Source organism: Pisolithus orientalis (assembly GCF_024613125.1).
Source record: "Pisolithus orientalis strain OTSU chromosome Unknown F5J12scaffold_26, whole genome shotgun sequence".
NCBI classification, from domain to species: domain Eukaryota; kingdom Fungi; phylum Basidiomycota; class Agaricomycetes; order Boletales; family Pisolithaceae; genus Pisolithus; species Pisolithus orientalis.
The window spans coordinates 255,765-540,082 of record NW_026260807.1 but is presented as its reverse complement, the minus strand read 5'-3'; the positions used below and the strand labels follow the sequence as shown (position 1 = coordinate 540,082).

Below are 284,318 nucleotides of genomic sequence, written 5' to 3'. Positions count from 1 at the left end.
ACATCAAGGGTATGATCAATAACCCCAACCTGCAACTGAATGCAACCATCAATTGATGGATTGCTGGTATACTCCTCTTCGAGTTCAAACTGATACAAGTACTGGCAGAGAAGCATAGAGGCCCAGACAGGTTATCAAGGAGACCTCAAGCAGATGAGGACCCAGAACTGGAGGATGATTATGAAGATTGGATCGACGAGGTAGGATCATTTGCAGTTGAACTCCTCAACCCTCAGCAAGGCAAATGAGAAGAAGCTTTCTTCCAAAGTCAAAAGGTTGTTGAACTGAGATGGGGATGGATCCCCTATGTTGGAGAGCAGAGATCAGAGAGGTTGAGCAAAGTGACCAAGACCCAGGTGGTTTTATCACAGGCATCAGGGATGGATGCTACCACTGATGTAGAAATCCCTAGGACAGAGAAAGGGAAGTGACAAGATGAATGGTTGGAAGTAGTTCACAAGTTCCTTGAAGATCAACAGTGACTGCCTGGAATGTCAGACCTAGAACTGAACTCACTGGTCAAGTACATGGCAAGATTCTTCTTGAAGAACAGAGATCTATGGCACTGAGAACCAAGGGGATGGCATCAAGTAGTACCCACATACAAGAAATGCCTAGAGTTGATGAAGCAAGCAGATGATGATTTGGGTCACAAGGGAGTGTTCCCCACTAAGTCAAGATTACCAATCCACTTCTGGTGGCCATCACTAGATCAAGACATATGATGGTTCCTCTGTACCTGCCATGAGTATCAAATTCAATGTATGGACAAGATCCATATCCCACCTGTCATAGCTATGCCTGAGCCTCTGTTTTACAAGGCATACATGGATTTGATGGTGATGCCAAAGTCAATTGGGTTCTGGTACATAGTACAAGCTAGGTGCTCTCTGACTTTGTATCCTGAATGGCAGATGCTGTGTGCAGAGACAGGACAAACCTTAGGATGATTCATATTTGAACAGATCTTGTGTTGGTGGGGTGCCATAGGAGAGATTGTCACAGACAACAGCTCTGCATTCAAACAGGCCCTTGCCTACCTCATGAAGAAGTACAATATCAGGCATATAAAGATCTTGGCATACAATTCTCAGGCCAATGGAGTTGTTGAGAGAAGACATCTAACCATTCAAGAAGCTCTCATCAAGACTTGCCAGAGTGAAGTGGGCAAATGGTTGTCATATGCACTGTCAGTGTTCTGGGCTGAAAGGGTGATGACACAAAAGTCAACAAAACTTTTGCTGTATCAGATGGTCCATGGGATCAAGCTGAGATTGCTGATTAACTTTGCTGAAGTGACTTTTCTGATGAATTGGGACAAGGATAAGTATTTGACTGAAGAACTGATATCATATAGATGCTGCCAGCTGCAGCAAAGACAGGAAGACTTATGGTGGGTTTGTCAACAAGTATACAAGGCATGGTGCCAGATGGCAAAGGAGTTTGAGCAGAGGGTGAAGTGGTCAATATGAAGCTATGAGTTCAAACCAGGAGTGCTAGTCTTAGCTCGCAATACAAGAATTGAGAAGGAACTCAACTGCAAGACAAAGCTGAGATACTTAGGCCCTATGGTAGTCATCAGGCAAACTGAAGGGGGTTCATACCTATTAGCTGAGCTTGATGGCTTGATTTCCTGCCTTCAACATGCCACTTTTTGCTTACTCCCTTATTATTCTAGGAAATGAATCTTGATAGTGATAGAGGAACTCATGAACCAAAGTGAAGAAGAGCTGTGCAGGCTTGAAGAGGAATTGATAGAGGACAAATCAATCCCTGAAGCCAAAGACATCTTATGAGAAGAGGACATTGAAGAGAGTGAGTCAAGTGAGAGCATCTGAGACCTCCAGTTGTAGATATTGGTGTGCTTGTTCAACTGAGGCACTTCAACTATCAGCTTGAATTTGAGTGTAATTGAGTGCAACCAGTATCTGACTTGTACACCAACTCATACATTCTGACCATCAAAAAAAAAAAATAAGTCACACCTTTTGAACAATTTGATAAGTGCTGATCAATCCTGTGTTGGACAGGAATATACATGAGGTATGATGATGGGGCTGTTGAAGCCCAGAAAAAAAGAGACGATGCAAGGTACTTAATCATGTGATTTCCTCTTACCCAATGCCTACTTGGATGTGACATGGCCCTTTGAGGCCTGGTCTAACACTTCAGTCATGGTGCAAAGGGCTTTGCAAAGCACAACCAGCATCTCAGCATTGGAAAGTGAAGGCAGTGAAGGAGGGGAACTAGAAGTTGATGAAGTTGGCACTGAGTTAGAAGAGGATGCACCAGAAGTTGAAGGAGGAGGAGTCAGACTGGGAGAAGGAGACTTGATGCAAGAATGTTTCAAAGCATGAGTCAGCCTTTGGGTGATTTTGACAATGGGTTTGGCAGGGTACTGAGGAGGAGTGAGAGTGGGAGGAGTAGAGCCTGTGCAAAGCACCTGGACCCAAGCTTGGGACTGCACCAAGTCATTCTGGAGTGAAATCAGCAAGACAGCTTTTAGGATGAAAAGAGAGCAAGCAACATGCACATATAAAGGACAAGTATAGCAAAGTTGATGGCAATGTGTGCATTTGAGCCCTAAGGCTCCAGAGCAGACAGCTCAAGCAACATGACACTGGTTGCAAGGGACAGGTGGGTAGATGGGAAAACTGCCATCCTTTGAGGCACATTTGACAAGCTTGATATGCCAGTCAGGACAGTAGATGTGCCATTGGAGACCAGACTCCCTGAGACAGTCTGCATTCTGGACCTTGAAAAGTCAGCTAAGGGATGAAGAAGAATGAATGAGGTTAAGGCTCACTGAAGGATGATCAAGGGACATGTGGCCAGTCAAGGGAGAGTCAGCAGGAAGACGATCCAGGCCAGGCTCAGAAGTGTCAAGTGCCTGGCAGGTGGGCATGGTAGGATCTGCAGGTGTGGCAGCATCTGGGACAGAGGCTGGACAATTGGGCAAAACAGTTGGTGTGAGAGGAGATGGAGGGTCCAAGGGACCCAGGAGCAAGGGAGAGGGTGTATGAGAAGGCATGACAGTGGACATGGATGTGGATGATGGAGCATCTGGGAGCATGTCAAAGGTTGGGAGGTCAAGAGCAGGGCTGGGGTCCAGTCCCTGGATGACAACAGTCACAGGCATGGGCTCTGCAGGGGTGTGGTCAACCAGGGCAGTGGTAGTTGTGGGAGCCAGTTTGTCTTGACTGACATCAATGGGAGGAGTGTTGACTGGTAGTGCAGGAGAGGATATGGCTTGAGATTTGGGAGCCAGAGGAGCTGGCAGTGGGCCCTGTGATGACAGGTGGTGTCAACAGAATGGCCATCAAGGAAAAGAAGAGGGGAACACACCATAAGAAACCCCAGACACACTAACAGTGCATTTCTCGACTCAGTGTCTCCCTGTGATGATCCCAGCAAGAGCTGGAGGATGGAGGTGGCATGCATGAGATCATCAGCCAGGATGCCAACATTGGGAGGTAAGTTGTTGGGGTTAGATGACATGGGAGCAAGGGTGAGAAAGAAAAAGATGAGGGAGGAAAAATGGAAGGAACATGCAGGGTAGCTTAGATAAGAAGAAGGGGAGAATGGTGGGAAGTTGATTGAAATGGATTGATTATCACCAGAAGTCAGAACCTTCACTCAATGCAGCAGCAGTCTTATAGTCTTGATGCACTCAAAGAGCCATGGCACTCTTGTTATATTCTAGTTTCTTGTCCTTTCATGTTGCAGCACTCACTAATGTTCTACACTAGAAAGGGCAACAGTCCAAACCAAAACAAGCAAACTGAGTACAAAGGATAATGGCAGACATGAAGGAAACACCCAACTATGTAAACACCCTTGGGTGGTCGCTGCACATCTATGAAGGGTCACCACAGGAGAGGTATGTAGAGCTGGAACAAGTGTGAAGAGACATGAACCAGGTAGAAGCAAAACTGGAAGAGAAGCTTAGCCAGGGTAGCCATGCAAACAGGTGACCTTTGCTGTTTTGATTTGAACATGTTTTACAATGAGGATCAGGTACCCCAGTGCAAGAAACAAGTGGATTGATGGAGGACAAAGGTCCAAGGTCAAGCAAGGGCCTGTATTCACACCCATCATGGTCAAAGACCTATCTTTGAAGTAGAATCGAGAGGCTATGAGTTCAAGGTGAAGTGTTCTATTGTTGTTTGAATGTATACTATGTCAAACTGTCTTGTTTTCAGCATCAAAAAAGGTGGAAAGCAGAAAGGGAAAACTCTTGGGGGTACATACAGTGAGGGACAAAAGCATTGCCATGTTTGTGAGGTGTTACTTATTGCTGATGTAGCTCAGGCTATTCTGCACAGATAATGATGATACCTATACCATTGGAAAGGGGTGATTCTAAGCTTTCCAGAGCTTTCCAGAGCACTAAGGTTCAGTCCAAACAAAGCAATACATGTTGAGATACACCCTATTCTTTCCAAAAAGTGCATTGCAATGCTTTTGTCCTTGACTGGTGAAATAGCAAAAAGTGACCTTTTGATGGGATTGAGGGCATGAAGAATGGGAAAAAATGATTACATAATAAACCACATGATCATCCAGATGATTTGTCAGCATGTAAACAATGTCAAACATTGGACTTGTACCATTAACCCTCCCTCTTTTACCACAACTCATGCAATCATCTCTCTAGCTCACATGGTCATTTTCTCAAGGAATTCTTATCAAAGACTGGTGGCCACCACAGTGCCATCAGTATAACATGCTCTCAGAACCATCAGTCCCTTAAAAAACCTGCTGTCAGTCATTCCTTGGACTGTTTCCCCCCCATGCCTGATGTGTTCTGGGACTAATCAGTACTTGGAAGGCTGAGAATTTTTTGGAGGTCAATCTGGCACTTCAGAACATGACAGACAAACCAGAGGGTTAATGGTACAAGTCCAATGTTTGACATTGTTTACATGCTGACAAATCATCTGGATGATCATGTGGTTTATTATGTAATCATTTTTTCCCATTCTTCATGCCCTCAATCCCATCAAAAGGTCACTTTTTGCTATTTCACCAGTCAAGGACAAAAGCATTGCAATGCACTTTTTGGAAAGAATAGGGTGTATCTCAACATGTATTGCTTTGTTTGGACTGAACCTTAGTGCTCTGGAAAGCTCTGGAAAGCTTAGAGTCACCCCTTTCCAATGGTATAGGTATCATCATTATCTGTGCAGAATAGCCTGAGCTACATCAGCAATAAGTCACACCTCACAAACATTGCAATGCTTTTGTCCTTCACTGTACAAAGAGACAGGGATACTAGAAATGTGAGTCAAAGGCCACTGGTATCATTATGTGCCATAGGACTGGGCTAAAAGGCATGAGACTGTGCTCCTCATGTCAGCCACTAGACAAAATTCATTCCTGCATGCAAAGCACAAATCCAGGAGTTGAGAAGGGGGGCCAGAGTACCATAAAAAGAATGTGGTATCAGGCAGAAGAAGTCTCCTGGGGGTTCAAGTTTTTGTTTATCTTGGTTTTGTTTCCACTAAGTCATCTTAAGGACAAAACAGAGTTGAGAGCGCACAAAGCACTCTTGTAGGATTGTGAATATGTTACTGATAGAGGGTTTTACAGGTATAAAATAATCTTCAAGCTGGGTCATATATACAGAGGGTCACTACCCCCAGCCACTGCACTGTATAAATGCCCTGTTGCAATTCTACCACTGGCTGTGTTTCAACAAGCCATTCCTATGTTGCTCCACACTTGATTTATTACTCACTTGTTCATGTGTTTGAAGGGCTTTGGTTGTCACTCAGGCAAAAAAGAGGTTGGGGTCAGAGGTGTGGAAAATTGAGGGCATGAGGTGATGGAGAAGGCACAGGAGAGTTGGCTGTGAGGGGTCTTGGAGATGTTGGTGAGAGTAAGGGAGAGGTTTGAGGAGTGCAGTGCAGGTTTGGGATCAAAGGGGCATGTTGTTGGAGGAAGAGGGGGTTGAGTGTGGGGTAGAAGGCAACATGAGGTACAGTGAGTGAGGGGAAGGCTAGGAGAGTCAGAGGGCAAGGGTGTGAAGGAGAGGTTGGTGAGGATGGGTACAAAGCTGAGGATGTCTATGCAAGGAAGGGGGATGACCAAGGATGGTTGGCATCTAAACCCCCCCTCGGATGTAGGGAATGTGAACCTTTTCCCTACAAGAAGTTGTACTTCTGTTGGGTCAAAGGGAAGGTCTGAGGGTGAAGAGTGTAGGAGAGGGTCAAGGAGGATTCAGACTTAGGGGTTGTGGCTGAAAAGGACTTGGTGTCGAAAGATAGAAAGCTGACTAAGCATGCAGGTGGTCACAGTGCATGCCACATCACTTAGAGACTGGTACAGCATGGACAAGAATACTGTACAAAACATCACTGTCTACTCTGTGTCTTGCTTTGGAAAGCAGAAATCACCACTTCAGCTCCTTTCTGCCAAAGTACTTCTTTAGAGTCAAGAAATATTCTCTCAGGTGAGTTCCCTTTTTTGTTTGTCTAAAGTACTTAACCTGCATCCAGACCAAAGCCCCTTCAGGGTTGACCCAACTTGAGCAGAACCTACCTCTTTGGGAGTCAGAGTTCTTGGCCATCAGAAAACAGTTTCTTACAGCAGACTAATTTTTTGGCTCTGCCTTCTCCATGGGCAGAGCAGGCAGAGTTCCAGCCATAGCTGCATGGGCATTGGCTACTCAAGAGGTAGACTTGGGACAGTCCTTGGTGGAGTGGCCAGCCTCACCACAGAAGAGGCAGAGGTTGTTCTTCATCCTGCACTGGCATTCAGCAGAGGTGAGTTTGCCATCCTTGCCCAGGAGGTGGGCAATATCAGACTTGGGCACATTGGACTTGGATGGATCTTTTGTTTGCCCTTGCCCTTGGCATTGGACTTTGGAGTGGAGGTGGAGGAAGACAATTTGGACTTGTTGTCAGAGTTGGAAGACTGCAACTTGTCATCCAAAGGACCAGTTACCAGTGAACTGATGAAGAAACCACCTGGGTACTAGCAATGGAGCTAGACAATGCCTCAGAACTTGTCCAAGAGTATCATGACCAGGACCTGGACAAACCTGGTCCTTTCAAGAAATAACCAAGAACCAGTCCCAAGTTTTGGCCTTATCTGTTTCACCTATCTTGTGGTTACCATGTCTTGTTTCCCTTACTTTTCTTTTATTTGTTGTCTTTCATACCTTAGAACTGGAACTGGGCATTGGCATTCACAGGCATAAATGTACAAGAGAAATGCTACACTACACACTGTAGGGAATAAGTACTCCCTACTAAGGAGATTTAATTATTTTATCTTTTCTACTATATTTTTGCTGTGATTTACATTAGTGATACTTGGCCTACCTGTGTGGTGCACTTTTGGTAGCATAGTCAGCAATTTTTTCACACTAGTGTAGGTCTACAGTACACACTACAAAAAGAGGAACCAGACTGCAAGACAGCATGCCAACTGAAAGCTGCAAACAAAAGACAGTGACAAGCCCTTATTGAGGCACTCCCAGATGATGTCAAGTCCAGGCCTACTCCAACCAATTCCAATGCTAGACAAGGTCTGGGGAGAGGTTGGAACCAAATCTGACACAAAGGAACTGAACTCCAACTGGTGGAGTGTTGGCAGGAATGAAGTCTGCTGAGACAGAGGTGGAGCAGAGTGGGGGTGTCAGGTTTAACTCATGCATTACCCCCTTGCACAATCTCAGCCCTTGTATTTCAGAGGGCGAGTGCAGACAGAAAGTCAGAGGTATCTCCAACAGACAGAGGATGGAGACAGAGGGAGTAGGAACTAAGTTGATATTCATACTGAAGAACAGCAGAGTATGATACATGCTTTTATACTGCTACAGAGGTACAGTAACCAGAATCAGAACTGACATATGGAGACTTATAAAACTTCCTGGATGATGAATGAAGGGTAGACAGAGGACATACACATGGGTAACATAGAACATCCAAAAAAGGAAACAGTCCAGGCACTGGACCATGCAGTGCTCATGCTGCAGAGTACCTGACTGCACACTGTCAGGGAGAAGTCTGAGGGTAGTCACATGACTCCTCAGAGAATGGTCCACACAGTCTGGTAGGAAAGCAATGCAAGTCTGACAGCAGTTGGAGTGGAGATGACTCATAAACATCAGGGGGTGGGCAGAGCTGGTGCAGAGTGAGTGTATGACCAGTGGAAAGGGGTGCAGAGTGAGTGAGGACTTAGGATGAATGCATGGTCATGACAGATGACCTCCAGACACAGCTATCCACACCTTTCATCACTCCTTTCCTGTTGACCAACCCCAATCCACTCCTTCACCTCTTTTCACCACTCCAAGCTCAGCACCCCTCTGTCAAACTTGACCCAATTCTATCCATCCTTGGGAGTATCCTACTCTCACCAGCTTCACTTTATACCCATTTATACCCAACCTACAGCACATGACTTCAAGCCTGGGACCCCAATGCTTGACTCATGCCCTTCAATTCTGGAATTAATACTTCCCTATCTGGAAACACTGTCCATCTGTCATGCCATCTTTGGATCCAGAGATGTCTCCACCAAGATCTGAATTGCATCACCACTCCCTAATGTGATATCAGTGTGCTTACTCAGTTTCTGCCATTATTTGACTCATTCTGTGATATATTGACTGTCCTTGACTCATTTATTGCCAATACTTACCAATCTTCTTTGCTTGCTTACCTTTCATTTCTCACTTACTCATCATGATCACTCAGTCCTTACTCATTACTTACCAAGTGTTTGTGCCTCATTTGTCATAGGCTGTGCTCCCCCCACAGTATATAAACCCCTATGTACTTAGCTACACAGAAGCAATCCAGAAGCCATTCATTCAGCAGTTAGTTTCAGCTCTCTCAGGCATAACTTGTTGTCAACAGTTGAGGCTCATTGGGAAGAGTCTGTCTGTCTTCATCAGTATCATTGGTAGTTGAGGCTCTATGAAGGGGTCTATCTGCCTTCATCAGTATCATCAGTGCTTAGTGAGCAACTTTTGCTTAGTCATTCATCTTCTCCTGCATAACTCATCACTCTACTCAGCAACCCTCTCCCAGTCATCATCCATCTGTCCCCTCCTGCATAACTTGTCATTGACTTGTGCCAGAAGTCCTTTTGGCTGAATACCCTCACTATATTCAGCATCCCCTGCTCAGTCACCATTCATTCATCTTCTCCTGCATAACTTGTCAATGACTTGTGCAAGTAGCACACTCTGCTTGAAGTCCCCCCCCCACATTAGATTTTTTCTGCCCTCCAGGTTCCACAGAGGTAAACCACCTTGCTCTTTGTTGTCTCCAGTGTTGGTTTTGGTTGGTTTCTGCCACCATCCACACTTTGACTCATGACACCATGTGCCTCTTTTTGTTGTCAGTGCTGGCAGACAGGGCATGTTGGTCCAGGTGCAATGAAGGCAGCTGGTAGAATGTTTGTCAAAAACACCAGTAATAATCATAATAGGACTTACTGAGGGCTCATTACCTCAATGTTTGACCTAGCCCCAGTCAACCCACCTACCGGGGCATCCACCTGCTGGCTCTCCTCTGCTTTCCTCACCTCTGCAGCCTCTAACTTTTGCACCTCAGCCTCTTCACATGCCCTCTCTTCCTTGAGCCAGGCCTGTTCCTGCCTCTCAGCCTCCAACCAGGCTTCCTCTTGGGCTTTTGCCTTGTGCCTCTTGCACTCAGCCAACTTTCCCTAGATAGCCTGCTCATTGTCATTGCTGCCTACCTGCAGCTTGACACTTGTTACCCAGGTCAGGTCAGGCAACAGATCTTGATCATATGGCATTTGGGACTGGCAAATAGACATATTGTAGTGGGTACCCAACCTGAAGTGGACTGGTCTTAAGTCCACTGGTTTTCAAGGTCAGTGTCATAATCATGTGTTCATTTTAAGTCCTTACACACTCTGCACCCTCTTCCACTGGTCATTCACTTACTCCACACCAACTCTGCCCAACTTCTGTTGGTTGTGAACCATCTCCACTCCAACTGCTGTTGAACTTGTGTTGCTCTTCTACCAGGCCAAGTGGACCATTCTCTGAGGAGTCATGTGACTACCTTCAGACTTCTCCCTGACAGTGCAGTCAGGTACTTTGCAGCATGCACACTGCATGGTCCAGTGCCTGGACTGTTTCCTTTTTTGGGTGTTCTATGTTACCTGTTCATGTGTCCTCTGTCTACCCTGTATTCGTCATCTAGGTCATTTTACTTGAAAATTTATGAGTCTCCATATGTCAGTTCCAATTCTGGTTACAGTACCTCCATAGTAGTATAAAAGCATGTATCATACTCCACCATTCCTTAGTATGAATATTGACTTAGTTCCTACTCCCTCTGTCTCCATCTTTTGTCTGTTGGAGTTACCTCTGACTCTCTGTCTGTACTCTCCCTCTGAAATACAAGGGCTGAGATCGTGCAAGGGGGTAGCACATGAGCCAAACCTGATGCCCTCACTCTGCTCTGCCTTTGTCTCAGCAGACTTCATTCCTGCCAACACTCTGCCAGTTGGAGTTCTGTTCTCTTGTGTTGGACTTGCTTCCAAACCACTCTCCAGACCTTGTCTAGCATTGGAGTTGGTCAGAGTAGGCCACTTGACAGTCAGACACCAAAATTTCATTCCCAGCATTGTCCTCATTGGAGCCTTGTGGGCTTGGCTCCAAGAGGGGGATACTGTCATTGCCATGCCCAGACTACTCTAGACCAGTCCTACCTGTCACATTCATGCCTACTCCAACCAACTCTTATGCTAGACAAAGTCTGGGGAGGGGTTCAGAAGCAAGTCTGACACAGTGGAATGAAACTCTGACTGGTGGAGTGTCAGCAGGGACAAAGTCTGCCAAGACAGAGGCAGAGCAGAGTGAGGGTGTCAGGTTTAGCTCATGTGCTACCCCCTTGCACAATCTCAGCCCTCATATTTCAGAGGTGGAGACCAGATGGATAGTCAGAGGTAACTATGACAAACAGAAGAGAGAGAGAGAGAGAGTAGGAACTAAGTCAATATTCATACTGAAGAACAGCAGAGTACAGTACATACTTTTATACTACTACAGAGGTACAGTAATTGAAATCAGAACTGACATATAGAGACTTGTAAAATTTCAAGTAAAACATTCTGGACAATGAATGAAGGGATGATGGAGAACATACAACAGGTAACATAGAACAACATGAAAAGGAAACAGTCCAGGTGCTGGACCATGTGGTGTGCATGTTGCAGAGTACCTGACTGTGTGCTGTCAGGGAAAGTCTGAAGGGAGGTCACATGACCCCTCAGAGAATGGGCCATGCAGTCCAACAGTGGGCCAGTACAAGTCTGACAGCAGTCAGAGTGGAGAAGGTTCATAAACAACAAAGGGCAGGTGGAGTTGGTGCAGAGTGAGTGAATGACTGGCAGAGAAGGGTGTGGAGTGAGTGAGGACTTGGGATATTTGCATGGTTGTGACAGTGCCCCCCCCTTAGGGCCTGAACTCCCAAAGGCTGCTTGTTTGGAATGAGATCAACATGAGTTGATCATTTGAAATTGTTTTGATGCCTCATTTAGCTGTGGTGGAGCTCCATTAGAGCTTGAAGAACCACTTAAAAAACACATGTTAGGCTACTGAACCTTTGTCCCTCCCCCCATCATCATGTCTTCCCAGCACCAGGGCAGAACCCCCCAGCCAACCCTTGGCCATGTCTGCAATTATTCCCAAGTAGCAGATGAAGAACTGGTCATCCTCACCAACAACTCCACCAACACCAAGTGGGAGAAGTCTGTGGAGAAGTTGCACCAACAAGAGGAGATTGAGTGGAGAGAGAGAAAGCACAAGGCAGAGTGCAAGGCCAAGAGGCAGAAGGCAGAGGTGGAGCAGAGGAAGAAAACAGAAGAGGAGGCTCAGAGGAAGAGAGTGGAGGAGGCTTGAAAGAAGAGGGTGGCAGAGGAGGCTGAGAGGCTGAGGCTGAGGGCCCAGACCAGGTGGGATGAGACCATGCAGAGGTGAGTGGCAGAGTACTGCAAGTCAGGCAGAGCTGACCTGTATTTTTATTTTTATTATTTTTTCAGGTTAAGCAGTGTGGTGTATGAAATTAACACCACCCAGAGGGTCCCTGGGACCTCTGTGGTGGTCACCACAACCAGGAGAGCCCCCTGCACTTGCTGTATAGTGAGTCTGATGGCAGGCAAGACCAGGGCCTGTGTGCCCTGCCACAACAAGAAGAAAACCTGTAGCTGGATGTGGGAAGAGGCAGCAGTGGAACCTTCACAGAAGAGGGCAGGGATAGGAAGCTCCCAAGGGGAGAAGAAGAAGAAGCTGCAAGGGAAGGGGATGGCAAGAGCAACAGAGACAGAAGAGGTGGATGATGAGTGGGAGGTAGGCAGAGAAGACAAGGAGGAGCCAGAAATGCTGCACAAGGGACCCTCAGGGGCAGGGGTCTCCTCCTGGTGGGTGGAGTGGCAGTGGCAGTGGCAGGCTGCAGAAAGGTACATGTAGGTGCATGAGAGGGCTGCAACAGCCTTTGAGAAAATAGGCAAGGGCAGCCAAGCAGATGGTGGAGGCTGTGGAGCAGACAGCCAACAAGTGGGGGCTGTACCACACCTGGGTGGAATGGGTGGAGATGAGGAGGAGGGATGATGTGTGTGAGGCCAGGATGGCTGAGTTTGAGTGCACAGGAGGAGGTGGGAAGGGGCCACAGTCAGAGGTGGCAGAGGACCAGAACAAGGAGGCAGATCAAGGTGCAGAGGGGGATAACAAGGAAGAGGAAGAAGTCAGAGGAGAGCAGGAAGGCAGTGAAGGGCAGGAGGATGGTGGAGAACAGAGGATGGAAGAGTAGTGTAGTTTTCTTTTTTTTTTTTTTTGTCTTTGTTTTTAGTTTGTATTCTGTACTACTATGAAATAGACTTGTGGTTTTACTTGTGATTCTGAGAAATGAGACAGACAAGTGGAGAAAAATCTAAAGTACCTAAGGTAGTTCAGTAAGGGGTGGAGTTGGCCCAGAGGAAGGTTATGTGGGCAGAGTATCATGGCAGAGGTTGGTATAGGCCAGGTTTGTGTGGATACTCATGAAAAGCAGAGACAATGTTGGAGGCATGATCCAACTCAGTCACAAGCAACCAAGAGGTTTCTTCATGAGTGTTCTCATAGCCAGCCCAGAAGACCAGGTACAAGAGTTGGCAGTGGCAGTGATGGCAGTCCACCTTAGAGTCAAGTATCTCTGACACATTGTACTCAAGGTCACCATCAACATCCACTGGTAGAGGCTGAGGTTGTTGTCAGTTTGGGAAGGGATTAGCCACTGCTGCTTCCAGTTGTGAGACATGGAAGACTGGATGGATCGAGCACATAGAGTCAGGGAGCTTAAGGGTGACAGAGTGCATACCTGGCCTGGCCAAGATGGTGAATGGACCTAAGTACTTTTTGGAGAGTTTTTCCAATGGATGAGTGGAGCAGAAGTACTTGGCTTTGATGTAGGCCTGTCCTCTGACACCATGGCTGGCTGGGGATTCCCCATGTCATGTTGGAGATTCTACAAGGCTGGCTGGGCATTCTCCATATCATGATGGAGATTCTCCATATCCTGGGGATTTTCCATGTCATGATGGAGATGCTCCAAACCTTTCTAGTTGATGAGTGATAACAGTAATGTAAAATGCCAGAAACCATCACACCATGGCTCCCTCACTGGGTGGTTGCCATATTTAATACATTGGCTGCATTCTCCATGTCTACCTCCACCTATGTACAGGGTTTCAGGGCAATCCATTGGGAATTGGGTGAACAGCTAGCCAATCACACATCCCAGATGCATGGGAAAACCCCAAACAGCAAGAATAAAATAGTGGAGATTTCCAAAACATATCAAAAACATTTCATTGGTCACTCTGCAGTGGGGCTATGACTACTAAAATTCAGGTGTGGCATGGGGGGGCATTTCCCATTATACTGGAACCATGTGCCTAGCAGCAGCATACCCTCAAAGCCACAGAAATGCGAAATGGTCCGAGTTGTTGGCCAGATCTGCCCATTCACATTTCTGCCACTTTGAGGGGCTTCTGCTGCTAGGCACATGGTTCCAGTATGATGGGACATGCCATCATGACATGGAGAATCCCCAGGTGACATGGAGAATCCCCAGCCAGCCTTGGAGAATCCCCAGCATGCCATGGAGAATCCCCAGGGGCCATGGAGAATCTCCAAGATGAGATGGAGAATCCCCAGGAGACATGGAGAATCCCCAGGAGACATGGAGAATCTCCATCATGATATGGAGAATCCCCAGGAGCCATGGAGAATCCCCAGCAGGCCATGGAGAATCTCCAACATGACATGGAGAATCCCCAGTGGGCTGCATCAGGAAAACAAAACTTTTTCTAAGTGGTCTAATAGTCTGCACTGCATCTAATGATGTCCTGATATTTGCAGCACTTTAGTGCTCATTGTCTAACATTGTCAAGTCTGGGCCTACTCCAACCAACTCCAACACTATATAAGGTCTGGGGAGGGGTTCAGAAGCAAGTCTGACACAAAGGAACAGAACTCTGACTGGTGGAGTGTTGGCAGGAATGAAGTCTGCCAGGACAAAGGCAGAGTGGAGTGAGGGCACTGGGTTTAGCTCATGCGCTACCCCCTTGCACAATCTCAGCCCTTGTATTTCAGAGGGAGAGTACAGATAGAGAGTTGGAGGTAACTCTGACAGACAGAAGACAGAAGCAGAAGGAGTAGGAACTAAGTTGATATTTGTACTGAGGAACAGCAGAGTATGATACATGCTTTTATACTACTATGGAGGTACAGTAACAAGAATTGGAACTGACATACAGAGACCCAGAAATTTTCAAGTAAAACTTCCTTGATGACAAATGAAGGGTAGATGGAGGACATACAAACAGGTAACATAGAACATCCAGAAAAGGAAACAGTCCAGGCACTGGACCATGCAGTGCATGAGCTGCAGAGTTCCTGACTGCACAATGTCAGGGAGAAGTCCAAAGGTAGTCACATGACCCCTCAGAGAATGGTCCACTCAGTCCAGTAGGAGGGCAACACAAGTCCAACAGCAGTCAGAGCAGAGATGGTTCATAACCAACAGAAGTTGGGTGGAGTTGGTGTGGAGTGAGTGAATGACCAGTGGAAGAGGGTGCAGAGTGAGTAGGGACTTAGAGTGAACACATGGTTATGACAAACATCATCTAATTCATGCTGTCTTACTGACACACTTTTTTTTCTGTGGTCCTAATGTGGTCTGTAAGTGACTTATTGATATCTTCATGCCACTATATTACTGTAACTCTTGATTCATAGTACTTGTCACAACCATGCATTTACTCTAAGTCCCTACTCACTCCACACCCTATTCCACTGCTCATTCACACTCTCTGCACCAACTCTGCCTGCACTCTACCATTTATGAGTCTCCTGCACTCTGCCTTCTGTTGGACTTGTACCAGTCTCTCATCAGACCATGCAGACCATCCTTGTGCACCACATGGACCATCACCTGGACTGTTTCCTTTTTGGCTTGTTCTGTGTTACCTGTCATATGTTCTCCATCTTCCCTTCATTCATCATCCAGAATGTTGTTACTTGAAAACTTATGAGTCTCCATATGTCAGTCCTGATTCCAGTTACTGCACCTCCATAGCAGCATAAAAGCATGTACAGTACTCCACTGTTCTTCAGTATGAATATCACCAAAGTTCCTACTCCATCTCTCTCCATCTTCTGCCTGTCAGAGTTATCTCCAAACATCTGTCTGGTCTCTTCCTCTGAAATATGAGGGCTGACATCATGCAAGGGGGTAGTGCACATGCTAAACCTGACACCCTCACTCTGCTCCATTTCTGCCTCAGCTGACTTTGTCCCTGTCAATCCTCCACTAGTCAGAGTTCCATTCATCTGTGTCAGACTTGCTTCCACACCTCTCTCCAGACCTGGTTAAGCATCAGAGTTGGTCAGAGTAGGCTCAGATTTGACAGTGCTCTATAGAACCATATGTGTCTTGCTTAATTCACTTGCTCTATATGTTCCTTGGCATCCATTCCACTTATACATCTACCTTTCTGAGATAAGTTGTGATTAGAACAGTTAGAACAACCACTGTCTTCCTGATGCATGGAGAATCCCCACCAGGACGTGGCCTGGTAAAGTGGGTCTATTTAGCCTGGGGAAAACCCAGGTTCACCCTGGAAAGGGGCCTAATTAGCCTATGGGAAGCCCATGTTCTGCCCAGAAAGAAGGTCTATTTAACCTGGGGAAACCCAGGTCAGCCTAGAATGTAGGTCTATTTGGCCTGGGGAAAGCCCAGGTTCACCCTGGAGAGCAGGTCTATTTAGCCTGGGGAAATCCCAGGTTCACCTGGAAAGCAGGTCTATTTAGCCTGGGGAAAGCCCAGGATCAACCTGGAAAGGGGGTCTATTTAGCCTGGAGAAAGTCCAATTTGGACCCCAGCTACCATTTCATTTGATGTATAATATATATATATTATGGAGAAAATGTTTTCTCCAACCATATCAAATTGCTGCCCTGGAGAATCTCCAGGAATGGCAGTGGAGAATCCCCAAAAGTTGGGAATTCCCAACAAAATGACACCTATTAGGTTAATACTTATATCAAAATCTCCAGACCTAATAGGTCTCCAAGGGGGGTTGACTGAAGTGACAATGCCTCAGAACTTGTTCAAGAGTATCATGACCAGTACCCAGACAAACCCAGTCCTTTCAAGAAATAACCATGAACCAGTCTCAAGTTTATTTTCTCCTTATCTGTTTCACCTATCTCATAGTTACTATGTCTTGTCTCCCTTACTTTTCCTTTGTTTGTTTTCTTTCACACCTTAGATCTGGAACTGGGCATTGGCATTCACAAGCATACAAGAAAACAACACTATTCTACATGCACATGACATCAGACTTGGGACCCAGCAGAACTGGCACCAGTCTGGTGACCTGACTCAGACAAGGACCAGCCTTCCTCTTCCACTGTAGGGAATGAGATCAAATTCCCTATGAGAAGTTGTCTTGGTCAGGAGTTTAGGGGTTGAGGGTTTTCTTTTTGTTTTTTTTCTTTCTTTTTTTTTTGTGTGTGTATCACTGGACTTAGTGGCGAGCAGTCACATTGCTGACTAAGCATGCACACTGTGTTTGTGTGAGTTCAGTTTACTATACAAGCAATTCATGTCAGAGGCCCTCAGTAGCAGGGTGACTAGTCTCACATTTTGGCAAGTTTTAGAGGACAGATTTATTACTTTGGGGAGTACACAAAGGGCCTGGAGGACTGGCAAGAGGTATAGAACAGCAGGCAGTCAGCCAACAGCTAAGTATTCATTTTAGTTCACATTTTCACATTTTCACTATACTTCTTTCTCCAGTGAGAACCTCCCTTTTGGGTCAAGCACATAACTCACCCATCACTGATATTTACTATTTCTAGGTTTATCAAATACCAATTCCTACACCGCTAGTAACTTCATCTTCCCCTCTGACCCCCAACTGGACTCCAGACTGGCTTTGGACTGGTGATGAACCAGACTTAACAGTGGGCTCCAAAATGATGTGAGACACAACTTCTGGGAAGTGTGCAACTAGGGGAAAGCTGTAGCGAAAACTCCCTAGGGTCATCCCAAGGGGTGCTGAGTAGGAAGGAGAAGTAGAGTATGACACTGGAGGTGAATAGATAGACGTATGAGACTTGTAGGCATGCAAAGAGTGAATGGGTCAGGTATACAAAATTCCAAATGAAGATCTTGACATGAAGAGGGAAGTTAGTTGATAAAGAGGGCACAATAAGGGGTTTGTATAACACAGAAGGTTCCAGGGAGACACAAAAGACTCTGAAGACACTGTAGATGCTGTAGACTCAAAGGACACTTTAGACTCTGGGGACTCTCTAGACTTGCAAAGGGACATACAGATAGTGACTCCAAAAGTGGGTGATATTATTCCAACACTAAGGCAGAATTATATAGTACATGGGAAGTAGGTACAAGTCAGGACAAAGTGGGGCAGAAAAGCTAAAAGTTCAGATAATAAAGATGAGAGTGACAGACATCAGCAAAGTCCAGGTGCATGTGAAAGAGTCCAGTAAGTGGTAAACAAGAGTAAATGGGGCAAAGAGCAAGATGGGTATCTTCCAGCAGAACAAGGGCATGTAAAGGCAAAAGGTAAAGCTGGTGGGGAAGGTGGACATGCTGAAGAGAAGAGCATATGGGTATGGAGAAAGGCTCATGGGAATTTGGGTTGACAGGGGTAATCAGGGTTTTTACTATTGTCTGGTGAGTCTGACTGGTGACATGGTGTGCAGTCACTAGGTTGTGGAACTTTGAATCAGTGTATTGATGATTCTGGACAGCACATTGATGGTTGCGAGAAATGCCAAAGCCAAAAGGGGGTGAAATGAAACACAAGGCAACCAGTGGGAAGAACTCTGAAAGCAAGGAAGAGGGAGTGTAGATAGGGGCTTCCCTCAGAGGCTGCAGAATTAATTGTCAGTATCCTGTTTTGGCACCAGGGAGTATACAGCTCCCTTCACTGGGCCACTGACTTAACCAAACAACTACACACATCACAACTAGGCACTTTTTTTTCATCTCACAGTTTCATAGTCAATAGTGTATTTCCCAGGTAGCAACTGAGCCCTTGCCTGCAGTGAAGTGTCTGTCAATCCCACTGCATGCACCACCATTAACCCAGCCTGACACTCACATCCTAATTCTCCCCACTTGCCTGACTCACACATGATGAAGTCAACCCACTCTCAGGTACCAAGGGGGCAGTACTGATGTTGAGGGAACAAGACAAGACAACATACTATACTAGTGTAAATGAGAGATGAGGCAGAGGAAACATACAAGACAACAATCAAAGTGCAGTGATGATGCTATGCAGGCTCTAGACCATGACTAACTCCTTCCACAGATGATGGACAACCCAGACCATGGCCCAGACAGTGACAGTGACAGCAGCAACAATCTGGAATGTAAGAGTCACAATGACATCAGTGTTATGTGACCAGAAATGGAAAGGGGCCAGATTGTGGCATAACAATTTCTGGTTTGTTGTCTAAAACTGATCTAAGATCCATGGACTGTGATTCATTGTCTTCTGCTCTGGAACTTGTGAAGATAGAGTTTAATGACTAGCAGAAATACCAAACCACCCCTGCTCTAAAGCAGAATGTCTAAAATGGCTGGTGGGAATGGCAGACTGATGAGGGACCTAATGGCCCTGCCATCAGGAACTATCAGAGCTGATGAATGAATTACTGATGGACAATGAATTGGGGCTCTCTGATGTCTTCTTCTTATTCAGCTATCTAAGTACAATGATCTACATAGAGTACAGGGGCATTGCCTATGGAAAACAAGGTACAAACACTTGGTAAGTGATTGGTAACTGATAAGGAATGTAAGTGGTGGGTAATCAACTTAGAAAGCATTGGTGAGCATTGGTAAGGATAAGTAAGCCAAAAAGTGAAGGATCAGTAAGCACAGTCAAAAGATTGGCAAGTATTGGCAATAGGTGAGTCAAGGACAGTCAGAATTTCAAAGTATGAGTCAAGCATTGTCAGAAACTAAGTAAGCACACTGGAATTGCATTAGGGGGAGGCTGTGCATGTCACATCTTGAAGAGATTGCTTCAAGGCCAAGGTGGGATGACAGAGAGGCAGTGCTGATCTGATGCTGATATAGGACATCCAAAAGGGGATGGGAGGTGTCAGGTGTCAGAAGGGGGTCAAGTTTTGGTGGTCTGTGGGGTGACAGGAGCATGGGGGATTGCAACTTTTGCCCCCAAATGTCCTCTCAGTGAAGCAAATAAAAACTTCATGAATGAGGCTCTGGAAGAGAGGATGAAGGGGGAGCATCTTCTGCTGTATCTTGCAATAAGAAGGTAAGATGTGCATCATACTCATCATGGATGTGATCAGGGAGAGTGGAGAGCAGTAGATTATACTGTAGCTGTTGCAATTTTGGAAGAATGATGGATGAGATTAATATGAAGACATTGCAGGGAGCAGGAAGGAAGGATCCAAATGCTTCTTGGACTGGAGAGACTGAAATGACCACATAAGACCTTTCTAAATGAATGACAGACCTGAGGTGACCAAAGAATGTCCTCCTAGAGGTCATACTGACAAAAAGAATGCACTGTCCCAGCTGGATGGCCTGAGAGGGGGTGAACAAAGATGGGATTCACCAGGATGCTTCAGGACAGAAGCTAGTAGAAATTCCTGGTAAATATAAGTAGCCATGGTCCCTAGCAAAGAGGACAAGCAAAATGATTGATGTGGAGGCAACCACATCAGAAGAATTAGTAAAAATGAGCATCTTTTGGAGGGAGTGCTGCAGAAACATGTGGAGTGTACAGATCCTTCCCAAACTTCAAAGGTAGGATCATGTGGCTGAGCACTAACAGTGAGTGTGGGAATGGTGTTGGTATCTACAGAAATGGTGGTGATACATTGAAAACTGGAATGCCATAAATGGGTGCTTAAGAATTTTTATTGGCACTTAACTCACTTCCTTCCTTCTTCTTTGGTGCGACTCACTTGGAGTAGAGTGAATATTCTCTGAAATGGAATGCTGAGCAAGTTCATTAACAAACAAAAGTAGAGGTGCACCAATCCTTTGTTCGAAATTGGCTCTCCAGCTGCCATTTTCAGTATGCTGTGGTTGCCCTGAGTGAACATGGGAATTCCTCAAGTATAACCAGGGGGGTACTCACATTCACTGCTGTTCAATGTACACAGTGTCAGCCATTTCCATGCAATTGCAAGCAAACATGAGTATGATAGAATAGTAGATATTGACCTGCAGGAATTGGTTTTCATGAAAAGTAGTGCAAACAAAGTATGGACCAGTGGAATACCATTGAGTACTGCTTGGTGCACAATGTCATACATAGAGGCACCCCTACACATGTCAAGATCGGTGGCAGGGAATGGTTCACCCAGCCGAGAGCCAGTGGAGTTGTGAGGGCAGGTAGGGGTCCTCAAAGGGGTAGGTAGAGCCTCAAACATTTGGTGGGAACCATGAGATTGTAGATTGTATGGGGAATAGTGTTTGATGCCTTTATGAGACATGGAGCACATGATAGGGGACATTGTGCAAAGAATCTCAAGAGGGGATTCAAGCATTGAAATGTTCTCCATGAAATGATCTCATTATATAGCCAGTGAACTGGTCTTCAATGCACAAAGGAATAGTGGTAGTGGCACTCTGCATGCTGTTTCATTAGCAAAAGAATGAGTGGTGTTGCAAGCCATGAGGCCCTGCAGCAGCTATCAGCAGACAATCAGTAGCTATAAATCAACACCATCCACTCAATGAGTTACAGCACTTGATTGTCTTGCACAAGTACAGATACCTTTGTGAACATGGCTAAGGTACTGACTCTTTGTCCAGCTCTTACCATTGGTTTGGGCATCAGCTCAACATCACAGTGGCACATTGGAGGGCCTGTTCAAACTCCTGAGAAAGTGACCTCATGGAGATAGCTGCTCAGCTTCATGAAGACCTTGAACTTGGATTGAAAGAGGACAGGAATGGTTATACTTCCTTGCATTGTGGTGAAAAGCCCTTGCAGGGAGAGGGGTTGGAGCCTCTGGATATGTAGTTGAAATAAGAATGAAAGATGATGGTCTGACATGTGGGTGTTAGCCTGCTCACTTCGACTCAGAACACTATCTTGCAAAATGCAGTCAGCAGTTTTGCAAAATCTACTACTTCCTAGCATTTTTTGGTTTTTCCCCAATTACACACATATTCTGGCACTAGTAAACAACTCCTGTGACCTTGAACTTCATGAATCTGTGGAGAAATGAGTGAGATCATTGAAACCATGAATGTCACTGTACAATCACATGGAGCCTGCAGCAATTGCCTTTTTTGTTCAATCATCAAAAGTGTCACATAAGATTTTGTCAATGTCACAGGCCAATTGTGGGCTATCTAACTTTAACCCAACAAGCCAGTCAACTGTGGACACTGTGGCTCCAGTTGTCCCACAGGGCACTGCATCACATTTCCACACCATTCATGAAACCCAGTCAATTTGTCATGGTTGAAGCCAAGCTGATTGATGTTAGGGCTTGTGCACTTCAGTTAGATCTGATCCAAAAAGCTTTCCTCTTCCAAAAAAATACAAGATAAACAAGATGAAAATCTGCTGAGCCAGCTGTGATCTTGCATGGCAGATGGCCCCAGTGATGCATAATACCTCAAGGGGACAGCCCCCCACTGGAACTTACATGAAAATGCCAGCATTGAGGACCACCTTGTTGTCAAGTACAACACCTGATCAAGTTCAGAACAGCACCCTTGTCTCTCAGCATCTCTCTACACACAGAAGACTCACCCTCTCCACCCAGCTCCAACTTGGACTCCATCCCTCCCTCCTCATACCATCACTCCACCCACCTGCCCATCTCATTTCCTATCCACATACCCCTCCCATTGCAAACCCAAACTTCAGCACTGGACCTACCTGCACAGGCAATGAACTCTGCAATCATGGTCCACCTCAGAACCTGAGTTTACTTCTACCCCTTTGACAAGCCCATTCCTCAGTCCATTCTGAATGCTCAATCTACATTTTGCAAATCTGTTGTGTGCACCATTGCCTATCCTACCTCCCCCCCCCACATACTCCACAAATGGGTATGGAATGGATTGAGAGGGGCCAATGAGCTCTGTAGATGGCTCTTTTCATGGCCATCACATGTACCACTGGGGTCAGTAACCTGAGTAGAGATTCCACCTGATTGCCATCTATGTGATGTGCAAGTTGAGTGAGCAGCCCCATCTGTCTGTGAGCAAGAGGTGTCAGAATTTCTTGATTTTCCTTGGTACACTCAATGAACATCATCAAGTGGCCCAGCAACAAAAGGTGAGTTTAACCAAGAGCCGGTTTTGGTTTTTACCCCACTATGCCCTTGTGACAAGTGTACCTACAACTTGTTTGACAGTGTTGACAAGAAGGCTAACCTTTCTCACAAGAGCACAATGAGGAAGAGGGCAACATCATTTGTATCAATGAGTGGAATCATGCATTCAACAAGAAGATTAGTACATTATCTTCTGTCTTTCTTTCGTGATGCACTCTGATCCATTGCTCCACATTTCAGATTGTGGGATATTATGACAACTACACTGCAGAGATTTGAGCCAGTTCCAAGTGCAGAACTACACTATAACACCATCGCATAGCTTCCTTGTACCTTCACAACCTTGGACTGTATGATTACTGCTGCTAATATAATTATCTACAAGTGTAATGGGCAACTAGCAGTGTAAACAACCATCAATGCATCACTGATCATCCCTAATCCAAAGTTGCACATACAATGAGTCAAAATGCCTTGGGTATCCTTAGGATGTGTGGTGGTGATGTCATTGGCAGTATTGCATGTATGTGTAGGTTGGGCCAAAACACAGACATTGTAGGAATGACATGCTAGGAAGTGAAGCAAAATGCAAGGGTAGGAACTGCAGTGTGACAATATGTACATGAGTCTAATTGACAAACAAGCAACAGATGCGACAAGGAAGATCAGTGGAGAGCATTTGATCCATATCAGAATACCCTGTGCTCAAGGGAGAGTCATGCTGAGTCAGCAGAGGGATAAATGGATAGGGGAAAATGCTGCTAATTAGTTGCCCATACTCAAGAAAAGACTGATATCTTCAACATCTCTTGGATATGCAACACATGACCTGACCTGATATCAGAACAGGAACAGCTGGCCAGGATCCAAATCTGATTATATCTTTGTAGACACCAGGAACATGTCATGAGCAACCAACTGGGAAGTGTGCGAAACATGGGCAGAGGGGCGAGAGAGGGAAACCAAAGACTGTCAGTGCAAAGGTTACAACAAGTGTCTTCAAACATTGGGCAATGTGAGTCAGTGATGGAGGGTTGACTTAGGATTTCTGGACCCACTTTCTTTGACCGAAAAGCCCACATTCTCACAGTAGTTGGTAAAGTTCCAAGCTTCTTCAATTAACATTGGTGGGAGATGGTATGTATACATTTGGTTATGAGCAAGTTGAGTTGATGCAGTCATAGATCTGGATGTGCATGACTTCAACCCAAACTCCATAAGGTAGATGAAACAAAGATACAAACATTTACCTATCATGGGAGATAAGGAAATGTGTGAGTGGTAACCTAGCTATAAGATGTTGGAGTTTATCACCTTTACCTTAGTTGTGGTTCACCGAGCACAGCATTACATAATCCAAAAGCGGACACTTAGCAGTTTATTTTTTCCTTACTGCACCTCAGCTTCAACCAACTTGAAGTCTGAGTATATTCCTCTCCATAGACTTGACAATCCTGCAGCTTGTCATCCTCCAAAATAAGAAACACACTGCTGCATTCAAGGATCAGAATAGATAGGAACTGTAGATTTCAAGTGTTATGATGCTACACATGTTACATAATCATGCATAGGATCCAGATGTCCAGCTTTCTTTATTGCATCTCATTGTAGAGGACCACAAAGACTGTGCTTTGTCTCTCTTTGCCAAGTACTGTATAAATGCCATCATGCCTGTGAGTGGATGATGTCTGCATCCCTCACCTACAATGGGCCATGCTTGTACCACTCATGTCTTTTGCAAAACTGTGCCCTATTACCTTTGATCATGGTGTCCTTGCTCAAAGCAAGAAGATCATCAATCATCATACTCAGATTGCCAACCTTGTATTTCTATGGTCATCCCTCTTCAGGGCTATGACAATCCAGAGGGCTTGGATTCACCCCCTGAAACCTCTTCCCCTGTTGTAAGACTCAGTGATATCCTTTTTAACTGCTAATTATTTTCAGCAGCTCAAAGCTTTTGATGCTTTGGTATTTTCAGGGAATGTCAGATACCCTGTGCACCCCACAATTCCTGATATTCCTTTCTCTGTAGTGAGTCAACTCCAGTTGCTTTATCCCAGTGATTCACAAAATTTCAAGAGAAGCAGGAGGGCTTTCAATCTCCAGCAAACCTTCCCTCCAGCCCTCTCTTCCATATGGCAAGTCAAAGAGGTTCCAAGGCAAATGCAGAACACTGAACAATCTTCTGTAGAAAGAGGAAGACCTGTCGATACCATCTACCCATCCCACCGATTGTGCTACCCTCGAAATGCAATACACAGTTGTAGGTTGATCTGGTGCTTCCCACTTCTAGTGAAAGTTCATGATTATTGACTGGTTTAGCCTAAGCAAGAAGATCCAGACACTACTGCTCTTGCAACAACTATGGAGTTATTATACTTCTTTCCCTATAGTAATTCAAAGCAAAATCTATGACAGAAGTAAATATGATAACTGACCATACTGAATTACCAGATGTTGGAAGCTGAGACCTCAACATCTGCAAAGCACCAAGAAAATTATATTCCACCTGCTGTTCCTATCCCTCTTGTGTGTCCAAACTGAGGTGATACACCCACATGGCCACTGACTGATGCCAAAGAGTTCTTTGACTGATCCTACCACAGGCAAGATCATCATGGATGCCATGTCACTGGTGGGAGTCTACTACTATTGTGAACTGCATGCTAACCCTTTCATTCCACAGGAAATGCATGCTTTCACTGTAGCCTACAATCATATGTTGGATGCTATGAGAGATGTTGAACAAGTTGCAAGGCATGCATTGGAGGCCTGATTTTTATGTACTGTAGGGTGTTTAAATGTGTCACTATTTTCTGGCATGGGGATACAGATGTTTGGTACATTGAACATATACTCTATAGATGATTCTTAATTAGGACATCCATAGTGGGCAGTGTCAGTGATCTCACAAAGCCTTATCCAGACTTCTGGACTTATCTTGGGTAAGCATCATGTGACTGGAAGTTGCGAGTGTCATCCACTGATTCTGACTTGAGTCTCCAGACCTAATTATGTAAAAACTCATTTTCATAGTATGTTAATGCATGGTAGGTATGATGACTAAACCAAAGCTGGAACCCTATTAACCCAGGACTCCCAGGAGCCACCTTCCAGACATAATGCAGTTCCATTCATCCATCAGAACATAATTTAGAACTAAATGTTGAGAAGCTCCTGTCGAGGGTCTGGTCTGGCTGCAATTAGATACTCAACAGGAATATCTGCCAGGGTGGAATTTTTGTACAAGGGTGGAAGGTTTCCCACTTATGCAACAACTAGTTAGGTGTGTTGTATGTCCCTCCTTTCTTCTCAGAGTTGTAACTGGACCAACCTTTCACAATGATCACTCTAACTCATCCCTATCCTGCCATCTGAAAATGTGTCAAACTGGGTTGACCTAGCACACCTGTGAGCAGATTTGGCCCACCAATGCCCCAAATCCTCAGAAAAGATGCATTTTGACAGGCAGCACTGTTTCAGGTCCTCTGATGACCTTCAATTTGGGAGATCAATTCCAAGCAGTGCGACCCTCTCCACCTCACATTGTAATTCACTCACCATTAACTTTGGTCTAGAAAAACATGATGTAAGCATGGATGTGAGGGTTCTCCTTCAGACAGCTTTGATTCACTATCACAGTCACCCTTGCCCCATCCTAGCTCAGTGAAGGAGCCAGATGATGCTGTTGCAGCAATCACTACCAGGGATCTGGGCATGCTGAAGCTCTTCTTGGGAAGGAATGTCTGCTCACACCACTGTCTCTCCCTCCAGAGATCTCTGAAGTTCTGGTTTCTGCTAACCCAACCACTCTGAGCCAACAAGATGTTGTGCAGTAGACAAAGAATTCATGTTGTTCATGACAGCTGGAGCAGTCTAGACTGCAGTATCATCCCCCATGTGAGGTCTGTCCACATTAATGAATTGCCCAGGTATCATCTTTACTGTGAGGATGGTAAGGAAAGTTTGACATGGACAACAGTTAAGAGTCCTCTGTACATTCTCATCAGCAGACCAATTATTCAGCTATATCATGGTGCAGTCCACTGAAACTCGTCTGTACAGCAAGGGCATCACAATGCAATGGAATGTTTCACAATTCAGCACCAGTGGATGATATCAGCATTGCCAAAGGAGGTACATTGGAGGGTAGATCCAGAAAAATATGTGAGGTTGACATATAATGTTTCATGTGACTAGTGAAATCCCAAGAAACTGAAACCCCAACACCACCTGAGATCTGGCACACATAGTCAAGAATGCCAGCCCAAGGGACGAAATTCTTGGTTCTTACTTCCATCCCTGCTTTGGATCATCACCATGTTGTTTGTAATTCAAGACTTCTGCCTCAAGAAGGGTGATTTAACCCACTTCGAGCCACTCAATGTGTTATGGCCAACATCTCCTTGGTACATCCTGGTAGTCAATATTCAAGAGCATCCTCACTGGGGTGAACTAAGACCTGAACCAGGTGCAGTCTGTTAGGAATAATGCAGCAAGATCACAATTACTCAAGTACCATAGTTGGCAGATACAACCATAGAGTGATTCAGTATCAGACACCAACTCCTTTGTTGACAAAAATGTGTTGGACTTTATGCCAATTCTCCACCTTGCCCTGTCTTAGTCTTGACAATGATCCTAACTCAATTACAGCTGGAGTTGTACCCTAAGGCACTCCTCGCTGAGTTGTGCTCTATCATACCAAAACTTCAGGGCCAAATTGAATATCACCTCAACCTATATGCATGGCATAAGTTCCCTAAGTTTCTGCACATGGCACAAAGCTTACATGGACAGTATCATGGGAGGAAGCAGTGACATCTCATCTTCACCACTAATGAAATAGTCTGTGCAAGCCAGTGGTGCAATAGTTTTGCACCAGCTGCTTGCCTACCAGGCGATGTGCTCCTTCTCATATTTGAGCTTGGATTGGAAAACAGAGACACCTACATGCTCAGGAGCTTGAGCCAGGTGTGCTTGAGGTGATGATTGATCATTCTTCAAGCTCCACTCCTTTCATGCAAGGCTCTAAATCTTGTCAACAGTGCAATGTGGGTCACCAAAATCCTTAGATGTTCTCAAGCTGTACCCCTAGACATCCACTTCAACACAGCAGAAGACAATACTGGCTATGCAATTCCCAATCTCACCACAATACTAGCCAACTACTTCGAGAGATGTGCAAACCTCCACATCAAGGGATATGGGGATGACATAGAGGAAGTTTTGGGCACTGCCATTATGGCCAGTGAGGTGCCATTTCTTTGTTCTCTGTCGATCTGCAACATTTCGTGTTCAAACTTTTTGGACAGTGAGGCAAATATTGCTGACTCCATTTTTTCTATTTCAATCCCATGCCTCACCTCCCTCCATCTCAAAGGCTGTATATTCAGCTGGGATGTCATTCGCACAGAGCTAGCACCTCACTCTCTGTGGCTATCTTCACTTCATATTCACAACTTTTGCATCCAATCAGCTGGTACTGTCTATCAGTTACTTTCTGTTCTAGCATTACTTCCAGGCTTGGAGGACCTTTGGTTACAGGATTCTTTTGTCAATGGAGAAACAGATCAGGACACATGTGTTTGCACAGTACATCTAGGGAAGCTAACTTCTCTTTATTTTGAATCATCCATAATGGCTGTGGCCAGGCTTCTGGGTGCACTCAGACTTCCATTACTTGTGAGGTTGGATGTGTTGGAGTAGTAATCTGCACTAATCCTACAAGTGCCATTGAGTACCCAAGGCCAGGTAGCTCAGTGGTTAGAGCACCTGGGTATATGCCAGGTGGTCCTGGGTTCAAATCCTGGCTTGGTCATATTTTCCTTTAGTTGTTCACTGCTTGGCAGGTGGTAGGGTAGTTGGCCCTGAGGTCACATGATCTCAAATTCAACATGGTAGCAACAAACTCATTGCACACCATTGCCATAGCAACAGTGACACATTGGAAAAGACTAGCCTACTCTGGTTGCATAGAATCCAACACTAGGGCATGGCCATCACCACATGGTCTAGCACACACTGGCAGGGCAGTGCTGACCCCTAATGGATAGAATGCATTAGCACCAGATTATGGGAGGGTGTTGGAGTAGTAATCTGCAACAGGATGCAGTTGTTGATGCTGGCCAGCACATCTGTGAGTTCATGGAAAGCCTTCAGCTAGTGACCTGCCAGATGGGAGGGCTCTTTTCCCCTTGTGTTCTCTATACACACCACCTGCTCATCTTTCAGTCAAACCACAATGACCAGTCTTCTATGCTACAGGTGACCTTCAAAGATTGGGTCTGTCCTCTGGCCATTCCCGACACTCACCTCACTGACCTGATTGGGAGTATTCCCACTGTTGTAGCAGTGCAAAGGGTGGAAGACTTTTGGGTGTCCCTTCCTGTGGGCATCAAGGAATGCCTCACAGATCCCAATACTTGGAGTCACTTCTTCTGCTGACTGAGTATGATCTCATCTATCACCATTGGCACTTACCCCCCTGCATTCCTTATACACACACTATACCTGGATGCTCACCATCATTGTACTCAAGCCCAATCATGACTCTTACCATCACTGGAAAAAATCATGCTGCCACCAATCTATGAATTTGATGTCATCGCTGATGTTTTAGCTGAAGCATGGAGCCATGTTGGCATTCTGCTGACAGTCACTACTACTATGCAACACCAGTCACATATGCCACAATGGACAGTCCAGCCACTCCAACCCACATACTCAATCTGTCTGAATGTGCTGGCTTGGTTAGCTGATCCAGCAGTGCATTGTGCATGGGGCCACTCCTGGTTGGTGGATTATGATGGTGTGGACAGTGATGAATCAGATGATGAGTAGTAACCAGGCTGTGATTTTTGACTATAGTTATAATTCTTGGAATGCAACATTCCTTTTGCTACTAGGGTCTCAGCTTGGGCTTGAGAGGTCCTTCCTCCCATTCACAGGTGTTCTGACCAATAACAAGGACAGAGGGGTGCACATTAGTCTCCAGAGTCCCTAAGCTGACTAAAGACTCGATGGAAGGCAATCACAAAATAAGTCACAGACCAACAAAATCTTAGTAATGTCATGGACACTTTGGATGAATGTCTTGGCTGTTGACTGATTGTATGCACAACTTTGGATCCATGCTCAAAACTGGCTCAAATCTCTGCAGTGTATTTGTTGTAATATCCCACAATCTGAAATGTGGAGCAATGCATCAGAATGCATCACAAAAGAAAGATGGAAGATAATGTACTAACCTTCTTGTTGAACACATGATTCTGCTCATTGATATACATGATGTCATCCTCTTCCTCATTGTGTTCTTGTGAGGAAGGAGGGCATAGTGGGGTAAAAACTGAAACATCTCCCATCTAGCTCTCAGTTTTTGGTTTCATTGTACAGTGGCATGCAGGGCTTCGTTGTCACAGGGTGACCCCATTCTCTGCATGGCTTGGCCACAAACTGGCCAAAAGTCCATGTGCCAAGCAGCATTGACCAGTGCAAGGTCCCCTACTCTCAGAGGGAGCCTGCGTTTGGCATTCATTTCTTAGTTGCCAACATGCTGTACCACCATGCATATATGGCAAAGGTTTCCAACAAATTACACAGTGAAGATCTCAAAGATGGAGAACTCTGGTGCAGTGCTCCCACCAATCTCACCTGCCAACACATAGCTGGATGTTGGCACAGTCACGAAGCCAGTCTTCATGCCAAGCCCAGCACCATCAAATGCATGCAGTTCACCTCCCCAGTCAATCAGCCATCACCTGCAGCTCCCAACAACATCCTTAGCAGACCCAATATCAAACCCTATCCTGAATTCAAGGATTCACATGCCTCTGCTGCTAGACATGGTCATCAGGCCACTCATTCATCCAATCACAACTCCATTGCAGGCAATGACTCCAACAATGACCAAGATTCCTCTCTAGTGTCCCATAAGTGAAAACACTTTCCTTTGCTATGCAATGACCCACTCTCAAATTCCCCTTTTTGTTCTCCAATGATTTCAGTCTTCCAGCTCCCCTATCACTAATGTGACCACACCCATGAAGTACAGCAAAGATGTCACATGCTCTTCTTCCACATCTCACCATGCCTTGAGTATCTTCAGGCAACTGTCAAACTCCTCCTTGATGAACTCCTTGACTTGTGCAATGAAGAGATGCCCTCCACACCTTCTGCATTGGATGCCAATGCCACTACAAAATGCACTGGGTCCAATGATGTCATCATGCAAAACCCCCCAGGTGCATACATGCACAGCTACATCCAAGGTCCTTCCCCTTTTATCTCCAAAACAGGCGCCACTCCTACACCTGGTCCCAGTGCCACTTCAACCTCTGGTACAAATACAGGCATGTAGTACAGATCCCAGTGTCTCACCTTCCACCACAGCTATGGTCACCAACTCCAGCACCAGTGCAGGTGTCATCACCCAAACTAACCCCAGTGCTGGTATCACTCATACTAAACCTGGTCCTAGCATGATGGCTGGGACAACACTGACCACAACAACAGCTGAGGACAATGACAGCAACAACAGCTGCTGAAATGGTGATGATCACTGACGACTGACATTAGTCCATTGTAAATGTAATTACTAGTCCCACTGAACTGCTGTGTAGTCTTGGAATTGAGTCATAATGCCAGCCACTTTGTTCAAATAACTCACAAGGTGTGGGAACCTGACATTGCTTTTTCCGACAGACTTTCCCACAACCAGAGCTCAACATCATAGAAGAACACTACCTGCAAGTTACATAAGCATTTCTGGATCTGGATCTGCTGCCAAATACTGTGCTTGTCACAATATTCTCTCTACAGAGTGGCCTAAGTTTGAGCATTTCTGACACAGGTTGATTGGTAATGCATCCATGTGTAGTTTTTCATTGCCTGTGCTAGCAGTGCTATGATCACACCACTGTTCATCCTGTCACTAGGCACTCAGTGAGAGGATGCCACCTTGGGAGAAAGGAATATGCAGCACATTGTGCTGTGCAGAATGCAAGAGCTACATCTGGTGTGACTGGTTCTGCAGTTTTTTCCTTCCACAGCCCCTAACACAGTATTCTCTGAAGGCTCTTCATGTTTTGGCACACATTGTGATCATCCTGATATGCCATCTCCAGCTGGGCCACTGTGTATGCCTTTGGTTCTGCAAGATGAAGCTTCTGCTGTGACCGAGGAACAGCCCCATGAACCACCCAATGGAGATGTTCTCCAGTATTTGCAATACCTGTCTGATCAAATGGCAGCATAAAAATGATGCTTTGTGCAGAAGTGTACTCTGTATCCTTCTGTTTTCTGTGCCCCATCATCCCCTTCATTTTCTGTCCTGGAGAGTGTGGATGATGCCATTGATGGTCCTTTGTCCCTGACCCATGATATGAAAGGAGACCCTGATGTCCTCGAATATGAGGAATTGTTGTGCAGTACATTAACTGCAGCACAAAATGTGTCTTTGCATCCTAACATGTATGTATTCTTGAAAGCCAGGGTCCTAGAGAGTGCAGCCAAAAATGAGATACATTCCCTTCATGAGTCAAATCACAAAGAATGGATGCAACAGTATACCCATCATGGTGCCCACAATGCCTCTGCAGACATCCAGACAGGTTGGTTTTCAGCTCTAAAATGCGATAAGCTATTCATCTTGCCATATCCAGAACATTACTTCACACTACTCCAATTTTTTGACCCCATCTCTCTCCTTGTGCATATAATTGCTGCAGTTCTCCACCTCTTGTGTGGTGTTTCAATGGATCACTGCACATTCATACTGTCTGGCCTGCAATTGTTGCTCAAACTATCACTTCCAATGCAGTCAGTGCCCTCTGGACAGCCATCCTCTGAACAGGCTTCCAATATTGTGGATAGTGTCCCCAAAGATATAAGATCAGTTGTAGATGCTCTCTCTCTCTCCCATCACAGAGGAGTTTGTTTGTTGTCCCAAGTGCTTCACCTGCTACCTGCTAGAGTCTTTCCCTGAACATTGCACCAATCAGGACACCCCATCTAGTGTAGTATGTCAGTGGCTACTGCAAAAGCAACTGACCAGACAGGGGCAGGTAGATGACCCCCATGGGTACCCTCCAAAATGGCTCTACATTTATCATAACTTCAAAGAGTGGCTTGGCCACCTTCATTCACAATTGGAGATGGAAAAGTGCTTGGAGAAGAACCCAATATTATCAGGTGGACAGGAGATGTCTGGCATCTATTGGGATATATGGGACACACCTGCTCTGCAAAATTTCCTGGGCCCAGATGGACAGTGATTTATCTCACCTGACTGTAGTGAAGGCCGTACAAAGCTGAGAATATGTTCCTTGCCAGGATCATTCTGGGACCAAATGAACCTTCCCTCCACCAAATCAACCACCTTCTTTGACTGCTGGTAGATGATCTTCTTACTGCCTGGCACCATGGGATCTGATTCTCCAGAACAACCTTTCATCCCACAGGCTGCGCAGTTCGATGTGCACTCGTGCCACTGGTTTGTGATCTCCCTGCTGCTCATCAGATGGCTGGATATGCCTCCTACACATCCACTAATTGCTGCTCCTACTGCCGCATGAGGCTGCAAGACATAGAGAATTTCGATGAGTCGATGTGACCATGCATGACCCAAGAGGAACACTTATCTATTGCATGACAATGGAGGGATGCACCTTCTGAAACTGCATGTTGCATGCTTTACAAGGAGTATGGCATACAACGGTCAGAACTCCTCCAACTGCCATACTGGGATCCTTGAAAGTTTATTGTCCTCAACTCAATGCACACTTTCCTACTTGTCCTCATTCAGAAGCATTGTTGTGAAGTGTGGGGAATGGATGGCCAGCTTGACAATGGTCTTGGGGAAATGTACAACAAACTCAAAATGAACCAGCCTCCATCATATGACCAAATCCAAAGTGGTCTTCACATTCTCTGATCCAGAATGGTCAAGGACCTGCAAAAATTGAGCAAACCTGTGCTTCACTCCATGTGTTGGGAGCTACAAATCTGTTTCAGTGGCAAGAAAGGTAGGCTCATTAAACAACTAATCAGTTTTGTGAGTCCAATTTGTGTGCCCTTTCTTGAATCTTCTTGAATACCATTTTTTTCGCAGAGAAATCAGATGGACTGGGACAAAGAAGTGGATATGACCCATGTGGCTTCCGACTCTGGCACACCCACTGCAACCACCAATGAACCAAATGCTTTATTGTCTGTTGATGGAACTTCCCTTTTTCCAGATCAGTTTCAGTTGCCTGATGTCATAGAAAAACCAAATGTTCCACTAGCACCTAATGACATTCCCTCCATTCACTATGCAACCCCCATGCACATGCCAGGGGGCCTGACCAATGACAATGATCATTTAATATGCTGTGCTCCTAATCTACTGGAAGGCAAGAGAGAAAAGGCTTTGAATCTGCTGCACAAAACTCCCAGTTGCTTGACTTTAATGCACCTCAAGAAAGCCATGCTGGTGTTCCTGTGTTCCCTGAAACTTCCCATTCCATCTGTATCTGGGAAGCCACCCAGTGTGGAAGAGTGAGTCGCTTACTACACTGCATGAGTAAAAGAGGAGCTGGTAAATGGCCTTGTATGCTCCTCCCATTCAAATATCTTGTCCACAAACTCATTGACTTGTTACATCATTGTGACATACAGTGCAAGCAAATAGATGCTGCAAATCCAACTGAATTGGGTAACCACAAATCAGACACTTTCTGAGGACAGCCCAACCATTCACTAGGCTCTATGGATTGCATTCAACCTCAAATGGAGATCCCACATGATAATGGACCTGAGGAAGCACTAGCAGTGTTGGAGACCATGACAGGCATGAAAGTGCTATGTTGACTTTGTAAGGCTTCTCTGGTCATGCTTTGTGTTGCCAAGCTTGGCAAGAGTGAGAGTGCCTGCAAAACAAGTGATCATCCATCTTATGATGGACTTTCTAAGTTCAAATTGGCCAGGATGTTGGACAATTGGGTATGTCTGTGGCGCCTCATCCTCATGAACTGAGTACTCACAGTATTTCATCATTGGACAGTCTCAGTGAAAAAAAGACAGGCATTGTGGACAAGGATGGTCATTTGGTGGAGACACATGCATTGAAGGCAAGCAAGCACCAGCAACAAAGGAAAGCTAAGAAGATGAGAGTACTTGGCCACACCACCCTGGCCTCCATTTGGGAGGATATGGATGGCTTATCTCTCCCTTCCTGGGTCACCCCTGTGTCATGAGGAGTTGGAAGTGCTTGGAATGGAAAACTGTCTGCTGATCAATATCAAACTCTGTTTACAATTAACCTTCCATTCACCCTCAATTGCCTCTGGGGGATGAAAGATCCACATTCTGTCAAGTACAAGATGTTCACCAACTTCATGGACTTAGTCTCAGCAACCAGGACAGTTATGATGTGTACCATGATGCCTGACCACATATCCAAGTATCAATCCCAGTGAAAACTGGCTATGGCCAGGTGTGACATGAGGTGACCATATGTGAAAGTAATGTGACAAATATGACATGGTCAATAATCAAAGTTTCTCCTTCCTTTTTTGGCTATGTTGTGTTGCAATTGGTAGGTTGGATGTATCTTTTACACTACATAGCAACACAGTACACTGTGCTGTGCACTGCTCCAGCTGCCTTGATGCCTGTGGCATCTGTGTCAACTCCCTACATATGCATCTGCAGCAAGTATAATTTTGGGCAGCCTCACCCAGTGTCAAAGGCAACATGGTACTGCCATTTTGTGGAGGCTGGGACCAAAGAAGAAAAGGGATGCCTTCAATCCTCCCAGGTCAGACCCCATGCAGGCTGTGGCTTGGAAAAACTCGCTTGTCATGCAGCTGTTATCCAAGCAATGGCAAAAAGGCAACTCAAAACCATAGAGGATGGACACCACAAACATGTGCACACTCATAAAAATGTGAGTTCATTTATTTTCCATTCTGTAGAATAATGATTTGGAGACCAATCATAGGAATCACCAGCTCCCAAGTTAGGTGGACCCACAGTGTCCACTGATCCCTCTGTAGATGAGGTAAGTGGCTGTGGACAACCAATTTAACACATTCTAACCCTCTAATGCAGGATCTACTGGTTCCTGATCTAGGTGAACCTGCAACACCCACTGGACCATCTGTAGATGAGGTAAGTGGCTGTAGATGACCGATTCAATGCATTCTAACCTCCAGCACAGGATTTACCAGCTTCCGAGTTAGGTGGACCCATGGCATCCACTGATCCATCTGTAGATGAGGTAAGTGGCTGTGGACAACTGATTCAATGCATTCTAACCCTCTAATGTAGCATCTACCAGCTCCTGATCTAGGTGAACCTGCAATGCCCACTGGACCATCTGTAGATGAGGTAAGTGGCCATAGATGATCGATTCAATGTGTTCTAACCTCCAGCACCGGATCTACCAGCTCCCAAGTTAAGTGGACCCATGGCATCCACTGATCCATCTGTAGACAAAGTAAGTGGCTGTGGATGACTGATTCAATGTGTTCTAACCCTCTAGTGTAGGATCTACCAGCTTCCAGGTTAAATAGAATGGTGGCACACACCAACATATGGCATGAGTGGAGGACATGCCCCATCATTGACATTGAGGCTCTTGCACAATCTGCCATACCCTCACCTATGCACTAGTCCATGGAGTTTATATTGGCACTCAAAAATGCTTCACTCAATGACCAGGTTGCAAAACTTAGTACTGATGCTCTTGAGAGGTTGCAGAACCCCCCTGATGAGGTCATTACCATCAAGAATGCATCCCAACAGGTGTACAACCATGTCTGCAAAGCAGCCTGCATTGCCTTCGAGGGCACCCCAGCTGCAGACTCCATTCTCAGCTTCTATAACATCAAAGAAGTTATTGCTACCTACACCAGGGTCATCTCCATTGAGCACAACATGTGTCGCAACTTCTGCATCACCTATACCAGGCCTTTTTCTCATCTCAAGGCCTGCCCAATGTGTCACACTTCTTGATGGAAGGAGGAACAGCTTCAAGGAACTCATGGGAGATCCAAGGTTGCAGTGCAGATGTTCACAATGATCCCAATTGGCCCCCAACTGCAAGCCCTCTATCAGCACAACAATAGTGCCATCAATATGGGATATCTCACTCAGCACACAGCAGAGGTCCTTCACCAACTACATGAGACTGGTCACATCCCACTAATTGACAACATTGCTATGGGTTGAGACTACCTTGGGGCTGTCCTCGATGGTGACATCAAACACAATGACACTGTTCTCATGCTCTCACTTGACAGAGCCCAGTTGTACGACAGCAAGGAGTCAGATTGTTGGATGTACATATGGATCATTGTAAATCTGCCACTGGACAAATGATATCACAAACTCCACATCTGCCCTGGGGGGTTTATTCCTGGCCCCAACAAGCCCAAGAATCTCGAGTCATCCTCTTTCCTGGCATCCATCATCTTGCAGCCCTTCAGGCCGAAGGACTCCCCATCTGGAATGCCCATACCAACACTTGCTATTCCTCTGATGTCTATCTGCTTTTTATGACTGCAGATGGGCCTGGTTTGATTTATTGGAATGGCATGGTTGGTCATAGTGGCAAGAACAGTTGTCACATGTGTTGTGGTGCCATCAGCAGATGCAAAACAAATGACAAACACTACTACCCAGTGCTATTCCAACCTCACAACTGCTCTGTCCGTGGCAGCAATCATGCCAACATTGACATGTTCAATCTCCCACTAGGTGGATGTGCCAAGTATGCTGACAATCTCAGAACTATCATTGCCATGCAGAATGCCACACAATGTGACAGGAAGAAAACTGACACTGGCCTCACCAAACCACCTCTCATTCTTGCCCTCCAGCCAACTCATTCTCTTGGCATTCCTCTGTGTATGAAAACCAATATCATGCATCTTGCTGGAAACATCAGTGACCTTCTCATTTCCCTCTGGCATGGCACCATCGATCATGTAGCAGGTGATGATCCAGAGATGTGGCCATGGGCTGTTTTAGCCAATGAAGAAGTTTGGCATGAGCATGGAGCAGCCATTGAGCAAGCAGGTCATCATCTCCCCAATTCTTATGATTGCAAGCCTTGTAACATTGCCAAAAAAATTAATATGCAATACAAGACCTGGGAGTTCCAGCTGTACATATTTGCCCTCACACCAATTCTCCTCTATGACCTCCTGCCCAGATTGTACTGGGTGAATTACTGCAAGTTAGTTCACAGACTTCAGATCATGTGCCAACACACATTGACAGAAGAACAACTCCTTGACATGCATGCACTCCTCTGCAGCTGGGAATGTGAGTTCAAGTCCATCTATTACCAGCTTGCCAAGTGCCATATCCATTTTGTGCATCCTTGTGTACACCAAGTCATTCATCTTGTACCAGAGGCAATTATCATGACTGTGCATTCATTCTAAGTCCTCAATCACTCTTCACCCTTTTCCACTGGTCATTTACTTGCTCCACACCAACTCTGCCCACCTTCTGCTGTTTATGAGCCATCTCCACTCCAACTGCTGTCAGACTTGTACTACTCTCCTACTGGACCATGTGGACCATTTCCCTGAGGGGTCATGTGACTATCCTTTGGACTTCTCCCTGACAGCACATGATCAGGTACTCCACAGCACATGCACTGCATGGCCCAGTGCCTGGACTATTTCCTTTTTTGGATGTTCTATGTTACCCATTCATATGTCCTCTGTCTACCCTTCATTCATTGTCTAGGAGGTTTTACTTGAAATTTTACAAGTGTCCATATGTCAGTTCTGATTCTGATTACTGTACCTCTGTAGTAGTATAAAAGCATGTATCATACTCCACTGTTCTTCAGTACAAATATTGACTTAGTTCCTACTCCCTCTGTCTCTGTCTTCTGCCTGTCAGAGTTACCTCCAACTTTCTGTCTGTACTCCCCCTCTGAAATACAAGGGCTGAGATCATGCAAGGGGGTAGCACACAAGCTAAACCCAATGCCCTCACTCCACTCTGCCTTTGTCTGGGCAGACTGCATTCCTGCCAACACTCTGCCAGTCAGAGTTCTGTTCTTTTCTGTTGCAGCTGTATCAGCTGATTTTGACCAAATGACCATGGTAATTACTGGAAAAGCAGTTACAGAATTCATAGCAACTACCACTTCCCAATATAGACAATGGCCCCTGAGTGACAACCTCTGTTGGTGTTTGAAAAAAAATCAGATTGGAATGTTCCCATGGCAGGTTACCCTGTCACAAATATTGATAATTTGCACCTGTACTGTGGCTATACAGACTTCACTTCAAGCCCTCCCTGAGCTCAGTGCAGCTCAGGACATTGAATTAAGTCATCCTCCATCCTTCTGTAGGCTGACAGCAGTCTACCCTATCACATTCTCTCATATTCTTGCTCCCTCTTCATCAGGAGCACCCCCAACCCTCAGCACTCATCTTTGAGTGTTGTAGCTCGCAAAAACCCTCCCAAAGAACAGGTCCTACCATCTAGGTACTGCATAGGCACACCACCACTTGCTCTTATTGTCTTTTGTGTTGGTCTTGGTTGGTTTTCACCACTGAACCACACTTTGACTCACAATGTGAACAAGTTTGATGAGAAGAGGAGGACACCAGCAATCCACTGATTGATCATTGCATTAGGCTGCAGATCTGGGTTATTTATCATGCCCTTAATATACTTTGCATCTACCTCCACAGTGAAGTTAGTGAGACCGAAGATGTATACATGTACTGCACAGAAGAGACTGTACAACTCAAGCTTAGCCTGGGAGTAGTGGCTTTCCACTTCATTGAGGGTGATGGATCTGAAGTGACTAGGGTACCACTTGCCATCTTTGCTGAGCTGGTAGAGGATGTGGCCAACTGTGATGGCTGAAGTGTCAACTGCTAAAATCACTTTGTGACCACACTCATAGTCAATCTTTTGGAGCATGGGGGACTCTACAATTTCATCCTCAAGTCATTGCATGGCAGCATGTTGTGGTTCATCCCATGTGAATGGTACATCTTTCCTCATGAGTGCAACTAGCAGCCACGCAATCTTGGCAAAGTCTTTGATGAAGATGTGTAGCACACTGCAGACACCAAGGAAACTGTGAACCTGAGTCAGGTTGTGGCACTTGGGCCAGTCATGGATCTTCTGCACTTTGCTTTCTTCAGGAATGCAACCTTCAAAGGTGCACTTGTGGCCAATGATCACAGCAGATGGAGTGGCTAGCACAAACTTCTTTGCCAAGATGGTGTCTCTGACATTCTGCAAACACTGAAGGATGTGGTGTAGGGAATGTAATTTCCCTACCAGGGGAATTGTTTTATTTTGCTTGTTTTACTTAGTTTTCATTCTAGATACTTTTTTTCTATGAGTGGTACTTAGATTTCGCATTTTTGGTTGCTTAGTCAGCAGTAGTGCTACTTGTGTACAGTTTTTTCCTTACAAAATAATAGATGAGTTACCACAGACAAGAGACAAGCTCAAGCAGGTCATTCCCTGCACCAAGACAGCCATAGAAGCCTTCAGATGACTACCAGGATCCTTGCTCAGGCTAAAGAAGCCCCTTTTGGCCTACTCACTCCCCTCAGATAATCCAACTACCCAGTCTTCTCATCTTGTTTTCCATTTCCTACAGTGGTTAATGACTATACAGTGATTCCAGATAAATTTCTGAATCCCCGGGTTCTCTGGGATAGTCTCATAGGACCTGTCTGCATGCTGATAGTGGGTGGTTTCAGATTTTACAGGCATGTCATCTATGAAGGGTAAGGTATGATGCAGGATCTCATCCTGAAGCACAAATGCAGTATCTCCCTGGTATACCTGGACTGTATTTGCATGACCTTGTGGCAGAGTAGTAAGCTGATGTGGTCCAAGTGGGGTGCCAAAGGTGGTGAGGTTGCAGGAGTCAACATGAAGTGTGCACTGGTCATACCCAGAGTAGAGGTCCATCATCACATGCACCACATATCCAGTGAAGTATTCTGCAAGATGTTCTATGAAGGGTGGGATGGACACATTGCAGATGGTCACTGCATTTAGGGGCTGTAAGTCATGCACAAGGCAAAGAGACTTTCTGTCCTTCTTTACTATGCAGAACCAGCAGGAGTGGTAAGCTGCAGTAGAAGGTTCATACATGCTGGACTTGATGCAATCTTTAATCATGTCAATGACTTGGGCATGTATTGTGCTTGGGATAGGGATATTGTGTTGGACCCAAGGCATGTGTGGGATTGTGGGGATCTTTACAGGTGGGAAATAGCATTTGTCTAGGTGTCTGCACTCTGTAATGTCCCAAGTGAATGCAGGCTCATGGACCAAAATGAGCCAAGTCATGAGTTTGAGTTCTTCTGGCCAAAGCCAATCTGCAGGATTGAGGTCAAGCTCCATGGCGCATTTGGCAGTGAAGTGGATGCCTGGAGTGAAGTCTGGTGGATGTGTAGGAAGTGGTTGGAGACCAGTAAGCAGATTGTCAGGCAGGCTGCACATGATGTGGTATTCTTCTGCCATCAGGGCAGGTACTGTCCAAACCTTCTTGGCAACTGGCTTGTAAATGAGAGAGCAAACTGTGGGAACTAACTGGTAAATGCTGCTGAAAGTGGCTATAGCAGAGGGGTTTAGTATGGTCTGAGTGGAGGAGAGGAAAGTTAAAGCAGGCGAGGGTATTCCTGCAGGTATGTTCCACAGCACAAGTGCTGTGGGCAAAGGGAAGTTTGTTGAAATGAAGGCTAGAGACGAGACTGTGGGACTGAGGAATGGATAACAGTGGCTGAATAGGAAACAGGACATCTTAGTAGGCTCTCCCTGACTGTTTGGTGGATCATTGATACTCAAAAACCCCATTCAACAATACTCTGGTGACTATGGCAGTGCTTGCCACACTTGCAGTATGGGCAGCCCTTGTGCCATGGGTGCATGGGCAGAGTGTACTCACAGCCATCGTTTGGGTCATGGAGGGTGATCTGCTGTCCACCATTGGGATAGTCATTTGTTACTGTGCTCATAATGCAGATGAATGGACACCCAAGAAGCATGTCAAAGTTGGCATGTTCAATTACTTGAACCTGGAGCATGACTGGTCTGGCTCCAAAAAGTCAAGTTTCAGGTTCTCTAGAATGCCTACAGTAGTGTCTCTAGACATGTTAGCAGAGGTCATAGTCATGAGATGGTTGCTGTGCAACGGCAGCCCAATCTTTTCCCAGATGTGCCTAGGCATAGCAATGATTTCTGAGCCAGAATCTAGTATGCAGTTGATCATGACATTGGTCCTGGTGGTAGGGTGTGGTGAGCTATGATGGAACCATCATCACCACAGATGATGTGATCTCCATACTCACATGTGGTTCGTTGAGGGTTGCAACCAGTCAGTTCATTCACATGTACTCCCTTGTCATTGTTGCTATGAACTACTTCAATCTCATTGGTGATGATGTGTTTTGCCATGGTGATGTCCCTGAACTGTTTGTGAAACTCAGGGGCTATGGTGAATAGTTCCTTGACTGGCAAGGCAATGCTGGTTTTGAGTACATGCTCCACAATATGCTTGGGTGCAGCTTCATCTTCAAGCAGGAATGAGTAATGATAATGGTTCTGGTTGTGGGCTGGAGCTGGGTATGATGTTTGCAATGGAACAATTGCCACAGGTGTGGGATCCTTGCATGTGAGCATCAGAGTGGGATTAGTCAGAGGACCATATGGTTTCACAGTGGTGGATGTTGGCGCAGGTGCAGATGGCTCAGATGCCTGGCAAGTGGCATGCAAACTTTGAGCACCAGGGGAAATGATTTCCTCTTTGACAGTGGCTGCATGAGGATCTACTTGTGGAGGGTTGGCCAGACATGCCATGGGTCGAGCTGTAATCTCAACCCCATCGAAGCAGGCTTTCTTTCCACAGGACATGACTGCACCCTTGTTCCCTTTGTCTGCCTGATACATGGCCCAAGCTTGGGCGACATATGCCTGAAAGTCAGGGTCATCCAAGTCAGTGGCTGATTCATCTACATCCTGGACAGTGTTCAGAAAGGCAGATGGCTGGATCTCCAGCTGCACATCAACTTTGGGGTGAGCAACACAAAGGAGGTTAGCAGTGCCTTGCACAGGTGTGTTGTGCAGAACAGCAGGAGTCGCAGTGTGTGCACTGGCCTGGTCTCTGTCAGCTGTGACATGGTCAACAGCTTCTTTCAGTGAGTTGCATTCAGGGAAGTGTGGAATTTGGCTTCCATCTGCAAGATAGAGATGGTTGTCCATACCCCTTGTGATCTTACTGGTGCAGATATAGACTTCAACAAGTGCACACATCCTTGTGCAGTGATTGGGGTCTGTGCAGAAGCTGCAGCCAGGTCTGTGTTGCTGGGGTGGATGCTGTGTCTGGAAGTTATATTCTTGCTTGACAACAGCACCAGCAGGTGGCATCTGCAGCATGTAGGCTGGCAAGGGAGGTGCAGCTGGTGGGGCCATGGTAGCCATTGTCAGTACTGCACTACATAGAGTGGATCCTGTCAGCAGGAACTTGGCAGCTTTGATGACTTCTGCAAGCAGGTATGGGTCATCTGGGTGGAGGTCAGTGTGGACTATGGAGAGTCAATGAAAAATATAATTTGTGATGGCCCTTGGGAAGCCATTAAGGAACATGGAGTCCCATTCTGTCTCTGCTAGCTTTTGAGTTTTAATGAGGAGGGCAGAAATCTTAGCAAATTTCTGCTGATACTCTCTGAGGTTGTCCTGGTTTTGCATAGGCTTGGATTGGTATTCTTCAACAAGGTACTGCAAGTCTGTGTGGCAGTAGTGGTCATCACCTTTGCAGCCAGGGTACAAACCCTTGACAGCAACTACAAAGGCATCCCAGTCATTGGCCACAGGTGTAGCTTCTGGAAGTGTTTTCCAGACCTTGGCTTCTTCGAGGTCAGCATAGCAGATTGCAGCTCTGATCTTGCCATGGTCATCAAGAGCAGTGAGAGTACCCAGGAAGTCAATGTCTTTGAGGTAGTGTGGAAGCTGCACAGGGGAATCTCCACTAAATTTAGGTGAGTTTTGTGTACCATGGAACAGCATCTGAAACTGAGGATTAGCCATTGGTGGGTTAACCTGTGGTGGCGGTGCCAGATTGGTAATGGGTGGAATGGGTATTGGTTGCAGATGTGGAGCAGTTGGTATGGTGTGTGAGCAGACTAGTGGAAGTGTTGGCAGGTTACTAATTGGCTGATGGGTGGTCTGCAACTGAGTGAGTGGTTGCAGCAGTGTGGTGGATGGAACTGAGAGTCTGGGTATAGATTTGGAGGCATCAAAGAGATGGGAAAAAGAAGGCATTGGTGATGATGAATCAGATGTTGTGATGGTGGGGTTTTGGGTCTTTGAGGAGTCAAGTGGATAAAGCCACCAGGAAAATCAGGGGCAGTGAGATCTAGGTGATCCAGCATGACAGATATCCAATGTGCCAAAATATCAGGAGGAGTGATTGTGGGTAGTACCCATGGAATGTCAGTGGGTAATTGTGTGTGATCTGGTGTTACAGGTGAAACAGGGTGGAAGAGGTCAGAGTCTTCTGACAGGTTGAGGTTGTGAAAGTGCAGGCATAAATTTTCTAGTTCAGTGCATTTGGTGGTGCACCTGAGTGACCTTCTGGAAGCAACAGCAGAATCCCTGGCAGTGGGCTCCAGTTGTAGGAAAAGTCCAAGTAGCTGTATGATACAAGCTAGATGGCTTAGATAACAACAATAAAAAATGAAGGGAATGAATTGCTCATCCCAAGGGATTCTGAACTGCTGAGACTAGAAGGTGAGACCCAGCACATTAGTACTGGTGATGTGAGTGGTGTGAGCAGTATACATAGTTCATGTGTGGTGGTATGTGAGACATGTGGTGTAGATGAAGTGAAAAAGAACTTGTGTTGACCTTCTGAGTGCCAAAAGGTATTATTCCATACCTAAGTACAGAGCTTTATAGTCCAGGCAAACCTGGAACCTAAGTAAGACAGAGTACAAGTGAGGAAAAAGGCATGCAACAGCATGTACACACAAGACAGGCCGGAACAGAGGCCAAGGGTATACTACCAGCACAAAAGGAACAGAGACTGTGATAAAAGAAAGAGTCTGAGGGAAAGGAGGTGACTAGAGCACAGTGGCCACAGGTATAGCATTGTGTGAGAGGGAGTGAGGGCATGGGAAGGTAGTGAGGTAAGCAGGGAGGCAGTGCATGAATGGCAGTGTATGAAAGAGGTCCAGGAACATAATGATAGTCATGGAATGGTAGATGATAGGGGCTTACATGTCCAAGGAATGCAGATTCCTTACAGTGCTGCTCTCATGCTGAAGGCAAAAGTGCTTCGCAGGCTGGTCACTCCAACCTCCACCCAACAACCTTCCATACTCTGTCTCCTCATAACCGAGATGATGGACCTGACCCTGACCCTGATGACCCTGATGGTGGTCCCAATGGCAGGGGCAGTGGTGATGGGGATATCCCCAAAGACCTGGCTGAGCCACCAGAGGATCCCCTTGTAGCTCTTGCTAGAGCTGTCCATGTGCTTGTGTGGTCTAGTTCATGCACTGGGGACTCTGCTCTGAAAACCAAAGTCTGCAGGCCTGACACCTTCAACAGCTCTGACCCTAAGAAACTCCACAAGTTCCTTGTACAATGTGAGCTGAACTTTCAAGACTGCCCCCACACATTGTGCTCTGACAGGGTGAAGGTTACCCTCACTCAGTCTTATCTTAAGGGTATGGCTCTGGCTTGGTTTGAGCCAGACCAACTAAACCCTGAAAATTATGACTGTCTGCTCTGGATGGATGACTACCACAAGTTCTTACACAAGCTCACAACCAATTTCAGTCTGCATGATGCCATAGTGGATGCTGTCCAACAACTTGAGAACCTTACTATGAAGGATGGCTCTCAAGTTACTGAATATGTCATGGAGTTCAATCACTGGGCTTCGCAGGTCAAAGACTACAGTGTTGGTGCACTCTGCCACCACTTCTATACTGGACTCCCAGACCACATCAAAGACAAGATCACTCATGTCAGAAAACCTTCTACCCTTGCACAACTCTGTGAACTTACCCAAACCATTGATGCACACTACTGGGAATGTAAAGCAGAAATTTTGTGCACCACCAAGTCTGCCACTGACAAGTCACAGTCCTCCAACTCTGACAACAAGCCTAAATCATCATCCTCTGCCTCCACTCTGAAGTCCAATGCAAAGGGCAAGGGCAAGCAGAAAGATCCCCCCAAGTCCAACATTGCCCACCTCTTGGGTAAGGATGGCAAACTCACCTCTGCTGAATGCCAGCACAGGATGAAAAACAACCTCTGCCTCTTCTGTGGTGAGGCTGGCCACTCTGCTAAGGACTGCCTCAAGTCCACCTCTCATGCAGCAAAAGCCTGTGCAGCTACAGTTGGAACTCCACCTCCTCCACCTGCAGAGAAAGCAGAGCCAAAAAATTAGTCCACTCCTACAGGGAGCTTGCACAGCCTGGAGGAAGCATTGATCCCAACTGTGTGCAACTGGACATCTGACTCAATGTGTCTGCTCTCTCTAGTCTGAATTCTTTACTTCCATCTGTGACTCTTTTTGATTATTCTGTTGATACTGTTTCTGCATTGATCGATTCTGGCTCTTCTCATTGTTTTGTAGACCCATTCATAATCAAAAAATATACTATTCCTGTTTCCTCCATTTCTCTTCCAATTCCACTCCACTTGTTTGATGGTAGTACAAATGCTGTTATTTCCCAAGAAGTAGATCTTTCCCTCCACTTTCCTTCCAGCGATGTCAACTCCATTTCATTTTATGTTACTCTGTTGGATTCTTCATGCTTGCTGCTATTAGGACACTACTGGCTCACCTGCTTCAATACATTGATTGACTGGCTACTGGGCAGTATATCATTCAAACCATCATTACAGGGAATGCCAACACCCCAGGTGCCTTCATCACCTTCTGCTGCGACCTCTGCTCTGGATCTGACACCCTCTGCTCCATCTGCAGTGCTGACTGCAACTCCAACAGACTTGCCATGCTCCGCTCTGCTTGTTTCACTCATCAATGCTGCTGCATATGTCGGAGCCTGTGCTCTCCCTGGCTCTAGACAGTTCTGCTTGCAGCTCTCTGCTGATGATGTGAAGCTTCGTGCATCCTCCACTTCTTCTCCACCTCCTGACCTCTCCTTGGTCCCTCCTGAGTATCACAAGTTTGCCAATGTCTTTAGTAAAGACAAGGCTACTGAACTTCTGCCACACCACTCATTTGATCTCAAGATCAACCTCAAGGAACAAGCTTCTCCACCCACTGGCACAATCTACTTTCTGTCACTGCCAGAGCTTGAAGCTCCCCACACCTTTATTGACAAGCATCTTGGCTATGGTTTCATCAAGCAGTCCACCTCTGCTCCTGGTGCCCCTGTGCTGAAGTCCAATATTTTACTAGGCTGCCAGTTCAAGCTGCAGATGGTAACTGGACTTTCACCAACATTGTGATTGTTTGCTTGTATTCTGTGCCTGATGAAGACTTACTGAAACTTTTGCATCATGTTCTCTTAGCCTCCCAACTACTTGACACTATATCTGTAATTTGCATCAAACAAATCATTAGCATCATTGTGATGATCCCATGGTGGGTGGTCTTGCCCTCAGGCATTGCAGAGCTGGTGTATTGTATGATGGAAAGGCCCAGATTTGATGTATCTGACTGGGGGGTTCCATACAGCATGTATGTTGAAAGAGATGATGAAGACAACAGGCATGAGGATGTTGAATAGTGTGTAGATCAAACTAAATTGTTACTGCAGCTATATCTCAATTCAATCTTTTCACAAGCATACAGATATCAAATGCAATTTGACAGTGTGAATATATGAGTATGACAAAATGATGTGTGGGTATCATAAAAGTCAAGCTAGCCTACAGTGCTTCCCCTGCCTCTCAAGCCTATCCTCATACCTTTCCATTGCTTCCCTCCTATGCATGATTTCGATGGGGAGAATGGAGGGATCAAATGAATGAACATAGTACTTCCAAGGTTGGGATGGTGTGCCCTCCTTGGCCTGGGGATTTCTGTTGTCCCAGGTGAGGATTGTGCAGGGCAACAGAGCTACAGTAGTGGACTGCCTGTGTCAATCATTAGATTTGACTAGACTTTGAATAATCTACTTATGGACTTGTGTCACAATCAGAATCCTCCAACATGATGCTACACTCACTGGATTCTTTGAGCTTGGGAGTAATGGCCTGGCTGGCCTGATGCTTGGGTTCTTTGAGCTTTTGAAGTGGTAAAGTCTTGGCTTGCCCCCTCCAACTTGATGGGATCCTTGTATTCCAGTGTGACATTCTCAAGTGGCATGGGTTGTGCATAGGGTTCCTTAACTCAAGGATGGCTGTATTTGTGGAATTCAGGGTGTTTGATGCATAACATGATCCTCTAACAAGTTCAAAGAGATTAGCAAAGTCAAAAAGCAGATTGGGAGAAAACTTACTCTAGTTCTGCGAGAAGGCATGTCCAATGAAAAGGTATAGGCATCCCAGTGAGAAGAAAGGCCTTCAATGTTGACAACAATGACATTACTGACCATTGTAATAGTTGGAGCAGGAGCAAATGTCAAATTAGTTGGTGGCAACATTTTGTTATGTTTAAGGTAACAAGGTACTCAGTAGCAGTTAATAAGGTATGGGAGAATAACCTTAGCCAAATCTTTGGAGTCATGTCCTCCCCTGTCTCTAGATCACCATGTACTCCCTCAATGTGTCAAAGTTGCACAACACCCCTGACTTCCTCTTAGGGCAGAGTAGGAGCGGGTTAAGCTGCGGAGTACAGCAGTCAAAGTCCAAAGTGAATCCGACCACTGGGTGGTGAGATATTCAATGAACAGTGAGCAGAGGGGTATGGAGGGAAGTTTTGGAGGCAGAGGTTGGAGTCAGAGTTGGAGGTCAGAGGTTGGAGGTTGGACAAGAGGGCATTGGGTTCAGCTAGTGTGCTGCCCCCTTGCACAAGCTCAGCCCTCATATTTCAGAGGTGGAGCAGACTCAGAGAGAATGGGGATGAAACTCCAGAGGGAACTGAGAGGGAGTTGGAGGTGGGGACTTTATTCAATATTTATACTGATTACATTGGAGTACTACATGGCCTTATATATGATGTAGGCCAAGGGTGGTGCAGTGTGGAATGCTAACCAATAAGTGTATAACAGGTTAGCAGTCCCTCCAACACAAGGGATAGAGGGTAGGGATGATGGGGACCTTGACTGAGACAAGGAAACTACTACAATGAGGAAGAGAGGGTGAATACTGAAGGAGTGGAAGAACAGAGAAAAACTAACACAGGGGTGGAACCCTATCTGGAATGCAGGGCCACAAGTCCGACAGCTCACTGGGCTGACAAGGCCTCAGAGGAGGCACAGATGAAGGTCTGGCCTCCATGTGACCAGCCTGAGGGCAGAGTTGAGTGGAGTTGGTTGGAAAATGGACAGGGGACCTTGGAGAGGTGTTGGGAGGGTTGGAGGAGCATGGGAATGCATTGGAAGAGGGCAGAGAAGTGCAGGAACATGCTGGAAGAGGGCGGAGTAGGTGTTAGGGGCTTATGTTGGTGTCATGGTCATGACAGTATCCCCCCCTGAAGGCCATAGCAAAGCTATGATGGAGGTGAGTAAGGTCCAGGTTTGTGAGGATAGCGAGCATGGTAAGCAGCCAGCAACTCAGAGGCATGTTCTAATTCCATTGCCAGCACCCATGAGGTCTCATCATCAGTGTTCTCATAGCCTGCCCAGCAGACTAGATACAGTAACTGACAATGGCAACAGCGGTGATACACTTTTGAGTTGAGGATCTCTGAAATCTTGTACTCAAGGTCACCATCCACCTCAAGAGGCAGAGGTGGAGGTTGGTGCTGATCAGGGAAGGGGTTTGGAGTAGCAGGCTCTAACTGCAACACATGAAAGACAGGGTGGATGGCCCACATCACATCAGGTAAGCAGAGGGTGATGGAGTGTGTACCAGGTCTGGCTATGATAGCATAGGGGCCCAAGTTCTTCTCTGCAAGCTTGGCCAAAGGGTGGGTGGAGTGGAAGTACTTGGCCTTGACATAAGCCTGGTCACCAACTTTGAACTCTGGTGGTGGAATGCATCTAGCATCAGTCAGACCTTGATAGCAGAGTTGAGTGGCAGCCATCTCAGTGCAGAGGAAGTCATGCAGGGTGGAAAGCTCCACAACATAGTTATGGGCCTTTGGAGAGGTGAGATCGCGGTCAGAGTAAACTAACAAACCTGGATGGTACCCCACAAAGACTGGTTGGACTCCCAAGAGGCTGGAGGGAGCAATTGTGGCCTATATGTGTACCTTGAAGACAAAAACAGCAAAATTCCAACCTCAGAAATGCTAACCAAGATTTGAAGAGCTCTACATGCAGGGGGGATCAAACTTACACAGCACAAAATAGCACTGGATACTTGGGGTAGGGCAAGCACAACTGCCCTCCAATTCATATGGGCACATATGGAGAAAGACTTCCCTCTGTTCAGCTCATGGAAAGTGGCTGGAAACTTGAGCATCTGTGTATGAAGACATACTCAGCCTGGAGAACAAAATGTCTTGACAATAATGGCAACTTGAAGAGGACTACATGCGACACAATCAAAGGAGAGGCTCTCAATGATGACAACAACCTCGAAGGCCTCAATCCTGGCAGTAAGAAGTGCAAGGGACCTGTGGATGCTTCATTAATGCTGTCCAACAAGAAACAAAAATGTGAGTAATTCTATCTGATACCTTGTACTGATATGCGAAGCCATGGCAGCCTTGCAGTCCTGGGACCCATCAGAATCACCAAAGCTTGCAGCACCAAACTCATTGTCCATGCTGACATCTGCATCCATGTTGACATCCCTCAGTTTGGGAGCTTGTGTAGAGTTGCCAACACAAGGTTTGCATCATATTCCTCTGTGGCACTGACTCACACCCATATAGAACCACCTGAATATCCTGTTGAGACTGCTTCAGCACAATTGACCCCCCAGGATGTGGGCACAGCATTGGCCAACAAGGAAAACAATCCAAGCATTGACAATGCCAATATCCTGACTGCTGCTGAGAATCCTATTGTATATAATCCCATGTAACCTCATGTGTTCTTCAGGATCACATTTACTGATTTTGGTGTCAACTTTCCAGGAGTTTACTTGCAATGGCTGCAGGGAAGGTCAACATATTGTCTGTCCCTCCCATTGTGGAGAGTCCATGACTCAACAAACAAGGCCCTTCTGACAGCATGTTCACTGATGCATCCAATGATTGCAAAACTGGCATGAGTGACTCAACAACCAAGGTGAAGAAGACTCTACAGCCATTGGGCACAAAGAATGGACAGTAATGAATGCACAATGGCATACTTCATATATGTTAATGTACTCAACAGGAATTTGTGCATGCTATGGTGGTTGAAGAAAATCAACCCCAATGGACAGGAGGATTTTTGCTTGTACTGGGATAAGACTCTAATGCCAGCTGCATGTGAAGTAAATGATTTCACTTTCCACATCAACTATTTTTACTGACAAACTGTAGAATTACAACAATGAAGCCAAAGAGCTTGTAAGTGATAAACATGCCAGAAAAGCACTCTAACATGTTATTAGGTTGCAAAGAATACCTGGACTGAGTCTGTGATTGAGCAAGGTATTCTGCATGCCAAGGCACCATTTTCCTCTTCGCACGAAATCACATTGAACTGCATCACATTGCATCGTTATTTCCATCCACTGGAATCATTGGCACAGGTTATTATTTGACTTATCTTGATTGTGTTGCATTGGCATCGCCAATGCTGTCTACTATTCAATTAATTGGACTTTGTGTGCACATATTGTACTCTCAGGCTAGCATCCCCTGCATCCAAATAGGGTCATGTGTATTAGTCCCCCACCCAGTAGAATGTAATGTGTCATCACACAATGTCATATCATGTCATTTTCGAGCAGACAGTGCAGTGCCAGTGTGAATATGACCTGATATCACTAAGTAATATCATGTCATGCCAGGTCACATGCACTCATATTGAGCAAAGTTGGCAAGGGCATGACTTAATGTGGCCAGATATGACTCAGTATATTTTCACTGAAAAGATTATATGGTATCATACAGAGGTAGTCCCTGGTCATACTATGTCAGTCTCATGTTGCTAGCAGGCTCTGACTCCATGTGACTGTGTATCACTTGCCTGGTTTGGTCACATATGGTCACCTTGTGTCACACCTGGCCATAGCTAGTTTTCACTGGGTATCAATCCTATATGAAGTGGTACTTGCAGATGCTACCAGACCTTTATCCAGGTTTTTGCCTCTCATCTACCCACCACATCTGTCTTCATCTTGCAGAACTCCTTGAGGATTTCGGCCCAGTTCATGCTTGGAGGTGCTTTCCATTTGAAAGGCATAATGGGATGCTTCAGAAGATCTCAACTAATGGAAAACATGGTAAGCACACAGTATGGTTTTACTGGATTATAAGGCTAAAACCACATGATAGGCGAAATGGAGCAGACTATGCTGTGCTGTTTCTGCATAGGTCAACATCTGCAGGCTGTGTTATCTTCCAAGTCCATGCCTCACAAGGCAACAAGTCTGCTTCTCGACTTCAATCATATCTTTCAGACCAATATGTGGGGAACTTTATTCAATGATATGTTGTTGTTTGATGGATTGTTGGATGAAGTGGAGGAGGGTGCAAATTGCAGTGAGTTGGATCTCAAACCATTGGATCAGGATGACTGCTGCCTCCTCAATGAATGGCTCTCAAGACATGCAAGTGACTATGACACAACCAAAGGTGTTAGGCCCTATGCCTATCCTCGCCAGTCTATTAGTTGGCATGGAGAGTCCTTTGCAGTGGGATCCAAGTCTCCCCCAACAGCCATGTCATCTTCTGGGTTGATGGTGGGCTTGCAGCTGGAATAATTCAGCATATTTTCTACCATGCAAGAACAACAACTAGTGGGTAGAAGGCAGTGCAGACATTCTTTATCATGGCTCAATATGCTGAATGATCAGAAGAGTTCATACATGCCAATGTGTATGTGGCCTTCCCAGATGCAGGAATATATTGCATCTCCACAAGCACTCTTCCTGATGCATTGCTGATAACTAGCACAGATATAGTGTGCCACCTTGCCTCTGCAAAAATACCCATAAATGAAGGGTGGGGGATATATTGTATGTACAATCCCTGGATAAGGTAGGCATCACATTTGTCATGTTGATCCCATGAGCCAATCTCCAGAACTGGTTCTTTCCAGGATTGATATAATTCTGGTTGACAGTTAGCTGTCCCCACACAAGGTTGTGTAGTTATGATGCATTATTATTATGACCAAGAGAATTGGGATGTACTCAGGATGTAATTACTCTAGTTACCTCAATACATTGCAAGCCATACTCAGTATTCATGCATCCCTACTGTTGCAAATGAACTGTTCCATCTGTGATAAAGCAAGGCATTCATCTGAAGAGAACACCTCTTGCATGTCCTGTGCAATGACGTCCATGCCATCCAAGAACCTCTCAAGGGCAAAGGTGGTTACAGGTGCAGTCATTGCAGGCTTGTGGCACATTGGGCACTTGTTTTGTAACAGTGGGTCTCTACCTGCCCCATATGCAAAGTGACTCTGCAAACATGAGCAGCAGTATGTATGTCCACAATTGTGCAGCCTACATAAGGTTAACATGTAAACTAACTCACATGACTGGTCTATGAAGAACTTCGCAGCATATGCTGCAGGACATGCTGTTCTCTGCTAAAGTAACCACCTTGTGACTGTTACTGATTTCGAATTTGCATAGAAAAGTAAGTTCTTACTCTATGTACAAACTCCTGGAAGTGTTTCTTGGTGGTAGAAAGCTCTATGCACAATGCAATGTTTGCATCCATTTGGGATCCATACTTTCAGGTTGCAAACATGCGATAAAAAGCAACGAGACAAACCAATGGTCCAATGATTGAGATATTTTCAACTTTGGGCTCTGATACTGCTGACCAACAGGGAGGGATCACAACAAAATCACCATCATCACATTCCATGTTGATCAAGCCAAGTTAGTTTGCCAAGGTGCCACAAAGCTGAGTGCTGAAGATGTGAGGATATGAGGGGAGAAAGACACACAGAGTAGCCACACAAGAAAAATTGGCCTTTAAAACCATTCTAGCCATGGTGAATATTCCATGAATAAAGCATACTGGCAATCCTGCATTTCACCCAAGGAAAACAGGTCATAAAGGCTCAAACTGAATGCACAAAAGATATGTACCAATACCAATTACTATGCCAACACAAAGAGCCACAGACATTGAAGGAATCCCATGAGGCAGAGCCTGCATGTCACTTTGTCATAAAGCATATGAAGCAGTCCAATTTGTGTATTGGTGACTATTCTAGCATCATCAATAGCAAAGGGACTAATAGTGGGGTGCTGCAGTGCAACACCTATGTACTGGTGTCACACACCAAAGGTGTTGTGGACATGGTTACAGCTGACTCTGCCTAACTCATCAACAAGTTGTGCACAATGCCCATGCTGTACAGATGAAGACTAACGCCCTCATGTGTAGAAAGACTGCTGGACATGAGCAGTCATCCTTCACACAAGAATGAGTTGTCAGTGCTAAAGAGAAAAGAGGAAGCAAGTTAAGTGCACATTAAAAGTTTTTAGTGCCTGTGTACAGCATTCTGGTTTTCATCATATTGTCCATCATTCTCCCCACATTGTGACAGCTGCAGCATAATCTACTGTTCTCCAGCCTCCCTGATCACATCCATGATGAGTATGATGTGCAAGATCCAGCAGAAGATGTCCCCCCTTCTCCTCCTCCATCAGAGCCCCATTCATGAGGCTTTTGTTAACTTCACTGAGGGGATGGAAGGGTGGGAGACACAATCACTTATGCTTCCATTGCCCCATAGACCCCCAATGCCCTAGCCCCTTTGATGCCTGACTCATGCCCTTCAATTCTGGAATTGATACTTCCCTATCTGGAAACACTGTCCATCTGTCATGCCATCTTTGGATCTAGTGATGTCTCTGCTGAGATCTGACTTACATCGCCACCCCCTAATGTGATATCAGTGCACTTACTCAGTTTCTGACTCTATTTGACTCATTCTGTGATATTTTGACTATCCTTGACTTGTTCATTGCCAATACTTACCAATCCTCTTCACTTGCTTACTTTTATTTCTCGCTTACTCATTATGATTACTCAGTCCTTACTCATTACTTACCAAGCATTTGTGCCTTGTTTGTCATAGGCTGTGCTCCCCCAAGTATATAAACCCCCATATACCTAGCTACAACCCAAGCAATCAAGAAGCAATTCAGAAGTCACTTAGCACTCAGTTCATCTCAGGCATAACTTGTCATTGACAGTTGAGGCTCATTTGGAAGAGTCTATCTGTCTTCATTCATACTTGGTAGTTGAGGCTCCACAAAGGAGTCTATCTGCCTCCATTCTTTATCTGAAGCTTTATCCCCACTTAGTCAGCAGTCTTGCTTAGTCATCCTCCCACTCCTGTGTAACTCATCATCAACTTGCACCAGGAGCACATTTTATTGAAGTCCATAATACTTTCAGCTGAACACCTTCACCCTGTTCAGCATCCCCTATCCAGTCATCACTCACTTGTCTTCTCCTGTGTAACTCATCATCAACTTGTGCTAGGAGCACCTGCCATTGAAATTCTTCCACATTCAATTTTTTTGCACTCCAGGTTCTGCAGAGGCACACCACCACTTGCACATTATTTGTCTTTGGTGTTGGTTTTGGTTGGTTTCCACCACCTTTCCACACTTTGACTCACACTGGCAGGAGTAACTTGGCACATAACTCACATTCCTTGCTACCCCTGGAATATGTTGCTCAAAGAACTGGTCACAGCTGGATTGTCATGTAGATTCCATCATCCTGCTGCACACAAGGTCACCCATTGTTGGCTTTCTGTACAGATCAGACACATAGTCAAACAAGTCCCATTGTGGGTGTGTACTGTACATGAAAAAAACAAAAATCACCACAATGAGATAGAATACTGCAATTGCTAGAACCCTGATGCCAGTGTGCTACTTAAGCTCAAAGCAGCAGGTGCCCAGGGGCAATGACACCATCTTGTTATGTAACACACTTGGTTGCATGGGTTGACAGCAGTGACATTACCTTGCTTGCAAGGTCTCTATAATTGTGTGGGGGCCAACTCACCACAGAAATTCTTTCCATTTCTGGACTGCTGTGTGAACATTTGAGGCCTTGAGGGTCCAAGGGTACAATACCCAGAATATTTCGTACCAGCTACACACCAATCTACTGTATCAACTTATCTTTCCCCCATCACCTCAGCAGTGCAGGAGCAGGAGGAACACAATGAATCCTGTCCATTCAGATACACTAAGGAAGAGGTGCTCAGGATTTACAAAGAGGGTGGAGGGAAGGGCAGTCTGGGACTCAAAGTTGAGTGATGGGAGGGGATAGATAGTACATGAAGCTGGCAGCAAACCTGCAAGTCTGCGCAAAATGGATGAGACCAAGAATGTCAGATGAAAACCTGTAAAGTATGTCATGCACTTTTCACTCATGGACATGTAGCTGTTTGTGGGGCCACTAAATTCTGAAATTCATTGGTGTCAACCAAGTGATTTAGTAAATGCTTTGTCTTCGACATCTGATAGACCCAGAGTGAACCACATAGGTGGTGGGGGTGGTCTGGTGTGTGACCACTTTGGCCCAATGATGGGCAGAAGAAGGAAAAGTGCAGGTGAATTCTAGCTGGTTTTCACTCTCTTGTTAGTCTGACATGCATTTGTTTGTTGATCAAGATCAACCTGCATTGATGCCTTGAAAGTTGTCACTGTCCATCACACAGGGTAGTTCATGGGCCTCCCCTTATGAGGCACTTTCTTCCCTGCACAATAGAATGGGTACATTTGGTTCTGGTTTCAATGGCATTCTCAATAACAGTTCTTGGTTGAGGAGACATCCTTCTGTGAGTCTTGTTGGAACAGCTGGTACTCCAGCATGGCCAGAGGGCAAGGATGTGGAGTCAAGGCATTCAAACACCAAAGAAGATGAGGTTCATGTTCCCTTGGATGTTGATGAAGATGACCTCACCAGGAACAAACCAACAACTCCTGTCAGCCAGTCCAGATCAATCTTGGGCAGTGTCTGCAAATGATAGTCAGCCATCCACATCTATTGGCACTTCTGTTGTCCAGGGTGTTGCTGATATGAACTTGGGAGAACCAAACAATTTGGATATGAGCCTGCGAATCACAATGGCTACTAGCACTCTGGTAACTGGATCCTCAGGGTCTCGATGCTCTTACCCTCATCTTGTAGGTCCATTCCACACTGATGTTATGCAGAAGTAGTTTGATGTGGGTTACTTTACCCCTAAGTTACTCATGAAATGCACATATTTGGATGTTGAATGGATTCCTGTTGCAACTCTTGAGTGATGCTCAATGGAGGAAATGTCTTTCTTTTGCAGCCACTCTTAGTTCCTGGTTCACTGGGATTGACTCTCTGCATGGAGTCACCTCACAGCTACTCTCCTGCCCATGAACATAGCACCTTTGATGGTCACCAACCTGTACCACAACAGGCAGTACAAAGTATGCCCTTGGATCTGTCATACCTCAGTAATGTCTCTCCTTCAGACTCTCTGTCCTCATCCTTGGGAGCTGCCACATTTGGTGATGGCTTGCTGGACCCAACAGTATTTGGCAGTAGAGGCAGAGGTAGTGCATACTCTAGTGATATTAGCTATGGAGGCCATGGACTTGCATCACAGGTGCAACCTAAAGATCCAGTTGCAGACCCCAGGGTACCATTCAGTAACAGGGCACCTGGCAGAGCTACTTCACTTGATACATTTGGCCATTACAATAAAGGAACACCATGGTTGACAGGTCTCAGCCCAATGAACCAGGGCTTCAGCATGAATGAACAACATCCTTTCACCAATGGCTATAGCAGCATAACCTTGAATATGATAGGTCCCAATATTCCCATGACCCAAGTCCATCGATTTAACCAGGAGCCATTCAATGATGCACCATACAACGACATGGGCAGCATCAGCAGTCACCAACACCCTCCATTTGCAAAACAGGTTATTGAGGCTAATGGAATAATGTTTAGTAATGGCATGATCAATGGTCTCAGCAAATCACAGTACAATTCTCCAACTCGGTCCCAGTACTCCCAGCTGTCTGCCTCATTCCCACCCTCTGTGCAACATCAGGCTGTGTCACCCATTGGGGAGGTGTTGATGCAGCCCTCAGTATCCCCTCATGTATCTCACCCCCCAACCTCTGCCATACTTTTGGAGGATGACAAGCTGCAGGATTGTCAAGTCTATGGAGAGGAATATACTCAGACTTCAAGTTGGTTGAAGCTTAAACAATGAACTACCTATGGAGAGGAATATACTGTAGGTAGGTAAGTAAGTGTTCCAATATAATGAATGGAAGGAGTCCCACCTCAGACTTCAAGTTGGTTGAAGCTGAGGTGCAGTAAGGAAAAAATAAACTGCTAAGTGTCCGCTTTTGGCTTACATAATGCTGTGCTCGGTGAACCACAACTAAGGTAAAGGTGATAAACTCCAACACATACAAACTAATAGTGGTACATCACCCTGGCCTGACCCATCTCCTGTCTGCCATATGAGAACAGTTGACACCTCTGCTACCTCATCACCAGCTGTGATGTTGGCTCAAGCTCAGCAAGGGTTTAACTGGGCTTGACCAATTCAGCCTCCTCAGGCCATACCACAACTGAAGGACCCATCTCCTTGGCTAATGGCATCTTTGGGGGGTACCAATGACAGATGGAAAGAGATCCCTGATGGGCAAGGTACAGAGGATGTTTTATTGCTGGTTCTCCTATTGATGGAGGAGTCCCTACTCCTCCTGTCCTGCAGACACTGGCAGATGAGCTTCCAGTAGTGTCTGCAGCTCCAATACCAGCATCTCAACCAGTCCCCCCCAGTAGCAATCCCCAAGTGACAAGCAAACCTAGCTGTAAGTCAAAGCACATGATGCTCATGCATCAGTTACTGTGCCAAAGGGTGAACCAGCAAGCATTGTCAAGGGTCCATCTCCTGTTCCTACAATCTCCCTGCCTGCACTGAAATCTGTGTAGTCCACTGCAGACAAGGAGAGGAAGGTGACACCTACTGCAGCAATGAGTTTATGCAAGATTCAGGAGGCAAAGGCGAAGATGACAGAGGCATGTAAGGCTTCTGAGAAGGAGTGGGAACATGCCTGCAGTAACATCACAACTTCTCTCATTGCTTCTGGTTAAAAAGATGCCCAGCCATTTACTGCATCCTGGGGATTGCTGACATCCCAAGCAGGAGGAAGAAATACTGCAGCACCAAAGGAGCCCCTGATGCCTGTTACCCTGAGTGTGCCTGTTTGGATGACCACTGCACCAACCACTACTGTAAAGAAGTTGATGAAGGAGATCCAAGAGGATGAGGAGAGGATGAAGAAGGTAATAGTGAGAGAGAGTGTTGCATCCACCACTGCCCACCAGCCTTATGCTGAGACTACCTTCAAGGTTGGTGTTAATTCATCTTGTCAGTTTCTCTATTGCTGATACAGTACTACACTAGACTGTGCCTAGTGCACAGAATACTGGCAGTGGTGCATGGTCAACTATTGGGGCAAATGGTAAACCAGCCACACCTGTGGCTGCTCCTGTTATGCCAACAACTTGTATCATGTCATGAATTGAGTGCAATAAAGCACAAGCATGTGGCTGCGTGAGAGGTGATGTGTAATTTAACTTCACTAGCAGTGGGACACTAGTCTTGGCCAACTGAAGTTGTACTGTCAAGTCCTTGTGGGTACAGTGAGCAGAGCTAAGAGTGGTTGCAAAGTAGATTTCAAATGGGGAGCTGCTATGATACATGTGGGTTTATATATGTATGTAAAGTACCTGCAGAACAAACATTCAAAAATGTTTAAATGCACACCCACATCCCAAGTAAGGCAGGTGTGAGTCATAGTGAGTCACTGTGCAGCAAGACTACACATACAACCATGTCTGCAGGTGCAAGGGCACCTGGGGTGAATGTATGATGAAGGGAGGGTAACCACATATATGACATACAGGGGAAAACAGGCACACTGGGGTGCATGTGTCATGTGACCACATGGATCAGGGCCACCAGCAGATCACAGAAGGAAGGGGAATGGACATAATTTCTGGCTATAGTACAATGCAGGGTAAACAGGGGGAAGACATAAAAGGAAACACACACAGAACACAAGTCTAAGGCTTGTGGGCAACAGAACACTGTCACTTGAAAGCATGATGAGGCATGAGCAGTATCATTGTAGGGAGCCATATACTCCCTGAGGCTGGAACAAGAGTCAGTCACTAACTTCTGCTGGTCTTTGGATGCTTCTGGAGTTCTTCCTGCTTGTAACCTTGTGTTGCCTCCCAACCCCTGTTGCCTTCAGAGTTTCTCCCAACCTTTGGCATGTTGCCCAGCCATCAATGAGCTGATCTGGAAATTCCACATTCACCCAGAGTCATCTGGAATTCAGTAGCTGAGCCACTCCCAGCCACATCACCACTCACCCATGTCAGTTGCCTTTACAAAAAACTCTGGTCACCTCTGTCACCCCAAATTCTGCAAGCCAGACTTTGTGCCAGTACACTCTGCTCTCTTGTGCTTCCCCCTCCTGCTGACTCCACCTTTCACTTGTACATGTAACCTCATTCTGTCAGAAGATACCCCTTACCATTGTCCCATCTTACTCTTGTCTACTACTCACTGGCCCATTTCATGTGCACCTGTATTTCCTTGATGTCTGTCATCCTCTCCTTTATTTTCTGGTCATTGAGTTTTTCTGCCCCACTTTACTCCAACCTGTACCTGCTTGCCTTGTACTATATAATTCTGCCATGATGTTGGAAATATACCACCACCCACCTTTAGAGTCGCTATCTGTGTGTGCTCTGCAAGTTCAAGAAGTTCTCAGAGTCTAAGTGCATTTATTGAGTCTACAGTGTCTACAGCATCTCCAGTATTCAGCTTCTCAGAATTTCATATACCCATCTTGCTGTTCCTCACATGTCCACAACCCCCTGGAATTAAATTCTGTAACCCTCGCACATATTACCCCACCCCTTCTAGGGTAATCCTCGACTTCTCCTTCCATGCAGCACCCCTCAGGTCGATCCTAGGGAATTCTCCCTTCAGCTTTCCTCTAGTTGCATGCTTCCCAGAAGTTGTGTCCCACATCATACAAGGTCTAAAAGGGAAAGAATGTGAGTGCAGCATAACATCACCCCCCCCCCAAAGGCCTGAGGTCCTCTGAAGGCAGATAAAGGCCCTGGACCCCCCAGGAGCAGATCTCACTGTTAGTTGCCACCACAAGTTGGGCAGTTAGATGACCAATGTCCAAGGCATGAACATCAGTAAGAGGCAAACTGATGAAGGGGATGCTGCCAATCAAGGGGTATGAGCCCACCAAACTTGTGTTTGCTGAGGGCAGAGATGGGTACCAGGATGAAGGGAGAAGCCAGTACAGGTCTTGATGTCTGAAAAGCATAGAAGAGGGACTTTCCAGTGGTGTCTCCTCAGGCCTGAGTGACAAAGTCAAGCCAGTTGCAAGGGGTCCTGTTGAAGGGGACATCTGCAAGCATGTCTGTGACAGCCTGGAAGTGTTCTTGACCTTGGCCCAGTATAATCTTCTCCCAGCAATCATGACACCTCTGCTTGACATCTCCTCTAACCTCCGAAGTTCCTCCTCTTCCAGGTTGTGCACTCCCTCAGTGACCAGTTTCTTCTCCTGCAAGTGTCTGTGCTTCTTTTTGGTCAGGTTCCAAAGGAAGGCTCAGTCTTCCAGGTGTTGCTTGACTTGCTGGAGAGAAGAGCCCATGGACCACAATGTCAAGGGGGAGTTGGTTAAGAAAGGAATGGAAGGAGGATATAAGTGAGGGGCCAAAGTCTTTGTGAATGATCTTGATGACAGCTTCCTGAAGGATAGAGGAGTTGTCATGATTGATGTCCTCATATGTGTGTGCCTCAAAGCTTCCTTCTGCAGTTCCAACTTGGTCATGAACATGCTTTCTGATCACTTCTGAGCTTCGGAAGACTGTAGACAGCATCCATAAGCACTCGTGATGTTACCCTGCTCTCCTGTTGTGTGATTCCCAGTGCTGGAAGTTGTTAAGCAACTGCATGTAACCAAGGAAGAGTCTTGCCTCAGGAGCCAACCTGTTTGTTGTGGTGGCAGGAGCAGAGGGGGTGACAGCAGGGGCCAAGAGTGCAGCTGGTGCGACACAAGGCTTTGGAGATTGGTCTGTGGATGGTATGTGGTGGAGGCCTTCAATTTGATTCCGAGGGACTGGTAGAGGTTGTGAGTGAAAGCAGAGATGAACTGGGGACTGCAATCCAAGATAACAGCTTCTGGGACACCCCAATGTGGGTAGACATAGGCATGGTAGAGGTCCACCACACTGACACTGTCTACTATTTTAGTAATTGGTAGGAAGCATGTGCCTTTAGTGAGTCCTTGGTCAACAATTGTGAGGATAGAATCATATTTTCCTCCAGACAGGGGCAAGTCAGTAACAAGGTCCATTGACACTTGTTTGAATGGAAAGGGGTTCTTTGCTACATCATGCAGGGTGATAGGGGGTGTCATCAGATGCATGTTGACCTTGTTGGCTTGACACAATGGGCATCCTTTGCAGTAGTTGTGGATTGACTGGTACATTCCAGGCCACCAGATGCATTTATTCATCTTCTTCGTCACTGCCTTTACTCTGGGGTGCCTGAATGTAGGCATGTCATGGTACTGCTGAAGGATGTCCTGGAAAACAGGTTCTGGGATGAATATCCTCCTCCCCTTCCTTCTGACTCTGTCAGACCCTTCTGTTGTTTCTGGTACCAATAGAGATGTTGAGGCCTTCTTCACCTCCTGATACAGGTCAGTGTTCAGCTGGAAGATGTGTCCTTTACCTTTTTGAGCCTTTGACTTTTCCTCAGGTGGGCATTCAGGGGTTTTTGGTTCCTTGAAGGGGACCTTTCAAACAGGGGTAGGGGCTTTAGGGGCCTCAGGAACAGTCTGATCAATCTTGAAAAGGGAAACAACAGGGGGTCTCACCCCCCCTCAAGCCAAATGGCCTTCAGAAGTAGGGTGGAGACAGTAGTGGGCTCAGCATTAAAGTCCAAGCAGCAGGAAAGGGTGTCAGCAGCAGAATTTTTTGTCCCTGCAATGTGGACAAACTGAAGCAGGTACTCCTGGAGAGTAGCCTGCCAACAGGCTTGACGAGCAGTCAACTTCTGAGGTTGCACATAGCAGGTGATATTCTGATGATCAGTATATACATGAGTCAGCTCTGGGGGCAAAAGCAGGTAAGGGCACTATTGCTTGAGGGTGTGTATTACTGCTAACATCTCCAAGTTGTAGACTTGGTAGTTTTGTTCAGCTCCAGTAAGTGACTGTGACATATAGGTGCAGGGGTGAAGTGTTCCTGAGTCATCAGCCTGTGACAGGACAGCTCCAGTGCTGAGTTTTGAGGCATCAATGTGGAGTATGAATGGCTTCTTGAGGTCTGGGAGACAAAGAACCAGTTTGGATGACAGGGCCTTCTTCAGGGCCTCAAATGCAGAGGTCTGTTCAAGTCCCCAGGTCCACTTGGCATTTTCCTTTGAAAGATCATGGAGGGGGTGTGCAGCCTGTGAGAAGCTGGAAATGAACTGTTGGTAGAAGTTGCAGAAGCCTAAGAAAGAGTGGAGTTCTTTCAGGGTCATCAGATCAGACCAGGTTTTGATGGCTTTGATTTTAATTTCCAATGGCTCATACTGACCCTGATGGATCATGAACCCCAAGAACTCTATTTCTTCAGCTTTGAAGGTGCATTTCTTGATCTTCAGGTGGAGGTGTTCTCTGGTGGTGATGCACAGGAACTGGTGGATGGTGGTGTGCAGTCCTTCCCTGGTTCTTGAGTGGATAGTGACATCATCCATGAAGATGATGGCTTTCCTTTCACTCTTGAGCTCTCCAAATGTGTGGTCCATGTATCTTTGAAAAGTAGGCAGTGAGTTACACTGTCCAAAGAACATCACTGTTGGTTTGAAGGGTCCTCTAGGGGTGATAAATGCTCCTTTCCACTTGTCACCTTCTTTTACCCTTATGTTGGTGAAACCCCAGCAAACATCAAACTTGGTGAAGTACTTTGAGTCAGCAAGTTCATCAAGCAGGGTCTTGACATCAGGAAGGGGGTATGAATTGACAATGGTATGCAAGTTCAGATAGTGGTAGTCAATGGTCTTCTTTTACCATCCTTTTTTCCTACAAAAAATACAGGGGCAGCTTGTGAAGATTTCAAGGGGTGAATCTTCCTACACTTGAGACTTTCATCAATGAACTTGTCGAGAGCCTTGAGTTTGTTGAGCAAGAGGGGGTAGATGGCTCCTTTCTTCAGCTGGAAGCTGGGCTTCAAACAAATTTCATGGTCAAGGAAACCTCAGTGAGGTGGAAGAGGGATTTCTTCTTCTGAGAAGACTACAGAGAACTCCTGATATTCCAGAGGTAACTCAACTTCCACTTGTATGTGAGAAGCCCCAAGTTTCATGGAAATGGAGGTGCAGTTTATTTTGATGGTCCAGGCAAAGTCAGTTCTGTGGACACAACCTTTTTTGTTGAGACCATGGTTAAGTTCCCCCCATCCGATCAGCTTTCAAGAAGTCCAACTGATTATGGGGTTGTGCTCTTTGAGCCATGGCATTCTGAGAGGAGGGATTCCCAGTTTCTGAGCTTGAGGACACACATGCAGATGCACATAGTCTTTCCCCAGATCTTGGCTCTGAAGGAAGTGATATGGGTTACCCAATCTCCAGTTCTGCCTTTGTAGCTTCTCAACTCCCAGGGTCTTGCAATTTTGTGTGTCAGAATGTCATACTTTTGGACTACTGCTGGGTCAATGATATTTGTTTTGGCACCTGAGTTGATGGTTTGGATGGTAGTATTTTCTCAATCAATGAGGTAAGCAAAACCAGTGATAGAAGTGATTGACATATCTTGTTCATAATCATACACTTTCTCAGTCTCTATCTTAGCCTCTATCTTTCAGGATACTATCGGCTCTCTTCCTGACATTACACCAAGGGAGCCATTCAAAAATCCAGGCTTCCTTTCAGTCCCCCATCATCTGTGGGTTCATCATTCTCCCCACAGTAGTGGTCTATGGATTCTTGTTCTTGTTCTTCTCCTTCTGTGGCTTTATTGAACTCCTTGAGCATTGCCAGGATGCAAGTGCAGAATTTCTGGGCCAAGGAAGACTTACTGTTTGTTGCAGACAAGGGACACTTAGACTTCATGTGTCCTGTCTTACCACATCCATAACAGGTAGGAGCTTTGCTCTGTGATCAGACCTTGGACTTCCAATCAACATCCATAGTGTAAGGGTCTCAGTATGGAGTCCTTGGAGATGAAGACAACTTTGATCCATGAGAAGTTTGTTCTTGTTTCCAAAGATAGGAGCAATCTTGATATGTAGCTTTTCTGGAGAAGACCTTGAGAGTAGCCATTGCTGCTCAAGCCGCAGTTGCTTGGCAGATCCAGTCTTTGATGGTGTCTGGTTTGGGGCCAGCCATGAGGATCCATTTGTTAATTTCCTCATTAAAGCCTTTGCCAAAGAAGACTGCCACAGTTGACTCTTCAGTAGATATCTGGGCCTTGTTGAGGCAGTTGCAGAAGTCTGTGATGTACTCATCAAGAGAGTGGTCTCCTTGATGGATAGTGGAGAGATATATGAGTGTGGTTGACCTGGCATCTCCTACTTGGAAGGTCTCCTTGAGTTTTGCAACAAACTCATCCCAACCATCAAATATTTTGAGGTCCCCAAGTGCAGTAGTGTTTTCATTGACATAGGCTTCAGCAAAGGCATGAGCCAAACCACTCCCCATGTAGGAGAGGGCAAACACGATCTTGCATTGGTCCTTGTAGTAGATATGGTCATTGGTGGCAAGGTAAGCTTGACACTGCTCAACCAGGTGGAGAAATCCTGGTGAGCTCCAGTGTACAAGAAGGGTTTGTTCAGGCCAATTTCTTTCAGTCCCCCTCCCTTAGAGTCATGTTCCTTTCCTCTCTCCTCAGAACCTCAGGAGGGGCCCTTAGGCCTTACCACATCTCTACCAAGCAGCTTCTTGTAAAATTTGGTGGCCATTTCAGGGGTTACCCTACTCTGTCTGGCAAAGGGGTCCTGGAGGCTAAGTCCAGAGGTTTGGTGGGCAAGTTCTTCTGCCATTGGCTTGGTAGAAGTTGGCAGGTATATGTTGGTGGATGAAGAAGATGAGGGGTCCACTGGTCTGGCTGTCCCTTGTAGTTGTGTTTCAATGTCCAAGCCAATAGGCTGCAGGTTTTGATAAGTAGTAAAGTCAATTGGTGAGGTCGATTCTGCTGCTTGCCTGAGTTGGGGCCTTACTTGTGGGTCTTCAAGACCTATGCAAGGGTTTGGAGTTTGCACTGAAGGGTGATGAATAAGTGGCCTTGCTTGGAGGACTTCTTTTCCTTTATGAGAAGGTACAGGAGGTTTGAATGAAGAGGCTGCTGATGGAGTCCTCTTACTTCCTTCTTCTTGGTGCAAAGACATGTTGATGAAGAGGAAGGTTAGTGCCAAATGTTAGGGGCTAGCTCACTGACATTAAACCAGTGGTTCCTGTATTGGTGGTGGGAGGTGCTGATTTTGCAGGCTATTTTGCCTAGCAAGGATTCCAGAGCACAGGTATCCAAAGGGTAATCTGGTCTTTGATGTGGCTGGGTGATTCAAAATCTTCTGTTATGCCAATGACTTGTATCATGTCATGAATCAAGTGCAATAAAGCACAAGCACATGACTGCACAAGAGGTGATGCATAATTTAACTTCACTAGCTGTGGGACACTAGTCTTGGCCAACTGAAGTCATACTGTCGAGTCCTCATGGGTACAGCAAGCAGAGCTAAGGGTGGTTGCAAAGTAGATTTCAAATGGGGAGCTGGTACAATACATGTGGGTTTATATATGTATGTAAAGTACCTGCAGAACAAACATTCAAAAATGTTTAAACACACACCCACATCCCAAGTAAGGCAGGTGCAAGTCATAGTGAGTCACTGTGCAACAAGACTACACATACAACTGTGTCTGCAGGCACAAGGGCACCTGGGGTGAACATATGATGAAGGAAGGGTAACTGCATATATGATGTACAGGGGTAAACAGGCACACCAGGGTGCACATGTCACATGACTGTGTGGATCAGGGCCACCAGTGGATCATGGAAGGAAGGGGAATGGACATAATGTCCAGCTATAGTACAACATGGGGTAAACAGGGGGAAGACATAAAAGGAAACAAACACAGAATGCAAGTCTAAGGCTTGTGGGTGACAGAACACTGTCACTCGAAAGCATGATGAGGTGCAAGCAGTATTATACAAGGTCTAAAAGGGAAAGAATGTGAGTGCAGCATAACAGCTCCCCTGTGACCTGCAGCAACTATGCCTGGCTCAACAGTTGCTGTAGGACCTCCAGCTACAGTACCTTGACAACACAGTGCTGCTACCCAACCAGGAATGTCAGTAGCTATGCTGGCACCTACTAAACCCACTGCAACACCATGTGTGGAGGATTCTCCTGTTACTCCACATGAATTCTTGAAATGGCTGAGTGATTCATTGAAGGGCTTAAATAGCTCTGTCAATTGTGAGTGATGTTGTCAGCATGATTCTAGCTAACTTGTCTCTGAACCCACTTGCAGTGGAAGGGATCACTTCGATGCTTTTCTCATTCCCACTCAACCCAGACCCATCAATGATCGAGATTATTTCTGACCTTATCTATGCCAACAGCACAACACTTGACAGTCACAGGTTTGCTTCGGAGTATGTAAACAAGTGCAAGGCTGATGCTGCAGCAAGGCAGAATGCTGCCAGCATAGGTGGTAACAGTGGCAAGCCTATTTCAATCACAGACATTGTGAAGACCCAACCAAAGACCATCCAACAGGAGTGGGGTTTCAAGGTAGTCAACAAGAAAAAGAAGGGAGGCAGGTTGTAAGCAGGCCATGATGTGCTGGCCAGAGTCACATAGGCAACCCCAGTGATATATTACTTGGGTAACCAATGCATTGTTCCCTTCATTGTGCTGTATCTGTGCTGTATCCTGTGTGATACCCCTCGAACACTTAATACCTTACTGTTGGAATGAAATGACCCCTGTCCTTACTTGGACTTAGGCATGTGATCGTGTCACTTACATAAGCTGTTAGAGCACACCCATACACTAGTAAAATTTACCTAGTCCCTCAGTAGCTTGACAGACTACTGAGGGTGAGTACACTTCTACATAGATAGAATACCCTTACTAACTTGTATAGTTCCCTACAGGTACTATACTCAATATTAGTAGCTTGACAGACTACTGAGGTTCCCTACAGATTCCTCTCTGGGTTTCCCCTCTGCAACCCCACAAACTTCTTCACTTACCATGCATCATATCTATCCAAGATTCAGTGGTTTCTCCCTCAAGCCCACTGCTATGTATGCATTCCCACTGTAACCATACCATGGTTCTGCAACACTGTGAACATCATGACATTTGGGGCCCACCAAGTAGCTTATTTGTGCACATTATTCCTCAACTGAGACAGAGCTGGAGGATACACCACTGTGACAAGATTAAGGATGGCTATTGATAAATATCATCTACTGATAGTGTGTATTTGACAGACAACTCACTAGGCATCTGACAGACAACTGCAAGAACTCAACAGAAAAGTCTACAGTACTAGAACCCAAGTAAGATACAAGCATGGCAATAGCAAGCAAGGTTAGCACTGACACAGGTGGCACTTCCTGAGTTCAGAACTGGGAAGATGTTCACTTACCAGTCACAACCCCCAGCACATCAGCCATCCGAAATGGGGAATGGGTTGCACAAGTACTATGGAAAGTCATGCATGCTGCTTGAAGTGTGTCCTTTTCCATGCTTTCCATGCAACCTTTGGTTTACCTCATCCAGCTTCGCATGAAGGGTGTAGTGGTCCTGTACACGAACCTCTGATTATCACCAGATGATTCTAACTATCCTTGGCATGATGTGCCAGCTACCATACCAATGACATATTTTGGGGCTAGCTACAGAGGTTGATTACACTGTTAAGTACTGCACTTTCTTTGTGGCCATTTTCATGACAGTTGACAAGTATCTCTCTACTAGGTTAGCCTCCAGGAGCTCAGATGCTCTGCTTGAGCAGTGGAGTACCTCAATGTGCAATTTTGTTCCAAGGATCACAAGCAGTTTTTTGAAACCCTCAAGACTGAATATGCACAACCTAGTAGCAGCAACTCACATGGTATGAGCCATCCATATCTATTACCTTGGGCTATGGACAGGCACTGGAGGTCTCGAGTCCATGTTGCAGGGTTCAAACTAACATGTCCACATCTTGCAGGTGCATATCTGTTGAAGAGTCATATACCATCCAAGGTGTAATGAGTTTGGCTATCCACCAACTTCTTAGCACCTCGAAAACTCAGACCCAAGGATGAATAGGTGATTGCATGCATGCTGTCCACATACATCCACTTTCTATGATGACACTATGCAAGTGCATGATAACATGGTTAAATGTTAATCAGTGCACAACAGATTGTTACAATCACAAATTAAAGGATGATCAATGGCCACTACCATCTGTGGTGAGTACAATGCCCCTCTCAGACAAAAGTCTGTTGAAATCCTGAAACAGGAAGGCAATAGCTATGCCATATGATGACCTTTATAGTGACAGGTTTGAATGCCATGTGCCCTGTCTTCTGTGCTCCATCCTGAGGTTTTGGTGCAGGATGATGATCTTCCACTCATATCAGGCCAGGTGCTCTGACTGACTCATTTCTGGATCTGGGTCTGCTGATAATTAATTTGGGAGGACCCACTGTCACTGTCATGTTAGTCACAAAGCCAACATAGTCACTTTGTTCTGTGCTCTGCCACTGATGAAGTACATATCTTGTAGGGGGTTATTGGCAATGATTTTGCATCCATCTTTCAACTTCCCATCAGCTCTATATGCAGTCTACTCTCATGAATAACATTTTACACTATACTCCATGGCATAGGAACACATTTGAGCCATACAAGCTTGCTCAACAAGTCTGAAAGGAGAGAACTTTGCAATGTCTTGAGCTGTCAGAGGTTCCTGATGCAATTCTAGCAGGTGATCCAAGTTCTATGGACGAGGCAGATACTGAGCCACTTACTTCAGAGGTGCCCAACACCACCTCAGCAGATGATCCAAGTCCCATGGACAAGGTGAATACTGAGCCACATACTTCAGAAGTGCCTGGCACAACTCCAGCAGATAATCCAAGTCCCATGGACAAGGCAGATACTGAGCCACCTACTTCAGAGGTGCCTGGCATAACTCTAGGAGATGATCCAATCTCTGTGGATGGGGCAGATACCAAGCCATTCACCCCTTCATGACATGATGCCCTTGGTAGCATTGGTGCACCTGTCAGACTGCACCATGGACATATCAAGGTATGTAGTGTTTGGCCACTTCAGGTGTGGCCATCTTATCTTTTCTGATTCATTCTGTTATAAGAAACTAGTTCACATCTAGGCTCTACTGTCGAGTGGCCCAGATTTCCTACCCCACTGCTGCATCCTATGTCCAAGAGGCCCAAGTCTCCTACCCCATGAATTGAACTTAATGGTATGGCAAAATGCACAACCACTTCCCACCCCATGAAGAAGATGAAGACCAGCCATACTGTTTCCAGCATGAGCTCTCATGGACCCATAGCAAAACCCCATACTGTGAAGGGGCCTAGGTTAAGACTGGAACAGGATTCCATTCATACTGGACAGGATACTGGAATGGATAATTCCAATTCTACCAAGAGCACAGTACATTGTTCCAGACAACAGGTCACCTTGCCAATACATTTATGTATTTTTTATTTGTATAATAGGACTCTTCAGCCCAACTTCAGGAAGTTGACATGGAGGGGAGCCAAGCCATTCATAGCTTCACTTTCAGATTTCTGATGCCCCAAGAGATATTCATGGGTGCAATGGCAACACTACATTTAGCTGGCCAAGGATGAACTCACAGAGCCAACACAAGTCCTCACAGTGAACACATTCCTGATCTGAACGACATGCCCTCAGGAAGCCTGCAGCAAGATGCCAGGTCTAATGCTCAACAGAATTAATCTACCTCCAATGGTACTGTCATACCTATGTTGTCCCCTGAGGCACCACAAGACTTGAATGATTGATTCTCTTCCATCTCATTGATGCCTGGGCCTCTCCCACTGCCCTGCCTGTTGCTGCCCAGTTTGTTGCTCCTGACTTTTATGGACCAGGATCAATTGCAACCTCTGGAGGAGAGAACTCTGCATATACAGATTGCATGGTCTGTACATCACCCAGGGCCTCCCAACTTGCCAGGCGAGGATGGCAGACCTGGTACAGTGTCTAGTAATCTACAAAACCAGCATTAACCCATTTTCAATGATGGCAGGGCACCTCATCCTCACAATGAACTTGATCCTGACCTAAATTATGGACCCTCTGGAAGGCTGCCACATGATGTTGGGTCTAATGTGCAATGGAATGAATCTACCTCGAACTCTAATGTCATGCCTCCATTGATTTCTGAGGCACCACCAGACATGAATGGTTGATTCTCATGCATCTCATCAACACCTGGCCCTCATCTGCCTCCCTGCCTGTCACTTCCCAGTTCATTGCGCCTGACTTTTACAGACCAACTACCTCCAGCAGAGAGAACTTCCCCACAGTCTGTATGTCACCCATGATTTGGTGAGGATGGTATACCTGGTTTGATGTCTAGAACTGCACAAAATCATTACTACCCTGTTTTCGATGGCAGCCAAGCACCTGGCATGCCCACACCTGCTATCATGCATGATTTTTCGGTTTCTGCTTGTGCAAACAAATCGGCTCAGTCAGATGCTGGCATTGCTGGTGTGGAGCTGGACAACAATCATTGGCAAGATGATGCCATTGCACCTATGACGATAGCACATCCTTTGATGACTCCATCATTGCTGGCCTGCAATCACCTGTCATCACCTGTTGCAACTGTGACCATAGACTCGCTACTGGGTCTTGTCACTGATAGACCTGAGTTCCCACCAGGTAATTTGGTTTCACATCCTGGTACTGTCTGTTGGCTTTTCACTGCTGCTTGTTACTGACACCTTACAAGTGACTGATTTTCTTTATGATTGCATGGATAATGTCAACATCAAAGATGGTGATGAAGGTTATGGTTTTGTAGCTACAGACCAATCCCGAGTGCCTGGTTTCCATGACAATGATGCTGGGCTTGCTGATTCTAGCAGAAATCCTGATGTGAGCCAGTGATCCCTGGGATGGCAGGTTACTTGCCCTATAAAATCAGGACCTTATGGGAGTGACATCTGCAATCGAAAGGAGAGCAGTGGAGGACCTTCCCCATCTCCTCAACCTGGTACTGTGTCTATTGACCTGTTGCCACTGTTTTCTACTGACAAATTCCAAGTAGCCAATTTCCATGATGAGCATGTAATGGAATATGGAGATGATGATGATGATGATGATGAAGGGTATGGTTCAGCAGCTGCTGACAAATCCCAAGTGCCTGGTTCCCACAATGACCATGCCATGGAATGCGGACATAATAATGTTGATACCAAAGATTACAATGAAGATTGGAGAGGCTATGTGGCAGACTGCGATGGTGAAGATGGGCCTGTCAGTTTCAGGGGGCATACATCGGAGAACCCAGGTGTAAGCCAGGGATTTGCAGGACAGCAGCCTTCAGATAAGGCAAGTAATATGTGTATGGTATGATCTTGCCCCAACATTCCTTCCTCATAACATGTACTGAGGTTGCTGTACACAGGATGTGGCTCTTGAGCAGCTCTTGGGAGGTGACCATGTCTGTACTGCTGTACAAAGCTATGCTGCATATGTTCATGAATTTTCAGAACCAGTCCATGACAAAGGCAGATCTAATCATACTCATGTCCACAGTGCTAGACTTGCATGATGCTATTGTGATGCAGGGAGCCATGGAAAAATTGTCTCCAGCCCCAAAAGGGCTATCTATGGTCACACCTGCCAACCCCATGCTTAACCCTGAGGAAGAGCAGGTGCCCAACTATGAACAAAAATACTGACATGTTGTGACACCTGTTTTACAGGTAGGTCTAGCACCCTGGGTGAGGCATCTTGATACTAGGATTAATGTTGTACAGGAAAATGTGTGGCAGCATGCAGTCCACCTACTAGGTTGAGGGAACAAGTGGCATCCTTTTCCAATGGCAAGTGTTGCCTCATCACAAGAAACTGCACTATATGCTGCTACAGGGTGTGGAGGGCCCACTGCTGAAGACTTCCATTTGGACTCCCAAGGACTGCTTTCTTCAGACTGGAACAAACATGCTACAGAAGTCTTTGCATCTCACTTCTTTGAATGTGGATGGTATGGTTCTCCAAACAAAAGCATTATTAAGAAAGTCTTCTGCACTCACCTGCACACCCTATGTGCACAGTACATGGATTTGCAAGCCAATAGTGACCCTGATGACAAGCAGCTGCAAATTCAGCATGACAAAGAAAAAGAGAATGCAAGAGATCAGAGATGCCACTCAGTAAGATTTCTTCTGACATGGCATAGGACTGTGCTGAATTCTGGCTGCCTTTCATAGCTGTGACACTGTTGGGCAAATGCTTGCTCAGCACATCTGGACCTTGCGCACTTTAAGCCCCTTTGGAAAACCCTGCCCCATGATGCAATGAGTGGCAATGAGACCAACCACCTGCCTGGTTTGAAGCAGTATGCCATTACATGACTGAACTGGCACTCTCAGATGGCTACCAATTGGTTATGAGTGTTTGATCTTATTCATCTTTCCACCCAGTTCAATGTGAATGGCCAAACCAAACATGGTGCTTGCCCACATACATGGGTCCCTTCACACTGGGTGGAATCAGCAGGTCTGGCAGTCCCAGGCTTACTGAGCAACTTCTATGATCGTACTTGGCTCCTCAATCTGGATGATGATGATAAAGTCAAGCTCAACATACTTCCAGAGGTGGATTTATCACACATGGAGGCTGTTTGAGGTAAGTTACAGTTCATCCCCTCGCTTGTACTCCATGGGGAACATATCACACATTTCTAGGGTAGTGGAGAAATTCAAGGGCATGAAAGGGAGGAAGCTTGCAAGTAGTGAGGTACACAGTTCTTAGGCTTGGATCATTATCCTATTAGAAGGAACACATTCTGTGGTGTACTTGTGGACAGCTGTTACTACTTGCAGGCATGTGCATGCTTGGCCCCTGGTACATGTCACCTCTCAATGTACTCATGTTGAGCCTTAGCATTAGTAGATTGTTATGCTATCATATCTGGCAGGCATGACTATGCAACATCTGATACCAATGATGAATGCATGTTCTGATCACTCAAGATTGCTCACCCCATTGTTTTGTTGTTTCCAAGGATAATGTATGGTTCAACTATTCCTATCTTATTGCAACTGACCACTGAACCATTTCTGCTGTGTATATTTTCCTGGTGGCTTCAACAGGTAATGTTTCCCTCATCTCTCCACAATCTCACTTGTGACCACTCGAAGAGGTTCATGAAACAGGCTACAATATGCGAGTTGGAGGGAGCAATTGAACTGTTCTGTGCAGCTTTGGAACTATGTACCCCTGGGCATCAACATTGGCCTTCATTGCTCTGTGAACTTGTTCTCTGTCTCTCAAATAGATATGAAAATCAAGGGGTATTATACTCAGATGGGCAGGACTAGGGCTCTGTCTGCCAGGCCATCCTGGCCATGGCATACCTCTTCACAACCTTGCTTGTGACCTCAGGAGGAGGTTTGTGAAAAAGGCTGTGATTTGCAACTTGGGGGGGGAGGTGATTGACTTGCTCTGTCAAGCTTCAGAATGACATCCCCCTGGACATTCTGATCAGTTCTCAATGATTGGTCCTGATTGGTCTTCATCCCTCTGTGAACTTGCTCTCTGTCTGTTCAATAGACATGCCAAGCTTGGGGTAGTCAATGGCTTGGAAGAAGAAGCTATCCTGCTTGGACACACAGTGCTAGAGCTCTGTCCAACAGGACATCCCAATCATGGCATATCTCTCCACCTTGCTCATGACCTCTGGATGAAGTTTCAGTAACAGGCACACATGCCTCAGTTGTGCAGGGCATGTTTCCTTGATCAGGCTACATCAGTGGTCCATCTGTCCAATGAGCAAGGCTGATGTCACCTCTTCCCTGTTCAACCAGGCCATGATGACTGACTTCGATGATACCATTTGTCTTTCAATGTCACACTTGGAGCTCTGATTACCTTGTGAAGATGTTTCCATTACAGGATGTGTTCAGAACCACTGAAATGATGAGGATGGCAGGGGTGGGGCTTTGTTCCAATAATTCACAAGGCATGGGAACTCAAACTTACTTTTTCCAATGCCTTTCAGGCTCAGATCTCTCATCCCATTGTCACTCTCCACTACCATCAGTCGTTTCTTACACCCTCTCAATGCTTTCTGGTAAAAGTGATGTTAGACCCACCTTCTCCTCACACATTCTTTGCCAAGACCCCCCATTGTTCTGGTGTTTCCCTTGAGTGAGATGTAAGACTTGTATCCTAGTTTGTTCTGAAGCTAACTTCAGGTAGGAAGTCCCTATCTTGTGGCAGGTATTTCCCATCCACTGCCAGCATTCCAAGCTGCATCTTTCCTACCTGAGCATTGCAAAGTTCATATCACTAGGCTGATGCTTGCACTTTGTTGTTCACACCTTTCTTTAGCTATTGTCCATCTATTATTTAAAGCTGTCTTGGATTGTCAAAGCATTCACTCATGAATTACTCTGTTTCACCATCGCATAATGGGTATGTCTACTGAGCCACAGTGGACTCATATGTTCACCAAGATCGAAGCAAGGGCATGTTTCAGGTCTGGATCTGGTTAGGTGATAAATAGGCTGACACTCAGGTCAATGCTTGTCATCCAGTGTTGCCTGGATATCATCTAAAGTTATTGGACAATGGAGACCCATTGTGGGTGACCAGGAAAATGATAATTACTGACTAAGGCAGGGAAAAAAGAAAACTATAGTGCTGAGCTATTGAGCCCCTACCTCCACTCCTGTTGTAATTATAATGAACAAGATTTTTTCTATATGAGCTTAGTTTTAGGCATATTCAGAGAAAACATGTGTTGTATTGCTGTATTGAATTGTGATGAGTGAGATGTTCAGCTCAAAGGTAGGGAATAGAAATCAATGTATTCAGGATAAAGTGCAGCACAAAAATGATTAAATGAGAGTAGCCCTATTGACAAGTTGAGAAAGAGTGGCTATGCAACTTGGGAATATCTCAACAACCATAACAAGGCATCCCTAGAGACAGATCAGTCAGGAGAGCAATGCACCCAAAAAGCGAGAGAAGTGGTGGTGAAATGCATGAGATGCAACCACAGGACATTGAGGGTGGACTTTGCCACAGAAATCAAGATATCTTGACAACTGCTGGATGGAATTAGATGGATGAGGCATCCCTAGAGATGGACTGGTCAGGAGAGCAAGCCATCTAGAAAGCAAGAGAAGTGGTGGGGAAATGCATGAGATATGATCACAGGACTTCAAGGGTGGACCTTGCCACAGAAATCAAGACATCTCAATGATGGCTGCATGGAACTGGGCAAAAAAGAATCAACAGGATGGGTACAGTGAGAAAGATCTGTGGCTCGAAAAGTGAGAGAAATGCCTGAAGGACACATCAGATATCAACACAAGACCTCAAAATGCAAATTAAATCCAGAACCACTGGGGGCATCAAAATGTTCAGGGCATCAACATGGAGCCATCATTGAGTAGTATGCACCTGTGTAATATTGAGAGATGTGGTGGGAAAATAAACAAAGTAGACTGCATGTTGATGTTGGGGCTGGATGGTGTTATAACAAGCATGCCATTGTGTTTCTCCAATACAGTGGGATAGTAGAACATCATTAACCACCAGGGAGGAATTTTCCAGGAGAAGTCAGTCTGAGTCTGGCAGAGTGGTATTTGAGTAACTCTCATATATTTCATCTCTCATGATATGAACATTATACAAGATGCCAATTATGATATTGTGGTATGAAGTACAGGAAAACATTATTTGAACAATATGACTGATTTGGTTTTAAATAACTCTTGTATGTTTCATAGTACATAATGCAAGCATTATCCAATATGCCAATTCCAATATGTGGTGATGGCATACAGGAAATGTTATTTGAACAATATGACTAATTGCCATTCAAATATTGCAAGGCTAGTGTTCAAATAATGTTGCTCCCATAATTAGGTAATTATATTAAACCAATAATGACACATGCAAGAGATATTTTGACTGAAATTTTGATTCCATAAGCATATTGCACAACACAAGATGTGAACATTACACAGATTTGATTTAAGATATTTCTGTCATTTTGTCATACACATTATTTTGAAGTTATTCAAACTAATGTTTACTATAATGTCATGAAATATGGTAAACATTATTGGAATTTGCACCTTGTGTCAGCACATGATTCTGCCTTCCAAGTTTGTAAAGGATCCTCCCACCCTACACATTGCTACAGCACTCCATCCATCAGATGCTCATTTTGCTAAGTCCATCTGAAATGGCCACCTCTTCATTGATCATCTTGCTTGTCTCTTTTGCCAGAGACAGTGGCTATGTATATCTGCCAGGCATTCCCATGAGCTTCCTTCCTGAAGCCCCCTGGTTCATCCTGTCATTGTCAGCCCCATCTCATCCCATGCAGCTTGGTCAGCATGTTCACCTTGTCAGTATGACTTTCAGGATGTTCTTTGGTCACCTCAGGTCTGTCACATGGTTAGAAAGGTCTTATGTAGTCATTTTGGTCTCCCCACTTGATGAAGCATATGGATCCTTCCTCCCTGCTCCATGCAACATCTATATTCCAATCTCATCCATTGTTCTCCCCACATTGTGACAGCTGCAGCATAATCTACTGTTCTCTGCCCTCCCTGATTGCATCCATGACAAGTATGACATGCATCTTGCCTTCTTACTGCAAGACACAGCAGAGGATGTCTCCCCTTCTCCCCCTCCTCCATCAGAGCCCTGTGCATGAAATGTTTTGTTAACTTTGCTGAGAGGATGAATGGGTGGGAGATGCAATTGCCTATGCTCTCATTGCCCCACAGGCCCCTAATGCCTAAGCCCTTTGACACCTGACTCATGCCCTTCAACTCTGGAATTAATACTTCCCCATCTGGAAACACCATCCATCTGGCATCCCATCTTTTGATCTAGTGATGTCTCCGCCAAGATCTGACATGCATTGCCACCCCCTAATGTGATACCAGTGTGCTTCCTCAGTTTCTGACATTCTTTGACTCATACTGTGATGTTTTGCCTGTCCTTGACTTGTTTGTTGTCAATACTTACCAATCCTCTTTGCTTGCTTACTTTTCATTTCTTGCTTAATTATTGTGATTACTCATTGCTTACAGTCCTTACTCATTACTTACCAAGTGTTTGTGCCTCATTTGTCATAGGCTGTGCTCCCTCTATGGTATATAAACCCCATGTACTTAGCTACATAATCATCATCAGGAATCATCAGGAATCCAGTCAGTCAGTTCAGTTCTTCTCAGCATAACTCATTGTTGACAGTTGAAGCTCCACAAAGGGGTCTATCTGTCATCAATCATCTGCTGTGGTATCTGAGGCTCCCTCAAGGGTCTATTTACCACCATCCTTTATCTGAAGTGTTATCTGTGCTTAGTCATCAACCATGCTTAGTCATCCTTTCACGCCTGTGTAACTGTGATGGGAGTGGCCATCAATGAGGGTGACAAAATAGCAGTATCCAGTTTGTGCAATTGTCTCCATTAGTCAGCACACATCTGAGTATGTTGATGTTGACTTGCACCAGGAGTCCTGTTGGCTGAATACCTGTGCTCTATCCAGCATCCCCTATCCAGTCATCACTTGCTCATCTGCTCCTGCATAACTTGTCAACAACTTGCACTAGGAGGGCATCAGGTTTAGCTCATGTGCTACTGCCTTGCATGATCTCAGCCCTCATATTTCAGAGGTAGAGACCAGATGGATGATCACACATAATTCTGACAGACAGAAGACAGAGACAGAGGGAGTAGGAACTTAGTTGATATTTGTACTGAAGAATGGCAGAGTACCATAAATGATTTTATACTACTATGGAGGTACAGTGACCAGAATTGGAACTGACATATGGAGACTTGTAAATTTGCAAGTAAAACTTCCTGGATGACAAATGAAGGGAGGACAGAGAACATACAACAGGCACTGGCCCACATGATGTGCATGCTGCAGAGTACCTGACTGTGCACTGTCAAGGCGAAGTCTGAAGAGAGGTCACATGGCCTCTTAGGGAACAGTCTGCATGGTCTGATGGTAGACTGGTACAAGTCTGACAGCAGTCAGAGTGGAGAAGGTTTGTAAATGACAGCAAATGGGCAGAGTTGGTATGGAGTGAATGGGGACTTAGGATAAACACACAGTTGTGACAGTCCCCCCCCAATCAACATGAGTTGATCATTTGAAATTGTTCTGATGCCTCAAGGACAATAGGTCCAGCCATGGCAGAGCTCTGTCAGAGTTTGAAGAACTGCTTAAAAACATGTGTTAGAGTACTGAACCTTCATATTCTTGTACCCTCATCATGGCCTCGCAGTGCCAAAGCAAAACCCCCCAACCCACTCCTGGCCACATCTGCAACTACTCCCTGGTCATCCACACCAACAACTCCACCAACAAAGAGAAAGAGAAGTCCACAGAGAACCCATGTCATCAAGCAGAAGCTGAGTGGAGAGAGAGAGAGCAAGGCTAAGCAAGAAGAGGCCAAGAGGCAGAAGGTAGATGAGGCTTGACTGGAGGCAGAGTGGGGGGAGAGAGAGGAAGAAAAGGCATGGAGAAAGAAAGTGGCAGAGGAAGATGATGCATGAAGGAAGAAGGCAGCAGCAATGGAGGCAGAGAGGCAGTGGCAAAGGGCCTTGGAGGAGAGGGCCCAGGCCAAGCAGAGCAAGGCTGCATAAAGGTGAGTAGCAGAGTACTGCAAGTCAGGTGGAGCTGACTTGTAGATTTTTTATTTACTTTTATTTTAGGTTATGTGGCATGGTCTTCAATGTGAACACCACCCAGAGGGTCCCTGGGACCACTGTGGTGGTCACCATGCACAGGAGGGCCCCATGCACCCACTGTATAGTGGGTCAAACAGTGGACCAGTGAAAACAGGGGTCAGGGAAGACCAGGGCCTGAATGCACTGCCAAAACAAGAAAAAGGTATGTAGTTGGACATGGGAGTTGGCAGTGGCAGGGTCATCATGGAAGAGGACAGGTATGGGGAGCTCCTGAGGGCAGAAGAAAAAGAAGCCACAAGGGAAGGGAACAGTGAATGCAACAGAGCCAGAGAAGGTGGACAATTTGCAGGAGGCAGGTGAAGAGGAGGAACCAGCAACACCACATAGAAATATCTGTAGGCTACTGTCAGAGTTGCACAACACCCCTGACTTCCTCTTGGAGCAGAGTAGGAGCAGGTTAGGCTGCAGAGTACAGCAGTCAAAGTCCAAAGCAAATCCAACCACTGGGTGGCAAGATATTCAATGAACAGCAAGTGGAGGGGTATGGAGGAAAGTTTTGGAGGCAGAGTTTGGAGTTGGAGGTTGGGGGTCAGAGGTCAGATGAGAGGGCATTGGGTTCAGCTAGTGTGCTGCCCCCTTGCATGAGCTCAGCCCTCATATTTCAGAGGTGGAGCAGACTCAGAGGGAGTGGAGACAAAACCCTGGAGGGAACTGAGAGGGAGTCAAAGGTGGGGACTTTATTTGATATTCATACTGATTACATTGGAGCACTATGTGGCCTTATATATGACATAGGTCAAGGGTGGTGCAGTGTAAAATGCAAACCAATAAGCATATAACAGGTTAGCAGCCCCTCTGACACAAGGGATAGAGGGTGGGGACAATGGGGACCTTAACTGAGACAAGGAAACTACTACAATGAGGGAGAGAGGGTAAATACTGAAGGAGCAGAAGAATGGAGAAAAAACTGACATGAGGGTGGAACCCTATCTGGAACACAGGGCCACAAGTCTGACAGCCCACTGGGCTGACAAGGCCTCAGAGGAGGCACAGATGAAGGTCTGGCCTCCATGTGGCCAGCCTGAGGGCGGAGTTGAGCAGAGTTGGTTGGAAAATGGACAGGGGACCTTGGAGAGGTGTCAGGAGGGTCAGAGGAGCATGGGAATGCATTGGAAGAGGGGAGACAAGCACAGGAACATGTCAGTGTCACACACCAAAGGTGTTTGGTGAGGTGGACATGGATACAGCTGATGAATGGAGATAAAGACCATAGCCCTCATGTGAAGAAGGACAGCCAGGAATGTTGGCAGTCATCCCTCACACAAGAACAAGTCATCAGTGCCAGAGAAAAAGAAAGGGAGTAAGTTAAGCGCTGGCTAAATTTCTTAAGCACCCATGTACAGCATTCTGGTTTTCAACATATCTCCACCGTTTCTGCAGATACCAAGACCATTCCCACACTCACTTGTAGTGCTCAGCAATGCAATCTTACCTTCCAAAATTGGAAAGGATTTGCACACTCCACACGTTTCTACAGCACTCCCTCCAAAAGATGCTCATTTCACTAAATTCTTCTGATATAGCCACCTCTACATCAATCATTTCACTTGTCCCCTTTGCTAGGGGCCATGGCTACATATATCTACCAGGAGTTCCTACCAGCTTCCATCCTGAAGCATCCTGGCACATCCCACCCTTGTCTGTGCCCTCTCAGCCCATCCAGCTTGGACAGTGTGTTCTTTTTGTCAGTGTGACCTCTAGGAGGATGTTCTTTGGTTGCCTCAGGTCTGTCATTTGCTTGGAAAGGTCTTATGTGGTCATTTCAGTCTCTCCAGTCCAAGAAGCATATGGATCCTTCCTCCCTGCTCCCTGCAATGTCTTCATACCAGTCTCATCCATCATTCTTCCAAGATTGTGACAGCTACAATATAATCTACTGTTCTCCACTTTCCCTGATTGCATCCATGATGAGTATGATGCACATCTTGCCTCCTTGTTGCAAGATACAGCAGAAGACACTCTCCATTCATCCTCTCTTCCAACAGAGCTGCATTCATGAAGTTTTTATTTGCTTCACTGAGAGGATGGTTTGGGGGGGAAAGTTGCAATCCCCTATGCTCCTGTCACCCCACAGACCCCCAAAGCTTGACCCCTGTTGACATCTGACTCACCCTGTCCACTTTTGGATGTACTATATCAGCATCAGATCAGCACTGCCTCTCTGTCATCCCATCTTGGTCTAGAAGCAATCTCTTTGAGATGTGACATGCACAGCCTCCTCCTAATGTGATTCCAGTGTGCTTTCTGACTGTCTTTGACTCACCTATTGCCAATACTTAACAATCTTTTGACATTGCTTACTGATTCTTTGCTTTTTGGCTTGCTAATCCTTACCAATGCTTACCAATGCTTTCCAAGATGATTACCCATTGCTTACATTCCTTACTCATCAGTTACCAATCACTTACCAAGTGTTTGCACCTTGTTTTCCAAGGGCAACACCCCTTTACTGTATATAAATCACTGTACTTAGATAGCAAAAAAGAAGACATCAGAGAGAGCCCCTCTTGCTCACATTTTATCATCACTCAGTAATTCATTCAGCAGCTTCAATAGTTGAGACTTTATTAAGGGTCTAACTATCATCTACTTTGCTTATCCTTGTCTATCATCAATATACTTTGCTCCAAGCCCTCCCTGAGCTCAGTGCAGCTTAGGACATCGAATTAAGTCATCATCCATCCTTCTGTAGGCTGACAACAGTCTACCCTATCACATTTTCTTGAATTCCTGCTCCTTCTTCATCAGGAGCACCCCCAACCCTCAGCACTCATCTTTGAGTGTTGTAGCTTGCAAAAAACCCTCCCAAAGACCAGGTTCTACCATCTAGGTACCACATAGGCACACCACCACTTGCTCTTTTTGTCTTTTGTGTTGGTTTTGGTTGGTTTTCACCACTGAACCACACTTTGACTCACATTGGAAGAGGGCAGAGTAGGTGTTAGGGGCTTATGTCAGTGTCATGGTCATGACAGCTACCTCAGTAGTGAACAAACTACTGAGTGTATTACTGTACCTGTAGGATACTACAGGATGTTGGTATAGTAGAATACTTGTAATATGAACAGACTTACTCCAACAAACAGAGACTACTACACATACCTGATGACAACAGTGAACAAAGTTGACAATGATATGGGCACTTTGGACTACATACAGCACAGAGTTGGTGAGGAATGGAAGGAGATCATTACCAGAAACTCAGTTCTGGGAACATTGACATCAAACTTTATTTCTGCCATTATTGACAGGTGCTAGCAAATGAGATGGGTACCTGGGGATTATGAGAGGCTGACTGCATTCATAAATCAATGTAAACAGACCACAAGACATACCTGATAACAGCAGTAACTGTAGATCAAGAGTATGTAATGATATTCATAGCTCAGACTACAATAGCAGTTGGCCAGGTGAAGAATGAGGTGAGCACCAACAAACAAGATGATTTATACCTAGATATTAGAGAGGGTGATCAAATTCATAAATCTAAGACTGACACATACCTAATAGTGATGATAAGTCAGCCCAACACCTGATGACAATAGATGTACTTCCAACTGCAATACAACAAGCAGTGGGTGAGTGAGGAATGAGGTGAGCACCTGTGGAGATAATTTATACCTAGATATTAAAGAACATGATCAGATTTGTAGGTCCAATGAAATACAAAGGTAGGACATACCTCATAACAATGATAAGTGAGGATTGACAGTCAATAACTATATATCTACCACAAACTGCAATTCAACATGGAGTGGGTGGGTGTGGAATGAGGCAAGTGGTCAAGTGGAGATGAACAAGATAACTTATACCTAGATATTAAAGAGCATGATCAGATTTGTAAGTCCAATGAAAAGCAACAGTAGCACATACCTTATAATTGTGATAAGTGGGGATCAACAGCTGATAACAATACACCTACTGCAGATGCAATACAGCACAGATTGGGTGGGTGAGGGACACAACAAATATAGACAAATGAAATGATTTATATCTCATACCTGATAATGAGAGTTGTGACAAGTACAGATTTGAACACAATAATTGAAACCTCACACCTGATAACAATAATGAGTCAAGACCAACATCTGCTAACAATAGACATACCTCAGACAGCAATATTAGGCAGAGTGACAGTGACCCAGGGGAGAAACAAGATCAGCACTAATGAATGAACATAGGTGTTTAGAATCAGCTGGAGGGAATAGTGCTACAAAAAATACCTTTGTGAGCAGGAAGGAGAGGATCTGGGGTGAAGGGCAAGACAAACTCCTCAAGGTCTTGAACCCCACTAGCAGCACAGTGGTGCTGGGGCAACCTCAGTGATGCAAAGTCAACAGAGTACAAACTGCAGTGACACAAAGTCAGCTGTGGCTCTGAGTGAGTGGCACAGAGCCAGCTCAGGTTCAGCCAATGTGTCCAAACCTGAAGCATAGAGGCAGTGAGTGGGAAGACAATGACAGGAAGGTGAGAGGATGACAGTCATTCATAACAAAGCATGGAACTGCTGGGCACTGTGCAGCTGGAACACAGTCCCATGACTTAGGTTTTTTGCCCTGGGAATTCTCCAGGCTATCACATCAAATGTCACTATCAATATATGTACATAAGCATAATAGGTAAATCCCTACAAACAAACAAATACTTATGATTTTCTGACTGCAACTACTCTTCATCCTACTACCCTTCCCTTCCTCACTTCATTGCTCAGTGCCTCCACCCTCAAGGTCTCAAGTCCCTCCCCACCACATGCATCTTCTCCCATTGGGTTTGAGTCGGCTTCATGCTGCTCATCTTGACCTGAAGTTGACTTCATGTCACTTTAGGTCACACTCTGTTGACTTTGCATCACTGAGGTTACCCCAGCACCACCATGCTGCTAGTGGGGTTCAAAACCTTGAGGAGGAGTTTGTCTTGCCCTCCACCCCAGATCCTCTCCTGCTGTTGTCCTTCCATTACTTTCTTGTATAAAGGTGTGTGTTTGATTACATGCTATTCACCCCATCATTCACCCCACTGTTCACCCTGCTGTTCACCCTGTTGTTCACCCCACTGTTCACCTCATCATTCACCCTGCCATTCTTCCTGGATCCTCTTCCACCACTGTCATGTTTTTATTTCTTTCATAAATGGTGCATGTCAATTACATGCCATTCAACCATTGTTCACCACACCCTTCACCCCAGACCTTCTCCTATCACTGTTGTACTCTTATTTTCTTTTATAAAGGTGCACGTTGTTTACATGCCATTCACCCTGTTGTTCACCCTGCCCTTTATCCAAGACCCTCTCCCACCACCAACATTCATTTGCTTTCTTTCACAAAGGTGAGTATTTAATTATATGCCTTTCACCCTGTCACCAACTAATCTACACATGATCTGTCCATTATTCCTTGCAGCTCAATTCCAACACAAGAAAAATGTCCTGGGGGACTGCACTTACCTGCTTCAAAGTCTTCACCTGGCCCAGCAATGGTATGTTCCTCTACTTTTCTGTATTCCTGGAGCTTACTTACCATCCACAGCTACAATTACATCACTGGATGCATGAGTAGTCACATGCAAGGACCACTGGGTGATCATGTTGCCCAATGCAAACTTTGTTCCTGAGCCATACATTTTCAAAGAAGTCAATCTTTGTCCACATGCTGACAGTTGGTTCAGCCTTGTTGATTGCTTCCAATGGCCACAAACATACAAAAAAAACTATGAATATGCTGTTTGCATACCTCAGTGTGAGCATCTATGGAGTGCCCTAAAAATGCTTATTCCAATTCTTCAAGTATCTGGGGTAAGCATTGATTCTTCTTCAAATATAATTCCAGTGCTCATTTTACCCTTAGTATCATCAGAGATTATTTGTCCTTGACAATCAAATTCAACACTTGGACAAGAAACCTTTTGATGTGTTTGGCCAATGGCTGAGCAGGAAATGGTCCCTCTGCAAAAGTAGGAAATTGGTGGCTTTGAAGGCTCTTCATGTTGACATGCAGACTCTACAGCATGAGTGGGCTGCACAAGTACATGCACAAACTCAACTTCTACCTCATTAGTCTGTTTCCTTTGCATGTGTGTGATCATATGACTCACCAACCTGTAGGTCAGTCAAAGAACAAGCATTCTGAACAGTTGGCACATGTTCTTGCTCTGGAGAAAACAGTTGAGGACTATCAGTGCTGTGTGGATCAGTTGGAGAAGGATCTTGTTGATGATTGTGTCCATGACATTGTTGACTACAATCTACAACTTGCTGCAGCAAAAGGGTCACTGTCAAAGGTGGCCCAGGCCCTCAAGAAGAAAAAGGCTTCATTGGGATTTTCTGCCCAAACTGACCTTCATCCACTGAGGAACAACTGCGATTGCAGTTCAAGCTTCTCCCATGCACTGTATCCACTTGATGACCATGGAAGGGGCACATCCAGAATTGAGAACCCAGTCACAATATTCTTTGTTTAAGCCTTTCCTGAAGAAGATCCCTGCTTCATGGGATTCTTCTTTCAACTGAGCCTTGTTTACAAGTCCAGTAAACTCTGTGATGTATGCCTCAAGTTCTCACTTGCCTTGTTGAATGTCTGAGAGCTGTAAGATTGCAAGGGTGGTCTGATCTCCCAACTTGAAAGTAGCTTTGAGCCTTTCAATGAACCTCTGAAAGGTGTCAGTATAGTAGATCAAACCATTGAGCAACTTGTTTTCATTTTGATAGTTCTTGGCAAAGGACATGGCAGTGCCTTTGGTCATATACATAAGTGTGAACAAAATCTTGAGGGACTCCATGTTGTAGACATGTCTGTTAAGGTTCAGATACCCTTTGACCTGTGTAATCCAGGTCTGAATCCCATTGTGGCTTCTGTCATATTCTCCAGGACACCCAACATTAAATTCCTGACCTCCATTGGGCAGGCAGCTCGAACCTAGGTTTTCATCTTCATCAGCTGCAGCTTTCCCCTTACTGCTACCACCAGCAGGCAGCTCTGGGGGTATGGCCTTTCTGAAGTTCCTGAAATACCAATCTCATAAAGCTGAGTCAGTAGGTGTACCTGTTGGGAACAGGTCACTTGCACTTGCATGCATAACCCAGTGGAGCTCCTCTGCCATAGCAACTCTTTGTTCTTCCAACCTCTGTTTCAGTTCCTCTTCTGAGCTGGTCCTTGGGGGCATTTAAGGAACTGACTCTCCATGACTGATCATCATGGACATTTCTTCTTTATCATGTGCTTCCTGATCTTCTTTGAGGACTGATCTGAAAGAAGTCTCTAACCTCTGATCATCTTCTTCTTCTGAACTAAGCATGATTTCCAAATCCTGAAACTGGGACAGATAAGATAACTGGGGATTTGTTGCAGTAACTGAAGGACCAAACCGTTCTAGAGGGATGGGTGGTAAGGGCAGATTCTGTCCAAGTCCAAGGGGGTTAGGTTGAGGAGGGACTGGAGGCTTTGATCTCTGCAGGTTAGACACTTTTATGGATAGTAACAATGAAGGCTGAGGGAGGATTTATTTCTCAAAAGAAACCTGTCAGCATAGAGGGTGTTGTGGGTGCATGAGTGACTTTACATGTAGGGAGGAAATCTATTAAAGCCTAATGGCTGCCTGTAGAGCGGTGGATTTGATTGAGAGTAGAGGGGTGCTTCTTGATCTTGTTACACAAGGAAGTGAGGGAAGGGTGAGTTAGTCTTTACACTGAGGGAGACCAACGAGCCTTTGTACAAGGTAGAGATGGTTTGTTGAAGTTCAGTAACCAGGGACAAGAAGAAAAAGGCTTCATTGGGATTTTCTGCCCAAACTGACCTTCATCCACTGAGGAACAACAAGTGGCTCCAAATGCAAACAAATGCACAAGCACTTAAGGTCCAGATAAGGGAATGACTTTGTCAGTGCAAGTTTGAGTTCCAGCAACTACAATGGTCATATGGGACCTCTTCCAGTAGTGAGAAAATTTTTATTTCTGGCTGCTATTTTGAATAACATCATGTAGAAAACCATTTACAGTCACATGTGGAGTCATCCATAAAATGACAAGAGCCTACCATCCTGAAACTTGTCACCACATACAATAATCTCTGTGGTGAACTGCAGAGTATGATACAACTGTGTAAGGCACCAACTGGTGCCATCCCTCCCAATCTGATACCTTCTAAAGGTATCTTTCAGCTGGATGTTGATAGTGATATTTGGCAGGATGGTCTTGAGGAGCTTAGTGCTAGCACCCCATGTTGGCTTGCTGATGAGAGTGTGTGCAAGGGAGTCAGGCTGATGTTGGAAGTTGATCACTGTAATGAAGAAGAAAGAAGGTTGTCAAGAGAGTGATCTATCATACAGGAATGGTTTTTCATGGAGTGGCTGAGTGTACAGTCTGCTCTGGAAAATGTGGCAAGTGAGTGCAAATACCATGTTTATGTCCCATCTCATAGGGAGTTAGATGAATATTACAAGTATCACCTGCATGCCTACAGGGATTCCATTGTTGCAGTATATGTCAAATGGGAGGCCAAGGTTCAACATATGCCATATGCATGGGCTGCATCTAGGCCATGGGGACCTACAGCAGAAGACATCAGGGATTGCCTTGCTGCCACATATAATCCTGGTGGAACCCATGCTTCAGAGGATCTAACATCACCAGTATTAGAAGGAAATGACTCTGATGAAGGGGATGTAATGTCAGAAGGAGATGATGAGCTGTTGATGGCCATTGAAGAGATGGCACTGGAAGAGGAATGTTCCACTGAGCAAGCAAATGAAGGGGAATTTACAGAAGATGAGGATTGGTTGGAGGACACTGGAACTGGTTATTTGCCCTCATCACCATTGCAGGTGCCATCAAAAAGGCTTAGATACTAGATGCATACCCAAGCTTCATCAATACATATTTTGTGGCCAGAAAAAAGATATGTATGAGTGATCTACATTCAATAATACCCTAAGGCACTCTGTTTTATGGTGACCTGCAATGCCTTTGGCCTCCTGCTGGGTCAGCATTATGATTGATTAAACTAACAAGAGAATGCACACAGTGCATTCAAAAATCCTCAGCATTATTGGGAAAATCCCCAGAGTGGTGGGAGAATCCCCAGACCAGGTGGAGAATCCCTGGCATTGCCTGGAGGATCACCAGACTGAGTGAGAGAATGCCCACAGCAGGGTGGAGAATCCCCAGTGTTGCCTGGAGATTCCCCAGGACAGAACTTGGAGAATCCCCAGAGTGGGTGGGAGAATCCCCAGAGCAGGTTGGAGAGTCCCCAGTATACCTGGGAGAATGCCCAGAGCAGGTTGGAGAATCCCCAAGACAGGACTTGGAGAATCCCCAGGACATAGCTTGGAGAATCCCCAGAGTGGGTTGGAGAATCCCCAGCATTGCCTGGAGAATCCGCAGCAGTGCTTGGGAAATCCCCAGAGTCAGTTGGAGAATCAACAGCATTGCCTGGAGGATCCCCAGCAGTGCTTGGAGAATCCCCAGAGTGGGTGGGAGAATCCCCAGCATTGCTTGGAGAGCCCCTAGAGACAGGAGTTGGCTGGGAAATTCCAAGCATTGCCTGGAGGATCTGCTGCATACCATGTGGATCCCCAGAGTGGGTGGGAAAATTCCAATGAGACCTGGACAATCTTTGACTTGTATGCAATGGCCAAGACTGGAGATCACTGAAGACTTGGGAAGCATGGTGAAAGTATATGTCTGCTGTGCCTGGGCAATCACCATCACCAAGTATATTCTATTCCCTCCATCAGATGTCACCAGTCTTTCCTCAGTGGTCTATGGCCATGCTTTTTCACATATTGTATAGAGTGCTCAGATCAGATTCCATGGAAATAGGTACTTGGCATGATAGACACTCCTGTCAACAATATGGAGACTCCAAATCATTTTGATTGATCCTTCATGCTGTGATGGTGGTCTATTTGAACTGGAGGTTCCCATGATCATCTTGGAATAGGTCTGTTTGGGCTGGATGCCCTGGGAACAGGTCCATTCAGGCTGGGGAAACCCCCAGGATGCACTGGGAACAGGTTTATTTAGGCTGGAGATTCCCCCAGAATGCCCAGAGAACAGGTCCATTTAGGCTGGAGAATCCCCCAGGATGTCCAGGGAACAGGTCCATTTAGGCTGGGGAATCCCCCAGGATGCACTGGGAACAGGTCCATTTAGGCTGGAGAATCCCCCAGGATACCCAGGAAATAGGTCTATTAACTCACTGGGGAAAGCCCCATTTGGACCCCAGGCACTCTGTTATAGATGTAATAATCCTGGAGAAAGTCCATGTCTGACACCTTGCTCTGGAGAATCTCCAGCAGTCACTGGGAACACCCAGGTGGTCAACACCTATTAGGTGGATACATCTATAAGAATATATGAACCTAATAGGTCCCTTGGGAGGGGTGACTGAAGTGCCAGTGCAGTGGACTAGGTACAAGAGTTGGCAGTGGCAGTGACAGTAGTCCACCTTAGAGTCTAGTATCTCCAACAGTTCATACTCAAGGTCACCATCAATGTTGACTGGTGGAGGCAGAGGTTGTTGTCAGTTAGGGAAGGGGTTAGTCACTGCAGTTTCCAGTAGCAAGAGATGGAAGACTGGGTGTATCAAGTGCATAGAGTCAGGGAGTTTTAGGGTGATGGAGTGTGTACCTGGCCTAGCCAAGACAGTGCATGGAACTAAGTACTTTTCAGAGAGTTTTTCTGAGGGGCAAGTGGAGCAGAAGTACTTGGCTTTGACACAAGCCAGTTCTCTGACCTTGAACTCAGGCAGAGGTATGTGTTGGGCATCTACTGGACCCTGATAGCACTGCTGAGTGGCAGACATTTTGGAGTGGAGGAAGTCATGAAGGGTGGAGAGCTCAACAACATAGTCATGAGCCTGCAGAGAGGTGAAGTCTTGGTCAGGGACCACAGACAGGCTTGGATGGTATCCCTTGTGGGCAAAGAAGGGAGAAACTCCAGTAGTTGCACTTGGTGTGTTGTTAAAAGTGAACTCTGCTAGAGGTAAGAGCTTGGCCCAGTTGTCTTGTTGGTAGTTACAGTAGACACAGAGGCACTGCTTGAGGGTCTGGTTCATTTTTTTGGTCTGGCCATTGCCCTCTGGGTGGTGACCTGAAGTGAAGTGAAGACACATGTCAAGGGCCTTTCCTAGGGATTGGAAGAAGTGGGAAATGAACTCTGGACCTCTGTCAGAGGTGACATTAGCAGGTACTCCACACTTGGAGAAGACATGGGTAAGGAAGAGCTTAGCAAGTTTGGCAGAGGTGATGGAGTCATGGGTGGGGATGAACACCACTTGCTTTGAGAGGTGGTTGACTACCACAAGGATGGCAGAGTAACCATCAGAGTTGGGGAGGTGCTCAATGAAGTCCATGGAGATGGAGTTCCAAGGTCTTTCTGGGATGGAGAGTTGCTTCAGTAGACCATAGGGGCTGTGGCACAGAGTTTTTCTCCATACATGGGCAGTGCAGGTCCTGATGTATTCCCTTACATTGGAGTGGAGGTTAGGCCACACATAGTCTCTGTGGACAAGTTCTAGCATGCAGTTTTGCCTGAAATGGCCTGCCAGAGGCTGATGATGTTTGAACTGAAGCACTCAAAGGCAGAGGTCATCAATGTCAGGGACAAAGATGTGTCCATCAAGGCAGAGAAGACCATTGGAGTCCAAGGACCACCAAGGCTTAGTAGGAGTGGGAAGATGGCTGGCAGAGACAGGGTCAGAGGGTAGGGCAGAGATGATGTTGGAGTGCAACCACTTGACATTGAAGACCATGGTGGTGCAGAGCACAGGTGCCATGAGGGTAGTGGTATGGAGGGACAACACAAGTTGCTCCTGTGTAAACATAGGGTGGACATTGTGAGGATTTACCTGCATGTAGTCCCTATCCCCCCCATTCAGGTAGATGTCCCAATGGCATGTGAGTGCATCAGGCTTGGCTCCCAAGTGGCCAGGTCAGAAATGGATGGAAAGGTTGAACTGGGAAAGGTACTCTGACTGGTGGGCCTGTCAATGGGTGAGAACCTTATAAGTGGAAAAGTACTCATGGTTTTTGTGTCTGTCACCATATCAACAGGCAAGGCAGAGCCCTCTAGGTAATGCCACCAGTGGCAGAAGGCCTTGAAGATGGCCAACAGCTCCTTGTCATGGGTGTCATAGTTGAGTTCTGGCACAGTCATGGTGTGGGAGTAGAAAGCAACTGGGCAGAGTTCACTGTCAGAGCAGGCAAGTGACAAAATGCAAGTGATGGCATAGTTGGAGGCATTGGTTTCAACTGTAAGCAGAGTACCAGGAACCCAGTGAATGAGGATAGGATTGGAGCTGAGGCATCCTTGAGGCAGAGGAAGGCAGAGCAACACTCCTCAGAAAAGTTCCAAGGAGCACCCTGTTGCATGAGGGGAGTGAGGGGCACAACGATGTCAGAGTAGTTATTAATGAATCATCAGTAGAAATTTGTGAAGCCAAGGAAGGACTGGATGTCTTGCACCTCCTGCAGCTCAGGCCAGTCACAGACTGCCTGAACTTTCTTGGCAGACATGGTGAGACTGGAGGGAGAGAGAACATAGCCAAGGTACTTGACAGAGTCAGAATGGAACTTGCACTTCTCTGGCTTGGCATAGAGACCATGCTTTCAAAGGTGGCAGAGTACCTCCTGTATGTAGTCATGATGCAACTCCATGTCCTGTGAATAAATTAAAATGTCATCAAGGTATACCACAATGCAGACATTGAGCATGTCCACAAAGATGCTATTGACAAATTGCTGGAATGCCACAGGCACATTAGTCAGGCTGAAGGGCATTACCCACCACTTGTAAGAACCATAGCAAGTGCAGAAAGCCATTTTCCATCCATCTCCATCTGCAATGCAGACTAGATGATAGGCATGGTGGAGATCAATCTTTGTGTAGACTTTGGCATGGCTTGGGAAGTCAAGTATGTGGGTCAGAGATGAGTGGCAGTGCATAGCAATCTTTTTTCATGATTTTATTGAGTCCTTGATAGTCTGCACAGAGGCACAGTGAACCATCCTTCTTCTTCATGAAGAGGCCAGGGGCCTGTGAGCAGAAGTGGACTGCTTGATGAAACTGTAATCAAGATGCTCATCAATGAAGGTGTGGAGAGCTTCAAGCTCTGGTGGTGACAGAGAGTAGATCATGCTGATGGGCAGAGAAACTCCTTCCTCAAGGTTGATCTTGAGATCAAATGAGCAGTGGAGTGGAATTTCAGTAACCTTGTCTTTGCTATAGACATCAGCAAACTTGTGATACTCTGGAGGGACTGAGGAGAGGTCAGGAGGTGGAGAGGAAGCAGAGGACACATGAAGCTTCACATCATCAGCAGAGAGCTGTAAGTAGAACTGCCTAGATTCAGGGAGATCACAGGCTCTGACATATACAGCAGCATTGATGAGTGAGAAGAGTGGGGCAGAGCATGGCAAGTCAGTCAGAGGTGCAGTTGGAGCTGCAGACAGAGTGGAGGGTGTCAGATCCAGAGTGGAGGTTGCAACAGAGGGTGACAAAGGTGCCTTGGGTGTCAGCATTCCCTGTAACAGTGGTTTAAATGATATACTGCCCAGTACCCAGTCAATTGATGGATTGAAGTAGGTGAGCCAGTTGTGTCCTAATACCTGTGAACAAGAGGAATCCAACAGAGTAACATAAAATGAAACAGAGCTGACATCACTTGAAGGAAAGCAGAGGGAAAGATCCACTTCTTGGGAGATGACAACATTTGTACTACCATCAAACAAGTGGAGTGGAATTGGTGGAGAAACAGAGGAAACAAGAATAGAATATTTTTTGATTACAGACAGGCCTACAAAACAATGAGAAGAGCTGAAATCAATCAACACAGAAATGGTATCAACAGAATAGTCGAGAAGAGTTACAGATGGAAGTAAGGAATTGGGACTAGAGAGAGCAGACATGTTGAGTTGGATGTCTGGTTGTGCACAGTTGGGGTCAATGCTTCCTCCAGGCTGTGCAGACTCCCTGGAGGAGTGGTGTCACACACCAAAGGTGTTTGGTGATGTGGACATGGATACTGCTGATGAATGGAGATGAAGACCATAGCCCTCATGCAAAGAAGGACAGCCAGGAATGTTGGCAGCCATCCCTCACTCAAGAACAAGTCATCAATGCCAAAGAAAAAAGAAGGAAGCAAGTTAAGCACCCATTAAAGTTCTTAAGCACCCATGTACAGCATTCCAGTTTTTGATGTATCTCCACCATTTCTGCTGATACTGATGCCATTCCCACACTCACTTGTAGTGCTCAGCCACATGATCATACCTTCCAAAATTGGGAAGGATCTGTGCACTCCCTCCAAAAGACACTCATTTCACTTGCCCTCTTCACTAGGGACCATGGCTACATATATCTCCCAGGAGTTCAATGTAGCTTCCATCCTGAAGCATCCTGGTACATCCCATCCTTGTTTTCCCCCTCTCAGCTCATCCAGCTTGGACAGTGCATTCTTTTTGTCAGTATGACCTCTAGGAGGATGTTCTTTGGTTGCCTCAGCTCTGTCATTTGGTTAGAAAGGTCTTATGTGGTTGTTTCAGTCTCCCAGCTCCAAGAAGCATACACATTGTTCCTCCCTGCTCCCTGCAATGTCTTCATACTAATCTTGTCCTTCATTCTTCCAAAATTGCAACAGCTGCAGTATAATCTGCTGTTCTCCACTCTCCCTGATCTTATCCACAATGAGTATGATGCACATCTTGCTTTTTTATTGCAAGATACATCTACTTTGCCTATCATTGTCTATCATCAATATACTTCACTCCAAGTCTTCCCTGAGCTCAGTACAGCTCAGAACATCAAGTTAAGTTGTCATTAATCCTTCTGTAGGCTGACAGCAGTTTACCCCATCACAATCCCCTTGCAATCTTGCTCCCTCTTCATCAGGAGCACCCCCAACCCTCAGCACTCATCTTTGAGTGTATATTGACAATAAAGTCCCCACTCCCAACTCCCTCTCCACTCCTCTGAGTCTGCTCTACCTCTGAAATATGAGGGCTGAGCTCACACAGGGGGGAAGCACACTAGCTGAACCTGACACCCTCCCATCTGACCTCTAACCTCCAACTCCAACCCCTGCCTCTGAAACTTCTCTGCATACTCCTCTGCTCCTTGTTCATTGCATATCTCACCACCCAGTGGTCAGAATTGCTTTGGACTTTGACCTCTGTACTCCACAGCCCAACCCACTCCTACTCCACCCTAAGAGGAAGTCAGGGGTGTTGTGCAACTTTGACAGTCTGCTGTAGAAGCAGTGGCAGAGTGCACCAACACCATAGTCTTTGACCTGTGAAGCCCAACAATTGAACTCCACAACATCTTGGTGATCTGAGAGCCATCTTTCATAGTAAGGTTCTCAAGTTGCTGGATGGCATCAGCTATGGCACCATGCAGACCAAAATCAGTTGTGAGTTCATGTAAGAACTCATGGTAGTTGTCCATCCAGAGCAGATGGCCATAGTCTTTGGGGTTTAGCAGGTCCAGCTCAAACCAAGCTGGGGCCATACCCTTCAGGTAGGACTGAGCAAAGGCAACCTTTGCTCTGTCAGAGTGGAATGCACAGGGGTGGTCTTGGAAGTTCAACTCACATTGAATGAGGAACTCATGGAGTTTCTTAGGGTTGGAGCCATCAAAGGTGTTGGGCTCATGGACCTTGGTTTTCAGAGTGGCCCCAGTGTGTGAACTAGACCATGCAAGCACATGAACAGCTCTAGCAAGAGTGACAAGGGGTCTTCTGGTGGCTCAGCTGGGTCTTCAGGGATATCCTCATCACCACTGCCCCCACCATCAGGACCACCATCAGGATCATCAGGATTGGGATTGGGTCCATCATTGCCCTTCACAATCAATTCCTGGTATGTAGACCACTTTAGTGTCACTCTCAATGCTCACATGTTGTGGGACAGGATCACCAACTGGCTTTGCTCTCAATGAAGATGATGTGTTGATGGGTATAGTGAGTCCTCATGGTAGGAATACACTGGACTCAGGTAAGTTTAGAACATTTGTCTCTTTAACTGGAATTCAAGTAATCTTGCTAGCCTAAGTAGCAAGGTCATCTGTGTTCTGCCCTAACAGGAAGAAAGACAGTGAATTTACAGAGTACAATGGTATCACTTGGTGTTCCTTGCCATATACAATGAATCAACTTGAGAAGGGAATCAACCTGAGTTGAGCTAAGCATGGCTTCCCCAGCAACAGTATCAAAAATGTAATTGCCCTCCAAAGCAAAAGGTGCCAGGGCTCATGGTCCAGGGTCATGTATTTGAGGTTATGCTGGCCAAACACCTTGGCAGATTGGAAAAGCATTGGGTGCATGCTATGGGGGTGAAATTCAGTCTTGAATTTGGGACAATGGTCATTTTGGACATCCAGCACAGCGGAGTTCACTGAGTGACCCACCACTTGGGGTGCAATTGACACATACAAGTTGAGATTCATCACACACAACAGGTCTTCATTTTTTTTTGCACTGAAGTCCCTTATCCTTCCAAAACAGCTCTTGTCCCTCCATGCTGCCTACCAAGAATCAGAATCACATTTGATTGCCCAAATGCACTCAGTCACTTCTATGATCAGCTCATGGTCCAAAGAGACCAAGGTGGCACAAGTCATACAGGTGATGAGGGAACTCAACCAACACTTCTCAAGAGAGGCATTCAAGAGGGAGCTGAGAGTATACTGTTCCCAAAGTTGTAGATGCATTGACAAAATGGTGTCTGAGGTTGTGGGTCAAACTGTTTGATATGAGGATGCACCATTCATTCATTTGATGAACTGTCAAGTATGGGTTTACCCTCAGGTGACTAGGCTTCAAGACCAGGTGACAGGGGCTAAGTCTGGTTGGACTGGAATTAAGGTTGGAGGTCAGGGGTTAAGTCCAGAGGACCAGACTTAAGGCTGGGAGCATGGGAACAAGGCCAGGAGCATGGGAAACCAACCGGTCTTGGAGTGTGCACAGGGGGAAGCTGGTCTGGGGTTGGATCTACCTCCCTTGGTCTCAGCTTATGTGCTGTACCCTTATGCAAGCCAGGGACAGGTCCAGAACAGGGGCCAGGGATAGCTTAAGGCTTGGCCTTAGCTATAGAGTAGACTCAAGGGGTAATACAGAGTCAAGGGTAATACTAAATTGATATTCTGACTGAGGGTGCTATGAAGTATGTACAGGGGTTAAATACATGAGGCTGGTCCAGAGTAATGAACATGAAGCCAGACTTGTTAATAAGCTAATAGTGAGATGATTAGCAAGGTGAGGATAGCCACAGCAGCTGTGCTGAGGCTAATAGTCAAAGTCCAGGTGACCAGTGTAGGAATAGGTAAAAGATGATACCTAGTAATAGAAATTGTCAGTGATGTGTGAGATTTGTGCTTGACCCAAAAGGGAGGTTCTCTCTGGAGAAAGAAGTGTAGTATAAGTGAAAAAAATGCGAACTGAAATGAATACTTAGCTCTGCCTGTCTAATACCTTCTGCCAGTCCTCCTGGCACTTTGGGTACTCCCCAAAGTAATAAATCTAACCTCAAAAACTTGCCAAGATGCAAGACTATATCACCCTACTACTACTGAGGGCCTGTGACATGAATTTTTTGTGGTAAACTGAACTCACATGAACACAGCATGTGCACTTAGTCAGCAACATGGCTGCTTGCCACCAAGTCCAGTGGTACAAACATGAAAACAAAAGCAAGAAATAAAACAAGTCCCTCAACCCCTATTTTCCTCTGACCAAGATGACTTCTCCTAGGGAACTTGAACCAGGGTTGGACACAGGATGTGTACAGTAAGCAGAGTCAGACAAAAGGAGACTAGACTAAATATAGTACAAACAAAGGAAAATGGACCAGAGTTATGTCTGGGTGACCCAGACATGGACCTGGGAGGACCAGGGTGGAGCAGTGCAAGGCTGGGAGGCCAGAGTGGACCAGACATAGGGGTAAAATACCAGACTTGAGTTATTCAGGTTGGAATTGGGTTATCTAGGGCCAGAGTTGAGTTTTCTAGGCCAGACTAAGACCAGGCTTGACCGGAGATAGGGGCTAGGGGTCTGGACTGGACCAGGATTGAGTCCAAGAGTCATGGATATGACATGAACAGACTTAAACTGTGCTGTGTGCAACAATGGAGCAATACCTTCATCAGGGACTGCATCAGCAATAGCAAGATCTTGGATATCTGTCAAGTTGACACACACTCCTTCCTCACTCTTGCTTGGTTTATGATGTCATACTTATTTATCACCAGCTCTCCAATGCCAAAATGCTCAAGAACAAAGTTCCTGTGTTTGTGGTGACATTTCTGATATAAGAAATTACAAGAAATGCTAGCAATTCTCATTCACATTGTCAAACTAAAAATGGAGGAGAATGAGGATGATCTTAATGCCTGGAAATGGCTCCACAACCTTGTCACCCGACTTGGCAAACATGGGATGAGTTCCAAGGAGAGTGGCATCGAGAATGAGGTCATGGAGGTACTTCACATCAAGAATTTGGGATGGCATCAATGTATTAATAGGGAGCTGGAGCTCATGGATCTTCAGTGGTTGCTCGATGTCAATGTTTTTGTGCCCTAGGGGTCACTCCCACTGAGGTGGCTGTGTTCAACTGATAATCCAGCAAGTTCTAGGGCTCCAGTCAAAGGTTTGCTGATGGCTTTGTATGATAGTGCTTGGATTGCAGGTCTCTCTCAGCAGCAGCTAGAAGAAATACAGGTCACAAACCAGACATTTCCATGGATGAAAATAGTGGTAGGCTCAAGGTGATACAAGGAAGAGAATATAACTATTTACCAGAGTGAGGTGACTTGCCCCCACTACCAGTACAGATGGAATACAGGTCTCAAACCAGACATTTGAAAATAGTGATAAAGATGTATGTATGTAATGAAGTTGTTCACCAGAGTGGGGTGACTTGCCCTTGCTGCCAGTACTGCTAATGTCTTGTGAGTGGGCAATGAATGGAGGGTCATTGCACAATGATTGTGCTATGATCACACTATGAATATAAAATTTGCACAATATTTGAAAACCATCTCTAGATGTGAGCCACTGTTGAAACTTCAAATTTTGCAGTCTTATTGTCTGTTCATACTTGAAGCACATGCCAAAAATTTAGTGCTATTTGAGCTTAAAGTTGTGCTGGTATTCATACATGAGAGTGAAACTTGAAATTGTGCCCAAGATTTGTACTGGAACTAAGGTCAAAGTTGGAACCCACATTCTGACTGGGACAGAATGCATGCCAAAATTTGAAGTAGACTCAAACATTTCACAGTGTGTTTATGTTTGAAATCTGGTCATTCATCAAATGATAAACTATATTTCAAGTACAGCACTCAAATTCCATTCATCATTAAAAGCAGCCCAAAATCTCAGAAAATCTGTGGTGTTTGGAACCCTGATACAGCCAAATATATTCTGTCACTGTGGCAAGCCTGATGTGCTGCTTCGGCATGTCATAGGTTGTACAGATGAAATTCACTGGACACGATCTTTGTTAATATACTGCTCCACTACGCGACAGAACTCTGTAAACTGTGTTTCCTCAACGACCCGATTGTTGAATTCCTCAACAAGCCCTTCAAGCTGTGCAGTAGTCTCTTGGTTTTTACCTTGCAGCTTTGACAGAGCAAGCCTTTTCCCAATCATGAAATCATTACGGGCACCAAGGCGCTCCCAAAGAAACAACACGAGCGTCAACACAAGAGCGAGGTTGTTGATGTCGCCAGGCACTTCAGTGTCAGCGGCAGACAGGAAAATCCTCTTCAATTCACCGCATTTACGGGCATGGACATTGGCCCATGAATCCAGGGGTCCGGGCTCTAGCGACGAGCCGTCCTTGTATTGCAGGGAAATCCAGATGAATACCCAGATGAACGATTCCATATCATGGCGGTATTGGTGCTTCACATTGTCATTCTGACCACCTTCCTCGAGGAGATCGATCGCCATGAACGGTGTTGTTCCAGTCCGCTCGTTATCCAACGGGTTGGGAGAACCTGTCAAAGACGAAAGGTCGTAATCGTTTAAGACGCCCATCACCTTGCCTCCCACCCTAGAGTACATCAGATTTTCGACGCTCACGTCACGATGATGGATCCCGGCATTCCAGAGGGCACGGTGACCTACAATAGAATGATTGTCAGCACCAAGGCACCGCAAAAACAAAGTGGGACTTACACAAAACACACTGCCACCACGCGTCAACTAGTTCGTTGCCTTTGAGCTCGTTGATTGGCGAAAGCTTCTTGAACACGAGCAGGACGAGCGTCCGGCTGCCTTTCTCAGGGTTCGTGAGGCCAAGAGCCCTCCTAATTGTACATGTGGAAACCCGAAACCTCTTCGAGAAGAACAAGGTCGGCACGTGTCCTTGAACGTCCCGGTCCTTCCCCACAGTTTGCGCAACGTATTCCAAAATTTTTTCCTCTTCATTTCGCGCCTCCTCCGCCCAGGAAAATTTCGCCACCATGGCGTCGGCCGTCGTTTCCCCCGGCTTCTCCAGCTTCAGTGTATCGCAGGTGACGTCCATAACAGTAGTCCCACATCCTCTAGGCCCAATCCAGGTGGGTCTCTTCCAGTTGTGCAGTGTCAGTGTTTTTCCATCGATCTTGATAGTGTGAGACTTGATGTGGTCCCCTTCTAGATTCGGTTGAAATTCTGTGTTTCGACCCCAGTCCTCCAAATTGAATCGCTGGAGAGCGTATAACAGCACCAGAAAGCGAGGGAGATCTTGAACAAAATTGAACCCTGCCACGCTGATGAGGCCTTGATGGTCGTAATACCAAATCCAAATGTCATCGCCTGAAAGGCGTCCAGCGCAATCCGCTCACAAGCGAGAAAAAATACGCACCTATAACAATACAATTGAGGGCATGCTTCACCGCAATATTGGCGGAATGCATTTCAGCAGCGCACAGCGCTGTCTGGATTGTTACGTGTTCCCGGGGCTCCTCAGTCCTGGATCGCTTGCTTGCGCGAGACTCAGAATCGGCCCCCGATATGCGTCTCCTGGGTGCCGCTCGAGTGCTTTCAGGAGTGATGTTAGGACCTGATCTGCATGTTAAACCTGACTGAACAAGTGTAGTGCCATTACTTACGCGGAGTCTGTCCTGCGAGTGTCGCTCCCTTGGCAACAGGAGCCTCTTGCGGCTCTGTTTCTTCCAGTTCATATCCATCTTTGCCAATCTCCAAAAACTTTGGTTTGGAAGCTCGGTACCCGGACACGATGTATTTCGCGGGAGGAGAACTCATTACCGACTTGGATCGCTTGAACTTGAAGACGCCGAGCACATCCTTCCACGAGGTCGCCGTGGGTGCCTTACCTGGGCCTATCGTCGATACATGGTCGCCCAAGTCGCTGGCTCCAGTGTTCGCGAATGGAATAACGACGATATCTGGTTTGCGTTCCGAAATATGAGAGATGACCCCTGGATCGTTGCGCTGAAAGAAAATCTGTACTTCCGCGCTTTCCGTTTTACGCATACCAACGATCTCCAGGCTCTGCAGGTGCGCAAGAGCAGTGTTGGACGCCAGGACAAAGGACTGGTACAAGCCATCCTCCTGTTCACACGTCGTGCTGGCACAAGACGTTAGCAAAGAACACTGACATCAACACCGGCACGCAAGTCACGAAACTTACTAATTTTTGAGAGCCGTTTTGATGTTCGAGACCGGGAATCCGTTGATATCTTTGACCTCCTCATTACATATGGGCAGAACCTTCTCCATGCATCTGCCCAATAGGGTATAACTATCCAAGTTCTCAAGGTCATCTGGCGTCTCCGAAGCACGCCTCAGTATGTACTCGAGCATTTTGTCTGCCTCGCATTGCTGTGCTTTGTGGACGTCTTCCGTGACACAAGGTATCAGTTCGTTAGTACTTGGTTGTTGTCATGAATCAGATTTATCTCGATGAAGACAAAAGTGGACGAACGCACCGAACGCCGTGGATATGGAGCTGTCCGCTCGCCCCAGAGAGGTCTCGGTTGCTTGGAGTCAATTGACGTAGGTCGGCATCTGGAGTTGTGCGTGGGGGTGGCGGAGAAAGACTCTCCACTGCTGCGCCGCTGGGACCAGACATGGTCACTGGCAGGTGAAGATATAGAACAGGAGTCGCGTTAGATGGGCACTAGTGTTGTGTGGTGACGGGAGCCTGGAGGTTGAACGTCGAACGTTGAGTACTGAGTGGCAAGAGTCGTGCCGCCTCAGCGCGGTTAAGTACATCTCCTGTTCGGCCGTCTCGGAGATCCAAATTTAGTTCACACTGACCATTACAGCTGTGATGGTCATTCCTGTTGTCAATTTCCTCGGTTATTGACTAGTGCCATGCACGAAATGATGGTGGCACACACAATCTGTAGGTCCTCTCCAACTTTGGCGGAACAAAAGAATTCTGCAGTTATGCAGACTGCCTATAATACACTGCACAGCATGTCAGCAGAACAATAGAATGCACAAGAAACATGAGGTGTTCTTAGTGTTATGCAGATCACCCACTGGTACACACATAACACAGGAGTGTCAACAAACAAAAAGGATGCACTCAGATAGATAAAACTATATCTGTGTGTGTGTGTGTGTTGCTGGACTTGAGGCTATGGCCAGCCCCCTGGTCCTAATTTGTTGTACATCTAACACATCATGCAACTGTATGTGTTAGGAATGATGTGTGCACAGTGACTGACAGATCATAGTTGAGGTTTTTCTTATGTATACACAAGGGTTGGAGTGGAGGTGAGGGAAACCAACAGTCTGCAACTGGCCATTCAGCTCTTTGTTCCACTCTTGTCTGGATTGCTTTAGTCCATATAATGTTTTAATTAATTTACATAGGCATCTGGTTTCATCATTGAAACCTTCAGGCTGCTCCATGTATATTTCTTCCTTTATTTTGCCATTTAAATATGCACCTTTCACATCCATCTGTTGGATTTCCCAGTTTTGGGCATTGGCTAATGATAAGATAAGGCATGTTGTTTCCAGTCTGATGACTGGGGAATATGTATCATTGTAATCCATTCCTGGGACGTGGGAGTACCCCCTGGTGACTAATCTCACCTTGTATTTTTGGAGTACCCTGTCCCTGTCATATTTTCAGGTAAATACCCATTTATTTGATATGGGCTTGCACCCTTCTGGTGGATCTACTAATATCCATGTCCCTTTTTCACACAATTGTTGTAATTTGGCTTCTATGGCTTTCTGCCATTCCAGCCACTCAGGTGAGGCTTTAGCCTCTCATAGTGTTTTGGGATCCCCTTCTCCCAGTGTACTTTCATTGAATGTCAAGTACACTCGCTCCACTGACAAGAGTTTGCAGTTATCCAATGTTTGATCATTGTTTGGTAATTTGTCCAAATTGGGTAATGGATCATTCAACACATTGTAATCATGTGATGTCCAGGCCCTTTTGCTTCACCTCATGGGCTCATCATGTGACTCTGTTTGTTTCCATTTTGGTTCCATCTTATTGCTGACAACTCTCTCTCCTTCACCTCTAGTGTCTCCCCTTGCAAGTGGCAGGTCTCAAGGAGGTGATTCAGTCTCTGGATGGAATCAGTAGTTTCTGACAGTGCATATCTGTCTTGTGTGCATGTTGAAGTATTGAACAGCATGCAGGCCATCTAGGAAGCCCACAAAGATATGTGTGTGATCTTGCATCCAGCTTGGAGATCATCTGGTGTTTGTTGAGGATCCATATGCATGCCCCAAATTCTTGCAAGTGTGATACATCAGGCTCTTGTCTATGCCATCCCTCATAGGGCATTCTCTTACAGGTGCATGTCCATGCACAGTTGCATACATAGACCACATGACTGATGGCCTCACACCACAGGAACTTTGGCAGATCCCTTGCCAGCAGCATCGCCCATCCCAGCTCTATGACAGTTCGATTGAATTGCTCAGCCATGCCATTTTGGGATGGCAAGTATGGTACCATGGGTTCTAGCAGTATTCCTTTTTCTTTGCACCATGTTACCAGTGCATTGTTGATGTATTCAGTCCCATTGTCACATCTGATTCATTTATGGAGTGTGTCTTTCTGTCTCTCTAACATCTGCATGTATTCTTTGATGCATTCTGTTGCCTCCCCCTTTTGTTTCATGTAGTACATCATAGTGTACCTTGTTGCATCATTGATAAATGATATGTAGTATCAATGACTGTATAGACATTGTTCATGCCAGTCCCCACACATCTGTGTGAGTTAATTCTCCTGGTGCTGAGGCTCAGTGTACTGCCTCAGATGGGTGAGGTTCACATGTCTGTTTAGTGGCAGTGCATGCTTTGCAATTGAAATCAGGCAAGTTCAGATCAACTTCAAACCCTTTCACTAACTTCTTATGGAACAGGTGGAACAGTCTGCTTATCCCAATATGGCTGAAGTGTTTATGCCATGTCTTCTATGAGGTTGGTTTGCTTGCTCCTTGTAGGTATTGTAAACTGTAGTTCATACAAGTGGTTTTTCTGCCTTCCCAGTGCAATGATGTTTCCTGAGGAATTGCACAACTCAATCTGGCCTCCTCCACTGATGGAGCAGCCACCTTCTGCATCTAAGTGGCCAATTGAAAATAGATTATTGGGCAATGACAGCACATGTAATACATCGCATAGATTGACAGTAACTGTCTGGTCACCTATTTGACTATTCACTGTGACTGTGCCACATCTGGGTATGGCAGCTGGCTTGGTACCTATCCCAGAGACTGTTTTGTCCAGTAGTACCTTGTAGGTAGTGAACACTTCATGATGAGCACAGATATGTGATGTTATAGCTGACAAGAATCTATGCAGATAACTCAGTTGTGTGCAGACAGCAACAACATCTATATATATTCACCTATGCAGATAACTAGGTGCATGGTAAGTATAGTAAAGTAAACAGAAAGGTATCATACTCACCTCAGTCACATGCAGACAGTGACAATGTCTGAGGTGATGGGGTTTACAGTGTAGAACTAAATACTGTAGTTGTAACAAAAGATGTGAAACACTGGGTGTCAAACCCATCTACATACAATAAGTATTGTCTCATTGTGAGACATGCTATGGTCTTTGTGGATAACAAGAAGGCATGCACATAAGTGTGAGACACTGTAGATACAATAAACATAAGGGCACAGAGATTTTGTTGCATGTTCAGTAATAGTGCTAAGTAAGAAAAGGTTTAAAATGGAAGGTAGCTCTCATGACCTGGAGTGGATGCATTTGGAATGGACTACATGTGACTTGCCAAATCTAACAATAGTGCTATCAGCCAACCACATGTATGCAGAATAAGTCTCTGATTTGGGGGACTTTGTATCTACACTTTTGGTAGAAGAAAATGCTACATTGTCTTTGGAGTCCATATTCTCCACCATGTGATGTGCCTTATCTGATTGTCCAGAGTGTTTACTAGATCGCTTCCTATCCTGACCTCTATCTCAGTCCCTAGATCTCTGTCTTCACCATTTATCTTTGTTATCTGGGTTGGTCCAACACTCTTGAGTGGTGTGGCTGAACTGTCAGCAATGTCTGCATTTGGGTTTATTCTTGAAGTGGCACTCAGAGGTTTTGTGATTGGTGTGACCACATATGTCACACAGGCCTAAGTGATCAGCCTTGCATTTATTACTTCCACTGCTCTTGGCATAGTACCCACTTTCTCCACCTTCACATTTGTGGCATTCCCACTCATAGTAGTCTTCCATGCTTGTTTGCACTTGCTCTGAGTGAAATCCTTTGCATAGTAGTTGTGTAGCTGCATACATTACTTGCTGCATGGGTCATGGATCATCCAAATGTCACTGTTGATCATTGCATCGCATTTTCCAAACGATTTTGCACCAGAATTCCTTGTCGAAGTGGTGTAAGTATAGGTCTTCAACTTCATCAGCCTCGAGCTGTCTCGAGACCCATAGATATGTTGCCAAGTCGAGGAATGTAACCTGTAAATTGTTAGCTCCTCCTGTGAATGAACTTTTCTCCTTGCAAGATTGTCAACAAGATTGTAAATATCATCCCTCAAATGCCATTTATCCAATTTCCAGGACCCAGGATACAAATGTGTGATGGCCACCACAAATTTGGGCCAACTCAGCTGATCTTCAACAAATTCATACCATGAGTCTGAGGCTTCACTGCCTGCATACCAGCAAGCCCATTTTGCCCATTCTTGGTCATTGAAGCAATTCTCACACTCACAAAGACTTTGAACCCCTTCAAAATACCTAAAAAGGTCAGATGCACACCCCAAGAACCATGGTGTGTCCCTTGAATGCCTTGGTGGCATTCCCTTGAGCTTTCTCAGTGCATTCTCACAGCTTCTTCACAAACATTCAACTATTAATTTCCCTTCAGATTTGCTTTTCGACTCGAGGGATCTTTGACTTTGTTGTTTGGTCTTCATTTTCAGCTTGAAAAATAATTCTGAAAAATTTTGGAGTTCCTGAGTGTAGACTGTAACTAGAATTGAAATTCTGAACACTTAGCTTGTCCAACTTAATCCAGAAAAATTTTTGTGTGGTGATAAAGAGGTGGCTTCTTTCCCCAACATGAACTGAAACCCCCTTGTGGTGGGCTCCAGTTGTAGGAAAAGAGAATAAAGAGTGGAGAGGATTGGGTTGTTGGGATATCTGAGGGGAGTGAGTAGGCCAAAAGGGGCTTCTATAGCCTGAGACTGGATCCTGGTAGTCATCTGAAGACTTCTAAGGCTGTCTGGGCGCAGGGAAATGACCTGCTCAACTTTGTGCCTCATGGTGGGCTCCAGATGTAGGAATGGGTAGAAGAAGATACCTAGGAATAGAAATCAGTCAGTAAATGGGTGAGTATAGCACTTGACCTGAGAGGGAGGTTCTCACTGGAGAAAAGAAGTGTAGTAAAAATGTAAAAAAAATGTGAACTAAAATGAAGACTTAGCTCTGGGATGTCTTCCTACTGATCTAAATGCCTTGCCAGTCCTCCTGGCCCTTTGGGTACTCCCCAAAGTAATAAATCTAACTTCAAAAAGTTGCTGAAATGTGAGATGAAACACCCTACTGCTGAGGGCCTCTGACATGGATTGCTTGTATAGTAAGTTGAACTTGCACAAACACAGCACATGTGCTTAGTCAGCAATGCAGCTGCTCGTCACTAAGTCCAGAGGTACAAAAAACAAAACACAAAACAAAAGAAAAAGAGAAAGAAACTCCTCCACCCCTAAACTCCTGACCAAGACGAATTCTCCTAGGGAACTCAAACTTGTTCCCTAGAGCAAATGGAACTAACAGACTGCATTGTGTCATACATGAAAGCCAGATTTCAAGAGGAGGTATTCAGCAGACCTCATGCCCTTCCAGATATATCAATTCCATTTCTGGTGTTATGTGAAGTGGATCACTTATCATCAGTAATCTCACAGGCCTATTGTTGCCCAAGTAAGTCCATCATAATGGTGTGATGGAAGTTTTCATCTTTCTGCAGTCAATGTCAGGAAAAATTGGGGTGGAAAAACCTGCAATGCAGAAGCTGCTGAGAGATATGTGGAAGTGACTGAACCATCCATTCTGGTGACCTACTCAAACACCATCTGTGTATGGTATTTGCCAGATGCTCTCAGCCCAAAAAGAAGGGTAAGGAAATGCAGAATCTTGTATTCTACTGACTTAATGGAATGGCAGGCTGACATATGGAACTGCCTTCATCTTCTGAGGGAACCACTGCAGGAGAGCATAAAGGCTTCCCCACAGGCATGGCAGACTGACAAGTCATATTTCTGTGATAATGCTGAGTTGAAAGGTGCCATCAACCTGTCACCTGCATGGTTTCAACAGGGTCATGGGGTGGGTGATCATTTCCCACCTTGTGAATAAAGTGCTCATCCATCTTGAAGCCCCAAAATGGCTTCCCAGAGGCCTCATGGCTGCTCAAATCCAGGACAGAAACCACTTCTACAAGGGAATGGTTGACCAAATGTCTGGCACCAATGCCCTGTTATCTGTGATCTTGCATGTCATCCATCCATGAATGTATGCAGATGGCAGGGAAGAATTGATCTGCCTTGGCAAACAGGCAGAACAGTGGGCAGATTCAGATATGAGCTCCATACTGCTGATATGGAGCTCCACATATAGCAGCATGTCCATGATGGTGAATTAGGCAACTTGTTGCCACAGGGATATCAATGAATGGGATCCATGGTATGACATGCTGGTAACCATGGGTGACTACCCACCCTTGGACTTTGTCATTCCAATGTTGAATCTGCAGCTGCACTACAACCCAGGGATGATCATTGCATTTTCAGGTTCAGCATTGGAGCATGGGGTGAGAGCTGTGGATGGTGACAGAGCATGCCTGGCATACTACATGCATGCCAATGTACATCAGTCAGTGCACATTCCCATGTGTCAATCACTGCAGATGGACAACCTACTACCCAGACCAGTTGCAACTGGAGAACTGTTGATTTGAAGCTGCAAAATTTAATGTAAGATTTAGTAGGCAATGTGGATCTTGTATTTTATTAGGATATGCTGGCTCTCAAACTTCAGATGGGTGGTGTTGCCAAGATTTTGCAAATGGGTGGGTGCTTAGACATCATAGATTGGGCACATACTCAGAGCTAAAGGGTGTGCATCATAAACTGCAACAAAAGTAAAACTACTCAGGCCATCATGCAGATGGGCAGGTTGTCAGACATCATGTGGATGGGCAGGGGTTCAAACATCATGTGAATGGGTGGGATCTCATAAATGATCAACATTCACAGCAATGTATATACAACCAACTCCACAGTCAAAAACATGTAAACTATTGAAGCAGCACCCAACAACCCATGCAATGCCCACCACCTAGCATAGAAATGGTTGATTTGTCAACTCTGACCATTGACAACATCAGCATATTTCCAAATATTTTTGATGCAGTAGTTTACCTGCTCCTCAATATGGCCATTGAGACAGTTTGCAATTGGTGCCTCAGGCAATCGCCATAAGTCCTGGGCCATCATCAACTATTTGCAGTGATGAGAATAAGTGGCATACCTTAAAAAAATCCCAGGCCACAGAAAACAATCCCTTGCCTTGCAATCTTTGGGAATCCACTGCATATTCCTTGGAATGATATAGCCACCAAGGGAATGCAAAGCCAGAGTTGGGATCAGCTGTGTGTGGGGTCCAATGCAGGTCAATGGCACTGATATTGTTGATTATGCAAAATGTACTAAGGGGAATTAGCTGCATTTGATCATGGAAGCTAACCTCATCATGTTAATGTCTGAGGTACACATGGTAGCATACTGGGAGGGGAAGAGTATAACTGGCATGGGACACTGTCACCAGAATCAAGCTATTAAGCTGATTCTGAAGGAATTATTTATCAGTCCCACACTGTGAAAAATCAATGTAAAACCTACCAAGTCCATTGCTAGGTTTGCAAACCAATGTGTGGGCCATCCCACCATATCAGCAGTCTGCTTCAAAAGTACAGAGGCCACCTCAATCTGGCACACCAAGTTGAGGATGCCCATCTCTACCACAGACTGGCAAGATGGGTGTGATGGCTGGCAATGAATGGCTCAGGACAATTTTCAAAGGCAGAATGCAGATAATGAATGACTTCCATCAAATCAAGCATATTGATGAGTCAAAGGCCCTGAGAGGCTGCACCATACTGGTCCCTTGCAGCTGTGCCCAATTCTCTCACAATGGCATTCACAGCCCACACAAGGTGCCTATTGAGGGTGGGATCAAATGGCATGTCACTGGGAGTGGTGTTTCCATGGTAGCAAGATACCATGGCATGTAAGTGTGCAGGACTAAAATTATCAATGTCAACAGCATATCAGATTAAGCTCATGCCCATACCTTGATTGCAATGCAAAACAGGTGCCAATCCCCATTGTTCCATTTGAAGAGATTGCTGTTCAGATGGAAGTTCACCTACATAATCGATGGATATCACCAATCACATGAATAGAACACATGAAATAAATACTCACCATTGCATATTTCTTTGAAAAGATCCCTCATCTCTGATCATTTGGGCATGCCAAAAGTCAAACATTTTGTGCCATTGTCCTCATCCACTGCCAAGTCAAAAGATTTGACAGGTACATTTGAAATGAGCAGGGGAGGTGTTGGTTCCCTCATATCCTGCAATTGAGCAAGCAGGTTAGTCAGAGAATCAGGTTGAGGAGATCAGTCCCTCAGATTTGATGATTTGTGGGTGATGGGCAGAGGAGATGGTTCCTGCACATTCTGCAAGTCTGCCAGAAAATCAACCTGCATAGTAATGTCTCGTGCTGGTGTTGAAGACCCATCCATCCTGTTTAATTTCTTGTCCATGACTGGCAGTGCTGATGGTTCCCACACATTCAGCACTTGCATGAGTAGATCACATTCATACCATCCACTGGGGGAGCAGTTGGTTCCTGTTCATTCAGGAACCAATTCATCAAGGTGTCATGTGGATTTATTACTAGAAATTAGTTTGTTCATTAGCTTGAAGGGCAGCCATGCCAACTCACTGGCCATGATTCCACCCTCTGCCAGAGCAGTTGGCTCCCTTTCCTGCAGGAATTGATCCAGAAAGCTTTTGCATGAATCTATAATGAAAGAACATTTGTTGTTGAGCTTGGAGAGAAATCATGTTCACTCACCAGCTGCAATATCCATGTTTGACCCTGCCATATCCACCCTTCCACTTGAGACAATTGGTGGAGGGGTTGGCTCATACAACTCATGCAATTGTACTAGTGTCTCCTCCAGATTTTTGGACTATTTCATGTGGGAGCTAGATTTCCTTGGCTTGATTGGTCTTACATTATGTTGGACAAAAATCATGGCCATTACACATGACTGTATGTAATTACAATGGATGATGTATGTTAGTGCCCTGCCGTGGTAAAGTTTTCATTGGCATGGCAGTGTAATCCAGGGGTTGCTGATTGGAATGCCTGACAATGGCTGGCCACTCTGCACTGGGAACACATGATTGCAATGCTATTGTTAGCCATTGCCTGCCAACTGAAGTGCCTGACAATGACTTGCCAGGCAGCCATAGTTGCAATGTCATTGTACTACCATTGCTAACTATTTTCACCATTGTAATGTGTAAGGCTGTATTGCAATACTGTCATTTTCATTGCAAGATGACATAATCTAACCCAGGTACCCAGCATGGTCAATGGTCAGAGAGTAGGGGGGACATAGAATATAGTTGGGAATTGGAGGGAGTAACATTGAAGACTCTGTAACTCGGACTAGGTTTGCAACTGGGGATGGTGTCTAGTCCGGGGTGTTGCTGCATGACTGGCAGTGAGACAGTATTAAATTGGGATGGGAAGGTAGGAACAACTGACCTAAGGAGCAGGCCACACAATGTAAAGCGATGAGACAGTAAATGCTTGTCCTGAAATCAAGTGGTAAAATTAGTTGCAGTGCTGGGTGGGTGCATCCATTGGTTGGTTTGGGTCACCTGTGTCTTTGCTGTCAGAGGTGGTGGTGGACTGGGGTGTGTGGTTGGTCATTGACATGTAACAACAGTGGTAGTTGAATGAAAAAAAATGTTTCAAGTTCTGACCTCACACATATTATAGCTGGAAGCTTATATAATTGCCCCAAAATGGTAATCCCTCTCTGGACATTGAGATTCAAGATATTGAATTGCTCGAGTCTGTCACAAAATTTATTCAGCAATTGTTTCTTCATATTGTACATGTGTGAAACAAGAGAGCATTGCATGAAGTATGTAGAGATAATGACAACCATAGTACTGTTTTAATTTAATGCATCAACCACACAAAGGAAAACAGGAGCAGGAAAAAAAGAGCATATACAGTCATGGAAGGGACATGAAGAAGCAAATGTAGTAGTATGTGTTGTATGAGGATGGCACTGAAGGGGAGAGTCTGGAAAAGTGAGAATTGAATAGGCACCCACCCTTTTCACTCCCCAGAGGGAGATCAGGATAGCTTGAAAGAAAAGAGTGTCTGTGCTATACAAAATGATCGATCTGGATATGATGGCAATCCTGTTGTACCATGGAACAGATGAATTGAGAGCAGACATTGGATGGAATGGTAGGTTTGACAAGGCTTGCCTTGGGCCAATCGCAAGGCCAGGAAGTGCCAGTCATCATGGCAGGCCTGTTCAACCATAAAGTGAGTGTTATTATTGAGGTACAATAGGTGGTTCCTGTGAGGTTCTTGTTCCCTATACACCAGATATGCAGATGAGTCTTGGGGTCACAGTACTCCTTTGCAAAACTGAGGTTGGTGGTGCTGACTTGGTTGCTCATTTCCCAATCCCCATCAGGGGATTGTGTGGCTTTGTGTCATGATGGATGAAATTGAGAGAGAGAATGAGAAGTCTGGAGACATGAATTAGATGAGAGAAAAATGAAACACATATTTATGAACAAACTGTGGGTGCTTTGCATTGATGGACTTGAGCTTAATAGCCACTTCTTCGCCAGAGATGTCACCAGCATGACTGGGATTTGATAAAGATGCAGATGACAGTACAAACACCTACAACATGGGGCAGTATTTCTTCAGCAAGGGCAGTTGCAATGAGAGGGAGACAGGGCCATTTGAACTCAATGTTCCAAAACCTGATATTTGTTGGTTGAAAGTTGTCACATCAATTCAAAGGAATCAAAGAAAAGGATAACTGTATTTGCAAGGGCATGGTAGCACATACAGCACATAAAGTAGGGGTTCATAGCCAGAAAGCCTGAAATTTGCATGCTCACATGGCTGACTATGGCAATACAACTACTTACCCTTTACCCTATACTGGATGATACAATGTTCCTTAGTAGGTGTCTCCTGGGTGATCACTGCTGGCGGGGTCTGCATAGCTCCAACCACAGCTGTCATGACCATGCCCAGACCACCCCAGACTGGCTCTACCCCAGTCTCGACCGGTCCTGTCCAACCCTTGCCCCAGTCCCGGCCTTAACCCTTCAACCCAGAAACGTGTTGGCTCGCAAGGCACTGCAAGGCAGTGCCTGGTCGAGTTGTTCCCTCAGTTGGTACCAGGCCAGTGTAACACCCAGCCCAGCCACATGCCCTGCCCTGGTTCCTGGTAATCCCTTGTTCATAGTCCTTGCTTGATAAGATTCTTTGTAATACTACTTACCAATCATCGCTGTACCGGTGCAGATCAGTCTCCGGTGCTACATTACACTTAGGTTACTTCAGGTATTTAAGCCATAGGATATTCTGTTTAGCCTCAGTCTGAAATCAAACTAGTTCTCATCTTAACCTGGTCTCTCTCATCCCCTGTCTTCTGTCTCTCGACCGGACTATGGCCCACACAAGGGAATAGCGCTGCGCCCTCAGTCACTAAGTCCAATAGTCCAAACCCCTTGATATCTCATATTACCCTCTAACCCCAGACCAGACTCTGGACCAGCCTTGGACTGGTGAAGACCCAGACTTAACAGTATTTCAGACTCACACTTGTGTGGGTCAACACCCTTCTGCTCAATCCTCTGCATGCCTACCCAAACCAGAACCCAAGCAGCATGGGCACATGCTACCACCAACCCAGATTCCACTTCAGCAGTCGACTTGTGCCACACCACTGCCCTGGTGTCCTTAGGGACAGCCAGAAGGTCACCCGGTGAAGTCAATAACTTCAGGGGCTTCTCAGCCCATAGATCCACTACCCCCATCCCTAATCGACCTCTCACACCCACTAACGATCCAAATGATGAACCAGACCCGGACAAACCAGATGACTTCAATCACCCCAGTGATGATGGTCCTGGCAACAACAGGCTGGGAGATGACCTGGATAATGATGATGAAGAACCCCTCCCAGAGGATGATGTTGAGCCTGGTGTAACCGTGCTTGATAATCTTGCCAAAGCCATCGAGCTCCTTGCACGTAATGCTCACACTGGCTCTGAGTCGTCCTCTAGAACCAAGTTGCATGAACCAGACACCTTCGATGGGACAGACCCAAAGAAGCTGCGTGCATTTCTTATCCAGTGCAAACTTAACTTCTGGGACCAGCCCTGGGCCTTTTGAAGTGATCAAGGCAAGGTCACTTTCGTGCAGTCATTCCTGAAAGGGATGGCTCTCGAGTGGTTCGAACTGGACCTACTTGGGACTGAAGACCCAGAGGACTAGCCCTACTGGATGGACTCCTGGAAGGAGTTCATCATAGAACTTCAAACTACTTTCGGACCTCATGACCCGGTGGCTGACACTGAAAGCCAGCTAGACCACCTCCAAATGAAAGATAATCACCGGGTCAACAAGTACGTGGTCGAATTCAACCGGCTTGCCTCACAAGTCTGGGGATACAGTGATGGTGCTCTGCGCCACTTCTTCTACACCAGTCTCCCTGACCATATCAAAGATGAGGCCTGCCGGGTCAGCAAACCAAGAACCCTTCACGAGCTTTGCCACCTAGCCAAGGAGATTGATGCACATTACTGGGAGCACAAAGAGGAGGTTCAGCGGTCTAGTAAGCACCAGGGGTTGTCCTCTGGTAACAAATCTACTCCCAACTCCGGCCACAGTAATCAGTCTAAGCTCGGTCAAGAGAAATCCAAGACTGGCAACAACTCCAGTAACCAACCCCAGTCCAAACCTGCCTCGACCAGCCAGACCAGCTCTAACACAACCAAGCCAGACTCAAACAAACTGGGCAAGGACGGCAAGTTGACACCAGAGGAGCGCAAATACTGTAGAGACAATAACCTTTGCATCTTCTGTGGGGGCACCAGACATTTTGCAGATAAGTGCCCCAGGAAAACCAGGAAAGCCAAAGCTCGCACTGCAGCCACCTCTGAGGCAGCACTGGCCTCAACCTTGGGCTCTGCCCCCAAGGCAAAAAAATAGGTAGCAGCTCTCAGGACTGTGCACAGACTGAGAGCTGCGTTGACTCCAGCTGTGCACCTATGGAGGCTCATCTCAACGCATCCACTCTTTCTAATCCAAACTTGTTAACCCCCCATGTCTCCATTATCAGTCACAATTTACCCTGGTTCCATACACTAGTGGACTCCAGTTCCATGCATAGTTTCATAGATAAAGACATTGTCAATCAACACTCTTTTGCCCCTTATCCTGTGTCTCCTATCCAACTCTGGCTCTTTGATGGGTTGTCAAGTTTTGTTATCACCCAAGCAGTAGATCTTTTGGTTCAATTTGCAACTGGTGATGTCACCCCGGTAACCCTGTTTCTAGCCCTGTTGGATTCTGAATGTAAGATAGTCCTTGGACATGACTGGCTCACCCACTACAATCCATTGATTGATTGGGTATTGAGCAGTCTAACTTTCCAGACATCTACAGGAGGAATGCCAACCCCATTGACACCCCCTGCCACACCAGTCATAACCAGTGTTCCCAAACCTGGTCTACCTGACCAACCCAACCCTGGCCCTGCACCATCTGTACCATCTGTCTACTCACTGGTTTGCACCCCCCTGAAAGCTCCCCCTATCGCCCTGATCAATGCAGCTGCATTTGTACACGCTTGCAAACTAGAGGGATCCACCCAATTCCAACTCCATCTATGCCCATTGGACCTGGTCCTGGCCCGGTCTACTTCTACCGGTCCTCCACCAGACCTGGCTAGTGTACCAAAGGACTACCATGACTTTGCTGACATCTTTAGCAAAGCCAAGGCCTCTACTCTCCCCCCACACCGAGAGTATGACCTTAAGATTGAATTGGAAGAGGGTACTACACCACCCGTAGGAACCATCTACTCGCTATCCCCAGTCGAGCTGCAAGCTCTCCAGGCCTTCATTGATGAAAACCTGACTACTGGTTTCATCTGGCCACCTCTTCCCCCTATGCTGCACTGGTCCTCTTCGTAAAGAAAAGAAGAAGGACAGCTCACTCTGGTTATGTGTTGACTTCCAGGGCCTTAACAAGCTCACCAAGAAAGACCCCTAATACTTGAGTCTGCTTTCTTCCCTGATGGTAGTAAGCTCACAGTCACTCAATAGTAAGTACCATGCTTATTATACCAAGGCTGTTAGAATATTCAGGCCAGAAGAATGGAGGGACATGAGACTTACAAAGGTTGCAGTGATGGTGATCAGACCAGCCAAAGCACCAGATATCCCCAGTTTCTGACCTCGTCCCTGTGGACCACCTCTTCGCTTGCCCATGAGGACACCCTTGCCAAACACCATGACATGGATGATCTTGCAGAAGTAATTAATGTAGATATAATTGTGAGTAGTGAAGAAAACTTACATTGACTAGGAGTTGGGATTTGAATAAGTCCCTAGCCACCAGAGCATCTGGTTTAGGGAAGAGGATCAGGGAGAGAGGGGTGTAGCAAGTACCAACACTCCCTGGGTGCATCTTCAGCAACACTTTCATATCCTCATTTGACCCTCATAGAATCCTTGGATTCTCAGCTGCAAATAAATCAGCACCAAGGCCCAAGTGCATGAAGAGTTGCTGCACATTATCCTTGACAGGCTTGAGGATGTTGGGTCTTTCAGCCCCAACCACATTTGAAAACTAGAAACAATAAACATTAGCATTCAAATTGTGGGATGTAAATGTTCACTTACCACATGGCCAAAGTTTCTATAAGTTGTCATGTGGGCCTTGAGGTCACTAGGTAGCATGGAATAGAGTTCCACCTTAAGACCAATAATTTTTGATTCATGCATACTCCAACAAGTGGGGTCGTTTAGATCATATCCAGGTGGTGGAATCATGAGTGGGAAAACATCCTTCAGGACTTAGAAATGGTAGAAGAAACAATACTTTTTTGCTTGGGCAGCAATGTTATTGTCCAATATCATGTTTGGGTTATTCTCCACAGCTCTCTTGTGGTTCTGGGGGAGAGTGGAGAGTAGACTGTTGTAGTCAGTTCATAGCTTGGGAGTGCTAGCATCTGAAGGTGGTTCGCACATGATTTGATGCCATTCTTGAAGCTCCTTGAGATCAGAAGTGTTGTCCTCAGAGTCAGAGTGGTCTGGACATGAGTCAGATCCAGAAAATTCTGAATCAACACTACAAAGTGCATGTGTGAAGTCCTCAGGCATGTCTGCAAAACAGAAGATGATTCACGTGGAAGGTAATGGGGACAAGAGTGTCACTACTCAGCCTGGGTCTGTTTTACAGTCACAGACCTTCTTAAAAGCTTGCAAGCCCACCTCGAGTCTGAGAAGACAGCCACTTGGTGATGTCAAAAAGCATATCAGTGAGATGATGACAAATTGTGTTTATTTGGGACACTAACATGTGGCATGACTTTAGACATCATTTCATTGACTCTTCCATCACCACAATGCCATGTGGTCACTCCCTGGCAACCTTATCAGCAGTAATATTATAGAAATACAACAATGTAATAAGAGGTAATAGCATGGTGAACATGGAAATGTATAGTGCAAACTGACCACATTCATTCTGACAGTAACCCTCCAAGATCATCTAATTGCTCTGACCCTATGATAGTATAGAATTACATCAGTTTCAATGAAGTAATGCACAACAATGAGGATCACTTACCTGAAGAATTGCTTTGTATTTCAGCCAGCATTTGATCAGAGTCAGAACTTGAAGGCTGTTCAGTTGGCAACTGCACTTGGGGTTGGGTCTGAATCCATTCCCTCATGCGAAGGGACATGTCTCCATCAGTGTGTTCAACAACCAAGAACTCACTGTGGTGGTTCAGATCCAGGTAAAGCAATGTGCCTCGAATGATCGATTTCACAGGAATGAATATTGACACTGCACAAGATACAGCTTTGATTCAAACAAGTCAAAGATCTTGGTCCAACCTGTGCACTCCAGTCCTGGCAGTGAGCAGCTGAACAAGGGCAAACTGAAAAGTGTCTTCGAACACTGCAACCTTACAAGTGAACATGAGTATGAGTTGAACAAAAGTGGTCTTGGTCTCCAAAAGCTGAATGAGGGTGCAATCATATCATGGCTGACCATGGAAACTTGGATTACATCAGAGGTAGTTCATGGCGACCTCCCAGTCCACCATTGAAGCATACTGGACCTTCAAATATTGATACTCCTGGATCTTCAGAGGAATGTGGATAAGTCTGTATATAAAGGGGAGAGGATGTACTGTATGCATTCCTTGTAATTGTATCCACTTGTCGAGGGGGAACCCATAAGTCAGGAGGCAAGTGTTGAGGAAAGTTTCTAGCTTCCAATGGAATCCATCAAACACCTGGTCATTTTTGTTAGTGTTCTCAACATCAGAGAGTGAGCGAGTCTGCTGGGGTGTGCCAAGCTTGGCAGTCCCTTCGAGTACTGTGTTGTGGTCCTCATCATTGTCAGTAGCATTGTTAACATGCTCATTTTCTGCATCGATGCATGCCTGAATGAGTTTGGTTGCAAGTCAGTGGTGGTCAACATGGAGAATTTGAGTGATGAATCATGAGTCAATTGCCTAAGTGAGAGGAACTTAAATTGTACCTGCCCTGCAATATCCTTTCCATTTGAGTGATCCTGGTATGCATCTTTGAGCAGGCCATGCATTTTCTCATTGGGCCAGGCACTGTAGTTACAAACAATGCCTTTGCTTTGAATGTCATGGGTAACATGCTTCCAGAGATGTGCCTTCAGAAAGTTCCAATTATCCTTCACATCCATATCATCCAAATGACACACAAAGGATTGGTACAACTGTTATAGAAAATCATTATATGATAATAGACAGTTGGATGAACAGAATACCTTTAGTTCATCCCTGAAGATGAGAAGTTCATCTTCGATCATACCAAGAGTCTTCTCGGTGTGTACATCAAGTCCAATGAGGGTATTGAGTCGCAGGTAGCTACTGATCATATGAAGTAACTGATACCCAACTCAAGACATCATCAGCATCAAAATGTTGAGGGAGGCATAGAAACATTGCTATACCAGAGAGATTGTTAGCTGTTGAACTACATTTAAACATGTCCTAATTGACTTACCTGGTGAGATCTCGCATTTTATTTCCATTGGAAAATGTGATGTGAATCACTGTATTGAAATGTGCAAGGCCTTGCCAATGGGGAAAGGTAGAGACTCTGCACAACAGTTAGCCCATTCCACAGACTAAGTAGATTCTTACTGTGCTTCTAAACATGTCTCAGAATCACAGCCAAGCTCACTGACAACAATCCTGAGTTCCCCATGGATGTGCTTGCCTCCCATGCCACCATGCAGGGAGTGAAGCGGCTCAAAACTGGCAGCCTGTTCAGGCTCTGAATGTTCTACTGACCAAAAAGTGTTCTATTGTACATTCCATCAGTCATAAACATAGTACATGTGTCAAAGACCTACCTTGACAGGACATAACCTGAGGGACTTCAATTTTTTCTCACCAACCATCTTCTTCTCTTTGAATAATGCCAGTGCTCTATTGTGTTGCTCAGTAGTATGCATTTCATATGTCTTCTTTAGATCCCAAAGCCGCTCCAAGGGGACCAGACAAAATGGGCAAGGGCACTTGGACTTTGTGCCTCATATAAGGGTCATCACACAGCTAGGAAGGCTTGGTAAATACGATCAGGTCACAGAGAAGTTAGTACCTACAGTTCTTCATAGTTGGCAGACAGGATAAGGACAAGTGGGAAGAGCCAGCAGAGAACCTTGTCATAGCATTCATGAAGATAACCAACTTTTGAGAGCTCTGCAACCTTCTCAAGGAGCTGAAAAAATGCTGTATGCCAGACAACATGTTTGAAGTTTGTGTAGCCAGTCTTTCCCTCTTCTTTTGCTAGCTCAGGAACCTGTAAAACCTGTTAGATCTATTTGCTATTGCTCAAAAATGAAGGCATGGTACTCAAAATCGGAAGCCAGCCAATGACACAGCCACCACCATATTGCTCACCATTGCAAACATGAACTGGGAGGTTCACACAATGTGCTACAACAGGGTAACCCTTGACAGTACCATGGGATGATAGCCACATCTTGTTGGTATAAATTATAAATGCAAATGGGATGGTGTTATCTACATGACTGGGTGATTGTGACTTTATTGGCACAACACAAAAAAGTGGATAGTAAATTTACAAAGCACAGTGGTATGAGATAACATTAATTACAATGTACTTGAATATCCCACCAATGATTGCCTGTCCAAGGTTCCATGTAGAAGCACTCATATCTCTCACCATCATGTTTGAAGAGCCATTGGGCATCCCAGACGAAGTGTGGTGCAAGGGAGGAATTTTGCAAGAGGTCAAGGGCCCAGTCCCACAGAGGGCAGATATGGATGGGGGATGTCATGTCATTGCCCTTATAGGGCACAGTAATTTCGAACTTGGAGAACTAACAAATGACTGGGAAGTGAGCCAAACATCAAAAGCATGCCAGTAACAAAGAGTTTACCGGTGTTAACTGCACCACCACTCTATCCAAAGCAGTATGGCACCCAGCATCATTGCATAGTGTGACACTTGTGGTTCCTTGACTTATACAGTGAACCAACTTGAGAAGGGAGTCAACTTGATTTGAGCTGAGCCCAGCTTCCATGGCGATCAAGGCAAAGATGTAATTGCCCTCCAAGGCAAAAGGGCGCCAGGGCTCACAGTCTGGGGGCATGCATTTGAGGTTTTGCTGGCTGAACTCTTCAGTGGATTGGAAAAGGGTCAGGTGCTTACTATGGGGATGAAATTCAATCTTGAAGTCAGGAGGATGGTCATTTGCAGCATCTGGTGCAGCGGAGTTCACCAAGCGACCCATCACATGGGCTGTTATTGACATGTCAGAGTCTATAATCATATAGGCAACAAAAGATTAGTTCAAATGCCAGCTGATGACACATATGCTCTGAACCTACCTGAGTCTGACATACCCCTACCATGAGGGTCCACCATGCCCATCAACACATCATCTTCATCAGGAGCAAAACTAGTCAGTGATCCTGTCCATGTAAGTGTCAGTGAGAGCCATACTAGTGGTTTACATACCAGGAATAAATTGTGAAGGGCCTACTGTTACTGATGGCTGTCTGAGTGGTGCTGGTATCATAGCTATGGCAGAGTCAGGACCCAAAGACCCAGAAATGCAAGGGTGCACTGATGATGAGGATGTCACAGTGGCTGCTTCCTTAGCAATATTGGCTAGTAGGCAACCATTGTAAGCTAATGGGCAGTTGAGAGGAGTGGAAGATTCTTTTGATCACTGGTAGTTTCAATGGGGCAGCATGGTGGAGAGGATGCAGGTGAAGAGAATGAGGTCTCAGTGTCACAACCAGTAATATTATGTAATTGATGGTTGAATCTAATTGATAGCAATCATGTGATATGCACTCACAATGATTTGTAGGCTTAAGGTGCACATTCTAATACCTAATGGAGTATTATTGTGGCATTAACATAATAAGTCAGTCTAAGACATCATTACGTTGCCATTGGTATGCCATTGAATTAGGCATCTCAGTCACATGACAAGCCACTGGGATTGTTATGGTGCTTAACTTTTTTGCAACATAGCTGTGGATGGCTTAAGTTGCTGGATCCAATAATGAAGACAACCTCACCTTGATGACAGAAATGAACTTGGCAGGACTGTTTGGTGGACATATTTGATGACAATGGGTTCACTGATAGCTTGATGATCAATCAAGATTTAAACTTGTAGGAACAATGGTGAGAATATCATTCACACCTTGGGAAGCAAGGTTGGACAATGGTGGACAGAGCCAAATTTTGGGTAACAGCAATATGTTGGAGATGAGCAGCAATATCTCCCTACATAGATAGCTACCAGTTGCTTCCACATGCCCAATATGTAAACCTGTCCTGCTCAGCTCTCTGCTCAATTGTCCCACTCAACTGTCCCACTTAACTATCCCTCTCTCTGATATCAAAGACACCTCTCACAACCACCATGGTGGCATGAGCTACTGTACATGCCATACACTTGTATTCTAAGGTGTAAAACTAGGCCAAGCCCTCTATAGACTGTACATGAGTTCCAAAAAAATTTTCCACTCTGACTGTTTGAGTGATTTGACAACTACTTCTACTTCTGATTGCTGCCTGTTTGCTTGCACAATCTCTTTGCATCAGGAGATGGAACATCTGTGTCTGGCCTTTCTGACATGAGGTGACTTCCAGGTGCTCCCAGGGACACCCTGTTTCTCATTTGTGGATGCTGCATTGGTGGTCATGGATCCATTATTGTTGGACTTGGATGAGTATTTGGTCCCAGGTTGATGTCAATTCATGTCTGGCTCACTCAATTCTGACAGAGCCTGCTTAACCCACAGTACAAACTTGTTAGCCCTAACAGCTAATTCAACATGACTGAACTTGCCTTGTGTGTGTGCTTCAAGGCAGATTTCAGCTTTCCACCTTTTTTTCTGCTCATTGACCCCTCCTCAGTTGGGTGGTCAGTGAAAGGAATGCTCTCCAATCCATCTTCATCTGTGTATTCTGGGTGGTCCCATAGTTCAGTTGTGTACTTGCTCCCTGAGTGTGGATCAGGGTTTGCTGCAAATACAAGTTACAGCAGGAAGCTCACTATTCAGGGATGTTGCCAATTTCTTTGTTTACCCTTGCCCTTGACATTTTTCCTTCCAGGATTCTTTTTGCATTTGGGGGCAGGTGTCTTTTGGTATTTCTGCTGCCTCACAACCTTGAGGGGCACCAAAGTTCTATCCACTGGTGGCTGCAGCTTGCCAGATCAATCAATCCATTTCTGAAATCCTAAAACATCATTTGGATGGGATTCCTGTCACTTGCACCAAAAGGACAGCAGCTGGGTAGCTGTTGTTGTCCACATGTGACTTGGGTTGCAGTCAAAGGTAAATCCTTCAGGAAGATGGCAGGCTGCTATCATTTCCACTTGATGATGACTGAAACTCTTGAACAGCACTGCTGATGAGGGATTTTGCATGCTAATCCTGATAGCTCTCATCAGAGATTGAGGACACTAAATAATCTGGCCACTCATGGTAGTGAGCAGTCACAAATCTGTGAACCATTTTTTGTAGTTGGTCCCAGCTAAGGCCCACAATTTCTCCTATCCAAATCCCTCCATTGGCATTTTTCACCAATTTCACCAAGTCAACCTTGCCTGTCCTTGTTGCTTTGGCCACTGTCTTTTTCTGAGCACATTCAGGACTTGACTCACCATTATGCTTGGGTGGTGTTCCTGGTTCCTCAAATGTTTCCCCAAGGTACTCTTGCCAGCTTCCTTCCAGTGTGCAGACATCATTGAAGGGGATCCCATCTGCAATTTCATTATTGAAGTCCATACTGTCATGGCATGAGTCTTACCTATGCCTAGAGGAGAATATGGTGGACTCACATGCATGCCTGTATAGTTCCCTCCTCATTTTTCCACCCAGCCATACACACTATGCACATTCTGCAATACCTCCACATCTCCATCACAAAGTTTCAGACATACTTGTACCCATACTTGGCTGCCTTCCTGGGAACCAGGATAAATTGAAGACTGGGAAGTTGACTTCATACAATTGCACCTTGCTTTTGTCTCTGGCATGGGGCCTTCACACCCATTCCACCTTTCTGCTATATCTTCAGCTGCAGCTAATTGTTCCTCAGTCAGGTCATCCTGAATAAAAGCTGTCAATGCATTCTGATGCTGTTGGATCTGCTTGCTTCCATGGGTATTGCCTTCTTCTACTTTCATTTTTGCAAGCTTGACTGTCACTGCCACAGTCTTGTGACCTGAGATCACATGACAGATAGTCATGGAGCAGCATGGTTGACCAGTCACATGATCAGGCACCTCAGGTGACCAGAGAGGTCTGTCATGTGATCATATCAGTCACATGTAGGTGTGGACCTGGTGTCACATGACATCACATGACTTATATCATGTCCAAAGATCAACCAACCAAAATCTCTGGTTGCTGGGATATAACAGGATTGAAAACAGCCAGAAAACATCCCACCATGCATCCCTCACTGGGTGCATGCCACATTTAATACCTCACCTGGATTCCCCATGTCACTTAGTTAGAGTGGTGACATCACCTATGATGCAATCATAGATAAGCGATAAGCCTGCCCTAAAGTCATTGGGCATATATAAGGCTTGGATAGTCCACCAATGAGCTGCAGTGTAGTGAAATTCCTCAGTGCTGTGGATGAGCATGAAAATTTGGGCTTTCTGATCTGCAGTAATGTTTTTTGTTTTTATCCCTTCCACCTTTCCCTGCCATACTCAACTGTACTATGCCTCGCACAAGCTCTCTTCCCCTTTCTTTTAGGTCTCCCTGCCACAGCTCCTCCCTTGGGAAGGCTGAGGTGACTGCAGCCCTCATCAACCTTGACTTGGGCTCACAGTTGGGCCTTGCACCCATTGCCGAAGAGGTGGGTTAGGGTCCTTCGACCCCAGGCCCCTCTCGAAGGCACTTGCATCGAGCCCCACTCAAGCTGGCCACAAAGTTTTGTGGCTGGATGCCCCAGGACTTAGTGGATGGCAATGTCCAACTTTGTTCAGGAGCTGTGGCAGAAGCCTCATCAGTCACACAAGTGATTGACTTGCTTCCAGTGGAGCACCAGTCATCGCTCTGCCCCAAGTTCTTCAGGATTGTGGATACTGCAACGAAATGCAAGTTAGTAGCCAACCAACTCAACCACCTTTGTGTTGACAAGATTGCTGGTCACATTCCCAACTTCTTACATAGCTGTAAGCCACCCACTGTCCAGTTCTCTAAACAGGCTCAGACTGCTCTCCCCAACCTTGGTGAGGCCATTGTCAAAGGCCATAAGCAGTACCTTCTGGAACTGCTTGACACCATCATTATGGAGAAGGAAAAAGAGGAGTGCCAACTACAGGCCAGTCTTAACATCATTGCCATTACTAATCGACTCTATGAGTCCATCACCATGGTGTACAATGACCTTAAAAAGTCATCTTTGGTCCCCAAGGACCCAAAGAAGATGTTAAATGAGGCACTGGAGGCTATGGATGAAGATGAGGATCTCATCCCCGCCCCCCACATCCAAGCTATCTATAACTCCCTCATTCACAAGATTCCCAATCTTGTCGCCTGCATCATTGTACTTGCCCATGCTCGCATCATCACTGAGGAAATCAAACGCAAAAAGAAGAAGGAATTAAAAGATGTAGCCACCACAACTGCTGGGGAATTTGTCCCCAATAAATCCAGCATTGCTAAGATGGTCGCCACTCAGGTGAAAAGGCAGTTGAATGCGAAGGTAAGAGAGTCAGGTTTTACCCAGACAAGAAACTCATACTGATTAAGGTCCCAAACCTGACAAGGGCGCCAAGTGAGGCAAGAAGAAGAAAGACACTTCTGGCAAGTCCAAAGCCAAGAAGAAGAAATCTTCGAAGAAAAATTCCAACAAGCAGTCAACAGCCTTGGACTCGAAAAAGGTGAAGTCAAAGAAGTCCAAGAATGCCAAGCACTCCAAGGGCAAAGGCAAAGAGAAATCTTCATAGACAATGCCTTCGACTACCTGGAACAAGTGAGTACTGGTATGATTCGTTTTGAGAATCCAAGTACTTATCCTGACTGGCTGGTAGATATACCTCCTTTTTGTGCTGTCATGATTATTGTATGAACTTTATGTCCCATAGACATATTAGCAAATAGTCTACTACTACACCATGTACATGTTGGTCTGGATGTTCTGCAAGGACTGGAAGATCTTCTGGTCTTATATACACTATCTTTTGGGTGGAAGTTCCTCCTTCCCACTTTCCCAAACACCAGTTTATTATATGATGCTTGGATGAATTTAAAAGAATGCCTGAGATGGCAATTCTACCATCTAGAAAATTCAATGAGCAATGAGAACCCTGTGAGAGATGTCTATGAACCAGACTACGATTTAAGGATGCAGGCTGCACCCTTTAATATTGAGGAAAATGAAAATCCCATGCTTGAATGGTGTCTAAGGGAGGGAGACAGTTTTGTTACACAACAGTGCTGTGCCATAACCCCTAAGACTTGGTCACCCACCAAGCTTCTGGTTTCAATCCAAAACATCAAGCAGTGGCTTCTATGCCACAAGTTAATGGTCCTACCCATGGACAAAAATCTGGGATGCTCTGTGGTCACAGTAAAATGGTTTGAACAACAGATGCTAGACTTACTGGAGAAGGAAAACTCCAGTTATGTTGAGCTTGATATTGATACCTCCTTGGAGATGATCGGTAGAGATATCAGAATGCTTTGGGGATTATGAGATGAAATCACCCAACAACTCCCTGAGTATAGACAACTTGGGACATTCCTTACCCAACACATACCCCCCTGTAAAAGGGGCGATGAGTTTATTCCTCGTGACATCTGGTTAAGGATGGTCAAGCTGCCACAATTCTATGGAATTCCTAAGATCCATAAGAATCCTGTAAAAATGTGCCCTATAGCACCATGTCATTCGGATCTTAGGAATCCAATGTCGAAATTAGTCTCTAAAATCCTAAAGCCTTTCATAGAAGCATCACCATACATTTGCCAGGGAACTAAACAGTTGGCCCAGGTATTCAGTATGACTAATCTACCAAAGAATGAAACCCTGTGGATAGTCACAGGTGATATAGTTGCTTACTACCCAAATATTGACCCAGGTAGGGCAGTAGAAGAAATTTCTCTCCTGACTAACCCAACCTCTGAGGCCTGGCCCCTCCCTTATCCAGAGGATTCACTAGTCCCCAAGTTGGGAACTGAACTATGGGAGGATATCCTACAGTTTGGTACCACTGGCCTCCAAGTCAAATTCCACAATTATCGATACTTACAGGTTGCTGGAATTGCTATGGGTGTTGCCATGTCCCCTGACATCGCTAACCTATATGTGGCTAAATCTGACTTTATCTGTGGATGCAACTGGGATGTTTTGTTTCTATGAAGATTCATAGATGACATCTTTATGATCATCTGCACTGACTCCGCAGAAGATGCACTATACTTAACTACTCATACATGGTACCTAAGAGGTTGTGAAATAGACTGGGCCCTGGCTCAATGGCATTGCATCTTTCTTGACATGCAAGTCTGGTTGAATGACAAAAACCGGATCCAATGGAAGCCATACCAGAAACCTAATAACCACCTTGAATGAATCCCCTGGGACTCCAGCCACCCCCTTGATGTAAAACAAGGCACCTTCATTGGGGAATTGTCCCATCTAGCTGTGTTGTCCAGTAACATAGAGTACTACTTGGATGCAGTTAAATTCTTGACTGACCTATACATGAGTAGAGGGTACCCAGCCAGAGTGATACAAACTTGGGTGAAAAAGAACTGTACTGATCACTGGCATAAGTGCTTTGCTGAAAAGGGAGAACCTGAAATGGTGATCACCTTGAAAACCCAGTTCAATCCAATGTGGGATGAGTTCAATATACATGACCTTAAAAGTCAAATGCTGTTCCCAATTAAAAATGTACATGATTTTTGGGTAAGTGGTGATTTAGCCTGTCATGATGCACCGCTGCAACTCCCAACTCACCTACCAATTCTGTTTGAACAGCCTCCATTGGCAGATCTCCTTTTTCGGACCCCTGATCAGGTCTTGATCCACCGATGTGCCTTCTTTCTGGATGCAGATGGCCTCGAGGAAAGAGATCCCTGGTTGTTTGATCTAGGCGCAGCACTATTCAACGAAGCTAAATGGGTCATATCTAGAAAATGTACTCATAATCTAGGCAACCTCGCCATGGTCTGGAACAAGGAACGATTAAACCTTATCTCTAGATGTTATAATCCTATGCTGTCAGCACAGGATTTACTAGAAGAACATGATAGGGTTCATCTCCTTCAAATTGAAAATCGTACATGTGCTATGCGTGAGGCAGAGCTGATTCTAGAAGAATGCAGCTTAAACTCTATGTTGGCCATGACCAGCCTGAGAATAGATCTAGGGTTTATAGTTGCTGATCAAGAAACACACGATGTCCTTGAGGAATGGGGATATTCCTGGATAACCGCAGCAGAACCCTGAGGGAATAATCCAGTTTCACAAACCATTTCAAAATCAAACCCTAATTTGACAACCTGTGGGAGTCACAGGGACGGTGATCATGAGTGGTGTATGCGCTCTTAATCCTATTGGATGGTCACTAACTGCCTTCTCATGCATGTATTGTCTAAGCCTAACTTAGTTAGAGTGGTGACATCACCTATGACACAATCATAGATAAGCATTAAGCCTGCCCTAAAGTCATTGGGCATATATGAGGCTTGGATAGTCCACCAATGAGCTGCAGTGTAGTGAAATTCCTTGGTGCTCTGGACAAGCATGAAAATTTGGGCTTTCTGATCTGCAGTAATGTTTTTTGTTTTTATCCCTTCCAGCCCATTGAAGGGATAAGGCACCAGTTGGAAAATATGGGCAGGCCCATCACTAATACGGTGGATGATATGATGCCCAATTGACAGGCCTGTCCAAGGGATGTTCTACCCATCTAATCTTATGGGCAGGCCTGTCAGGAAAATATCAGATGATGTTATGTACACCCAAGAGCAGGTCATCTCCATCCAGAGCAGATGGTCATAGTCTTTGGGGTTTAGCAGGTCCAGCTCAAACCAAGCTGGGGCCCTACCCTTCAGGTAGGACTGAGCAAAGGTAACCTTTGCTCTGTCGGAGTGGATGGCATGGGGGTGGTCTTGGAAGTTCAACTCACATTGAATGAGGAACTCATGGAGTTTTTGACAGTTGGAGCCATTGAAGGTGTCAGGCTCATGGACCTTGGTTTTCAGAGTGGAGTCCCCAGTGCATGAACTCAGCTGGGCTTTCAGGGATATCCTCATCACCACTGTCCCCACCATCAGGACCACCATCAGGATTGGGCTTGGGTCCATCATCTCAGTTACAAGGTGATGGAGTATGGAAGACTGTCAGATGGAGGTCAGAATGACCAGCTTGCAAAGCACTTTCACCTTCAGCACAAGAGCAGCATTGAGCAGAAAAGGATTGAAACTGTTCAGTGGCTGAAGGGAGGTGATATGGATTAGCAGCACTGCAGCAAGGTTGTTGGCAACCTCTCTTTGGGATTGAGCTTGAGTTCTCATAATGGCATATGTTTTTCAGAGGACAGAAAATGAGATTGCACAAGTGTGAGTATGAATATACTGTCAAGTCTGGGCCTACTCTGGCCAACTCTGATGCTAGACAGGGTCTGGGGAGAGGTGCAGAAGCAAGTCTGACACCAATGAACAGAACTCTGAATAGTGGAGGACTGGCAGGAACAAAGTCTGCCAAGGGAGAAGCAGAGTGGAGTGAGGGCATAGATAAATTAACAGTTGAACATGCTCATCATCACCCCTCATGCTTCTATTGATCACCTGCCACTGTTAGTTCAGGCTATAGTGTCATTTTGATGTGTCAAAGTGTGATAATTGTAGCATTACTGTGACACAAGACTGCCTAACTCCCTTATACCAGTAGTGAGGCATCAATATACTAGTAGTCCAGATCTGAGATCTGCCCACCCCCCCCTCCCCTTGGCCATTTCTCCCCACAAATCCCCATAGTTTATTTTCATCACTCCTTGGCATTTTATGTAATTACATAAGCATAAAAAAGCGCAGCTGCTGCTCCCAAAACATGTCCTCATTTGGCATGTGCCTGATATTCAACATTCCCACACACTACCCTCATTGCCCCCCAGCCTCCCCTTCCTTCCTGGGCTCTGTCCCTGCCCTGTAGGCATTGTATATGATAGTTAGATGTACTATAAGTGTATCAGACCATAAATGAATGCTTTTTTGCCCATCCTAATTAGCCTAAATGCACATAGTGTAGTCATGCTTAGTCACAACATATGGGTAGCCTGCATGCCAAATTAACACTACTCATATAAAGCTCAGTGTGGGCCCATCAAATTAATTAAGCCATGACACATAAACAGGCCTGAGGACCTGGAGTGATGGCAACATAAGAGCAAGCCCATGACAGAGCTGTCACAACTATGTGCAGGCCCTTCTGGCATTTGGGGGATGCAGTGGTGCAACAAACTGATGGGCCCATCACAAATGACACAGGAACAAATAGATGGGCCCATTGATGGTTCGATCAGCCAGATCAGAACATATGTACTGGCCCATCCAGCATATTGCAGATGGTGTTACATCAAATGGATGGGCCTGTGGATGATATCACTGATGATGCTGCATCAGCTGGACAGCCCATCAGACATATTATGGATTATGGCACATGATATGGACAGACCTATTGCCATGCCATGGATAATGCAGAATAAAATAGATGGGACAGTCAAGAATGTGATCAGGCAGATGAACAGATAGCAACAGGCCCATCATCATATCATGGATGGCATTGAATCAAATGAAAGGGCCCAGTGATGGTATGATCTGGCAGATCAATGCATAAGGACAGGCCCATCGATAGTATCATTGGATCATCAGGCAGGCAACGCATAAGGATGGGGCTGTTATGTTTCACCCTTGTTTTCACTTCCTTCACTGTATGATTACCTCATCTTCATTCCACCAGACTTCTTTTCCTTTTCAAGCCATCTTCTCTCTGATCCAATGGCTCTCTGTTTCCACAACTGGCACTTCTTTCTCTTTACATGCTTGGGATGTGTGTCACTGTTATTCAACCAATAGCATAGTTACCTCATTACATGCAGAAGCCTCATGGTCTGTTCCTTTGTAGTATTTAGCCAGCTGGCTCAAGTCCTGGAATCCCAGACTTGAGCTGCGCAATCATATGCAGTGTTCTCAGAACTTTGCCCTCAGTGTCCCTTACCAGGACCACTAATTCAGGCATTGCCTAAATCCTCTGTCATTTACAGAGGTTACTGCAGCCATTGCTCTGTAGAAACCCCTTAGTCTGCAGCTGAGCTATCCTTATGCCTTGACTTCAGTCTTAGCATAACAGGGGCCATCACCAGGTGGTAGATAAGGTCACATAGAATGAACAGGACCATCAAGGGTATGATTGGGCATAGCAACACATACAAATGGGCCTGCCTATCATATACATAGATGGGCCTCTTACTAAGGCATGGATAATGTCACATCAAATGGACAGGCCTGTTGAGAGTATGATCAGGCTTAGCAACACATATGCACAGGCCCATCTGTCATTTCCATCCATTATGATGCATCATATAGACAGGCCCATTACTAAGGCACAGATAATGTTGCATCAAATGGATGGGCCCATCAAGAGTATCATCAAGCATAGCAATATATACATACACAGAGGCCCATCCATCATATCTGTGCATTATGACCCATCATATACAGTGAGGGACAAAAGCATTGCAATGTTTGTGAGGTGTGAATTGCTGCTGATGTAACTTGGGCTATTCTGCACAGATAATCATGATACATACAGCATTGGAAAGGGGTGACACTAGCTTTCCAGAGCACTAAGGCTCAGTCCAAACAAAGCAATACATGCTGAGATACACCCTATTCTTTCCAAAAGGTGCATTGCAATGCTTTTGTCCCTGACTGGTGAAATAGTGAAAAGTGACCTTTTGATGGGATTGAGGGCATGAAGGATGGGAAAATATGATTACATAATAGACCACATGGTCTTCCAGATGATTTGTCAGCATGTAAACAATGACAAACATTGGACTTGTACCATTAACCCTCCCTCTTTTACCACAACTCATGAAATCATCTCTCTAGCTCACATGGTCATTTTGTCAAGGAATTCTTATCAAATATTGGTGGCCACCACAGTGCCATCAGTATAACATGCTCTCAGAACCATCAGTCCCTTAAAAAACCTGCTGTCAGTCATTCCCTGGACTGTTTCCCCCCCCATTCCTGATGTGTTCTGGGACTAATCAGTACTTGGAAGGCTGAAAATGTTATGGAGGTCAATCTGGCACTTCAGAACATGATGTACAAACCAGTCCCCTCTCAACCAATGCATTTCTGGCACAGGAACACTAGTATGGAAGTTGGGATGAGACAAAACCTCCTTGTGCTCTGAGCACCATAAGAGGGTTCACTAGATCTTGCTCTGATCTGAACTGTAGATGACTGGGGAAGGATTATTTGGTCATATGTGACCACAGGCAATATTCATGGCCAGATGGAAGCACAGGATTCTGCTCCATGGTAGTTCAATAGCATATCCTTCTGATGACACCCAGGGGTAAAGAGGATGTTGTCTTGCCCTAACTTCCATACCACTGTCCCTGTGCCAGAAATGCATTGGTTGAGAGGGGACTGGTTTGTACATCATGTTCTGAAGTGCCAGATTGACCTCCATAACATTTTCAGCCTTCCAAGTACTGATTAGTCCCAGAACACATCAGGAATGGGGGGGAAACAGTCCAGGGAATGACTGACAGCAGGTTTTTTAAGGGACTGATGGTTCTGAGAGCATGTTATACTGATGGCACTGTGGTGGCCAAGTCTGCTCTGTAAATACAGTGCAAAGTAATGAAGGCATCTCTCACCATATGGAGTGCTGATTCCTCAAAGAACTCCCCATTCCAGTGCTGCACTCTGTGAAAAAGCAAGCATTGGTGAGTCATCCTACAGCATTCCCTGCAGAACATGGGCTGGTGCAAGCAATCTGCACATCTCTACAACCCTTCTGTTCCACAACTTATGCAGTTCCATGGGTCAGGAGGTGCTTCCAGCTCCAAAAGGACCCTCATGAACTTCTCTTTGTATGGAAGCCATTCCCAGATGTAATCATTCTGTGTCTGAGAATGGAAATGAGCTCAGGTTCTTGCATGAAGGATCCCTTGGTACCTTTTTTTGAGGTAACCATAATGGCTCTACAGGAGGAGCATTATTATCATATCCCATGTCAAGTGCATCTTCATCAGTATGCATGTGCTGTTTGGAAGGCAAGTGGGAGTGCTTGGATGGTGAACAGTGGGGTGAATGGACAGCAGAGGTGGCATTGGGTTGTGCAATTGTGATCTGCTCTGACTGCTGGTTGTCTGAGTTTTGACTTCTAATTGCTTGACCTGATGGCCAGGGACATGCCCAATCATTCTCATGTGCTTTCCTGCACTGCATTGTTGGGAACAAGATTGAATTCCCTATGAGAAGCTGTCTTGGTCAGGAGTTTTAGGGGTTGAGAGTGTCTTTTTGTTTTATTTATTTCTTTTGTTTTTCATGTTGGTACCACTGGACTTTGTGGCAAGCAGCCACATTGATGACTAAGCATGTGTGTTGTGTTCATGTGAGTTCAGTTTACCATCATTTTGGTGGGTTTTCAGAAGTCAATTTTATTACTTTGGGGAGTTCCCAAAGGGCCAGGAGGACTGGCAATAGGTTTAGTATAGCAGGCAGCAGTGCAGAGCTAAGTTTTCCTTTTAGTTCCCAATTTTTACACTTTTACTACACTTTGTTTCTCCAAAACAGGATCTCCCTTTTGGGTTGAGTGCATACTCACCCATTACTGACTAATTACTATTTCTAGGTTTATCCTTATACCGATTCCTACAGTGTTTGGCCATGGCTATGGTGTTGATGGTAAGTATGATTGAGTCAGTTGTGGGTAGGGATAATCTTAGATATCTTGCATAGAGCTTGATAGTCATTTCATGATCAATGATCCCAGTGTGATAGATCAAAGCTCTGGTATCAATGTGAAACTGATGCAGCTGACATAAACCTGTCCAGCACTAACCTTTTAGGGCTCAGAGTAGTCAATGGAATGAGTGTGATTGGCTCACCTCACCCATGATAGAATTAATGGCCACTGAAACCCCAACAATGAATGTGGATAGATTGTGCAAAGTCAATTAGCAAGGCAGGAGATGCAATCAGGAGACAATTTGAATGATGTCATGGATACCATAATGCCTTCCTTCAGGCTATTATAATATGTATTTTGCATTGAAAAGTGGCTGGATTGAGGTGGAAAGTTGCAGCCACCAGCAGAGGACAGCAGCATTCCCCTTCAGATTGTAAGGGACCAGCAATCCAGGTCCCACATGCCTGCAACTGCTTGAGCCCAATCCAAAGCCCCAGCTGGGAGGACTCAAAAGTCAGATTGGCAGGGAAATGGAAAAGGCAGAGCAAACACACTCCAGTGAAATGTCCACAGTAGTGACATGGATGACTTGGAACAGGCATCTCTGGTCGTCTTCACAGCTGCAGATGTGCCTGGACTGAGCCATGATCAGTGTGGCTGGGTCAGTAATGGAGGAAAGTCATCCCAACTGAAACATCTCCACTGAAGGAAGATAGCTGCAGACACTGAAACTGACCAAGATGATGACCTGCTGGATGATGGACAGCCACAGGCCAACCAGTATCATGAAGCAACTCCTTTCCTGTGCAAGACAGCTGCACAATTTGGCCTAATGATGAGCATTGGAAAGACACCTGCTGGGTGTGCAATAAAACTCCATTCCCTGGCAGGGCAATGAAAGAGGCCAATGTTTCATATGCTGATGAAGAAGCATCTGATTCTGATGAAGTTGATTGATCAGAAGCTCTAGGTGCAGCAGATGAATTACCAACACTTTCCAAACAGAGGCCAGGTCAGTTTCCATTTTATTGAAGGGCTATCATATTCATTATTTATTAGCTGAGATGATTGAGTTCACCAGAAAGATTAAGGATGGTTCCAAGCATCAGGGTGATGATCATTTGTGGAGTGTTCCATTTACCCAGGATGCACCTCCAAATCTAGATGGACATGACCAGAGGTGCCCAGAGGTAAGGCTGAAGCCTTCCTTGAAGCAAGGAGGCCAGGCACACATCAACCCTGGACCCACTAAACAAGATGCAGCCCAACATCATTCTGCAACTGCCAGTAAGAGCCATTGGATTCCTTTATGAAATGGCAAGGGTATGGATTCCCAATCTGGAAAGAGGCGATTGGTGGTGAGCAGTGGAGATGGAATGACAGAGGGCATCTGGAAATCCCCTTGGGTCCATCAGGCCCCTGCCAGGCCAGATGCAGATGTCCCTTCACCCCCATCCAAGTGATTGCAGAAGCATACATTGGCAGATGCAGGTGTTTCTTTGGGAAAGAGGGCAAGGATGCAATGATCTTGGATGGAGTTTTGATCTGCATGTACATATAATATTATAGAGGCAATGAAATCATTGATTCAGTTCAGGCTGCAATGGTCATGTCAGGGGGCATCCCCCACCCCTGTTACACAGGGCCTCAATCCTTTCATTTTGACTCACACATGCATTTGTTGGCACTCATGCCATTGCCATGTAGTTGTTGGTTTCCCCTGGATTATATGCCAGGTGGCCAGCATTTATCTTTCTTACCAGGTGCAGAAACATCACATTTGTGACTCCCACCTCATGGCAGATGTTCCCATGGTTGGGTGTTGAACATTGATATTCAGAGTGGCAACAGCTTCCAACAAGTGAAATTGTTTAGCATCCATCCACTACAGCAGACCAAATTCCCCACAGAGTATGCTTCAATCCCAGTGGTTGGGTTCATTCTACCACAATTCCATTAATCATTCATAGTTCATAAAGCCAGGGGGGAGGACCCTCTGCAATCCACAGGCCCCTCAAGGAGGGGTCAAAAGGCAGGAACCATCTGATGATTGATGAGCCATGGTGGACATAGCCAGATGCTGGAGCACCTTCCACCTCCACCTTGGCTTTCTGAGGTTTCTGCATCAATGGTTGATGTGTTATGACTTTGTCAGGGGTCTTTCCTTTTTTATCTTTTCATGGAGCAAGGCTCAGGCCAGTTGCAAATGGTTTGGACCTTTTCTTTTGACATTGTGAGGCCAGCAGGGGAAAGATGGAAACTAAGGTACTTGACTGGGTCTGAGTGGAACTCACATTTCTCCAGCTTCACTTAAAGGCCATGAAGCTGGAGCCAGCAGAGCACCTCTTGAACATTCTGCTTATGGGACCCCTTATCCCCAGAGTAGATTAGAATGTTGTCCAGGTAGACAACCACACAGACATCTAACATATCTGCAAAGATGGTATTCATGAATCATTGGAAGGTGGCCAGGGCATTGGTGAGGCCAAAAGGCATTACTAACCACTCATAAGAACCATACTGAGTCCAAAATACAGTCTTCCATTTATCACCTGGGGCAATCCAGATGAGATGGTGGGCATGCCAGAGATCAATCTTGGTATAGATCTTGGCTCAGGTTGGTGAGTCTAAGAGGTTGGAGATGAGCAGGAGTGGGTAGCAGTCTTTCTTGGTGAGTTTGTTTAAGCTGTGGTGAAGGATTAGTATTTGAGTGAGATGTTGGGGAGAACAGCAGAATTCTGAAGGGATGAGTTAGACCAGAGGGACTCCTATAGCCTGACTGAAGAGTGAAGGGGGATGTCTGGGGACTTCTAAGACAGTCTAGGGCTCAACTCAAACTCTTCTCATCTTGGGGTGACTTGTCTATTGTTTTTAAAAAAAGCTAACTACACTGAGTACTGGGTAGGGCTGACTAAGCAGCCAAGTAAAATTCTAAGTACCACTAACATAAAAACACCTAAAATGAATACTAAATACAACAAACAAAACAAAAACAAAGAGTCTTCAGCTGGTGGCAAAGATGGAGGAAGCAATGATTCAGAACCATCCTCATCTACTATGAACACATCAATATTGGCAGAGAATGCATTGCAGTGTGACATGATACACATCAAAGGATACAAAGTGTCTAGGAAAAAAGTGAAAATGACACAGGACACTTGGTGACTCTCATGAGGATCCAAAGCACCTAGCTTTAGACCATTGGGCACTGAACCCACAGTCACATGAAAGAAAGGGGGGGGCACCAAACCCCAGAGTCAAGGATACAACAACACAACATCTACAGAACTGTGAGAAAACAAGAAAAACATTCAAAAAAAAAAAAGAACTTTCATCATCCAGAAGTTGACTAGCCCCATCATCAGCATGTTGACTGCCCTTGTTGGCTGGAACATTGACCTCAACCTCCTCAGCCTCAGCCTCAGCCTCACCAGCATCCTTGTCCATCAGAGTGCCCTTAACCCAGTCTTCCTGCAAGATCAGGCAGTATGTCATATCCATGACTCATGGACTCAATCCCAGTCCAGTCCGGACCCCTAGCCCCTGTCTCCAGTCAAGTCCGAACCTAGTCTGACCTAAGAAACCCAACTCCGGCCCTAAATAACCTAACTCTGGCCTAGATAACTCAAGTCCAGTGTTTTACCCCTATCTCCTGTCCCCTTGGGCCTCTCGGCCTCATGCTGCTCCACCCCAGTCCTCCCAGGTCCATGTCTGGGTCACTTGGACATAACTCTGGTCTGTCCTCCAATGTTTGTGCTATATTTAGTTTAGTCCTCCTGCCTGATCTCTGCTTACTGTACAAACCTTGTGTCTGACTCTGGTTATGCCAGTCACCTGGACTTTGGCTATTAGTCTTGGCACAGCTTCTGTGGCTATCCACCCCTTGGTAATCATCTTTCTAATAGCTTACTAACAAGTCTGGCTTCATGTTCATTACTCTGGACCAGCCTCATGTATTTAACCCCTGTACATACTTTGTAGCACTCCAGTCAGAATATCAACTTTGAATTACCCTCAAACTCTGTACTACACCCCAAGTCTACTCTATAGCTAAGGCTGAGCCTTAAGCTATCCCTGGCTTGCATAAGGGTACAGCACATAAGCTGAGACAAAGGGAGGTAGATCCAACCCTGGACTGGCTTCCCCCTGTGTGCACTCTGAGACTGGTCAGTTTCCCACAGTCCCAGACTTGTTCCTGTGCTCCTGGCCTTGACTCTGGACCTTCAGACTTGGCCCCTGACCTCTGGCCTTGACTCCAGTCAACCAGACTTAGCCCCTGTCACCTGGTCTTGAAGCCTGGTCACCTGAGGGTAAACCTGTACTTGACACAGTAGAATTTTGGGAGGTCCCATCCTTCAGGTGGTTGCACCACATGCTGGGGCCTGGGCTTGTCTTTTTTGATTTGTGAAGGTAGGGGGTAGATGGGATCTATCATTGTGATCATACTGCACTAGGCTAATGCTACTTATTCCAATTGTTTTTGGGGCTGGCCACATTTTTGGGTCAAAATCTTGAAAACTTAGTATAATAAAAATTGGCTCATGCAGATTCCATTGTTATGTCCTAAATATGCCTAGTATACATTGTCATCTGTCCATAACTGTCAAACAGGATATTTTATGCATGACAGACCCACCATGGTCCTCATTGGAAGAACTGGATGAGCCATTTTATCAGTGATACATTGTACTGTTTTACATGTTTCATCTTTTATTTTAGGATATAATTGTAGAATCTGTAGATAGAACTCAGTATGCTTACAAGCTAATGAGGGACCAAGTGCACAGCCAAGCAGGACAGCAAGAGGCCTGATGATGCAGCTAGGGCAGAGATGCTGAAAGATTGGAAAAACAAGTCAAACACACTAGAAGGGAGTGGTCAGCTTGTCACCTATGACACAATAGTGCACCTCAAAGTTGCTAGAGGTTCAGCTAATTCCTTGGGTGTTTGTGGTGAGTTTTTGGCTGAGAATATCAGTATTCAAACTCCGACTGCTGTCATCTAATATGTTGTCCATAGTGGCCATGGAGTCTGAGCCATCTGCTTCTCCCCTGGCATCACAACCCACCAGATCAGTGACAAAAGCAGTCATCCCTTGCATTATATGGGAGAAAACTTATGCTGCATGGACCAATCATCTTATCAAGTGGTGTAGGACCCATGAAGCAGAGTGGAAGAAGCTGTTTTCTGACTCCAAACAAGATGCTTGAGAGGAAGGTAGGAGTAAGCAACAATTGTGACATGGGAAGAACATGATATATGTCGAGATCACAAAAGCAATCTTCTTGGTCGATGAGTCCCCTGAATTCTGAGTCCTTGCTCAAGACAATCCAGCTGTTTTTGCCACTCCAATCCATAGTCAGCTTGACATGTACATGCATCTCTTTCAAACAAAAATTCACTGCTCAACTATTACAGTTTAAAAATAAAGTACCAAAAGCAGAATGCACTACTTGGGCAGATGGGTGCCAGGCACACCTATGAGGATCTCACAAGCAGCAACAGCACAAAAAATATAATTGGTACATGACTATTTCATTCCTAAATACATGAGTATACTGATTGTTATCAGTGACAATCAAGAGGAGTTTCCTTGGTGGTGAGAATTGCATGGGTGGTGGTGCACAAATCCTGCCTACAACAGCACCTGGAGTGCTGCTGATAGTGGGCAGGATTTTGCCAGGTGCACAACTGAACTCTTCAAGCTGCAGCAAAACCCACCATCCAGAGATTCTGTCAATCCTGCTGCAGGCCCACTGAATTCACCTCAGCTGGAATAGGGTGAAATAGAGGATGGTGGCGACATTCATACTAATGACAACTTTTTTGCAGATGATTCTGAACTGATGAATGTTGACAATGACCCCCCCTTGTCACACATCAATACCATCCCCCTCCCTGCTCTTCTCTGAGTGAGAGCTGCCACCACCTGTTGTTCCATTGCCCTCTCCATCCTCTCCTGGGTGGCAGTCAACATCAGCCAACCCATTGCATCCCCCCCATTTTTCTAATTGGTTGTCACTGTCATCCCTCCCTGCTAATTCTGTGTGGTTTTTTCTTGCCCCCCCACCATCCTTTAATTTTTCTGAGTCATCTCCTGTCATAGCTCCTCCCCCCTCTACCTTTAACAGGGTGAATTCTATCAGTTTGAATGATGACCCCCCTCCCTTTGCATCCCATCATCCAAAACTTCAGCCAGCACATCTGTCCCTCAAGCAGGATTGACCCCTCCTTAAACACTGGTTGGCCTCCACTCCAAATATGGATGACTCCTCTGACTCTGACATCACTTCATCCAACATATTCTCAGCACTTTGTCTCTCATCATCTTCCCACCCCAGTGTCACCACTTTCTCTGATGACAGTGATTCCAAGTTGTCATCAAGGCCATCCCATAAGTGTGCACAGGATACCCCCACTGACAAGCTTTCTTCAAACCTTGCATCTGCTTCATTAACTTTCATTAAGCAGTTTCAACAGGCACAGCAGGATAGGTCAGAGGTCAAGTGTCACTGGCTTGAGTATGGATACTGGAGGACTTGACAGAAGGCCACTGCTCTCTCAGCTGATTGCAACTTACTATGCAACACAAACTGTTTGCACATGAGAAGATGATGGTGGCTCAAGAGTTGGGGAAGATGAAGCTCACCATACAGTTGGAGGAACTTCATGCTTGGAACCTCACCTTGCAAAAAGGCATAGCTGGCAGTGAGGATCAAGGCCCTTTGTCTAGTAATCAAGATGTTTATCTGCTTTGAAAACAGTGTATGACAGAATATTGATCATCATTTAGTATGCATTCCCATTCCCCCCCCTAGCTGTATTCCTGTCCCCCCCCTCCCCCCATGTATACATCTGCATCATATTCACACCACAACAGTATGTAGTAGTACATGTGAATATGGATGTTTGTCTTGTTTGTTATCAGTTCCTTATCACTTGCTAGACATCTCTGTTGATAACCATGCATGCTTTCTGGTGGAATTTGAATCTCCCAGTTGGAGCTTAAATATTTGCCCACAAACTCACAACTCAACCACACATGTTTTTTCCACATTTAACTTTGAGTGGCCCTAATGTCAAAGAGAGACAAACTTGGATCTGTGCACAAGGTGGTCATGCCCACAAATGAACTCAGAACCTTCACAACACCTCTACATATACATGCCTACTTTATAGTTGTTCTGTGGTAGAACAGGATATTTTAATACATTATTTATTTATCATGTTTTCTGGGAGATAAGATACTGTAATTTGACCTAGAACATTTGGCATTGAATTATTATCACATACAAAACATATATCATTTACTTTTGATGTTCCTTGGAACATTACATGTTCTTCAATGATCAGTGTGTTTAAATTATTTTGTGGTAATGTATTTGATTAATGTATTGCATAACATGTAGAAAATGACAGACCCTTGCACATACATCAGACAGATTATGGAGGGAATAGAAATCATCACCATATGGGAAGATGATCTTCTCCTGTTCATGATGACCCAGGGGCTTATGATATCACTAAAATCACAACTACAGTCTATGTTTGAAGTTACCAACCTCAGAAACCCTAAGAACATTGACAGTATAGCAATCACATGAGACCATTCCAAAGGAACTCTCTTCATTGGGCAAACATAGTACATAGATTATATACTAAGGACATAAGGACTTGGAGGTGTGAACAATGTGAAAACACCTGCAGAAATGAATGTTCAGATGTTCCCTTATCAGAAAAGAGAAGATGAGTGTAACCAAAATAAATATACTTCCCTGATCAGATCTCTGATGTACACTGCAGTTGCCACAGGGCCTGACATTGCCTTTGCTGTAAATAGATTGGTCTTTTTCACTTCAAATCCAGACCCAAGGCACTGGACTGTGGCCAAATGAGTGCTAAGGTACCTACAGGGAACAAAAGAATATGGAATGATGTATAGACCAATGGAAGGCAATACTGCTACAGACATATTTACAGGGTATGCAATGCAAGCTTTGCCAACACAGAGAACAAGACATCTGTCACTGGTTACATGTTCTTGGCTCAAGGGTGAGTCATTGTGTGGGGCTTGAAGAAACAAACCTTAACTGTGCTGCCAACTATGGAAGTGGATTGTGCTGTGTTGGCCAGAAGTACTTGAGAATGTGTATGGTTAAGGAAGCTATATGCTGAACTAGGGTACAGACAAAGGGGGTCAACAAAGATAGTGACAGACAGTAAGGGAGCCTGAGCTTCAGTATACAATCCCCACAAGCTCATGTACATGGGTGGATGGATGATCAGTTTGTCCTATAACCAACCACTTGAGTGAGCTCATAGCCAACAGGTTGAGTAGGCATCTGTTGGCCCAGGGCCTAAGATAATAAGGGATGTATTGTACAAAATATGTGCACATCAGACTCAGAAGGTGTTGTCAAAAAGATATGTCATGTGACATCATGTGATATGTCGGGGGGGCGGTTGAGCAAAGGAAGCTCTCAGTGCTCAACATTCAGCGTTTAACATCTAGCATACCAAACACTGGTGGTTCCTTTGTCTTTCCGTCGATGGAGTGCAGCATGTGCCGACAAGAATATAACACATTAACATATGCCTGAACCGCACACGAGTCTTGATAACTTAAACCGCACCGTCCGAATTATGGCCGTCTAATTCTGTGGAGTTAAGGGGAACACAGGAGCTCGAGATATTCGGAGTGTCAACCGATGGCGACGCAAATTAGGCCCGGGGGGGCTGGCCATAGCCTCAAGTTCAACAACACACACACACACAGATATAGTTTTATCTATCTGAGTGCGTCTTTTTTTTTGACACACTCCTGTGTTCTGTGGGTACCAGTGGGTGCTCTGGATAGCACTAAGAACGCGCCATGTTTCTTGTGCATTCTTTTGTTCTGCTGACGTGCTGTGCAGTGTATTATAGGCAGTCTGCATAACTGCAGAATTCTTTTGTTCCGCCAAAGTTGGAGAGGACCTACAGATTGTGTGCGCCACCATCGTTTCGTGTGTGGCGCTAGTCAATAACCGAGGAAATTGACAACAGGAATGACCATCACAGCTGTAATGGTCAGTGTGAACTAAATTTGGATTTCCGAGACGGCCAGACAGGAGATGTACTTAACAGCGATGAGGTGGCACGACTCTTGCCACTCAGTACTCAACGTTCAACGTTCAACCTCCAGGTTCCCATCACCACACAACACTAGTGCCCATCTGACGCGACTCCTGTTCTATATCTTCACCTACCAGTGACCATGTCTGGTCCCAGCGGCGCAGCAGTGGAAAGTGATTCTTCGCCACCCCCACGCACAACTGCAGGTGCCGGCCAGCGTCAATCGACTCCAATGAACCGAGGCCTCTCTGCGGCGAGCGGACAGCTCCATATCCACGGCGTTCGGTGCGTTCGCCCACTTTTCTCTTCATCGAGGTACACCTGATTCACGACAACAACCAAGTATTAACGATCTGATACCTTGGGTCACAGAAGACGTCCACAAAGCACAGCAATGCGAGGCAGACACAATGCTCGAGTACATACTGAGGCGTGCTTCGGAGACGCCAGATGACCTTGAGAACTTGGATAGCTATACCCTATTGGGAAGATGCATGGAGAAGGTTCTGCCCATATGTAATGAGGAGGTCAAAGATATCAACGGATTCCCGGTCTCGAACATCAAAACGGCTCTCAAAAATTAGTAAGTTTCGTGACTTGCGTGCCGGTGTTGATGTCAGTGTTCTTTGCTAACGTCTTGTACCAGCACGGCGTGTGAACAGGAGGATGGCTTGTACCAGCCCTTTGTCCAGGCGTCCAACACTGCTCTTGCGCACCTGCAGAGCCTGGAGATCGTTGGTATGCGTAAAAAGGAAAGTGCGGAAGTACAGATGTTCTTTCAGCGCAACGATCCGAAGGTCATCTCTCAATATCACGAAGGGCATTTTTCGAAACGCAAACCAGATATTGTCGCTATTCCATTCGCGAAGGGCCCCCAGCATTCTACAGAGACTGCACTCAGCGGCTGGCGCGACCATGTATCGACAATAGGTCCAGGTAAGGCACCCACGGCGAGCTCGTGGAAGGATGTGCTCGGCGTCTTTGAATTTAAGCGATGCAAGTCGAAGATGACGCCGCCTCCCAATATATACGTCGTGTCAGAGTACCGGGCTTCCAAACCAATGTTTTTGCAGATTGGCAAAGATGGAAATGAAACGGAGGCTGTCGCCGCCACGCGAGCGACACTCGCAGCACAGGCTCTGCGTAAGTAATGGAACTACACTGTTCAGTCAGGTTTAACATGCAGCCAATAGTACGCAACGCAGGTCCCAACATGACTCCTCAAAGCACTCGAGCGGGATCCCGGAAACGCAAGTCGGGGGCTGATTCTGAGTCTCGCGCGAGCAAGCGATCCAGGCCCGAGGAGCCCCGGGCACACGTAACAATCCAGACAGCGCTGTACGCTGCTGAAATGCAGTCCGCCAATATTGCGATGAAGTATGGCCTCAATTACATTGTTATAGGTGCATATTTTTTTCTCGCTAGTGAGCAGATTGCGCTGGACGCCTTTCAGGCGACGACATTTGGATTTGGTATTACGACCATCAAGGCCTCATCAGCGTGGGGGGATTCAATTTTGTTCAAGATCTCCCTCGCTTTCTGGTGCTGTTATACGCTCTCCAGCGATTCAATTTGGAGGACTGGGGTCGAAACACAGAATTTCAACCGAATCTAGAAGGGGACCGCATCGAGTCTCACACTATCGAGGTCAATGGAAAAACACTGACATTGGACAACTCGGAGAGAAAAACCCGGCTTGGGCTGGGAGGACGTGGGACTCATGTTATGGACATCACCTGCTATACACAAAAGCAGGAGAAGCTTACGGAAACGGCCGACGGCATGGTGGCGAAAATTTACTGGGCGGAGGAGGCACGAATGGCTGAGGAAGAAATTTTGGTACACGTTGAGAAAATTGCGCAGCAAGTCAGGAACGTCCAAGGACACGTGCCGGTCTTGCTCTTCTCGCAGAGGTTTCCGGTTTCCACATGTAAAATTAGGAGGGCTCTTGGCCTCACGAACCCTGAGAAAGGCAGCCGGACGCTCGTCCTGCTCGTGTTCAAGAAGCTTTCGCCAATCAAAGAGCTCAATGACCACGAAGTGGTCAACGCATGGTGGGAATGTGTTTTGTGTAAGTCCCGCTTTGTTTTTGTAGTGCCTTGGTTCTGAAAATCATTCTATTCTAGGTCACCATGCCCTCTGGAATAAAGGGGTCTATCATCGTGACGTGAGCGTCGAAAACCTGATGTACTCTAGGGTGGGCGGCAAGGTGACGGGCGTCTTAAACGATTACGACCTTTCGTCTTTGGAAAGTTCTTCCAACCCGTTGGGTAACGAGAGGACTGGAACGATACCGTTCATGGCGATTGATCTCCTCGAGGAACGTGGTCAGAATGGCGATGTGAAGCACCAATACCGCCATGATATGGAATCGTTCATCTGGGTATTCCTCTGGATTTCCCTACAGTACAAGGACGGCACGGCGCTAGAACCCGGACCCCTGGATTCATGGGCCAAAGTCAATGCCCATGGATGTGCTGCAATGAAGAGGAGTTTCCTGGGTTGCGCTGGCATTGTAGTCCCTGGTGACACCCCCAACCTCGTTCTTGTGTTGACGCTCGCGAATTTTCTTTGGCAGAAGTACAATGCCCGTCATAGCTTCATCATTAAGAAAAGGATTGCTGAGGCAAAGCTGCAAAGTGGAGGGCCGGGGCCTGCTACACAGCATGCAGCTACCATCAAGAAACTCGACGATGACAATCAGCTTGCTGAGGAAACAGCAGATACGGTGTTTCGAGAGCTTTGTTCCGAATTGGACGTGAAAATTGACAAAGATTAGCAAATTTTCTCTGTAAGACCTTCTATGACATGGCAAAGAAGCACAACAGGCTTGCCACAGTAACATAGAATATATTTGGCTGTATCAGGGTTCCAGATGAGGAGCATTTGTTGTATTGAAAATGTTACCACAAACATAGGAAGCTTGTTCTCCAGAATTTTGGTATTGGAGACCTGGGGATAAATAGTTATGACATCACAAACCAAGTGGGAGCAAGAAAGGGACATGCATCAACTTGATGGATATCCAAGACCTTGCTATCACTGATGAGTCCCTGACAAAGGTATTGTTCCATCATTGCCCACAACACATTTGAAGTCTGTTCACCAAATGAATGGTGCATCCTTACATCACAAAAATTCCCCAGAAGTTCAGAGGGTTCCAGTGACCCACAGGAGGATATACCAGTCTTTGGACAACCATCCTCCCTCAGAGAGACCCAGTCCTCAAGAAATCCTGAAAACTGGCTTAAGTCAATAGCAACATTGACAGTGCATAGACAACCTGTTTGGTGTACATTGTGACACATCAAAGGTGTTGATATTTGGTGAGGCAGACATGGATATTGTTGATGAATTGAGATGAAATACTAGAGTCCTGATGCATAGGAAGACAGCCAGGAATGTCAGCAGTCATCCTTTATGCAAGAAAAAGTCATCAATGCCAAAGAAAAGAGAAGGAAGTGAGTTAATGGCCCATGTACAGCATTCTGGTTTTTGACATATCTCCCTCATTTCTGCAGATACAGACACCATTCCCACACTCACTTATAGTGCTCAGCCACATGATCCTACCTTCCAAAATTGGAAAGATCCTCACACTCCACATATTTCTATAGCTGTCATATCCATGACTCTCAGACTCAATCCCAGTCCAGTCTGGACCCCTAGCCCCTAACTCTGGTCAAGTCTAGTCCTAGTCTGGCCTAGATAACCCAACTCTGGCCCTAGATAACCCAACTCCAGCCTGAATAACTCAAGTCTGGTGTTTTACCCCTATCTCCAGTCCACTCTGGCCTCCTGGCCTTGTGCTGCTCCACCCTGGTCCTCCCAGATCCATGTCTGGGTCACCTGGACATAACTCCAGTCTGTTTCCCTTTGTTTGTACTATATTTAGTTTAGTCCTCTTGCCTGATCTCTGCTTACTGTACAAACCCTGTGTCTGACTCCAGTTATGCTGGTCACCTGGACTTTGGCTATTAGTCTTGGCACAGCCTCTGTGGCTACCCACCCCTTGGTAATCATCTTCCTGATAGCTTACTAACAAGTCCAGCTTCATGTTCATTACTCCAGACTGGCCTCATGTATTTAATCCCTGTACATACTTTGTAGCACTCCAGTCAGAGTATCAACTAAGTATTACCCTCACCCTGTACTACTCCAAGTCTACTCTATAGCTAAGGCTGAGCCTTAGTCTATCCCTGACCCCTGTCCCAGACCTCTCCCTGGCTTGCATAAGGGTACAGCACATAAGCTGAGACCAAGGGAGGTAGATCCAACCCCAGACTGGCTTCCCCCTGTGCACACTCCAAGACCAGTCAGTTTCCCATGATACCAGCCTTGTTCCCACACTCCCAGCCTTAACTCCAGTCCTCCAGACTTAGCCCCAGACCTCCAGCCTTAACTCTGGTCCAACCAGACTTGGCCCCTGTCTCCTGGCCTTGACTTTGGTCACCCAGTCTTGAAGCCTGGTCACCTGAGGGTAAACCCATACTTGACAATAGCACTCCCTCAAACAGATGCTCAGGCTATGTATATTTACCAGGAATTCCTTCCAGCTTCTGTCCTGAAGCATCCTGGTACATCCCATCCTCATCTGCCCCCTCAGCCTGTCCAGCTTGGACAACATTCTTTTTGTCAGAATGACCTTCAGGAGGACATTCTATGGTTGTGTCAGGTCTGTCATTCAGTTAGAAAGGTCTTACATGGTCATTTCAGTCTCCCTGATCACATCCATGATGAGTATGATGCACACCTTGCCTTCTTGTTGCAAGATACAGCAGAAGATGCTCCCCCTTCATCCTCTCTTTCAACAGAGTCTCATTCATGAAGTTTTTAATCCCCTATGCTCCTGTCACCCCACAGACCCCCAAAAGCTTGACCCCTTTGACACCTGACACCTGCCATCCCTTTATGGATGTCCTATATTGACATCAGATCAGTGCTGCATCTCTGTCATCCTACATTGGTTGAGAAGTGATTCCTTTGAGATGTGACATGCACAGCCTCCCCCCTAATTTGATTCCAGTACAATTGTTCAATTTCTGACAATGCTTGACTCATACTTTGATATTCCAACTGTCCTTGACTCACCTATTGCCAGTATTTCCAATCTTTTGACTTTTCTCACTCATTTTATTGATCCTTAGTAATGGTTACCAATGCATTCTAAGTTGATTACCCACTGCTTCCACTCCTTACTTAACAGTTACCAATCACTAATCAAGTGTTTACAGTTTGTTTTCCATAGGCATTGCTCTTGTACTGTATATAAATCACTGGACTCAGGTAGCTGAAGAATAACAAGAGGTGGCAGAGAGCCCCTCTTGCTTGCATTTCTCTGTCCCTCAGTAATTCATTCATCAGCTTCAGTAGTTGAGGATTCATTAAGGGTCTAGCTATTGTCTACTTCACTTATCATCACCTATCATCAATCAGCTTCACTCTGAGTCCTCTCTGAGCTCAGATTAGCCTGGGACATCAAATTAAGTCATCATTCATCTTTCTGTACGCTGACAGCAGTCTACCCCCTCACTTCATCTTGCATTCTTGCTCCTTCATCAGGAGCAACCCCAACCCTCAGCACTCATCTTTGAGTACTACAACTCACAAAAAACCTGCCCAATGACACACACCAAAGGTGTTATGCACATGGTTACAGCTGACTCTGGCTAACTCATCAACAAGTTGCACACAGTGCCATAAATGGAGATGAGAGACTATAGCCCTCATGTGTAAGCATACACTTACCACTCACACATCACTCATGCTCATGCTACTGCTTCATGCTATCACATCTCCTATCACACTGCACTATCATGTCTCCTATCCCCTTGTCTGGGCATGTGGATCCCTCTTGCTGTGTTGCACTGTTTGGACCCTGGGGGTATATATATTGGTGCTACATGTATGCATAGGGCATATCTTCTTTTCCCTCTTTCTTTCCCTCTCTATCATCTTGTATCAGAGCATAAGCTCAGTTGTTCAATCCCACACACCTGTCCATGTTCTGTCTTGTTGTGATTTGTCCTGAGTGTGCTCACCCCTACCATGGCGAGTTCCATCATGCATAGAAGGACAGCTGGAGATTAGTGGTCATCCTTTGCACAAGAACAAGTTGTCAGTGCTAGAGAGAAAAGAGGAAGCAAGTTATGCACTCATCAAAAGTTTTTAGCACCCATGTAGCATTCCAATTTTTGTTGTATCTCCACCATTATCAAAGATGCTGACTCAATTCCCACACTCAGTTATAGTGCTCAGCCATGTGATTCTGCACTCCAAGTTTGGAAAGGATCCTTGTACCCTACATGTTGCTACAGCACTCTACCCATCAGATGCTCATTTCACTAAGTCCATCAGATATGGCTGCCTCTACATTGATCACCTCACTTGTCTCCTTTGCTAGAGACTGTGGCTATGTATATCTGCCAGGAATTCCTACCAGCTTCCATCCTGAAGCACCCTGGTGCATCTCATCATCATCAGCCCCATCTCAGCCCATGCAGCTTGGTCAGCATGTTCTCCTTGTTGGCATGGCATCCAGAAGGGCATTCTTTGGTTGCCTTGGGTCTGTCACATAGTTAGAAGGGTCTTGTGTGCTCATTTCAGTCTTCCCATTGAGATGTGACATGCACAGCCTCCCCCTAATGTGATTCCAGTGCACTTTCCCAGTTCCTGACATTACTTGACTCATACTTTGATGTTCTGACTGTCTTTGACTCACCTATTGCCAATACTTATCAATCTTTTAACTTTGCTTACTGATTCTTTGCTTTTTGGCTTGCTAATCCTTACCAATGCTTACAATGCTTTCCAAGACAATTACCCATTGCTTACATTCCTTACTCATCAGTTACCAATCACTTACCAAGTGTTTGCACCTTGTTTTCCATAGGCAACACCCCTGTACTGTATATAAATCACTGTACTTAGATAGCAAAAAAGAAGACATCAGAGAGCCCCCCTTGCTTGCATTTTATCATCACTCAGTAATTCATTCAGCAGCTTCAATAGTTGAGACTTTATTAAGGGTCTAACTATCATCTACTTTGCTTATCCTTGTCAATCATCAATATACTTTGCTCCAAGCCCTCCCTGAGCTCAGTGCAGCTTAGGACATTGAATTAAGTCATCATCCATCCTTCTGTAGGCTGACAGCAGTCTACCCTATCGCAGTCTCTCACATTCCTGCTCCTTCTTCATCAGGAGCACCCCCAACCCTCAGCACTTGTCTTTGAGTGTTGTAGCTTGCAAAAACCCTCCCAAAGAACAGGTTCTACTATCTAGGTACCACATAGGCACACCACCACTTGCTCTTATTGTCTTTTGTGTTGGTTTTGGTTGGTTTTCACCACTGAACCACACTTCGACTCACACCAGTCCAAGTCAGGTGACCAGACCAGTGCTGGATCTGCTGGGTCCCAAGTCTAAAGTCATGTGCATGTAGTGTAGTATTCTTTCTGTGTTGGTATGCCTGCAAATGCCACTGCAAATGCCTGGTTCTGGTTCAATGGTGTGAAAGAAAGGACAAATAAAAGAAAAGTGAGAGGAATCAAGACATAGTAACTATGAGGTAGGAGAAACAGATAGGAGGAAAACAAACTTGAGACCAGTTCTATATTATTTCTTGAAAGGACTGGGTTTGTCTGGGTACTGGTCATGATACTCTTGGACAAGTTCTGAAGCATTGTCCAGCTCTGTTGCTAGTACCCAGGTAGTTTCTTTATCAGTTCCCTTGTAACCAGTCCACTGGACCAGGTACTGCAACCAACACTTTCTGCACCAGTTGACCTTTGAATTGAGTATCTCTGCTACTTCAAATTCTAAGTTGCTGTCAACATCTACTGGTGGGGGTGGAGGTTGAGTCCAGTTGGGTATGGTATTTGGGATGGCTGGTTCAGGTTGGGATACATGGAAGACTTGGTGTGCAGTGCACATAGAGTCTGGTAAGCATAGGGTGAATGAGTGAGAATCAGCCTGGGCCATTATGGGGTAAGGCCCAAGGTTCTTCTCACTCAACTTCTTGGAGGGCTGGGTTGACTGGAAATACCTGGCTTTTACATAGACATTTTCACCCACTTTGAAGTCTGGGGCCAGCATGCACTTAGCATCTGCCAGTCCTTGGTAACATTGCTGGGTGAGAGCCATTTCTTCATGAAGGTATTGGTGCAGTGAATCTAGGTCGACTGTGTAATCACAAGCCTGGTTGGATGTGAGATCACACTCAGGGAAGACTGAGATATTAGGGTGATAACCCTTATTAGTGAAGAAGGGTGATACCCTGGTCATAGCACTGGGTGCATTGTTGTAAGCAAATTCAGCCAATGGTAGTAACTTGGCCCAGTTATCCTGTTGGTAGTTACAGTAGACCTGGAGATATTGTTCAAGGGTCTGATTGGTGCGCTCTGTCTGACCATCCCCCTCTGGGTGATACCTGGAGGTGAAGTGTAATCGCATGTCCAGAGCCTTACCAAGAGACCAGAAGAAGTGGGATACAAATTCTGATCCCCAGTCTGAAGTTACATGGGCTGGTACACTGTGCTTGGGGAATATGTGCATCAAGAAGAGCTTGGAAAGCTCAGGGGCTGTGATGGTGTTGTGAGTAGGTATGAAAATAGCTTGCTTTGAAAGCTGGTCAACCATGACAAGGATGGCAGTAATGCCAGTTGAGGCCAGGAGTTGCTCTATGAAATCCATCAAGATGGAATTCCATGGCTTCTCTGGCACTGGGAGTTGTTTGAGTAGGCTGTAAGGCCAGTGGTGGGGTACCTTGGCCTGGGCACAGGTAGTGCAGGACTGGACATAGTCTTTGACAAATGTCCTTAGGCTGGGCCAAGTGTATTTGTACTGGATGAGCTCTAGAGTTCTGTTTTGGCCAAAGTGGCCAGATAAAGGATGATCATGTTTAAACCTCAAGACACAAAGGTGAAGGTTGTTAGAGTCTGGTACATAGATTCTTCCATCTAGACAGAGGAAGCTGGCATCATCAACTGACCACTGGGAATCTGATGTATCTGAGAACTGGACTTGAGTGACCAGGTCTGAGGGTAGGGCTGAGAGGATATCATTGTGTAACTTCTCCACATCCATCAGTGCAACAGCACATAGGACCAGGTATTCAAGGTAGGTGGTGTGCAGGGAGGTGGCTAGCTGTTCCTGTGTGAAGACTGGTCTGAGGTTCTGTGGGTTGACCTGGGCATAGTCACTATCCCCCTCTTTGGGGTAGATGTCCCATCGTCTAGTTAGGGCATCAGGCTTAGCACTGAGTTTACTGGGTCTGAACCAGATAACCATATTGAATTGCGACAGAAACTCAGGCCAGTGCACCTGGCACTGGGTCAATACCTTCAAGGTGGAGAAGTACTCCAGGTTCTTATGATGGGTGACAATGTCAACTGGTACTGCAGAGCCTTCCAAGTAATGCCACCTTGTCTGGAAAGCCTCAAAGATCACTTTGAGCCCTGTGTAATTTCTAGAGAACAGTTCCAAAAAATATGTGCAGAGATGAAAAGTCAGTGACCAGATGAGCAGTGAGCAGTGAATAACTGCATTTGAGTGGGTGTAGCCATATGCATGAGTAGTTGCTGACATGATCAGGTTCACTCAATGGCTCCAAATGTCCTATACATACCATTGCTTGAAATAGTCATGGCACCCAAAGAATGCTATTCAAATTGTATCCAGCAATCATTCTCTGCAGGTCTCAAGTGTTGTATTGTTTCTCAATCTCATGTCCTTCTACTATGATTTTATTTGAAGCAAGTCTTGAGATGTGAGGCAAGGGGACACAGGTAGGGGGTAGCACATGATTGGTAAGCAGCCACCAAGTGTAGATAAGACATTACTAGGTGTAGAACTTCAGATCACAACAACACACTGCATAATTGCATAAATTTTTGCTACTGTTCTCTAGATGATACACAGGGCTCCAAGGATATGAATCTTGTGTGAAGAAATGTGCAATAATAGGCTTCCAATCTTACTTACATGTGCAATGAACATCTGGAAGCAGAGGGCTCTCTACTGCCCAAAAAGCATTGAAAGCCTGCTGGACAATTGATGTATAGAAGACCACTATTGGTTTGCTAAGGTGTACAGATGCCTAGATCACTTGCAATTTTGATTGTATATGTGAAATCAGCCTATGCTTTTTCAGACTTATATAGTGCTAGAATTAGTCTAATTTTTACACCAGGACCTACATCTAATTCCCCTGATTCTGAATCTGCAAAAATTGCAGTGATCCGACTTGAATTGATTGAGATATCAAAGTTATAACATTTAGCTACTAAATGTGTGTGATTTTGTTTATTTGGCCTTGCTCTCAGTTTTGAAAATAGCTGTAACATGAGGAGCAACAAGGCACAAACGCAGTAGCTAGGACTGCAGGAATTGTATATACACATTGAGGCATCATGTACAGTGCCTAACAGCAATGGACATGTGATGGACATCGGCACCATGTGTGATTTGACCCTGGACCACCCCTAACAAAGAGTTGATAAGTGGCCAGTCCTGAAATGTAACAGTAATGGCTGGGGCAACTGACACAAAACTATGGGATGTGGTAGAGGACTCCAATTACTCACATGATATGGGATATTAGATGGGCCAGGATCATGATAGTTCATACAGTCACCCCAAGAATCCTACATAATTTTTCCTTAGTCTTGTTACCAAAAGTCAGAGACCTGGATACTCACTTGTCATCTGGGAAAAGACTGCTGGGCTGGGCCAGCCTCTCGCATGTGAGGATGGCTTGGAAGATTATCCTGATGTAGATCCTATACAATGCTTCATTAGTCTTGTTATCAGACCATAGGAACCAAACCCTACCCCATATTGCAGAGCCAGTGTGGGAGGCTTGGATGGGCCAGGCTCTCGAGTGTGCACATTGCTTGGAATTGTGGATGGGTCATGACACAAATCTTGTGCAATGGGGCACACATCCTGGCATTGATCGTGTGGCACAGTTCAACGGTCAGACTGTAAAGCCTTGTGAACATCAGCAGATACCAGATATTGAGTAAAAAGCAGAACTTACCTGGGGACCAATAGTATTGTGATTTGACACCTCCACATGGGGTCGCTTCCAAGAGGGAAAAGGGAGTTGTTGCTGCAGTCAGGGTTGTGGCTATCAAAGGACCTCTGTGCCTTGCTGCTGGTGATCCGTTTCCTTGAGGGACTTCTGCCACTCTGGATCATCTGAGATCTGCTGCAAAACAGTACCATTGGTAGCTTTGATGAGCACAATCTCACCCTTCAAAGGGTCAGCATCCAAAATATCAATGACCTCTACACAGAACTTCAGCATCCAACTGGATGAATAAAATAGGGAATACCTTCGTTCCAGCACTTAATCTCAATTTCCAGCACATCATCCAGACTATCTTGTTCTTCCTCATCATTGGTTTGCCCATCATACAAAAGACCCAGTTTTCTCTGAAGGTAAGGTACTACAAGTTGATGAAGAGGGCCAGCCTTAAGTTTCTTGTACTCAAAACCAGGGCCTGGTGGAGATACACTGTGGGGCCAGTTGAAAATAGTGAGGTGGCTCTTCCGCAAAAACCTGAGAAGCTGGTGCCAGGAAACTTTCTGGGGATCACTGACTTCAATGCCATGTGTGACTGAGCAAAGGATCAAGATAAATGCATGTACAGCACAAGAATAACTTACCACACAGATCTCTCAATGTGGCCAACATCTTCTCCTTCATCATGCATCTGAATACTCTGTGGTTGCAGTCTCTCAGAGTCTCCTTTATACAACAACATAGTTCCAGTGCAGAACCCACATCTCCAATGGAACTGGTGCCAGCCACCCTGGCATCCACACCATCGCCATTCCTGAGAAACCTACAACAATCAAATGAGGTCGAATGAAACATGCAAGAAATAAACTTACTTGAAAATTGCGGTATGCTTATCCATGAGTGACCAGACATCAATGCCATTTTCATTGATGAAGTTTCTTATCATCTTGGAGCCTCCAAATATGCCAGAAGTTTGACGTCCTGCAGGGTCCTGTCCAACATACATTACTGCTCCAACTATCTTGATATTCTTGAGATTGGACCATGCCTCTGCCTGTGGAATGATCAGAATTGATGGCTGCACAGTTGCAACCACATACCCATCCAGAAAATTGTGTCTTTTCATTGTCCACTCTAGCTGCAATAGATTTGACAGATTGATTAGTCGGTATGGCAGAAGAGCTCTCACTCCACTCATAGATGGCTTTTAACTTTTAGTCATCCTTGGGGATGCCTATCATGAGGGTGTTTTACTCCTTCATAATCAAATTGTTGATTGAATTTTGATCAGCTGGTCAGGACATTAGAAGGGAAGATGTGAGAGGGAGGAAAGCCATACCACCATCTGGTTTGGGCTGTGTGGCCCAATACCACAAGTGGAAGAGGTTGGCCTCATTAATTTTGGTATGAGAAGCCTTAACACTAAATCCCACAGTGATGAGTGTGTTGCATGTAGACTGCCCATGCCATTGGCCAAGCTCTTCCACCATCATCTTGACATCCTTCGCAAAAGCATGTATTTCATCTAATGCTGCTGTGGACAGATTCCCTGGCTTCTTGAGGTTTGGGAGTTGGGTGTCATGGTCACTGTGGTTTGCAGCATCAATGTCCTCGGCATCTATAGCCCTACCTTTGCCCTTCTTCTGAAGTCTAGTATAGATCAGGCCACCTTCTTGGTGAGGATGGGGGAAGCAGGGACTGGGCACAAGAAACAGTCTGAGCATTGCAAGCACATGCATCATCATCATCTAGGGGTCAACATGTCAACATGAGGCAGATGTGTATATAGATGGTAAGAGAACAGGATCACAACAATTCTTTATCCATATAACAACCAAGGGAATGATGCACAACAGGAAATGGTCATGAGTATCCAAAGCACCAAGCTTTGAAACACAAGTGGGCACAAAGCCTACCATCGCATGACCAGAGAGGCACCAAACCCCAAAATCAAAAGAAATGAGAATTATCTGAAAAAAAATGTGAGAGAACAAGGGATACAAAATGGAAAAACCTACCATGGGAGCCATTCGAGCTCTCCATCTCATCGTCATTCTCATTCTCATTGTAATTGGAACCCTTGTCATCATCATTGCTACCAGGCAGCCAGTCATCCTCTTTCTCACTACTGGATGGCAGGTCATCCTCATTCTTGCTACCAGATGGCTGATCATCCTCATTCTTGTTACTGGAAGGCTGGTCATCCTCATTTTTGTTGTTGTCAGGATTCTCCTCCATCTCCTCCATTGCAGAGTCCTCATCATGGATCTGGTTGTCCATGTGCAGGGAAGGGGAAGGGAGCATTGGGGTGTTTGCAATGGAAGGACAAGGTGTCAAGGAGCATCTTCTATCTCTCAGGCCAAACATGTGCTCTTCCCAGCCTTCAGGAGGCTGGACTGCATGCCATGGTTTTGGTTTGCCAATCATATCCTTTGGAGTAGATTGCCATGAGTGGAAAATGACATTAGAGTAATGGATGAGAAATATACTACAAGACATACCTCTGAGTGTTGCACTCCATCATTAGAGACAACGGCACCACCTTTTTTTACTTGTTTGGAAACTGGGGCATTTTGTGAGGACAGAATCCTTTGGTTGCAAAGAACACGAGTGTTCAAGTCAGCAATGGAGTCCCTTGAAGGCTCCAGGATATCAGCAGAGCAGGGTATGGTTGTATGGGGGTGTTGAGAAATGGGGGGAGGCAAGGTGAGTATTTAAGGTCAGAGCACATCAAGCCGAGATGAACCACATGGGAAAGAAAATCCATCTAGAACATGTTGTCTCAGCATGCAAAGTTCTGGATATAGCATCAGCAAGGACATATGAAACCATGAAAAGAGGACACAACATAAGGGGGATGAAGGAAAAGCATGCAGGAAAGAAGTGGTTGTAATGCATAGCAAGGATGACACACCTATTAAAATGGAAACATACAGGTGAAATTCCAATCACAATCCAGAACAGCAGTATTCCATCTGCATGACCCAGAAAGTGGGTTTCCTCAGGACTGAAAAACCACAAGAGTTCATCAGTATCCAGCAATAGAGAAAGGAATGGGCTTACTAGACAGAAAATGAATTGTTCAAGCCCCTAAGGGTGGTCACTGATGAGAGCAGGGTTGACACAGTCCAATAGATGGAGTCCCTTTCACGTGATTGATAGCCAAATCGAGCATATAATGTAGACCAAATGTCAGAGGTAACCACATACTCATGTTAGAACTTTGCATGGTTGATCATGAGGCAACCTGGAGAAAATTCATAGTAGAAAGGAGAACTTGAGATCAACAATCAGAATCACTGCCCTTGTAGGTAACATCACACCAAGTCTCCAATACTGTAGAGGAACATGCCACATATTCGATCAGCAGGGATAGATATGAACAGATGTGTTGCTAACTCGAACCTTCAGGACTAAAAGGCGAGGGGAGAACTGCACTATTGGCTACATGATCGATCACTGAATCTGTACCAAGGGTAGATGAGTGGGGAGACAAGGGCATTGCTATAGAAGGCATATACTGGCCAGGCAGAACGATGGAGTGCAGCTGGAGGTGGGGAGAATGATGGACCTAGTACACATAGTATGTGCTGGTAAATGGGTCAGTAGACTGTGGAACATAATGATGCATAACTTAAGTCAAAAGCACTGACCTGCAAAACCTTCATTAACATCACTGAAAGATGAGGGTCAGTCTTGACTGTCATCATGCAATTGATCGTTGGATCCACTGGACACCAAGACTGCCCTTGAAGGCTCCAAACCTTCAAGGCTGTCAAGGGCACCAAGCCCCTGACATATGGTAGAGGAACACACTGAGCATTCCCCCAATACCATGTGGACAGCATACAGAAGATGAGAGTGTTGCTAAGCTGTGGGTGGTGCGAATGTTTGTTTCAGCTGTGATGATGTAACAATTGTGCAATTGTGAAATGACATGTTAAAATTCTGTCATTCATCGAAACTTTAGTCACATCAGTAAAGGTGGCCAAATCTATTAACAAAGTAGCAATGGCACACTAGTACTTGTAACTAGGACTTGCTATAAGTAGCTTATCAAAATGTCATTACTGTAATGCATGAATGTGTCTCCCATGAATATTACAATAGGCAGTCTGGAACATTGAGGAATGAAATACAGAACACAAAACTTATATCTAATCACCCGATTTCTCACTACTACTAGTAAGTGCTACCTACTACTTCGAGTCGCCAATGCCCCTCCATATAAACCAATTCAGTGCAAGGTAAGTTTCCCTCTATCTTTTCCATCTTACTTTTCCAGATGGCCTGGTTGCTCTTTCCACAAACATTTGGAGCATTTGTCCATCAGGTCTTGGGGGTTTGGTGCCCACAAGTTCTTGATAGGCTTGGGGCCTATCAAGAGTTATCCTCATGGTTTCTGGGGTGTTTCTTCATCGAAACTCAGGCATTAACATAGTCTATATGCATGGAATGTTACCCAGTCAGTGGAGGATTTTGCGCTGGAAAGAGGGTCTGCCTTCAAAGTTGGCAGGATTCATGTTGACAAGCAGAAGTCAATGGAGACCATTTATAATTGACTAGATGAACATTTGCACAATTGGCTAAAGAAGCACCCCCACTATGAAGGTCCTCTGAGACCTGATTCATGGCTGGGGTCATGTCAGTGATGTCTCCTGCATCTGAAGGCATGATTTTTTTCTGGTTCAGATTTTGTTAATTAAAATTTTCTCTAGCAACTCCCATTTACATTTCAAGACACAGTCATATTGGTTGCTTTTTGTCAACGCCTCCTCCTAGACATCTTTGGCATGCTAGAATATCTGGACACAGACCTCGACACTGCTATGGGCACTTTTGTTGATTCATTTGACCACTGGATCAGGGCATTCACAACAGACCCTGACATTTGCCAGTGCCTTTTTGAAATACATGTGCCTGTCTGGATGGTCTGGAAACCTGATCATGTACCCCCAGACATGCAAGTGTTGAAGACTGTTGAGATTATGCACCCTCATGACATAGTCATGGATCCTGAGGTTTTTGAGGTCAGGCAGATGCTGAAATGGCACAGTGCCTTGTACCACCCTGGTGAATCATGCCACAGGCACATTTGACAAGGCCTGGCGATTGGGCTCGAGCAATTTGTGGCTCCCTGGCCAGAACCACCATGCACCAGCAGTGGTGTGGCCTCGACTCCCACAAGCATGGGTCCCACAGCTTCCAATGCTGCAAGTTCCAGTGGTGCAAGTTCAAGTACAGGAGCTGTTAGGACAGGCAGGGCTTGACAATGTAATCAGCCATGTATGTATCCTATTCATTTTGTCTCAGTGTGTTTAACATTTTGCTCAGATCCCCCTGCAAGCTTGAGAGGAGCCAAGCCATCAGTTGTTCTGAATCCTGAACTGTGGGAAGACCTTGGCAATCCAGCTATTCCCCCTACTATGTCTGCATGGAATGCTGCCCTGAATGATGTGAATAAGGATGCAAAAAGGGTTAGTCCCAACATGCCCAAGGTAGCTTACTTCTTTCCCAGCCCAAGTCTGTTTGTGAGGGGTGAGTCCTCCGATCGCCAGCAGAGGTACCTGAGGAATTGGCTAGTCTCTCAAGCAGGTTGGATCACTCATCTGTCTGCCTTGGATGCATCTCATGTTATCCCTCAGTCCTGGCAGGATTTCCTGAACACAATTCCCAAGCAGATTTCATCCACATTTTCCAGCAACTGACTACATGAATCTGCCACCCTCTTTGGTCCCAAGCTCATCAGCCTCCAACATGACATACCTAGCCATGTACAATTCTGGGATATTTCAATTTCCCTCACAGACCTTGCTACCATTGATCAGATGACGAAAAGCAAGATTTTATGGGATTTATATGAACACAACTTCCAGTTTGAGTTGGTTGCTCTTGACTGTGTGATGATGCCTAGCTTGTGGTCGAATCAGGATTCAGAGTGGCTCAATCACATCCAGCAGGTATGTACAATTTTATCTCACCAGGAATGTGCTGTTTCTGAACTCTATGCAGATTTTCCCTGGTGATTTGGAACTTGCCATGTGTGCTGAGCCTTTCCCTCAGCAAAATCAAGGCCTCAGCTCGTCCAACTTTCAATTGAAATGGGAGTACATACAGAATCTCTGGGTGTTACTTGCTGTATGGCCAGGATGCCCCTCAGACTTGGCAGAGCCAATTATGCCATTAGCATCATCATTGCATGTCTGGGCAATGGAAAAGAAGTTGGCTATATTTTATGTACAGCCATTCTTTGATAATTTTGGTTGTCCACCCCTTCTTCCCTGCCTTATTCCAACTGCACCACATGGTTACAGTTCAAATAGTCAGTAACCTCCTTCATCATTCCCCAATACCATTTTTACTCTGTATGTTTCCTGAACAATATTTGTAGCACACCACAATTGCAATCTCTTTTTGTTCATCACACACTTGCTCCATCTCTTTCTCCATTGCCCTCACTAGTCGTGTGCAAAGGTCAGTTTGTTTTTCTATGCTAGAGGCTAACTATTGGAGATGTGCTGGTGGCATCTTGGGGTTGCCTTCCAGCAACCAGGATTTGGTGTGCTGGTCACAGTCCTGTAACTTTGTGTTGCAGGATCATCATCTACCACTAACTCACCTAGACAGTTTATGTGTCTGACTGAATTTCATAGATGTCTTCTCATCAACCGAAACAGCTTACTAGGTGTGGTCCCTCTGTACAAGTTACTGCCCCAATGAACCAGATTCCTGACTTGCTCCATGCAGATGATCTTGTGGTCCTTGTTGACCATCAGACTGCTGAACCTTCACACTGTGTTCCCAGAACTGTGGGGCTTTACCTTCCTGTTGAGCACTTGCTCACCTTACCTGGCTGTTGCACTTTCACACAATACCCCAGTGATTCCTCCAACCCACACATCCAATGCTGCTTGCCCATTAGAGCCTTCTGTGGGTAGTGAATGTGACCTCTCCCATGATGCCACTTTTGACCACTTAACCGATGGGCTACATATTAGCCAAGACTCACTCTTGTCACCATCTAGGAATGCCTGAAAAAAAATGAAGCAGTGGCAGCAGTGGTCACACACTGTCATCCCTTCCCTCCTTCAGCCATACCTTGCATATCAACAACTATCCAATCACTTCTGGAATCCTGTTGACTATGAACTGCCAATGTGTGGTTGTCACCAGACTCGAAAACTGAGAGTCATTTGCATTGATTTCAATGGTGAGATTTCTGTGTTCTTCATCATTTTCCTCTGCTTAGATGCATTCATGGCAGCTCTGCAATCAATTGATCTGGCTGTCTGTCCTTGTGCACCTGCAGCCCTCCAACTCCTTTGGATGGGCTACTTCCCCTGTGCCCCACTGGGGCCAACACTTGCTGTTAGCCTACAGCTTCTCAGCTTTGTCCAACAACTCTTCATGCACATACCTCCAAACACTTCAGCATGGTGTGAATCCCTTCAGGCATACCTTGCAGCTATGGGTTATGAGGTGGACACAAAGGTATGGAATTGTCATGTTTTGTATCATTACCCCATTTTTTCCACTTCATAAAACATACATTACTGCCATAGTGACTGTAGTACAGATGACTCTGCTATGTAGGTAGTATATCTTAATCTGATGCATGACTATTTCATGGTTATAAGTGCATGCATGTGTGACATGTTCTGTTTCTTGGGACTGCTGTAGTGTTATATTGATAGGGTAGGATGTTTGTTGGTATTGTTTGTGGTGATGTTGCTATATTATTAATGCATACTTTGGTTGTTCTTCTCAGTCATGGATCATTGCTGATGATACTTGCAGGAGGGTATACACCAGAGGTTCAGTAATGCATATCACTGGTATTGTATTCTGGAAACATCCCTTGATGAATATGTCCAACAACAACTGCAAGAATCTGCTAGTCCACCATCAAACATCCCCTCTGCAATCCCATTGCCAAGTCCCCCAGACAATGATGTCCTCAGTTCAAAGATGAGGCCATCAGAATACCTATGACAGCATTGTCCTCTATGCTTTGGTGGCCAGAGCTGGCAGAGCAATAATAGTGAACATGGGTATGTCACTTGGTGGATATAGTTTTGTCAACTGCTAAAATTTCCTTTGTTCTAGCCTTTCTGATGTTGATGAAATTGTTTGCATTGATACTTGTTTTACTCAGAAGTGCAGAAGTGGGCATCCAGATGATCCAGTAAACCCTACAGCTACAGTCTTTCTTTCACAAGAAGATATTTGCGCTATGGAGCATGAGGTTAATGAGTTGCAAAAGTCAAAGTCTTCAACCCAAAGGTGGAGCATGAGGTTAATGAGTTGCAAAAGTCAAAGTCTTCAACCCAAAGGAATTATCTTGGTGATGGGGAGGATGAGTTTGAAGAGGGAATGAGGATAACAATGTCAGTGCTGAAGGGTTGTAATGAGTCCTTTACTGCAGCTGATGAGAGGTTCCAGAAAGTGAGTCTTAATCATTTATTCTGACTCCATTGGTCTGATGGCAGTGTAGGCAAGTACCCAGTTCTTTTCAGATACTGGTGTCATGGCCCCACTCTGTCATCATGATTGTGTCATTTACCTTGCAAATATGACTTCAGCTGGGGAGAGGCAACATTATGCACTTGCCCTCATCAAATCTCTTTTTGGCCATCTCCCAGATAATTTTCATATTGGGCTGTTATATGACATAGGTTGTCAACTGGAACAGAGCTGCAGGAAGTGGGGTTTTCTCAAGTCATTTCTGCCACATATTTCTTTTGCCATCTCAGTATTTCATGCCTCTGGTCATCAATGGGCATGTCAGCTTATCTATCACCCCTGAAAATGTGAAGGATTTGGGCTATCTGATGGAGAGGGATGTGAGCATTTTTGGAGTTCAATCAAAGGACTGATACCATCTCTTCATGTTTCTGGGGTATGTGTGCAGTATGCCACATCTGTTTCAAGCTAACATATTATTCAGTATCATCAATGCCTCTTTGTTATTGACTTCCAGGTGTGCCACCTGGACATGAAGAGTCTCACTGGTTTGGGCCAGTGGCTTTTTCATTGCTGGAATCATTGCCAAGAAAAGAAGGCTGCTGCAAACAGAGGCCTAAGGAGATGTGGAGTTGATATCCCAACTCTTCAAGCTGAATGGGTTGCTCAAGTCTCTGCATAGACAAAGCGAACTCCTCATAAGCTGCTGATATAAATAATGACTCCTGCTCACCATCAAATTAGGTCACAGCTCTAAAGCTGCTGAGAATATTATATTGCAAATCATGGCAACTCAGAAATCATTGGCAAATTATGAGGCCAAGCTAGAAGTGCTGGAGAAAGATCTTCTCCATGGGGTTGCTGACATGACAAGCTTGAATATCCAAATTGCAGAGTGTCATCAAAAGGTTAAGTGTTTTAAAGAAGCTTTGCAGAACCAGAGGGCAACCCTAGGCATAAATGGGCATTCAAATCTTGCTAGTATCCAAAAGAGTGCTTATCTTCAAGTTAGTGGCAGTGTATTTTCTACATGGTTTCATCTAATTGAGACCATGTTCCATAGCTTCTCATGCATGCATTAGCAATAAAGAAATGTATCAGAGATTGTCTGTGCCAATGAAAGTTTGAGTTGGAAACACTGGAACACTCATATTGGCAGACTCTCAGTGGTAAGAGGTCATCATTCATGAATACCCTTGTATTTGACTTGCCTTGAAGAACAAAGACTTCAAAACCACACAGAAGCATCTGTGAAGTGATGAAAACCAGGAATAGCCAAGCTTGCCAGTAGCTACAATAATCTGTGTCTGCAAATTGTAGGCCTCATATGCAAGGGAAAAGCTCCTCAGGGGTCAATAGCCCCACTCCTGATCCCAAGGGACTCTTTGTTCAAACTGGATGTGGATGATGATATTTGGCAGGATATTGGCCTTGGGGATGATTCAGATGGGTTACTACCCCCATGGTTAGCTGATGAAAAAGTGTGCTCAGGGATCAGATCACTCCTTGAGCTGAGGTGTTGTCAAGAAGAGGAAAGGCACCTGTTGCAGTAAAGAAGAGCTTTGACAGAGTGGTTTTCTGAAGAGTGGGGTCATGTGCAGAAAGCCAGACAGAGTGCTGGTAAGAGACATGTGTCATTGCATTACCATGACTAACACACATTGCAGATGTTGATCTTGCATATGAACTTGACTGCAGAGCATTGAGACTATCAGATCTGTGCTCTTGTGGAAGAGGCAACTCAGAGGCTATCCTGGAACACCTAATGAGAACTGGGGTGCAAGTGATGAAGAACTGCACAGCATGGTGAGGGTGGTCATGTTATATATATTGATAGTGTTAATGAGGAGAGGTTTGATGGATTGGAGTCAGAGGGTGAAGAGGATGAGGATGAAGTGATGGATGATGAGTTGCTATGTGTTGCTGAAGAATTTGCCCTGGCAGATGAATATCACCAACAAAGTGATATGCCATTGGAAGAATTCTGTTGGGGAGAAGAATGGGAGAATGACCTACTGGATATGGATCCACCATCATCTCCAAGTAAAAGAGTTTGATACAGATAAGGGTGATAGAGACATATTATAATCTATTTGGTGTGTTTAAATAGAATTTTTTTTGAGCATCATGTTTGCAGGACATATGCATGGGTAAAATGTAGAATAATCCCACTGGTTGGCAGAGGGGTAGGTGGGATGTCCCAATGTGGCCTTAGAGGCTGTTGTGGGACATCCCACTGCTTGACAGAGAGGGGGTGGGATGTCCCAATGTAGCCTTAGAGGCTGCTGTGGGACATCCCACTGCTTGCCAGAAGGGGGGAGGGATGTCCCAATGTAGCCTTAGAGGCTGTTGTGGGACATCCCACTGCTTGGCAAAGGGGAGGGTGGGATGTCCCAATTTAGCCTTAGAGGCTGTTGTGGGACATCCCACTGCTTGCCTAAGGGGAGGGTGGGACATCCCAATGTAGCCTTAGAGGCTGCTGTGGGACATCCCACTGCTTTCCAGAAGGAGGGTGGGATGTCTCAATGTAGCCTTAGAGGGTATTGTGGGACATCCCACTGGGTGACAAAGGGGAGGGTGGGATGCCCCACACCAGTCTCAGAAGGGGGACAGTGGGATGTCCCAACTTAGCCTAAGAGGCTGTTGTGGGATATCCCACTGGCTGCTGGAGAGTGGGGTGGAATGTCAATATAACCCAAGAGGGTGTTCTGGGACATAGCCTCAGCTAGTGTTGCTGTAGCTCAGCTCCAAAGGCTGACCTGCTCAACAACAAGCAGCTTAGTCACTATGACAACTATTACCAAATGTAGCCTTGTGTTGCCACATACCAAATCCACAATAATTATTTTAATACTCAATAATATAGATGTGGTATGACCCTTGGCTGAGGACAGCTCCCTGAGCCACAGCAACACTACCCCCAGCTGCCAGAGGGGGAAGTGGGATGTCACAATGCAGCCTTATGATGGAAATGTGACCAGAGCTGGGATTGAAGCAACCTCTTAGGTGATAAACAGTGCTCTAACAGTTGAGCAAATATATATTGTCCAGGTACTAATATCAGTAGCATGGGGGTAAACCAGTGACATGGGAACAAGACTATGTGAAGAGCAATGCACCATTCCCCACTTGCTCAGAGGCTGCTGTGGGACATCCAACTGCTTGCCAGAGGGGGTAGGGATGTCCCAAAGTAGCCTTATGAGGAAAATGTGACCAGTTCTAAGATTGAACCAGTGACCTCCTAGGTGTTTACCAGGTGCTGCAACCACTGAGCCATATGGTCTGGGTACTAGTGTCAGTAGCTTGGGGGCTGAGACTAGCACTGTGGGAGCATATCTCCATGAAGTTAATGCACAGAATGCACCATCTCCAATGTGGTCCCTTCATCTGGCCACTTTTGGAGTGCAAAAACAGTGCACACCCCCTAGGGTCATGCAAATGGTCTGATTGCCTTTTGACCTTGTGTCATGTGATGGATCAGGATTTACTGCTGTGTTTCCAGGAGGCCTTACTATCAGGTACCTTGTGTCCATGTAACTCACATGATCTGGACTTACTAAGGATGCTGCATGACCCATTGTACTGAGCATGCATGGGTTCCAGATGCAGCTCATAACCTGATGAAAATGTGACCAGAGCTGGAATTGAGCCAGGACCCTCTCAGTCTCAAGCAGCTTCTCTGACCATGGAGCTACCTTGCATTGGATTCTCTATGGTGCTTGTAGGATTAGTGCAGATTACTACTTCAACACCTTAGAGGCTGTGTTGGGACATCCCTCTGGTTGCCAGAGGGGAGGGTGGGATGTCCCAATATAGCCTTAGAGGCTGTTGTGGGACATCCCACTGGTTGGCAGTGGAGAGGGTGGGATGTCCCAATGTAGGCTTGGAGGCTGTTGTGGGACATTCCACTGCTTGGCAAAGGGGAGGGTTGGACATTCCACTGCTTGGCAGAGGGAACAGTGGGATGTCCCAATGTAGCCTTAGAGGCTGTTGTGGGACATCCCACTGGTTGGCAAAGGGGAAGGTGGGATGTCCCAAGGCAGCCTTGGAGGTTGCTATGGGACATCCCAAGTCTCCTTATGAAAGTCAGTGGGATGTCCCATCCCAGCCTCAGGGGGCTATGGTGGCACATCCTCCTAAGTTACCTTTGCAGACCAGCACAATGCCCCATGATGACCTCAGAGGCTCATCTGGGACATTCTGCCCTCTGCAGATGGTGTTGCAAAGGTGACCAACCCCATGTTCTATGTGGGGGACTTTGAGATATTGGCTTGTCACACAAGTGTTCAAAAACCATTCACTTCTTCCTTCATACAGTACAAATTGCATGAGGTATAGACACAAATTGATTGAATTTATTATTGCAATTTTCAAGGCAAATGTGGGTCATCTCCCTGGCAACTAGTGAGATGTCCCAATACAGCAGAATCACATTGCAAAGATGTACATGAAAAGTACTATTGTATACTACTATGCATGGTGGGATGGGAGGGGATGTATAGGTCAAAGGATACTTTGTGGATTAAATTTGTCAGAGGAGCAAGGGGGCTAGATTTCTGCAGCTATTTCAATGCTAATATAAGCTGCACTTTCAGGAGTAGGGACCCCAGTCACCCAAGGCAGTCTTGGGACATCCCAAATAATTGCATTTGAAAGGATGGCTATGTGGGAAATCCCATCTGTCCCAGGGCCTAAAAATCTGCATAGCCCTGGGACATGACCAGATGTCCCTGGGCAGACCTTGGTCTGGGAGGCTATTAGGCTGGATGGTTTGGAGAAACTATTCAGCCTAAATGCTTATGAAAAATGGTTACCTGAAGTGGCCCATATGCTGTGACAATATAAATAATACTACTGAAGGGCCCATCCATATGTTGTGATGCTATACATGAGATTACTGACAGGCCCATCTTTATGTTTCATCAGAGGTACATCTTGCTGTGGACAGGCCTGTCCATATGTTGTGACAATATAAATAATATTACTGAAGGGCCCATCCATATGTTGTGACTCTATTCAATGATACTAGTGACAGGCCTGTCTTTATGTTTTGACAGGGTACATCTTACTGGGGCCAGGCCTGCCCATATGTTGTGACAATGTAAATGATACTACTGAAGGGCCCATCCATATGTTGTGATGCTATACATGAGATTACTGACAGGCCCATCTTTATGTTTTGTCAGAGGTACAACTTACCGTGGACAGGCCTGTCCATATGTTGCAACAATATAAATAATACTACTGAAGGGCCTGCCCTTATGTTGTGACTCTATTAAATGATATTAGTGACAGGCCTGTCTTTATGTTTTAACAGTGGTGAATCTTACTATTGACAGGCCTGTCCATATGTTGTGACAGGGGTATGGCTTATTATGAACAGGCCCATTTATATGTTGCAACACCATAAATGATATTCCTCCCAGGCCTGTCCTTATGTTGTGACCCTCTCCATGTTATGATAGGCAGGCCCACCTTGATGTTGTGACAGGGGTGTAACCTACCAGGACAGGCCCATCCATGTCTTATAGCAGCTCAGTATTCTTAATTGGTCATGGCCCCATCTAAATGTTTCAACATCCTTACCCACCACAGGCCCTCCCATATGTTGTGGTAATGCACTTATGGGCCTGTACATATGTTGCTCACACTTTAGTCCCTCAGGCCTGTCCATGTGTACTGGCCCATCTCAGGGTCTATATAAGTGTTGGTGTTTTGGTGCACAGGCTGCCCATGTGTTGTGACTAAGTGTGACTACACTATGTGGAGTGGGACAGGATCCAAAGAAGATCACTGTCCCTGATGAGGAATAATCTCAATAGCTCCACAATGGAAGGTGATGAGCCACCAATCACAGGAAATCACAAGGGAAAGGGACCTGACCCAAGGAACTGGGGGGGCTTGGACCTTAGTGATAGAGAAATGGATCCAGAAGCACAACATGCTACTCTTGCATCCTGGAAGATTGCAACTAAGTTAGCTTACAAAGTGAATGATGACCTACCCAGACCCCTGCAGAAAACTGACAAGGAGGGTGCAGTATCAAACAAAGAGGACATTCCCCAGAGCCCAGCTGATGACCAAACCTTTAACAAGAAAAGGTCAAAGTGTAAAGATAATAAAAACACACCCAAATTGTCCAAGGTCCCTCCCAATCCTGTAAAGGATATGGTCAATAGGGTTGTGCATCAAGACCACAAACAGCATGAGCAACAAAAGACTCCAAAGGCTATGGAACCAGTGAAGCAAATCAACCCTAAAAGTTATATTGGATTAGTGTTTAAACATCTTGAAAAGAACAAAAAATGCGCCAAGAGAAGCAAGAAAAATAAGTTGTCCCAGTAACGTGGATCACCAGATGATAGCAACTCTGATCCTAGTTCAAGTGGTGATGCTGGGGATAGCCACTCAGATGAAGATGAGAGCTTGGACTCATCCATATCTCCAAGCTCAGGTTCCAGCTCCTCTGATGATGACAAATCATTGACAAGCTTGGGTGACTTGCCAAGTACATCTGATAGCTTTTCCAGCTGCAGCAAATCTTCCACTAACTACAGCAGGTCACAAGGGCATAGAAGATGAGGAAGGTCTAAACAGTGAAAGAGTCAAGGCCACTGACCACACAAATCCAAGAAGAGATCCAGATCACAGCATAAAATGATGCTGAAACTGATCTTACCAGTGAATTATGATGGATCAGACAACCCCCATGCATTCCATCACTTCATGACTGAAGGAATTGCATATGTGGAGGATGGCCATGTGGAAACAAAGAAGTGTGCATTCATCTTGTCACACTACCTAACAGGAAAGGAACATGAGTTCTATGTGCACAAAGTGTCAGGAGTCCCTTACAAGTGGAGGCTATCTGACTTCTTCACAGAACTATCTAACTACTGTTTCCCCATCGACTTCAGAATGCGACAATGTGAAAAGCTTCAGTCATGCTACCAAAATTCCAAGATGGTCAAAACCTACTTGTATGAGCTCAACAAGATCTGGAATATGATTGGAGAGACCAATGAGTGTACCAAGGTACATAAATTCTGGTCAGGACTACAAAAGGAACTCCAATGCAATCTGTGGAGGGAAAAGTTGAACCCTGAGTTATCAACTTTAAAGAAGGTTGTGGCTTCAGTGGAAATCCTTGAGATCATGTAATATATCACTGGAGATTATGCCCATAAGTCGCAAAGATGGCAAAGTAAGAAATGCACTGTTGAAAGTGTGGCAGTCTTGACAGGAGAACCAGAAAGCTTGAGGAACAGATGACACTGTGCCTGCAGAAAGAAATACAAGAGCAAGGGGAATCAAAGGGATGCTGCACCTGCTGAATCCTCCAAGAATGGGGGATGATGCATGAGACATCAAGATGCTTGAAGTGTAAGTGTGATAACCCTAAGATGAGCAAGGAAGAACAGGAGCAACATAAGGCAGAAGGGCTCTGCTTTATCTGCCATAAGTCTGGACATTTTTCAAGAAATTGTCCTGACAAACATACTGTACCCTCATCCAGAAAACCTCCAGGCATTATGAGCTTTGGAGTGGACATGGACTTTGGGGACATCAAATGTCAGTGCCTCCTTGCCAAGTCAACCAACAATGACCCTGAAGTATCTGTGAATTTCATCCAGACTCGAGGACCTACCATCCAAGATGATGATGATGAACCTGAAGATGACCTCCCTGACCTTGAGAGTGTCTCAGATGATGATGAGTATGGTACTGACAATGGAGTCACCACTGATGATGAGGACTCTGATGACAGGATGAGGGTATACATCTATTCCAACAATCAGCTATGGGAGCATTGATGGTCAGAAACCAGAATCAGGAATCTGCTCGCAGATTGCACTAGGGAACTATTATCAGGGATATGCTACCCAGGAGATGATCCAGATTCCCTACACACCTTTATGGACACTCGCTTCCTCATTTATGATTTGAAGGATGGATGACACATGATTGTGGAAAGCAAAAGGAATGTATTGAGCCCTGAGGATGGAATTATAATTGAAACCCACCTCCTGACAGACCCAACATTCCAGATTGACTGCTGGTATTGGGCACAGACTTGAATCAATTATGGACACTGCTGGCCTTACTACCAAGGCAACAAGGGCCAAGTTGGTTTGTAATATGCACCAAGCATGGTATGCACATACCAATCCAAAAACATCAGAGGGTTAGTGACTTACTTGTCATCAATTTCTGTTAAATGCTAACTTAATTATTTTGGAGGATGACAAGCTGCAGGATTGTCAAGTCTATAGAGATTCATTCACACAAGCTGTAAATATCCCTGTGTTATCATTTATTCATGGATTAAATCCTTATGCAGGCACAGACATGGTGTAATGTTGAGGACATCCATGTATTTGGATGTGTAATCTATGGTGGCAATGATGAAGCTGCCTACCAGGCTCAGGGCATCTTCGCTGGCTCTCCAATATGTATGGAGCTAGCAAGTGAGAGGCAGACAGACATCACAAGGCTGCTAGATTACCTGGCCACAATTGTGAAGTAAGTATGATTTATTGTGGCTACAATTATCCTTGCCATATCTCATTTTACTCTAGATATAAAATCCTTGATCCTGGTGTTGCAGTTGTGTTACCTGACTGTGGGGCTCTATTGCAAGCAACATATGACCCAGTTTTCATGTTGAAATCCCAAGAATCCAGTCATGATTGTAATTGCTGAGTTCTGCCTCAGGTCTTCTTGCACAAACTATGTAAGTGCTGTCCATGTATCTATGACTGAGCTGCTACCACATCTTCCTCACAGATGAAGTGGGTATCATGAGTGCACAGAGGAATGTCCCATGGAAGTCTTTACTCAACCTTCTCTATATGCACCAGTACACCATTGTTAATTGGCCTGCTGCTGTCCCCACTGTTGGCCCAGATTTCAATATCAAGGGCCTCAGTGCTGACGAGCTCCATGCCTTGACTGTCCCTTTTCTAAAGGAACAAATAGGTGCTGACTTCCATTCTGAGGTCCATGTAGAGGATGAGGGTGATGATTACTTGGTGCCAGTACCCATGGTGTCATTTGATGTCAGGGAGTGGACACCTGGTGAGTTTGAAAAATTCTACATAATCATATGGACTCTGACTTGAATAATCCAGAGCAGAAGGAGCTATTTAGGATGGTTAGCCCAGAGATGTTCAAAATCCCACTGCTAGTAAATACATTTAATCAACCCCTTCATATTCTTTCAGATTTGCAAGCCTTCATTAAAGCAATCCTGAAAAGCATGGGCCCCTCTGACTCAGAAAGGACACCCTCACCACTTCCTCCATCATCACCCCCTGTTGAAGATTCACTGCAGTCACTCATATGTGGTAGTATGGGAGTGAACACACCTGCAGACTATCATCATTCCACTCCCCCCTCCTCACCCATGACTGATGTGCCACAACAGGTGCCTGCACAAGGCTGTGCACTAGCCAATGTGCTGGGGGTTCACCATGTGTGTTGTCACTCTCCAGTAGGCCAGCATTCTCTTTGCCATTCCACAGTGCCAGATGAAGAGTCACACCATGTGTGTCATCACTCTCCAGTAGGCTGGCATTCACTTTGCCATTCCACATCCCCAGATGAAGAGTCACAGCAGCTCCCTGTGCAAGGTATCTGGCACACATGTCATGCCAATCAAGCAGCATCCCACCCATCTACATTCTATAGTACTAGGCACTCCCACAGTCACTCTCAGACTCCATGTCCTTGACACCACTCCTGGCAGGCATCTCACAAGCATCATAGGGAATGTCAGGTGAATTCAAGTGATGATGATTTGCTACACTTGCAACAGAGAACCCACCACAGGTATATGCACATTGTTGTGTTCTGCACTTTGTAACTAACAATTACTAGTGTCATCCAGTATGTCTATCAGGAGCCTCCACATAAGAGGCATCATCACCATGATTCTGACAATGAAGATCACCATGTGGTGCAGTAACCACACTAAGCAGGTAGGTCATGTTTCACTCATTGTCTTGTATGAATCTTATGTTTGGATGATCGCCCCTCATAGTCTTATACCATTATTCACCACCTATGCAATTATTTGGCTGACATTCCTTGCAACTCCATTTTTTGCCCTTGCCCTTTCTTACTGTGGTGCCCCATCACTGGCCACATATGTGGACCAGTGTTATACCTTGCCACATGTTGGTCACCTATTGTTTGGTTATTCTCAATTAATAATTGAACATCATCAGATTTACCCACTGGGTCCTTTGTCTCTGTTATTACTCACTTCTACATACTAGCTACCTTTGTAGACTCATATTATATACTCTTGGACTGCTTTATGGACTAGGTACTACCTGTTTGCACATTGTTGGATACCTATTTGTCCTTAGCTATAAATGACAGTGATTTTTGTGATATTGATATGAATCTGAAGGAACAAATAAGGAACACATGCACTTGTTCAGATGTTAGGAGTGCCAGACACATATGCACTTGGAGATTCCCCATTCTCACCTGGAGATTCTGCACACCCACACAGAGTCCCTGAACTGACTTGGAGATTCCCCATACTAACTTGGAGAATCTCCACACCTGCTTGGAGATTCCCCCAACTCACTTGGAGATTCTCCACACCTGCTTGGAAATTCCCCCAACCTGCATAGAGATTCTCCACACCTGCCTGGAGATTCCCCCAACCCACATGGAGATTCCCCATACTAACTTGGAGATTCCCCATACTAACTGGGAGATTCCCCACACCTGCTTGGAGATTCTCCCAACTCACATGGAGACTCCCCCAACCCATTTGGAGAATCTCCACACCTGCTTGGGGATTCCCCCAACCCACTTAGAGATTCTCCACACCTAGGAAAGAGCTGACAAGCTCGATCTGGACCCTTTGAAGTTCCTCTTGCCTGTGGAGTTAAATCTGGGACAATGGCTAGTCAAGACTCATGAGGCTGCCTTCACTTGGGATGCCTCAGAAAGAGGAACATTTCAAGAAGATATGTTTCCACCCTTAAAGATACCTACACTAGCCCACAAGCCTTGGGTTGAGCGGAATATCCCCATTCCTCCAGCCATTTTTTGCAATGTCATCAACATAATTAAAGAAAAGATTTCCACAGGTGTCTACAAGCTGTCTACCTCATCCTATCGCTCAAAATGGTTCTGCATAGTCAAGAAGGATGGAAAATCTCTCTGTCTTGTCCATGACTTACAACCTTTAAATGCAGTATTTATACAGGATTCAGCCATTCCCCCTTTCATCAACTCAATTGCAGAAGCTTTTGCCTGCCATTCCATCTACAGAATTTTAGGTCTTATGGTCAAATATGATCATCGCACCATCCACAACAAGTACCACAACCTTACCACCTTCCAAACCCCTATCAGTACTCTATGACTCACTAAGCTACCTATGGGCTACACAAACACCATCCAGATTTTCCATGGAGACGTTTGTTGGATATTGAAGGACAAAATCCCTGAAGTAACCATCCCTTTCATCAATGATTGCCCAATCAAAGGTCCAAAATCCTGTTACCAAAATTCCGACAGTACCTACCAGATGATCCCACAAAATTCTGGGATCAGATGTTTCATCTGGGAGCACCTTCAGAATGTCAACTGCATCTTACACCATCTATGTCATGCAGGAGCTACTGTCTCAGCAAAGAAATGCATCATCACTGCACCATCTATCATAGTGGTTGGGTATAAGGTGTCATTTGAGGGGAGAATTCTGGACAAAGCTAAAGTCCAAAAGATTAAAGACTACTGTATGGTGTAAAATCTGCACATTTATTTTTTGCAGCCACACCACCACACCACCATGCTCATTTGGCTGCATTGTTACTTGTCACAGTCGTGCAACCACACTACTGTGCCCTCTCAACCATGTCATTACCTTCTGCAACCATGCCACCACACCCATTCAACTGTGTCATTACTTTTTGCAGTCATGCAACCACACTACTGCACCCTTTCAGCCATGTTGTTACCTTCTGCAACCACAGTCCTCTCTGACCCTCAGACCAGTTCCTGGCCTTCCTCGCCTTCTGTCCCCTTGACCAGTCTTTGGTCTGGCTGTTTTCTCCAGACCACTTGCTTTAGCACAACTGGCTTCAGCCACTCCCAGTCTTGGTCTCTGGCTTTTGCCACCCCCAGCCTGAGCCACCCTCAGTCTCAGCCTTTGGCTTTGAACCCTGCCTCTAGCCCTGGTTTCCTGTTTCCTGGTTATATGTTTTCTGTTTTTCGTTGTCTGTTCTCTTTTTAAGTAGATACACACTTTCAGACCCCATGACCCCCTGGAGCAGACCTTGGACCCATCCTGGCCTTCTTGGCACTTCTCATGACCCTCTGTATCCCTGTGGTGCACTCCTGGTCCAACCAGCACATTCCTAGACCAGTTTTCCTGGTCTTCCTGGCACCCACCCAGGCTTCATGTCACTCTGGTGCCACTCAGAAGCACATTAGTACACCCCTGGACCATCTTTTGGTCATCTCTGGACCTCTCTGGACCCTCTTGGCCTCCATGTTGCCCTGAACTGGCTTTGAAACATACCTCTGGTCCTAGTGACACACCCTGGTACATTTGTTGGATGCTACCAGTCCCCTGCACATCTTTGGTCTCCAGTTTTCCCTGAACTGGCTCTGAAGAACACCCTTAGACCTTGCCTGGTCATCCCTGGCCTGCAACCTGCCTTAACCCAGCTCCAAGGTGCAACTCTGGCCCCCCTGAAACATGGGTTTCAGCTTTCACTGTCTCTGGAAACCCCTGTCTGGCCAGTCTAATCACTTCTGGACTTGGCTTCGCCTTGTCCTGGCCTGCTGAACTGTCTGGCGACCTCCTAGACCAGTCTCCAGCCCTGGGTTCCCAGAACAGTCCTTGGACTTGACCCTTGCCCCCAAACCCAGCTTATGCCATTCCAGTCCAAACCACTGGACCTCTGGTCATCACTGGCCTGTTTCCCAGCCCTCAGGCTCACCCTTGGCACTGTGTGTGCACTCAGACTCACTCCTAGTCATGTGACCTCACTGCATAACCCTCTGAGCATATTTCCCTATGGAACCTCAAGGGTTCAGTTCCTAAGAGGGGGATACTGTCATATCCATGACTCTTGGACTCAATCCCAGTCCAGTCTGGACCACTAACCCCTATCTCTGGTCAAGTCTGGTCCTAGTCTGGCCTAGAAAACCCAACTCTGGTCCTAGATAACCCAACTCCAGCCTGAATAACTCAAGTCTGGTGTTTCACCCCTATCTCTGGTCCACTCCAGCCTCCCAGCCTTGCACCACTCCACCCCAGTGCTCCCAGGTCCATGTCTGAGTCACCTGGACATAACTCTGGTCTGTTTTCCTTTGTTTGTACTATATTTAGCTTGGTCTGTTCACCTGACTCTGCTTACTATACAAATCCTGTGTCTGACTCTGGTATGCCAGTCACCTGGACTTTGGCTGTCCACTCTCTTGCTAATCTTCTTGCTAATAGCTTATTAACAAGTCTGGCTCTGTGTTCATTATCCTGGACCAGCCTTGTGTATTTAACCCCTGTACATACTTCATAGCACCCCAGTCAGAATATCAATTAAGTATTACCATCAACTCCATACTACCCCTTGAGTCTACTCTATAGCTAAGGCTGAGCCTTAAGCTATCCCTGGCCCCTGTCCTGGACCTCTCCCTGGCTTGCATAAGGGTACAGCACATAAGCTGAGACCAAGGGAGGCAGATCCAACCCTGGACCAGCTTCCCCCTGTGCACACTCCAAGACCAGCCAGTTTCCCATGGTCCTGGTATTATTCCCATGGTCCTGGCCTTAAGTCCAGTCCTCCAGACTTAACCCCTGACCTCCAGCCTTAACTCCAGTCCAACTGGACTTGGCCCCTGTCTCCTGGCCTTGACTTTGGCCACCTGGACTTAGCCCCTGTCGCCTGGTCTTGAAGCCTGGTCACCTGAGGGTAAACCCATACTTGACAGTTGAGTGAATCCTGGTCTCAGCAAAGGTCATATGTAGTGAAATTCACATGCAACGTGTTGTGCCTGTAGAGACAGTTCTTGATGATTATGAGGGCCCTGTGTTGAACCTGCATAAATTCTTGTTCCTTGCCATCAACTGTTTCATTGCCAAGTGGTTGTCCAAGGATGTGAGCTTTGAGCCATGGAAGAAAGTCCTGATCTGAAAGATATGTTATACTAGGCAACACAGTAAATGTATCATACTCACCTTAAGAGCAAGATCATTTTTGTGCATTGACAGGAATGGCACAATGTTGTAGTAATCTTTTTGACTTTTCCTGACTTGGTAGTGTGGGAGATTGGATGTTGTGCAGAACAGCAAGAACTTCCTACTTACATAATCACCCCTTGTATGGGCAGAACAATTTTTCCTTTGCACCTTAGTCTTTGTCCAACTCAAAGCCTGGGGTAATGTCTTCTTCTCATATCTTAGTATTAAATCATACTAATTCTATTTAGTTACCTTACTCTCTTTTAGGTTCATACTATACCTTAGTCTTCATCCAACTTGAAGCCTGAGTTACCTTACTCTCTTTTAGCAATAAACTTGTCATTTGTAACCTTTAAAAGGTTATGAGCTGTGCTTGTATCACTCAACCTCCATTTTCACAAATTTGACTACAAGGTTCCTACAATGGAAATTTAGTCTGAAGATATGTCAAACCCTCTGTCAGTCTCTACAGCAGGGAAACTGCCTGCAGTGGCATCTACTTCATCTGCAACAACATCTGGCAAGGTGACTCAAGGGTCAAGTTGCTTGTATGACATTCCACCATTTGACAGTAATGGTTCAAACTTCCAAAATTGGAAGGCATGGGTGGAGATGGTACTGGATCTATGTGGGTTGTGGTCTGTGGTTGGTGGCTTGGAAAAGAAAGTACCTGATGCCAAGATAAACCCAGATGACTATGCTGAATGGGAGAAAAGGAATAAGGAAGCACAAGCACAAATCCTCCTCACACTAAAGGACAAGCCATTAAGTGGTGTCCTACACACAAAGACAGCAGCAGAAGCCTGGACCAAACTCAGTGAATGATACAAGGGAAAAGGAAAGCTGACCATTGCATACCTCATTGGAGAGCTATTCCACAACACACTCTCAGAAGAGTCTTTGCTGGAGACCCAGCTCAACTCAATGGTTCAGAAGGCATCTATCATATGATCCCTTGGTCAGCCACTAGATGAGGTAAACCTGGAACCTGGCACAAATGGAGGACGGTGAGTAGGTAATACAGGTAAATCTGTGAGGATCTTCAGCCTCCTGATGCTCTACCCAGAATTCCACAGGCATTGACATTGGCACAGGTCTGACCTTCTTTGCTACAGGTTTGTACTTTAAAACATGAAGAATGGGATCAAACTGGTAAGTAGAATGTAAAGTTGAAATCATCAGTGGTGAAATGGTAGTGCCAGTGGAAAATAAGGAGGGGTCATTTGAAGAGACAGAACTAGCATCAAATGGATCAATGAGGGGCATACTGTTGCTTTGTAAATTGTAGATAAACACTACAGCAGAATTTATGGCAGTGTCTGTGGGCAAGAGAGCAGTAGACTTCAAAGGGTATAAAGGGCAGATCAGAAAACATAAAGAGAACACACAGAGAAAGTGCAGTCCTGGTCTCCTTGTAGCTTGTATGAGTCCTTGACCAACACTAAAAACCCTGCTCAGGGGGTTTCATGTGATGATGCATCTCCTTGCATGCAAAGTAGTCTTCTTTGTCTTCAGAATTTATGAACCATGGAAGAGGCTGTAGTCTGTTTCGAGGGCATGTCAGAATTAATACATGTCTTCCTGTGTTAGGGTCATGAATCTCCAGGGACTGTTCTCCATCAGGGAAATCTCGTAGGATGCTGGAGAGCAGACAGAAGAAGGGTTGCCCAAGAAGTAGATCAAATGGAGTGTGATCAATGACCTGAATTTGGAGGTGTGCTTCGATATTCCCTATGCACAAGGATGCATTCTCTATGACCCCTAGAGTACTCTCTTTGGATTGGTTAGCAGCTTCAAGCATCATGCTCATGTCAGAACAAAGAGGAGCCCCTAAGGCCTCCCATAATTCTCAACATAAGGCTACCACTTGGCAGCTGCTGTCCAGGATACACTCAATGTGGAGTTTGTCTATTGGGATGCCATCAATGGCATGTAATGGGACAGTAGCAAGGCCTACACACTTCCCCTCTGTGTCTCTGACCCAATACTGTTTGTAGGATGCCCAGGTAGCAGAGGCAGTAGCTTCTGTTGCTGTTTCTAAACTCCCAATTGTTATCTTCATCACAGCTAGCTCTCTGACTTGCTTGTGAATCTCCAGGCTGACAGCTAAGAGGTCTTTGGTGGAAATTTCCATCTTGGTGTCTAAGACTTGGTTTACAAGTCATTTGGTAGCTTTGAAACCACTCTGATAATGAAATTGGGGTGCAGAATTTGTCATAGGCTTGGATTGCCAGAGATCTGTGGGATTAGAGATGACCAGAGTTTTAGTAATGGCTGGGATCTCTGTAGAAGGGATGGAATTGGTTGGTGCAGAATTAATGACTGTCTTGGAGGCAGCTGGCATGCTAGCTGGTGCAGGAGCAGCCACTGGGGTTCGCTGGCAATGAGCTGGAATTTCTACACCATCAAGATGAGTGTTCTTCTTCTTCTTGATATTGTTCTTCAACTCTTCTACCTGGGCATAAGCTCTTGCTAAGGCACATTGGTCTTCTTCATCAGTATTACTCTCTAGTTCTTCATCAATTAGGTAGGAGGAGGGATGTAAGTTGACCTGAAATTCCATGGATTCTTCATTGCTGAAGAACATCATGCTGATGAGATGAGGTGGGGTATCACATCCTTGAGACAAGTTCAATGACTGGCTAGGATGTTGTATGGAGACTATGTTTGCTGAGGTGATGATAGAATTGCACATGGCAAGGAAGTTGTTGATCTTTTCTTTAAAGTTCCAGCCAGCAGCCATCCTAGGAATGTCAGAACCATCAGGCATAAATACTCTTCCCCCTATCAAGGAGCATTTCCCAGCTTGTACATATCTGTGACACAGCACACACTCTGCAGTTCTGTGACCATCTGTCCCTCCACAGAAGAAACACCATGGATCAAAGGAACAATGGAATTGGCCTTCTTGACCTTGTTGAGGGGGCAGGGCAGAAACAGGTTGCTGGGTGACATGAACATACTCTCATTTCAAGATGGTAGGAACAGTTGGCAAGGAAGATGGAGTGGAATTCTGGGGAAACAGTGCCAACAAATCAGGCTGAGGAAGATTTTGTTTTGCTCTGCTGAGCAGGTAGTTGGCATGTTTATAGACTAGATTGAACTCCCAAGGTTTGTTGATGTCATGATCTAGGTCAGAAATTTGCAATTGCGTGAGCAAGGAATTCCAGAACCTCAGGGGAAACCCCTTGAGGAATTTCTCATTGATGTAGTCCTCAGGAAGTTTCTTCTTCTTCTGGACAAGGCTGAGGATGTGTTGAAATTCCCAGATGTATTGACTGAGATCTTCCAGTGATCCCATTGGCTTCTGAACTTGATGGTAGAGTAAGGTTTTGAGGTCAGCTTTGGTATGGCAATGGTCTTTTACTGAGGCACCTGGATAGTAGTTCAGGAGTTCTTTGGAAAATGCATCCCAGTCATTGAAGCTGTCAGTTGCAGCATCTAAGGTGGACAAAAACCCTGCCTCATTGCGATCAGTGTAACAGATGACCCAGTGGATTTTATCTTTTCCAGTGTCAAGGCCAGCTTCAATGCAGAGTTGTTTGATGTCTTCAAGGTAGTGAGTGATGTCTTCAGTACAACTGGAAAACTTTGGGGTTTTGTTAGAGCCCCTGAGTGGCATGTCTCTAGCTCCAGACATTATGCGAACAGATGCAGAATTTAAGAGTGGGGCAACTGAGGTATTCTGAGTGGGAATTAAAGTAAGCAATTGCAAAGGGATAAGAAGCTGTTCAGCAGCAAGTTTGGAATTACTAGATAATGAGGATGAAGAAGAGGCTAGTTCCAAGAGAGGCAAAAGTTCTTGACACTCTGCAGGAGGATCAAAGGGTTTGTCAAGGTCAAAACCTCCTGGAAACACTGGGTAAAATGCTGGGGACTCTGGGCTCCAAAAGATCTCATTTATACCGAGATCTGAGTCTGATGAGTGTGGCTCTGAAATATCTCTAGGATCAGCTACCAGAATTAAGATTTCAGATGAAGAAATAGATAGTCTGTGGAAGGGCTCTAGGAGCTCTTTGAGTTCGGTTCTTTGACAAGTGGGTCATAAGGATCTCCTTTCCAGATCTACAGACCCCTTGTGGTGGGCTCCAAAACAATGTGGGACACTACCTCTGGGTAGTGTGTGAATAGGGGAAAGCTGTAGGGGAAATCCCTAGGCTGGACCCAAGGGGTGCTGAGTAGGAAGGAGACACAGAATACAATGGTAGAGTTGATCAGGAAGTAGAATGTAGGGCGCAGATTTTAATTCTGCAGTGTTGTAGATGATTTGGGTCCAAAAAGACTTGTATACAAAATTCCGAGGGGTGATCTTGGCATGAAGAAGTAATTCCAAGTCTCATTAGACATGAAGGCAAAACGCAGATACATGGGGAACACAAAGACACAGTAGACACAGATTGATGCTAGAAACACAGATGATGCAGTAGACACAGAGGATGCAGCAGACACTTTGAACACTTAGACACACAAATGACTCAGATAGTGACTCCAAAAGATGGGTGGTAAATTTCTGGCATCATGGCAGAATTAAATAGTACAAGGGAAGTAGGTACAAGTCAGAGTAAGGTGGGGCAGAAAACTAAAAGACCTGAAAATAAAGGAAAGGACATCAGATGTCAGTGAAATACAGATGCACATGAAATAGTCCAGTGGGTAGTAGACAAGAGTAAGAACAGGACAATGATAAGGGATATCTTCCAACAGAACAAGAGTATGCATACAAGTGGGAGGTGGAGCTGAGCAGCACATGAGGGCAGAGTGTAGCATACTGGCACAAAGTCCAGCTTGTGGAATTTAGAGTGACAGGGGGAAATCAGAGTTTTTTAGAGGTAAGTGGCATGGATGACCAGTGACATGGCTGAGCAGTGGCATGGCTGCTGAATTCCAGGTGACTCTATGTGAATGCAGAATTTCCGGATCAGTGTTTTGATGACTGAGCGACATGCTGAAGGTCAGTAGAAACTTCAGGGAGGAAATGCGAGGACATGAGCAGGAAAATTTCCAAAATGGGTTTGATGTAGAGGCCTGCAGAACTCAGTGACAGATTCCTGTTCCAGCCTCAGGGAGCATACAGCTCCCCACATCAGCAGTGGCATCACTTTTCCACTTCTTTCCATGAGATGACAAGCTGGATGAAGGTCTGATGGATGTGCTTACTGATGTCATTGCAGAAGATGGTGGCAATGTGGGAATTGACAAAGGGGAGACTGTGGGGTCAGGTAGGAGTATGGGTGGCACACCAGACCAGGCCTGTGAAATGCCTGGTGGTAGAGGCATACCCTGAGCATTTACAGTGGGCAGCACCATCTGAGGAGTCAGTGTAATTTGACTTTGATCAGGAGACCTGGGTTGATATGGCACAAAGGTAAACTGTAAAGCAGCTTGCATTGGTGGCATGGGGGGAAAGTTGGATGGTGTGGATGTGGAAGCCTGGGACCTTTGGGCAGGGGGTTGGGAATGGGTGGCATGGTGTGTGTTGGTGCCCCTCACCTTGTCAGGAAGGACAAAGTCTTGCATATGATTGAAGTATTTGAAGCCCATGCTGCAGTACTGGGCAGTATCTGGTCAATTCTAGTGGACAGTCAAGGATTTGCACACCACATGATGAGAAAATCCCAGATGTACCTTGACAATATCATCCATCATGAGTTTCCCTGCCTCAGTTATGACATTAGCACCTTTCACTGCTGAATATGCAAGCCCTGACCCCCCTGCCACAGCTGAAGCTGCATAATAATCCTGTTTCAGCTGTTTATGAGATGAGTGATACAGAATGCAAGGATAAATCAATCAATGCACACTTTCCCACTTGTCCTGACAGTTTTTTGCAGTTTTATGGTAGCCAGTGGGTTGGACAGGTAACTGAGATACTAAATTGTTAAAGTGCCCTGCTTGAAAGGCCATATGATCACCTGCCTTGGGTCAGATTTCCTCCACAAAATCAAGAAGTATCTCAACATCTGCATGGGACCATACAGCTCACAACTTTGGCTGAGGCTCAGAGCTTGAACTGATTGATGGGGCCTTTCCCTTTGACCCAGAACCCCTACCATCCATCTTGCTGTGAAGTCAAAGTGAGTGGTGGGTCAGGGACAGGGAATGATCTAGCCTGCAATAATGGTCAGTTTGTCGAGGTGGCATATCATACTATGCATACATGGGTAACTGTGAGTCATCACCTGATCAGTAGACACCACAGTCGCAGATAGTCTGCAATTATCAACTTGGAAGTCTGCTGAACTCTGCACAGACTTGGTTTGTATATGTTTTGCATAAGGAAGCAGAAATTTTGCTACCGTTCAGGCCCTAATTGAGTACCAACAAACAGGAAAGGGTTGTGTGCAGGCCACAAGTTGCCCAACCCTCACTTTCTCGCATGCATGCCTTCTGCTTAGTCAGCGCATTTTCAGTGGCTGTGGGCACAGCCACCTGCGAATTTTTCGGAATAAACATACTTAGCATGAGAAATTTGCAGTGGTGGTGAGGCTGACCTGCCTCATCTGGTGGGCATGGGAACTTGCCCCAAATGGTCACTCAGGCTTGCACAGAGCCCCAGTGACATCATGCTGTCATGCCCCTTGGCAAGCTGGCCACATTGGCATGTCCTCCATGACAGTCTGACCCATTTGGCAATTTCATAATTGCCATACAAGGCAACTGTCATCATCTGCTTTTGATCACAATCGATGGTATATATTGGAGGGAAGGGCCACCAGCCCATGCAATTTATGTTAGTAAATGGCAATTTCCATCTCTTGATTGATGAACTTTTGAGCATTGTGTAGAGAACATGTATTATGGAGAATGTGTAGGTAGAGTATCTACCACTACACCACAGTACATTGAGTAAGAAGTGTAAGAGATGATGCAACAGTGAATGATATTTTTTATATTAAAAAAAAAAAAGGATAGCTCATTGCTGCTCTGCCTGGTGGCAGTGCTCCCCACCCCCACAATGCCATTTGTGAGCAGCTATGATGGCATTGAGGAGCCTCATATGTCCTAGATGGGCAGCACTTCCATAAGCTCAGAGGAATGCATCCTCATTCCCTTGGAACCTGGAGAGCCAGATACAACTGTCAGAGACACCAGAGTAGGACAGATTGAAGTAGTATGTACTCATTCAGAAATTCAGTGGCCATGACCTTGCACTGGTAGTGCTTAGTGTTGAGGTGCCAGCACTTACCATTGTAGTAGTGATGGGAGTCCTTGAGCAGAGTGTGCAGGTTGAGCCACAGCTTGCCCTTTGTCCAGTGGTGCACAATGTCCTTCCAGGAATCTGACCTTGGAGTGCATGTCCTGTCTGCCCATAAGATGGGAACATCTGGGATGAGCAGTCCCAGGGGAGTGGCAGAGGAACTCGAGCAGCTGTTGGTCCTCTCAGGTCTGATGTGTGAAGTGAGGGACTGCATCACAGCAGAGACATCTGGGGGTAGTTGGATGAGGCACAGCAATCTGAGCAGCAATGGTTGTGAATCATGTGGCTGGGTGGCCAGAATGGACTGAACCATTGGAGGTGGCAAGATGGTGCTCTGATACTGTGTGGATGAGCATTGATGGTGTTGACATTGGTGGGCTGTTGCAGATTTTAGTTTGGCCTTCATGTGGTGATGGTCACAGCATTGCCAGTGCCCTGATGTGGCACAATCAGTGCAGAATATGAGTACACACCAGAGGCAGCAGATGTCAAGGCCAGTGCTGTGACTACATTGCTCATGTCACCCAGTTTTTGGTGAATCTCCCTTACATCTGCTGACATCACCACTTGTGAATGAGACATTTTTTTCACCATTGAGTGCAGTGCCATGATGTCTGCTGTTAGTGCCACATGGGCCATGTGGAGTGCTTCTGTAGATGCTGGCTGGATGAGTGCAGCTTCACCAGCAAGCAAGTCATCAGCTTCCCACGAGATTGGGCCCAGGGCATCACTGTGGTTGGTTTTGTAGCAATGAAGTTTGTCAAGCAGGTAACACATCAGCATATTGCGCTGTGTGTGTGGTGTCAGGGACAAAGCAAGAAGTGCTGGTTCACTCCAACACACCCAGATAGGAAAGAACACAAGACTCACATGTTCACCTTTGGCCCACCCCCCCCACCATCAGACATGTGCGAGGGTCCATTGCTGCCCCACTGGGGCATACATGAACCTGTACTGCACTCCTCCCTGATGGTAGCAATGCATGGAGAATGTTCCAGGAATCCCAGCACCTGCCACTCCCTTGTCAATCCACTTCTGAACCATATCATGGGAGAGTGGTTCACCTGGCTGCAGCACCCCATTTGCACCAATGGTGGGAAAGAGGAAGTCACCATCAGCCATTGGTCGACCAAGATGGACAATCTCAGTCCATCTCATCCCAAAAACCAGGCACATGAAGACATCACATGCTTTGCCCATATCTGGGCATGGATAAACCTTGTAGCAATTACCTATGGATATGTGCCATTGACAATGGACATCAGATGTGAGGTAGTGCCATGTCATGAAGATGGGATTGAATGTACTTCATAAGTCAATTTCCCTCATCCCTTTGTCCAACTTTCTCTGCCACCCCTTTCGATTCCTCAGGTGCACCTCAAAGTACACACCAAGGTCGTTGATGGTGAGCGATCCTTCCTCACCTCGAAGGTACTTCAGGAACATGTTATCTACAGTGGTCCTGTCAAGTTTTATGTCCCCACACTTCAGCCTGATCAGTTTGTAGTTCCTATTGTAAACTGTCATCATCAACTTCAGAGGTAAAGCCACATGCTAGTTACCTGGTCCACAGTGTGAATGTGACAGCAGCACAGGCCAGCTGTTTGATGTGCCATGTGGTGGTTAGTTTCGTCTTCGCATCTGTTGCCCACTTGACTAACAGCAGTGCTGAGGGTTCCAAGTGTGTCATCACCAAATGGATGTACTGCAACAGGGAGTCAAGGGGACAGCAAGAATTGGACCAGGCAGGGATCATGTCCAGGTACTCCTTCTTCATGGCACCAGAGTGTGTGTGCTCAGATCCTTGAGAATTGACCTTATGCCAGATAGATGCTATGACATCATCCACTTCTGCTGAGCACACCAGATTCCCCTCCCACCACTGGCATTCACTATTGTAATGCCAGGCCTCATGGAATGTCCCACCATCACTGTTTGGAGCATCTGTTTTAGTTGCTGGCAAAGGTAGAGTCATGTGAGACATACACCTCATCCCACATCAATTTAAATGCTGCTCAAACACTGTCGATTGTACTCTGACTGTAGTTCTCCTGGAAACCCTTCCATGAAAGGTAAAGGGCCAGGGCCTTGTCTGAGCACTGATTTGGCATGCACTTGAACATGTTCTTAAAGTCTGGATTGCCATACACTTCCAAGCTCAGGTCCCCACTGCCAACATGACTTGGACTTGGAGACAGCTGCATCCCCTCTGGTAGAAAGTGGCTCTGTAGCCATGACTGTGCCTGGCATATGTTGCCCTTGTCTTGGCTGCTCAAAGGTGAGTTTGTTTGCTGGCCTCTTTGATCTGATGAACAGTGTGTAGACTGGGCTGTTCTTTTGGAGAAGATGCCTTTGCCCTCCTCTTTCTCTTGTCAGGGGATCTAGGTAAGGCAATGCTCTTTGTCATTGATGCCTTCTGTCTGACCATGTCATGTACAGGATGTTTGTTCCCTCCACAGGTGGCCTGAACCCAACCAGCCAGTGTGCGGGAGTTGCAAATGAAGTCAGTTCATAGTGTAGCTGCACTGTCAACTAGCTACTATTTCTTTCAGAACCAATTCAGTGACATCATATTCAGTGTGAAGCCCTCAACAACCAATGTGCACAGGAGTGCAACAACAAAACTGGAACAGTAATTAATATAATGCTAGTAATACATCATACACATAGTTATGAATACCCCTCGCCCCATCAAGTCAGTGATGCCCAGCAGCTTCCATCAAAATCCCCACTGTTTCTCCTCAAATGAGTGATGCCAGGGTGCTGGTGTCAGCATGGTCAATACCATGAGGAGTGATTGCCATGGGTGTTCTACAATGGGTCATGAGGTTGCAGAACAATGACAAGTGGCAGTAGTTCATGTATGAACCACCAAATTTGATGACTCCTTGCACTTTCTTCATGATCACTGCATGTGCAACTGCAATCCCAAGCGCAATGGAAGCTTCAATGGACTGGCCATTCGAGTACATGTGAGTAAAGTCAATGTCTGGAAGGCAGATCACCACCTTCAAGTTGATGCTGTCAGTCTCCAAAACCTGCTCCTCTTGTCTTGATGCTCCCCTCATTGTACTCCAACAAAAATATGAGGCAGGGACACTGTGCAGGCTGACTGAGTTCAATGTTGTGTTCTTGAATTGGCAGAGGAAGATGTCTTCTTCGACTGTACCCTGCCCATTTCTCCAAGTTATCTACACTCCAGACAATGAAGAGGTCTGTCTTGAAGCTCCCAGTGATGTGGCCAGTGACCACAGCAAGACTCCAATCAATCTTTCTGACACAGTCGAGTGCCAGCCAAAGGTGCCTTGGTGACTGAAGGTGGAGCTTTGACTCAATTTCCTTGTCTGGAATGGTGAGGAAAGATTTGATGAACATGGAGTCTTCTTCAAAAATGGTGGACATAGGGTCATGGTTGTACCAAATCCACAGAAAGTGAAAGCATTTTGATATTCATAGTGACATTGATGATTTCTTTCAGATGGGGGATACTGAGCATAGCGTTTCTGTTGTATAAGAGTCATTTGAGTGACTGGTTCAACAATAGAAAAGAAAGCTTCAATGAACATGGAGTCTTTGATAATGGTGGATGTAGGGTCAGGGTTGTACCAAGTAGCAACATTGATGATTTCTTTCAGATGGGGGACACCAAGCTTAGCATTTCTGTTGTATACACCAGTGTGGTGGAAGGCATTAAGAGTCACTTTGAGTAACTGGCTCAATGATAGCAAAGAAAGATTCGATGAACATGGAGTCTTCTTGTCCTGGCCCATGTAGGATTCCAAGTACACAGAAGGCAAAAGTGTTTTGATATTGGTAGCAATGTTGATGATTTCTTTCAGATGGGGGACACTGAGTGTAGCATTTTTGCTGGACACACCAGGATAGTGGAAGGCATTGAGAGTCATTTGAGTAGCTGGTTCACCAATGGACTGGGCAGCAACAGTACTGCACATCCCTCCAGGGTTAACCAGAGTATGGTTGAACTTTGCCTCAATCTCATCCAACACCCACTCAAACACTTCGCAGTTGAGGTGGAACTCTTCCAATACGTGGCAGGTAGTGCATGTGGCTCATATATGCATGTGGAAGGTCAGTGAAGTGTTCGCCTGCACTTCCCTGCTAACCTCTCCATGAAGCTGGTGGACTGTGTCAACAGTGTAGGCTGGTTCGAGGTCACTAGGCTTGCAGCAGTCAATGTGGAAGATGTGAACAAGCCACTGTCATTGTCCATGAGATCGACACAAAATGAATGTGAAGAACCAAAAGGTGTTTACCAAACAGCAGGTGACACAAACACAAACATCTCCATCTTCAACAATAGGGGGGGTGCATATGTGCTCCATCAAGAAGTACCCTGACAAAGATGATGTGGACATGATTTTCACTGACAGAGGTCCATACATGCTCCATTGAGGAGTACCCTGGCAAAGACAATGTGGATACGATTTTGGCTGACAGATATTTGACACCAACAGGCATGGATGGGGGGGTGCAGAGAAAGCTGGGGAGGGGGATATGATGTGATGAGATGTCATTGGGTATAGTTTGCCTCCACTGTCTTGATGGCAGTATTGATGAGACCTTCTCAACCAGCCATGACATGGAAAAAGTACCCCCTTGTGGGGGTCAGACTGTGTATGTATGAGTTCTCCACAAATCCCCTTGCCCCCAGGCTGAAGTCATCCTTTCCAGTGAACCAGAGGGTAGGGAGATGATGGGGTGCCCCTTTGGGCAAAAGTATGTATAGCAGGTCGATCCATACAAGGCACAGAAAGTTGGTCAGGTACAGAAGGCAAATGAGGTAAGGACAGTTACCTAGGAGATCTCAGCAAGCACAACTGGGTTCATAGCTACCAAGGTAAGTCAAGTTGACACCTGGAACACAGATCACCACCTTTAAATTGACACCATCAGTCCCAAAACCTGCTCCATCCTCATCTTGATGCTCCCCTCATCATCTGGGATGGCAAAGAAGGATTCAATGAATGCGGAATCTTCGCTCCAACTCCCTGTCGCTGAGCCCAAACACATCAATCCTCTGGCACACGATAAATGCATCATGCATCCCATCTTCTCTGTACATAAGCTGGATGAGGTCACCCAATGAATTGTGCACTGTACCATCATAGCAGACATTTCCTGTCTCCACCATTTTGACAGTGAGCTTGATAAGACCTTCTCGACCAGTCATGGCATGGAAGAAGGGTTCCTGCCAAATGGTATATGCTTTCCTCCTACACTCTGCTGCCCTACACAGATGGACATTGGCAAAACATTGATATTAACCTTTGGATCCTGCAGTGACCATTCACAAGCAAGGTTAAGTTGATGCTCAACCATACCTTCAAAATTTTATCTCACCGACTGAACCTAGTGCATATTTTGATCTGTGAGCATCACAGAATTGGCAGTCATAGGGAATGACGTAGGCATGTCATGGGCAGTCTCCAGGTATGGTATGTGGGAAGGGTGAAATAAATGAGATGGAGGATACTGGAGTGGGGAGACAGTGGGACATGCACAAACTGAGAAGACAGATTACTTGCATTCAAGGGTTTCCAGCAAACACGAGAGTTGGAGGATGACAGGGCAATAAACTGACATTATCATTAGAAATGGCACACTTGCTGAAAACAATGCCCACCTGAACACTAATCTCTGGTCCATCAGATCCCTCCCAAAATTTGTAGTACCCAGCCTCAGGAATGAACTGTGATTTCTTTTTCTTTTTTCCTTTCAGATGTGTGAAGCCAATGAATACACCTCTCTTTGGGTAAAAGTCAGTATGTATAATGAGTCAAACCTACAGAATTACCTAGGAGATTGCAGCAAGTGCAACTGAGTTCATAATGATCTGGGCAACTACACAAGCCGAGGTGGCAGGAGTGATGTGAAGGCAGGCAGTTGGCAAGTTGGATCTGGAGGACAGAATCTGATATGTCACATTCACTTGGGCAGGCAGACTGGCAGTAGCATGGAGCAAAGCACAACAGGCAGGGAAGTAAGTGAGGTAGACTTGCACAGACATGGTGATTGCGCCACTCACAAACTGATACAACACTATAGAAATGTGTGCTAGGCAAATGACTAGTCCTCATCCATGAGACCAATGACTCCAGCTTTGAGATGTGGTGCATCTGCACCACCTACCAGGTCAATAACTCCAGTTTCATGAGGAAGGTTGACTGTTGACTCCACCAAATCAGGTCTTGAGTATTCTAACATGACTGCTGGAATCTCTATCTCGTATGCAGGCGATGGATCTGCATCCACTGGTGTTTCAAGTGGCAAACTTGGCACAGAGCACTTGTATGACTTGTCAGAATGGCTCAGGACCCAAAGGTCATGTTGCAGCCACTCGCTATTGACATTCCCTGGCAGCTGTGGATGGTGGATGATGAGGTGGGGTGGGCATATTTGGCACAATTGTAAGACTCACCTGCAGAAGTGCACACATGGCTGCACCGGCACAAGCACCCATCAATCTGGACCAGATGGTATCTGGCAACCAGCCAAGGTGCCATGAACAGAACTCTGCCAGCAATGCAAGATCAGGCTGACAAGACCTCACAACAGCATTGGGGGGATGGCAACCCTCTGACCATGAGGTAAGAGGTAACAGATACATTGCTAAGATCACGGGGTCAGGGAACTCAATGTGTTCCTACACAATGATATGGGCAAGCTCATGGTGCCTACATCCAAGGAGGTGTTGAGGATATGTTTGTAGTACCTTGCAGACATTGTCATGCCACCTGGCAACAAACTCCATAAACTCCATGAACTGAAACATGATAGCAGCTTGGAAGAGGGTCTTTCCAAAGCCATAATTTACCAATTGACAGGCAACATCTGTGCTGCACCACTGGCAACCTGTCTAATGAATTGAATGAGGATTCCACCCAATTCAGGGGGCTGAATATGGCACTTACCTCACTATCTACACTACTCATCAGCATAACAAGGAGGAGGTTGCCCCACTTGAGGCTGGTGCAATTTTGTAAGGTGTCAGATGAATAGAGTTGCATGTCTTCATACTTGCCAGATGGTGGGATGCCACTATGTGTGGTAAGCTAAATGACCACATGTCCATGTTTGAACTGACCTACCTGCATACAATACAAGTCACACCAAACAGCAGTGCATCATTGTATGGCATCACCATGACATCAATGAGGGTGCATGACTGGAGGCAGGCAAGTTCTGCCTCTGCCTCCCCCAGAGCCTTGTGAGCTTTGTTAGCACCTGGCAGCATGTACAGTCAATGACTCACCATGTGCCAGCTGAAACCAAATGCCATCAACAGCTCTTGAAAGCGCTGCACAAGGAGGGGTGGATACCATGGGCACACAATGTCTTTTCCCCTCTTGAGCTGAGGGCAGTCCAGCCCATCGAAAACAAAGTACGGGTGGAGGGGCATCTGAGAGATGGAAGAAAGGTGATGGAAAATCATTTGTATTTCATGTGACTGTCCTGTGCCAGCTTGGTGCCACAAAAACATGTTAAGCAATGAATACATCCATGCACTAGTGGGGCTCATGAGGGATGAAATGGACCATACAAAGCAGGCAACTAACCTGGCATTAAAGCCCACAGTGAGCAACCAGGTGCCTGCTCCACCACCACATGTGCTGAAGTTCTTAGTAGCAAGCTCACCAAGTGTACATTGTCTCCCTGCAGGAGCAAGAAGCTAATTACAGTTAACATGGCCATGCGAACAAACAGCAGAGAAAAAATTACTCACTGGCCACAGTTCAAGTGCCTGCATGGTTTTGGAACGTGGTGGAAGACTCATTGGGAGGTCAAGGAGTGTGATGATGTAGAAAGCCAGTTGATGTAGGGCAGTGCCCAGCTGACAAATAGGTCAGTGTAGTCTACTTGCCAGTTTAGCATCATGGTGGATGGCATTGTGAGAATAGATATACTCAATGCATGAGATCTATGTTTCAAAACTTATGAGTGGAAGAGGAAGGGAAGGAGTTGACAATGTGGCTCACCAACTGATTGGTAAGTGCAAGGACAGTCTTCAGGCCAAGTTGAACCTCCTGGTCTTGAAAGTCTTGAAGGGGACCAACAATCAGCTCAAGAATGGCTGCATAGACATGATGTCTGGTGCCAAACTGCCCAGCGAAGGGAATGGCCAACAGGCTGCTCACCAGACCCATCCAATGGAACTGAATTGACTTTCGAGTGATAGTGATCTGTCAACTGGGTGAAACATTGGGATAGGCTCACTGACAAGTACTCACCAACAGCAGTGATCAAAGAGCATCAAGTGTCAAAGATGGAGGGCAAAGGCAGGTAAGGGCTCCTGCTGCCATGCACCCCACTAACCTGCCCTAAGTGATTATGTCAGTGCCCTGGACCCAATAGGCCTCAAGGCTGCAGACCAGTTCAAGCTGAAAAGTGCTGGAAAGCAATTGTAAAGTCCTGTAAAGTGACTTTGCCATGGGAAATGAGTATGCACCTTTGCATCCAGGCTGGCCCCATTTGCATTTTTGAACCAGTGAAATTAGCAAACCAGTTGACAGGACATGTTGAAGCTTGTGAAGGCCTGGATCCCATGTACTCATGATGACCCACTAGGAATTATGGTATTATGGTGGCAGGATCCTGGGTGAGGTGTTTCATAAGTACACATTTAGGCAATTTGCACTGCCATGCAGGTACATGCAGAACTGATATGAATGCATATTGTATATACACTGTGTGCAAAGTAGCAGTCTACTTTCCCACTATTTCTTCCAGCCAGATGGCCTCGTCTGTACTGTAGCAAGTTGACAGTCACCATAAAAACAGACTTAGAGTTGTAGGGTCTGCTGCAATGCTCTCATGAAAATGTTGTAAATGGAGGTCTGAGTGCTGAGTGGTGGAATCAGCACTGTAGACATGACATCACTGGTGCCAAGTCAATCAACAACACCTGTGCAACCCTGCAGTCCAATGCCAGGCAGGAATGATGACTAAATGAATGTTGGACATGCTGGACACTGAGTAGTGCTGAACACTGAGCACTGAGCGATCACAATCTCTGCACAGGAATTCGAGCACCTCAAGCCACTGGGTCATCATATTTGATAAGTACAGCAGGCAGTACACATACTGTACTAATATTATACTATGCTACAAACCATGACCATGGTCTGCCAAGGCTGGGGGGTCTAAGCGACATCGACATCAAGGTTGCATGACCCTCTGCTTGGATCGTGTTCAGAATGTAAGTCCATTTTCCACTAACCACTGACCACCATTGAACATATTTTTCTTTTGCATCCCAGTGCCATCCTGCACAATCAATGATGCCAGTGCCATCATGAGTAGTCAGTCACTCTGAATGGCCATCCCCACTGCCAAGGGCAAGCTGCTGTGGCTGAGTGGCTGACTCAAAATTTGCAGTTCACATGCACAGCCACCTGCAAATTTTCTGGAATAAACAGACTTAGTTTGAAAAATTTGCAGGTGGCGATGCCATGGGAATTGCCTTAAAAGGAAAGGACTGGATATGTACTTATACAAGCAGTGCAGTGGCAGTGCCAGCCCCATGTGGCAGGTGGGGTCATGCTGGGTCACATGACCTTAACTCTGACCCCCTGCTGCCTTGGCCCAAAATGGGAAAGGGATGGAGTGGCAGTGTGGGACATGCAACTGTGTCAATTAATGGGCATGCAGATGGGCCATGAATGTAAAGGGTAGCAGTAGCAGCTAGTAAGTGCATAAATGAGGGATGGGATGTGACAGGAAGCGCAAGTGTGAGCATGCTAACAGGCACACCAATTGCAAGACGAGTTAGATGAGAAATGAGGCATGAAAGGACAGGTGAGCAAGTGAGGGTGGCAAAGCAAAGAACAGGAAAGAAGAAGCATAGAAATGAACAGAGAAGAAGGAGAAGGAGAAACAAGATGAACAAAGGACATGATGGTGGGAGAGCAAGGAGGGGCTGACAGCTGGAAGCAGTGAAGGTTGGGAGCACAACTGCGAGCAAGCTGTGGATGTGATTAGAGGAGGTGGGGGTAGGCTACATTGGAGTACTGAAGCTCAAACATGACAGGTTGGGGTCAAATATTAGTGGTGCTCAGGGTGGTGCTGGAAGCACTCTGGAAGCGCTCTGTCTGTGTTCTGGCACTGGCTCTTGAAACATGTTCTGGCCACTACATTTTCAACTCCAACAAGCCAAATGGTGTGGCATCCCATCAGACTCAAAATAAATTACACTAGTTTTAGTGGTATATCAAATAATTAAATAGCTAAGTCTTGAAGAACAATGCCCTGCAAATCTCTCCACAAAAATCTCCTCAGACAACTTGATGAAGCTAGCTTGGAAGTAGCAATGACTGGGCTGGAAAATATGCATTGCAAAATTGATAGTAGTGATAATAGCAATTCAACCACAACATATGGAGATTCCAATTCATCTCAGAGCATCCTCTTTGTTACTCTGCCATCTCTGATCTCTCTGATCTCTCTGATCTTGATGGATTCCAACTCCAGCATTTCTGATGATACAGACTTGACAGTTGAGAGGGATAGGCAGTGTGGATGGCTCCTGAATGCAATTGAGGCTCTGAGGGATGAAGTAGAGCATGCATGGGTTCTTGAAAAGCCTGCTGTACCATTGATGCAGTCATTGCAGCTCAGCCTGCTTGACCATTTTGCTGACCATCACCCTCATCTGTTCCTTATGCACCTTCATGTATGGCCAGAAGTTTTTGATCACATCCTTGATCAAATAAGTAGCCACCTGATATTTCATAGTAGCTCTGAAAATCATCAGTTGCCAGTTGCCATTCAACTCACAACTTTCCTTTTCTGTGTGGGGCATTATGGGAATGCAGCATCACCAGAGGATGTGGCCCAGTGGGCTGGGGTTAGTGTGGGATTGGTGATCAATGTCACCAATCAGGCCATGGTTGCAATACTGGATCAGCATGATACATTTGTCAATATTCCCCATCACAACTTGGAGGATATGGAAAGAGCATGTACCTTCACTGAATTGTGGACATGTCCAGCATGGAGAAATGGAGTCTTCACTGCAGATGGCTCATTGATTCCACTCTTCGAAAAGCCCCAAATATTTGGGGAGAGCTTCTATGGCAGAAAATTGAGGTATTCACTCAATTGTCAGGTGTGTATTCTGATGCACACAAAATGGAATACTTACTGCTCATAGCTTGTTATCATGCTGCACAACCTTCTCATGGTTGACTATGGGCTTGGTCACCCTGGAAGCATCCATGATGCATGGGTGTTTCAAGGTACTTGCATCACATCATGACTGGGAGACCTTATCCCTGAAGATCACTGGACCTGGGCAGATAGTGCATATCCCACAGAGGAATGGTGTGCTGTTCCTTTTAAAAAACCCAAGGGCAGGCAGCTATCTCATGATCAGAATTTATATAACAAATATCTTTCTAAGGTGATACTTACCTCATACTGGTATGCATGCTAATCATGTTGAAAGGTCTGCACCCATGTTGAGCACACATTTTCTGCCTTGAAGGGTCAATTTCAGAGTCTCCTTGAGCTGCGCTTGAAAATCTGGAATGAGAGGGATGTTAAGGTCACAGTTTACTGGGTAATGTGTTGCATCATCTTGCATAACATGGTGATCCATTTTGAGGAGGAGATGGTTGGCATCGTCAAGCCCTGGAGTCGGTGGGCAATGGAGGAGGGGTTGGGCCATCAGGATAGTGACATGGTCATGGTAGGAGAGGCTGTGGGAACACCAGGTCAGTGATTTCAAATGAGGCTGTTAGATGAGCTGTTCCAATATCTGGGGCATGAACATACCTAGTGTAAACAGACCAAAATGGTCACCATATAAAGTTGAAGGAGTATAGCTAGTGATGCTGTAGGAATCAGCTAAGTCCCACCCATTGACAACAAGGGTGCATAAGGGGTCTTCACAGGATCTGGGTGCTTTATGACTGACCTTGGAGAAGTCACTTATGATATGACATGCAGTCTGCAAATGAAATGTACCCTACATTGCATCTTGATACAGTTTTGGGGTCAGTATGGGGGAGACAGAGAAGTAATACAGTATGGGGCAAGCATGTGCTTAATGATTGTGTGATGCACTGGGACTGAGACACAAGTACAACAGAGAAGATGATGAGCTGAGCTGAGATGTGACAATGGATTAAAAAAAGAAATGGACATGATCACAAAGGGTGGCTGGCCTAAGCAGTGGGGTCAGAAGATGTTGAGCCAGAGCTGCCACCACTCTTCATGAGCTCTGTGAGTTGAATCCTGAGTCAAAGGGTTTTGGCCTCCCTCATGAAGGCATTTTCTTCAGCATTCTTCAGCTCGATATCAAGCTTCTGGAGCTCCTGCTCCCTTTGTCCACTGCATCCTAAGCTGCTACTTCCTCAACTTGAGCTCCTGATCCTTCAGCATATACTGCATTTTTGCCAGGTACTGTGTAGTCTTACCAGAAGATGAGGATGCTAGTATTGACTCAGCCTCTTGACTCAAGTCAATGACCTGGCTTTGAAGTTGAGACTTGTTGCAAGCAACTGGGAGAGAACTTGCCTCTGTTGATGTTGTCTTGGATGATGAGGACCACAGGGTCCTTGTGACAGCCTTCCCCTTGTGGGAAGAGCTAGATGATGATGACACAGAGGAAATGACACTTCCAGTGGAAGTGGGGGGGATGAAGGTATGGTGATTGGTGGAATGCAGAGTGATTATCTGAGAAAGGTGTGTGTGACTTGTGAGGGAGGGAAAATTGACACCACACTTCAGGAGTCAATGGCTGAGGATATGACTGCTGATACATTAACAATGATCCATTAGTGATGTCCCAATAGAAACGCACCTGATCACTGTGAACTGACACCAGGTCCATGTTAACATCCTCTCCATCTCCAAAGCCAGGGTCCATGCCTTCCAGATCAAAGATACTAACAGCAAATTCATCCCCCTTGTTCATGACTAGATCACCAACATGAGACATCCTCTCATTGACTTCACCATCCTCCAGATCTCAATTGCCATGCCTCAGTCCCAGTATTTGAAGAGGTACCTTCATCCACTGGAGCAGCAGGTGACCCCACTCCCAAGTCTGAAGTCTTCTGCATACCAGATGATTTAATTTGGACAATGGCTAAAAAATCTTCACTGCAATTTTTGTCTGGCTCAGAATTAATCAGGTCAGAGTTGAAGGAGGGGTTTCCCTGCCAGATGGAATGCAGATCATCATACCAGGGTAAAGTGTTGAGAACAGCTTCTGTAATCATACACATCAGCAACTGTAATCCCACTAGATTGATTGATAACTTATGATGGAGATTTGCATAGCTTGCATGACCAGGCATAATGCCTTCCCCTGATTGTTTAAAGCATGCACAGCACTTGTGATATGATCCCTTCAGCCTAAATGATCATTAAAAAATCACAGATAAAATATGAAGAGGAGACTGCCATAGTGATGTGGTTGCCTATGCTAACTTGGAACTTAGCAGGGCCTGCCATGTACATGTCCTTGTAGTAGGGATCATTCTTGAATATGACTTTGGCAATAATTGCTTGAACTTCTTTCTTGTTATGGCCCGCTGGCCCCTTGTCAGGTGAAGGTGGTGAGATGGTTGTGGTCTTATCACTAAAAAGGATTCTCTGGTTTGCAGGATGGGTGAGCAACCAGTTGATGAGTATATTGGTATGAGGAACATCCCAGTTGATGTTCTTTGGCTGAAGACCTGCTGTAGTAGATGCATCACCAGTAGTGGTGACAGCCCACTGGCTGGATGAAGCTGGGTTCTTGCCCTTGTTCTGCCACAAGTAGATCTACTGCTTGATCCATGACTGAGGCAAGCTTGTGAATGGACTCACTGACCTGCCCCATCCTGGTCCACAGGCCACAAACATTGGAGGTGGTGGATGCATGGGCTGTGCAGACCTCCTCTGCAGTGACAGGTTGCATGAGGGCAGATTCACCTACCAGAGAATCCTGCACATCCTGTACAATTGGAGCAAGCACATCACTGTAGTCTGTCTTGTAACAGTAAAGCTCATCTAGGAGGTATCAGATGAGGGTGTTATGCTGGAGGCCACATCAGAGCAGGTTGGTAGTACAGTACCAGGTGTGAAGCATCCAGGTCAACACTATGAATGATGGGACACTCAAACTCAGAACTTACATGCTCCCCCTCAGCCCAGCCCCCCCACCAGTGGACTTTTTTGAGGGACCAGTGCTCGCCAACAGGGGCCAGCATAAACCTGTACTATGCTCCACCCCATTGAAAGCAATGGGTCAAGAAGGAGCCTTGAATTCCTGCACCAGTTGTTGCTTCATTGATCCACTGTTGCATGGCATCATGTGAGATTGGCTCACAGGGCTGTACAACACCATTAGCCCCCATTGCAGGGAAGACATTGTCATCAGGGTCAAGTGGTTGTTGGTAGTGGACACATTCAAGCCAGTGTACTCAGAGTGGCAGCCACAGGAAGCAGTTGGCTCCTGGGAGCTCAGGCTGGGGGAAGATTTTATACCAGTTGCCTGCAGGGAAATGCATGCTTGGTTTGACATCAGCTTGCTCACAGCCTCATTGTGTGCATTGCCAACAAGGCAATCAGGCTAATGGTGGACTCACTGTGCAGATCAGCCTTGGTCATCCCCTTGTCAACCTTGCACTGCCACCCCTTTCGATTTGCTAGGTAGACCTTGAAGTAGACAGACCTGTTGGACAGCATCAGTGGCTCATTTCCAAGGTACTTTTCCAGTGTGCAGTCCACCATCATGCAGTTGATTGTGATGTGCCTCTGCTTGAGTCAGATCGGCTCATAGCAGCTGTGTGACCATGTGTATCTCTCAGATGGGGGTCACACAATACACTCCACAATGGAGTCACCTCACTGACCTTGTCCATAGTGTCCATGCTGTGCATGCAAATGCAAGTTGCTCAAGGTGGCATGTCACCAGTGTCCACACCTTGAGACTGAGTAGTTCTGACAGTGGTTGTTGTGTGGGCCCACTGCCAGGTGTGCTGAAAGTCATTTGAAGGACACTCAAGGCAAAATCAAGGTCAGGGCACACCATGCATGCCCACTGCAGCATCTGAACCAAGTGATCCTGTGTGATGGGCAATGAGTGCTTGTGATTGCCTGCTTCTGCACTTGCCTTGTGCTTGATCAAAGTCAGGACATCTTGAACATCAGCTGATTCTGCCAGGTTCCCCTCACAGTGCTGCCTTGCCTCATTGAACCCCCACTTGCCTTGAAAGGTATTTCCATCCCTGTTAGATGGCAATGGCATGGTATCCACCAATGGCCAGTCAGTGGTCTGCACACCTGCTGGCTGTCTGAACACTGGGATGAAGGAATGCTTATGCATTTGCCCAAACATCTTTGAATGCTGCCCTGATGCTCTCCACAGTGCTCTTGCCTAAATTCTCATGGAATCCCTTCCACATCATGTACAAGGCCAATGCCTTGTCAGAGCAGCTGTTTGGTGTGCTCTCAAAGGCTGTTCTGAACTCTGGGTTGCTGTACAGGTCGTTGGGTGCCATGGGTGCCATGGGAGTCAGGGCTGGGCCAGCATCCTCAGGCTGGCTCTCCATTCCAGAGGCAGTGAAGCTGCTGAGCCACTCTCAACCTTGGAAGACATATGCAGCATAGGCAGTTCTCATTCTTGCTGCCTTGAGGTGCATCTGCTTCCCCTGCTCTTTCAGCTGGTTGATGTCCTTCAGAGACATGGCTGCAGCATTGCCAGTGTTGACTGTGGGGGTCTGCCTCTTCCAACTTGACTTCTTCTGTGGTGACTGCAACACCACCAGAGCCTTCTTTGACTCTTGATTTCAACCCATCAGGTCAGATATATTTTCTGGGATGAGCCAGGGGTTTAGAAGGAGCTGTGTCACAGCTGGGCACTGAGCGCTGAAGGCCAGAGAAGAGGTCATGCCTGAAGGGTTCAAGTCAGGTAACTAGTTGCAGCCACACCACAGGCCCACACAACTACAGGGATGCATAGCACACTACACACATTACATGGATGAAATGGATAGCAAACATATGTACAACCAGTGCTGCCACTATGGTGTCTCCATCTTGTAATTCATAATTCAGTTGATCATGGGGCAGAGGCCCTCAAGCTTGGGGTGAAGCAGAAGGGGCTCACATGGAGATATTAAATACATATATGCATGGGTCATTCAGCACTGACAAGGCATTGCCATTTCCATTTCCATGCACATACATGGGGTGATCAGTGTGTTGAGATGTCCAGCATGGATGTTTGACTCAGCTGTCCTGTATTTATTGAGGGCTCATGCCCAGATGGCAATCACAACTGTACTGCACACAGGAGAACTGGAAGCAAGAGCAGCACATCTTGAGGACCCAAGCTCTTTGTGATGTATCTGAATGAGTCCCCAGCAGTGTGACAAATGGCTTTCTTGTGGGCTTTCAAGAGATCCAATGACTCAAAGCAGATACCCATCCTTCTCAGGCTGGAATGAACTTGGCACCACAATCCATGATATGACCAATCAAGTTCATAGATGCCTCTTGGGCCTTCTTGTGATGGCTATGAAGAATGGGGGTCATTCAAGGAACTATATGTCAGGTCAGATGTTGAGTAATCAAGAGGTAATAAATACTTGCAAAGATCCTTCACCAGGGGGGGGAGGGGAGGTTCATTTGTGTCATACTGACCACATTTGCAATAGCACCCTCAGTGGCAATGATACTACCGAGCATGCCAGGGTACTCTTCTCCAAGTTGTTTGAACAAGACAAGTCCAAGCTTGCTCAAAAGCTGGTCCTTGTCACATTGCTTGATGATGATGATAGTGAGTCATGTGGTGAGATCAGTGGTCTGTTGACAAACTTTGGTGCTTTTGTTGTTCAATGCTGCCAGAGGATAGTAGAGACGATCTGTGTAAGGTACAGTTTGACACAGATACCTAGAGTGTCAACAACAGTGCTGAACCTGTCCAGCATGACTTGGCCTTCCATAGTCTGCTCCTGGAAGGAGCATGTGATGCCATTGACCAGACAGACCTCCAAACATTTGTCAATATCAGAGTCACCAAGAGTGGCAATGACTTTCATGATAGTCTCCATGACCATTTTATGGTATGGCTCTGCTTCATCTTTCAACTCATTCATGATCCTCCCTGTGATCTTGGAGACCCCAGCTCTTTTCATCCATTTGATGATAGTTTTGCCTGTCCAGCACCATGCAATGGACCCAGAATGACTTGAAGAAGTCTGGAAGAACATCCTGCTTAATGTATTGAGCAGTTACACCATTGGTGGCAGCACATTGATTAATGACCTTCAAGACAATCTTCTTCATCTCTTCATCCAACATCTGGAATTCATGGATCAAGATGACTGTGACCTCCTTCATGTAGTATGAAGCATATTCTGGGTCCATGAGAGGAATGATGAAACCAATCACCTTCAAGAAGGCAGCAAGTTCCCTTCTGCGATGCTGGTGAATACTGAGCCACAGTGGCCATAGAACCTCATCAGAAGACTCAATTCCATAGGGTGCAGCCACTTCAGCTAGGGCAGCAGTAGCAAGCACAGTTACTGTCTGCACTTTCTGCTGTTCATCTGTGAGCCCATGAGCAACACGGCTGATGAGGCTGCACAGGTGAGGAAGGATGGTGCAGCCCATCATGATGGCAATCTGCTGAACAATATGGACACCTGCATGACAAGCCTGCTGCAACTTCTGGCTATGACAAATGGCCTTGACGAAGGGAAGCAACATTGCAATGCCCAGTGCAGGTGTGACAACAGAAAAGGCATGGGCTGTGGTATTGCACACATATTCATCAGCACAGTCAATGTCCAGATGGATGGTGGAAACCATGTGTACGAGAGGCTGGCCACTTTCATGAGGTTGGAAATGACCTCATGGCCTCCAACACAAGCATAGTAGTCCTCATCTATAAGGAGCAGCTTGATAATGACTAGGATTTTATGAATGTGGGACTGGACAAGGCTGTTGAATTTGTATAGGATGTGGTTGATGACTTTGGAAGGATGGTAATCTGCTGAATGATATGGACACCTTTGTGATGGGCCTGCAATGACTTCTTGTGTCATACAACAAGCTGCCTTGAGGAAGGGAAGTGACACTGGGATACCCCATGCAGGTGTGACAATGGAAATCACATGGCCAGTGGTACTGTACACACATTCATTGGCATGGTCAATGTCCAGATGCATGGTGGAAATTGTGTGTGTGAGGCTTGGAAATGATCTCATGGCTGTCAAAGTGAGCATAGTGACCCCATGTGGTCCATTTAGTCACAACATATAGGTAGCCTGCATGCCAAAATGCCAACACTTATATAGACCCTGCAATGGGCCCATCTAAATAGATTAGTGATGACACATGGACAGGCCTGAGGGCCTATAGTGAGAGCAACATATGTACAGGTCCATAAGCACAATTCCACAACATATGGGAGGGCCTGTGGAGGGTAAGGATGCTGCAACATATAGACAGGCCCATGACCAAGTAAGATGATGAGCTACTGTAAGACATGGACAGGCCTGTCCATGGTAGGGTGGACCCCAGTCACAATATCAGGACAGGCCTGCCCATTGTATCATGAAGAAGGTCACAACATATGGACAGGCCCACCTGTCATATGCTTTATGGGGTCAGAACATAAAGAGGGGTCCCTCTATGATAGATTACAGAGTTGGCAACATATGGAAGGGCCCATCTTTGGGATAATATATCCCTGTCACAACATATAGATGGGCCCATCCATAGCAAGATGTACACCTGTCACAACATAAGGATGGGCCTGTCAGTAATATCATTGACAGCATCACAACACATAGACAGGCCCATCTAGTAAGATGCATCCCTGTCACAACATATGGACAGGCCCTTCCATAATACCATTTATACCATCACAACACATGGGCAGGCCTGTCCATAGTAAGATGTACCTGTCACAACATAAAGACAGGCCCTTCAATATATATCATTTACAGGGTCACAACACATGGATGGGCCCATCTAGTAAGATGCACCCATGTCACAACATAAAGATGGGCCAGTCAGTATTATCAATTACATTGTCACAACAGATGGATGGGCCCATCTAGTAAAATACACCCCTGTCACAACACAAGACAGGCCTGTCAGTAATATCAATTACATGGTCACAACACATGGATGGGCCTGTCAATAGCAACATGTATGCCTGTCACAACATAAAGATGGGCCTGTCAGTAATATCATTTACAGTGTCACAACACATAGATGGGCCTGTCTAGTAAGATGGACCCCTGTCACAACATAAAGATGGGCCCATCAGTAATATCATTTATAGTGTCACAACATATGGAAGGGCCCTTCAGCAGTATCATTTATGCAGTCACAACATAAGGATGGGCCCTTTAGCAGTATCATTTATGCAGTCACAACATAAGGATGGGCCCTTTAGCAGTATTATTTATATGGTCATAACATATGGACAGGCCCTTCAGTAATATCTTTTATATTGCCATAAAACATGGATGGGTCTGTCTAGTAAGATCCACGCCTGTCACCACATAAGATGGGCCCAACACCAATAGCATGTGTAGTGTCCCAACATGCTGTAATTGTCCAACAAGCTGCAAGCAGCTTGCCCACTATACAACTCCAATATCATCCACCCCAAGCATGAATACTATGCAAGACACATCTAAAACCCCCCATGGATGGCAAATGGAACTAACAGACTGCATTGTGTCATACATGAAAGCCAGATTTCAAGAGGAGGTATTCAGTGGACCTCACACCCTTCCAGATATATTGATTCCATTTCTGGTGTTATGTGAAGTGGATCACATATCATCAGTAATCTCACAGGCATATTGTCACCCAAGTATGTCCATCATAATGGTGTGATGGAAGTTTTCATCTTTCCACAGTCAATGTCAGGAAAAATTGGGGTGGAAAAACCTGCAATGCAGAAGCTGCTGAAAGATATGCAGAAGTGACTGAGCCATCCATTTTGGTGACTGACTCAAACACCATCCACATTTGGTATTTGCTGGATGCTCTCAGCCCAAAAAGAAGGGAAAGGGAATGCAGAATCTCATATTCTACTGACTTAATGGAATGGCAGGCCAATGTATGGAACTGCCTTCATCTTCTGAGGGAACCACTGTGGGAGAGCATAAAGGCTTCCCCACAGGCATGGTGGATGGACAAGTCATATTTCTGCAATAATGCTGAGTTGAATGGTGCCATCAACCTGTCACCCACATGGTTTCAACAGGGTCATGGGGTGGGTGATCATTTCTTGCCTTGTGAATAAAGCACTCGTCTGTCTTGAAGCCCCAAAATGGCTTCCCAGAAGCCTCACAGCTGCTCAAATCCAGGACAGAAAACACTTCTACAAGGGAATGGGTTGACCAAATGTCTGACACCAATGCCCTGTTATCTGCAATCCTGCATGTCATCCATCCATGAATGTATGCAGATGGCAGGGAAGCATTGATCCACCTTGGTGAACAGGCAGAACAGTGGGCAGATTTGGATATGAGCTCCATACTGCCAATATGGAGCTCCACATATAGCAGCATCTCTGTGATGGTGAATCAGGCAACTTGTTACCACAGGGATATCAATGGATGGGATCCATGGTATGACATGCTGATAACCATGGGTGACTACCTGCCCTTGGACTTTGTCATTCCAACATTGAATCTGCAGCTGCACTACAACCCAGGGACGATCATTGCATTGTCAGGTTCAGCATTGGAGCATGGGGTGGGAGCTGTAGATGGTGACAGAGCATGCCTGGCATACAACATGCATGCCAATGTACATCAGTTGGTGCATGTTCCCATGTGTCAATCACCATGGATGGATGACCTGCTACCTAGACCAGTTGCAACTGGAGAACTGTTAATTTGAAGCTGCCAAATTTAATGTAAGATTTAGTAGGCAATGCAGATCTTGTATTTTATTAGGATATGCTGGCTCTTGAACTTTGGATGGGTGGTGTTGCCAAGATTTTGCAAATGGGTGGGTGCTGTGACATCATAGATTGGGTGGGTATTCAGAGCTACAGGGTGTGCATCATAAACTGCAAAAAAAGTAAACCTACTCAGGCCATCATGCAGATGGGTGGATTGATAGACATTGTGCAGATGGGCAGGGGTTCAGACATCATGTGAATGGGCAGTATATCTCATAAATGATTGACATTCACAGCAATGTATATACAACCAACTCCACAGTCAAAAACATGTAAACTATTGAAGTGGCATGCCCAACAACCCATGCAATGCCCACCACCTAGCATAGAAATGGTCAATTTGTCAACCCTGACTGTTGACAACATCAGCATATTTCTAAATATTTTTGATGCAGTAGTTTACCTGCTCCTCAATATAGCCATTGAGGCAGTCTGTGATTGGTGCCTCAGGCAATGGCCATAAGCCCTGGGCCATCATCAACTATTTGCAGTGACAAGAATAAGTGGCATACCTTAAAAAAATCCCAGGCTGTGGAAAACAATCCCTTGTCTTGCAATCTTTGGGAATCCACTGTGTATTCCTTGGAACAATATAGCCACAAAGGGACTGCAAAGCCAGAATTGGGATCAGCTGCATGTGGGGTCCAATGCAGGACAATGGCACTGACATTGTTGATTATGCAAAATGCACTAAGGGGTATTAGCTGCATTTGATTGTGGATGCTAACCTCATCATCTTGGTGTCTGAGGTATGCATGGTAGCATGCTGGGAAGGGAGGAGTATAACTGGCATGCAACACCATCACAAGAATCAAGCTATTAAGCTGATTCCAAAGGAATTATGTATCAGTCCCACATTGTGAGAAATTGATGTACAACCTTCCAAGTCCATTGCTAGGTTTGCAAACCAATGTGCAGGCCATCCCATGATATCAGCAGTCTGCTTCAGATGTACAGAGGCCACCTTGATCTGGCATGCCAAGTAGAGGATACCCATCTCTACCACAGACTGGTGAGATGGGTGTGATTGGCTGGTGATGAATGGCTCAGGACAATTTTCAAAGGCAGAATGTGGATAATGAATGACTTCCATCAAATTGAGCATATTGATGAGTCAAAGGCCCTGAGGGATTGCACCATACTGGTCCCTTGCAGCTGTGCCCAATTCTCTCACAATGGCATTCACAGCCTGCACAAGGTGCCTATCAAGGGTGGGATTGAACAGCGTGTCACTGGGAGTGGTGTTTCCATGGTAGTGAGATACTGCAGCATGTAAGGCATGCAGGACTAAAATTATCAATATCAAAGGTGCATCAGATTAAGCTCATGCCCATACTCTGATTGCAACATGGAACAGGTGCCAATCCCCATTGTTCCATTTGAAGAGATTGCTGTGTGGATGGAAGTTCACCTACATAATCAATGGATATCACTGATCACATGAATAGAACCAAATAGATGCTCACCATTGCATATTTCTTTGAAAAGATCCCTCATCTCTGATCATTTGGGCATGCCAAAAGTCAAATGGTTTGCACCATTGTCCTCATCCTCTGCCAAGTCAAAAGATTTGATGGGTACATTTGAAATGAGTGGGAGAGGTGTTGGTTCCCTCATATCCTGCAATTGAGCAAGCAGGTTAGTTGGAGAATTGGGTCAAGGAGATCAGTCCCTCAGATTTGATGATTCATGGGTGATGGGCAGAGGAGATGGTTCCCACACATTCCGCAAATCTGCCAGAAAATTGACCTGCATAGTAATGTCTTGTGCAGGTGTTGAAGACCTGTCCATCCTGTTTAATTTCTCATGCATGACTGGTGGTTCCAATGGTTCCTGTGCATTCAGCAATTGCTTGAGTAGATCCATGTTCATACCATCTGCTGGGGGAGCAGTTAGTTCCCATTCATTCAGGAACCAATTCATCAAGTTGTCATGTGGATCTATTACTTGAAAATTAGTTTGTTTGTTAGCTTGAAGGGCAATTGTGCCAACTCACTGGCTGCAATTCTGCCCTCTGCCAGAGTGGTTGGCTCCCTTTCCTGCAGGAACAGATCCAGCAAGCTTTTACATGAATCTATAGCAAAAGAATGTTTGTTGTTTAGCTTGGAGAGAAACCATGTTCACTCACTGGCAACAATATCCATGTTCAACCCCACCATATCCACCCTTCCACTTGAGACAATTGGTGGAGGGGTTGGCTCTTGCAACTCATGCAGTTGTACTAGTGTCTCCTCCAGATTTTTGGACTGCTTCACACAGGAGCTACATTGCCTTGGCTCAATTGGTCTTACACTAGCTGTGGATGGCTTAGGTCACTGGATCCAACAATGAAGACATCCTCACCTTGATGACAGAAACAAACTTGGTGGGACTGTTTGGTGGACATATTCCATGATGATGGGTTCACTGATAGGTTGATGATCAATCAAGATTTAAACTTGTAGGGACAATGGTGAGAATATCATTCACACTGTGGGAAGCAAGGTTGGACAATGGTGGATGGAGCCAAATTTTGGGTAACAGCAATACATGGGAGATGAGCAGCAATATCTCCCTACATAGATAGCTACCAGTCACTGCCACATGGCCAATATGTACACCTGTCCTGCTTAGCTCTCCACTCAATTGTCCTGCTCAACTGTCCCACTTAACTATCCCTCTCTCTGATATCAAAGATGCCTCTCACAACCACCATGGTGTCATGAGCTACCATACATGCCATACACTTGTATCCTAATGTGTCACACTAGGCTAAGCCCTCTATAGACCATACATGAGTTCCAAAAAAGGTTTCTGCTCTGACTGTTTAAGGGATTCAACAACTACTTCCACTTCTGATTGCTGCCTGTTTGCTTGTGTGATCTGTTTGCATCAGGAGATGGAACATCTGCATCTGGCCTTGCAGGGGCCTTTCTGACATGAGGTGATTTCCTGGTGCTCCCAGGGATGCTCTGTTTCACATTCATGGACGCTGCATTGGCAGTCATGGATCCATTACAGTTGGACTTGGATGAGTATTTGGCCCCAGGTCAATGTCAATTCATGTCTGGCTCACTCAATTCTGACAGAGCCTGCTTAATATACAGTGCAAACTTGTTAGCCATAACAGCTGATTCAACATGACTGAACTTGCCTGGTGTGTGCACTTCAGGGTGGATTTCAGCTTTCTGCCTTTTTTTCTGCTCATTGACCCCTCCTCAGTTGGGTGGTCAGTGAAAGGAATGCTCTCCTATCCATCTTCATCTGTGTATTCTGAGTGGTCCTGTAGTTCAGTTGTGTACTTGTTCCCTGAGTGCAGATGAGGGTTTGCTGTGAATACAAGTTACAGCAGGAAGCTCACTATTCAGGGATGTTGCCATTTTCTTTGAATTGGATAGGGTGGGCAAATAAGTGTCTTCATCAGCTTCATCATGGGAATCATGGCTGTTGCTTTCCCACCCATTATAGTCAGTTAGCACTTTATTTCACAGATGATGCACTGGGGTCTTTGCATGGGCTGGAGGTGCAGGGAGCCACTCACCATGGGAACCATCAGCTGGTGGGGGATTTGAGTGGGAACAAGAAGGGAATGGTGTCTTGGCATGGTTTTGACTCCTGCCAGATACCTGAAGAGCAGAATTGCATTAGTGCTGATCTGTTGTGCATGAAAATCACACATGGGACACCTTTTTAGCAGAGGGACCATCTATTCCAACATTGCTCACCTCAGCCTCACCATGATCATCCAAACTGTCATCCATGCTGTCATCTGCACTATCATCTGTGCTATCATCCACCACTCTCTCTTCCTGTGCTTTACCCTTGCCCTTGACATTTTTCTTTCCAGGATTCTTTTTGCATTTGGGAGCAGGTGTCTTTTGGTATTTCCACTGCCTCACAACCTGGAGGGGTACCAAAGTTCTATCCACTGGTGGCTGCCACTCACCAGATCAATTGATCCATTTCTGATGTCCAAACACATCATTTGGATGGGATTCCTGTTGCTTGCACCAGATGGACAGCAGCTGGGTAGCTGTTGTCATCCACATGTGACTTGGGTCATGGTTGAAGGTAAATCCTTCAGGAAGATGGTGGGCTGCTATCATTTCTGCTTGATGATGACCAAAATTCTTGAATGGCACTGCTGACAAGGGATTTCTGCATGCTAATCCTGATAGCACTCATCAGAGATTGAGGACACTAAATACTCTGGCCACTCACAGTAGTGAGCAGTCACAAATCCACAAACCATTTTTTGTAGTTGGTCCTGGCTAAGGCCTGTGATTTCTCCTATCCAAATCTCTCCATCAGCATTTTTCACCAATTTCACAGAGTCAACCTTGCCTGTCCTCATTGCTTTGGCCACTGTCTTTTTCCAAGCACATTTGGGACTTGACTCACCATCATGCTTGGGCAGTGTTCTTGGTTCCTCAAATGTTTCCCCAAGGTACTCTTGCCAGCTTCCTTCTGGTGTGTGGACATCATTGAAGGGGATCCCATCCATGATTTCATGATTGAAGTCCATACTGTCATTGCATGAATCTTACCGAGGCCCAGAGGAGAATATGGTGGACTCATGTGTGTGCCTGTATAGTTCCCTCCTCATTTTTCCACCCAGCCATACACACTATGCACATTCTGCAATACCTACACATCTCCATCACAAAGTTTCAGACATACTTGTACCCATACTTGGCTGCATTCCTGGGAACCAGGATAAATTGAAGACTGGGAAGTTGACCTCATACAATTGCACCTTGCTTTTGTCTCTGGCACAGGGCCTTCCCACCCATTCCACCTTTCTGCTATATCTTCAGCTGCAGCCAATTGTCCCTCCATCAGGTCATCCTGAATAAGAGCCATCAATGCATTCTGATACTGTTGGATCTGCTTGCTTCCATGGATATTGCCTTCTCCTACTTTCATTTTTGCAAGCTTCTCCTGTATTTGCTCTTGGTACAATTTGTGAACCACTGCCCACACAGAGTATTTGTAACTGGATCTAAGGGCAATGTGGGGCTTCTTTGAATGGAGAGGCTTTTTCAACCAATCTTGTATTAGCTACAAGGGTGCTTTGAATTGTGAGCATCCAAATCAGAACTTTTAGAGCATACCTTATACTTGGTCTGGACTTTTCTCCCTCTCAACTCCTTGTTCCTGTCCACTTGCTGCATCTCCTCCCATATGGATAGCAGAACTGCAGGCTTCTTCTTCTTCCCTGCTTGCCTCCATTCCTGGTGTTGGTGCCCAAGGATCTCCAACTCTTCCACTTCAAACCTTTCTTCCTCCCTTTCCCCCACATCTGATGGTTCTATATCTCACTCACCATCAGCATCATCTCTTTCCATCTGCTCCCAGGTGTCTGATTCATACTGGGACTCCATGGAGTATGATCAGATGAATGATTCCAACTTCATGAAGATGATTTGGATTGGTTAGTCTGAGGATCCACTTGCAGCACACTCTCTGACATCCAAGATTAAGCAGATAGCCTATTGCAGAAGCTCAAAGTGGCTTGAGCAGCAGCTCCATTTGTTATGCCTGAGCACAGTGACTTCTTCAAATGGAATAGGCACAAAGTGTGTGAGGGGGAGTCTACAGGCCAAATGTGTCATAACCCCTATGGCTCAGTTATCACTGAGGTCTGGCAAAGGTTCGCTCCTTCTGGTGAGTTCTTCTGAGATCACACAGAGGAGGAAACAAGGATGAAAGCAAAGGAATGAAGCTGAGTTGCAAGCTATTGAAAAACTGAGGATACAAGGTAAAGTACATGGGTTTATATACCCCTAAGTACAAGTACCATACCAGTCATGACAGGACATGTCATGACACATATCTGCAGTAATCAACAAAAGCATCAGTCAAATAGATAAGTCAGAATGAGTCATATGGTGTCATATGATGGGGATTGGCAAGGAGACGAAGGCTATACTGGCTGTGCAATCAATGTGCAGCAAGGAGCCAGACACCAGAAATATAGTACAACAAGTAAGCAATATAAATGAGTCAAAGGCGAGTCACTGGAACAAGAAAGAAACATGTCATCCATCAGAGAGGGCAGTGGAATACCAGATCAGAGCAGAGGTGCGGTCTTGACTGGTATTGGAAATACCATGACTGTGGGAGATCCAAAGGAGCCCTGCAGTAAATGAGCCCCTAGGATGGCAATGAGTATGAGAGACATGACAAGGCATGTGATGCACATGACTGCAAGAAGCCAAAAAAGGAAAGACCCCTGATGTGGGCATAACATCACCCCCCCTCTAAGGTCCTCAGACCCTTGAGGATGGGCCAGGCACATTAGTGGAGTGGGTGGAAAGGGGTCAGCAGGTAGTATAGACACAGGAACAAGTGCATGAAGCGATGGGCGACAATGGCAATGGAGACAATGGCTCCTCAAGGGCTGGAGTAAAGTGGGAGCCATGTCCATTGCAGCATGACCAATGTCCCATGTAATGACACTGGAAGCATGCATGTTGATAAAGGACATGATTGGTGGGGACAGGGGTCTGCCCTCCAAGGTAAAACCTAAGCTGATCGAGAGGGACAGGGATGAAGGGAGTTGCAGGGAGAGGGTCAGTAGTGTGGATGGTGTTGTGGTAGGTTTTATGGAGTCCAGCCCATGATGCATCTTGTAAAAGCACCTCCCAGGCAGAATTATGAGTCCCTGTTCTGAGTTGAGCACCAACTTCTTTATACAAGTCACTAGAATGGACATACATCAATTCCAGAGCATGCCACTTGTCAGTCTTTGTCTGTTCTACTTGCTTCTCTTCTTGCTGTTCATGTGAAACCAATGGTTCCTCTTGTTTCAGGCAAATCTGATCAAGAAGATGAGAAGCAGGCAGGGCTAAAAACTCACTGATCTGTTGATGATGAAGGTGGTGGTAAGCACTGCTTGTAATGGCTTCTAGTAGTCCCAAAGAACTCATTTCCAACATGTTGATCATGATTACTTCCAACAGGGGTGTGGTGCCACTGAGTTTCTGAGTACATATCTTGGAGACTGCAGAATTGACTATGTCTGTCACTCTGTAGATTTTAAGCAACAGCCCAAAATACATAACCTGTTCTGGTGAGCACCTGTCAATGTTGTCCCCATTGTGGAAGACATCAAGTGCCCTAACAATGTCCAGGTAGTCAGCTGCTGCAATTGGTCATGGCTCATCATCCCTGGCAAGGGCTGCTGTGGTGAGGAGATCAAGGGCAGCACATTGAGCACCATCGGAGTAGGTGGTGAAGGCAGTGTGTAGGTGGGGAGATTCAGGAGCTTCAGAGGAGCTGGCTTTGGCTGCTCGACTATCAGAGTCATCATCAACTTGTGCCTTGCCCTTTCCCTTTCCCTGCTGGTTACTGTCCCCACTGAGGGAGACTCTGGCCTTGGGGGCAGGGACCCTCTTAACCAAGAAGGACATGTGTGGATGTGGTCAGAGAGGGCAGGCAACAGGGGGTGATGTCACACGAGGTTGTGAGATGGGGGATGAGGGGTATGAGTCAGGAAAGCCAGCAGAGGTTGTTGGAGGTGAGGCTGGGGCATAGACAGTGATGGGGGGGATGAAGAGGTCATCCTGGTCAGCTGTGGGGTCATAAACAGATTCTGCAAGGGGGAGGTTGGTATAGTCATTCTCAGTGTTGATGGAGCGAGGAGAGTCCATTAGTTTCAAAATGGCGAGCAATTTTGTACTGGGAGAGAGCCTCCACAGCATGGTCTTTTATATGTTCTTCAGGTTCCCAGGTATTTGATGAATGGGGGAACCCTTTCCACTTGACCAGGTATCACCTCTTACCTCTGCACCCATCAACCTTGTGATTGATTATTGACTCAACCTCCCACTCAATTTCATCATCAACAAGTTCTGGCAGCAGTGCGGGTGGAGCTTGTCCATATGTGTTGTTTTTGGTCTAAGGATAGATGTGAGAGGTGTGGAACACAGGATGAACCTTCCAAGTTGGAGGGAGCTCCAACCAGAAGGTGATGGGTGACACAACCTGAGTCACTTTGAATGGTCCAAGTCATCAGGGTGCAATCTTGTCACACTGGTTTTTGACATGGAGATGTCCAGTGTCAAGGAGGACTTGATCTCTGACCTTGGGCGGTACATAGGACCCTTTTGAGCATGAACACATCAGATCCTGTGCTTTCTTATGAGCAAGAATGGTGACATCTCAACTTGAGGGCAGCCTTTCTAATCTTTCATCTACCAAGGGAACCACAGTAAGCCACTTTTCTGGATAGGGGGACAGGTCATAGCCTAGGAGTGAAAATGGTGTCATTTGATGGATGGAGTGGACATGGGAGTTGTGAGCAAACTCGGCAGATGGGAGTTTTGCTGCCCAGGAGTTCGGTGCTTTGGTGCAGTACAACCGAAGATACCCTTCCACCTCTTGGTTTACCCATTTGCTCTCTCTGTTGGTTTGTAGGTGGTAACCTGTCGAAAGCTTGGTTTTTACCCCTATTGCTTTGTAGAGCTCCTTTGTAAAGGAAGAAGCAAACTGTGGTCCACAATCCAAGATCACTGATTCAGGAACCCCAAAGTGGGAATAGATGAACTGATGGAAGAGTCAGGTGATCCTGACAGAGTCAATTGTTTTATGACATGGAACAAACAGGGAAGCCTTGGACAGCCCCTGATCAACAACCGTGAGAATAGAGTCATATTTTTGTTCTCCCAAGACTGGGAGATCTGTGATGAGATCCATGGATATTTGTTGGAATGGAAACACAGTCTTGTGCATATCATGGGGGAAAACAGGTGGAGTTGGTGGATGAGTCACCACCTTGGTCGTTTGACATACCAGGCATCCTGCCATGTAAGCTTGTATATTCTTTCCCATACCTTCCCACCATACTTCCTTTCGCATCTTTGCAAACATTGCCTTCTGTCCAGGATGTCCAGCTGACTCGTGATCATGATGTGAGCACATGTAGTGATGGTGATCTTCAGGGGGAATATAGAGATGCATGGTTCCAAAACATTTTGTTTCATCTTCCACAATAGTGATGTTATTTTTAGGTTCTGGGCCTGTAGAGGCCTTTGACATATCATTCTTGACATGCTCATACAGGTCCATGGATATAGCATAAACTCCCTGTGCTCCTTTTACAGGTTTCCTCAACAGGCAAGCATCAGGCAGCCGATTCTCCTTTGGTGTTTCCTCAAGCAGGTGAGAATACAGCTTTGAGTTCAGCTTGGAATGCTGTATCCAGGTGGGAAGACATCCAACTCACATAAGACAGTTAATTTTTAGTTGTTTTTGTATTTTGGTAATGGAAAAAGAGGGTGAAACAAGGTGAACTTGGGGACCCACCCCCTCCAAAAGCCAAAGGTCTGGGGGAAGGACCATGGCCACTGGGGTGGGCTCCTCCAGGATGCCTTTACAAGAAAGAGTGTTGGCCAGGACCTGTAGGCAACCAGCCTGCCAGGAGAACCAGATAGGATAGGACTGGATAGTAGTGGCCCAGCAGGCCTGGCATGGAGTGAGCTGTTGAGGCTCTCAGTAGTATTCCAAGTTCTTGTGGTCAGTGAAGACCACAGTAAGCTCAATGGGGGAAAGCAGGTATGGGTGGAAGGCCTTAAGTGCCCAAATAACTGTGAGCATTTCCAAGTCATAGTCTTGGTAGCACTGCTCAGCACCAACCAGGGACTGCGAGAGGTAGGAACATGGATGCCACTCATTGTCAGCTCCTCTCTGGGCAAGGATGGCCCCAGTTCTGAGCTTTGAAGCATCTGTAAAGAGAGTGAAGGGCTTCAAGAAGTCAGGAATAGTGAGGACCAGAGAAGAGCATAACAAAGATTTTAGCTTTTCAAACACAGCATCGCATTCCAGAGTCCACTGGTAGGAAACCCCTTTCTTGGTGAGATCATGGAGGGGTCTGGTGATGCTTGAGAAAGAAGGGATGAACTTGCAGTAGAAATTACAGAATCCAAGGAAGCAATGAAGTCCCATAAGATTGTCAGGGGCTTCCCAAGTACTAATGGTGTCAGTCTTCATTGGCAAAGTCTCCATATGCCCCTTTCCTATTATCATTCTGAGAAATTCTATTTCTTTGGCCTTGAAGACACACTTGCTGATCTTGAGGCACAGACCTTCTTTCTCACAGATCTTCAGGAATTTGTGAACTCAGTTCTGAAGTTCTTCTTTTGTCTTGGCATGGATGGCAACATCATCCATGTATCCAACCTGTTTTCCACATTGAGATTCAAAGGTTTTGTCCATATACCTCTGGAAAGAAGGGGGTGAGTTGCATTGACCAAAGAACATTACTGTAGGCTCAAAGAGCCCTCTGGGAGTGATGAATGCTCCTTTCCACTCATCACCTTCTTTTACCCTGGGGTTAGTAAAACCCCATCAAATATTGAACTTGGCATAGTACATGGATTTGACCAACTTGTTGAACAACACTTGTGCATTAGGCAACAGGTGTGCATCTGGGACAGTGAACAAGTTAAGGTAGCAATAGTCTTGAATTAACTGTTTCTTCCTGTCCTTCTTTGCCACAAAAAACACCAGTGCCGCTTGCAGCAAGGTTGACAGCTGAATCTTTTTGCACTTGAGATTCTCATCCAAGAACTCATCTAAAACTTTGAGTTCATCAGGGGACATTGGGTATACTGCTGCTTTCTTCAGCTTGAAGTTGTCATGGAGTCTGATCTTGTGATCCAATCCTGGCTGATGAACTGGGAGCAGGATGTCATCTTCAGTGAATACCTTGGCAAACTCCTTGTATATTTCAGGAAGCTTGACTTCCTCCTTGCCACTTGCCAAGGTGGCTTTGAGTTCTGTGGACAGAGTAGTTTTATTGATTTTCATTTTGGGGGTTTCACCTGAACCCTGTTTTACCACTTCTGGGGACAGACTGGAAGATTCCTTTGTACTGCCTGTGTCCAAAGACACTATCTGTTTGACAAAATGATCAGATCCTTCAGGATACATATACCCATCATCCCAGCATGTAATTTTGCTGGTTTCCCAGTTCATTCTTGGTTTGAACTCCTTAAGGAATGGCATCCCAAGAAGGACATGTTCTTTTCTGACAAGGGGCCCTATGTAACACTTGACCTGAATGGTGCACTCCTTGATCTCCATTTTCAGGGTTACCTTGCAGGTTACCCACTCTTCATCCTTTCTGGTGAACAAGGTCATCTTGAACTTCTTTTTGACCCAATAAGTTGGGATCTTGAGTTTCTGGACCATCTTCTCCAAGATGAGGGAGACTTCAGTGCCTGAGTCGATACAGGCCCAAATTCCTGCCTTGTAGTCCGGTAAAATGACCAATCTGAGAGGAGAACAAATTCACATATTTGATTCATCATCTATAGAAGTACATTTAGCAGACAACACACAAATGGGACTGACTGATGCAGTAGATTCATCAGTGCCCTTTAAAAACCTGGACCCAACAACTTTCTCTCTTCTGCATTTGCTTCATGATCTCTGACATAGGTGGTCTTCATTCTGTCCTCCAAAAGGATGATGCAGATGTTGGATAGTTGGGTCTTGACTTTAATTTTACAGTCATGCTTGATGTGACTGTTTGCTCCACAATTGAAGCACTTAATTTCCAAACCAGAATGTCTAATGTTCTGTCTATGTTTGTCAATGTCCATCACATCAGGATCTTGGGAACCTCTGCAGTAATGAATGAACTTGCATTCATACCAAGATTCCTTCCCTTCTAGGATATGCTTAGTTGTGATTGCAGTTCAAGCTTCTCCCATGCACTGTATCCACTTGATGACCATGGAAGGGGCACATCCAGAATTGAGAACCCAGTCACAATATTCTTTGATTAAGCCTTTCCTGAAGAAGATCCCTGCTTCATGGGATTCTTCTTTCAACTGAGCCTTGTTTACAAGTCCAGTAAACTCTGTGATGTATGCCTCAAGTTCTCGCTTGCCTTGTTGAATGTCTGAGAGCTGTAAGATTGCAAGGGCAGTCTGATCTCCCAACTTGAAAGTAGCTTTGAGCCTTTCAATGAACCTCTGAAAGGTGTCGGTATAGTAGATTGAACCATTGAGCAACTTGTTTTCATTTTGATAGTTCTTGGCAAAGGACATGGCAGTGCCTTTGGTCATATACATAAGTGTGAACAAAATCTTGAGGGACTCCATGTTGTAGACATGTCTGTTAAGGTTCAGATACCCTTTGACCTGCGTAATCCAGGTCTGAAGCCCATTGTGGCTTCTGTCATATTCTCCAGGACACCCAACATTAAATCCTTGACCTCCATTGGGCAGGCAGCTTGAACCTAGGTTTTCATCTTCATCGGCTGCAGCTTTCCCCTTACTGCTGCCACCAGCAGGCAGCTCTGGGGGTATGGCCTTTCTGAAGTTCCTGAAATACCAATCTCATAAAGCTGAGTCAGTAGGCGTACCTGTTGGGAACAGGTCACTTGCACTTGCATGCATAACCCAGTGGAGCTCCTCTGCCATAGCAACTCTTTGTTCTTCCAACTTCTGTCTCAGTTCCTCTTCTGAGCTGGTCCTTGGGGGCATTTAAGGAACTGACTCTCCATGACTGATCATCATGGACATTTCTTCTTTATCATGTGCTTCCTGATCTTCTTTGAGGACTGATCTGAAAGAAGTCTCTAACTTCTGATCATCATCTTCTTCTGAACTAAGCATGATTTCCAAATCCTGAAACTGGGACAGATAAGATAACTGGGGATTTGTTGCAGTAACTGAAGGACCAAACCATCCTAGAGGGATGGGTGGTAAGGGCAGATTCTGTCCAAGTCCAAGGGGGTTAGGTCGAGGAGGGACTGGAGGCTTTGATCTTTGCAGGTTAGACACTTTTATGGATAGTAACAATGAAGGCTGAGGGAGGATTTATTTCTCAAAAGAAACCTGTCAGCATAGAGGGTGTTGTGGGTGCATGAGTGACTTTACATGTAGGGAGGCAATCTATTAAAGCCTAATGGCTGCCTGTAGAGTGGTGGATTTGATTGAGAGTAGAGGGGTGCTTCTTGATCTTGTTACACAAGGAAGTGAGGGAAGGGCGAGTTAGTCTTTACACTGAGGGAGACCAATGAGCCTTCGTACAAGGTAGAGAAGGTTTGTTGAAGTTCAGGAATCCCTGCATTTGAATGCAGGAATACAAATCTCTGAATAAAATTTGAGTCAGCATAAATACATGAAATTGTGAACATACTGAGTGAAGATCCCTTGGGGATCATCTCTCCCTGGTTGGAGGGCCCAACCCCAGCATTGATGACTTTGGAAGCCATCGAAATGTGTCACTTTGGGGGACATTCCTTTGGGCTTTGGGATTCTTGGGCCTCCATCATCAGGGACAGACTTCAAGCTCACTTTTTTCCCCTGGCTTGCGATGGATTCCATTGAGTTGGAGCAGCAATCCCACCTTTGGCATGGCTACATCAAATCTTGTGACTGTTGCATGGGAAGCAGGACTTCCTGGTGTTCTTGTAGCATCAGACCTTGTGTCTGCAGCACAACTTGCAGGAATGGGGGTCAGGCATCCTTCTGACAGCTACTGCAGCATTACCATATAGTCCATCTGATGGTGGACAAGGCTTGCATTTTGATTGACCTTGAGTGGGAACATAATTGTCATTGTCAGTTTCCACTGTTGCCTTCCTAGAGTGGGATCAATATCTGGATCAATGGGACATCATTTTTGCAGCAGCTTTGCACTTCTGCCTGCCTCACACTGGTTCTTCCTCATCATCCTCCTTCTCTGGCACCTCATCTTCACCCTCATCATCCACCTCCATCCTGTGCAAGCTCTCTGCTATCATTTTCTCTACCTCTGCCTTGGTTGCTATCTGTTTTCCTTTGTCACTCATAGGCATTTTGGTCTCTTGAGTGGGTGGGGTTAGTGTTGGCACCACATAGGGCATAAGGCAGCCCAACTGGTGGTAGTTGTATCAATGCTCAACAATGTTGAGCCACTTGTGGTTGGCAATGTTGGTTTTGGAAGGGGATAGGACCATCTTCCACTCAGGCCATGGGTGCTTGATCAAGCTGAGGTCTTCATGCCACGTTAAGACCGTGTTGACACCAATGAGGGTCATCAGAATCTCATCCATCCTAGTGATGAGGTTGCATACAGTGTCCTTAATGCATCAGTTAGTGAAAAAAATGTGATGATGCTATGATGCACTAGTTCATCATTTATCACCTTGATGGCACCTCTCCACTTCACAATCTTGTCCACCTTTCCCAGCTTGCTGCTTTCTGCAATATCCTTGAAGTAAATTTGAAGGATGCAGTTGGCCACAGCATCAAGCTCAGGTGATTTCTTGAAGAGCTTGTGAGATGATGACAACAACATGTTGCTGATGATGAGACAATGGAGTAGTTTGGTGGTGAGAGTGGTGATGGTGATTGGAGAGTGGAAGAGTCAGAGGTTAAAGACAGATGATGAGATACACAGATGTTGCATTTTTTATCCTGCCTATGAATGATTCCCATGGCATGATGGCAATACCAGTACAAGTCAATAATCCTGAATGCATATATGAAGCAGAGGCTCAGATAAAAATATGATGTGTTGTTCTGGAATAGCATTGCCATTTGTTTTGCATGTTTCCTGTCTGCTCCAATGGTGGAGCCTGGCTTGCAGCTACAAAGACCAGTGCCTGAGATTCCAACTGGATAGGCAAATCATCCAACATGAAACACAATTTATAGTGGGAAATTCAGATACTCTATAGTGCAATAGGTTCCACTTTCTTCATTTCTTGTCATCCTGGGCCTGTCTCATATTGTGACAGGGGGATAACCCAATTATGGATAGGCCCATCCATTTGTGGTGAGCTATCTATGATATGACAGATTGGCCTGTCTTATGCAGTGCTAAGGGTTTGTAATCCTGTGATGGATGGATCAGCCTGTCTTATGTTGTAACACTGTTTTTTGTTTTCCCTTAGCTGCTGCCTGAGAATACCATGGATGGGCCTGTCCTTACATAGATCCCTTTGATCTCCATTTCTGCTGCCTGAGAATGCCTTACATGGACCATCCTTATGTAGATAGCTTGGATCTCCCTTTCTGCTGCCTAAGAATACCATACACAGACTTGTCCTTATGTTGTGACAGGGGTGCATCTTGCTAGATGGGCCTGTCCATTTGTTGTGATGATATACATGATACTATTGAAGGGCCTGTCCTTATGTTGTGACACTATTAGATGATATTACTGACAGGCCCATCCATATGTTGTGACAATATAAACAATACTACTGAAGGGCCCATCCTTATGTTGTGACACTATTAAACAACATTACTGATGGGCCTATCTTTATGTTTTGGCAGGGTACATCTTACTGGGGCTGGGCCCACCCATATATTGTGACAATATAAATAATACTACTGAAGGGCCTGTCCATATGTTGTGATGCTATACATGAGATTACTGACAGGCCTGTTGTCACACACCAAAGGTGTTTGGTGAGGTGGACATGGGTACAGCTGATGAATGGAGATGAAGACCATAGCCCTCATGCAAAGAAGGACAGCCAGGAATGTCAGCAGTTATCCCTTGCACATGAACAGGTCATCAGTGCCAGAGAAAAAGAAAGGGAGCAGGTTAAGTGCTGGCTAAAATTCTTAAGCACCCATGTATGGCATTCTGGTTTTCGACATATCTATGCCATTTCTGCAGATACAGAGACCATTCCCACACTCGCTTGTAGTGCTCAGCCACGCGATCTTACCTTCCAAAATTGGAAAGGATTTGTGCACTCCACATGTTTCTACAGCACTCTCTCCAAAAGACACTCATTTTACTAAATTGTTCTGATATGGCTGCCTCTACATCAATCATTTCACTTGTCCCCTTTGCTAGGGACCATGGCTACATATATCTACCAGGAGTTCCTACCAGCTTCCATCCTGAGGCATCCTGGTACATCCCACCCTCGTCTGTGCCCTCTCAGCCCATCCAGCTTGGACAGCATGTTCTTTTTGTCAGTATGACCTCTAGGAGGACATTCTTTGGTCACCTCAGGTCTGTCATTCACTTGGAAAGGTCTTATGTGGTCATTTCAGTCTCTCCAGTCCAAGAAGCATATGGATCCTTCCTCCCTGCTCCCTGCAATGTCTTCATTCCAGTCTTGTCCATCATTCTTCCAAGATTGCAACAGCTACAGTATAATCTACTGTTCCCCACTCTCCCTGATCGCATCTATGACAAGTATGATGCACATCTTGCCTCCTTGTTGCAAGATACAGCAGAAGACACTCCCCCTTTATCCTCTCTTCCAACAGAGCCTCATTCATGAAGTTTTTATTTGCTTCCCTGAGAGCATGGTTTGGGGGGGAAAGTTGCAATCCCCTATGCTCCTGTCACCCCACAGACCCCCAAAGCTTGACCCCTGTTGACATCTGACTCACCCTGTCCACTTTTGGATGTACTATATTGGCATCAGATCAGCACTGCCTCTCTGTCATCCCACCTTGGCCTAGAAGTGATCCCTTCAAGATGTGACATGCACAACCTCCCCCTAATGCAATTCCAGTGTGCTTTCCTAGTTCCTGACATTACTTGACTCATACGTTGATGTTCTGACTGTCTTTGACTCACCTGTTGCCAATACTTACCAATCTTTTGACTTTGCTTACTGATTCTTTGCTTTTGGCTTGCTAATGCTTACCAATGCTTACCAATGCTTTCCAGGACGATTACCCATCACTTACATTCCTTACTCATCAGTTACCAATCACTTACCAAGTGTTTGCACCTTGTTTTCCAAGGGCAACACCCCTGTACTGTATATAAATCACTGTACTTAGATAGCAAAAAAAGAAGAAAGATGTCAGAGAGCCCCTCTTGCTTGCATTTTATCATCACTCAGTAATTCATTCAGCAGCTTCAATAGTTGAGACTTTATTAAGGGTCTAATTATTGTCTACTTCACTTATCCTTGTCTATCATCAATATACTTCGCTCCAAGCCCTCCCTGAGCTCAGTGCAGCTTAGGACATTGAATTAAGTCATCATCCATCCTTCTGTAGGCTGACAGCAGTCTATCGCATTCTCTCGCATTCCTGCTTCTTCTTTGTCAGGAGCACCCCCAACCCTCAGCACTCATCCTTGAGTGTTGTCACTCACAAAAAACCACCCAAATCAAAGGTTCTACCATCTGGGTATTGCATAGGCACACCACCACTCACTCTTTTTGTCTTTTGTGTTGGTTTTGGTTGGTTTTCACCACTGAACCACACTTTGACTCACCCCATCTTTATGTTTCATCAGAGGTACATCTTACCATGGATGGGTCCATCCATATGTTGTGACTCTATTAAATGATATTAGTGATGGGCCCATCTTGATGTTTTGACAGGGTACATCTTACTGCGGCCAGGCCTGCCCATATGTTGTGATGATATAAATAATACTACTGAAGGGCCTGTCCATATGTTGTGATGCTATACATGAGATTACTGACAGGCCTGTCTTTATGTCTCATCGGAGGTACATCTTACTGTGGATGGGCCTGTCCATATGTTGCATAATACTACTGATGGGCCTGACCTTATGTTGTGACTCTATTAAATGATACTAGTGATGGGCCCATCTTTATGTTTCAACAGCAGTACATCTTACTGTCGACAGGCCCATCTATATGTTGTGACAGGGGTATGTCTTATTATGAACAGGCCTGTCTAGATGTTGTGACACCATAAATGATATTACTCCTGTGTCCATCCATATGTTGCCAACTTTGTATTCTAATCATAGACAGGCCTGTCCTTATGTTGTGACCCTCTCCATGTTATGATAGGTGGGCCCACCTTGATGTTGCAACAGGGGTGTAACCTACCAGGACAGGCCCATCCATGTCTTACAGCAACTCAGTGTACTTAATTGGTCATGGGCCCATCTAAATGTTTCAACATCCTTACCCACCACAGGCCCTCCCATATGTTGTGGTAATGCACTTACAGGCCTGTACATATGTTGCTCTCACTTTAGTCCCTCAGGCCTGTCCATGTGTACTGGCTAATCTATTTAGGCATGCCTGTCTTGGGGTCTATATAAGTGTTGCCTTCAATCACCAATGCTGCAATGCCTGTGTAGGCTGCTTTCACAAGCATACCACCAACAATTCAGCAGGTAAAATTCTGTGATCATTTGTATTGTCTTTGACTTCCCAACACCCCCCTCCCCTGGAATAATCATATGCAGCTGATTGGGTCTCCCACCAGTGACAAAGTGCTGTAAGTGCCAATAAATGATGTTGTAAGCTTGCTGTTGATCTTCTACCAGGTTGCCATCGTTGTCAAGGATGCTACCATGGTCCATTTCTTTGTCTGCCATGATGGATATTTGATTTTCCTTAGTGCTGTCCACCATGGCATGCATGGTGTTCAACCATGCCTCCAGTTGAGGTACATCCCCTCCTATGGCTATTTGATATGAATATTTCTCTGAATGCTGGGTGGGGGCACATGCTGTGAACACCCCATACTGCAGCACTATGGCAATCACCTGTTTAGTGTAAGCCTGCTCTCGCACTGAAAGTTGATCTCGTTTGAAAGCCACCAGGTCTGCCTTGGATAGAGTTGCTGTCCAGTTGCCACTATTGTCTGTGTCGTTGGCTGGCTCATTGACAAGGTCTGCCATTTGTTGATCTCAAACAGGTCAGTAGTGTTCACCTGCCTCACCAGGAACTGATGCTGTTTCACAGGCCATTTTAGAGTCATAATAGTACTGCAAACCAGCAAGCACATGGGTCACCCAAGGTGTATTTGAAGCCTTCATATGCTCTAATGCAACACTCCATTCCTTGTCATTCATCTTCAGATCAGATCCCATTTGCCACAGCTTCAACAATGCCAACATGCACACACAATAGAAATTGTATGTGCTGCTGTCATTGTCATGGGGAAGCCATGGGCCTACAACCTGTGGGAGGGTATTGTGTCCTTTGGCATGATGAACTTGGCAGTGTATTTGAGCCTTCAGGTGATCCTCATGATAAGGTGAGCACATGTGTGCAGGGCAGCTCCTTGTGTGAGATGTTTGCTGACTTTGGACCTCCTCTGTCGGTGTATAACATTCTTCCCATGTATCACACATGAATGTGAGAAGCAAGAATTCCTCCAACTCTGTGCCACATTGGAGATAATCTTGCATTTGAATGCATGTATACAGCTGTTGGTGACTGCACAGTAACATCACCACATTGTTATAAGTGGTATGAATACCTGGCCACACAGGATAGTGAGTATAGCAGCCATCATGCCATGTCGCTGTCAAATATGCTCACCTCTCTGTTGATCCTACCAAGAACTCTGGGTGCAGACCCTTGATGGTACTGAATAATGGCCCCATGTACAATGAAGCATAGCTATGTGAGGTGAAATTGTCACCACATCCCATCAGGTATGACACCACCTGTGGTGCTGATAACTCTGCCTTGCAATTGATTACATTGATACAGTGGTATATCAACAGCAAATTGCATTTGCACACATCATCATACTTTGGATTATTTATATGATATGGCAATGCTGACACCATTAATGCAGAAAGGTTATGACTTTTCTTTTGTTTTTTGGTGGCATATGCAGTGATATAGAAAGCAACATCCTTAGTGTCTGCACCATTTGTGTTGATTTTGAGGTCATTGTTGCACCACATCATTGTCAGCAAGGCTGGGCAATATGTGTTTATATACCCATGTGTTCTTTGTGTTCCCCAGTTGCCTTGCTCATCGATGTAGTTGACATCACTGAGTGGCCATGGTGCCCTTCTTTTGCAAACTAGACTGTTGCATGTGGCACAAAGACTGGTCACTCTTGTGCAGGTATGAAGTTGCTGAGATCTCACCAGACATCATTCAAAGTCATGATTTTGCTCTCACCATCCAGTGGTGTGTGGATCATGTGGTCATGAATATGCTAGCTGAGTGTCTCTAGCCATCTTCTTCAGATTGTGCTCAGTGAGGTCATCAAGGTGTGTGCATATGTTTGTGCAAATGTAGTCATGGATGGTATCATGGAAACTGTCTTGTTGCAGCAAGGCCTGCATTTTGTTGGCATTGGGAGTATTTGCCAGCCACAGCAGCATATGGATGTGAAGTGTCCCCCTGCCCTGTGCTTCCACAACACCAAAGTAACCTGTGACATGGCCAAGCATGCCCACATCACAGATTGTCCTGTTGCCTGATTGGCAGATGCTGAACAGAGTCTCCAAGACAGTGTCAATGATGAAGTGGAAGTACCAGGCAGCAGCATAAGGGTTTGTGGCGATGTTTTCTGCCTGTCAACTACTATTAGGACCTAATTGCAGGTTGAATTGGTTCAAATCTATGTTTTTACCTGCAAAAATCTGAGCAATAGGATTGTGTATGTTGACTGGATTTATTGTCAGCCAAAGTGATGGGCCTCCGAGCATGAGACACGAGCCCCAGATCATACTCCAATACCCAGCACAGGCATTATCAGATCCAAGCACTCACCCATTTGCTGCCATGACATGTCACTGCAAGGCACACACTCGTGCATTACTAATCGGCTTGTGTCACACCTCCTCAGCTGCAGTGTTCTTGAGGTCTGTGACTGTGATGGTTGATAAGGCAAGTGTATCCTGTTCAAAGTCCTTGCACCTCATTTGAAGATGTGCAGATCACATAGTCTCTTGCTTCTGCATGAGGGCAAAGACCATGAATGGAAATGAATGGTGTGTGGCAAATTGATAGTCATGATACTGCATGGCCCACTTACAATGATTGCACAGACTAATACTGACCAGATGTTCTGCCTTGATAGCACCCTTGCCATAAAGAAAAAGCACCAGGAATGCTGCACCAAGTGGGTTGTGCATTGTGGGTGATGACAGCAGGGTAGGGAAGTCATCAATTGGTGCATTGCCATGGCACACAACATACCCCCCCTTCGCAGTGTTCTCGTTGAAATTTGCAAGAGCCTGTGCCATCAACTCTGAAGATGACACTTGCATCTGCTCGAGATCTGCCACTCCAAGTACATGTATTGGCATAACATCAACAGTGTCTGTATTGCATGCATGATCTCACTGTCTGTGTGCAGTGCATTGAGGATGTACTTTCACTCACAAGATCCCCATCCCCCTCATTCTGCTCCCAGGTCTCATTGTTGGAGTTTATCACCTTTACCTTAGTTGTGGTTCACCGAGCACAGCATTATGTAATCCAAAAGCGGACACTTAGCAGTTTATTTTTTCCTTACTGCACCTCAGCTTCAACCAACTTGAAGTCTGAGGTGGGACTCCTTCCATTCATTATATTGGAACATTTACTTACCTATCTACAGTATATTCCTCTCCATAGGTAGTTAATTGTTCAGCTTCAAACAACTTGAAGTCTGAGTATATTCCTCTCCATAGACTTGACAATCCTGCAGCTTGTCATCCTCCAAAACTCATCTCTCTCCACATCTGCCATTGGTAGGTCACTCTTGCCTTCCATTTCTGTTGCAGGACATATCTCAACACCATTTGCAATGTGGTTATTTAGTATCATGAGCTCACCATCATTTACCAGGTCCTCATTCATCGAGTAACCCTCTCTTTCCTGAAGAGCCACATCTTCACTATCTTGATACACTGCAAGCATTTCACAATTTTTCATGTCTAAACATGTTGAAAAAAATTGAAGGAAAAGATACCATGTTTTTATGGATGTTTTTACAGACAAAATCCAAAAATAACATTTCATTTTTTTTTGCCTTCTCCACCAGCAAACATGAATTGATGGTAATCCCCATTAGACTAGAAGCTAATGGTCATTACCATCAATTAATGTTTATGGGTAGGACATGCAGAGAAAATAAAACATTACTCTTGGATGTTTTGTGTGAAAACATCCCAAATAACATGTCATCTCTTCTTTCAATTTTTTTCAACATGTTTTTTCATGAAAATTTGTGAAATGCTTGCAGTGATATCAGATTGTCACTTCAATCTCTGCAGGTATGCCATCCTCTGGTAGCATGAAGATACTTTCATCAGATATCATTGTGTCACTATAATTTTCATTGTTCACCTGCAGCCATTTCAGCACATCATGTACCACTTCCTGTCACACTCAAAAGGTGTGAGAGAGCCAGTCCTTTGGTAGTTGCTTCATTCCCACCATTGTGATCACCAAAATACTGCTCAGTGTCTCAACAGTCTGCAGCAGCAGTCTACCTTCAAGCATATCAACAACAGCAGGGATGTTAATTTCATACAAGGTGACATTTCCTGCCATGGCCCATTGCAGATGGCATGGATTTTGTGAGTGACTGCCATCTCTGGGATATAAATACATGATGGCAGGGACATTAATTTCATACAAGGTGACATTTCCTGCCATGGCCCATTGCAGATGGCACAGATTTTGTGAGCAACTGCCATCTCTGGGATATAACTTGAATACATTTTTGGAGGATGATGCACTGCAGGATTGTCAAGTCTATGGAGAGGAATATACTCAGACTTCAAGTTGGTTGAAGCTTAAACAATGAACTACCTATGGAGAGGAATATACTGTAGGTAGGTAAGTAAGTGTTCCAATATAATGAATGGCAGGAGTCCCACCTCAGACTTCAAGTTGGTTGAAGCTGAGGTGCAGTAAGGAAAAAATAAACTGCTAAGTGTCCGCTTTTGGATTACATAATGCTGTGCTCGGTGAACCACAACTAAGGTAAAGGTGATAAACTCCAACATACATAACACTGATGATAGTGCCACACAATTAGCAAGCTCTCTACAAAGCTCAAGATCTGCAACACCAATGGTATGTCACCTAACCACAGGATGTTGTTCATGTTGGGCAGGTGATCTGCATGCAGGGCTTGGAGACATTCTTGGCAGACCCACCCTTTCCCAACCTCATCTATATGGCTGCTGTCAACCAGAAGTCTGTCCCACAGCTGGTGTGTGGGATGTGCTGTCACAGGGCTTAGATGTCATCAAACATGTGGAATGTCTTTGCTGATGAACAAGTCCCCTGGTGTGTCTGAGCTTTTAAATTTGTCAGGTCATTGCTTGCCTTACCTTCTTTATGCAGAAGCTCCTGCATGCATATGACACAGACCGATGATGCAAGCACCTCGTTATTTGTAGCATTGATGAAGGCTGCTCTGCAGCGCTGCTATTGTTCAGGAGTAGGTAACTGCATATATTGCACTGTCACCTTGTGTTGCTCCTGCTTGTCCTTGCCACTGCTTTCATTTGCAGTGGCCTTATCCATTTTGCACTGACATTTGGTATGCCATCTTTCCTGTCACATCTCTTTCCCTTTATGCTTACACTCCATGGTCACCTCTTCCTCTGCCCTGGCCACATCTTGTATCATGTCTTGCACATTGCACAAACACTTGGTAAGTAATGAGTAAGGACTGGGTAATCATGATGAGTAATTGAGAAATGAAAAGTAAGCAAGCAAAGAAGATTGGTAAAAATATTGGCAATAAATGAGTCAAGGATAGTCAAAATATCACAGAATGAGTCAAATGGAGTCAGAAACTGAGTAAGCACACTGATATCACATTAGGGGGTGGCAATGCAAGTCAGATCTTGGTGGAGACATCTCTAGATCCAAAGATGGCATGACAGATGGGTGGCATTTCCAGACAAGGAAGTATTAATTCCAGAAGTGAAGGGCATGAGTCAGGCATCAAAGGGGCTAGGGCATTGGGGGTCTGTGGGGCAATGGGAGCATATGCGATCATGTCTCCCACCCTTTCATCCTCTCAGTGAAGTTAACAAAAATTTCATGGACAGGGCTCTGCTGAAGGAGAAGGAGAAGGGGGGATGTTTTCTGCTGGATCTTGCAGTAAGAAGGCAAGATGCACATCATACTTGTCATGGATGCAATCAGGGAGGCTGGGGAACAGTAGATTATGCTGCAGCTGTCACAATGTGGGGAGAATGATGGATGAGATTGGAATAAAGATGGTGCAGGGAGCAGGGAGGAACAATCCATATGCTTCATCAACTGGGGAGACTGAAACAACCACATAAGACCTTTCTAACCAAGTGACAGACCTGAGGCAACTAAAGAACATCCTTCTGGAAGACATACTGACAAGGAGAACATGCTGACCAAGCTGCATGGGATGAGACAGGGCTGACAATGATGGGATGAACCAGGGGGGTTCAGGACAGAAGCTGGTGGGAATGCCTGGCAGATACACATAGTCACTGTCTCTGGCAAATGAGACAAGTGAGATGATTGACAAAGAGGTGGCCATTATTGATGGACTTAGCAATATGAGCATCTGATGATGGAGTGCTATAGAAATGCATAGGGTGCAAGGATCCTCTCCAAATTTGGAAGGCAGAACTGTGTGGCTGAGCACTTGAAGCAAGTGTGAGAATGCAGTCAATATCTTTGGAAATGGCAGAGATACAACAAAAACTGGAATGCTGTACATGGATGCTAAAAACTTTTAATGTGCACTTAACTCACTTCCTCTTTTCTCTTTAGCACTGATGACTTGTTGTTGTGCAAAGGATGACTGCTCACATCTGGCAGTCTTTCTATACATGAGGCCTTTAGTCTTCATCTGCATGGCATGGGCATTGTGTGCAACTCATCAACAAGTTAGGCAGAGTCAGCTGTAACCATGTCCACAACACCTTTGGTGTGTGACAGTGTGTCCAGAAATGACAACATCTGAATCTCTGGTACTCAGTACCTGTTTGCAGCTGATGTCTATGGATGTTGGCAGGAGGGTTTATGTTGTATTTTTTGATCTTGTGCATCATCAGACAGAGTGTCAAAATGCAAGCTATGTCTTCATCCATGTGTGACTGGCTCATATGACACCATTGAACATTTGTGCAGAGGATAACTTGCAAGACATATTGCAGGTCCTATTGGTGTAGGTGTTCCATGGCTTTCTGTGGTGTGACCTGCCTAATCTCCCTTTTCAGCCTGGCAAACCACTTCCTGGCCATTGGTGGTACATTGCCTGCAGCAGAGTAGTCTTCCATATCTCTTTCTATACAGTAATCTCACTTATGGCAATAGACAATGTCTCATGCTCAGGGGTTCCCTTGTGTGGCACTAGAGCTCCAGAGCCCCTCATATGTGTCAGGTGCTGCATAGGGGGCCCCCTTATGCCCCTTACTGTCAAAGGTATATATTGTGTGATTGATGAGGTACCCTTGCATCGACTCTCCCACCTACCATGTATCCTCTGCCCCTTGAGGTAAAATGACATGTCCTTGGGTATTGTAACATTGCAGACATCACTAATTTGGCACAGGCCTCTACTGTGCTGAATACCATTGCTCATAAGTACATCCAGCACTGACTGCACCTGTTGACCATGCCATTTTTCAACAACATTGAGACACTGATGGGTCTCTTGCACTCATGTGATGTGGTGGTGTCTGGTTCCTGTGTGCTGCACATCCTCTTACCTGCAAATGAGATGCCTTGGCATCTGTCTGACCTTGACATTTATGTCTCCTGCCAACACTTGACTTACCTGTCAATCCTACTAGAACATGAGGGTGTGAGCTTCTGGTTTTACATCACATGTATGCCTGTCTGACCTCCTGTGCACAGGCTATGTCATTGTGTGGCAGTGCTCAGTGGATGTGGGGTCATATGTGTCTTCTTCAATTCGTTGCATCATATCCTTCTCCAACTTCCACAGGTGTATCAATGTCATCATGTCCTCCACAGTGGCTGCTGTGTCTCTGATTTTCAAATTTCACAGCACTGTTGTGATGAATTTCATCACAGTGGATTACATCTTCTGTGCATATCTGAAGCTAACCCTCAAGCTAATGTCCATGGTTAATGCAGGTTCTTTGTACTTCAAGCTATTCAGATTCAAAACAATGTGCACTCTGGAAAAGTATGTGGAACATGGGTTTCTTTTGGTGGCTTGCCAAGATATCCATGGAGAATCTGGGGTGTGTAGGTCTATGGCTCACTCCATGACTCATTGCCATGGCCTGTGGGTTAATATCAGCAAGATGCAGGTCGTGTCTCTTTCGGCTGCTGAGGTTTTCAAGTGCTTGGGTTTCTTTGACATCATCTGGCTTTTGGGGGGTTATGTATGAGGTAGTGTGTATCCCTTTATCCATGCTCAGTCTTTTCTGATCAAGGATGATTCATGAATGTCTGTTACACATGTGCAGTTAACTTGTTGCTGATGCTACTTAGACATGAGCTGCTCTGATGTCAATTCCTTGGAAGTGAGGAGATTGTGTAGGTGTGATATTGTCTGGGGTCATGTACATGTAATGTATGTGTACTATGTTGTGATAAAGGGGGGGCATGGTATGAGTACACAAATCTATTGGTTGGAATTCTCTTTTGTGTGCTGCATGCTGCGAGGGCAGTGCTCTGGTGCAGTAAACAAGGTGCCTGCTGGTGGCACCAGCCATGTTCTAGTTAATTTGACAATTCTTCAATGGCAACACTTCAAGTTTTTGTGAATGCCTCAATGTTTGCCAATATTTCAAGTTTTGCCTTCGAAAAATTGTCAAATTAATTCTCAAGTGCAGTCTTTACATTTTGTACTACATTAAAACCTATGCTTAACTCTCCAAAATCTGTTCACACATGGATTTTTGCAAGTTAGGGACAGGCTTTAATGTAGTACAAAATGTAAAGATTGCACTTGAAAATTAATTTGACAATTCTTCAAAGGCAAAACTTAAAGTGTTTGCGAATGCCTCAATGTTTGCCAATACCTCAAGTTTTGCCTTCAAAAAATTGTCAAATCAATTTTTAAGTGCAGTCTTTACATTTTGTACTACATTAAAACCTGTCCTTAACTCTCCAAAATCTGCTGTGACTGTAAAAAGCAAAATCACTAAAAATAAATGTCCAAATCACTTTTATTAAGGGTCAGAGTGTAGTAAAAAAAAGTGTCTTCATTAAAAAAAGAAGTTGTAAGTACTGACTAACAGTGCCTTGTAACTGTTTTTCCATGTCATGACACTGTATTAAGATGACGCAAGCACTCATTTTCTGCCATGATGGTGCAGATTTTTGTATATACTTACATATGCCCCACTTGTCATAGCAATAACCAGGCAATTGACAAAATTGTGATTTCTAATGCTACCTGAGGTTACAGAGACACCAACAGTATGATCATATAACAGGGTATTCCACAAAAGCATCAGTTGTCCATCACAAGTCCGGCAGGAGCTAATGAGACCAAGCAACACAGAAATGAAAACTGTCTGGAAAAAGTGATCCATCAACCTTGCAAAGTGGAGAATGTTTGGGGAGCAACCAGCAGTGCAATGACAGGCAGCCAAATAAGAATGGTCTAGCAGCAGTGATTGAATGTGTGTGAGGGAGGATTTAGATGTGGACCTAATGTTTTGATCATGTACTTTGGGGTGTACATCAAGCCCATGCCTGAATTATGCAAGGTTGACCTTGTTAGCAAGCCAACCTAGGGATACATAAGAGTGTGGGTTTACTGCCACTGTGGTATCCCCAGCCTGAGGATCCTGTTCAACTGTCTCAGTGGCCCTCTTACTTCACCAGCCACAAGGTTTCTTCCCCAATGTTTGAGAATGACTCATAGTTACACAAGCACTACTAGTGTTTGCAGCAACCTGGATGGTTGAAATGCAGCATGTAGTAATTCCATGGTCAGCTCACTATGTTTCAATGCACCTGACTGGTTTCTTGCTGACCTCATCAGTAAATCACTTTGAGCTTCAGAGCTCTCCACAGTGCTCCATAATACACAGAGTCCCCTAGCTAGGTCCAGGCTGGACAGATGCCCCCAACAACACTTTTTGCTATGGCTAGTTGCCTGTTACTATGGAATGGTCACATTGTCATGGAACTTTGTCCAGTATCTTACTTACTATGGATTGCTATGGAACTTTCATGCTTAGCTATCACTGTACAAAACTGGCCAGACTGTATTCTCCTTGGGGTGTTGTCCAGTACTCCTCATCTCAATGTTTACTTTGCAAACAGGTGGTCACTCTACAACTAGCAACAGTTCACAGCAGGTATGACAGGAACAGGTACATTGGCATCAATTGCATACTATGTGTAGTGACAGGTACAACAGGAATAGGTTATGAAATCAATCAAGGACTGCCTGAATGAGCTGGTACCTATCTACATTCATATCAACCTCTTGCAGTGCAGCCCTGATGTGAGGAGTCAGTATGAGCATGTCAGCCACCATGGTACTTACCATCCTTCCTTCACCCACTGAGAAAGCTGATCACACAACCTCATGCTGTGATAAGGATTGCAAAGGATGTTGTTCAGCACCTTCATCATGCCATGGAAAATGGAATTGTAAGCCTTGCCAGAGAATTGAGGCATTGTCTTTCCTGTGCCATTCTTCACAAATCCATCCAACACACAATGATACTGTGAGGAAAAGTTTGAGTTGCAGCAACTCAGGGTGTAAGATAACTCACTGTGGCTGCAATGAGAGCCAGACAGGAAAGGGGAACTGAATTGCTGAAGGACTCAGGATTCTTATCCATGATTTGATATGTGCCAGTATAGTAGAATTGTATGACAGCTTCCTTGAAGGTGGGGTGAGTGAAATTCCTGGTTTTTCCCTGATAAACCAATCTGTTAGTAGTGCAGATAATGAACTGTGCAAACATACATTCTCATCAATACTGTCTCACAGGAAAAGTGAATTGAAAAGGAGCTTTGTGGCAGTGGTCTCTATCCATTGTACATGAACCCATGGTGCAACATCAGAAGGAGGGATAAGGTTGAACACAGATGGCATGGTTTCCAGCACAACTGACTTCAATTCTGAACACCAGGTAGATATATCACCAAGGAGCTACTGGCAGTATGTCAGCAGCCATAACCGAAAGATGGGACTACTTATGAGGTGCACCATATCTCACTTGTGGTCAGGCCAGCAACCTATAAAGTTAGGATAATGAGACATGTATAAAGTGAAAATATTGTTACTCACCAGCTTCAAATTGCACACTGTGTTGATTCCACTCAATGATGACAGTGATGAGCACCTCTGTTATGGAGAGGTTGAGGTTGTGAGATTTCAATGGGAATGGGTTAGAAAGTGCATGTGCAGCCCTGCATTCTCATTTAGCATCTTCAAGACAGTCCTTCCATACTGCCTTGTAAAATCTCAGTTGTGAGGGCAATGGACCCTCATCCTTAGCTTTCTTGGAGTTATGAGGGGCTCTGGCACTTTAGGGAATGTAATTTCCCTACCAGGGGAATTGCCTTATTTTGCTTGTTTTACTTCACTTTCATTCTAGATACTTTTTTCTATGAGTTGCACTTAGATTTCGCATTTTTGGTTGCTTAGTCAGCAGTAGTGCTACTTGTGTATGGTTTTTTCCTTTAGAAAAAATAGATGAGTTACCATAGACAAGAGACAAGTTCAAGAAGGTCATTTCCCTGCACCCAGACAGCCATAGAAGCCCTCAGACATCCCCTCCATCCAGTCCCAGGCTATAGAAGCCCCTTTTGGCCTACTCATTCCCCTCAGATATCCCTACTAAACCTCTCCTCATTTAAATCTCATTTCCTACAGCATGCTGAGATACTTTGTTGACCAAGTTGTGTGCAGGGGTCAGAAGATCATGATCAGGAACAGAAGGGCAGCCATTAGTGCAATGGTGGTGTTCAAGAACACTGACAACAGCACCACATTGGGAACCCTAAAATAACAATCTGAATAAATAAAGCTAGCAGGAATGGCCTTTTCATACCTCTGGCTGAGCCTTGTCCTTGGATTGTAAGCTTTGCAGAGCTGCATCATCATCCTCATTACATGAGTATGTAAACTCATGGTCAGGGGGTAAGGAATTGTGGCAAATAGGATTGCTTGTCATTGTTTCTTGGGAGAAGCCTAACAAAGAACATTGAGTGAATACCATAATAACCTCTGACATGTACCAGGATGAGTTGATTGCCTAAGATTCATTGCACCCCGTCCAAATGCATTGTCTTCATCTTTGTTGGACTCATCACTGGAGACCTCACTAGCCTCTGCATCTGATGGGTTATTATTTGAGGACTCCAACTCCTCTTCTGAGGAGCCCTCTGATGACAGCTTCTCTGAACTCTTGTGGTGAACATCAGTGGTTGCCAAAGTTTGTCTTGATGAGAGTGAGCTACCAATGAAAGGGTCAATACAAGAGTTGGGGATTATTGTGCACTTGAAGGTCAGGTTCCATCCTGGGAGGCATGATATCACCTGACTGTTGAGCCAGAACACTGAAACCAGAGTGATGGGAGTCTGTGGGGTGCTGGTGGAAGACAGGAGTTGCTACTGCTATTGAAGACTGAGGGACAGGATTCTGAAATGAACATTGTATATCAGTATGAAAAGGCACTGACCAGAGGCATATCAGCTGGGCTAGTACCATTCACAATGGGAGGTGCATAGGGTGGTGGGGTGACATTGGACTTTGCAAATGGTTAGCTTGATATTTGCAAACAACTAGAACTGACCTTCAGTTTTGCATTCTGGCCAGCACTGTGGCCCCCACCCTTTTTCCACTGAGTGGGTGGTGGTGCAAGAGGATTTACAATGGAATTGTTGGGGAGATCTGTTGACTTTCACAGCCATGTAGCTCAGCCTTCAAGGGCAGTACCAATCCACTCCAATTGCTCAGCCCTTCCACCTGAACCTGCCCCTGCCCTTCCACTATGATGGAGTCCTGCTGTGGCAACAGACTGAGACTCTTTGAGACCAATGGGTGGGCTTCCTAGACACTTGTTTTTTGCAGGTCAAGTGCTTCCATCAGCCTCTGGTTGTTGTTTGGCTTTTTTGCTATCCTTCTTTTTCAGTGGGATTGTTCTAGATTGGGTGGACATCTAAAGGTACAAGCAGTTAAGCAGAGAACAGTATAAGATGGAAGCCTGGGGACCATGACAAAATGACATCTTGTGAATCCATATAAACATTGACAGGTTCATCATGAGATGTAAAATGAAATGACATGCAGAGACAGTTACCCACTGCAAATGAATTGAAACTTTACATGTTACATACAGAACCTGAACTAAACATAAAATTCATGCTAAGACTGTGCACCTTTGAAGTGTTTATTGCCATGCCCTGGGAGTCATGCAATGCATAAGCATTGCATGTTGTGCAACCAGAATCATGATGCCAGATAAATGGCAGTTGCAGGTGGCACACCCAGAAGGGTCCTCAAGGGTGTTTGTTCCAATGATCATTGTGCTCTCAAGATGAGGCACATGAAGACACAATGGATGGGAAGTGAGAACATTTCTGGCCACTGCTGACCATATGCATGCTGCGCTGAGCAGTGGGGGATGGCAAGCAAGGAGCCTTGCTATCAGGTTGTGTGCCTCAATGCACAGAGAGCTCACCACAATTGCATGTGGCTGACTCCCTGTGAGAATGGCATGGGGAAGGCTGGGGGGAGTGTGAGCCCCAGGTGCTGTGATGGTTATTGTGGGAAGACATACTTGATGGTTTGTTGTGTTGGAAGGAATTGGTGCTACTAAGTGGTATGAGTGAGGAAGAAGCAAAAGGAAAAAAGGGAGGGCACGAGGCATAATTAAAAACTTAAGCAATACTCAACATAGAAAAAACACATGACTGAGGAGTGGTCAGTGGGTGGCTACATATACTATCTACCTTTGACAGAATGCAGTGTTCAGTTATTTTTAGGCTTTTTTTTGATCTTTATCTTTGGTATTTTATTTTAATTTTAATTTGACTTTGTTTTTTCTCTGAGTCCATTTGGTTCCATTAGTAGTACACAACTACTTGTAGCCACCAAGTGGCTACTACATGCTATTGTGTATCCTGTGCCTTGCAAGGCAACTGGCATACATTCTGCATGCCTTGAAGTTTGAGGTACCTGTCTAGGGCCTCAAGCTTCTTGCAGTGGGATGTCAGTTCCCATGTGGAGTCTCCCAGATTCCACTTGACAAGGAATTCTACCTTGTTATCAGACCACTGGTGGGCAAGTACCTCATCCACTATCCATTTGTCATCATTGGTCATACTGATGTTGTAGAAGGCATGTGCATCATGTCATGGAAACAGTAAGTTGTCATTTGGCTTATACTTGTTGCATATACATGTGATCTCCATCCTCTATGTATCCACTGCACTGATAGTCTGTGTAAGCAGATAAATTATATTGAGCCATCTCTAGTTGCAAGACAGTAATTGGCATTGTGACAACTGAAATGATTGACATGGCAAGGTACATATGGGGCCATACTCTCTCTATGGACTTGTGGGGTACTGGGGGTTCTCCAACCCACTCTGGGGATTCTCCAGGCCATGCTGGGGATTCTCCCACCCACTCTGCAGATTCTCCAAGGAATGCTGGGGATTCTCCAACCCACTCTGGGGATTCTCCAGGCCATGCTGGGGATTCTCCAGGCAATGTCATGGAATCTCCAACCCCCTCTGCACATTCTCCAGGCACTGCTGGGGATTCCCAAATCCAATATGGGCATTCTCCAAGGAATGCTGGTGATTCTCCAGTCAATGCTGGGGATTTCCCACCCACTCTGTTATGTCCTGAGGATAGACACTGATATATCTTTGTGTTACTTGTACCACTGGTCAGATGCTGTAACTCCCTCTTTCTTCTAGATTGTTTGAGCTTGTGCTAACTTCCATTTCATCCCAAATGTGCAATATGGTGCCACCCTGGAGGATATTGCATGCATCACTTCTTTGCATGTCAGTGGGCTGCAGAAAGTTGTGAAGAGGGGTGGGAGTTCCTTGATACCAAAGAGAACCTTTAGATTGGCTGGCTTCTCAATCTCAGAAACAAGTTGCCAAATTGTCTCTGTACTCCAAGAAGGCAGCAGTGGCATAGGCACTGACTTTGAGCAAACCTGTTTTTTCTCCAGCACCATGCCTGGGGACTCCAGGCTGGCCATTGATTTCTCCTAGCATAGTGCTGATCACAAGTGTTTTGCATTTTTCTCATGCAATTTTCCACTTTCTGATAAGATAGTCATACTGTCATGATTGCACAATCAGGGGCTACAACTTTCATTATGATGACATCACTCCATTATCACTCCCTGTAGTAGCAACACATACTAGTGTACTAGTTGTAATAGTTTGTAGTGCTGCATAGTGTAGGCTATGCTACACTTTCATAGTGTGCACTTTTGACTACAGTTGACTATGAAAAGTGTAGGGTCAAGTCAGAGCACAGAAGTCACATGACATAGGATCACATGACAAATAGGTCATGTGGCTAGGAGAAATCAATGGCCAGCCTGGAGTCCCCAGGCATGGTGCTGGAGAAAAAACAGGTTTGCTCAAAGTCAGTGCCTATGCCACTGCTGCCTATGCCTTCACCTATCTTCCTAATTAGGAAGTCATGCTGTGAAATCTTTTTTTCTGTGTTAGAGAGCAATAGTACTACTATTCTAGAGCATGAAAACCACTCATTTAATTCCACATATCTAATCTAGTCACTCCTTGCTGGTTCTTCTTTATAAATGCCTTGACAAAAGACAGCTGATGGCCCTCAAATTCCAACTGTATCTTGGAGTACAGAGACAATTTGGCAACTTGTTTCTGAGATTGAGAAGCCAGCCAATCTAAAGGTTCTCTTTGGTATCAAGGAACTCCCACCCCTCTTCACAACTTTCTGCAGCCCACTGACATGCAAAGAAGTGATGCATGCAATATCCTCCAGGGTGGCACCATATTGCACATTTGGGATGAAATGGAAGTTAGCACAAGCTCAAACAACCTAGAAGAAAGAGGGAGTTACAGCATCTGACCAGTGGTACAAGTAACACAAAGATATATCAGTGTCTATCCTCAGGCCATAACAGAGTGGGTGGGAAATCCCCAGCATTGACTGGAGAATCACCAGCATTCCTTGGAGAATGCCCATATTGGATTTGGGAATCCCCAGCAGTGCCTGGAGAATGTGCAGAGGGGGTTGGAGATTCCATGACATTGCCTGGAGAATCCCCAGCATGGCCTGGAGATTCCCCAGAGTGGGTTGGAGAATCCCCAACATTTCCTGGAGAATCCCCAGCATTCCTTGGAGAATCCCCAGAGTGGGTTGGAGATTCCCCAAATTGGGTGGGAGAATCCCCAGCATGGCCTGGAGAATCCCCAGAAGGGGCTGGAGATTCCCCAGCATGGCCTGGAGATTCCCCAGAGTGGGCTGGAGATTCCCCAGTATGGCCTGGAGATTCCCCAGGGTGGGTTGGAGATTCCCCAACATTGCCTGGAAAATCTCCAGCATTGCTTGGAGACTCCCCAGAGTGGGTGGGAGAATCCCCAGCATGGCCTGGAAAATCCCCAGAGTGGGTTGGAGAATCCCCAGCATGACCTGGAGAATTCCCAGAGTGGGTTGGAGATTCCCCAACATTGCCTGGAGATTCCCCAGCATTCCTTGGAGATTCCCCAGCATGGCCTGGAGAGTCCCCAGGGTGGGTTGGAGATTCCCCAACATTGCCTGGAGATTCCCCAGCATGCCTTGGAGAATCCCCAGAGTGGGTGGGAGAATCTCCAGCTTTGCCTGGAAATTCCCCAGGGAGGGTTGGAGAGTCCCCAGCATTTCCTGGAGAATCCCCAGAGTGAGTTGGAGAGTCCCTAGCATTGCCTGGAGAATCCCCAGAGTGAGTTGGAGAATCCCCAGCATTGCCTGCAGAATCCCCAGGGTGGGTTGGACAATCCCCAGAGTGAGTTGGAGAATTCCCAGAATGGGTGGGAGATTCTCCAGCATTTCCTGGTGATTCCCCAAGGTGGTTTGGAGAATCCCCAGCATTGCCTGGAGAATCCCCAGAGTGAGTTGGAGAATCCACAGCATGGCCTGCAGAATCCCCAGCATTCCTTGGACAATCCCCAGAGTGGGGGGGAGATTCCCCAGGATGCCCAGGAAACAGGTCCATTTAGGCTGGGGAATTTAGGCTGGAGAATCCCCCAGCATGCACTGGGAACAGGTCCATTCAGGCTGGAGAAACCCCCAGCATGCACTGGGAACAGGTCCATTTAGGCTGGAGAATCCCCCAGGATGCCTAGGAAATAGGTCTATTAATCCACTGGGGAAAGCCCCATTTGGACCCCAGGCACTCTGTTATAGATATAATAATCCTGGGGAAAGTCCATGTCTGACCCCTTGCTCTGGTGAATCTCCAGGGCCTGGTGACTCTCCAGCAGTTGCTGGGAATACCCAGGTGGTCTACCACTACACTATCTTTAGTGGTGGACTGCAAGTGAAGATGGTTAATAGGTTGTGAAGTACAAGGAGCTGATGAGTGGCTTACCTGTTGGGGGTGGAAAGAGAGAAAAGGTGTTCATGAGAAAAGTTGTCATTGATATACTGAATGCAACTCATGGTCATGTGGTAGCCACAGCAAAATTCCACATCACACAATGCATGCACTACCACATGACCATGAGTTGTGTTCAGTATATCAGTGGTGAGCTTTCTCATGAACACCTTTTTCCTTCTTTCCACAGGTAAGTGGCCAATGTTGACTGCTACTATGGACTAACTGTGCCCACAGCAATTAACATCAAGTACATAGATAGATATAGTAGCTAATCTGTAATGGCTTGTAGAGAATTGGTTATGAGCAGTGTAGAATTTTGAATATGCTCTGAATACAAGAAAGACTGAAAGATCATACATTTGGGCTACTGTTATTTTATTGCAACAGGTCTGTAAGAGTTGTTGTCTGCATTGTTGCTCACCAAAGATGTCTGTGCAGGTCCCTGTAACCCAGCACACAACTCCATGATGTCGCATACCTGTCACCACACAGGTAGGTTGTGTACTAACTCTGCCTACATTTTTAATTTAATTAATTATGCATGTCTAGGTCATCCTACCTGTTTAGCAGCCATTGTGGTGACGATTTTTATTGTTCATGATGGGATTAGGCATACATGCAAGAAACATCCACATACAAGGTGCCAGACCAGGAGTACCTCACATGAAAGTTGGCATTTGGTCCATGTTGTCCTCCAGCTTCATGGCATTTTGTGCCCTGCTCTTCTTTGCCTACCTGGTAGACTTGGCTTCCTTCATTCCATCTCCAATGCTAGGTTTTTGCAGTGTGTTAGTTGGCTTGTTCTGTGTATACATTGTAGTACTTGTGTGGGGTGCAGCCCTTGGCATTGATCTCCCAATAGGGGAAGTAGAAAAGTAACAATGTCTCCTATTTTACATGTGTAGACCATATGTAAACATCATGTATACAAGCATTGGGTGGTGATGGCAATAATTGGTGTGCATTGTTTTCATTATGAATGTTTGATTCTCATTTCATATTTAGGTTTGGCTTGATTATCTTGGTCAAGGTGTGATGCTGGTGATGACTATTGTCTTGTGCATTTTCTGCGATGCTCTGCACTGACAATAACAATCTTACCATACAACATCACCTGTTGTAGCCAATTTTTACCACACAGATGGTGGAACCTACTCATCATGCAAAGCATTCCCACAACTGTCTCCATCCCTACATGTGTTCTGGTTCATTGTTAACATCCTTTACCCCATCTGCATCTTTGTGCTCCTCCTGGCTGGTCCAATGTGACACAATGATCTGGGATGCTTCTGGTAACTCTGGTGTGCAATGAAATTGGAATGCCTGATTTTTGATGAACATATGCAGCAGTTAGTGGGAGCAATGGTACTTCTACACAAGGAACACAGTACTTCAGTGCTAGCTCTGGCAGTGCACTCTTTCCCTCCCTTGACACTGGTAGTAAGTACTGTTACTATGCTCAATCCACTTCGCATCAACCCAGCATTGTTCCAAGATACTGATATCCAGTCTTCTAGCTCTGGCAGTGAGTACCTATTACTTTGCTCAATCTACTTTGCCTCAACTGAATGTTGTTCCAAGATACCCAGTCATCTTTGGTCAATCTCGAAGCCTGCATCATCAGTACAGTGCAGTGCCACTTAGCAGACTTCCAGGGACCAATGGATGAGAAATTCTGCAATGATATTGAGTGTGTAGCTGCAGATGCTATTGGTTTAGCTTTTGGAATCATGCAGAGGTGCATGAGAAGGGTAGGGAATCCTTGGTCTCAATTATGTCTCTGCTTAGTGCTTCCTTGACAGCTTTCCCAAGTTGCTTCCCCACATAATGACAACTCCTGTGATTCAACCCAGGTCTGTTTCTCCACCTTCCTATGTTGTGTTCTGTCTAAGATAATGTACCAGCAGCAGGGGCAAACAGAATCAGTAGGATCAAAGAAATTGTTCATTCCTGGTGCATGGTCCCAATTGGATGTCTGTCATTAGACTAAGGTACAATTGATTATATTAGGGACAAACCAATAAGAAAAACACAGAGAAGCATGGCATTTGCAACCAGGCAACTAACTCCAAACAATGAGAATGCTGTCATGATTAATTGATCAGAAACAATAATGTGGGTAACAATAACCTGCCCACCCTCATAAATGCCCTAATAAATTCCTCAATTCCTCCCAGTGACTGAATCAAACTGAATCCCCATGCCTCTTGTCAGGTCGCAATGCGCAAGGTCTCAATCTGTTCCTCCCCTTGTCCCCCACCCAGTGGAGGTTTTGCCCCTGTTATCCTCACAGGCTGAGATAGTGTATCAGCAGGTCTGGCATGTCATTGTGGTAGTGGAGCAAGAAATGAGGCCCATGAGCCATCAGACCTCTTTGGAGAATAGGAAGGAGCTGTGTAGGGCACAGTCACCCCAGTCCAGTCAGATGCCTGCTAAGGATACATCCAAATTGCCTCAGTCACAGTTGCCCAATCAGGATACACCCACATTGCCTTGGTCACCAAAGACAGTCAGTTTCACCAGTGTTGATGTTGGGGAACCACAATCTTCGCCTTCACCCTTAGACTCCTCACTCACCAGCCTCAAGTCTATTGAGCTTACCACTAAAATTTAGAAACCACCCAGCAAGGTAGGCTGTCCAGGAAGGGGTGGATACAGCCTTGAGGAGCACTTGTGATGGAGTGATGATGAGATGCATAAAGTCAAGGTATGTACATCTTAGACAATGTGCTTCATTAACTAAGGTAAGACTTGGTAGCAAGTTGTCCACACAGCAGTGAAGAAGTATCTCAATACAACAAAAAGCAGGAGCTACCAGGATTTCAAAGCTGTTCAGAAAGTCACTGGCATTGTAGGTTGTTTATTGTGTCCAGAGCGAATTTACTCACCCATTTTAGGCCAGGCAATGGTTCCCACAGCTTGAGGACTACAAGCACTGTTGGCCCATTCTCAATATGATCCACCTTCATCTCAAGTACCTTTCATCAAGGCACTGGCAAAAGGTGAGAAGAGACACCTCACCCAAGTGAACTGTTGGACTCAAACTGTAGGTGGGTGCTCAATGTGCTGGATACAGCCAGTCTGAAGTACCTTATACCTTTGTGCCTAGAATCCATCATACACATACATCCTGCTCCAACTTATAGCTATCACTCACATATCCACTTGTATGCCCTATTTGTTTAGATGATTTCTGCACACCATCTTTCATGTCATCTTGTATGAATGTCATGAGATCTTTATTGTGTTGCACTCATGAACGAAGCCTAAACCTAATGCACACTGAGTCTGCACATTCTAACCTACAATACTGAGATTGACAGTGTGTGCATTGTGCAATTTTGCTGTGGCTACCATGTGATTGTGAGTTGCATTCATTTTGTATCTATGAATTTGTTTCTACATTGTTCTCCATAATGCTGCCTTTGCTGCCATTAGACAGACAGTTGTAAGGTACTAAGTGCAACTCATGATCATGTCCATGTGTCAGGTTTGGCACTTTGCTTAAGTGGCTACCACATGATCATGAGTTGTGTTCAGTATATCAGTGGCAAACTTTCTCATGAACACTTTTTCCCTCTTTTCACCACAGGTAAGTGGCCAATGCACAGTGCTACCTATGTACTAACTACATCCCACAGTTGTGTCATATCCTTTGCAGTAAGTCACTGGCATGATGTTCAATTCACAATCACTCATCGCAGTTCAAGCGTTCCACCCAATAAATGTGCATGGTAGGGTATTTTGAGTGGCATCTGACTTGATTGCCACTGCAACAGCAATTGATGACTTGAAGTACAATGTCTGAGTGCCATTGAGCATTTAACCCAATAAACATTCACTTGTATATACATAGACACTGTCAACCATAATAATTAAGGTAGCTTGTAGTAACTTATCAAAGTGGGCATTACAGAATTTCAATAATACCAGTGTAGACCAAGATATAATGAAATTGTGCATGCTTGAGTAAAGATAAGCACAATGTACACTGCATACTTGATTATCAATCTGATTACATACCCCTAGATCATTCTTATTGTCCACATCAAAAGATACCATTTTTTGTCCTCTTGTCCAGGACAGTAGCAGTTCTGGTTGCCAAGCTTAGTGCCCATCCCCTCAAATAGCAGAAATTGTCACCTTATATTGCTTCATTAGTACTTCCCCCTCCACTCTATTTACCACTCACTACTTACCTCCAACTCTACAATGACCTGGCTATCAATGGAACCAAAGGTCGAAATCACTGCTGCTCTCCTCAATGACAAGGCATCTGCCTTTCTTGAGAGGTTTGTGTGTGAAGAATTCACTGACACCACCCTCCTATTCAACATTGAAATCAAGCTTGCCATTGCTGGCATTGCCTTCAAATTGGAGGAATGGTTAGACCTGATCAAGATCATCATATTGAATCTGGGGGGCATGGGGATAAATGCCATCAAGGCTGCACAGGAGCTCAAACAAGCTAAGGTAGCCCCAGTAGTTCCCTTGTTGGAGGATGCTGCCACATGGCAGTTGGTTTTGTGTTGGGCAACTGATGATAGCCTTTCCTTTGGCATATTCTTGACAGAGATGGAGAAGTTCAGCAACAGGTACCAGTTTGATGAGTGGAATTCCATCTTTGACCAAGTATTCGAAGCCTCTTGGGAGGGTACTGCTGTTGAGGTTGTTAGGGCAGCCATGGCTGAGTGTGGCATTGTCAAGCCCTCTAGTAAGTAGATCTTTAAATTCTTGCAATTTACTGACATCCACCAGGTGTATGTGACCCCCCCCTGCTCAAGCTTCTTCCCATAAGTAAACTTCTCAAAGCAATTTTGTAAACCAATTCATTCTGTATCTCACAGGCAATGTCTCCCATGTCATCCTCTCCCCCCAAGCTCCTTCATTGCAAACTTGTAAGCCAATGTTCACCTTAGGTTTTGGATCCCTTGCTAACCACTCAATCAGGCAAAAGCTCATGCAGATCCCACCACTCTCTATGCCCAGCAAAGTGTCCAAGAATGAGCATGTCTGCTTCTCAATATCTGGATATTTCTGTGCAGGAGGATGAAGAGGATGAAGAGGAAGACAAGGAAGACAAACTAGACAACAAAGTGGACTGCCATCCAAGGGTGACCAAGATAGCTCCATTGGGGTGCGTGAATCTAACTCAACAGCTCAAAAGCCTTTTCCACTGCTATGGTGGCGAGGGGAGTGAAGAAAGGTCGAGGGCAAAGGTGCATCAGCAGGGCCCAGTTCATAATGTCAAAGATCATATGGAGGTGAATACAAATTTGACTCAGCCAAGAGTATTCAAGGTCGTGCTGCCCTCTGGTACATCATGTCTCCTCTTCACTCCTTCGCTTGGGAACTTACCTGGTCTCCATTAGCTCGTTCTGCAGGATTTGTCCTCCAGCCCTTCAAGCTGGAGGGCCTGGAACGCAAGACCTTCCATTTGGTCCCTTGCCACATATATGTGGAAGCTCCCAGTGCACATGATGTCTGACTCAAGCTCCCCCCTTCACATGCCAATCTTATCCCACAGATCATGCCAGTACCAATGGAAGAAATGGAGTCCTTTGCACAGCCCTGTGACATACCTGTTCGCTCTTGGGTTTGCTTGTTAACAGGCAGCCTCAAAAACAAAATCACCTATGTACAGCATGTTGAAGGCAACTTGGTGTACATTCTCATTGTTCCTTGGAATTTGCCCTACATCTCTGGTGGTGAGAACTCTGCAGTCCACTGGGAGCTTTTTGACATGGACCTGGCCTACAAACATGGCCTGGAGGTGACCCTTACCCTGAGTCTGGAGGGGCATACTGTCACCCAGCACTGTAAGCACCATCATCGAACATCGCACTATTCTGGCATGCAACTTGTCTCCCACCAACCCAACAAGTACTGGTCAGCACTGCCTAATACTGAAGGGCACACTCAAAGGTGAAATTCACTGCATCAGTAAATGTCAAACAAAAAAAACCCTGAAAGGGGTGGTATTAGAGAATGGGACTCAGCTCCCATTATATGATGTTTGCCTGGTCATCACTGCATGACTCGTTGATGCTGCAAGATAGGCCATTCAACCTAATCATGATCGATTTACTGACATTCCTTCAGTGCTTTCATATAGTCACATCATATAGACAGATGTAGGATCTGTATATAGACATCGCCTTTGTGAGCTGTGTTGATATGCCTCCAGACATGAAAATGACCAAATGAGGTGTATCCCTTAGAATGGTCAATTTACCTACAACTATAACAACGAAGGGGGCACACTCCCCATCATTATATTACATGCTGCCTGGGTTGCATGCTTCCTTCCAGTACCATTACTAGAGATTAGTCAATCATACCATCGCCTAGATATGCTTAATTGCATTGGAAATACAAAAAGAATGCCTAATACAGAGATCACTGGGCAGCCACCAGCCAATCATTGGCCCACTCTCTGCCCAATGTCTTCTGAGCATCTCGGAACTGATATTTAGTTATTTACTTTGGTAACACCTTTTGATGATGCAGATAATCTTATGTTTTGATAATCTCAGAATGGATTGTGTAATATTGAATTATGCATCCCTATGAAGCAATTTCCAAGTTTCAACTTTTGTTACCAGCTTTTTAGGATGATATTATTGTCAATACCCTTGTGACATTCTTGCAATATATAGTGTCCAATTGTCTTTGGATACACATCTCAACATTTCTCACAATATAGACTTTGGATAAATTTTATATGTTTGCTTGAAATCAAGATTTACAAGAGTCTCATAATTTGATTCATAAGAAAATATGCTATTTTCACTTTGGAATACTCTTTAGAGCATGTGATAACATTGAAACTGCCACATGTGATCAGTCAGCCACATGAGCATGCCCCATTAGCTAGGAGTCAAATCAAATATGACCTGCATCATGTCTGTCTGACAGCACTTTCATTGGAACCAGAACTGAACTTCATAACTCAGGCTGCTTATACATATTACCTTGCTTGCGAGGTTCCTACCAGGGTCATAATTGTGTGGGAACCAACTCACCACAGAAATTCTTTCCATTTCCAGACTGCTGTGTGAACATTGATGGTCCAAGACCCTTGGACCAAGGGTCCAGCAATTATGAGCCTGGTAGAAACCTTGCAAGCAAGGTAACTTGAAATAAGCACTGAATTCCTTGCTTATTTACAAATCAAGCATGAAGTTGGTGTTAAGTGATTACATAATAATATATTGCTACTATGTAGTAAAAAGCGAGCCCATGCACCTGGTTAGGCCATATGAGATGGTCAGTGGAGGCTGACAATCAGCCATCAGTGATGGGCCAGCAGAGGTTGAGCCCATGTATGGCTTGTGCACATGTGTTACATGAGAGCCATGAACCTATTGTCACCTTGTAGTATGGGAGAGCCCAACTGATGAGTGTCACCATGTAGTACAGCTGAGCCTGAGAGGAAATGTTGTCATGAGGAATGGTGCAGCTGTGGTTTGAATTGTCATTGTCAGTTACAAGCAGGCTGGGGAGTAAGTGTCATCATGGACTATGGGAGAGCCCAATAAATGCATGTCACCATAGCATACAGCTGAGCCCAAAACTAGGAGTCATTATGGAGAATGGCTGGGCAGAGGTTAGAATTGTCATCATGGGGTACAAGCCAGCTGTGGGATTAGGGTGTAGCCACTGCAATATGAGTAGTCCCAGGTAAGCCCAGAGTTGGGTGTCCCTGGAAGGTATGGATGGGCTCAGCCCCTGAGTTCACCCCTGGCAACACTGTCATGCAAGCCAGCCCAACACCAATGCCATGCAGGCCATCCTGGGATGAATGCCATGTGAGCCAGGCCAACACCAATGCAATATGAACAGGCCCAATACCAATGCCATGCAGGCCAGCACAACACCAATGCCATGCTGGCTGTCCTGGCATCGATTCCATGTGGGCAGACCCAATACCAATGCCATTCAAGGCATCCCAGCACCAATGCAATGTGAGCCAGGCCAACACCAACCCAGGACTAATACCATGGAAGCCATCCCAACCAGCACTGATTTAATGTGAACCAGCACAATGCTAATGCCATGGAAGCCATGCTGGCACCAATGCCACATGCTCTGGCACATTGCCACTGCCATGGGGCCATCATGGAAGCTGTCCTGGCACTGATGTACTGTGAGCCAGCACCAGCACCAGGTCCATGTGTTCCAGCACATCCCCAATGCCATGGGGCCATCACACAGGCCATCCCAGTACCATTGGAATGTGTTCCAGCACAACACCAATGCCATGTGTTCTGGCACATCCCCAATACCATGAGGCCTATTGTGCTGGCCATTCTGGCACCATTGTAATGTGTACCAGCACTGGACCAATGCCATGGAGGCCAGCCTGGCACCAGTTCCATGTATTCCAGCATATCCCCAATGCCACAGGTCCATCATGCAGGCCATCCTGGCACCTGTGTAATGAGTGCCAGCACATCCCCAATGCCATGAGGCTATCATGCAGGCCATTCCAGCACCATTGTAATGTGTTTTGGCACAACACCAATGCCATGGAAGCTGTCCTGGCACCTATGCCATTGTAATGTGTTCTGGCACAACACCAATGCCATGGAAGCCACCCTGGAACTGGTTCCATGTATTCTGGCATATCCCCAATGCCATGAGTCCATCATGCAAGCCATCCCAGCACCATTGTAATGTGTTCTGGCACAACACCAATGCTGTGGAAGCCATCCAGGCACCTATGCCATATGTTCTTGCACATCCCCAATGCCATGAGGCCATCAGTCAAGCTGTCCCAGCACCAATGCCATGAATGCCATCCCAGTGCCAATGCTATGGAGGCCCACCCAGAAATTATACCATGCCATGCCTGACCTGCCTGACCTCCTGGGAGCAGGTCCACAGTGTATGTACATACCAGTACCAGTACCATGCCAGAGATGCATGTATTACCACAATGGTGGCTCTGGTAATGCCCAGAAGACTAGCCAACTACCCAGTACATTTAAACTGTGAATTCAATGCCTTACAGCCTCCAGCAAGCCAGAACAATACCATGAAAGTCACCATCATGCTATACAGCAAAAACAATTGAGTTATGCTTGCCAGTCATCATTCAATCATCTAGGTGAACCATGACTCCATTGGCCCTTAGTGCTTGTAACACCACAGCCTTGGTACAGACATCACCATACCAGATTGGTTTTCCAGTACCTGAATCATACAGTAACAATTACCAGCAGCAGTAGCTGCTTCTTCCTGGAGATCACATTTTGACAATATAGAATATATTGCTGCATCTAACAAAGTACAAGTACAAAGACAAAAAAAAACACAAATGGATTGTGAAATGACAAGTACATTGATGTTAGTTGACCTCCATCCTACCTTCCTGTCCAGGCACTGATCCAACTGCTGGTGGTGGTGGAGTAACAGAGATTGCCAGACCTCCAGCAGGTCCATGCACAGGTTCAACATTCAAAGGAGGTACTTCCAAGCTGGCACCTCCTTGAAATGAAGCCAGGGGGGGGTTCAGTGGACTCCTGTCTTGAGCTGCTTTGGGATGATTGAACCTCTACAACACCAGTTGCAGTGCCAAGTTCCACCATTACTGGCATGTGAGGTACCAGGCCTCAGCTCTATCAAGATGTTGCTCACCATGTCTGTTCCTGCCATGAGTGCCAGATTTGAAGCACTCATAAGGCAGAGATTCCCATCACCATCTCCACTTCCCCTAGAATCTTCATGAAGGTTTATGTCAATGTCATGCTCATGCCCAAAGCTCGTGGATATTGCTATCTTGTTGCAGCTCAAGATGATCTTTCCCTCACTGCAGAAGGTTGTGCTCTTCGACATGCTAATGCAGACAGTCTTGCTAAGTTCTTCTGGGAAGAGGTCTTCTGCTGTTATGGTGTTATTGCACAGGTTGTCACTGATAATGGCAGTGAAGTCAAGGGTGCCTTTGAGAAACTCATGAAGCACTATTCCATTCCACAGATTCGTGTCTCCCCATATAATTCAAAAGCAAATGGGGTTGTAGAGTGTGGACACTTTGTTATCAGAGAAGCTATCATCAAGGCTTGCGAGAGAGATCTTTTGCTCTGGCCATCCAAGGTTCATCATGCTTTCTTTGCAGACAAGGTTACTACTCATCACTCCACTGGATTCAGCCCTTACTTCTTGCTCCATGGTCTTGATCCTGTCCTGCCCTTTGATCTCTTTGAGTCTACATGTCTTGTCGAGGGATTCCAGTCTGGAATGACTTCTCAGGAGCTCCTTGCACTACGCATTCATCAGTTGGAGAGGAGGGAGGAGGACATCAATGCTGCTTTCATCACTCTGCAGAGGTCTCATTTGTGCTCCAAGGGTCAGTTTGAGAAGAGGTATGCACTATGATTGGTGAAGTCTGCTTATGAGCCAGGAGACTTGGATTGGTTCACAACACTCAGATAGAAAAGGAACTGGATCATAAGTTAAAGCCATGCTACCTTGGTCCCTATGAGGTTGTTCATCACACCAAGGGGGGTTCCTATGTCATTAAAGAACTCGATGGCACCATTTCTGCTCAAGGAATTGCAGCATTTCGACTCATTCCCTATTATTCTTGACACACTCCTTTACTAGAGGTTATGGAAAAAGATGTTGGGGAAGAAGAAGAAGGTAACAGCAATGACAATGATGAAGATGAAGATGAAGATGAAGATGAGGAATACCAAGAACACAATAATGCAAATGACTATGACTCAGATGACTATTCATGATTTCTCCTTTTTCTTTTGGTTTCTTACTCTTGTCCTCTCTCATTCTTTTCTTCATTTTGTTCAGATTTTTCTGTTTTCCCTTGGTTCCCTGCATTGGTCACAATCAGGGACAATTGCATTTCTTCTTGCCAGTGGATGTCACACACCAAAGGTGTTTGGTGAGGTGGACATGGATACAGCTGATGAATGGAGATGAAGACCATAGCCCTCATGTGAAGAAGGACAGCCAGGAATGTTGGCAGTCATCCCTTGCACAAGAACAGGTCATCAGTGCCAGAGAAAAAGAAAGGGAGCAAGTTAAGCACTGGCTAAAATTCTTAAGCACCCATGTACAGCATTCTGGTTTTCAACCATATCTCCGCCATTTCTGCAGATACTGAGACCATTCCCACACTTGCTTGTAGTGCTCAGCCACGTGATCTTACCTTCCAAAATTGGAAAGGGTATGCACACTCCACACGTTTCTACAGCACTCCCTCCAAAAGACACTCATTTTGCTAAATTCATCTGATATGGCTGCCTCTACATCAATCATTTTGCTTGTCCCCTTTGCTAGGGACCATGGCTGCATATATCTACCAGGAGTTCCTACCAGCTTCTGTCCTGAAGCATCCTGGTACATCCCACCCTCATCTGTGGCCTCTCAGCCCATCCAGCTTGGACAGTGTGTTCTTTTTGTCAGTATGACCTCTAGGAGGATGTTCTTTGGTTGCCTCAGGTCTGTCATTCACTTGGAAAGGTCTTATGTAGTCATTTCAGTCTCTCCAGTCCAAGAAGCATATGGTTGTGAACCTTTGCAAGCCTCCCTTTATTCTCCTTATTAAGGGCCACAGATGTTGCAAATCCCAATGGAGGTCGACACCTGCCAGTTGGGTGCTCTTAGATGAATACAGAAATTTTGAATAGTACAAAAAAAAGCAATACATACAGAGTAGTAGCCTCAGGGAATCCACATGGTGGACCGTCAGCAGGTTGGATGTCAGCAGTTGGACATAACCAGCTATTGAGCCAGTCTGAGGACATAATAAAGTACGATTTGAAAATGCCATCAGCAGTAGGTGACTATGGTATGAAAGTTGCTCACCTTAGTCCCTTTTGATATGTAATCAACCATGTGTTCTGGGGATCAATGTTGATGTGGTACAAATCATGAGTGAATAACTTATATGCAATGACACAAGGTCACAGCATTGTCATGTGAATTGACTCAATGTTAACTTGAATCTGAAACTGACCTTTCAGGAGCTTTTTTCTTGCTTTCTTTCTGGTTATAATATTACAGCTGTTTTATTCTGTTCATGTAATGTTACAGATTCTAGTGTAGACAATGATGACAGTGATGAACCCATCCACAGAATATGCGAGAAAAACTAGCAGAAGAGAGAGCAGAATGCTTCAGTGCTGTAAGTGGTTTGAGATGAGTTAGGGATAGGAGCAATAATGGGGAACTGCAAACTCACTGGGAGAAATACAAATCCTTCATGGGCAGCAGCAGCCAAATGATGAACAGCTGCAGAACCCTGTGGCAACTCTGCTTTATACTGGAAAATAGACAGGAAAGATGTAACCATGCTCAGAACGGAACATGAAATGGCAACCAGACCTCCAATGTGTGTGATACCATCCAGTCCTGGGAATGAGATAAGTGTGACAGGTGCTGAGGATAATGCAGACTGCGCAAGCAGAAAGCAGGGAAGGAAAAGAAGTTAGGAATGAGTATGACTATCATCATAATGATTAACCCTCACCACAAGACAGGTACAAGCACCAATGACAAACAGTGGCACATACTCTGCATGCTTACATTCCCCTTCACATCAAAATGGCTGCTATATCTTGTTTGATCCACGAACAAGAATGGGATGCCAAGGCACAGTATACCAATCAATATCTCAACCACCATGTGTAGCATCAGGTTCTGCCTTAATGTGTGTGCAGTGATGATGTCTTGTGGGAGCAGTTTGTGTGGCCTGAAATTGACCTGATGCCAATGAGCTGATGAAGAACATTAGCCTGTAAGAACATAACACTGGCAAGGGGTATGGTGCAAAAACTCACCAGCATGTAGAAGAATGTGAGCAACCATGTGTGTGTACAAAAGAGTGGATTGCTGACTCAGATCTGTTGAAAAAAAAATCAGACAAGTAGAACTGAATGGAAATGTCCCAGCCTCACCATTGAGTAGTCTCAACAGTTCCTGACACTCCTCCTGACTAAAAGGCAGCTGAATCAGTTGGGGATGGGCAAGCAGCTGATCAGTGTAGGACCAATGTAGTACATCCACAGCCTCCTGCTGGGACCCTTGGGAGAGAACCACATGGGCAGGATGGGTTTTGACATAAGACCAGTACCTGTACTCGTCATCTAGGCCTGCCAATGCACCAGATCAGTGTGAAAAACTAGAGGAGAACGAGTACAACTCACAATTGTCCTCTCCCAAAACTCCCCAAACAGACCGTTCTCTGAGGAGTCATGTGACTACCTTTGGACTCCTCCCTGACAGCTTGCAGTCAGGTACTCTGCAGCATGTGCACTACATGGTCCAGCACCTGGACTGTTTCCTTTTCTGGATATTCTATGTTACCTGTTCATATGTCCTGCTTGACTTTAGCTGGTCTGTGCAACACAGCCAATTGTCAACCTCATTTGTTCATATGATATGGTACAAAGTAGGTTCATTATGTCTGTCTTTCTCGATGATATACCCTTGGTACACATGGCCTGCTTGGTCGACAAATACTTCCACACTCCTAGCCTGATCTTCTATGGAAGATGTCTTGACTCCCCCATCTAAAACAGAGGGATGGCCAGAAAACACAAGCAGGGGTCTCACTATCTCGTTCCTGGGCATGCACTGCATTAGAGTCGCAAGGACAGACAATATGATGGGGATGGCCAAAGAAGGTGTGAATATGAGAACAGTATGATACTTTGGTGTGAAGATATCAAAAAGATGAGCATTCCCAGATCCTCCTGTCTGCAGGACCTGTAAGAGTCCTGGCGCATTGGGTGCATGATCACCAGCTCGCAAAATCCCCTCTTGGATGCTCCCATATGCATTGTGTATGACTGCAACTCTGGGGGTCGATGCAAGGAAACAAGGGAAGCATATGCATTTGTACAACCAAATGTATCAACAGGTAATAGAAGGATTGTAGAAACATGGGGATGAGATGTGTACAGCACAAACAAGGCATTTGTGTATATTTTTCCTTCATTTTAAAAAGACATAACAGAAGGAGAACAAGACCACAGCAAATGATTTGGATTCAAAGACATTGAGTCATAACTGCAAGAACATGCCCATCCTGTGCATGAGTAATAGCAAGGGAAGGGTCAGCAGATGGCAAGATTTAGATAGGCAATAGCAGGGTAAGGGTCAGCAGAGGGTGAGGAGCTCAGATGGTGAAAATGTGCACTTCCTATGCCTGAGTAGTAGTGGGGGGAGAATCAGCAGATGGTGAAAAGCTCAGATGGTGAGAACATGGATGGCCTGTGCATGAGTGTATAGCAGGGGAAGGGTCAGCAGATGGCAAGACTGTTGAAATTCTGACTGTCTAGACACATCTAGACTTACATGTTGTGATACACATGTAGTGTCACATGACATGCTGAGTGATACAGCTCCACAATGATGTCACTATGACATCATTTACTATGTCATATTCCATGACATTCTCCACTATTCCTTACTATACATAGTAGTACTTTCCTTTTACACTACTGGTTTGTGCATATGTCTACATGTATATAAACTCAGGGATATCTGCTGTACTCCCCATTGTTCTACCTACAGAACAGTCTACTTTTATTGAGCCCCAGCTCTACTCACCATAACCCTTTCAAACCCACCACTTAACTCAAGAATAAGGCAAGTGTTCTGTCTTAGCTCTTCATACTTCCCATCCTCCATGCAATAGGTTATGAGCCCTGCCTTCTAGGTGTGTGCTATTTACTTGATTTGCATAGAATAGATCACTGCTGACAGGCAAATCACTATGGATCAAGTAGGCCTAGATGTGCTAGGTTGGGCAGTAGTTACCTTCATTTTGTTGCTTCTTGCAGGCTGTTACCAGTCTATTTTTCTTGTATATTATGGAGCTTTTGGTGTAGGTGACTTGCATTGGCTGTTTATCAGCTCGAGTGCCTTCTGGATGACGTTTCTAGGACTTTCCACATGGTGGTGACTCCAGCAGCAAGTTATTGCTCCTGCCATTGCAGTCCATGCCATATTCACCACACAATGTATGCTTCCTGCTCCACTGCCTCATTACTTACATTTACATCTTCCCAATGTCAACTGAGAGGCTGACTTAGATCCCATACCTCCCTATATGGAGGAAGGTGCAGTTGACACCCCACCTCCTCATCATGCTCCGACCCCTGGTCATGAGGAAATCGACAAGATGAACAAGCTGCTTATCAAGCACATTCTCATGGTCAACCCTGACCTTGCTGAGTTTGAATTGCTTTAATCTCATTCATCTCTCTTTACTGTCATTATGGGAACTAATCACTATAAACAAATGTCTCTTGTTGTCACTAAATGTATCAAAACTCAAATTGCTGAGCACCAGGATGGAATGTATGAGGGCAAGAAATGGAGGAAGTATGTGGTGAAGGAATTTATAGAATTTATGGAGATGCTATATGTTGCTATATGTTAGAGACTGTGTGTCCTGGAGGGAAGCCATACCCTCTTCTGTCACATTCTTCAAGAGGCCACACCCAGCTGTGTACTTGGTCCCTATCTCTGTTGTTGAAGCCACCTGGCAGTTAATGCCTTTTTTCCCCAGCTTTGACTCTCCCTTCTTCTGTCCTGGCATCCATGTCACATACCATGGCTATTTCACCGACTTTGTTCCTAAACTTACCCATTCCTCATCACCTCATGCCATTGCTAACTTCAATGGCTGTGATCTACCTTCAGTGACTTATGAAGATCCTTTGCTCTTTACCATTCCTGCATCAAAAATCACCCATAACACCTTGGTCTATGTCACCTATAATGCCCATCCATACTACAATGGATCCTTCTGTGGGCTCATCCCACCTCTTCGGGTTTGGAATGAGCATCTTGAGTGCTCTTTCTGAGGAGTTTGGGCTGATGGGACCACCGACATGAGAGCCATGCCAAGATGGTTCCATCAAAGATGAGCAGGAGGTGACTTGTTTGATGATGGTTTACTCACCTTTACCAGGCAACTTAAAGCTGAAGGAGATATGGGAAGTCAGATCAGATATGCAACCACTAATTGCCATCTTGGATGGATTGACAGAGCTGGTCACCAACAATTTGCTTACTGGTCCTCATTGGAGGATGTTCTTGCAGATCTCAAATTTGCCATTCAGAATAGTCCTTTTGACTATTTCATGGAATCTTGATGCACACAACCACCTGCCAATGCTCTTGAAAGAACTCACCAGTCTTGTGCCATTAGGGCACAGCTATCCTCTCCCTGGTACAATGGATGTACTGCACACATCTGGAGGCTGGTACCATGAGGAAACTGATAGTTGTATCTTGGACAAATCATACAATGTCTTTGAAGTTTAAGTTAAATCTCAATGTCCTGGCTTCTGCCTTTACAAAAGTTTTCCTATACCTTACAGTTGTGCAAATCCATGTCTTGGATTTACAGATGATCATCTGAAGCACAAAGTCAAATGGTCATTCTTTGGGTGCCACTATTTTGGTCCCTTAGACTTTGACCTACTAGAGTGCAACAACTCTCACATTGCTACAAAGCAATTTGCTGAGAGGGGTATTCCTATCATAAAAGAGTGGAGAAACCCTCATCCTCATATACCCAAACCTTGTCATACTCAATGCAAGTCTCAATCTGCTAGAGCTACTGCTTGCAGACCTAAATGCCAAGCTAATCATTTATTAAATCCTCCCCATTCAACTCTACACCCAGTGAAATTGTTTTTACATGATCACTTACTCCTGAACCTCTACTAGATATCCAATGGCCTTGGAAAACAAATTCCAAAACTTAATGGCCTTAACTATGCATCCTGGTCAGTTCTCATGAAGGCATATTTCCAAACACTAGGCATTATGAATATTGTTGATGGTTCTAAACCAAAACCTGCCAACATTGCACAGCAAGAGCCATGGATCACATCTGATACATGTGCTCAGGGAATCATCACACTCTATTGTGATCTGATGATCATAATGTCAATTGACAAAAAGGATACTTCTAAAGAGAAGTGGGACAAGCTTAAATCTAAATATGGCAATCCTTCCACCATGACAACTTTCATGGAATTTCAAAGGCTGATCTGTATTCAGATCAAACCTAAAGATGATATTATGCTCAAGATCTTGGAAATTATGATGATCATGGCTGCCATTCAAGGCCAGGGCATAGATCTCAACAATAAAATGAAAGCCCTCATACTTGTTCACTCTATGTCTCAAGACTGGGACCAAGCCCCAGTCAATATCCTTTCATCCATTGCTTCTGCACAACTTTCTCCAGATACTGTCATTCCCTGGATGAAAGAAATTTGGTCTCATAAATCAGGAAAAACCTTTTTACCACAACAAGATAAAGCATCATCATCAGGAACAACTATAAAGCAGGAGTCTAATTCACTCCTTGCTCACATGAATAAACAACTGCTTTGTAATATATGCTGTGGTTCCTACAATACTCAAGATCACTGTGGAGGAGGCTCTGCTGGTGGATCTGGATCTTTCTGCAGAGGATGCAGAGGTCAAGGTGGTCAAGGAGGTTTTCACCAAGGACATGGCAGCTATTCACCTTACCCTCAACAGCAGCAACAACAGCAAGGTTCTGGTAGCTGTGGTGGCAACCAGAATCACTGGCACAGCAAAGGCAAGGGTAAAGCCTGCACCTCTGCTGTTGAAGTTGAAGGTGCTGAAGCCATCAACATGGCTTCAATTGAAGAACTTCCTGAGGACTATCCTCAGGAATATTATAATGAATATGCTGCTGAAGAACTTGATATCACTGCTATCAAACTTAACTGTGAACCTTCTCCCAAACAGCCTCCTGCACTGCTTGCAGTTGAGACTGTATACTCCAATGACCTCAAAACCTATATTGGCTCCCATATTATTGGAGAGTCTGCTCAATATGATCCAGATCTTACCCAATAGGATATTTCCATGGCAATGGAAAATGTTGGTCATTCTCCCAACTATCCAGTAGACACTTCTACTGGACAACTTGCCTCTTGGTACCTGGATGAAATCCAGGGTCACCAAAGTGATCTAGTTGAGTCAGTCAAGATTCGTCTCAACATCCCATGATCTAATTCTCCTTGTACCTGTTCTATTTGTTGCTGAGCAGCCCAATCTCTACTCCACATGGTCTCACCCCTACAGGAACAATTCAAATGGGAGACTCAGAACTCTGTTCTGAGGGTAGTTCCCCTTCCCATTATTGGGAAGGACTGGACATGTCCTTGTAGTCCCATCAAGACCACAAGTAGAGTGGCAAATTCTGTTTTGGCTTGTGAGAATGTGGTGGACATTAGGAATGTTGAGGGAAATGGCAATTTGATTTCCCAGGCAGACCAGAATTCTGGTCACTCTGCCTCTGATGTTTGAGGACATGATTGTAGCAATTAAAGATCTGTCTGAGTATTAAAGAAAAATTGCCCTATGTCTTTACAGACTTTTCATGAATCTGTTCCTGATGTAAAACCACAAAAACCTTTATGCTTTTCTTTTTTCCATAAATTTCCTGATGTAGAGCATGATCCTAATAAATCTGCCACAGGATATTTCCCAGGTGAATTTGACTGCAATGCCTATGATGCTTTTGACTGCTACCCCTTGGGTGTGCACATGTCCTTCAAGAACCTACCAAAGGGTGAGTTGATATGGATGTTGGATTCTGGAGCCTCACATCATGTGACTCCTTTTAAAACTGACTTCCTTACTTTCTGAGAATTTTCTACTCCTTCCCTTGCATCTACTGCTGGGTTAAGTCAAGTAAAATTACTTGGAGAAGGAACAGTGGTTATTCACCTTGAAACTGGGCATAACCTCACACTCCATAATGTAGTCTATAGCCCTTTGTTCTCAAAGAGGCTCTGTTCATGAAATGCACTCCTGAAAAATGGGTATAGGAGCACTGCAACATTAACTAACAAGGTAATCTGAGCACCAGACAGCTGGATTGTCCTAGAGGCCAAATTAGCCTCTCTGACTTCACCACTTCATTGGTTTGTGGGTGTACCACTTCCACCTACCAACATGTTTGCAGTCCTTTGCCCTCTGGTTAAGGCAATTTTGCCAGAATTACTATGGCATAATTGGCTTGCACATCCTGCAAATTCAATTCTTTGCCATCTTTGCCAATTGGGTCTTCCTGATATACAAATACAGGGGGAGACTACTTCCTGTAAAGGGTGCACACAAGGCAAAATGTCTTCTGAGGCATTTAAACCTTCCTGGAAATGTGCTACTAAACCTCTCAAATTGGTTCATGCCAACCTTCTGGAATTACTGGTTGAATCTTACTTCTGGTCTAAATATATTCATACCCCTTTGGATGATTATTCTTCCTTTGGCTTTTGTCTCTACCTTCACAACAAATCCAACACTTATACTGCTTTTGCCAGTTGGATGGTTTCTGCTCAGCACCAAACTGGCCACCATCTTCTTGTGCTCTGTTCAGATCAAGGGGGAGAATCTATGGGTCATACTTTCAAAGCACTCCTTACTACATGTGGTATTACTCATCAACTTTCAATTGCTGATCAACCACAGCAAAATGGTCATGCTGAGTGATTCAATCGCACCATTTTGGAGAAAGCTGGCACTATACATCATCATTCCTGCATTCCAAAACACTTTTGGAATTTTGCCTTTGATTGTGCACTTCATGTGTATAATTGAACTCCATTAAAAAGGATTCTCTTCAAGACTCCTGTGGAACTATTCTTAGGAAAAGTTCCTGACATTTCATATTTCCACACCTTTGGCTGCAAAGCTTTTGTTTGGGTTCCAAAAGAACAATGCAAAGATAAATTGGAACCTTGTGCTGTCAAGATGGTATTTTTAGGCTACAAGCCTAATACCAAAGGTTACAGATTTCTCCATGGACAAAAAATCATTTTATCTTGTACTGCAAAATTTGTAGAAGACCCCTTTGCTTTTTGCTTGGATTCAAAGACCAAAACCTTTGACCCTGATTCCGAAAATGACCAATCATCTACTTCTGATTCTGAAAGCCAATATTCTTTACCAGATCCTGATCAGATCCAACTGAGGCCTCATCAACCTCATCCACCTCATCCAGTTACTCCACCACCACAAAACCCACAGCAGGGAAGAGCTGCAGACCAGCCTAGAGCTCCTGTACAAAGAAGAGCACCTGCTGCTGCACCACCAGTCAACCCCCCTCATGTTGTTCAGCATCCTTATCAACCATATGCTATTCCTGGTGACTCCCAAAATGTTCAGAGAGCTCAACCTCAACAAGCCAAAGACAGAGAACCTCATCCTAAATGTCATTTTATCCCTGTCTCCTGCCCTGGAAACATTTATGGAGATAGACCTCCAGTCCAAATTGAAAGGGATATCCAACAAAATTGCAATCAAGCCCAACAATGGATTCATAATGTGGAACATAATGTTCAAGAAAGACAAGAAGCTCTTAGGAGATATGAAGAAGAGAGAAGACCACCTTCACCAGTCTTACCTCCTGCCATGCAACCTCCTCAGGTTCCCAGGCAGTGGACTGAACATCCACAACATACTACTCCTCTGTCTCCACTTTCTCCCTTAACTCCACTTCCAGAATCTCCAAAAGGAATGCCAGATCAAGAAGCCAAAATGCATCCTTTTGAATTTGCATTGGCTGCACAAATCAAAGAATCTCTGGAGCATTACAAAGATGTTCTAAAATTAACTCCAGATTTGCAAAAGAAATGGTTTGATGCAATGAAGGACAAATTAAAGTCTATTGGAGAAAGACAAGTTTGGACTTTGGTGGATCCCCCAAAAGATTGGAAACTTGTGAAGTGTCAATGGGTTTTTGCTATTAAAAGCAATGGTTGTTACAAAGCTCGTCTTGTGGCTAAAGGCTTTACACAAGAATTTGGAACCAACTTTGAAGATACTGATACCTTCTCTCCAGTGGCTTGCTTCAAAACAGTGCAGATACTACTTGCATTCACTGCCCAAAAGAATTGGGAAATGGAAACCCTGGATGTCAAAACTGCTTTCCTATATGGAAATCTTGATGAAGAAATTTATATAGAGCAACCAGAAGGTTTTTGAGTTAAGGGTCAAGAACACAAGGTTTATCAACTGCTTCGAGCCCTCTATGGCTTAAAGCAAGTGGCACTTGCATGGAATAAAGCCCTACATGCATCTTTACTATGCATGGGCTATATCAGATCCAAAGTGGATGCTGGCATTTATATTCATTCCTCTAAAGCCAGCATTGTAATATTCCTTGTCTATGTTGATGATGGACTATTCCTTGGTTTGGATAAATGTCTTCTCAAAGCCAAGAAAGAAGAATTTATGAAGAAATGGGAATCCCATGACCTTGGGGAAGTAAAAGAATATCTCAGAATTCAAATTCACTGAGATTGATTGAAGAAGGAACTCAATCTTGATCAAATTCCCTATGTTAAAAAGGTCATTAAATGGTTTAATGTGGAGACTGCTTGAAATGTTTGCACTCCATTACCTTTGGGATATCAACTGGAAAAGCCCCTGCTTCCTATCAAGCAACTTCACAACTCCACTCTCAATATCAATCTGCTATTGGGTTCCTTCTTTATATGACCCTTGGTACTTGTCCAGATATTGCTTTTGCAGTCATTCACATGAGTCAATACATGGTGAATCCTACAGAGGATCATCACAATAAAGTGCTGCATATAGTTTTCTATATTGCATCTACACCTAAACTTGCACTTTACTATTCTGGACTTGAATTGCAGATATTCAGTTTCACAGATTCCAATTGGGTGTCAAATAAAGATACTTGTCATTTGACTACTGGTTATGCAATGTTCCTTGGAACATCCCTCATTCCTTGGCATTCTCATAAACAGAAGATGATCACACTCTCTTCTACAGAAGCTGAGTATATGGCTCTCTGTGATGCTGCATGTCAAATCAAATGGCTTAATATGCTATTTGATGAACTTAAACTTAAAACTGAAAAGACCATATTATACTGCAACAATATGGGTGCTTGCTTTATTGCTGAAAACCTGGTCTCAGATGGACAATCAAAACATATTAATGTCCAATGGCATTTTGTACATGAATGTGTACAAGATGGTTTGTTTGGTATTGAATATGTTCAAACTGACAGACAAAAAGCCAATGGTCTTATGAAATCTCTGACATGGCAGAAGTTCAAAACTAATTGCTCGTCAATGGGACTTGTTACTCTTCCATTTTAGAGCAAGGGGGAGTGTTGAAATTCTGACTATATAGACACATCTAGACTTACACATTGTGATACATGTGTAGTGTCACATGACATGCTGAGTGATACAGCTCCACAATGATGTCACTATACCTCTTGCACTATAGAGTATCTGAATTTCCCACTATAAATTGTGTTTCATGTTGGACAATTTGCCTACCCAGTTGGAATCTCAGGCACTGGTCTATGTAGCCACAAGCCAGGACTGGGCCAATGAAAATGGCATTCCCCTGATCAAGCTTGGTTGACCTGTCACTGTCCTAAATGTTGACAGGACTCCTAATGTCACTGGCAACATCACCCATGTCACTTTCCTTGTTATGAACTACCAGGGGCATTGAGAGTCCATCTGGGCCCAGGTCACTATGCTTGGGACTCACCTTCTTATCCTTGGTTACACCTGGCTTCGAAAACACAACCCAGAGGTATGCTGGGAAACAAAGGAGGTAAAACTGTCACAGTGCCCTCAAGAATGTCATGACCTCACCCCAAGGACTAGGAGGGAAAGGTTGGATGAAGAACAGGAAGCACAGGATATGGAGTACCTCTACCCAAAGCTTCACTCCACTAGGGTCAGAGCCAGTACCACTGAGGAGCTCATTCCAAAAGAATACCATCAGTATCTCAAGGTGTTCTCAAAAGAAGAGTTGGAAAGAATGCCACTCTGTAAACCATGGGCCCACACCATAGACCTGAAAGACACCTTCACTCTGAAGTGAGGACAACTCATCCCCCATTCCACAGAAGAACAAAAGGAGGTTTTGGACCTCCTTGAGGACCAGCTGTGCAAAGGGTATATCTGTCCCTCGAAGTCACCTCAGATGTCACCAGTGTTCCTTGTCCTGAAGAAGGATGGGAAGAAGCGAATGGTACAGGATTACTGTTATCTCAAAGAGCACACACTCAAGAATGCATACCCCCTCCCTCTTATCTCTCAGCTCATGGATAAACTCAAAGGGTGTAAACTCTTCACCAAGATGGATCTCTGTTGGGGGTACAACAATGTTTGTGTCAAGGAAGGGGATGAGTGGAAGGCCACCTTCATCACACACAAGGACACCTATGAACCACACTGGTCATGTACTTTGGCCTTTGCAATTCACTGTCCAACTTCCAGAACATGATGAATGACATCTTTGGTGACATGGAGGACATCCTGGTGGTTTATATCAATGATCTCATGATCTTTCATGAGAACAGACAATGAAACTGAACATGACAAAATCATCCTAAAGGTCTTGAGAAGGTTGGAGGAAAATGATCTCTTTGTCAAACCAGAGAAGTGCTTCTTCAAACAAAAGCAGGTAGAGTTCTTGGGCATGGTGGTGGGCATTGATGGAGTCAAGATGGACAAGGGGAAGGTTAAGGCTATAACAGAATGGCTGATGCAAACAAAGGTCCACTCAGTCTGAGCCTTCTTAGGCTTGGCAAACTTTTATTGTCACTTCATCAAGGACCTGCTCAGATAGCCTGCCCCCTTAATGACCTCACCAGGAAAGACAAACTCTGGACCTGGGGTCCTTGGGAGCAACAAGCCTTTTATATTCTAAAGGTTGTGTTTACCACTGCCCCTGTGCTTGCCTTCCCTGATCAGGATAGGGAGTTCTGCCTTGAAACTGATGCTTCAGGCTTTGCTACCAGCACTTTCCTCTCTGTGAAATGTGAGGATGACCTCTGGTGACCCATTGTTTTCTACTCCCATTCTATGTCCCCCCCCCAAATGTAACTACCAGCTGTTTGATAAGGAGATGTTGGCCATAATCCATGCTCTTGAGACATGGTGTCACTACCTCAAAGCCACTCCATACCAGTTTGAGATCTGGATGGATCATTTGAACCTTCAGTATTTGTTGTGACACTATTAAACAACATTACTGATGGGCCTGTCTTTATGTTTCATCAGAGGTACATCTTACTGTGGATGGGCCTGTCTTTATGTTTCAACAGGGTACATCTTACTGGGGCCAGGCCTGCCCATATGTTTTGACAATATAAATAATACTACTGAAGGGCCTGTCCATATGTTGTGATGCTATATATGAGATTACTGACAGGCCTATCTTTATGTTTCTTCAGAGGTACATCTTACTTTGGATGGGCCTGTCCATATGCTGTGACAATATAAATAATACTACTGAAGGGCCCATCCATATGTTGTGACTCTATTAAATGATATTAGTGATGGGCCTGTCTTTATGTTGCAACAGGGGTATGGCTTATTATGAATGGGCCTGTCTATATGTTGCAACAACATAAATGATATTACTCCCAGGCCTGTTTATATGTTGCCAAGTGTGTATTCTAATCATAGACAGGCCCATCCTTATGTTGTGACCCTCTCCATGTTATGATAGGTGGGCCCACCTTAATGTTGCAACAGGGGTGTAACCTACCAGGACAGGCCCATCCATGTCTTACAGCAGCTCAGTATACTTAATTGGTCACAGGCCTGTCTAAATGTTTCAACATCCTTACCCACCATGGACCCTCCCATATGTTGTGGTAATGCACTTACAGGCCTGCACATATGTTGCTCTCACTTTAGTTCCTTGGGCCTGTCCATGTGGACTAGCTAATCTATTTAGGCAGGCCCATCTTGGGGTCTATATATGTGTTGGTGTTTTGCTGCACAGGCTGCCCATGTGTTGTGACTAAGTGTGACTACACTATGTGTCAGGAAACAGACTATATAGTATGGAGACTGGTAATGCTGGTCTCACAAAGATTGCTAATATGATTGGTAAGAATAGTATTGGTAATGTATGACCAAGACAACTGGAGACTGGGGCAGAGACAAGGGTGGACTGGGGATGAGGCTGGGTTGGGCTCAACCAAAATGACATGCACTGCAAAGCAGTGCTAACTGCACTAGACCAACTGGAGGTAAGCATTTGGAGAGGCCAAGTTCAGCCAGGGTCAAGGCATGGCTATGACATAAACCCTGTACATACTTCATAGCACCTCAGTCAGCATATCAACAAAGTATTACCCTCAGTTCTGTATCACCCTCTGAGTCTACTCAATAGCTAAAGCTGAGCCTTAAGCTATCCCTGGCCCCTGTCCTGGACCTCTCCCCAGCTTGCATAATGGTACAGCACATAAGCTGAGACCAAGGGAGGTAGATCCAACCCCAGACTGGCTGCCCTCTGTGCACACTCTGGGACCAGTCAGGTTCCCACAGCCCTTGCCTTGACTCCAGACCTCTGGACTTGGTCCCTAACTCCTGACCTCAACTCCAGTCCAACCAGACTTAGTCCCTGTCTCCCTGCCTTGACCCCTGTCAACCAGACTTAGCCCCTGTCACTCAGCCTTGAAACCCAGTCACCTGAGGGTAAACCTATACTTGACACCTTAAATGCAGTCCACCCAAATCTCAGGATGAAATGTGAGCACCCTCCAGCAAAATCTAGATTTTGGCAATGTCAACCTGCCCATGAAGGGGTGGTGGTGCAGCAGACCTGTAATAATCAAGTGATACCTTGAGGTCTTCACCTAGGCCACTAGGGACAGTTGTCCTACCAAAAGTGAGATCCCCTGAGCAGTAATCTGCCAATGACATCTGTTTTGATTTGCTTAGGATTTCAGCTAGTGAGCTTCTTTGGTAGCAGGATCACTTACTCACTTCTTTCTCCATAGTTGGTGACTGCTGGTTAGCCTAAGTGCACTCCTGTATAAAACTATGCAAAATGGTTAGGGAAAGATTTATCATAACAGGAGTACCATGTTAGAAAAAAATTACAGCCATTACATGTGACTGTATGTAATTACAATGAATGATGTATGTTAGTGCCCAGCCAATGGGTAAAGTTTTCATTGGCATGGCATTGTAATCTGGGGGTTGCTGATTGGATTGCCTGACAATGGCCAGTTGCCACAAGCCAGGAACACGTGATTGGAATGCTATTGTCAGTCATTGACTGCTGATTGGAGTGCCTGACAATGGCCAGATGCATTACAATGCTATTGTAAGCCATTGCCAAGCATGTCAATGGGGCAGAATCCAATACAACACTCCTATAATTAGTGTAATGCTATTATCTTCACTGTAACATCCACAATCCATATTGCAATAGTATTTTTATTGTAGTGTCTTTCAGATTTGTTGTTATGACCCCATCCATACTACTATTCTACCACCAGTAGTAACTAGTTATGCAGTTTTGTAGGTATCTTCCACTCAACCCACTCTGATGTATCCAAGTCTGGATTAGATCAGGTAATGGATGATGTTTCATAATACATTACTGAATGCATTCCAAGGGAACTAGGTGGGGTGGGGTGGCAGCACCAGGCTGCCTGGCTTAGGGTAGGATGGCAACCAGGGAAAAAGGGATTCCATTCATAGAAAAGATGCAAGGTGTTCTGTACAGTGCACAATGACAATGAGTGCACTGCTAGGATAGGTCCATGTACTGATGCCATAGGACAGAGAAGAGGGAAATGAGGAAATGCAAAGGTAACTGCATTGTCAGCAGGGAAGGGTATAGAAAGTCCAGGCATGCAGCATGATTGGCAGCTGGAAGAAAGGGATAGTGAATACAGGGGGCATGGTGCATGGTGAGGAACCAGGGGAAGAGAGGACAGGAATGACTGCAGGGACATGTGGCATAGTCAGCAGTGAGGGAAGCAGATAACAAGTCTGTGAGGATGTTGCATGGTCATGAACTGGGAGGAAGGAATAGTGACAGGTCCAGGGTGATTATAGGCAGGGGAAGAGGACAGCAATGAGTCCAGGTGCACATTGTATGGTTGGCAGTTGGGGGAACAGGATAGTGAGTTGGAGGTACCCAGACAATTGTGAATGAGACAGTGACAAGTCTGGAGCATGCTGCATGGCCAGTGATGGTCAGAGGGAAGAAACAAGTCTGAGCCAGGGGCGACCCACAGATGTGATGCCTAAATGTACATCAAGTGATGAAGCTGCTTGCAGAACAGAGGAATCCCAACTGTTGACAAGACAGTTAGGAAGCTGGTTGTGTGGGGTGCCATCAGTTAGCACCATATAGGATCAATATGATACAACAGTCGACTACAATACTTGTCCTGGAATCAAATGGTTTGTGTGAGTAGTGAGCACATTCATTGATCACTCACCTGTCTTTATTGTCGAAGTCAGACAACAATGCTGCATTGAATGGTAACTGTTGCATTAGGTGTGAGATTGGACATTGACATGTAACAACAGTGGTGGTTGAAGGGAAAACATATTCAAGTCCTGACACCACACACATTATAACTGCAAGGCATAATTATCCCAAAAAGGTAATCCTCATCTGGATACTGACATGACAGTCAATGATAATCAGAGCTCTGGATTGGCATTTCAAGTCTGTTAGGCCATATGTATGCAATGTTCTACCACCCTACGAAGTTGTGAGTAGGGTGTATCAAACATGAGTTCATTCTTTCATAAAACTAATCATATCTCCCACCACTACCTTGACTTGGCACCCTCTTCTGCCTACTTGCCTCCACCAGAAAGACTATCCCAGTGAGGGGAGAAGACAGAAAGACAACAAATGCATGAAAAATAAACCACACAATGGAAAGCAGGGGTGAATGAAAAAGAGTGTATATGGTCATGGAAGGCACATGAAGAAGCAAATATAGTAGTATATGTTGTATGAGGACAGCACTGAAGGGAATAAGTCTGGCAAAGCGAGAATGGAATAGATGGCCATCCATGCCATTCCACAGAGGGAGATCAGGGTAGCTTGAAAGAAAAGAGCATCCATACTATACAAAAATGATCAATTCAGATGCAATGGCAATTTCATTGTACTGTGGAATGGATGAATCAATAGTGGACATTGAACAGAACTGTAGGTTTGACAAGGCTTGAGGTGCTGAACCATCACCAAGAATGAGTAACACATTGGGCCAGCTGCAAGGGTGGGAGGTGCACTACAGTGACCCAATTCCACCACAGAATGACCCACCAGGTCCTCCGTCCCAACTGCAAACTTTGACCAATTGCAACTGAGCAACCTTACCACTTCCCTCCAACTGCAATCTCAGTTGCACCCAGGGCATGCCCTGCACAAATCAAAAAGTATGAACATGCCCTTCACCAAATATCACCTTCCCTTCCATGAGTTGCTCCACATTGTTGGCCTACAGTGCTGGCAGCATTGGCTTGCAGCTGATTGGTCTGTGAATGAAGCCTAGCAATGATTTAGAGAGTGAAACAATAACAAAGGGAATGGGTGTGGCACTTACATCCTGTCACTGGCACAGTGGTCTTCTTCCTCTTAGACCACTTTTCTTCTGCCAGCGCTTGCCTTCTGACTTGTGCCAGTACTACTGTTCTCAGGAGCATGGCACTGAATGCTCCAGTCGAAGATGTAGTCACACTGGAAGCCCTTGTGAATGAAGAGGTCATGGAAGAGCTTGCAAAGGTAGGAGTAGTCAGGCTTGTTGTTGAACCACAGTGCTCGAGTGTAATTGAGGAATATGCCAAATTCATTAGGGAAGTTGCAGCACAGCAGGTCCATGGGGGTAGTCATGTCCTTCTCCATGATCCAATCATACTTCTGCTTCTTGGTGGCAGCCTTGAGGCCCTGCCAGGGAAGTGCACCATGGAGGAAATACCAGAGCATGTGAGAATGGGACTCCAAGTCATCATGGTGGGCCTGTTCAATGACTAAGTGAGTGTTGATTGAGGTATAATGAGTGGTCCCTGTGAGGTTCTCGTTCTCCCTATACAAGATGTGCAGATGAGTCTTGGGGTCATGGTACTTCTTTGCAAGACCAAAGTCAATAATGTTGACTTGGTTGCCTTGTTTCCCAATTCCTGTCAAGAAGTTGTCAGGCTCGATGTCATGGTGGATAAAATTACAAGAATGAATATACTCAATATGAGAGATGTGGGGATGTAAATTAAATGGGAGAAAGATCAAAATGTATTTACAAACCAACTGGTCAGCTAGCGACAGCATGGTCTTAGGCTAAACTTGTGGCTGCAAAAGTTGAAGAGGTCCTCAAGGGATGGACCAAGCAAGTCCAAGACCATCATGTTGTAGTCACACTCTGTGCTGAACCACCTGACAAATGGAACACTGACACTGCCAGCCAGAGTCTTGTAAACTTTGGACTCATATTCCAACTGAGGGTGCTTTGCTTTGACAGGCTCAAGCTTAATGGCAACTTCTTTGCTGGAGGTGATGTCAATTCTGAGGTAGATGTCACCTGGGGAGTGGTAAGGGTAGGAATACATTTGAGCACATAATGACTCTGCCTACCAAATGTGTCTGAGCCTATCTTCTTACTGAGCCTGTACTTCCCATCAATGTGGAGGCCAAGTCTATGAGAGGCATTGTCTGTCATGGTAATGACAACTGTATGATGGGACTGATGATGTGGCTGGACAACAGAATGAGTGTGCAGAGTGAGGGCATGAAAAACAGTTGAAATAGCAAGATGCAGCAGGCTGTAAAGCACAGTGTAAGTGATGTGTCTCAGGTTGTTAGCAGACACTCCTTTATTTGTTGTGTAGAACCAGCCAGATTGCAGGAAGGCAAGCTTGTATGGGTGCCATGGCTACCTTGGGGGATCAAGGGTGGTCAGATGATGTCTGACACATGAGGTTTAGCATATGAAGATGGTGCAAACACTGGGGATAGGATTTGGATAGGAATTGATAGAATAGCAGCCATTTGAAAATGACATGTCATGCAGTCAGTTTTTTGACTTTAAGTTTTGATTACATAGTTTTGAGTTTAACAAAGTTTAAAATGCTGTGAGGTGCTTACTGATGCTTACATGGTATATCACCTAGTCTATTTGATGATTTGTTATCATACAAACAATGCCAAATAATGAATTGGGACCATCAAGGCTCCCTCTTCTACCCCAACCCATGAAACCATCCTCCTTGTCCATGTGGGCCATTTTCTCAGAGTAATCCCCATAAATATTGGTGCCCACTACAGTAATGTCATCAGGGTATATGTCCAACACAATCAAACCCTTAAAAAATCTGCTTTCAGTCATCCCTGTGCTGTTTCCCCCACCCATACCTGATATGTTCTGCACCTAATCAGTACTGAGACAGCTAGAAATGCCATGGAGGTCAATCTGGCACATCAGAAAAAGATGAACAAACAAAACACCTTTTAACCAGTACATTTTCACCACAGTACAATTAGTTTCAATGCTGGGGTGAGACAAAACATTCCTGTGCACTTCAGGTGGCATGGGAAGCATGGCTAGACTGTGCTCTCAGCTGACTGCAGATGACTGGGAATGGGTGATTTGGTCATATGAGACCATAGGTAATACCCAGGCCTAGATGGATTGATGGAATCTCCTTCCTAGCAGTTCAGTGGACTATCCCCCCCAGGGCACCTGGACTGTAATGAAGGTTTTCAGCTCACCCTAGCCCTCAACCCAGCACCCTTGAGGTGGAAACCCACCAGATAAGAGGTGATTGGATTGTTGGTCATGTTTTTGAGTGCCAGATTAACCATCATGGCTTTTTCAGCATTCTCAGTACTGATTAGTTGCAGAACATGTCAGGTATGGGTGGGGGAAACAGCACAGGGATGACTGAAAGCAGATTTTTTAAGGGTTTGATTGTGTTGGGCATATACCCTGATGACATTACTGTAGTAGGCACCAATAGTTATAGGGATTACTCTGAGAAAATGGCCCACATGGACCAGGAGGATGGTTTCATGAGTTGGGGTAGAAGAGGAAGCCTTGATGGTCCCAATTCATTGTTTGGCATTGTTTGTATGATGACAAATCATCAAATAGACCATGTGATATACCATGTAAGCATTAGTAAGCACCTCACAGCATTTTAAACTTTGTGAAACTCAAAACTATGTAATCAAAACTTAAAGTCAAAAAACTGACTGCATGACATGTCATTCTCAAATGGCTGCTGTTCTATCAATTCCTATCCAAATCACTTGATTCATGGACCAATAGAAAGCCAAGAGTAAGTACCCTATTTCATACACTCATGGTTTAGGGCTATGGTTAGGGGTTATTGCATTTAGTCATAACTAATGTAAAACATACAAACATGTGGTCAGTTTTTTGAGCCACTGTAACTACTTACCCTTTCCCTTGCACTGCATGACATGATGTTCCTTTGCAGGCAGTTCCCAGGCATTCACTGGTGCAGCTGCTGAAACTTCAGCCATCCTCAAGCCAGAATGACTTCTTCTGGCAGATAACTCCTTTCCATGACTAGATACAGATGGTAGAGCTGATGTATGACTGCCTCTGAGTGAAAGATTTGATATGTCAACTGAAAGTGCTGAGGAGACCAAGTTTGCCTGAGAAATGACAACTGAGTCTGCAGCATGCCTGTGGGTTGCTTCTGGCATGTGACATGAAATAGAGGTTGAGTTGAGTCTGTCAAAGTGTAGGTCAGGAGGAGGTGTCAGCTGCCAGGGGCCATTCAACTGTGCCAAGATGTCAGACTCCCATGTGGAAGCTACTGAAGTGTCATTGGATGAGCCCAATGCTGCATTAGCAGAGGCAATACTTGAGGTGTTCCATATGCCCTGATTGAAAAACTCCATCACTTCCAATGACCACTCCCATTTTGATGGTGACTCAATAGCTTGATAAAATACTTGAAGTCATCCTGATACTTGAATCTACTTTCTTCACCAATAGTCATAAGCTCACAGTCACTCAATAATAAGTACCATGCCTGTTATACATTTGTCAGAATATCCAGACCAGAAGAAAAAGGTGATGCAAGACTTACAAAGGTAGAAGTGATGGCAATCAGGCCAGCCAAAGGGCTGGATATCCTCAACTTCTGACCTTGTCCCTGTGGACCACCCCTTCACTTGCCGGTCAGGACTCCCTTGCCAAAAACCATGACCCAGATGATTTTCTAGAAGTAATTAGCATATATATAGTTGTAAGTAGTGAAGAAAACTTACACTAACCAGGAGTGGGGTTTTGAATAAATCCCTGGCCACCAAGGCATCTGGTTTGGGAAAGAGGATTGGTGAGAGAGGGGTATAGTGAGCATCCACATTCCCTGGGTGCATCTTCAGCAGCACTCTCACAGTCTTGTTTGATCCACATGGAGCTCTTGAATTCTCATTTGCGAATAAGTTGGCACTAAGTTCCAAGTGTGCAAAGAGTTGCTGCACATTATCCTTAACAGATTTGAGGATGTTGGGCCTCTCAGCCCCAACTGCATTTGAAAACTAAAAGGGGATCAACACCAGCCTTCAAATTATGGATTGGGAATGTTGACTTACCACATGGCCAGAGTTACCATATGTTGTTGCACAGACCTTGAGGTCACTGGGTAGCATGAAATAAAGTTCCACTTTGAAGCCTGCAATTTTTGATTCAGGCATACTCCAGTGAGCAGGGTCAGTCAGATTGTATCCAGGTGGCAGAGTGATGAGTGGGAAAACATCTTTAGGGACCCAGAAATGATAGAAGAAACAATACTTTTTTGCCTTGGTGACAATGTTGTTGTCCAATATGGTATTTGGATTGTTCTCTACAGCTTTCTTGCAGCTCTGTGGGAGGGTGGAGAGTAGACTGTTGTAGTTGATTTGTAGCTTCTTCATCTGAATGTGAAGCTTCAAGTATGCCAGCTGAGTGGCACTGAGTGCCTGTTACCATAGTGTAAGTGATAACTGTGTCAAAACTGAATGAATGATAAAGAAAAGGGATATACACTGTGTAGCTGGGGAGCACTAGCATCCAGAGGTGGTTTGCACATGATTCTATGCCATTCTCAAAGCTCCTCAAGGTCAGGGGTCTTGTCATTGTCAGAGTGGTCTAAGCATGAGTCAGCACCTGAAGAATCTGAACCAATGTTATGAAGGGCATCTGTAGAGTCCTCAGGCATGCCTACAAAAGAGAACTTGATGACAATTTGAGCCAAAGTTGACAAGAGGACAAAAACATCACTACTCAGCCTGGGTCTGTTTTACATTGCAAGCCTCCTTAAAAGCTTTCAAGCCCACCCTGACTCTGAGAAGAGAGCTGCTGGGTGATGTAAAATGCATGTCAGTGAGATGACAACAAGAAACATTTACTCATGACACCAGCAATGTGCAGCACATCTTCAGGAATCATTTCAATGGGTGTTCTGTCACTGAAATGCCTTTTTAGCTGTGTGATGATGCTTATACAAGGCACGAAATGCACATTCCCATGCCCATTTTGCCTAGTCCCTTTTGAGGAGTTTTGGGACTTATTGAAGACCTATGAAATGCACACTACCAAGCAACATCAAGAAGTGCTGGTGTTATATGAGCAGAAGAAGTCAGCCAGTGAGAAGAAACTGAAATCTCTTGGGTTACATCCCATCAAGGTAGGGCTTTGACATGCATAATCTATGTTTATGACTGACAGAATGTATGATAGAACATTTTTTGGTTGGTAGAACACTCAGAGCCTGAACAGGCTGCAAGCTTTGAGCCACTTCACTCCCTGCATGGCAGCTTGGGAGGCAAGCACATGCATGAGGAGCTCAAGATTGTTGCCAATGAACTTGGCCATGATTTTGAGACATGTTTAGAAGAATGGTATGACAATTCAATTGGGCTGTGGGGCTGTCTGACTATCACTCAGGGTTTCTGCCTTTCCGCATTGGTGAGGCCTCACACATTTTGATACTGTGATCCACATCACATTTTCTGACAGAAACAAAATGTGAGATCTCACCAGGGTAATCTAATTAGGATGTGTGTTTAAATGTGGCTAACAATCTGGAATAGCAGTGTTTCTATGCTGCTCTCAACATTTTGATGTCCACAACATCTCAAGCTGGGTACCAGTTGCTGCATATGATCTGCAGTTACCTACAGCTTGAAACTCTCATCAGGCTTGACATACACACTGAGGCAACCCTTGGAATGATTGAACATGAACTTCCCATTTTCAGTGGTGAACTCAAGGTATTCCACTCCTTCGGTTGGTCATTATCACACAATGATTGTTGAAAATAGGTGTACCAATCCTGTGTTCATCATTTGCATGATACAGGCCTCAAGGACAATTGGAACTTTCCCAAGGCACACCTCTGGAAGCATGTTACCCATGACATTCAGAGAAAAGGCACTGTTCATAATTACAGTGCTTGGCCAAATGAGAAGATGCATGGTCTGCTCAAAGATGCATACCAGGATTGTTCTAATGGAAAGGATGTTGCAGGGCAGGTGCATATCAAGTCCTTACTTAGAGATGTTGTTGCATGATGTTTCATTTAGATTCTCTGTATTGACCATCATTGATTTGCAATAAAACTCATTCAAGCATGAATTGATGCAGGAAACAAATGTGTTACTCATTTCACTGATGATGGTGACAGAAATGACAACAAGGACAACAATGAGCCATTTGAAGGAAACACCAGGCTCAGTGCACCCCAGCAACCTAGCTCGCTTTCTGATGTTGAGAACACTCACTGGGATGATCAGGCATTTGAGAGATTCTGTCAGAGGCTGGAAAATTTCCTCAATGCTTGCCTCCCCACTTATGGGTACCCCCTCAATGCATGGATGTGATTACAAGGAACAGATACAGTATGTCCTACTTCCTCATCTGTATACAGACTGATCCCCTGGCATTCCCCTCAAGGTCTGGGAGTATCAGTATTTGAAGGTTAGCTACACTTCAGTGGTGGACTGGAAGGTCACTGTGAACCACATCAGATGTAGTCCAAGTTTCCATGGTTGGCCACAATACGATTGTGCTCTCATTCAACTTTCGGAGACCAAGGCTGCCTTTGTTCAATTCATATTCATGTTCACTTGCAAAATTGCAGCATTTGAGGATGTTTTTCAGTTTGCACTCATTCAGCCACTCATGGCTGGGACCAGAGTGCGCAGGTTGGACCAATATTTCTGACTTACCCAAGTCAAAGCCATATCCTGTGCAGCATTGATATTCATTCCCATAAAGTCAATCATTTGGGGCAAATTGCTTTACCTGGATCCAAGCCACCAAAGCAAGTTTTTAGTCATTGAGCATACTGATGGTGACATGTTCCTTCGCATGAAGAGATGGACTCATACTTGGTGCTGAGTGCCAGTAGCAGCCAAACAGGATTCAAGTTCTGACTCTGACCAGATGTCAGCCAAAACTCAAGGCAATACTTTGGGTAAGTGATCCCTGTTGTTGTGTATTACTTCATTCAAACTGATTTGGTTGTATACTGGTAGGGTCAGTACAATCAAACCCAGATGTTGGAGGGCCAGCATCAGAATGAATGTGATCAGTTTGTGATATGCAATTCTTTGTACACCATGCTATTACATCCTATCACATTGTGATATTACTGTTATTACTGGTAAGGCTGTCAGGGAGCAACTGCATGGCTGGGTTTCATAAGTACAATTGATTTGCAGACAAAATAGTGCTTACAGTTCTTCATAGTCAGCTGACAAGATAAGAATAACTGGAAAGAGTCACTGGCAAATGTTGTCATAGCATTCATGCAGGTAGCCAACCTTTGAGAGCTCCGCAACCTTCTCAAGGAGCTTATAGAAGGCTTCATGCCAGATGACACACTTGAAATTTACATAGCCAGTCTTTCTCTCCTCACTCACAAGCTCAGGAACCTGCAAAAACCTGTTCAATCAATTTATTACTCTAAAACAAAGAGATATTATACTCACAATTGGAAGCCAGCCTACCACACAGCCACCACTGTATTGTTCACCATTGCAAATGTGAACTGGGAGGTTGGCACAACTCACTACCATGGGGTAACCCTTGACAGTACCATGAGATGACAGCTGTGTCTTGTCAGCATAAAGAATAAATGCAAATGGAACAGAATTCTCTGCATGCATGGGTAACCGTGACTTCATTTGCATAACAGGAAGAAACACAGTGAATTTACACAGTACAATGGTATGAAATAATATTAATTACAATGCACTTGAATATCCCACCAATGATTGCCCATCCAAGGTTCAGTGTAGAAGCATTCATACATCTCACCATCAAGTTTGAAGACCTGTTCAGCATCCCAGACAAAGTGTGGTTCAAGAAAAGGATTTTGCAATAAATTGAGGGCCAAGTCCCACAGAGGGCAGATGTGGATGGGGAATGTCATGTCACTGCCCTTATAGGGCACAGCAATTTCAAACTTCAAGAACTGACAAGTGGCTGGGAAGTGAGCCACTTGTCAAAAGCACACTGGAAATAAACAACTTGCTGGTGTTAGTTGTGCCACCATTCTATCCAAAGTGGTGCAAAGCCCAGCATCATTATGCAGTGTGATGCTTGCTGTTCCTTGCCATATACAATGAATCGACTTGAGAAGGGAATTGACCTGAGTTGAGCTAAGCCCAGCTTCAATGGCAACAGTAGCAAAAATGTAATCACCCTCTGAAGCAAAAGGGCACCAGGGCTCACAGTCTGGGGCCATGTATTTGAGGTTTTGCTGGCCAAAATTTTCAGCAGATTGGAAAAGTGTTGGGCACTTGCTATGGGGATGAAATCCAGTCTTGAATTCAGGACAATGGTTGTTTCGGACATCCAGCACAGTGGAGTTCACTGAGTGACCCACCACTTGGGCTGCAATTGACATGTCAGAATCAAGATTCATCACAAACAACAGGAGATGAGTTGAATTTCAGTTAGAGATGAACATTCCAAACTTACCTGAGTCTGGTATATTCCTACCACAAGGACTCATCATACCCATCAACATGTCATGTTCATTGAGAGCAAAGCCAGTTGGTGATCCTGTCTTGCAAAGTGTAAGCATCAAGAGCAACACTAAGGTGGTCTATGTACCAGGAATTGATTGTGAAGGGCCCACTGACAGCTGCCTGAGTGGCACTGGTATTACAGCCACTGCAGAGCCCAAAGACCCAGTGATGCCAGGGTGCACTAATGATGCAGATGTAGCTGCAACTGCTTCCTTGGCAATTTCAGCTAGTAAACAACCATTGTAGATTAATGGACAGATGAGAGGGGGGAAAGGTATTGACTTACTTCAACAAACATCTCATATGTATGCCTTATTGTGTTTGTCTCATTCTTTGCAGTTCACATGCTCCTTCACACAACTGGTCTCATGCTTTTTGATTCCTTGTGGTAGATAGAGATTACTGCAGTGCTTGCAAGGTTGCTTAGTGGATGACATTTTTGACTGCTGGTAATTTTGATGTGGGGGCATGGTGGATGGAAGGCAATGGGCAAAGCTGATTTGGGTCCGAAATGACCCATAATATTATGATATGTAATTGATAAGTTAGATCAGAAAATCAATAATGATCATATCACATGCACTCGCAATGATTCATTGGGCTTAAGGTACACATCCAAATACCGAATGGAGTATTGTTATGGCATTGATATGATAAGACAAGATAAGATATCTTTACATTGACATTGTTATGCCATTGAATCAGGCATCTCAGTTGCATAACAAGCCACCAGGATTGTCATGGCACTCTACTTTTTTGCAACACATGAGCCAGCAAAGGTGCATCCCATGCCCAGCACCTCAGGGATCTGGTCACCACAGTTTTCCAATCTTGTGTGTGTAGAGGATTTGGAAGCTCACCCCACACCTTGATAAATGGTAGTCTTTCTGCTCTCTGTTTTACAATCTACCAGTTTCTCTCGAACCATGACATACTCTTGTGTCTATCCATTGTCTCTAGCAAACCCTTCACTACTGCTGCTTCTGGTCTCATGATTTGCTTCAGCTATGGTGTTACTAAGAATGGTCATCATGATGTGTCAACCAGTACATTTTCTCTGATGACTCAATGAGCTGGAACCTTAAGCACAAGCAAGGGACTACTAAACAAGGGAAAGTGGTGGGAAAACAGGATTCATATGCAAGATAGTACAGTAAGCATTTATTGATATTTCAAGTAGTGTCATGGGCTTGGAGAGTCACAACATTTGAATGATGTTCGATCAGTCCACCTAGGAAGAAACATGATGTCAACAGTCAGTGGTGATCTGAAAAAGGTTCAAACCTTGGGTCATTTTTTGTGTTGAGTTTCATGGGTTGAGTCTTCCAGATTTGGTCATTTATTCATCAGGATAAAAAGTCCTCAACAGCAGTCACAAGGTGTTCTCTAAAAATGGTGTGGAGACCTTCAAGTGGAGCGACATAGGCCAGTGGCTCCTGTGGCAAGCACTTTTCACTTTCAATGTAAGCTAGCTTAAGCTCCCCATGCATCATTGCAACCTGTCGACCTGCAGGCTTAAAATGGGGTGGAAGGATGTGGAGGTCCAGATTGTTGGAAAACTCATAGAAATGAACTTTGAGCTGTCTGGGAAAGAGGTCCTTTGAGTAATCCTCCTGTTTTGATGACCATTGGCCGTGTGGTTGGTCAACATGGTAATAGAGTATGCACATTTGAATCCACCACAAAGACTCCATATTGTGCAGGGGATTGAACCTGAATGGGGGACTGTAGACTTCATTGAAAAATCCAGGTGGCTTAAAGAGGTATGTTTGACCTTCAACCTCGCAAGCCATGAAATTCATGGTTCCCTTTAACATGTCTCTGAAAGTGCATGGGTGGATGAGATATCGACTTACTGTGCAGATCTCATGTCTGTTTGGGGCATTCATACATTTTGCATACTCCAGGTCAGCTAACTTCCCCACCTCACCCACATGTGAAGAGTTTGTGGCACTGACATCATGGTGCACCCAATCTACACTGTGCAAAATTTCCAAAGCTGATAATTATATATAAGCCTCCAGCAAAAGCTCATCATATAACTTAGCAAACCTTCATGAATATCTTGCAGTGTTTGAAACATGGTATCGAGGTGCTGAAGTTTGTATATAGGTGTGCAAACTTCCTGGAACACCAGATGAAAATGGATCCTGTGATGGATTTTTGAATGATTGGTGGCACCCTAGACACAAGAAAAACTTGGTGGGAGTCCTTCGCTGGACCTGGTCGGCTTTGCCTTCCATTTACCATCGACAGGTAGTGCATATGAAGGACAGTCGGCTGGCAGATCAGATGTGTGTAGAAGGCTGGTGGTGCCATCAACTGTCCCATTCACAATCACATCTCCTGCTTCAACAACAGTGAGAAAATATTTTCTAGCCTCATTCTCTGCCTCAATGCCCTTCAGCTCCCACAAGTCACCAAATATTTTTTGAAGGATTTTATCCTCATGATCTCAGTCACACTCTCTCCAAGAATTCTTTAGTATGACAGGTTCCATGTTCAATTTTCCATCTCGAGGCATAGGATAGACTTCGAAGACCCAAGACCCAAGACCCATCACACCATCAGTGCCGAAATTGGAAATGACATTCATGGTTTGGTATTTGATGGTTCCCCCATTTTCTGAATGCACAGTGATGATGTATTGAGTTTTACCCTTGACACACACTCTCCAGATTGTTGGATCCCATCTGAGCTCATGGTCTTTTGCAAACACAAGGGCACAGAAGAAGTGGATGAGGTTTTCTGGCTCCTGTTGAGAGAGTCAGTCATGAACAGCAATAGAGTTGACAATGTGACCACTAACAGTAAGGAAACTGAATGACTTGCTGATGAGCATGACTGCCCAGCAAGTGAACCAAAACCTCATTTGTGTGTTCTCAATGGTAACACCAAATGTTGCATGGCAACATGGGTTGCTATGCATAATATGGTGCAGACTCCATATTACCTTCTTGTCATCCTATCATACCAAATTAGCGATGCTGGAATAGAAGCATAGCTGTCACTCACATCTTTGCACTCAGCAGTCCCATCACCCTTTTTGAACTCAAATGAAACAGCAATATCATCCCATGAATCATGATCAGAGCCTTTGGCTTCATTCTTCTTGGCCTCTTGCATGCCAACACTCTTCTTCTCCACTCACAGCAAGTACGCATCCAGGTGAGTTGAATTGGAGCGATTGGAGCATGGTGAATGTGCAGGTCGTGACACAAACTCAAGCCTTGCTGAGGTGTGCATGACTCTGCCAGCCTCACTGACAATTGCCTCAAAAACTGCTGAAAGGGGTCCAAACACCTGCTCCTCAGATACACCTGAAACCTTTGGCTCCTTCTTAAACGCAGTCCACCCTGAGTCTTGGGACAAAACCTGAGAGGCCTCCAGCGAAGTCGAAGTCTTGATTTCAGCAATGCTGATCTCTGCATGAAGGGGTGGCAGGGCAGCAGACTTGAAATAATCCAATGATACTTGAGGGATTGCACCTAGGTCATTGAGGACAGCCATCCTGCTGAGAGCAAGGTCTCCTGAGTGATAACCTGTTAATGATGTCTGTTTTGGCCTAGTTAGGGTGTCAGGTGTGGTGGGCTTTGTTGGTGGCAGCATGACTGTTCTCTCCATAGTTAAACCAAAGAAATACATGTTTGTTCAGCAAGAAGAGTGTAGAGCCTGGTCAGCGACTGCTTTGGACAAGTTCAGCAGTGGGGGGCAATGACCTTTAATACATATGCCAAAGTCCAAGTCAGGTTTTGATTTGTTTGGCCAAGAAATGGAATCCTACACATGAGGACAACAATGGGTCCCAACGCAGGTCCCTGTTTCAGATTATAGACAAGCCTTCTCTGGTGCTGTGAAGGCAGGACCCACAACATGTGTAGTGGCATGGAAGTGACAGAGCCCACAATAGACACACTGGCAGTTTCAATAATTAGGGTGGATCAAAGGTGGCTCAAAGTTAAAATGTGGAAAGAACATGCGAGCAAACTCAAGTGCAGTTGAGTTGTGAGTTTGTGGGTGAACATTGAAGCTCCGACAGGAGACTTGAACTCCACATAAAAAGCCTGTGACCCAGAAAATGGATGTGTAGATAATGATATTAAAGCTCCGATTTAAAGTTAAAACTCCGCAGAAAAGCGTGCATGCTTATCAATAGAGAGATCTAGCATCAGTTCTTATCACCATCCTCCTCTATTTTGCCCTCCTCCAGCTGAGATGAATTTGGTGGGCCTGCAGCAGGATCAAAAAAATCTCCAGATGGTGAGTGGCTGGCTTGAGGTGTCACATCACCACCCTCTCAAGCACATCAGACCCTCAAGGGAGGGGAGGATAAGCATGTCATGTGGGGATGTTGTGAAGTAATGCAGGGAGTGGAGGTGAGGGAGACAGGGGAGAATTCTCATGAGCAGTGGGGGTCCAGCATGATCCAGCTCCATTATGACAGGACCAGTGCCTGAGTCTGTGGCACTGGTAACATGTGAAGGAGTAAAGGGGATGGCCTTCAGGGACATGCATGCATCCACTGAGATAGTAGTGGAATTGCCATTGCCCAGTGGGGATGGGGAGAAAGGGTTCACATGGGAGGGTGGCAGTGGTTTGGACAGTGTTAAAGTAGGCATTATTGCAACCTACCCAAGCGGTGTTGTGGAGAAGAGCCTTCCAATCACTTTGATGTTCATGGGTAGGCATAATGCCATTGAGGAACAATACAGTTTGTTTAAACAACAACTTGCCTTTGTTGAGCCTATCAACTGGAACCTCCAGCTCCTATGCTTTTTCTTCTTCTCTTGGCAGGTTGTCCCACATCATGGTGGTCCCTGGCTTCTTTACATGATTGCAGATCTTGAACAGGGGTGGAGCTGTGAAAGCCTGGGTCTGGTGAGCCATAAACAGGTTGCTGGTAGCCATAATGATGGCATCCTGGACCTCTCCATTGCTCTGACAAGAGGTTGATCAACCAGGGGTTGGCCTCCAGTCAGGGTCCAAACTCTAAGTTTATCAGTGATTGCCATGACTATGTCTGATGCTCAGTAGCCCAAAGACAACATCTGTATATAGTTGTCTTGTTCTGGTGACCCCCTGTCAAGCTTGTCCCCCTTGTTGAGTTTGTAAGCAGCCACACCAGGTCAAGGAAGTCACTTGCTGGGACTGGTAGTCCTTGTTCATGACCCCCTGTGCTGGTGATGGCAGAGAGCAGCTGATAGGCTGCATGATTGGTGGGGTTGAGCAGAGGGAAGGGGGAAGGGGTTCATTCTTGAGTGTGAGTACTGCTGTGAGTGGTTTCATCAGGGAGTGAGGGTGAGGTTGTTTGGTTATGGGTGTCATCTTTGGTCTGTCCTTTGTCCTTTCACAATCCTGAGGCATTACCATCCCTTCCCTGAGGGACCCTGCTGTGAGTCAAAGTGTGGTTCAGTGGTGTAAACCAGCCAAAACCAACACAAAAGACAATGAAAGTGAGTGGTGGTGTGCCTATGCAGTACCTAGATGGTGGAACATTTTATTTGGATGGGTTGTTGTGAGCTACAACACTCAAAGATGCATGCTGAGGGTTGGGGGTGCTTCTGATGAAGGGGGAACAGGAATGCAAAAGGAAGTGATAGGGTAGACTGCTGTCAGCCTACAGAAGGATGGATGATGACTCCAAGCTAATCTGAGCCCAGGAAGGGCTGGATGCAAAGATACTTGATGATAGATGTCAATAGGCAAAGTAGATGATAGCTAGACCCTTAATAAAGTCTCAACTATCAAAGCTGATGAATGAATTACTGAGGGACAATGAATTGCAAGCAAGAGGGACTCTCTGATGTCTTCCTTTTTTAGCTATCTAAGTACAGTGCTTTCTATACAGTACAGGGGCATTGCCTATGGGAAACAAGGTGTAAACACTTGGTAAGTGATTGGTAACTGATAAGTAAGCAATGTAAATGGTGTGTAATCAACTTAGAATGCATTTGTGAGCAATGGTAAGGATAAGTAAGCCAGAAAGTGAAGAATCAGTAAGCAGAGGCAAAAGATGGGTAAGTATTGGCAATGGGACAGTCAGAATTTCACAATATAAGTCAAGCAAGGTCAGAAACTGGTTAAGTGCACTAAGAATCACATTAGGGGGAGGCTGTGCATGTCACCTCTTGAAGGGATCACTTCTAGGCCAAGGTGGGATGACAGAGAGGCAGTGCTGATCTGATGCCAATATAGTACATCCAAAAGTGGACAGGGTGAATCAGGTGTCAGAAAGGGGTCAAGCTTTGGGGGTCTGTGGGGTGACAGGAGCATAGGGGATTGCAACTTTTCCCCCCAACTGTCCTCTCAATGAAGCAAATGAAGACTTCATGAATGAGACTCTGTTGGAAGAGAGGATGAAGGGGGAGCATCTTCTGCTGTATCTTGCAATAAGAAGGCAAGATGTGCATCATACTCATCATGGATGCAATCAGGCAGAGTGGAGGACAGTAGATTATACTGTAGCTGTCACAATTTTGGAAGAATGATGGACAAGATTGGTATGAAGATGTTGCAGGGAGCAGGGAGGAAGGATCTGTATGCTTCTTGGACCAGAGAGACTGAAACAACCACATAAGACCTTTATAACTGAGACCTGAGGCAACCAAAGAATGTGCTGTCCAAGCTGGATGGGCTGAGAGGGGGCAGACAGGGATGGGATGTACCAGGATGCTTCAGGATGGAAGCTAGTAGGAATGCCTGGTAGATATATGTAGCCATTGTCCCTAGCAAAGGGGACAAGTGAAATGACTGATGTGGAGGTGGCCATATCAGAAGAATTAGCAAAATGAGTGTTGGTTGGAGGGAGTGCTGCAGAAATGTGTGGAGTGTGCAGATCCTTCCCAATTTTGGAAGGTAGGATGTGTGGCTGAGCACTATAAGCAAGTGTGGGAATGGTGTTGGTATCTGCAGAAATGGTGGAGATACATTGAAAACCACAATGCTGTACACAGGTGCTTAGGTGCTGTTCACCCTCTGAAGTCAAAGTCAAAGTTTTTGACTTTGACTTTGGCAATGTAGTCACATGATGATTATATAAGACAACAACACAACTTGTAGTTTGATAGATAACATTGTGATAACAGATCAAACAACTCTGCTATGGATCTTGAAGCACAGCAGCTCCAGCACCATCATTGTCACCATCTTGCTGCACTTGTAGTAGCAGTGATGATCCAGGTGCTATGCCTCTATGACCTCCTTTTTCATTCTGACTCTGAACCAATCCCCTACCATACTTCAATCCTGACTGGTGAGGGGTGGATGCTAGAGCTCCTGAATGGTCATCCAGACAGGATACAGACTTGCCTTGGCATCAGCCATTGGGTTTTTGATCACCTGATGCAGGTGCTCACCTGTCATGGTTTTGTGCCTTCTTGCAATGGAATTTCTGTGGAGGAAAAACTTGGGATATTCCTCTACACCTGTGTTACTGGGTTGTCATCCTGGCATGTTGCTGAGAGGTTCCAACACTCACCAGGGACCATCACTAGGTAGGGAGTTCATTGGACTGTCTGATATTTTTCTCACAATTTTTTAGATATTTCAAAGCAATGTTGGCTTTCTTTTCTGGGGGACAATTCTATGCATCCCAAGTGCAATTCCCCACCAACAACACTCCCATATCAACTATGATTACTAGTAACCCACATTTCCAATTTTTCCAGGATTGTATTGGTGCAGTTGATGGCACTCATATTTGAGCATTCACTGCTGCTGAGGACCAGCCTTACATGAGGAACTGGAAGGGCTACCTATCTCAAAACTGTCTCTTCATCTGTGATTTTGACTTCTTCACATATGCCCTCACTGGCTTTGATGAGACAACTGCAGATGCAACCAT

General features: G+C 45.3%; 47 protein-coding genes and 2 non-coding genes across 49 annotated transcripts; 27 read left to right on the top strand and 22 right to left on the bottom strand.

The window, feature by feature from the left end:
* Positions 1–2,125: 2,125 nt before the first annotated feature.
* On the bottom strand, positions 2,126–3,498 carry F5J12DRAFT_894980 (uncharacterized protein; the record flags this gene model as incomplete). Its single annotated transcript, XM_051747792.1, has 3 exons — positions 2,126–2,476; positions 2,807–3,286; positions 3,346–3,498. 3 exons carry the CDS (start codon positions 3,496–3,498, stop codon positions 2,126–2,128), a joined length of 984 nt encoding a protein of 327 aa, XP_051597876.1.
* A 21,076-nt stretch (positions 3,499–24,574) lies between these two features.
* On the top strand, positions 24,575–25,625 carry F5J12DRAFT_784520 (uncharacterized protein; the record flags this gene model as incomplete). The annotated part of the gene is made up of 6 exons (XM_051743050.1): positions 24,575–24,750; positions 24,797–24,880; positions 24,910–25,116; positions 25,172–25,241; positions 25,304–25,378; positions 25,536–25,625. 6 exons carry the CDS (start codon positions 24,575–24,577, stop codon positions 25,623–25,625), a joined length of 702 nt encoding a protein of 233 aa, XP_051597875.1.
* Positions 25,626–27,169: 1,544 nt separating this feature from the next.
* F5J12DRAFT_784519 (uncharacterized protein) lies at positions 27,170–29,296 on the top strand (the record flags this gene model as incomplete). Its single annotated transcript, XM_051743049.1, has 7 exons — positions 27,170–27,320; positions 27,699–27,823; positions 27,878–28,100; positions 28,329–28,444; positions 28,504–28,603; positions 28,906–28,988; positions 29,117–29,296. 7 exons carry the CDS (start codon positions 27,170–27,172, stop codon positions 29,294–29,296), a joined length of 978 nt encoding a protein of 325 aa, XP_051597874.1.
* F5J12DRAFT_t151 lies at positions 28,598–28,670 on the top strand. Its single transcript has one exon. It is a non-coding gene; the product is annotated as a tRNA-OTHER (tRNA).
* Positions 29,297–30,914: 1,618 nt separating the features above from the next.
* Positions 30,915–31,395, top strand: F5J12DRAFT_894976 (uncharacterized protein; the record flags this gene model as incomplete). Its single annotated transcript, XM_051747791.1, has 2 exons — positions 30,915–31,188; positions 31,241–31,395. 2 exons carry the CDS (start codon positions 30,915–30,917, stop codon positions 31,393–31,395), a joined length of 429 nt encoding a protein of 142 aa, XP_051597873.1.
* A 2,393-nt stretch (positions 31,396–33,788) lies between these two features.
* Positions 33,789–35,085, top strand: F5J12DRAFT_784517 (uncharacterized protein; the record flags this gene model as incomplete). Its single annotated transcript, XM_051743048.1, has 7 exons — positions 33,789–33,902; positions 33,960–34,057; positions 34,243–34,387; positions 34,508–34,544; positions 34,593–34,687; positions 34,739–34,831; positions 34,909–35,085. The coding sequence occupies 7 exons, from the start codon at positions 33,789–33,791 to the stop codon at positions 35,083–35,085; spliced, it is 759 nt and encodes a 252-aa protein (XP_051597872.1).
* Positions 35,086–35,584: 499 nt separating this feature from the next.
* Positions 35,585–36,505, top strand: F5J12DRAFT_784516 (uncharacterized protein; the record flags this gene model as incomplete). The annotated part of the gene is made up of 8 exons (XM_051743047.1): positions 35,585–35,648; positions 35,698–35,777; positions 35,832–35,891; positions 35,942–36,001; positions 36,051–36,110; positions 36,161–36,220; positions 36,288–36,329; positions 36,380–36,505. The coding sequence occupies 8 exons, from the start codon at positions 35,585–35,587 to the stop codon at positions 36,503–36,505; spliced, it is 552 nt and encodes a 183-aa protein (XP_051597871.1).
* Positions 36,506–36,847, top strand: F5J12DRAFT_724176 (uncharacterized protein; the record flags this gene model as incomplete). The annotated part of the gene is made up of 1 exon (XM_051741511.1): positions 36,506–36,847. A coding segment is annotated over one exon (342 nt), but the record flags the coding sequence as incomplete, so codon positions are not given.
* A 10,550-nt stretch (positions 36,848–47,397) lies between these two features.
* On the bottom strand, positions 47,398–48,188 carry F5J12DRAFT_784515 (uncharacterized protein; the record flags this gene model as incomplete). Its single annotated transcript, XM_051743046.1, has 3 exons — positions 47,398–47,413; positions 47,789–47,956; positions 48,049–48,188. 3 exons carry the CDS (start codon positions 48,186–48,188, stop codon positions 47,398–47,400), a joined length of 324 nt encoding a protein of 107 aa, XP_051597869.1.
* A 3,925-nt stretch (positions 48,189–52,113) lies between these two features.
* On the top strand, positions 52,114–52,314 carry F5J12DRAFT_699776 (uncharacterized protein; the record flags this gene model as incomplete). The annotated part of the gene is made up of 1 exon (XM_051740484.1): positions 52,114–52,314. A coding segment is annotated over one exon (201 nt), but the record flags the coding sequence as incomplete, so codon positions are not given.
* A 5,061-nt stretch (positions 52,315–57,375) lies between these two features.
* On the top strand, positions 57,376–58,284 carry F5J12DRAFT_951420 (uncharacterized protein; the record flags this gene model as incomplete). Its single annotated transcript, XM_051749811.1, has 1 exon — positions 57,376–58,284. The coding sequence occupies exon 1, from the start codon at positions 57,403–57,405 to the stop codon at positions 58,282–58,284; it is 882 nt and encodes a 293-aa protein (XP_051597867.1). The 5' UTR covers positions 57,376–57,402.
* Positions 58,285–59,267: 983 nt separating this feature from the next.
* On the top strand, positions 59,268–59,610 carry F5J12DRAFT_894969 (uncharacterized protein; the record flags this gene model as incomplete). Its single annotated transcript, XM_051747790.1, has 2 exons — positions 59,268–59,438; positions 59,494–59,610. 2 exons carry the CDS (start codon positions 59,268–59,270, stop codon positions 59,608–59,610), a joined length of 288 nt encoding a protein of 95 aa, XP_051597866.1.
* A 7,831-nt stretch (positions 59,611–67,441) lies between these two features.
* Positions 67,442–67,943, top strand: F5J12DRAFT_724158 (uncharacterized protein; the record flags this gene model as incomplete). Its single annotated transcript, XM_051741508.1, has 2 exons — positions 67,442–67,589; positions 67,645–67,943. Coding segments are annotated over 2 exons (447 nt in total), but the record flags the coding sequence as incomplete, so codon positions are not given.
* Positions 67,944–71,191: 3,248 nt separating this feature from the next.
* F5J12DRAFT_784511 (uncharacterized protein) lies at positions 71,192–74,140 on the top strand (the record flags this gene model as incomplete). Its single annotated transcript, XM_051743045.1, has 12 exons — positions 71,192–71,368; positions 71,664–71,701; positions 71,752–72,059; positions 72,130–72,275; positions 72,303–72,692; positions 72,808–72,843; positions 72,971–73,057; positions 73,109–73,196; positions 73,275–73,558; positions 73,829–73,978; positions 74,001–74,033; positions 74,093–74,140. The coding sequence occupies 12 exons, from the start codon at positions 71,192–71,194 to the stop codon at positions 74,138–74,140; spliced, it is 1,785 nt and encodes a 594-aa protein (XP_051597864.1).
* Positions 74,141–74,503: 363 nt separating this feature from the next.
* F5J12DRAFT_724224 (uncharacterized protein) lies at positions 74,504–75,105 on the top strand (the record flags this gene model as incomplete). The annotated part of the gene is made up of 2 exons (XM_051741522.1): positions 74,504–74,701; positions 74,971–75,105. 2 exons carry the CDS (start codon positions 74,504–74,506, stop codon positions 75,103–75,105), a joined length of 333 nt encoding a protein of 110 aa, XP_051597863.1.
* Positions 75,106–99,431: 24,326 nt separating this feature from the next.
* On the bottom strand, positions 99,432–102,334 carry F5J12DRAFT_745254 (uncharacterized protein). Its single transcript, XM_051742074.1, has 6 exons — positions 102,071–102,334; positions 101,773–102,012; positions 101,231–101,709; positions 100,984–101,181; positions 100,314–100,934; positions 99,432–100,258 (listed from the first exon to the last, which is right to left on the bottom strand). The coding sequence occupies exons 1-6, from the start codon at positions 102,211–102,213 to the stop codon at positions 99,612–99,614; spliced, it is 2,328 nt and encodes a 775-aa protein (XP_051597862.1). The 5' UTR covers positions 102,214–102,334; the 3' UTR covers positions 99,432–99,611.
* A 5,106-nt stretch (positions 102,335–107,440) lies between these two features.
* Positions 107,441–108,561, top strand: F5J12DRAFT_784508 (uncharacterized protein; the record flags this gene model as incomplete). Its single annotated transcript, XM_051743044.1, has 8 exons — positions 107,441–107,479; positions 107,515–107,530; positions 107,577–107,725; positions 107,774–107,935; positions 107,986–108,085; positions 108,130–108,232; positions 108,269–108,481; positions 108,516–108,561. 8 exons carry the CDS (start codon positions 107,441–107,443, stop codon positions 108,559–108,561), a joined length of 828 nt encoding a protein of 275 aa, XP_051597861.1.
* A 124-nt stretch (positions 108,562–108,685) lies between these two features.
* F5J12DRAFT_784507 (uncharacterized protein) lies at positions 108,686–110,770 on the bottom strand (the record flags this gene model as incomplete). The annotated part of the gene is made up of 13 exons (XM_051743043.1): positions 108,686–108,738; positions 108,877–108,946; positions 109,030–109,107; positions 109,139–109,330; positions 109,394–109,456; positions 109,510–109,635; positions 109,800–109,827; positions 109,890–109,911; positions 109,961–110,035; positions 110,210–110,248; positions 110,502–110,573; positions 110,623–110,700; positions 110,755–110,770. The coding sequence occupies 13 exons, from the start codon at positions 110,768–110,770 to the stop codon at positions 108,686–108,688; spliced, it is 912 nt and encodes a 303-aa protein (XP_051597860.1).
* Positions 110,771–116,065: 5,295 nt separating this feature from the next.
* On the bottom strand, positions 116,066–117,131 carry F5J12DRAFT_784506 (uncharacterized protein; the record flags this gene model as incomplete). Its single annotated transcript, XM_051743042.1, has 7 exons — positions 116,066–116,098; positions 116,145–116,273; positions 116,326–116,468; positions 116,511–116,598; positions 116,652–116,667; positions 116,851–116,943; positions 116,998–117,131. The coding sequence occupies 7 exons, from the start codon at positions 117,129–117,131 to the stop codon at positions 116,066–116,068; spliced, it is 636 nt and encodes a 211-aa protein (XP_051597859.1).
* A 362-nt stretch (positions 117,132–117,493) lies between these two features.
* Positions 117,494–121,071, bottom strand: F5J12DRAFT_784505 (uncharacterized protein; the record flags this gene model as incomplete). Its single annotated transcript, XM_051743041.1, has 17 exons — positions 117,494–117,537; positions 117,601–117,701; positions 117,754–117,822; positions 117,873–117,997; positions 118,095–118,145; positions 118,172–118,426; positions 118,525–118,734; positions 118,786–118,885; positions 119,025–119,073; positions 119,205–119,325; positions 119,377–119,452; positions 119,629–119,825; positions 119,927–119,941; positions 120,151–120,369; positions 120,430–120,791; positions 120,896–120,964; positions 121,011–121,071. 17 exons carry the CDS (start codon positions 121,069–121,071, stop codon positions 117,494–117,496), a joined length of 2,124 nt encoding a protein of 707 aa, XP_051597858.1.
* Positions 121,072–124,253: 3,182 nt separating this feature from the next.
* On the top strand, positions 124,254–125,487 carry F5J12DRAFT_894954 (uncharacterized protein; the record flags this gene model as incomplete). The annotated part of the gene is made up of 3 exons (XM_051747789.1): positions 124,254–124,391; positions 124,455–125,243; positions 125,326–125,487. 3 exons carry the CDS (start codon positions 124,254–124,256, stop codon positions 125,485–125,487), a joined length of 1,089 nt encoding a protein of 362 aa, XP_051597857.1.
* A 17,253-nt stretch (positions 125,488–142,740) lies between these two features.
* Positions 142,741–145,377, top strand: F5J12DRAFT_914380 (uncharacterized protein; the record flags this gene model as incomplete). Its single annotated transcript, XM_051749115.1, has 6 exons — positions 142,741–142,883; positions 142,942–143,181; positions 143,245–143,741; positions 143,792–144,001; positions 144,052–144,669; positions 144,725–145,377. 6 exons carry the CDS (start codon positions 142,741–142,743, stop codon positions 145,375–145,377), a joined length of 2,361 nt encoding a protein of 786 aa, XP_051597856.1.
* A 7,062-nt stretch (positions 145,378–152,439) lies between these two features.
* On the bottom strand, positions 152,440–155,375 carry F5J12DRAFT_784502 (uncharacterized protein; the record flags this gene model as incomplete). The annotated part of the gene is made up of 14 exons (XM_051743040.1): positions 152,440–152,471; positions 152,583–152,697; positions 152,798–152,820; positions 153,017–153,150; positions 153,299–153,379; positions 153,427–153,545; positions 153,640–153,711; positions 153,742–153,890; positions 153,938–154,222; positions 154,272–154,353; positions 154,390–154,450; positions 154,500–154,681; positions 154,728–154,765; positions 154,967–155,375. The coding sequence occupies 14 exons, from the start codon at positions 155,373–155,375 to the stop codon at positions 152,440–152,442; spliced, it is 1,782 nt and encodes a 593-aa protein (XP_051597855.1).
* A 202-nt stretch (positions 155,376–155,577) lies between these two features.
* On the bottom strand, positions 155,578–158,024 carry F5J12DRAFT_784501 (uncharacterized protein; the record flags this gene model as incomplete). The annotated part of the gene is made up of 10 exons (XM_051743039.1): positions 155,578–155,597; positions 155,646–156,057; positions 156,129–156,216; positions 156,542–156,634; positions 156,691–156,771; positions 156,951–156,963; positions 157,033–157,198; positions 157,281–157,419; positions 157,444–157,499; positions 157,905–158,024. 10 exons carry the CDS (start codon positions 158,022–158,024, stop codon positions 155,578–155,580), a joined length of 1,188 nt encoding a protein of 395 aa, XP_051597854.1.
* Positions 158,025–159,533: 1,509 nt separating this feature from the next.
* On the top strand, positions 159,534–159,957 carry F5J12DRAFT_894948 (uncharacterized protein; the record flags this gene model as incomplete). The annotated part of the gene is made up of 2 exons (XM_051747788.1): positions 159,534–159,587; positions 159,640–159,957. 2 exons carry the CDS (start codon positions 159,534–159,536, stop codon positions 159,955–159,957), a joined length of 372 nt encoding a protein of 123 aa, XP_051597853.1.
* A 705-nt stretch (positions 159,958–160,662) lies between these two features.
* On the top strand, positions 160,663–161,619 carry F5J12DRAFT_724197 (uncharacterized protein; the record flags this gene model as incomplete). The annotated part of the gene is made up of 3 exons (XM_051741516.1): positions 160,663–160,837; positions 160,892–161,118; positions 161,425–161,619. Coding segments are annotated over 3 exons (597 nt in total), but the record flags the coding sequence as incomplete, so codon positions are not given.
* On the top strand, positions 161,620–162,096 carry F5J12DRAFT_724221 (uncharacterized protein; the record flags this gene model as incomplete). Its single annotated transcript, XM_051741520.1, has 3 exons — positions 161,620–161,678; positions 161,734–161,872; positions 161,941–162,096. Coding segments are annotated over 3 exons (354 nt in total), but the record flags the coding sequence as incomplete, so codon positions are not given.
* Positions 162,097–162,199: 103 nt separating this feature from the next.
* Positions 162,200–163,210, top strand: F5J12DRAFT_906669 (uncharacterized protein; the record flags this gene model as incomplete). The annotated part of the gene is made up of 5 exons (XM_051748808.1): positions 162,200–162,395; positions 162,444–162,526; positions 162,575–162,760; positions 162,888–163,097; positions 163,154–163,210. The coding sequence occupies 5 exons, from the start codon at positions 162,200–162,202 to the stop codon at positions 163,208–163,210; spliced, it is 732 nt and encodes a 243-aa protein (XP_051597850.1).
* Positions 163,211–163,352: 142 nt separating this feature from the next.
* F5J12DRAFT_696412 (uncharacterized protein) lies at positions 163,353–163,622 on the top strand (the record flags this gene model as incomplete). Its single annotated transcript, XM_051740442.1, has 1 exon — positions 163,353–163,622. A coding segment is annotated over one exon (270 nt), but the record flags the coding sequence as incomplete, so codon positions are not given.
* Positions 163,623–165,300: 1,678 nt separating this feature from the next.
* Positions 165,301–165,373, bottom strand: F5J12DRAFT_t150. The gene has a single exon. It is a non-coding gene; the product is annotated as a tRNA-Val (tRNA).
* Positions 165,374–169,622: 4,249 nt separating this feature from the next.
* On the top strand, positions 169,623–171,659 carry F5J12DRAFT_894947 (uncharacterized protein; the record flags this gene model as incomplete). The annotated part of the gene is made up of 5 exons (XM_051747787.1): positions 169,623–169,865; positions 170,806–170,824; positions 170,878–171,168; positions 171,222–171,517; positions 171,588–171,659. The coding sequence occupies 5 exons, from the start codon at positions 169,623–169,625 to the stop codon at positions 171,657–171,659; spliced, it is 921 nt and encodes a 306-aa protein (XP_051597848.1).
* Positions 171,660–184,403: 12,744 nt separating this feature from the next.
* On the bottom strand, positions 184,404–184,625 carry F5J12DRAFT_724166 (uncharacterized protein; the record flags this gene model as incomplete). The annotated part of the gene is made up of 1 exon (XM_051741509.1): positions 184,404–184,625. The coding sequence occupies one exon, from the start codon at positions 184,623–184,625 to the stop codon at positions 184,404–184,406; it is 222 nt and encodes a 73-aa protein (XP_051597847.1).
* A 4,965-nt stretch (positions 184,626–189,590) lies between these two features.
* Positions 189,591–190,923, bottom strand: F5J12DRAFT_894944 (uncharacterized protein; the record flags this gene model as incomplete). The annotated part of the gene is made up of 6 exons (XM_051747786.1): positions 189,591–189,884; positions 189,943–190,167; positions 190,237–190,380; positions 190,436–190,562; positions 190,613–190,728; positions 190,777–190,923. The coding sequence occupies 6 exons, from the start codon at positions 190,921–190,923 to the stop codon at positions 189,591–189,593; spliced, it is 1,053 nt and encodes a 350-aa protein (XP_051597846.1).
* Positions 190,924–197,731: 6,808 nt separating this feature from the next.
* F5J12DRAFT_724203 (uncharacterized protein) lies at positions 197,732–197,899 on the bottom strand (the record flags this gene model as incomplete). Its single annotated transcript, XM_051741517.1, has 1 exon — positions 197,732–197,899. A coding segment is annotated over one exon (168 nt), but the record flags the coding sequence as incomplete, so codon positions are not given.
* A 1,889-nt stretch (positions 197,900–199,788) lies between these two features.
* Positions 199,789–201,329, bottom strand: F5J12DRAFT_784496 (uncharacterized protein; the record flags this gene model as incomplete). The annotated part of the gene is made up of 5 exons (XM_051743038.1): positions 199,789–200,031; positions 200,160–200,279; positions 200,334–200,380; positions 200,410–200,716; positions 200,784–201,329. 5 exons carry the CDS (start codon positions 201,327–201,329, stop codon positions 199,789–199,791), a joined length of 1,263 nt encoding a protein of 420 aa, XP_051597844.1.
* A 3,459-nt stretch (positions 201,330–204,788) lies between these two features.
* Positions 204,789–206,846, bottom strand: F5J12DRAFT_784494 (uncharacterized protein; the record flags this gene model as incomplete). The annotated part of the gene is made up of 13 exons (XM_051743037.1): positions 204,789–204,806; positions 204,857–204,934; positions 204,966–205,034; positions 205,182–205,239; positions 205,362–205,484; positions 205,596–205,740; positions 205,790–205,864; positions 205,920–205,952; positions 205,992–206,073; positions 206,203–206,399; positions 206,450–206,527; positions 206,582–206,715; positions 206,797–206,846. 13 exons carry the CDS (start codon positions 206,844–206,846, stop codon positions 204,789–204,791), a joined length of 1,140 nt encoding a protein of 379 aa, XP_051597843.1.
* Positions 206,847–207,682: 836 nt separating this feature from the next.
* On the bottom strand, positions 207,683–209,770 carry F5J12DRAFT_784493 (uncharacterized protein; the record flags this gene model as incomplete). The annotated part of the gene is made up of 11 exons (XM_051743036.1): positions 207,683–207,762; positions 207,794–207,910; positions 207,974–208,058; positions 208,158–208,334; positions 208,379–208,465; positions 208,682–208,797; positions 208,834–208,958; positions 209,113–209,136; positions 209,189–209,493; positions 209,547–209,734; positions 209,755–209,770. 11 exons carry the CDS (start codon positions 209,768–209,770, stop codon positions 207,683–207,685), a joined length of 1,320 nt encoding a protein of 439 aa, XP_051597842.1.
* Positions 209,771–229,947: 20,177 nt separating this feature from the next.
* F5J12DRAFT_683674 (uncharacterized protein) lies at positions 229,948–230,262 on the top strand (the record flags this gene model as incomplete). The annotated part of the gene is made up of 1 exon (XM_051740281.1): positions 229,948–230,262. A coding segment is annotated over one exon (315 nt), but the record flags the coding sequence as incomplete, so codon positions are not given.
* Positions 230,263–232,454: 2,192 nt separating this feature from the next.
* On the bottom strand, positions 232,455–236,760 carry F5J12DRAFT_894937 (uncharacterized protein; the record flags this gene model as incomplete). The annotated part of the gene is made up of 10 exons (XM_051747785.1): positions 232,455–232,521; positions 232,569–232,750; positions 232,801–232,960; positions 233,020–233,183; positions 234,088–234,227; positions 234,275–234,477; positions 234,515–234,678; positions 234,719–234,787; positions 234,833–234,937; positions 236,587–236,760. 10 exons carry the CDS (start codon positions 236,758–236,760, stop codon positions 232,455–232,457), a joined length of 1,428 nt encoding a protein of 475 aa, XP_051597840.1.
* A 3,532-nt stretch (positions 236,761–240,292) lies between these two features.
* F5J12DRAFT_784491 (uncharacterized protein) lies at positions 240,293–241,708 on the top strand (the record flags this gene model as incomplete). Its single annotated transcript, XM_051743035.1, has 9 exons — positions 240,293–240,413; positions 240,450–240,504; positions 240,635–240,659; positions 240,980–241,069; positions 241,139–241,154; positions 241,211–241,319; positions 241,349–241,367; positions 241,483–241,602; positions 241,640–241,708. 9 exons carry the CDS (start codon positions 240,293–240,295, stop codon positions 241,706–241,708), a joined length of 624 nt encoding a protein of 207 aa, XP_051597839.1.
* Positions 241,709–241,829: 121 nt separating this feature from the next.
* On the top strand, positions 241,830–243,437 carry F5J12DRAFT_784490 (uncharacterized protein; the record flags this gene model as incomplete). The annotated part of the gene is made up of 9 exons (XM_051743034.1): positions 241,830–242,138; positions 242,244–242,258; positions 242,388–242,480; positions 242,527–242,631; positions 242,953–242,992; positions 243,068–243,077; positions 243,170–243,221; positions 243,271–243,289; positions 243,409–243,437. The coding sequence occupies 9 exons, from the start codon at positions 241,830–241,832 to the stop codon at positions 243,435–243,437; spliced, it is 672 nt and encodes a 223-aa protein (XP_051597838.1).
* Positions 243,438–243,841: 404 nt separating this feature from the next.
* On the top strand, positions 243,842–245,667 carry F5J12DRAFT_784489 (uncharacterized protein; the record flags this gene model as incomplete). The annotated part of the gene is made up of 8 exons (XM_051743033.1): positions 243,842–244,343; positions 244,477–244,527; positions 244,549–244,640; positions 244,675–244,766; positions 244,797–244,945; positions 245,002–245,069; positions 245,274–245,448; positions 245,603–245,667. The coding sequence occupies 8 exons, from the start codon at positions 243,842–243,844 to the stop codon at positions 245,665–245,667; spliced, it is 1,194 nt and encodes a 397-aa protein (XP_051597837.1).
* A 1,610-nt stretch (positions 245,668–247,277) lies between these two features.
* Positions 247,278–248,056, bottom strand: F5J12DRAFT_784488 (uncharacterized protein; the record flags this gene model as incomplete). Its single annotated transcript, XM_051743032.1, has 2 exons — positions 247,278–247,528; positions 247,618–248,056. The coding sequence occupies 2 exons, from the start codon at positions 248,054–248,056 to the stop codon at positions 247,278–247,280; spliced, it is 690 nt and encodes a 229-aa protein (XP_051597836.1).
* Positions 248,057–251,670: 3,614 nt separating this feature from the next.
* Positions 251,671–252,733, bottom strand: F5J12DRAFT_724187 (uncharacterized protein; the record flags this gene model as incomplete). The annotated part of the gene is given in 5 exon segments (XM_051741513.1): positions 251,671–251,767; positions 251,824–252,047; positions 252,117–252,164; positions 252,179–252,369; positions 252,433–252,733. Coding segments are annotated over 5 exon segments (861 nt in total), but the record flags the coding sequence as incomplete, so codon positions are not given.
* Positions 252,734–267,882: 15,149 nt separating this feature from the next.
* On the bottom strand, positions 267,883–269,141 carry F5J12DRAFT_951398 (kinase-like domain-containing protein; the record flags this gene model as incomplete). Its single annotated transcript, XM_051749810.1, has 5 exons — positions 267,883–267,979; positions 268,035–268,065; positions 268,105–268,666; positions 268,825–269,003; positions 269,057–269,141. The coding sequence occupies 5 exons, from the start codon at positions 269,139–269,141 to the stop codon at positions 267,883–267,885; spliced, it is 954 nt and encodes a 317-aa protein (XP_051597834.1).
* Positions 269,142–271,623: 2,482 nt separating this feature from the next.
* On the bottom strand, positions 271,624–272,526 carry F5J12DRAFT_894930 (uncharacterized protein; the record flags this gene model as incomplete). The annotated part of the gene is made up of 4 exons (XM_051747784.1): positions 271,624–271,674; positions 271,724–271,996; positions 272,051–272,416; positions 272,482–272,526. The coding sequence occupies 4 exons, from the start codon at positions 272,524–272,526 to the stop codon at positions 271,624–271,626; spliced, it is 735 nt and encodes a 244-aa protein (XP_051597833.1).
* Positions 272,527–272,859: 333 nt separating this feature from the next.
* F5J12DRAFT_784485 (uncharacterized protein) lies at positions 272,860–274,009 on the top strand (the record flags this gene model as incomplete). Its single annotated transcript, XM_051743031.1, has 5 exons — positions 272,860–273,123; positions 273,177–273,404; positions 273,456–273,496; positions 273,610–273,709; positions 273,761–274,009. 5 exons carry the CDS (start codon positions 272,860–272,862, stop codon positions 274,007–274,009), a joined length of 882 nt encoding a protein of 293 aa, XP_051597832.1.
* A 1,383-nt stretch (positions 274,010–275,392) lies between these two features.
* Positions 275,393–276,189, bottom strand: F5J12DRAFT_724156 (uncharacterized protein; the record flags this gene model as incomplete). The annotated part of the gene is made up of 3 exons (XM_051741507.1): positions 275,393–275,620; positions 275,698–275,927; positions 275,970–276,189. 3 exons carry the CDS (start codon positions 276,187–276,189, stop codon positions 275,393–275,395), a joined length of 678 nt encoding a protein of 225 aa, XP_051597831.1.
* Positions 276,190–277,821: 1,632 nt separating this feature from the next.
* F5J12DRAFT_951389 (uncharacterized protein) lies at positions 277,822–280,478 on the bottom strand (the record flags this gene model as incomplete). The annotated part of the gene is made up of 9 exons (XM_051749809.1): positions 279,739–280,478; positions 279,491–279,621; positions 279,285–279,440; positions 278,967–279,230; positions 278,698–278,921; positions 278,528–278,625; positions 278,406–278,474; positions 278,332–278,347; positions 277,822–278,296 (listed from the first exon to the last, which is right to left on the bottom strand). The coding sequence occupies exons 1-9, from the start codon at positions 280,118–280,120 to the stop codon at positions 277,822–277,824; spliced, it is 1,815 nt and encodes a 604-aa protein (XP_051597830.1). The 5' UTR covers positions 280,121–280,478.
* Between the last annotated feature and the right edge of the window lie 3,840 nt (positions 280,479–284,318).

Bases quoted from the DNA above. Each gene is read 5' to 3' on its own strand.
- F5J12DRAFT_745254 (XM_051742074.1), bottom strand. From the start codon at position 102,213: ATGTCTGGTCCCAGCGGCGCAGCAGTGGAGAGTCTTTCTCCGCCACCC. The intron at 101,710-101,772 runs GTAAGTTTCGTG...GTCTTGTGCCAG, and splicing joins AAAACGGCTCTCAAAAATTA to CACGACGTGTGAACAGGAGG. The intron at 100,935-100,983 runs GTGCGTATTTTT...GACGCCTTTCAG, and splicing joins CCTCAATTGTATTGTTATAG to GCGATGACATTTGGATTTGG.